This window comes from Miniopterus natalensis, chromosome 4 (genome assembly GCF_054644295.1).
Source record: "Miniopterus natalensis isolate mMinNat1 chromosome 4, mMinNat1.hap1, whole genome shotgun sequence".
NCBI classification, from domain to species: domain Eukaryota; kingdom Metazoa; phylum Chordata; class Mammalia; order Chiroptera; family Miniopteridae; genus Miniopterus; species Miniopterus natalensis.
The window spans coordinates 39184023-39472380 of record NC_142084.1 but is presented as its reverse complement, the minus strand read 5'-3'; the positions used below and the strand labels follow the sequence as shown (position 1 = coordinate 39472380).

The following is a 288358-nucleotide window of genomic DNA, read 5'->3' as shown; positions in this document are numbered from 1 at the left end:
ACCTCAGCTTTTAAATATAAAGCTGTCCTTTTTGGTCATAGTTCATGGCTAGTTATAGCAAGGTTCTCTTGATACTCAGCCAGGCTTTGATGATTTTTTTAAAGGTACCAGTTAAGAATACCGTAAGTTAAGAATAAATTTCTCCACAAGTTTAGAGAAAAATTCTCTTGCTCCCTTTCCCATAAGTACTAAAATAAAGTTAAGAATCCCTTTATTTCCCATTCCCACAAAATTATATTTTGCTTCAAATAGCTCTTCTTCCTAAAGTTTGAAATCAGTAGCCAATATTTACTTGTCGTGCATTTTTCTGAACGCATGTTCTATGGTGGCTATCACACAGCATGAATTTTAAAAAAGATTGAGACATATATGTATATACCTTCAAGGAGCTGAGGAGACTAGTAGAGGAGGAAGAATACCACCCAATGACACATGTGATGAGCGATTATGGGTAATACAATGAAGCTTCTCCAACCGTGGGACACGTAGGTTGCTCCCTAGAATGAAGCATAGCATGATCATTAAGGTCACTTGCTTCGGAAACAAACTATTTGTCTTCCAATCTACCCCCATCACTTATTAACTGTGTAGTATTAGGCAAGTTACATATAATCTCTCTGAACCTCTGTCTCCACATCTGTAAAATGGAGCTAATGTTTGTTCCTCTTTCAGAGTGACTATAAAGCACTTAGCACAGTGTCTGGCACATAGTAAGCTCTTAACAAATGTCCACTATTGTTCATTGCTCATTTCTCAAGGCTCAAATCAAATGTGAAGACTTTTATATTCCATCCAAATTCTACTCTCCAATTTTAATTTTTGTACATTTAAAAAAATTAAATTAAAATTTTTAATTTAAATTAGAATTAATATGCCTATAGAACACATACAACAGAATTATATCAATTCTTAATTTAAAAAATTATTTTTTAATTACAAATACCTCAGCCTTCTAAGTGGTATGGATTCCAAGAACAATCCAGTAGAATAATGAGAATATGAATTTAAATTGGTGAAGCTGAGAAAGAGGTTAACTGTTCTACACAAAAAAAGACTGGATGCTTAGTTATAGTAGATTGAGAGTTTATTTTCTCTCCCAAGATTCTGCTAAAACGATAATAAGTGGATTTTAAAGTTACAGAACAAACATAAATAAAACAGATCACAAGGGGCCATACTGCTGATGAGAGAATTAAACACATTTTTGGAAGACATAAATCAAAGAGCGGTTACTGCTCAATCACCAGTGTGGTTCAGCAGTTGAGCATTGGCCTATGATCCAGGAGATCGAGGTTCGATTCCTGGTCAGGGCACATGCCTGGGTTACGGGCTCTATCCTCAGTGGGGGGCCTGCAGGAGGCAACAAATCAATGACTCTCTCATTATTGATGTTTCTATTTCTTTCTCTCCCTCTCCCTTCCTCTCTCTGAAATCAATAAAATATTTAAAAAAAAAAAAAAAAGAGTAGTTACTGACTCAGCTGCAGTCTAAAGTGCCTACAAAAGGGGCACCTGATTAAAAACAAGCCAAAGCTCTGAGAGGCTCTAAAGGACTTGGAGGCACCTAGTACCACAGAGGGTAAAAAGAATAGTGAAAACTAGGGGTATGGGCCCAATGTGTGAGAGTGGAATTACTATGTAGATAGACCACTAGCTCTTGGCACTCTCACCTGCTCAGAGGAGAACAAGGCCAAGGACCCAATGTGGATGTCACTCCAACTGCCAAGTATATCAATCCTAATTATGTACTTGGAGACCAGAGAAACGACCTCCTGATGGTTCCATGGACCCTCACTGTAAGCCAGACTTTGGCCAGAGCTTCATTTATTATCTCCTCTCATGTGTCCTCTCAAGGAGGCCATAATGATGCTTTGTGTCTCTGGATATCAATGTCAACTTGGACCCTAGGTCCAATAAGACCTCACAATATCTGGCTATTACTTTCCCCCAATATACTCGAGTGAATGGTGGTAGATCTCTGGGGAAAGACTAGGGTAAGCATTACAGAGTATACTTGCCATAATGGGGAGTGTGTGTGTGTGTGTGTGTGTGTGTGTATGTGTGTAAAGAGCTAGGTTGTAACTCTAGAAAAAAAAAGATGATGAAAGAAAATACTACATTACTTGACTCTAAAAAACAATATTGACAGTTATAACATGTAAAACAAAAAGTTATCATTTCAGCCAAAAGAAAGTGATTTAAGTATAATAATAGAGCGAAGGAGTGGATGTAGGGCCAGACTATATTGCCTACGAGCTGCCACTTCAGTTGTCCCTTCAGCAGGCCATCCCAATACCCAGTCAACACTCTTGTGAGCTGGCCGGTCATGAGGAGGGCAAGCCACTTCTGCACATTCACAAGGTTCAGAACAGCCTGGAGAGTGAAAATCTATAGGAGCATCCCCCAGATGTCCTCATCTCATGTGTCAGGGGCTCAGATTTGCCCAACCAGAGTCACGACTACCTTGGTTGTGATTCCAACCATCTTTGAAATTTAGCCAGTTGGAACTTCAAATTCCAAACTTGATCTTCAGCTTTTTCTGTGAGCCTACCGCATGAGAGCTTCTTTGAAAGCTACCAAAAAGATGCTCTGGTTTTCACACTTACTTTTCAATTTGTTGATTGCCCTTAGCTTTTCATTATCAATCTGTTGTTTCACTGCAATTTAGGAAAAAACCACACCCAATTCCACTATTATTGTATTTCTCATCCTCCCCACCCTGCCACACACACACATTTCAAGTGCCTGAATCGTCTTATTGACCATTGCATTTTCCTCTATTGATACATCCTGGCTCACTACCCACGAACATTTTATCAATCAGCCTGCCACCTTGTTCCAGAGCTGTCTGTATGCTAACTGCCACCAGGAATTGTTTCCTCATTACCAGTCAGGGAGTGAATGAGTGACCCAGCTCCTACACCCACCTTACCATCTGCTTTCTTGGGCCACTTTTGACACTAATGGTTACAGATTGAATTCCCTAGAAAATAGGTATGAGCTTGACTGAGGAATGAAAAGTTTATGGGAAAGAACACTTGTAAAAGAAAGGGGATGGACACAAGATTAGGCAGGATAAGCGTCAGACCACAATGTAGAAAAACCCTGGCAATCCAAAGGGAGCCCTGGAGTGGAGCTGTGAGAGGAGTCCTGCAGATGGCCAGGTCCTTTTACCACCTCTTTATGTGGTCATAAGCTAGGGTTGCCAGAGGAGAGTATGAGCTCAGCCATCCTGCTTTGCTCCGTCATTCACTGTCAGCTTCCCCAAGAAAAGCCTAACCTTGACTTGAATGCTGATCTAGACCCTGAAGGAGTTAATTGCAGTGAGTCTTTTCTTAAAAGATCTGAGCCATGCTTTGTATCTGCCACTATCTGGTTCTTATCTTGAGCTTATATTCTGGTGAGGGAAATACATGTAAGTATATGATTACAATTCAGTATGGTATGCAAAGTGTACAGGGTGAACACATACGAGCTAAGTGGAGGAGTGAATGGGCGGGACAGAGTGGGAATGAAGACTCACCCTAGGGTCTCGATCATTTTCTTGTCCCCCTAACTTAGCACGTCAACTTGAAAGATTAATATAAGGCTCCTCTCCTCTGCCACTGTGGTGTGTGTGGTTGACATGTCTTCTCACAAGACTTTCAGGATCAAGAGATTCCTGGCAACAAAACAGAAGCAGAATCAGCCCATTCCCCAATGGATTCAGATGAAAGCTGGTAACACAGTGAGGTACAACTCCAAGAGGACACAGTAGAGAAGAACGAAGCTGGGTCTATAAAAAACTGCCCATGAGATGGCTCACATATTTATGCCTGTACCTTACCATATCACCTTACCATATCACTACCAGCTGGACAGCCGGGTGAGTCTTATTGGGAAATCACTGGAAGAGTGATTTTTCTCTGTTAATGTTTTTCTGCTCTAGTGTGTTGGCTCAGTAATAAATATGTGAGATCTTTTTTAAAAAAGAATAACTGAAATAAAACCATACTGTGTTTAATATGTGTATTCACAGAGGGTCAATTTATCTTTTAATCCCTAAATGAAAATAACTAAAGCAATGCTTGGCATCCTCCAACCACAAATGGTGAAGTATTTAGCCAAAGTGGAAACTAATTTGATTTTTCATGGAGTTATAACAGAAAGCCAAGAAAATGTCTTAGTGCAGAATGCTTTATGCTTATTTTTAAGAATTTAATAAATTTTCTAACATCATCAAAAAAGTTTTTATCAAGAGACTGTGCTTAGCATGGCCTTTGTAGCTGAAAGAAACTTTACTGTGGAATGTATTTGAAATTTGGATAGTCAATAAATCACTCTAGATTTACCATCATCTAGAAAAATTCAATCTATTCCTTCAGAATGCAACTGCTAGAGTCATTATAAACTTACTTGATCTTTTTTCCTTCACTGGAATTTTTAAATTACAGGAGAACATATTTCTTTTTTGAAGAAAAAGAAATGGTAACATATCATCTCTTCTTTAGAGGAAGAATATCAGTTTTGTGATTTCCCAGATGCTTTAATGGATATCTCCATTTCAATCTGGGCAACTTGCTTCTAACTTATATGTGTAGAATCATTAGAGTAAGCATTCAAATATATTTACTGCATAGACCACAATTCTCTACAATAATTTGTTTTATCATTGAATAATTACAATATAGCACACCAAGAAGGAGATAAGTGAACCCCACTGTTTGCCCTGTGTTACTTAGCTGCTACAGAGATCCCTTTGAATTGAATGATTAAAGGACCTGGGAGGATTTCCCCTAGAGTTTTTACAAAGAACTCATTCTCCTTTTGGTTCTCCAGCTTTGTTTTCCCTCCTTATTTATTGAACAGAATATACACATATATTCTATAAAAAATCATCTTTGGCTATAAATGTATATTCCTTAAAGATTATAAACAAATCTATCAAGTAGTAATGGGTGGATAATGGATTTCAGGATCTAAAAAGTATTTGATACTCACATGAGTTCACTAAGAAAAACTACTCACAAATGAACAATTCAGGCCTTCCTACAATAACAATATTCTAAGTCAACCAGAAGCCAGGATACTATGGCTAGTTTCCTCTGAGGAACCTGTAAATCATGATATTCAAAAGAACTGCCTCTACAAGTACTTATCCAATGCAATGGTAACCATCTATTATTTTCTTAATCATATATTCAATTATAGGATTCCTTGACCTTGAAGATTCTACTTGACTTTAATAGTGTAGCCTTTTCAAAATGATGTGGAAGAAAACTACGGAGATTCTACAGATTCACATGTCCATCTGGGTTTGATTTAGTTAATCTATCAAGTTCTTGTGTGCAATTTTCAGACACATGGTTTTGCTTCCCTTCTTTTCAAGTAAGTTCTGTTTACTTAGGCAGATGTTGCAAATTAGCTCTTAAAATATTGCAAATGAAGTAAAGAAATCCTTTATAGCAGATCTGAGTCTAATGTGAATTTCATTACTGATTCATACGACAGACCAGTCCCAGAATTCTATGCACTTTTCCCCTCCACTTTCTTGTTCCTTGGCATGTGGTGTATGCCACTGAACCTTTTGGGCATCCCAGATATCTGGAAAATGTTGACCTCAGATACATTCTTGGCCACAGAAAATGTGGGTACCCTTCACCTTTTCCCAGTTTCTTCAGTTGCTCCATAAACCAAAACCCTACTGTGAAAGAAGTACTATTAAAGCTTCCACTTAAACTTTGAGTTGTAAGAATTCTATTAATTAAGCTCATGGGTCAGTTCATAGGCTTCAACATGAGGCAACATTAGTTTGTAGCACTTTATCCAGTTAACACATCTTAAAATGCTGCTTTGAGAATACACGTTATAAATAAAAAATATTTGTAATCATTATGCAGAGAATACTGAGGATTTTCCTTTTAATCAGTCCCATCAAAAAAGAATGAACTATAAACACTGTTTAAATAGGATAAATGGTCTCTCAGTAAGCTCATCTGTTTTCCACCATCTACACTTTGCTGATGACTTTTAAATCTATGCCTCCAACATACATTTCTCCAAAGTAGTCCAGCCTCTTATTTTCAACTATCTGCATTGTGACTTCACCTGGATATGACTAGAACTCATAATAATCACTCCAAAAGGAATCACACTATCAATTATAATATGTCAACAAAGGCGGGAAGCTTACACTTGATACTCAAAATGGGGCTGAGCATCAACAGTGTTGGTGTTATCATGGAGCTTCTTAGAAATGCAGAATCTCAGGCCCTATACCGGACATACTGAATCATGATCTACATTCTAACATGATCCTTAGGTTATTTTTCAACATCTTACAATTTGAGAAGTCTAGAATTACACTGTATGGATTTTAGGGTCTGACAATTTTCAGTTTGTTTTCTAGCTCTATGATGTATTGACTAGGAGACGATGAGCGAATGAGTTAGCCTCTCTGACTCTCAACTTCCTCATCTGCAAAATAATGAGACTTATTTGAAAAGTTTGTTACAAACATATCCCTCAAAAAGTGTTTTTGTGTGTAAGAGAGAGGGAGAAAAATAAGTTAGTTCTATAGACTATTAGGTTGAATAGTCAAATATTGACAATTTCATACAATTCAACCTGCGAAGTAAGCTCTTAGTAAACTACAGGTAATTATCTGTATTAGTATCCTACAGCTGCTGTAACAAACTACTGCAAGCCTAGTGGCTTAAAACAATAGTAATTTATCTCTCACAGTTTTGGAGGCCAAAAGTCTGAACACAAAGTTTTGTTAGGGTTGGTTCCTTCTGGAAGTTCTGAGGGAGAACACGTTCCATCCCTCTGTCTGTATTCTGATGATTGCCCACAGTCCTTGCCTTTTTTTTTTTTTTTTTTGGCTTGTAGATGAATCACTCCAACCTCTCTATCATCACATAGCCTTTGCCTCACTCTGTCTGTGTGTGTCTTCCCCTCTTCTTATAAGGATATCTATCACTGGATTTAGGGCCCACCCTAAATCCAGTATAACCTTGTCTCAAGATTCTATTTTCAAATGAGATTCTGAGATTCTGGGTGAACATAAATTTTGGGAGGGGGCACTATTCAACCCTGCTACAGGACCCTTCCTCCCTCCCTTTCAGTGACACTGATGACACCAATCTCAAAAACTTGGAGCTATTTTTGACTCCTCACTCTCTCATATTTCTTATATTTGGTTGTGCCCAGGCCTAGTGATTTCCCTCTTCAAAATGTTCCTCAGCTTTTAGTAATATGAGGGCAAGGCTTGTGTTTTAAAGTTAAGCAAAAATAAAGCAGGCCATAACAGAGCCAAGGCTGAAAAGGCTCCACCTTTAGGTGATAATGACTCCAACAGCACAGGGTTTGGTAGGTTTACAACATCTTGTTACCAAAAGGCACCCTGCCCGCCCAGCATGGCTCAGTGATTGAGCACTGACCTCTGACTCAGGAGATGATGGTTTATTCCTGGTCAGGGCACATGCCCAGGCTCGATCCCCAGCAGGGGGCATGCAGGGGGCAGCCGATCGATGACTCTCTCTCCTCCTTCTCCCTCTTTCTCTCTCTGAAATCAATAAAAACATATTTTTTTTAAAAAGTACCCTTTCTCTGGGCCAATGCATCCCTGCTTTCGATACCCATCTACTTCCTATAAAGGGAATTGCTGTATCTAATACTTCCTACGAAGAAGAAGGAAGCATAACACTATCTAGGCTTGTTTGGATTCCAGGGCACCGTATGCCACACTGCTTTGTTCTATTAACAAAGTGACTCTGAATGCTGCCACATTTGAGGAAGAGCAAGAGCAAGACAGGGCTCTGCAGCAGGTCTAGAGTGCAGCACTCTACTGCTTGGACCATGTGATTGGCAAATATTACGATGATGGAGATATCAGTGACGAAAAAGAGATGCAGGGTAGAGTTTACGACAAGCCTAGGTGGGAGACTGTCAGTGCGGACTCCAGGGTTCTGAAGCAATACCATTCTATCTGCAACAGAATTTCATACACATCTTTTGAAAAATGCTCTTAAGAGTGCTACTGAGCGACAGTAGAGAGCAGGAATGGTCATGCATGAAACATCAAAGTGATTATGAATCTCAACTGTACAACATGAGCTGGAGTCTACTGAACCTGCCAAACTGCAAAGTCCTGAGGGCTCAACAGCAAGCCATCATAAAATGGAAATATACATCTAAGCTTGAGCATCTGCAGGGCCAGACCCCCATGTCAGCCACACAGTTTCACCAGCATCTAACCCCCAGGTCATATCTCTGGTTGTATCAGGGAAGAGAGAGGGAGTCCTGTACAACCAAGTGAAAGAGGAAAAAAATGCCCAAGCTTAGTTTACAGATGAATTGGTTCAGCAAGGGCAAGGCAAAAGTTGTATGGCAGCTGTGTTGATTCCCACTCAAGAGTCACCTTGAAAGCCCAACTGGTGTGGCTCAGTGGTTGAGCGTTGACCCATGAACCTAGAGATCATGGTTCAATTCCTGGTCAGGGTACATGCCTGGGTTGCAGACTCAGTCCTAGTAGGGGGCGTGCAGGAGGCAGCCGATCAATGGAGTTTCTCTCATTATTGATGTTTCTGTCTCTCTCTCCCTCTCCCTTCCTCTGAGTGACCTTGAGAGACAACTGCAAAGGAAAAATCTTCTCAGTGGGTACAGCATTACCAGAGTGGTGCACTTGGTCATATTCACTTTGTGTGAAAGAAGTAGTCTGAGATGGAATATATATGGACTCTGGGAGTAGAAAGTGGCTTGTCTGGCTAGCTGGAGACCTAGAAGGAGAAAGGATTGAAAGCTTGGAATTTAATCTTCAAAGCAAGAAATTCTAGGGTAGAGGAATGGGATAAGTATATGGAATTGCATGTGAAGTATGTAGATAACCAAGCAGACAAAAGAAGTTGGCCAGTTTATGTTAGCTAGCCTTTATCAGTGTCTACTGCGGTGCTGGCAAAATGCATACACAAAGTGGTCAGAGCAGCTGAAACAGGGATTATGCATGGGCCCAAGAGCACTGACTCCCTCTAACCAAGGCCAATCTAGCTAATAATGCCCAATTGTGTACAATGTCCACTGTCCACCATGCCAACACCAGAGACCAATGCTAAGTAAGCCCCTGATATGGCAGTGTTTCCCAAGGATACCAACTAGCCACTTGATAGCAAGCTGACTTATTGGGAATCTCCCGCCTTGGAAATTCCAGCAGTTTCTTCTCTCTTCTCACAGGAGAAGATACTTACTCTTGTGTGGGTTTGTCTTTCATGCACACAGGGAAGCACCACTATCTGGGAATTTATGGAATGCCTGATCTACAGATATGGAATACCACATAACATAACATCCTACCAGGAAACCCACCTCACAACGGAGGAGCAAAAAAGTGGGCCCATGACTCACCCCAGTAGTCATATCATCTACTACTTCACCCATATCACCCAGAGGCTGCCGGCCTGTTAGGGTAATGAGCAGCCTGCTGAAGGTACAGCTGAAACCCCAGCTCAGAAGCAATGTTTTTTGACATTATAGCACTATCCTCTAGGGCACATTACACTTATTGAACCAAAGAGCTCTCTATGGCACTGTGTTCCCATTAGGTAGAACACATGGGTCTTAAACCGAGAGAGAGTAGAACTGGCCCCATTTTCTATCACTCCCAGTGATTTACTGGGGTATTCTGTAGATTCCTGTCTCCACAACTCTGGACTCTGCAGGATGAGAAGCCCTTGCTCCCAAAAGGGGCATGCACTCACCAGGGGACACAGCAAGAATCTCATTGGAGTACAGGTCAAAGCTGCCCCCTGAGTACTCTGGGATCTTTGGTTTCAGAAACAAGCAAGAAAAAATTACATCTTGTCAGAAGTAATTGACCCTGAACAGCATGACAAAACAGCTTCCTGGTACACAATAAAGACGAAGAATGTGGGTGGCACTTAACCAACCCATGAGAACTTCTTGGTACTCTTTGCCCACATGAATGGGTACAGGCAACAAGCCTGGACAGAGAAGCTTATGTTTAATAGGCAATCTGATTCTCCACAGAAACTGCCAAGACTAACATAGACGGTAGCTGAGGGCAAAGGAGATTCAGAATGGAGAATGGAGGAGGGAGATGATGAGCACCAGTTGTGGCCTTGGACCAACTGCAGAGATGGGGGCTCTACTTTGTCACACTAACCTTCATCTATCCAAGTTTCCCCTCAGGAAGTGAGGTCCACCAGAGCCTGTGAGGAGCTGTTCCCAAATATCATGGAGAAGTAGATGTGTGTGGCACAAGTGGCAGACTGTGGCAGACATGGAGTTGTGCTGCTCAGCTCCACCTTGCTGACCAGGGGGAGGAAGGTGGTTTACCTGACAGAGTCCAGCTGTTAGCCTACTCAGGATTCGCCTCAGCATTCAAGTGGCTGTCAGGCTCTCCTCAGAGAAGACACCAGTTAGTAACTGGGCTAGGCAACAGTAAAAGAGGCCAGACTCTTGGGGTGGCCCCAGCCAATAACTCAGATATAAGGGCCTGGCCCTTTGCACACAATGTGGGCCTCCTCCAATGGGCAATCTGCTCTGGGACATCCTGCTGGGCTGGCTGAGACACTGTCAGGTCTTTATCAGGTTCTCATGATCATCTCTGCTCAGTCCTGTCCCTTCCATTTCTCTGTCACAGGGGTTACTATCCAGCAAAAAATGTTTGCATTCTGAATTCCATCTCAGTTTCTGCTCTCCAGAGAACCAAACCTGTAACACACGTTTTAGTCATTTTTGTAAACATATTGCCTAGCACAGAGCCTGGAACATAGTAGGTGCTCAAGAAATATTTGGCATACGGGGTAAAATATGAGCTGCATTCTATGATAAACTATGTGCTTAGTCATGGTCAAGTAATATGACAGATGAAAATACATTTTTTGTTTTCTTTTTTCCTTTTATTTTCTAATTCATAGAACTTTTAGGGACTTGAATGCAGGAAGGATGATGATGTTTCTGTTGGTTTCTTAGTCATTAAAAGGAGACACAATCGAAGTCTTCCAAGTCTTTTGCAGTTTTCTGAGGCAGAAAATTTTCCATGCTAGGAAAAGAAGACAAATTTGTATTTATATCACAAGGAATGTTCACTAAATATTTCTCTCGGATGACTAAAGATGTGTTCATCGGAGCCAGTCAAATTTGAGATGCTACCCGTAAGGACAAGGCAGCTGAAACAGCCCATCAGCCCAAAAACCACATAAAAGCCCTCAGTGCAACTCTGAAGCCACCCACATAGCCACTGTCAAGCAATCAGTCAAGGCACAGAGGTAGGAACTAACTCATGTGGTGGCTAAAAGACTATTTGAAGAGGTTGGCAAAAGCTTGTTGATTTTATGAGAGGGAATTTAGGATGAGGGGGAAAAAGTGATTTATATCAGCTGCCTTCACAGTGAATCAAATTTCCTATGTCACTTTGTAGATGGCTCTAGAGCTATATATATAATGCTGTGCTTCAGAGAACTAATAAAAATAGCACCATCCAAATGCACGCCATAGAATGAGAGCAATTCCAACAGCGCCTCTAGATAAATGAGAATGGTCTCTCTCCAGGTCAAAGAGGTATTTAAAAGGAAAGAACTCAAGCCAATTGTATTAGCTCAGAAATGGGAAGAAATACCTCCATACACTTTCTTTGAGCACATCGGTGATGAAGTGAGTGAAAAGCTGGCCTCGGTACCAAAAGCCCAACACAACACATTCTCCACAACAATCTCACCCTGGGGTCTCAACGTAGTTTACCTTGTAAAGCAGAATCAAAATTCCAGGAAGCTTCAAGAGCTACTGCACATTCCCACTAAACCCTTTATATTTCTACTAAAAGTCTCACAATTGTTTTTGAGAGTGAATTTTGGAGTGACTTATAGCATCATTTTTTTGTTTTGTTTTGCTTTGTTTTTAATTTATCTGTATTGTTGAAAGTATTCACCAGATGTCCCTCTTCCCCCCCATCCCATTCACCCTTAATCCGCCCCATCCCCAGGCCTTCCCCACACTATTGTCTGTGTCCACAGGTTATGCATTTATGCTTATAGGTTCTTTGATTTCTCTCTCCCCACCCACTGCCCCACCCCCACCTTCCCTCTGAGCTCCCTCAGTCTGTGCCATGCTTCTATGTCTCTGGATCTATTTTCATCAGTTTATTTTGTTCATTATATTCCACATATGAGTGAGATCATGTGATACTTGTCTTTCTCTGACTTGTAGCATCGTTTGAGTCACACACTAGGCAAAGCCCCAGGGATGCTGCCAAGACTTATACCTGCCTCTTAGCTTAGCCAATATGCCAATCTTCAACTTCTTCTTGGGCGTGCACTGTTATGAGTTGTCCTAAGCCTCTACTGGTTTTGTGATAGAAAATAAACGCAGTTGGCCTGGCAGAGCATGGCTCAGCAGTCGAGCATCTACCTAGGATCCAGGAGATGGCGGTTCGATTCCCGGTCAGGGCACATGCCCCAGTTGCGGGCTTACAGCCGATCAATGATGACTCTCTCATCATTGATGTTTCAACTCTCTCTCTCCCTTTCCCTTCCTCCCTCTGAAATCAATAAAGATATATTTTTTTAAAAAAAAAGAAAAAAAGAAAGAAAATAAATGCAGTTGAAGATCAGGGCTACAAATTTCACTTGAGACATGAAGTATGTGTACAAGTAAGCTATTCATTATACCATTTTAAGAGACATGGAATAATTGGGTATTCTTCTACCACTCCATTTATATTCAAGTTAAAATACAGCAATTTTCCTTGTGCAGAATTTCCTCACCCCTCTGTTTCATCAAGCGTAAGAGACTCTCTTAACAGAAGGGACCTTTAAGCATACAAAGCACAATTGACTTCATCTAAAGAGAATGCTTTTTTCACATGTTCCTTTGGATGTTTGTAATTTGTTTAAACTCAATGCAAACAAACACCCAGTTTGTTGGCAAATTAAACAACTGTTACCATATGTCTGACATAATTCCGGGGGTAGAGACTGAATTTTTACAGTAAATTTGATTTCACGTGCTAGATACATCTCTTTTAAAGGAAAATGGAAAATGAATTGTCTTCCATGGAAACTTCTAATATAAGCCCTTTTAATGCAAATGGCCAGAGGAACCTTCAAATCCCTTACCAATAATATACTGTAATTCTAATTTCTCTTATTGACAGCAATAAAAACAGTTGCTTTTTCAATAGTTAAAATATAGGTGTGTAGCAAACTGTGGTCTGACACTGTCATTGGGTTTCCAAAAGTAGAAATATTACATAGCAGGAAAAAAAAAGGAGGAGTGGTAATAAATAGTATGTATTGAAAATTTAAAGGTGCCAAGCAATTGCGAGGCACATTATATAGTTCCTGGTATGTGCACAAAGGAGGGTAGCAAGTCCAGTTACTAATGGTAGTTATCAAAACACATATTATATTGTATTTCTTGGACGCCAATAGCAATGTTTTTAACATTCTGCTGGTGCTAACAAGAAGTCTACTTTTCCCAAATATCAATTAAAGAAAATCTCCATGAGCAGAGACACAAATATTTAAAAAATAATTTAGTGAGCTTAATTATGCGTGCCATTCCAAGAAAAAGAAGTGCACAAAATAGGGCTTTGGCACCTGTTGCTTCAAGTAGATGGGAGAATAGTTTGAATGGTTGATTAATGAGTAACAAGAAATTAATCAGCATATGCTAGGCATATAGATAAAGAAGAAATTCTAATGTTTGAAGATGAGGTATTACTGGATGCCATAGAGAACACCTAGGAAGTCATAAGACATAACCTGAAACTATCAATACCTGAAAGATAATGTTCCAGTTACCTACCAATACATAACAAACTACGCCAAACATCAGTGGCCTAAAACAACAATTAAGATTGTCTTACTCTTCTGTGGGTCAGAAATTTGGACAGAAAACAGTGGGACAGCTTGCCTCTGCTCTGCATTGTTTGGGGCGTCAGGTAGGAGGACTCAAAAGGCTGGGAGCTGGAAGAGATAGAAAAAGGGGCCCGACCATCTCCATCTCTCTCTCCCTTTCTCTCTTTCTCTCTCTCTCTTTCCCCCTCTTTTTCTCTTTCTCCCTCCCTCCCTCTCCTCTTCATATGGCTACTTTGGGTATCCTCATAGTATGGTAGCCTCAGGGCTATCAAACTTCTTTGGTGATAACTCAGGGGAACAGACCAAAGCTTCCAGCCTCCTGGTAGAGCAACTCTGGCCAGCCAGGATCAAGAGGAGAACCAGATCTCACTTCTCAAAGGGTAGCACAGCAGGGAATATATGGCCTTTCTAGTCAACCACAGGTAGATAATCGAGATATCTCAAAATTTCAGGCGTTTAAAAAAAAAATCATGATTAAAAAAAAAAAAAATATTTCAGGTGGGGGGGAAAATTTGCCTGAGTTGTCCAGACCATTACACTCATTCTGAACTCACATGAACAGGCGCATTTCAAAAATATCATATTGGATCCCATTACTTTTATCCTATATCTTTGCCACTACTATTTTGGTTTTCTATGTCCTTGATATTTAATAGCAATGATATTTAAAATGTTATTTTAATCCACAACAACAGCATTATTTTCTCCTCTGATGTAAAATAACCAACCGAGAAAGGCAATCTATTAGGAATACCTACCGTGGCTTCAAACAATCCTTGGAAAGAAAGAATGGTTTTGTATTCATATCAGTCTTCAAGTGGGTTTTTTAGAAATGCAACATAGTAATTTAGCAACAGAATAACAAATCTGAGTTTGAAGGAATGTTGAACCCCCCCCCCCCCGATTAAAGATAAAATAAATTTTTACCTGCTAATAGTCCTAGACATGTATCTTAAAGATCACATACTATACACCTAAATAAAGTGAATTCAAGTAACAGTGCAGAGCCTTGGTGATCTTTTGGCACTGAGACTCCTGACAGTGTGAAATCAGGACAGTTGGCTGAGTTTATGAATGTATCAGGAAGCACCAGGCCACCCAAGCTCTCCCACCTAACATTACCTGCTTGACATAAAGCTACCTGCTCTCCCTGATACTCAGTTTGTTTCAACAAATGTGTATTGAGAAGTAGGCTCTGTACTAGGAACTGAATATTAAAGGACATGGTTGTTGCCCTGGTGGGAATTAAAGCTAGTAATGATTTTATTTCCCATCTTCCTTGACCTCCTTGAAGCAGACTCAGGACACCATTTTCCCATTGCACATTCAACATATGTTTGTTGAGAGCAAATCTACACCAACTGTGTGAACCACATGTAAACAAAAACAAAGATGCCATGGTTCCACGGGTCCTGTATTAGTTCCCAAGGGCTGCCATAACAATGTACCATAAACTGTGTGGCTTAAACAACAGAAATGTATCATCTCACAGCTATAAAGGCTGAAAGTTGGAGGTCAAAGTATCAGCAGTTTTGGTTCCTTCAGAGCAAGACTCTGTTGCATGCATTCCTTGGCTTGTAGGCCTCTGCCTTCACCTTGACATGACATTCTCCTTGCATGTGTGTCTGTGTCCAAAGTTTCTTTTTTTTATAAGGACACTAGTCAAATAGGATTAGGCACTGCCCCCACCACCACCACCCTAGTATGACATTGTCTTAACTAATTACTTCTGTAACAACCTTATTTCCATATAAGGTCACATTCTGAGGTTAGGACTTCAACATATGAACTTTGGGGGATACAATATACCCTATAACAGGTCCTTAGTGGTCCTATTTCAAGAGCAACTATCCACTTTGCACAATAAATAAAGCAACTGTACTTCAACATAAGGAATACATATGAACAGCATGATTACAAGGGTTAGCCAGCTCTCAAGTACTAGAAGCTTTGTTTTGTACATGTTCTAGACAGGCATGATTTGGAAAAAATGTTTTATGCAAAGGAAAGTAGGAAGATTTCATTGAGGGTCTGAAATTTATTCATTTAACAAATGTTTCTTGGGCATTGTTCTGGGCACTGAGGATAAAGCAGTGAACAAAATGGACAAAAATCTCTGTACTCCTGGAGATTACATTCTAGTGGAGGGAGACAAAACAACAACAACAAATAAGTCACACAGTACTTTAGTAGGTGTCAAGTGCTACGGAGAAAAACAAGACAGGACAAGGATGGGGAATGCTGGATTGGGGGTAGGGGTTAAAACTTTAAACAGGGTGGTCAGTGAGGCCTCACCTAAAAGGCAACAATTAAGGAGCTGAAGACCACAAGGGAGCAAGCCACATGTGGACAGCTGGTGAGGGGGTGTTGCAGACAAAGGACACAGCTAGTGGCATGGGAGTATGGCTGATGTGTTTAAAGAAACAAAGGGACCAGTGTGGCTAGAGAATGAAAGGATGAGAGTGGTTGGTGGATAAAGTCAAAGAGAAGTAGGGAGCAGATCATAAAGGAATTTTCAGGCCATTGTGGGGGTTCTGAACAGGGGAGTGATGTGATCTGATCTGGGTTTTATTAGGATCACTCTGGAAATAAAGATAAAAGGGGCAAAGAGAAAAGCAGGGAGAAGCACTAGGAAGCTGTTATAGTAGTCCAGGTGAGAAATATCGGTAGCTGGGGCCAGTGTGATAGAGGTGGCGGTGGTGAGAAGTATTTGGATCCTGGACGTATCTTGAAAAGAAGGCCAATGGGATTTGGGATGAATTTGTGTAGGGTGTAAAAGGAGGGAAGGAAAGAAGAGATGATAAACTCCAAAATTTTGGCTTGTGTCAAATGGTAGGTTCTTTCCACTTTTTATTGTCACCAATTAATTTTTTTTTTCAAGGCAAGATGAAAAGTATTGAACAGTTAAATCTAGAATTGAAAAAAAAAAAACATAGGTAATTCATTGCTTTATATTTGAAATTTTAAAAATTCCCTAGAAAAAGGTAATCAGCTAAATCCAGAATGTGAGAAATTCCACAGAAAGAAAAATCCAAGTTCTTCAATAAATAAATTGCAGGGCAAAAAAATAGAGAGAGAGAGAGGGAGAGGTAAAGTGAACCTGTAGATTATAAGACACTTAAGAGATATATCAATCAAATCCAATGGATAAACCCTGTCTGGATCCAACTGTGAAGAAGAAAAAATTAGACAATCGGAGAAATGTAAACACTGATTGATTTGTTTGGTGACTGGTCATTTTATAATATTAAGGGATTATTGTTAAGCTCGTGGCATATGATATTAGTATTATAGTTAGCTTTTAAAAAATGAGTTAAATGTTTTTGATAGATACATAATAAAATATTACAACTTCTGTATCTTTTGAATATCAAACCTTTGAAATGTATTGTCTATTAATAAATACAATAAAAAATTTTAAACTGCCCAGGCAGATGCGTGGAAGGAGCATCTTGGACAGAAGTGATGTCCCAGGACAAACTGCTAATTATTTTCTCCTTGAGTCTCCCTGTTCTAATCTCCTGCTGGCCTCAGGTTGTCTCATGACTCCTCATTCTGAGGCAATGCTTAATTCAGCAGAATATAAGCCAAAATGAGAATGACTCAGAGAATAGTACCCCTGAGCATTAGAGCACATATCATTCTGAAGCAAATTTTTCCATGCAAGTTTCACTGGATCCGTTTAAAAACAGTGCTTACATTGCAAGGAACTGTAAACTACTCTTAACATCTGATTCAGGATGGTGACCTATTTTCCTAACCTAACTGATGATAGCTTTATATCCTGGTACTCTTGGTGAGCAGGTTAGATTTCATTATATGACCACTGTGTATATTGGGAGTAACATTTATTAATGCAATGCACCCATCATGTCTTATCTGCGTGATAAGTATGTTATACTTTATATAAAACTCATGCCAATCAGATTGCTCCATTAACTTTGCTGTGCACTTTTTATACATTAATCACAAAGTCCTCTGAACTTCTAACACTCAAAAGACCAATTTCAAGGGCATACATTAATCCAAAAGATCTTCCGTGACGCTCTCCAAACTTCAGCACTTTAACAAATAGCTGTTTTGGAAAGGTGTGAGTAAATTACTTTCCTCACTCTTTTGGGGGGGCGGGGGTCTAAATTCAGTTGAACTTTCACATTTTTAATTTCTTTGTCTAAGAATCTAATCATGGAATAAACGAAGTTGAATAGACTGATTTCACATGAAAACTATTGGGATTTTTTGGTTTTTTCACCCAAATATTGGTCATCATCTAAGTTGCTGCCCCTATTGTTTTAGGGCTGAAACTTCCCTTTTCTGCTTCAAGCTTGGAAATAAAACAAAAAGCAAAGTGAATAGATACCACACTTAGCTATTTGGGTCAGTGTTTTTCATGCATCTAAAGGAGTATCAGCATTAAGCTTGGTAAAAAAATTATTAGGTCCTCAACCTTCTAAAGATGAGCTGCATAGCTGTGTTAGTTATTGAAGTAAGTACAATGGCAAGAGCTCCTATGACAGAGCCAAGGGTGCTGCTACTAACTCCCTTTATAAGCTCTGGCCATGCTGCTCACACGTCTCTGGTACTTACTGTTCATGGATAAAATGACAGGGTTTGATTGGACAGCCTTACGTGTACTTTTAGCTTTCTATAATTCTATAACTTTTAATTTTTTAGAGAGAAGCATATGAAATAGTATTAATTTAGAATCTCTTATTTTTACTCTAACCTACAATTATTTATGAGCCTCTAAGTTAGTAAAGGGATTGCTGTTTTAAACACTACTTGTGTCCATTCAATGTCCAATTTCCCTTCTTCTTTATGTAGAGAACGCTGATTTAATGTACGCCAACCCTGCGTTCAGCTAGAATACTGCATTTTTAGAAGCCCTTGCCGATGGGGTGATGATAAGAGGGTAGCAGAAGTTGCTGAGTGAGGCTTCCAGTAAAGCTCTTTCAGAGCTGGTAGCCTCCCTGGCAGGTATCTTTTATTCCTTCGCCTTTCTCTTCTATCTGCCTGGAACTTGAACACAATACTAGAGGTGGAGCAGCCACCATGGGAAAACAAGGCATAGAGCACAGCTGAGCAGAAAAGTGGGTGAGTTTCCTGGGGCTGCCCTAACACAGAACCACAAACTGAATGGCTTAAAACTGAAACTTACTCTCTCCCTGTTCTGGAGGCGAGAAGTCTGAGGTCAAGGTGTCCACAGGGCCATCCTCCTTCGAAGCCTCTCGGGAAGTATCCTTCCTTGCCTCCTCTAGCTTCTGGTAGCCCCAGGTGTTCCTTAGCTTGTGGCCATATAACTCTAATCTCTGCTGTCTTCCCACGTGTCTCCATCTAAATTTCCCTCTTCTTATTAGGACACCATTCATATTGGATTAGGGCCCATCCTAATGACCTCATCCTAAATTGACTACATTTGTGAAGATCCTATATCCAAATAAGGCCACATTCTGAGGTACTGGGGTTAGCACTTCAACATCTTTCTCGGGGAGGGGGCGGGAGGGGGGAGAGATACAATTCAGCCCACATAGTCCCGACAGCATTCTGGAGCTGTTCTACCAGCTCTGAATTTTACCTCTGAACTTAGTACATGAGAAAAATAAAGCCCCTGTTTTGTTTAAGCCTCTATTTATTCAGGGTTTTTTGTAGGGGTTTATTGTATTCACAGCAGAGCTCAATTCCTAACCGACAGAGTCACTTTGAAGTGAAGGTTCTGGCAATTAAAAAATGATTTGTCATCTGGAGCCTATCTATTCAGAAGGCATTTTGTAATTTTTTAAAGGCAGAGATCATTGTTGTCTTATTTGGGAGTGAAACAATGGGTGGGAAGCTGTACTCCACTACAATTTTTCTAGTCATAATTTAAAGATCAAACCTGTTGTCAAAATAGAGTTTGCCAGATACTGAAAAGGTCAATGGACATGTATTCAGAAGTCAAATTTAGGCCCTAACTGTGCCCTGGACTCACACCCATCTCAGATATGTCTTCATTAGTCACCACTGCAGAACTCAATGAATGGAAATATAAATGCAGCTTTTGTGCTGAAGTTACCAGAAGCATAGCTTACTTGTCCAACACAATCAAGTTCAATTTTATGATACTATCTTTCTGCCAGGTATGGAGCTCAGAAATATATGTGCCAGAAAGCACTTCAAGCAGCCAACACTGAAATCTGTCTTAATTTTGAGAGAGTTGCCAGGAGCCCTGAGACCATTTTCGTGGCATCTATACCAGGAACATAACCATGATTCATTCATCTTATTTATGGGCTCCTGCAGTGGGGACAAGCAATTACTCCCATCATCCCTGTTAGTCAGAGGGCCCTGAATTGTCCACTTTACTGCTCAGTGGGCTCAGCAGAGGCTGACATCAGAGTAAATAAATATCCCTATCACTTCTTCTTCAGAAAGATGAGGGCAAAGCTGAGGACTTTGCATCCTGCCATCCTTTCTCCAAGAAATATTTATTGAGTGCCTATCTTGTGCCAGACTAATTCCAGGCACTGAAGATTAAACAAATAAGACACTCCTTATTTTCAAGAAGCCTACGATATAGTGACAGAGAGAGGCAGATCAACTGTTAATTGCAAGACACTGAAATAAAGGCTGAGATGGGTTTAAGAACAGACTGCTAGGAAAGCACACAGGCCAGGCCATTAACTCCTTTTCTGGGCAGTCAGGATGAAGTTTCCAATTAAGCTGGTGTCAGAAGTTAGACGTGAGGGTACCCTAGGAGTTAGCCAGGTGAGAGGGGACAGCATATGCAAAGGCCCAGAAGTAAGCAAGCACATGACATTTGGAGATCTCCACAGAGTTTGATATGATGGGAGATGAGGTGGGAAATGTCAATAAAAATAAATGAAAGGTGGTCCACATCCTGAAGCCATTGGGGAGCCACTAGGATAGTTGTGAGTCAGACAGTTACATGATCAGGTTTGTGTTTCAGAAATACCTTTCCGGCAACAGTATACAGAATGGATTAGAACAGAGCAGGAGCAGACAGAGAGGAAGCAGTAGGAGTGTGCTGTGCTACTCTAAGAGAGGAAGGAGTCCAGAGAAAGGAACTGAGAGACACAGCGAGGAGTAAAATTGAGAGCACTTGATGAGTTACCAGAGCACCCAAGCATGGCACTACAACTTATGGCTTAGTTAACCAACATGTGTGGATTTCAGGAGGTATTCTTACGTTTAAAATGAGGAAACATAATGAAGTTAATTCTCTAATATTGATGGTAAAGACCCATAATCAAATTTCATACTCATAATTGATAAAGTAACTGAATGCTGATCCTAATCAAATTTATAATATAATAATTTATTGAATTTTTTAAAATATGAAAAGCAAGTCCAATTTAGAAAACAAATACTGATGGGGATGAATGATAAAAATATGTAGAGTTAAAAGTCATACTGCATGAGTCAGTAGTTGTCGATTATTTTCATCTCACAGTTTTCTTGAGAGTCCCACCCTCTCCCACAGCTCAACTTCAGTGAATAGACCATATAACCCTTACCACTAATACACGGTATGGCAATATTTCTTATTTATAGGAAATAAAAGGGTGACATTTTGGAGTCAAAAGGAGCTTCAGAGATAATGAAATATGGATTTTTTTAGGTTGGCACTATTGTATAACATTAAAATATTTTAAGATAATAAAATCTTAGAATACCATTATGCTGAAATACAGGAAGCGCAATGCAAGAGATATATGTTTGATAACTACTACATGTGAGGGAGACTCAGACATGGAGTTGTGTGGATTAAATGAGGCAGTATTTAAAAATATTTGAAACTTGACCCCTATCTTACATCACTCACAAAATGGATTAAAGGCTGAAATGTAAGATTGGAAACCGCAAAACTCCTAGAAGAAAACATAAGAAAAAGCTCCTTGACATTGTTTTTGGCAATGATTTTTTAGATATGACACCAAAAGTACAAGCAACAGAAGCAAAAACAAAAATACACACAAAAAACATGGGACTATATTTGCATATCTGATACAGGGTTAATATCTAAAATATATAAGACATTCATACAACCCAATAGCAAAAAATCCCAAATAATTCAATTAAAAATGGGCAAAGGGCCCGGCCAGCGGGGCTCAGCTGTTGAGCATTGACCTATGATCCAGGAGATCGAGGTTTAATTCCCGGTTAGGGTACATGCCTGGGTTTCAGGCTGGATCCCCAGTAGGGGGCATGCAGGAGGCAGCCCATCAATGACTCATCATTGATGTTTCTATGTCTCTCCCTCTCTCTCCCTCTCTCTCTGATCAATAAAAAAATATACATATTTTTAAAATGGGTAGCCCTAGCGGGTTTGGCTCAGTGGTTAGAGCACTGGCCCACAGACTAAAGGGTCCCAGATTTGATTCCTGTCAAGGGCACGTACCTTGGTTGCAGGCTTGATCCCAGCCCTAGTCAGGGCTCATGCAGGAGGCAACCTATCGATGAGTCTCCCTCACATAGATGTTTCTATCTCTCCCTTCCACTCTGTTTGAAAAACACTGGGAAAAAAAACCCTTGGGTGAGGATTAAAAAAAAAAAAAAAATGGGCAAAGGACCTTAATAGACATTTTTTCAAAGTAGATATTCAAATGGCCAACATGTGCATGAAAAGGTGCTCAACATCACTAGTAATTAGGAAAATGCAAATTAAAACCACAATGAGAAATCACATCTGTTCAAATTCTATTATCAAAAAGACAAAAGATAACAAGGGCTGGTAAAGATGTAGTGAAAAAATCCTTGTACATTGTTGGTGGAAATGTAAATTGGTGCAACCACTATGGAAACAATATGGTGGTTCCTCAAAAAATTAAAAATACAACTAATGTGATTCAGCAATTCTGCTTCTGAGTATATGTCTGAAAGAAATGCAATCACTCTATTGAAGAGTATCTGCACTCCCATGTTTATAGTAGCAGCATTTACAACGGCCAATGCATGGAAACAACCCAAGTGTCCATCAGGGGTGAATGAATAAAGGAAATGTGGTACCCATGCACAATGAAATATTACTCAGCCATAAAGAATGAAATCTTGTCATTGTGATATGAATGAACCTTGAAGGTATTTTGCTATGTAAAATAAGTCAGACAGGGAAAGACTAATACTATATGAGATCCCACTTTTAAGTGGAATCTAAAAAACCAAACGCAAAAATCTAGTCACTACTAGACTGGGGTAGGGGTAAGGGAATGAAGGTGGTCGAAGGGTACAAACTTCCAGTTATAAGATGAATAAGTTCTGGGGATATAAATGTACAGCATGGTTACTATTATTAATAATATTATTTTGTATATTTATAAGTTGTCAACACATAGATTACAACTATGTGCAATGATGGATGTGTTAACTAAGCTTAACATGGCAAACATTTCATAGTATGAGGGTGTCCCAAAAAATGTATACACGCTTTAAGAGCTGATAGCTCAATTTTGAAAATGAAATATATTTTAATAAACACTGCCTTTATAATTATTCAAAGTGTGTGCATACATTTTTGGGGTGCCCTATATACATATATCAAATCACATTATACCTTAAACTTACACAATGTTATATGTCAGTTATATCTCTACAAAGCTGGGAAAAAATAAAATAAACATAAAGAAAATGTTGAAGTTGCAGATTGTTAGTCAAGCAGAAAATTTTTAAACTATCAATTTCTCAGTAGCTGACCCTTCTGGTTGGAACACTAGAAAACCTGACTCCCCTTCATCCAACAATGACTGTCTTCCTAAAACAGCCTAACTTCCTAACTGGAAGTTGAAATCATCCTAAAAGCATCAGGAATTTTCCTAAGGAGCAAATGTTCCATTGTGATGTTTCCCTTTACAGAAGAACAATATGTACCTTTGATTTTATGACACCTGAAAGATTTGTGATTTTGCTTCCTTGAGAAGTTTAGCAAGAAACTAATTTCATTTAGTATTATTGCAAAATGATAAACGTTATTAAAATATTCTAGATAATATGGCAATTTAAGGGTGCAGACAGGATTAGATGGGAACTTAGATGTTAAGGAAAAGGAAATCAACTAAGTAACCATTTTCAAATCAATTTAAAAGCATTTATTAAGCACTTACAGTATGAAAAGCACTATCCCAGGTATTCTGCTTCTCCCATGAGCAGGTCATAGCCACTGTCTTTGCAGTCTAGTGGGGCTAATAATCATATAACTAATAAAAATACATGATAGAGTAAAATGAACACTATAATACTTATATAAGCAAAGTACCATTTGGGCCATCTTAGAAGGAGAAGTTAATAAATGTTGAGGAAGAGAGGGGAGAAAAAGAGAGAAGAGTCTAACAGCACAGAATAAAATTAGTGTTTACCTCCCCTGCCCCTCCCCCCCCCACCATTCCCATTTCTCAGTGCCCGAGGATCACCTTCCTCTAGGATGTTTCAGAAAAAGGATGTTTGCCTCACATTTGGTCCTGAGTCACCCTCTTTGCAGCTGCTTCTGTGAGTCACTCACTCCTCTCCATCGCCCTCAGCTCTGCTCTGATCCTCCATCCTGCTCCCCACCTGGATGGCCTGGGATTCCTTTTCTCGTGATGTGATAATGGTCTTCATGGAAGGGTATGAGACCATACTTCCTTTTGGTGCTCTTCTCTTTACTTTCCCACCACGCCAATACAGAGCTTGTGCATATCTAATAGACTTAATTAAAGGGTTGGTAAAAACTAGGGAAATTTATAATGTAGAAAAACAAAAATTAAATGACAAATATGACAGTTCTCACAGCCCTGGGGGTAAAATTATAAGTCCTTTACAGGTGTCCTCTTATGAAAACAGCCTAATTTCTAACTTTGCTCCCTTGCTTGAAGTCTAGCTTCTCTTGTCCCTTCTAAAAGGGCCTAGTTCTTCAGTCCTCCAAATGCAAACCCTTACTACTACTGTATGAGCCCCACTCTTGCCCCTGGGCCTCCACCTGTATAACTCAAGGCACAGTAGCCATAGCAAAGTGCCATTTTATCAGGGAGACACAGAAGACAGCAAAGGTGAGCTTTACACTGCAAGTCCAACCTCTTGAAGTTTCCATGCTGATCCAATGGGAATCTATGTACCCTCATCAATCTTGTTTTCCTGGTGGATAGCTACTGGAATAAACACACCCCAAATATCTTTTCTAGTAGAGTCAATACTTTTCAAAGATAATACTCTCTAAATCTATATTAAAGAAGATAAACTTTCTAAATGTGAAGTTATCTGCCTATATTCTACAGCCCCCACACACAGAAAGAGCATTTTATAAGATTATGCCAAGTTTTGTGGGTTTTCCTACTTTCAGGCAATTCCCAGAGGCCTACCTCTGCTTCTGAAATAAAGCCTTCCTGGCCAAGCAACAGAGCCACCTACCCTGATGGCCAACATTAGTTACATAAAATGCAGAAGGAACTTTCAAAGCTCTTTCTTTGGGCCCAGTTGAATTCATGGGCAGGCCTTTTCCTCTTAATGATCTTTTAGGGTTAGGGAGATAGTGGAAGGATGGCAATGACAAAAACTGACATGGCTGCCTGGTACACAATGACCTCATACTCTTCCTTAGGGTACAGAATCTTAATCTCAGGAATGGACTTGTGACCAGCCTGAGCCAATCACTGTTCTTTCTATGCTCAGCCATAGGAATTCATTCAAGGCTTGCACACATGGTTCAAGTCTGGCCAATCAGAATCCTGCTCCAGAATTTTATAACCTAACATTGGATGAGAGAAGCCCCTTTTCCTCTATATATAATGAAAGCCCAGGAGTGAGTAAAACCCTATTTTCCACCATAAAGAAAGAGCCTCTCCTCCGCAGTAAAATAGAATCAAACCAATAAGCACTGGAAAGCAAAAATGAGATTCAGACGAGTGTGCTCTTTAGTGTTCAAGTGCTGGATTCCTGTCATTGAGGTCTTCAAAACTGCTATAGTTCCTAAGAACCACCCTCAATTCTCTGAGTTATTCCAGCATTTTTTCAACTGAGCTCAAATTTTACTTAAACTGAATTTAATTGAGTTGCTCTTCTTGCAAGCAAAATGTTCCTGAGATTATACCCTGTCCAGACCAAATCACCTTCCCTGAAGGTGGGAATGAAGATAGGAAAAGTGACCTTCCAGCAAACATAAGCAAATCCTATGTATCCAATCAGAAAGTCCTTTTCTGGCTCAGGGTATTATTCCACATACAGCCAAATGTGACCCTTCAGAAAAGGATTTTCTAACATGCTAGTATGGTATCAAAGATCCTATATATCTAATCAACCAGTTGTTAAATAGAGCTATGTGGATGGCCCTGGCCAGTCCTGCTGGGCCCAGACCCTCCTAATTGAACCAACTGCATATGCCACAGGCTTGCCTTAAGAACATAACTACAATACATCTATGCATGTGATATTCAGTAATTATTGGGTAACCTATGGTCAATGAAGCAAAATGGTAATGTGGCATACCAAGAATTGTACTTGGAATCAGTTTTATCCAGGTGATAAAGCTTGCTAAAGGCTTTGTCTCTTCTTCCAACTTTATAAAAAAGTTTTAGAGATGCATGATTGATGAAAAGTTTTGTGAGCCTCTAGCTAGGGCTTTCCTTGATATAAGAGAACTAACCATGGTCATGCAAAACGCCACTGCCACTAACCCAGGCCTATCTCCTGCGAAGAGCTGGGTAGATTCAAGAAACCACATTCAAAAATATCCCCCACATTGATATTTCCTGATGCTTTGCTGCAAGTGATTTGAACATATCACAATAGCATACAACTTTTATAAGATTTGTGTGTCAATACACAAAGCCTCTGATTTAGTCTTATGAAGAACTACTTCAGGGCCATAGAAATCAAGAAATACTGGGAAATGCAGACTGCAGTGAAGTCTTTACCAATACCTAGCCCAGAGAAAGCTGGGTAACTTCTAGACAATCAGCCCAAGGCCCTAGTTGTTACAAAGGACTGAGCAACTTCATTGTCTACATTTTATACCTTAACTACAAGTATATGCTTCAAAAGAAATATGAGTTATTAACAAGTAACCCAGATGTCAGATGAGTCCCTTTGCCTTTCAAGATGGTTCAAGCTCCCTTTCCATACTTCTCCAGTAAGTGTCCAGTGTTCATCCCCCATTTCTGGGAATTCCCAGAGGACTCTCGTTCTCATTGGTATTTCTGGCTCTGAAGGCTGCTTCCGTTGATTAGTTTAATTGACAGATTATCTTGCCATGTGGCACACACTGTCCCTATTCCGCACCACACTCACCCAAACATGGAACTCAGCCCCTTGATTCCCACAGGACATATGCTCACACATGCTCTGTATTCATGCAAGACATTTACGTATATTGTAAAATTTACTAAAGGTTTGGGACAGTAAAAGTGGGGTTTACATCACAGAGACAAGAAGTTCGCAATACTGAACACTGCATATTCAACATCTTCAAAGATTTTAAGATATATCACTGTATTGCTCCACTAGTTGCTCTCAGTACATTCCCAGCCTGCTCAGTTTTCCCTACCTCCAGGCATTTACTGTAGACCAATTTAGCTATGCCTGTTCTTTCTTTGTCTCCAGCTACCCATGCCCTCAGGATACACCTTCCAGCCAAGTAGTCTATGGCGTATTTCCATAAAACACTGTGGTTCCAGCAGTCCAGATCTCTCCCTCCTTCCCCAGTACACACAGAATACATTAAACCCTGAAACTGGGAGAGATTCTAAAGCATTCTAGCTTTCTCTTCCACTAAATTTTGTAGGCTCTTAAGCGGAACAATAAAAATCTCTCAACTTGCTTCACATCTCTGAAGTCTGAAGAACACTGTTCATGAACCCAGTTCATTTGCTGCAGGTAAGCCCCCCCAGGCAATGATATTGTTACTAGACCCTTGGAAACTCGTCTGTTAGGACATCTAGGTTTTAAATAATGTATAATTAATTTAACCCCAAATTAAATTTTAAAAGACACATTCACCAGAATTGGAAAGGAAGTTAGATTCCTTCCGTAGCAGAAACATGCGGGGATGAAGAATTTAAATGACAGCAGGAAACAGCTGGTCTCCGGATAGACGTGTTTGTCCTCTAACGTGATTAATAACCACGTCGTTTTGAACTTTAAAACGGCCGTTTTCCCAGTTCCACAAGGTCCGGCCAAGCCAAAGCCACGGTTTTGTCTTCTATTTCGATTCGAGCCGTGGACAGGGCGCGGGCCTAGCGCTGCCTCTGGCGAGGCCGGGTAATGACACGCACGGCGGAGGGCGCGGGGCTCTCAGGCTTCCCGCGGCCTCCAGGGACAGCGGGCGCGGGCTCTTCCTCCGCACCCCAGGGCCGGGGTTTGAAGGCTGCGGCCTAGGCGCCCAGCTCCCTAAAGCCAGCTGGAGAACAGGAGAAGCAGGGCTGTCTTTAGCCCTCTTTCCGGCCCAGAACTGCGGCAGCCGTGTCCATTCCGGCAGCCCTGCGCCTATTGCGGCCTCGCCTCCTCCCACCCCCAGACCGGGCTCGGGCGTCTCCTGGATTCAGGATGACCCGTCTCTCCCACATCTCACCGAGCTCGAACCCCAGCCACCTCCGCGGAGCTCTCCAAACACAGGAGCCGCGTGCTGGCCCTAGAGCCCGAAGGCGCTGCGGCTGTAACTGGGGGTGGCCCCCGGCCATGCCCGGCGCTTCCCTCGCGTCCCCCGCTCAGACGAGCCTCCTCCCGCCGCCTCACCCCGCAGGGCCAGGGCCTCCTTACCCCTCTTCCCGGCGTCAGCCTGCCGCAGGGACCTTGCTGCGGGACGTGACAGTCATGCGCTGTGCGAGGACATCTCCGTCACGGGCAGACGTCATACACGTACAACCGTGGTTCCTGCCGCCTAGTGACGTTGGAGCGTGGCCGAGTCATGACGTCATGGCGCAGCGAGTTACGCATTGTGGTGTAAACAAACCTACTGCTAGGCCAATCTGTGTAAGTGCAGGACGTATAATCATATAAAATCGTAGATAGTCCTGATACTTGATGATAATAGTAAATGACTATGTTACTGGTTAATGCGTTTACGCTACTACACTTTTTATTATTGTTTTAGAGCGTGCTCTTTCTCCTTCCAAAAAGAGGTTGCTGTAAAACGGTGTGCTGCCTTATGCGGCAGCAGCTTGTGTTTCTTGTGTCTTGATTGCATAATTTTCTTGTTCTTGGTTTTATCTTGTGTTGTTTTGTACAGTTACAGGCGGTGCATGGAGGCTTTCAACTGGTGTGCCATGAGAATTTTTTAAATATGCAATACCTGACTATTTAGTCAAGGGCACTTACCTCTTTTCCCTTAGATTGTCAAATTTAAAAACTGACAACAGCCAACATACAACAATAGCTCTCTGGTGTGAATGAATCAAAATTATACCTATTTTTCTGTCAGCCCTCTGGTGTGAATGAATCAAAATTATACCTATTTTTTTTTTGTCAGATTGGCAAAAAACCATATTTTTTGTTGTGCTGAAGACTTTTTAGTAATTAGTTTATGTGTGCCATGTGATGAAAAGGTAGAAAATCGCTGGACTAGACCATATAGCCTAACAACGCATTTCTCAGAATGTATCCCTGTCCTTAAGCAGCACAAGACTATAATTGTAACTGTCTGTCACCCCACTAGAAAGTCCCTGAGGTCAAGGAGTTTATTCAGTTCACCACTGTATCTTCTGTGCATAGTGACCCTCACACAATATATCGAATTAATAAATGAATGAATGAGTGATAACCCAAGAAGAAACTGGGTAGCTTAGTGGTTTAGGGCATGAACTTTTGAGATAGCAAATCTGATTCGAGTTCTGGCACCTCTATTTATAAGCTGTCCAAACCTCACCAAGTCTCTTATCCTATTTCACAGGATTATTGTACAGACTAAAGGAGGTAACATATGAAAGTCATTTAGCAGAATAAGCATCATTGTTATCCCAATGTTCCAGCCCTCTTATTTTAAACATGAGGAACCAGAAGTAGATTGAAGCAGAGGGACTGGGGCAGCATCTCTAATCTCAGGGATATCTTGTGCAGAGAAGGAAACAAATCTCCCATTCCCTCATAAAGGCATCTTCAACCAATGTCAAGACCCTTAAAAACATATTCATTTTGACTGAATTTTATTTCTACAAATATATTCCAGGGAAAGAATCACCTGTGTGGGCAGAAGTGTAGTTATACAGATCTTTACCATACTTTTGTTTATAATAGCAAGAAATTAGTAGTACACTAAGTGTCCAATAGGAAACTGATCTGATAAATTACAATATAGCTATATGATGCAATATGACATGGCCATTTAGAATGAAATTGTATTAGAATAGTTAATAAGATGAGAAAATGCTTACATGCACTTAAATTGTAAAAGACTAACATACACAAAAAGGCCTCAGTGGTTGGAATCAGAATGAATTATGTTTTCTTTGTGCTTCTCTGAATTTCCCATATTTTCTTCAGAAAATAGGCATTATTTCCATAGTAGTCTTTTAAATAAAAAAAATAATAGCTGGTTAGTCTCTTCACAATAAAGTGTTACTAAATTTTACCAGAAGAACAATGAAAGCCGCCTAAATTTGAGGAAATTTCCTGAATCGTGATGGACGAAATTCTTTTCCAAATGTCATAACTGCCCAGCCAGGCGTGGCTCAGCGATTGAGCGTTGACCTAGGATCCAGGCTATCGGGGTTCAATTCCCGGTCAGGGCACATGCCCGGGTTGCGGGCTCGATCAATGACTCTCTCATCATTGATGTTTCTATCTCTCTCTCTCCCTCTCCTGTCCTCTCTCTGAAATCAATAAAGATATATTCAAATGTCATAATTGTAAGTGAGCAATCCCCCTAAAGGCTTTGGCACAGGGCAGATTCCAGAGTATTCCAGCTTTGTGACTGTTAGGACTGACTGCCGTGTGTTCTGAACACTGACATCTCTCTGTATTAGCACATTTAACTGATGACCTTAGCTATGCTGCATTTTTAAAAACAAAATTGACTTACAGCATTACTCATTAGATTGAAATACTAGGGTGATTCATCATTTACAGTAAATCTATTAGATAGATTACACTGCAAAATTCACCATTGTCGGTGTGGCAGGCCTGCCTGGAAATTAAGAATGGGAAAGGAAATTAAAGGAGAGAGATTCCTGTCCGTGATTTGAAACTTAAACTTAGACAGCTATGGCAAGTATCCGAGCCTCAGCCAAAGAGGACAAGGCATCTGTCACATGTGTAAGATATTCCACTCTAATAATAGCCTAGGATCTTTTTTGGAACAGGTTAATGCCTTGCTTCATAAGGAAAAACCTTGTATGTTAAAATACTTTCAGGAGTATTTCCTTACCCCTTAAATTTTTTTTCACAATGTAACTGGACTGCATATGTGATACATGCAACAATGATTGGGTTTCTGCTGGTTAAATATAGTCCCAAACCAACAGCATGTTCAGCTGGGGGCCCTCACTCACCAGATGTTCTTCCATTAATAGTGAGTGAGCTCATCCTTGGTGTGGAAGGTTATTCATTTGGGAGAGAATAATGAAAGTGAGACAATCATTACGTCACCTCTTCCTGTACATTATTCTAACCCCGCAGCTAAGCAGGCAGACAAGCCGCCCTGTTCGCTGTAAGCTAACTCATGTTCCTGCTTTCTTAGATCGGCACCAAGTGAATCATGGGGCTAATTCTATTCCAAATTAATTTTTACTTTATTATCTGATCATTTCTATTTGGAGGGTTAGACTTTGGGATGTTCTTTGTTATAGACTCAAGCATCCTGACTTTCCGAGGTGTGATTATCAGCACTTGGCTCCCGGAGGCACTCTCTCTCTGCGCCTTGGCTGGGTTGTCTCGTTTTCCTCAGCTGGCCATGTGGGAGGCAGAGGCTGCTGTTTCTGGAAACAAAGACTTCTGAATAATGGAGTAAACTTTTGAAATAATGCTCATGAGATCATGTCTTTTTTTTTTGTTTGAAGGACTCATTTGGTGCTATCATCAAACCACAAGTTCAAGTTCAGAGTAAAATCTTTTAGATAATATAGCAAAAAGAGGCAATATGAGTATATACACACATATACATATTAACACAGGTGTATATATATTTTATTTTAAAAATACAATCTTTATGTGAGATATTCCTTTTTTTTAAGAAATTATACATTTATACTCATTACTGAATTTTATTGCAGCCTTACTTTACATACAGTAACAACTCAGCAGCAAGCAATTTTACTAAATTTCTTTAAAAGGCTTTAACTTTCTGCCAATGGCCTAAACTGACCTTGTTTTTTCTAGTGTTTTATTTGTCATTGTAGAACATGATTATAAGGAAAAGTCACACATCTAATAATAACCCACTTGATGAAGCTGTCTTTTTTGTTGTTGTTTTCCTAAAGTTTCTTATTTATTCATTTATTTTACTGATGTATAACTGACCTACAACATTATATTAGTTTCAGGTGTACAATATAATGACTCAATATTTATATATATGGCATACTGATCACCACAATAAGTCTAGTTAACACCTGTCACCACACGTAGTTACAGAATTTTTTTTCTTGTGATGAGAACTTTTAAGATCTTGAAACCACGTTTTGGGTTCAAGGCACATCTTCCAGAAGAATTTCATGTTTCTCTTACTCAACAGATCACCAAAAGAGAGCGAGAAGTTGCTTGCATTTTTCTTTAACACATTTTTTATTTGTTATCACCTGAAAGTGAAAACAGAACTTCTTCAAGTGCCTCAGTAATTAAAAGGGAGTTGTTAATATGCTGAGACACAATAAGTTGAATTTTTTTCTCAGTGGGTGGCCTTGCAAGCACACACACACACACACAGAGTGGCTCTGATGTAGCCAACCATATGGTCCTCATTTTCTGTATCTATTTCTATCTGTTAACTCAAGAATTCTGCCACTGTAAGACGGCTGACTAACCTTTTGCCCCTTGTTTCCCTCTGGTATTAAACAGATGGCTTAGCTTGAAACATTTCTTGGGTGCTGTTTTCTTCAGTTTTCCTCACATGGGAAAAAGAGTTCAAGGCTAAATTGCTTAGTAAAAAATTACATTTGCATTATTATTTTCTTTTAAGGTGCTCCCCATCTCTGTGTCGTCCAGATCCTTTTATTTTTTTATTTCATCTATTTAAGGCCATAGTCTTACTGTCTCCTCTCCACCAAGAAAGAAAAAAAGGATCCTGAATGATTTTAGGACATGAAAAATCAGAATCAATAAACGATCAAGCAATCACTGAGAGCCCACCATGGGCCTTACATCCCACTTAGACATTACAGGAAGTTGTAAGTGGTTCCTGGCAAAACTGAGAAGTCTGCTGCCTGGGTGTCCATGAGCTCTCCAGTCTCCGGGTGGGTGGGACCGTGGAGAGCTGGAGAACACAAGCTCAGGCTGAAAGGGCAGCTGCTCCTCAGCTCCGGCCAACTGTTGCCATGTGGGAATGTAGGCCCAGTCTTGCCAGGTCAGCTAGTTTTCCCCCAAAATTTAGAAATCAAGGTTTTTGCATGAAATTTCTCCATTTAAAAAGTTGTCAACTAATTCAAATTTTTAAAACACACGACATGGGCCAACAAATGTGCAGGCCAAATCAAATAAGTCTGCAGGCCTGGGGCCTGCCAGTTTGTACCTTCTGCTTTACAGTTTAAACTCCCTCAGAGTTTTAAAATGCTTACCTATCAAAATGACTTGGTCACAATTATAATGATCTATGTACATTTTATGGGGGAAAAAACCTTAAATAAGGTCGCTTGTCTACAAATTCTAAACAATAAAACCTGCCACTCCAGTCACTTAGCACTACAAGGCAAAGAAATTCTTGACAGAATATTTTCCTTCTAAATAACTGTTTTGATACCATGTAGATTCATTCTAGATTATGGATGTATCAAGTCTTAACATATTTTCTAGGATCAAGTCTATATCAGCATTCCCTTCACACATACCTGTATAAAATACTATCTCATAACAAAAGTGACTGTTACAGAAGGTGATTTTGGGTTCCTACAAGATTATTATTGCTAGAAATAACAAGCAATTGGCAAGAATGTGGAGAAATTAGAACCCTGTACACTGATGGTGGAAATGTAAAATGGTGCAGGCACTATGGAAAACAGTATGATGGCTCCTCAAAAATTAAAAATAGAATTATCATATGATCCAGCAATTCTACTTCTGAATAATATATAGGGTGTCCCCCCAAAATAAATACACACTAACAAAATTTTTCATTTCTGTAGATTCTTCTAAAATGAACTGTATATTAATAAACATTGACTTTATAATCATTCAAAATGTGCCTACATTTTGTGGGCACACCCTGTATATATCTAAAAGAATTGAAAGCAGAGCCTTGCAGACATATTAGTACACCCATGTTCATGCAGCATTTTTCATAATAGCCAAAAGGTGGAAGCAAACAAAGCGTCCACTGACAGATGAATGGATATGCACACAATGAAATATTACTCAGCCTTACAAAGGAAGAAAATTCTCACACATGCTATATCACTGAATCTTGAGCACATTATGCTAAATGAAGTAAGCCAGTCACAAACAAATACTGCCCAGCCCGGCGTGGCTCAGTGGTTGAGCCTCAACTTAGGACCCAGGAGATCGGGGTTCGATTCTCGGTCAGGGCACATGCCTGAGTTTCGCAGGCTAGACCGCCGATCAATGACTCTCTCATCATTGATATTTCTCTCTCTCTCTCCTTCTCCTTTCCTCTCTCTGAAATCAATAAAGATATATTTAAAACAACAAAAACAAAAACTAATACTGTATGTAAGGCACCTAGAGTGGAAACAAAAAGTAGAATGCTGGTTGCCAGGGGCTGGAGGAGGGGAAAAGGGAGAGTTGTTTAATGGGTGCACTAATCAGGGTTCTCCAGAGAAATAGAACCAATATGTATGCAGGTACCTAAAGAGAAATTTATTTGAAGGAATTGGCTCATGCAGGTACAGAGGCTGGCAAGTCCAAACTCTGCAAGGGTGGGCCATCTACTGGAGCCCCCGTAAGAGCCGATGCTACCACGTAAGTCTGAAGGGTGTCTGCTGACATCAGTCCCTCTTACTTGGGACAGATCAGCCTTTTATTCTATTCAGGCCGTCAACTGATTGGGTGAGGCCCAGCCACACGGTGGAGGCCAATCCGCTTTACTCAAAATCTACCAATTTACAATGTAAATCTCATCCAAAAACCACCCTCCCAGAAACATCCAGAATAATGTTTGACCAAGTATCTTGGCACTGTGGCCTGGCCAGCTGGACATATAAAATTAACCATCCCAATGGGTACAGGGTTCGTTTTAGAAGATGAAAGATTCTGAAGACTGGTTGTGAATCGATGCAAATCTACTCAGCACGACTGAACTTGACACTGAAAAATGGGCAAGGCGGTGATATGTGTCTTTTACCACAATTTTTAAAGAGAGTACATCAGCCCCTTCTCCCTGGAGGTTAGCGCTGAGAGTGCGGAGAGTGTGCTTGAAGCTCACAACACAAATGTATTACTTAAAAAAAAAAAAAAATCGTTTAAACCCGGTCCCACCCCCACCCCCCCCCAAAAAAAAAAATTACAGAAAAATCCTCCTCTTCCCAGCCGGGGACTTTTTTTCCTTCCTTTTTTATAAAATAGCCCGGTGAAGTGACCTCCCACGACCCGGCAGCAGCTCCAAGGAGGAACCGAGAGACTGAGGCCTCCCGGCCGCGGGACCGACACCCAGACCGACGGCCTCGCTCCGCCGCGGGCGACTGCGCCCCGCGCTCGGCGACTGTTGAGCCGGTTTCGATTCCAGCGGATTTTGTCCCTCGGCGCTGGCCGTCGCCCCCCCCCCCACCCCCCAGCTCCGCCCACCGGCCCCAGCGCTCGCCCTTCTCCCCTGAGAGGTCAGGACGTCGCGGCCTGTGGCCCGGCGGGCGGCCCTCCGGCGATGACCCCCAGCGCCCCCAGCAACCCTATGGCCTCGCTCTACGTGGGGGACCTGCACCCCGACGTGACGGAGGCGATGCTCTACGAGAAGTTCAGCCCGGCCGGGCCCATCCTCTCCATCCGGGTCTGCAGGGACGTGGTCACCCGCCGCTCCCTGGGCTACGCGTACGTGAACTTCCAGCAGCCGGCGGACGCCGAGCGGGCCTTGGACGCCATGAACTTCGACGTTATAAAGGGCAAGCCGATGCGCCTCGTGTGGTCCCAGCGCGACCCCTCGCTGCGCAGAAGTGGCGTGGGCAACATATTCATTAAAAATCTGGACAGATCCATCGACCATAAGGCGCTGTTTGATACATTTTCCGCTTTGGGGAACGTCCTCTCGTGTAAGGTGGCGTGCGATGAAAATGGCTCCAAGGGCTATGGCTACGTACATTTTGAGACCCAGGAAGCTGCGGAAGGAGCCATTGAAAAAATGAACGGGATGCTGCTCCACGACCGCAAAGTCTTCGTTGGGCGATTTAAGTCTCGTAAAGAACGAGCAGCAGAACTGGGAGCTCGGGCCAAAGAGTTCAACGTTTACATCAAGAATTTTGGCGAAGACATGGATGACGAGCGCCTGAAGGATCTCTTTGGCAAGTTTGGACCCGCCTTAAGTGTGAAAGTAATGACCGATGAAAGTGGAAAATCCAAAGGTTTTGGATTTGTAAGCTTCGAAAAGCATGAGGATGCACAGAAAGCGGTGGATGAGCTGAACGGAAAGGAGCTCGGCGGAAAACGAATTTACGTGGGCCGGGCTCAGAAGAAAGTGGAACGGCAGACAGAACTTAAGCGCAAATTTGAACAGATGAAGCGAGATAGGATCACCAGATACCAGGATGTTAACCTCTATGTGAAAAATCTTGACGATGTCATTGATGATGAGCGTCTCCGGAAGGAGTTTTCTCCGGTTGGTACAATCACGAGTGCAAAGGTTATGATGGAAGGTGGTCGGAGCAAAGGGTTTGGTTTTGTGTGTTTCTCCTCTCCAGAAGAAGCCACGAAAGCAGTTACAGAAATGAATGGTAGAATTGTGGCTACCAAGCCGCTGTATGTAGCTTTAGCTCAGCGCAAAGAAGATCGCCAGGCTTTCCTCACTAACCAGTATATGCAGAGAATGGCAAGGGCGAGAGCTGTGCCCAACCCCATAACCAGCCCCTACAAGCCAGCACCTCCTTCAGGTTACTTCATGGCAGCTATCTCACAGACTCAGAACCGTGCTGCATACTGTCCTCCTAGCCAAATTGCTCAACTAAGACCAAGACCTCGCTGGACTGCTCAGGGTGCCACGCCTCATCCATACCAAAATATGCCTGGTGCTATCTGCCCAGCCGCTCCTATACCACCATTGAGTGCTATGAGGCCAGCTTCTTCACAGGTTCCGCGAGTCACGTCCACACAGTGTGTTGCTAACACATCAACACAGGCAGTGGGTCCACGCCCTGCAGTGACTGCTGCTGCAGCTACTGTTGCTGCCCTCACTGTTCCACAGTATAAGTATGCTGCGGGGGTGTGCAATCCTCAACAACATCTTAATGCACAGCTACAAGTTACCATGCCGCAGCCTGCTGTTCATGTACAAGGTCAGGAGCCTTTGACTGTTCCCATGTTGGCATCTGCCCCTCCTCAAGAGCAAAAGCAAATGTTGGGCGAACGGCTGTTTCCTCTAATTCAAGCCATGCACCCTACTGTTGCTGGTAAGATTACTGGCATGTTGTTGGAGATGGATAATTCAGAACTTCTTCATATGCTGGAGTCTCCAGAGTCTCTCTGTTCTAAAGTTGATGAAGCTATAGCTGTAATACAAGCCCACCAAGCTAAAGAGGCTTTCCAGAAAGCAGTTAACAGTGCCACTGGTGTTCCAACTATTTAAAATTGATCAGGGACCACGGAAAGAAACTCATGCTTCACTGAAGAAAAGTATCTATACATTGAAAAACTTAAATATTAAGGGGAAAAGCCATTGGAAAATATAAAATAAATTCAAAAAGGAGGAAACTTTGGACCTTACGTACTGAGCAAATGCCAGGTCTAGCAAACATAATGCTAGTCCTAGATTACTTATTGATTTAAAAACAAAAACAAACAAAACACACACACAAAATAGTAAAATATAAAAACAAATTAATGTTTTATAGGCCCTGGGAAAAAGAATTTTCAGCAAAGTACAAAATTTTAAAGCATTCCTTTGTTTAATGTTGTAATCTTTACTGTGGAATAGATCAGAATGTCACTTCTGTTTTAAATAACAGAATTGATAACTGAGCAAGGAAACATAATCTGGATTATAAAATCCTTGCTCTAATAAAAATTTCTTAAACAGTGCAAAAAAAAAAAAAAAAGGTACATTATCTCTTTCTCTTGGGCCTACAGCACCAGCAGGATGGGCAAGTGTCAAGGTCTTTGTACTGTCAGGAAGTTCTGCAGCCACCAAGACAAAACATGGCATGATAACTATACAAAAAAGTCCATTTGGGCATAGCCCTGAAGGCTAACCCCTTTGAAAGTACATCACATGGAAATGAAATTTTGCTAGAAAAAGCTAGGGTGGAAGCCAAATTCTGCCATCAGGAAGTGTGTCAGGGTCCAGCTGATCAAAATCACCAAGAAACACAGCTTTCTTACCCAATAAAGGTTGCTTGAACTCTATTGTAAACATTGAAGTTCTGGTGGCTAGATTTAGTTGCAAAGGTCATCTAATCGGTACATTCCTGGAGTCCAGTTTAAGATTGTCAGAGTAACCAATGTCTCTCTCTTGGCCTTATGTAATAGCAAGAAGAAAAGACCAAGATCATAAGTTTTAATGATGCAAACATGGTAATAATAATCTTTCATGTGCTCCCTCCCCCTCCAAAGTATCTTAGAGAAATTTCCTTTCACTAAATACAAAAAGAAATCTCTCCTAAGGGACATTAGGATATAAACTGGATTAGATCTTAATTTTAAAGTTTTGTAAATGGCCTAAAAAATGTTCTTCATATAGCAAGCTTCTATAAAAGTTGAGAGAGTAATTATTATATCTCTAAAAGCTATTTCCTTGTTTAATTTTATTTCTCAATTACAGTTTACATTCAATATTATTTTGTATTAGTTTCAAGTGTATAACATAGTGGTTAGACTCAAAAAAGCTATTTCTCTAGGGAGTTAAGATGACATAATCTAGGCATATTGTTTCCTGGAAATATAATTTTCCTCAGAGAGCATAGAGAGTTAGAAAAATAGGAGCTAATATGTTCCTTTGATTGTTTCTCTCAAATAACAAACTTTTCCACTAAAGTGTTGGTAATAGCTAAATAGCAGTTAATTCACAATCATAACCAATGACTATAATTTTAGTATTTTGGTGAACATTGCTATGTACACAGGAGGTAGAATTTGATCCATAACCAAATCCGTGCTTCCAATGCATTTCAAATAGATTTTCTGAAATTTTACATTCCCACTTGAGGACTCTTCACAAAGTAAGTGAGGTATTAAATGACTATTGTGTTGATCTTAACTTGAGACTCAGACCATTCATTCAAGTTTCTGTATGCTAGAGAATGTCTTCTAAGTACAAGTCCTAAAGCTCAGATTTAACAGATGCAATAAGAGGCATCCCTTCTTTGGCCCCACTATAATTCATCCCTTAGTTTATCCTACTAACAAGATTATCTGAGTAATAACAGTTCTCATCCTAATGTTAAGGATCAAGGTATGATCGTGGTAGTAAAATAATTACCAATTATAATTTAAAAGCAACATAAATTCATGTTGCTCTAAATTCCATAGGAAAGATCACTTTAGTGTTTTGTATTTTATTAACAGTTTCTGTAATGACTTTTTTCCCTATGAAATTAGTTAAATAAAGATTAATTATTGCTGAGGCAAGGAGTGAGCATTCCTACTGGTATGGTCACTATGAAAAACAATATGGAGGCTCCTCAAAAATTTAGAATTACCATATGCTCCAGCAACCCATCTTCTGGGTATCTACCTGAAAAAAATTGAAAATATTTATTTGCAAAGATATATGCACTCCTGTATTCATTGCAGCATTATTCACAGTGGCCAAGACAAGGAAACAACTGACTGTCCTTCGATAGATGATTGGATAAAGATATGGTGCATATATACCAGCAATTTTCAACTTTTTTCATCTCATAGCACACATAAACTAATTAGTAAAATTCTGTGGTACACCAAAAAATATATTTTTTGCCAATCTGACCAAAAAAAGGTATATAGTTTTATTTGACAATTTGAAAGAAAAGAGTTCAGTGCCCCTGACTAAATAGGTATTGCATGTGTTAGAAATTCTCGCAGCACACTGGTTGAAAATCGCTGATGTATACAGTGGTGCATGCCCTAGCTGGTTTGGCTCAGTGGTTAGAGCATCAGCCCATAGACTGAAGGGTCCTGGGTTTGATTCTGGCCAAGGGCATGTACTTTGGTTGAAGGCTCGATCCCCAGCCCTGGTCAGGGCGCATGCAGGAGGCAACCAATTAATGTGTCTCTCTCACATCGATGTTTCTTTCTCTCTCTCCCACTGTCTCTAAAAAGCAATAGAAAAAAATATCCTCAGATGAGGATTAAAAAAAGAAAGAAAAGAAATATACAGCGGTACACTACTCAGCCTTGAGAAAAGATGAAATTCTACCACTGTGACATGGATGATCTTGAGCATATCATGCTAAGTGAAATAAGTCAGACAGAAAAAGTTAAGAACCGTATTACTTCACTCATTTGTGGGATATAAAACTGAAAGCAACAAATGAACAAAGAAAAACTCATAGACCAGAGGGAATGGGGGCTAAGGGGGTAGTAAAGGGTAAAGAGGGTCAAATATACGGTAACAGAAGATTTGACTTTGCATGGTAGGCACACGATGCAATTAATATACAGATGATGTGTCATAGAATTGTACACTTAAAGCCTATATAATCTTATTAACCAATGTCACTCCAATAAATTTAATTTTTAAAAAATGTTCTAAGAAAAAAGAAGTGAGCATGCCTTCTCCACAAGAAAGTAACCCCTCGACAAGCTGAAGTCTCCAAGAAAAGCTCTAACTCTTTGAGAAGCTCATCTAGGCCTAAGTAATGCAAGTCCGATGAGATGATGACAGAGGTGCTGGCTGAAATGCTGCGCCGTTGCATTTCAGGCCATTGCAAGTTCAGATTTTTAAGTCTCCCTATTTTGAAAAGGAATTTATTTTCTTTACTTTTTTTTTTTTTTAGAAGGAAAGTCAGGATTTTTAAAAATATGTTTTTACTGATTGTTTAGAGAGAGAGGAAGGGAGAGGGAGAAAGAGATAGAAACATCCATTGGCTGCCTCCTGCACTCCCCCCTACTGGGGGTGCAACCCAGGCATGTGCCCTGACTGGGAATCAAACCAGCAACCTCTTGGTGCATGGGATGACACACAGCCAACTGAGCCACAGGGTCCAGGCTTTTTAAAAAATCCTCAACTATGAACATAAACTTTGCAAACCAGTGAATTATAAACACGAAGAAAATCCTAAAGGTCATCTAGCCTATTTCTCTACTTCTCAGTAAAACCAAACTTGAAACTTGGGTCTATCTTTTAAAATATACCTCAATGAAAGGCTTTTCCTTACCTCCCCCCTCCAAACATCCCCTAGACTAGGTTAAGTTTCTCTAGTGTACACTTTCACATCATATGCTATTTCTCCCTCAAAGCACTTACGACAGATGGACCCAAATCATTATCACAGGTCCTTGAATAATATCGTTTTATTCAACGCCATTATGTTACAATGTTGAGAAGAAAACAAATTTGATTTCTGGTGGGGCCACAGTCAGTGTGGAGTGTGTACCTTCTCCCCATGTCTCTGTATGTTTTCTCTGGGGACTCCAGTTTCCTCCCACATCCCAGAGATGTGCATGTGAGACGAATAGGCTGTTTCATGTCCCAAGCTGAGTGGGTGTGGGTGTGGGTGTGGCTGTGAGTGGCCTTTCAGTGGAAGGGTGTCCTGTCCAGGTTGAGGTTGGCCTTGTACCCTGAGCTGCCAGGAGAGACTACAGCCACCATGACCCTGATGTGGAATAAGCAGGTTGGAAAATCATGATCTTGCTTTCTTTTATTCATCTTTTTAAAATGCATGTATAGCTCACAGTTATTTCAGTGTTTGATATTAGAATTGTTTTGAGTCTGTATTTAGAAGTTTAGGGATGTTTTTGTGACCAGAAATATTCTGTAGGAATTTAACTTTCCTGTATCAATCAGCCTGTGGTAAAATTGGTTTCATTATACATCATTTCAATTAAAGTCTTCGTTTCCAAGAACCTATCAACAACGTGAGAACTTACTGTACTTGGGCTTTCAGTTTAAGATCCCTGACTGATCTCACACATTTACCTCTCTTCCCCCAAAGTCCTACTGAGATAATGAAAGAAATATAGCAATACAAGTAAACCTGTAACAGGAAGGATGCCAATAGACCAGAAGAATATGAACTTCTAAAAGATTTAATCTGGGTAAGAGAAAACTAATGGAGGCAAGGAACCAGAAACCTATGTGTGTGAAAGAGACTCCTAAACAAATTTCCCCACCAGAGAATAGGAATTAGCCCTGATAGAAGGAGCTGGGACCAGTAGAAAACAGTTGGAGAGGCAGCTGGCATGTAATTAAGGGTCTAGGGAATGAATACCTGTGTCAGCTTGCAACTCTCGGAACCACTCACTGAGCCTCTGCCCTGGGGTAAAGCTGTGAATACATTTTTATTTATTTACTTTTTAAATTTATCATTATTGTCAAAAATATTACAGATGTCCCTTTTCCCCCCCATTGACCCCTTCCAACCCACCCCCCTTACCCTACCCCCGCCGGGCCTTCCCTGTGTCCACGGGTTATTAATGCATTTTTAAATAACCAAATAAAATGAGAGTTCTGATGAATAAGGCTCCCTGTGAGCACTGGGACTAGGGAAGATAGGAGAAGCCCCTATAACTCACAACCACCTTGAAGGACACAGAGCCCCCCCCCACAGAAGACAGGGTACCCAGCCACACTGAAAATAAAGAGCCTATCTGGCCATACTAAGTTCCCCTGACCTGGCCCTGTATTCACCGCCAGGAGATGAAACATCGTCAAATACATGTCTGCCAATCTAGATCTTTTCTACAAATATAAACGGACAATTGAAAACTGCCGAACATTGGAATAAAACCAAATTGTTTCATTTTGTTATATTTTTTTATTTTATTAGATTAACCTCTGACAAAATAGTTAATACAGGAAATGGAGACAGTTTTAAAAGCATATGATTATTATCATAAGTGAAATTAAGATAATATTGCACCCATTAAAACAGAATAGGCTACTGTGAAAAAGCATCGATTACAGTTCTTGGAAATTAAAAATGTGATTGTCTAAATCTAAAACATTTCAAATTTTTTAACATTAAAAATAAGATTTTTCCATGACTACTAAAGATGTTGAGCATCTTTTCATGGTTTTTCAACCATTTATAGCTCCATTTCTGTGAATTGCCTGTATATATATTGTGTGTGCATGTGTGTATATGTGTGTGTGTGTGTGTGTGTGTGTGTGTGTATTTTTTAAATGTTTTCATTGATTTTAGAGGGAGGGAGGGAGAGAGCAATAAAAACATCGATGAGCAAGAAACACCATTGGCTGCCTCCTGCATGCCCCCTACTGGAGATTGAGCCCACAACCCAGGCATGTGCCCTGACCTGGAATAGAACAAGCAACCTCTTGGTGCATAGGATACTCAATCCACTGAGCTACACTGGCCGGGCCTGTTTATATTTTGTTGCCCATTTTTTCCTCTTAGGCCATGTGCAATGTTTCTTATTGATTTGTGAGTGCTGCTTGTATATTCTGTATATTGATATGTTGCTAGAGATATATGGGCAGATATTTTCTCTCAGCCAGTCACTTACTTTTTAACTGTCTTTAAGCATCTTTCAAAATTCAGAATTTAAAAATTTTATAGTCATCTGTAATTATTTTTCTAAACCAACCTTAACATAATAATTGAACTTCTTTTGGTATCACTGTAAATATTAAAACCATCTAATCTCTCTAAGCATTTTACAATTTCCTAACTTGAAAAATGGAAATAATATCTTCCTCATAGGGCAGTTGTGAGAATGAATGAGAAAATGCATGTAAAAATATCTGGCGCACAGAGGGAATCAACAGTCTTAGCTGTGTTATCCTTATTGTGGAGAGCAATGAAGTTACAGGCACTGGCCAAGATCAAATACACACAATAATATAACCTCCCAAGTCATTGATTCAGAGCAGCCAGACTAAATAGCTTCTCTCAGCCTCCGTTATGGACTGGAGAGTAGGCTTTCCTTTTCCATGGCTTCGTGTTAAACAAGTACCCGGACACCTTGAAAACAGCTTATCCATCAACCCGTTCAGCGAGGAAGATTGTTCATGTGTTTGGGATTTGACTTCGGCATTCCCTTCTTTCCCATCTCCTGCTTGACCTGTCATAGGGTATCTATAGCTCTGTCTTTCCCTCTCCTCACCTTGTCATTTTCACTCCTGCCCTTGCTTTAAATCTGTCAGTCCACATGCCATGTCCCTAAAGCAAGGGACACTGATGGACGTGTCACCAGTGAAGGATCCAGGATTGCCAGACTCCACGAGAAGAAGAAACATTTTTGACTCATCCCTGTCCCCTAATTCCTAAGTGTCTCATCCCATTTTCTTTCACATAAGTTGCTTCAACAGCCTCCTTGCATCTCAGCCTTCCTATCTGCCTCTGCTTCCCTCCCACACACATATGCTCCCTTCTGTTGCTTTAAGGATATTTCTAAAGCAAAATCTGATCATGTCACATTTTACTTAAAACCCTTCAGTGCTCTGCCACTCAACAGCTGTGTGGCACTAGGAAAATATTTACCTTCATTGGGTCACTTTCTCCATTTGAAGAATAGGAATCATAATGGTGAGCCATTGCTTTTAATATAAAATGTAAATGCCTTAGCCCAAGCTATAAAAATCCCTGTATGACCTTCAGCTTCATCCCTGGCCATTCTGTGTCTTGCAATTTTTGGTCCAGTCATCCCAGTTTCCTTTCCATTCCTAGAACACAACACACTCACTCATACCCTACAATTTTTCACCTCTGTTCTTTCTGTTTGAAGAATACTCCTCTCCCTGCTCCCACGCCCTTCTAGCCCCTGTCATTGATGAACCCACTTTATACTCAAGGTTCAGCTTCCTCCTGAACTAAATTTCTGACACATATGTTCTGAATAAATATGTGTTGAATGAGTGATTATCAAATATTGAGTGCACATTTGCTCATTTAATGCTCACAAAATTCCTGTGAGGTCGATATCGTTACTCCCATCATTGTGGATGTTAAAAGCAAGGTTCAGAAAGGTTGAGCAGCATCCCCAAGTTTATACAGTTATAAGTGCAGAACCGGTATTCAAATCCAGGCTGTGTGACTCTAAAGACAACTTTGGAGTGCAATAAAGGCTTGGGCAGACATGAAGAAGGAAGTAATAATAAAATCAAGTCTTGCCTGGCCTGATTTGGCTCAGCAGTTGAGCTTCGACCTAGGATCTAGGCCATCAGGGTTTGATTCCTGGTCAGGGCACATGCCCGGGTTGCGGGCTCGATCCCCAGTAGGGGGCGTGCAGGAGGCAGCCGATCAATGACTCTCATCATTGATGTTTCTATCTCTCTCTCTCTCCCTCTCTCTGAAATCAATAAAGATATATTTTTTTTTAAAAAAATCAAGTCTTAAATGCAGAGGTCTCAAGAATAAGGCCTTTGCAGCACAGTCTGCACAGGTTTTCAGAAGCAGCACAAAATCCTTAAAGCTTTTTCACCAATTCCGAGAGAGATGCTGAGATCCCACACAGCAGAGGGTTCTTTTGTTCAACAAAGAGATGGGGTGACATTCAAGACAACCCTCCTCCAAGGATCACTCTTGTCCCACAGCATCTCTAGTGTGAGAAATTAGGAATTAGAAGGTCCTTTTCAGACTATTAGATCTCCTTCTTCCTATGCCATAAAGTGCAGCCCCAAGATACTTTTTAAAAAGAAATGCCTCTTCTGGCCCACGTGCCTCAGTGGTTGAGCACCAACCTATGAACAAGAAGATCAGGGTTCGGTTCCCAGTCAGGGTATATGCCTGGGTTTCAAACTCGATCCCTAGTAAGGGGCGTGCAGGAGGCAGCAGATCAATGACTCTCATTGATGTTTCTCTCTCTCTCCCTCTCCCTTCCTCTCTCTGAAATCAATAAAAACATATTAAAAAAAAAACAACCTTTAAAAAATAAAAATAAATGACTCTTCTTTTAAAAAGAAAAGAAAAGCACTTCCATCCTGATATATATAAGTTCACCAAAAAAATCACACTATTAGAGTAGAAACAATTTAAATATAAAGGACATGCTGCTTATGCGTCATCCATTTCTAGAACTTAGGCCAGCCTAATTTGTAGTCATAGCACACTAAAATACATTATTTTGGTGTGCTATGCATCATAGATTACAGGTGCAGAAGTAAAATCATGCAATAAACATAGCACCTTATCTTTTCAAAAGATTTTAGTGCCTTATTGTCTGCTCGTCATAAGGAAATACTTCACAAGGAGTCACAAGCTTGTGGTACTGTTAAGTTTGCTGGTGGCTTTTTCAAGTGGTTTATTAATGGTATATATCTAATAGTGCTATTAACGGTTGGTCCTTAGACAGTGCTGACTTCAAATAGGGAAGAGGGTAACTTCCTCTGAAGATGCATGTAATGATGGATGGGGGGCTGAAGAGAAGGTTAGGAGCAATAATTAGATGCGTAGCAGTGATGGAGTGGTTTGATCGTAAGGACTGGGAGTGAGGCACTCAAAACATAATGGAGAGATATATTGTAAAGTGAAAACAGCAGGTGGAGGGCAATGGACAAAATATATTACAATTTATGGTGTGTGTGTGTGAGAGAGTGTGATATAAATGTCTCTAAAAAAGACTCTCAAGAAACTGTAAGAATGGTTGCCTCTGAGAAAATGGATTGGAAGTACTGACTTGAAGGGGAAAGTCAAGGGTGAAGAGTAGACTGTTTTGCTAAATAAGTTTAGGCACGTGTTTTAACCATGTACATCTATTTTTATTTCGAAACAAACCAGGAATGCATGAGATTGCCCAGCAGTGCATGGCTCAGGTGTCTGGGTCACACTCCAGCTCAGCCAAGCTATTGGGTATAGTCTCTCAGAAGCAAGATGGAATAGATACACAACTTTTCAAAAACTAAGACTTAAACAGCTCCACTGTGCCCTACCTGGAGAGAGCCTGCTGGCCAATGTAAGAACCAAGGACAGAATGACATGGGAAAAACAAAAGAGAGATGGGCATAATGGAGTCAAGGAAAGTGAGAGTTGTAGTTCAAAATTTATTCTCAGTCACAGGCCAGCTACCAAGGTCAGGGTAAGTTTTGGACTCTAGTCTTTCCTGAGGAGTGCTAGAAGGCAGTTCAGACCATCATAGTGAGGCAACATCCTTCACTTCTCTCTACTAGCTCTGATAGCAAGTTTCTAATGATCATTTGGTTCCCCATGTCTCCTTCCACAGAGAAAATATGGCCCAATCAGCAGAAGAAGGCAGAGTGAGGGGTGACTACAGTCCACCTTGCAGTTATATTTTTTTTACTATGTTTAAACAAATAAAAAATAAAGTCATTTGTATATAGACAAGACCATAGTTCTGAAAAAGTTATTTGTTTCCTAACATTTCCTTCTCTCTGTTAAGGTAGCTAAACCATTAGGATTCATTGACTCAGGAAGACATGAGATAGCAGAAAACAGGGAAAAAATTGAAACTTTTAGCTTTGTGTTTCAAAAGCTAGCTCTTTAGAATTTTTTTTTAAAGAATCATGGCAGCCCGGCTGGCATGGCTCAGTAGTTCAGTGGTATGAACCAAGAGATCCTGTTTGATTCCCGGTCAGGGCACATGCCTGGGGTTGTGAGCTCAGTCCCCAGTAGGGAGCGTACAGGAGGCAGCCAGTCAGTGACTCTCATCACTGATGTTTCCATCTCTCTCTCCCTCTCCCTTCCTCTCTCTGAAATCAATAAGACATATTTAAAAAAAAAAAGAATCATGGCAATGTTTGAGAGCAGTAAGAGCAGGCCTTCCCCATCCACCTTCCCTGTCAACTAGAAAATGATTCTCTACACCTGGTAAAAGAAAAGAATGAGTGATAAGAATATGATACCGATGCGACCCTGGAAAAGGGAGTCTGTGCCCTGCTCTCCAGGCTGAGCGCTGGGATGTGAGCCAAGGCCAAAACCCCCGGAGAGGACTGTGGAATCTGATAGCAAAGGAGACCTACCGAGCCACTGGGGTGAATCGAGCACTCCCAGAAGAGAAATACTTCTGTGATCTGTGTAGGTAGGCCAATATCGAACCTTGAAGCAATTTTGGTGGGGCAACAACTAAATGAGGGAGGCAAAGAAATGGTTGAGAAGGGCTGGCTAGGTTTGAAGGGTTGCACAGATGGCAATGAAAGATGTCTCTAGGACAACTTGCATGGACCAGTTCTGGAAAAATAAGTTTACCCCTGAACATCCCTCCCCACCGTGAAGTCCAGATTTCCTCCTATCCTGCACTACTACCACCAATGCTTTGGAATCATATAATCCATATAACCATATAAACCTTATAAAGTCAAAACTCGGATATAACCACGTGTAAGAAAAAGCCAGAGCCCAGCCGGGTGGCTCAGCGATTGAGCATCAACCTATGTCCCTGGAGATGGTGGTTTGATTCCCGGTCAGGGCACAGGCCCGGGTTGCAGCTCGATCCCCCACAGGGGGTGTGCAGGAGGCAGCCGATCAATGACTCTCTCATCATTGACGTTTCTGTCTCTCTCTCCCTCTCCCCTCCTCTCTCTGAAATCAATAAAAAGATTTTTTTAAGAAAAAAGAAAGAAAAAGGCAGGAATTCAAGCTGGCAGAGATTAAGTTTCTGTCATCTTAATGGAATAGAGGGTTAGAATACATATTTAGCTGAGTTACATAAGAGCAAAAGTTGACATATTTCTTGTGCACCTAAATTTATGGCCTTAGATTCATACACACAATACATATTATATACTTTAGCTTCCTGTGAGTTTGAAAAGTTAATCCAGAGCGAGTTACATGCTGTGTGCCTTTGGAATGTTAATTTCCCCATCTGTTGAATAAGAACTTTAATATCCATTGTACAAGGTTAATATGAGGCTCCGACGTGATAATGTATGTAAGCTGCCAGGTCCAATGTAGATGACCCATAAATACTATTTTTCTCATGCCAACATCATCACTTCAGTCGACATTCATCAAATATTACAATTTCCAAGTGTATAGCTGGTTAGACATTAATTACACTTTAGGTTGGCTGCTTCATGATGGCATCCTAGCATCTTAATCGCATCAGTAAAATGTCCTCACATCACACGGATAACTTCTGGGAAGGGTTTCTGTGGCCGGTTAGTCCCACCCACAGTTCTGTAGTTTCCAGTAAGCTTCAATCAAAGAGAGTGTCCCCTCCCTGACCTGAGCATGCTGTCATTTCCCAGCCCTTTTGCCACAGTCCTCTTGGAGGCATCTTTTGGCATTCTGACTTTCCATCGCTTATACATAAGGTAAGCCATGGCATGCTCGTTCCAGGTCTGGGAAGCACGTGCTGCAACACTGGAGGATCTTTTCCTCTAGCCATGTAAGGAAAAAGAGGGGCATCCATGCAGGTCCTTCAGGTATAGTATTTCACTCCATCTTTATAAATACCACCATTTCATTGACAAAAGCTAAGGCTCAGAGAGGCTAACTGATTCCCCTGGTACCCAAGAACTAGTAAGTGACAGAGCAAAACTTGGTTAAGCTAAATCTGGAGGGCTCCAAAACTCATGCTCTCTCTGCCACATAACCACCCGTGGAGGAAAGGATATGCAGGGCAAGTATGAATTGTACCAAAATGATAGTTGATTGAATATATGGCCAGCAGGTAGAGGTATTTGCAGTTGTCACCAAAATACTACATGTGTTTAGATGGTAGCATGTAAACTTGGGGGGGGGGGAGAGAGAAAGAGAGGGATACAGACAGAGAGAGAACATTTAAACATCCTTCACTGGGCTACAGTCATAACCTGGGTTGACTCTAGTTCTATACTAGTAACAATAATGATAACAGTGCTTTGTGTGCATCTAGTACTGAGCTTTCCTAAGTACTTTCACATCCATTATATGATTTGTCTTACAGCATTCCTGGCAAGATATGCAGGAAAAGCATCATTCTTCCCATTCTTATGAAAAGGAAAAGAGGTGCAGACTTGTGCCACATCCCCCAGCAATCTCGGAAACACAGAGCTGCAGTCTCGAATGATGTGTGCAGTCTGTTTGGGCACTCTGAGTGGTGGCTGGAGATATGTGGAGGTGTGACAACTTTTCCATGGTGAAGTAGGGAATGAGGTGTCCCAGGTAGGGCCTCAGCAGGAAACAGATGACATGGTCAAAGTGGACACTTTGAGAAGATTTTAACAAAAGGACTATTTGCAAAAGGATGCTCAGGGTGTAGGGAAACCAGAAGACATAGTGCAGTTCTCTGGTTTGCATCAGTAAGGACTGAAGGGCGAGAGGAGGGTGTGGTTATTAGAACCGGGAGAGAGAGTCTGTACAAAGAGATCACCTCACAGGAGCTCTGGACTTTGGCCAAGGGACACAGCCAGCCTGCAGTGACTGCCACAAGGAGGGGTTCAGGGATATCAATACCTTGATTTTACTCCAGTCCTTCCTTCCCTCTGATCACCTGCTGGTGCTTCCTGTTGGCCAAATTCATCCGTAAGTCAGAGGCAAAGAAACCTATTATTGTGGTCAAAGCAGCTCAGCCTCATAAGGCACAGAAAAGGGAACAAAGGGGTAGAGCAGATCTGGAGGAGCAAGCAGAACATATCCTGCACGTGAGAGTTTCTGCTGAGAGGCCACACTAGAACAGTGTATCAGTAAGACTTCAGCTCACTTGAAACGATTAAACAATAAAAAGGAGTTACTGAACAGGCTTCAGGGGCAGCCAAATCCTGGGGCTGGCTCTCTCTGTGAGGGTGTGAGATCTGTCCTCCTCGGTGTGCCAACTCTACCACATGGCAGCAAAGTGGCTGAAGCAATTCCTGGTGTTGCATCTGCACACCACATTGACTGGAGAAAGAGAAAGACCATGTTGCAGAATTCCCGGTTAAAGCCCTGAGACTCACTCGGACTGGATTATCTTGGGTTAGATGCTCAACTGTAAACCAAACTTTATGGCTAGAATGTGGAATGTACCGACTGGCCTAGCTGAGATCAAGTGCTTCACCCTTAGATAAAGAAATAGAACGGCTTTCCATAAATCACATAGATTCTGGAACAGAAATTGGAGCTTTGTGGGATGGTTGAAGAGACCATTGAGAAGTGCTCACTCAAGTAGAATTGCAGACCTGCCACCATTATGAAAGGGAGGAGACATATGGGACTGAAGAGTGTTTCAGTCCAAAGTGTAATCAAACAACAGAAGCCCAACGTGGATTAAATGAGCAGGGGTTTATTTATGTCACTCGATGAAGCAACAATAGGTAGGCTATCAAAGGCTGGTAGAGCAGTTTAATGATGCCTTTTGAAACTCAGATTCTCATAATTATTACCTCATGGTCAAATGATGTCTGGTGCACTTCCAGGCTTCCAGCCAAATTCTAGGCAGGAAGAAGGAAAGGGGCAAATGACCGTCTAAAGAGAAAAGTGTTCGCCTCGAAAGCTATTGCTTTTCTATTTGCAAAGGGAAACCCTTTACTTCATTAACCAGAACTATGCTATGTGGCCACCTCTTAGTCACAAAGGAGGCTGGAAGTAGGGAATTTTCTTCCCTAGCTCAAGTTGTAGATGAACATAAGGGAGAGGGGGATTGGGAATTGTTTTGGAGAGCTCATCCATGGTCTCTGCCACAGGAATGATTGCCTAACAGCACTGAAGACCCAGCAGAGGCTGGAAATCATAAATCTGTGGTGGAGCCAATCAGCGGAGAATCACCCACTTGACAATAATACTGGTTAACTGGAAAAAATGACAGCTTTATACTAAATTTCACTGATTTTGCTAACTCAGGAGAACTATGGGCCAAATTTTCCTAGCAAAGAGGGCAGTGAAGCCAACCACATAGACAGTTCAGGAAAACTGCTGAAACAATGAGCTATCTCATTTCCAGAAAAATTAAGAGTCTTCCTGAATAAATTTATAAACTAAAGCCCAGAGTCTGTAACATATACTAACACTAATACTGGTCATTTTTCCAGAGAAGTTTATTCATCTAAGAAGGACTTTTCCATCTAGTTTTTATTATTATTATTATTATTATTATTATTATTATTTTAATGCATTTGCAAGATTTTTGTTTGTTTGCCTAATTTTTTTTCAATTACAGTTTATTTTGTTATTTTTCTCATGAGTCAAGCTTACTCGGTTTATTTATTTATTTATTGATTGATTGATTGATTGATTGATTGATTTGCCTCGAAGTTTTTCCATTGATTTTAGATAGAGTGGAAGGGGAGGGGGGAGAAAGAGAGTGAATGAGAGAGAGAAAGAGAGAGAGAGAGAGACATCTATGTGAGAGAGACATATCGATTGGTTGCACACACCCATGCTCCAACCACTGAGCCAAACGGGCTAGGGCAACAAATCTTTTTTCTTATATAAGCATCTATAACAGGACCATACACAAATGTGTATTTAATTAAATGTAACTTAATTAAATAAGTTTTGTGTATAGTTGTATAATCCAAATATAGCATTGCTCTGATCTTAGGACCCACAGTGACACGTCAGAAAATTTTACAAATTCAATTCCAAGGGCCTTGAAGAGAAATGTAGATCTTTGTAGGTGTTCTCAGGAGCAGCTAAAAGAGTTTACCCCCACACAACACACCACAATCACATGGCAGCTGCTGTCCCCACAATCTTCTTCCTGTCTCTCCTGCCTATTCCAGAAGAGACACCCTATGTCTTTTCTTATTTATGCAGAACCATTCACCCCTTTTTCTAATCTCCCATAGGTCCAAGCTTGGCACATTTTCCCACCAGTACATCAAAGGCCTTGTCCATCTTCCCATGCAGGAAAGGACCTTCCTTCTGAAACAAAAGAGTAGAAGGAAAGACTGACAAAGGTCACATTATAGCAATGCCAAACTCTAGGCAAGTGCTTAATATAGCTTAATAGAAAATGCCAGCAACTCACCGCCTTTAATAAGTAGTAAAAGTACTGAAGTAAAGACATATTAATAATTTTCTTTCACATGGCACCATATGGCAAGAATAACAAACATCACAGACTTCACAGATTTGCAACGTAAAACAGCAGAGGGAAAGAGAAAGGAAGATGGTGACTGAAAAGATATGAAGCAAGAGCAACAGTTACATTTTCGTTAGCAGACCATGTGTAACTGGACCTAGGAATTTAAACTCTTGAATAAAAAACTATGTGTTCTATTTAAAAATGAAATGGCTCCCACTGTAAATGGATATGAAAAATGATGCTTCATAGAGCATATGAATTAATGAAATTACTTTGTGGTTTGTGGCTATCCTTAGATATATTAATCACAGACAAATAAAATAAAATAATTTCTATATAAAAACAAAGAAACAATTAGCACAATTATTAAGCCAACCAACAATTCCATTAATGACTGCTTTCTAACTCTATAATGCTTATTAACAGCCATGAGTAACAAATACCTGTATTCTAGTCCTGGTTCTTCAGTTTATAAGCCATGTGATTTTGGTCAAGTTATTTCGCTTTTCTCCACTTCTTCATCTATTAAACTGAGAGGATAGCCTTTGTCCTATATCCATCTCTCCAAGAGCATCAATGTAGGTAATGCTTATGCCAGTATTTTGAGAATCGTGAAGTACTATTAAACCCAAAGTACTATCATTATTAACAATAGTAGCAGATATTACTTACTGACTGTCCACAAAGCATCGAGCAAGAGGATGGTAGGTGCATGGCATGCTTAATGAAATGTCCGATGCTCACTTTCAAATATTTAGCTTTAGTATCCCTGTCTAGAACAGTATAATCTGCTCCTTGGAATTTTAATTAGTAGATAATAATAACAGCTACCATTTCCTGAGCATTTACGAGGCACTAGTCTAAACACTTGAAACACTTTATATCATTTAATGCTCACAAGAACCTGATGAGGGAGGGTAGTGTTATCATCACCTTTATTTTACAGAAGAGGAAACTGAAACTCAAGAGTTCAAGTAACTCACTCAATCTCAGTTCAGTGGTATCGAGTAGTTGAACATGGAATGGACTCCAGGTGATAGAATTGACATGCTAGGACATTTCCTTGCAGTTAGATTAGTGATGTACATATGTACCTAGGCAGCAAATACGTGTTAGCTCACTGAATGAACATATATAGAGCCCTATGTTTCATGTAGTTAGAACATTACCAGATTCCTACAGCATATATTATTTTCTAAATGAAGAAAAGGAAAAGAAACTTTCTCATACTTCTAATAACTGTCATTATCAAGAAATGAGCTTTTAATGTGCACCTGAAATCTGTATAATTTTGTTAACCAGTGTCACCCCAATAAATTCAATAACAAGGGGGAAAAAAGCTTTCAGGAACAGACTTTTTCCAGATAGACACTTCTCTTAAAAGACAAAAATCACAAACTTTTTAAATTAATTTTGATGAAAATTTCTAAAATATGCCAAAAAACAACAACAAAACTTTTGAGGGTGAGTGGACTGGAGGTGGCTATTTGACCTCTTGCGCCCAAGAACTAAGTTGTCTGCTTCTGAATTCTCCCTTCTACTGTCTAAGTACTCGCTTCTCACTGTACCTGCAACTATCTCTCTACTGCTTTCTTTTTCTCTTTCTCTTTGCTCTCCTTTCCTCAGAAGTTATCCATTTCCTCTTTTCTCTTTACTTTCATTTGAAAATCTGGCTTTATATAGACAGATTCCACCTTTTTATTCAACTATCAAAGCAAAAATCACAATGAATCGAGCATGTGCCTGTCCTGCTACTTGTCTTTCCACCCAACTACTTTGTAGCCCCTTGCCTAGGATTTGCCCCATTGGCAGCAAAGGCTCTTTTGCAGGGTTTAAATCCTAGTTAGGTTAAAGTGACCACCGGCACTTCCTGGCAATCCTTCCGTATTTTATTCATTTACTTCCCCACTCTCTAAAAGGACTGTCACACTTTACCCTTTACCCTCTAACATTCAACAATTCAACACCTCCTCCTCCATCTCAGCTGATGGTCTCACTTCTAATTTCACTGAGAGCGTAGAAGCGATACAAAGAGAACTGCCTGGTCTCCCACCACCAAATAAACTACACACACACACACACACACACACACACACACACACACACACACACACACACACTGTGTCCACACCCACATGTCCTCTCTCTTTGCTCTCTATGCTGTGTTCTGGGCTATTCTTTTCTTAGGATCTTGCAAATCACGAACTCTCCCTTCAACAATATTAAAATTAAAATCTAATATGGTTGTGGACCAACAGTATTTTTCATTTACTAATTTTGGATCACCTCCCTTGTGTTTCATTTTTGCTTATTTTTATTCCATAATTTCTTGTTCTTTTTAGTAGGAGTTCTGCCTTTATCTCTTTGGTCATCTCCATCATAGTTATATTAAAATCTTGCCAAACTTGCCAGAGATAAAACTGATTTCATCTATATTCAATTTACATTCCCATTGTTGATTCTGCTGGCTTTCTTTCTAAGCATTAAACTCATATCTCGTGTTTTGGAATTTGGGTTTGCAGGCTCAAATTGAAGCATTTGGAAGCTTTTAACATTTTTCTTTCTATCTCTCCCCATGCCTTCAACCATGAGCTCACCCCGTTCTGTCAGCAGACCCTCCATCAAAAGCCAAGTTTTGTAATAGCAGCTTGGAACTCCTGCCCTAAGGTGATATTTTGGATTTTGCAGATACAGTCACAGAGCAATTAGACAGCTAGGCTCAATTTTTTATTGTAAGACTGTATCTAGATACCCCCATCTCCCTAGATCCATAGCTTTTTAAAAGCTATGTCTCCAAGTAAAAGTAATCTGGAGTTTTAATATCTCTTCAGCCTCACTCCTGAGAAGGGAGGCGTTTTCAAACTGTAGGGTTTGATGCAATGTCTTATGGAACAATTTTAGTGTCCTCTCCCTTTCCAGAGCTGAAATCCTGGCCAGCACTCTATGCTTTCTGAATTTTCCATAAACTTTGTGGCTTCAGCCTACACACTTTGACATTTTTTGTTCTATTTCCATCTAAAAGATGTTTGTCTCGCTTTTGGACCTGAATTTATCTTCATTGTTTCCCCCTTTCAGATCTGATCTATTATTGCCCTGTGTTTGGAGCAGTGTGGGTTATTAAAGCTTGAAATCAGTGCGCCGTCTTGTCTAAAGGTTGTGCCTATGTGCTCTGTCTTCTGTTGTGTCTATCGAAAGCCAGGCTTCTCATTTGTGCTCTGCATTTCGCCCACCCTTATCTCCTTGAGCACTTGGCTTCTGCAGTTCCCCCTCTTTCCAGACTCATTGGTTTCTCTTTTTTTTTAAATATATTTTTATTGATTTCAGAGAGAGGAAGGGAGAGGGAGAGAGAGAGAGAAACATCAATGATGGGAGTCATTGATCGGCTGCCTCCTGCATACCCCCTGCTGGGGATCAAGCCCGCAACCCGGGCCTGTGCCCCAACCGGGAATCGAACCCTGATCGCCTGGATCCTAGGTCGATGCTCAACCGCTGAGCCACGCCCGGCCAGGCTGGACTCGTTGGTTTCTTCCTCTCCCCTGGACCATTCCCGCCATCAGGCAAGTAGGCTGGAGCAGCACTCATTTTATTTTTTAAAAGCTCCAAAACTCTTCTCAGACTTTACATTCTCCTCCAGCTACTTTCCGTTTTCTTTGCTCCTCTGCTCCCCTTTCTTCCAAAGCTCCTTGAAAGAGCTCTTTCTACTCAGGCCCTCCCTTTCTCACTCCTGCCCCCCCCTGCTCCCAGCAGGCAGCTGCCCGAGGCTGCGCTCGGAAGGCGGGGCACCCAAACCCAGGCCCTGAGTAAACAGGCCTGAGGCTGGGGGAAGGCTGCGGGACTGGAGATATTAACATGGACCCTTCCATACATTGATGTTGTGCCAGAGATTACTGGGTGCTTGTCCCTTTTTCTTTCTCCTCTGGCTCCTTAGTACAGAGCTTCAGTCTCAGCTGAACATACTGCTGCCTGAAATAAAAGCCCCGACTACTAGCCTCCATCTCATCGAGATGGAAACACATGAGCTAAGGAGAGAAGCGTGCAAATGTACGTGGGGTGGGGTGGAGCAGGGGTGGGGGGGTGTGGGGGGGTGCTTCCAAAAAGTCTCCTTTAAAAAGGCCGATCTTCTGGGAGGGGCCCCTTTCTCCTTTCCTTCCCCCTGGAATGCGTAGGTGATGCCCAGAGCGAAACCAGCCGTTTCAGACTGGGGGTGAGCCTCAGAGTGTAAGCCATCCTCTAGAGGGACACAACAGAAAATCAGAAGTAGCGCCCGGCCTGGCGTGGCTCAGTGGTTGAGCATCAACCTAGGATCCAGGAGATCGGGGTTCAATTCCCGGTCAGGGCACATGCCCGGGTTGCGGGCTAGGCAGCCCAATGACTCTCTCATCATTGATGTTTCTGTCTCTCTCTCCCCCTCCTTTCCTCTCTCTGAAATCAATAAAGATATGTTAAAAAGAAAAAAGATAACTTTAAAAAAAAAAAAAGAAAAGAAAATCAGAAGTAGCCCAAGTCTCTGTGACTTTGTGGATCTGCCGTATCAGCTGTGAACTGACTCCTTCTGACTCCTTATATGTGAGAGAAAGAACTCTAATGGTTTGGAACGTGATTCATTAGGGAACAGGTGGTATTAAGAGCCGTGGGGCTGGAAGAGATCATCTGGGAAATGAGTGGAGACAGAGAACCAGGCCAGAGCCTGTGGAACTCGAGCAGCCACAGGAGGAGGGAGAGAGAGATCCCCGGTGAGGGGTCAACAAGGTAACAGGCCAGCGCCCTGGCCGAGCAGCAAGCGAAGAACTGTTTAAAGTAAGAAGCGGCTCAGATGCTGCTCATAGGTCCAACTGAGAGTTGGCCGCTGGCTTTAGCAACATGGAGGCCACTGGGGACCTGGACAAACGGGAATCCAGAGGGGTGCTGGGGGGAAAGCCTGAATGGGCATAAGGAAGAATGAGAGGAGAGGAAGACAGAAAGTCCGGGCAACTTTTTAAAGTAGTTGTGTTTCAGAGAAGAGCAAAGGGTTAGGGCAATATCTAAAGAAGTAGACTCGAAAGGTTTTGTTTGTTTGTTTGAAGATAAGAAAAATAATAGCATGTTGGACAGTGTGGGAATGATCTAATTTAATGATGCAGGAATGAGGAGGTAGAATTGTTGGTGTGATATCTGTGTTTAAATCAAGCTGCTCCCTGAGATTAACTCTAATAATCACTTAAACTAACACTTTATGTTTTCATAGCCAAGTATCATGTAGCTAATTTTCTTGGTTCTTTTTTATTTAGTATGATTTTAAAAATAATAAACTCGATGCTTTAAAAAATAGCATAAGAATTTTAAAGGGAATGCTTTATTCACAAACATTAATATATACCCTAATTTAAATTTATGTAGATTATGTCATTTAGATTCTAAGTGCTTCAAATACATGTACATGTAAATCTCCAGTGTTTTGGCGCAAGTATGAGCTGAAGACAAAAGAAAAAGAAAAAAGTGCAATAATTTTCCTTTATGGGATGCTATAGTTTGGTATGGTATAGTTTGCTCTGCAATGTATAAGGCATGGTTCTGAGTTTGTCTTTCCTGTGGGCATTATAGGATGGATAAATAAACGAATACAATTTTAAAATTGCCTTTAAAAAGTGCTTACAGTGCTACCCAGTATTAGGTAAGGATGGAGATGACTTCAATATGAATGTTGAGCCTTCAGTATTTATGTTTCAGGGAAACTGGAACTATATCAAGAATAGAAGATGGATTCTTTAACTTGATAGTGGGTATTTGCATTATAAGCCTCTCTGAGAAGGAGCTAGGGTGACCCCTGCTGGGGGGATGAAGTGAAGGGCTTTCCATTCAGGGCCAGGCTAAAGATAAACAGTAAGCTGCAATTCAAAAACTCAGAGGATTTAGAATAAGGAAAGAAAGAGCATACAAGAGAAAGTGATCACAAATGACAGGCTGAAGTAATAAGCCTTCTAGAAAAATAAGAGCAAAGACAAGGGGGAAAAGGTCATTAGCAAGAAAAGAATTATCGTACATAAAACTCCAAATGGGTTAATTAATGTGGAGGTTTTGGTTCCAGACCCCCTTCAAGAACATTTGTGAATCCCCTAAGAGTTCACATACCCTACATAGGTCAAGAAACCTTACTAGGAGAGACAGTATTCTCTGAAATGTGCGGATAGTCTATTTGATACACAAAAACTCTTGAGAAACTTCATAATTTCAGAGAAACATTGGGGTTAAAAAGAAGTCTGAGGAGAGGAAATGGCAAGAGGGCTGATAACTCAGAGCCGGGAAGGCTGGGAAAAGTGATGAGGTCTTATCAGCAGGCCATCGGTGATCCCTTGCACCATAGTTTATAAATCTCTATGTCAAGTTATTTTAATTAGTTTCTGTCTCACTTCAGACAGTTATACTTAATAGATAAAGTAAAGGTGAAATTGAAATTGGAGAAAGAGCGAGAAAGATTAGTACTGTAAATTAAAGACTTGATAGGTAGGATTGTTAGCCTGAAATTTATGACCCAGAGCATCCCTGGATGGCCTTCACAGGATCCACAATCCTGGGGGAAATTTTTTTTTCTTCTTTGTCTTCCCAAATATTTAAAATTAAAGTTAGGGGAGAAAAAATTTTTATATAGCTTATATTTTTATTAAAGCATTGTTTTATACAAAACAAGTAAAAGTCAACATGCAGAGCAATGTACAGTTTTGTAATTTATAATTGTCATCATTGGTCAGTTATAATACCCACCAGGCCTTTTTATCATATGAATTGAAAATGTGGTATGTCATTATAATTATGATCATTTCTCTATACCTTGATACTCCAGGAAATATCACAAAGGAAAAAAAGGTACCTTGTGTGACAAGATTCTTACCTATGGCAATGGAAGTCGGCAATTTCAGAACTGGTCCCTTACATCCTGAAAATATATTGCATGGTCTGCTTCTTTTGCCTAAGTAAAAGACTCAATTAGGAAACAGTAAAACTTTACCAAAATTGGATTTGCCTCAACACAAATAGTGTCTGGAGAATTGCTTGCTGCATTACCAAAAACCTTAGTGAAGCCATATGTCTCGGTAATGGGTAAGTTGCTCTGTGCCTTGGAGGAAAAACTTAAAAACTAAAACAATGCCTCTGTCAAATGTTCTCATCCATTCCAGAATCACTAAAATCTATTCCAGTATTTTGAAGCAGATCATAGAGGAATTGCCATTTCTCTTCAAAATTAAAGTATTGCCTTTTCGTGGAGCCAAGCCCTAGTTATGTTATTTGCACCAGGACAGCACCAAATGAGGATTCCTATTTTGGGAGTCCTTTCGGAAAGTTCAAAGGCATGATGTGGTTTTGAAATTGTAAAAACTTTATTTGCCAAACAAAACTTCAACTCAAACGTTGGTACTGGGCATGATTGGAGAACCAGCAATGCTTGGCAGCACCTCTGGGTGGTGAAGAAACTCTGCATGTTACTCAAAGTCATTTCATTCCAGACTGGTGAGCTTTAGTGTCAAAGTCAAATCCTGAATAAATTACCACCACAAAAGTCATCAACCTATTCAGTGTCAGAGTCTTGAATTTCTGTCTTTTCAAGTGTTGTTAGGAAAGCAGAATGAAGCTCTCCTCTGCTATGCAGAAATCCCCTGGTTGTCTGAAAGGTAAGTCTGGTAGCACTCAGTGGAATTCGAGGTAGATAACTCTTACTTGGTTTTAAGATCTCACACTAGCCCTAGCCGGTTTGGCTCAGTGGTTAGAGCATCGGCCCACAGACTGAAAGGTCCCAGGTTCAATTCTGGCACATGGGCATGTACCTCAGTTGCAGGCTCCATCCCCTGCCCCATGTCGGGTGTGTATGGCAGGCAACCAAGCCTTGTGTCTCTCTCACATCAGTGTTTTTCTCTCTCTCTCTCTCTCTTCCCCTTCCACTCTCTCTAAAAAAAGCAATGGGAAAAAATTAAAAAGTAAAAATAAAAAAGATCTCACATTAAAAAACACTTCTTTGGGGTCGTATCCCTCCATTATTGCCTCTCACATACACCTTTCCTCCATAGTAATTTTGTATTTGTGATTGTGATTATTTGATCAATGTCTGTTTTCCCCAGTAGACAGGCTAGGGGCTCAGTGAGGTCAGAGACTAGCTCAATTTATTGGATCATTTTATCTCTAGCACATAGCACAGTGCAGGGCATATAGTGGTCCCAATAAATATTTAGAAATACATGAATAAATGAACAAAAAAATAAATGGCAGGAAACAGTTTTTCCACAGCCCCCTACATATGTGTCCATTTGAATAATAAAAAAATGTGACTGCCCTTATTATAAGGCTTTATCTGAAGTAAGCTAATTCTCACAACAATCTTACCAAATAGGTACTGTTATTATCCACTGATGAGGAAATCCTGGCATCGAGAAGCAAGGCACTTGCTTAAGTTCCCATGGTTAGTAGGGGTGGAGCCAGCCTTCAGGTAGTCTAAATTTGGAGCGCACTCTCCTAACTCAAAGTCCCCTATGTTCTCACTATTAGGGGAGTTACTGGGGAACTACGTAACTCTTTGGACGAAGCTACCTCTCTGGAGTGAAGGGTGGAGGTAGATAGCTATGGAAACTTTACAGATCTGGGGGAAGTTTTCCTGCCAGCTAGATTCCAGAAAAGCGATTCCTCTGCAAGAAGAAACCTCTAGAACTGGGAAACACTGCCGAGCTCTGCATGTTACTTCATTCAAAATACCATATAAACAGTATCCATGGACCAAGTCTTGACCAAGATGACCTCAACGACCAGAGAACAAAGAAATGGTACAAATGGAATCCACCTTGCAACATGTTTGAGAATTCTAACATTCTGATTCAAGCCAACCCTCACCTGGAAAAGCAAGCAATGGGACTTTTGATTTCATCTGAAATATCTACTCTTGTAATCAGGGATTTCATAACATACTGCCATCAGAGTTAGAGCTGATATTCACAGAATGTCAAATATGACAAGTGTCACCATGCCAGTGACCGTTCCAAAAGTTAAAGTTCTTATTGAAGTTCAAAAAAAAATTGAAAAGCTGTGCTATATATAAGTATAGGTGATAAAGTAGAAATTAGGTAGATATGAGCGGAGTAGAAATGATAAGCCAGGTACAGACGGTCACCCAGGGTGGAAAGCCCTGGGTGCCTAGCATTTGGTAGGATTTCTCCCCTAGCATATCTAGTCATGAGGTTTAGACCCCCTGACCTTTTGTTATAGTATAGTAAAAGCTAGGAAAATTCCAGGACAAGCAAAATAGGGAAACTGAGACATAGTTAAACAGCAGTTTGCAGCCACCTAGTAAATGCTGACTTCCTTAAATCAAGGGCACTTAAGAGTAAATGATTTGCACTTCTCCTCCCCAACCAGACGGTAAATAGCTTAAATCACCCTACTTAGGGAGACAGATAACAGAAGTCCAATTTGTGCCATTTGCCAACCACACCCAAGGACAGATAGACTAAGAGAATCTCATTTTGGTACATCAGTATAAAGCTGATGAATATTCTATTGACCTTCCCTGAACGTCCAGACTTTAAAACCCCTGAAAATGAAGCTCCCAATGTGCTTTCTCTCCAGGGAGCATGACAGTGCCATTCCCTCCCCCCCTCTCCTTCCCTCACAAGCACCTGTCCCTTAACCTCTAAGTGACCCCATGAGTCTTGCAACCAGGGAGCAATGAGCAGCAGCAGCTTGTCCAGGCTAACACCCTGAACCTGTCTCTGACTTCCCAGTGAGCCAAAGCAGCCCAGCCTAGGCCCTCCTGTTGCTTTTATGCCCTTCCTTGTTCCAATTGCCCTAAGTCTATTTTTACTGCAGTCAATAAATTCTTACTTTCTTTTCTACACTTTGTCTCTTGATTGAAATCTTTCCCTCAAGAAGACAAGAACCAAGGTCTCCTCGTCTCACCAGTTACACTTTCACATCCTTAGTCCTGAAGTTTAGACCCCCTTAGAGGAGAAACAAAGGGGCAGGAGAATAGCCTCATTTGACTCCCATACAAGCCCTTGCACAACCACTCTCTTTAGCATTAAGCCCTCAGAACACTGAGGTTCTGGCCTGCATGGAGGAATCTTGGAAACAATGCCTTGGGTCTGTTGACCTCAAAGACAGAGTTTTGGTCAAACTAGATATAACATCTAAGGCCTCAGTTGTGTTTCAGCTCCAGGGCCAGAAAAGCAGCAAAAACCAGCCTACCTGGTAGAGACCTGGACCCTAAAAGGGACTAACCTGGAAGGCTGATGAATATTCTATTGCGATCCACCCCTGAGACCTCCCTTAAAATCCTCCCTTTAGAGAACAGATAAAAACCTCTTAAGACAAAGGACCCAGCTCACACTCTTGCTCACTCACACACACACACACACACACACACACACACACCCCTGTGTGCCCCCGCTCCTTCTCCCAGGCACATTCTCTTTCCCTTTCTCCTCTGTCACTTGTTTCCTGAGTCCATGCAGCTCAGCTGGCTCCCTCTACAGCGCACTTCTTCTACCTCTGTGACTTTCTAAAATAAACTCTCCCTTGTATTTGAGTTTTGGCTCTGAATTCTTTCTTAGCCAGAACTCGAGGGTTGAGGTCTAACATCTGGTGCCACTCACCTTTAACATTGGTAAATAAAACCATAGAGAGTAATACTGAACTCATAAACTATTAGTTTGGTTGAATCAGATACTTTTATAATCAAAAGAAGCTATTCTCTGTGCCCAGAACAGTTAAGTGCTTCTGGTGCCTTGAGCTAGACTGTTATATAAATGAGTCAGCCCTTGCGGGGTAGCTCAGTTGGTTAGAGCATTGTTCTGTTACGTCAAGATTGCAGGTTTTATCCCCGGTCAGGGTGCATACAAGAATCAACCAATGAATGCATAAATGGGTGGCACAGCAAATTGATGCTTCTCTCTCCCCCTTTCTCTCTCTCTAGAATCAATAAATAAAATTTAAAAATAAACAAGTGAATCAAAGATGACCTCTGTGTATTGGCCCCTAGATTGTTTATTTTTTCACTGCACGCTGAGAACCACTACCACAAAAGCCCCTTGGTGCCAAACCCGAATTTTCATACATCCAATTATTTTTAAAATAGCCTGAAAAATAAAAATGTTAACCACTTGCATCTGCCTGCTTTGTATACCTCAAAAACCTCATCTGACAGCTTTACCTATTGATAAGACAGGGCCTTGCAGAGATATGCCCCCAAGCCAATGCTTCCAGGGGAGCTCCCAAAACCCAGAGACTCCATCTAAGTCCCTTCTCTCATTCTGCTCTCCCCTGGGAGTTCCGTAGCCTTCCTCTCCCTCTGGACCATGGCCCTGTGCAGTAGGCCTCTGGACGGTCTCATGCTGTGAGGGACTTCCCCTTTCTTGCAACCTTGCTCAAATACCATCCAATAAAGCTTCGGTGTTACTGGTTTTCTAGGTCACCTTTTTCCTCGATCAGCTCCACATTTCTCAAAGCCCTGCACAGACTAATTATAAATTCAGTGGAAAAACTGCAAAATGCTGCCAATTATGATTAAGATATAACATAGGAAAGAAACATTGTGAAATGCATCTGTTATACAAAATTCAATTGAATAAATTTAAAGATCTAACTGGGTTTATTAAGGGATTCATGAATCAGGCAGCTGGAAGGGAGCTTTGAGGGGTTGTACAAAATGGAAGTTTTTCATAGGAAGAAGGGTGGGCAAGGGAGCTACTGACAAAAGAAAAGAAAGGTTTACTTTTAGACAAGGACATCTTTTGAGGGGAAGGGAATTGCAAGGGTTTTTATCATGCAGATTGTCTTTTCTTTCTTTGGGGGAAAGTTGTGGAGAGGACCCATGTGACAGATTAATTTACTGGTGCTTGACAAGAAAATTCCAAAGAAACTGGTTAGGATTGCATTTCTGGGAGAAGTTGAAACTGCAGTTAGATCAGGTATTAAATCTAGGTGTGGTATCGTGGGCTTTTAACACAAGTGATGCCATTTTGGGCCTGTGATTTCTCTTTAACACATCTAAAGTTCAGTGATTGTAATCTGAGACTATTAAGGGAGAGAAAAGGCCTAGGAATTTTACAAAGATTCAAAAGATGATAATTCGTGCTAAGTAACCAAGTATGTTTCGAACAAATAAATTGTTTCTATTTCCACCATATATTCAATGAGAATGGACTCTGATCTTCGTTCTGTTATTTACTAATTGTGCACACTTGAGCAAGTTTTTCTTTTAAATCTCTTTGAACTTCCAGTTCTGTACCAGTAAAATGGAGATAATCGTATTTATTGTGAAGCTATTGTGAGTTATCGTGAATATTAGCACTGGGTACCTAACAGTTTTCCAAATTTGTTAGCTTTCCACCCTAGATATGATGAAAACACATTTTTTCTTTACAAAGGTACTATTGCATATGATGATATATGTCACTGATCTTTACAAACAGGGAGAGTGTTTTCAGCAATAATTTACTAAAGAAAATGCTAATGGTTCAAAAGGTAGAGATGTTCCAAGTCACTTGCTTAGGAAAAAGGCTATTCTTATAGCCCCCTACCTCACCCCCTTGCCTTAAAAGAAGTCTTTTCCCAATCAAGTGAGTTGAAGGGTTTCCTTCTGGCTTTCAGGAGTACTTTCATTTCATTTGGAAGACAATGCGGCCTAGCGGCTAGACAGAACAAAGATATTGGAGCCAGCTGATTCCAGCACTGTGTAGGGGAGGTTAGCCACAAAATCACCCAGCTGAGACTCCTCACAAATCCTTTGACCTCCCCAGCCCCTGGTCAAACTCTTGACAACAAAGTAAAATGTGCTAGAGGCAAGTTACCTCTTCCTGAGAGTAAAGTATCTTTAAGGGGGCCAAAGCAGCGTGAGAACTTACAAAAAAACAACCACCACAAACTATCAGCAAAATGAACTCTGAATGCAGTAGCAAAAAATGAGAATAAAAATATCATTGCTTCACATCAAAATCCAAATATCTGAATCATGGAAATGCCAATTCCCCATGTCCTTCACTGCTAGATATTTTAGCATCCATGATGCCAAGCATAACTGTAAATTCTGATGTCTGAAGTATTGGTTCAGAAAAATGAATGGCAGGGATTCCTTACATACATAAAAGAACCCAATCCAAACTTCTACCATGTGTGAGAGAGATGACAGTCTATTTTGCTTAGGACCTCACACTGAACTTCAAATCATTGTAAAGATTTTTTTTCTAACGATATCTACCTAAGGCAAAGGCCTGGAAAATATTTGCTACAGAAAAAAAGCAAGAGGGAAGAACAGTCAGACTAGAGCCTAAATACTGAAAGAGGCCTTAAGGTGTCTAGCTTCTATATTGCTTCACCCTGCATTCTAGATCTCAAATAACATTTGGATTAGATTTGAAATCCATCCAGCTGTCAAAACATACACGTAAACATGCAATATCCAAAAATCTCTGCAACATATGCCCAAGGATCTAATGCCATCTAAAGGAAGCTGTGGCAAATTGCAAAATAAATACATGACTTAAAACTTCTCACTCTTGGTACAAACATAAATGAGATATCCCTAGCTTAATAATATCATTAAGCTAATAATTACTATTAGCTTAATGATATTATTATTAGCTTAATGATATTATTAAGATAAGAACAACAAATTTTGTATTGATCCTGATGGGGAGGAAAAATAATTTTCCTTCTACCCTCTTAAATTCTTCTGGCCGGTCTAATAATATTCCAATGACATATAGCAGAGTATAGGGAGAAAATTGCACAGGGGTTTCACATAGACATAAAAATTCCAAAAACAGTAAAGCAAATGAGGCATACTTGTCATTCTGGACTAAGGAGAGGGAAGTAGGGGGTCTGAGACTTCAAAGGGAAGGAAGGCAATTCACAGGGAGATGAAAGTTAATGTTTAGTAAACAGACGTTTGTTGAGCCATCCTGAAACAATGAGATACAGAGAGGACGTTGATAAAATGGGCTTGCTAAGTTCCCCCCTATCATACCTAGTTCATATTAAACTCCAGTCATCTATGATGATATCTCCCTTCCTGGAGCAAGTTCTCTATCTTAAAGTTTTTTAGGCAGCTAGGGGGAAGGTCAAAGGTTTTTCCTAAATCTTTCTGTTCTTGAAAATAGCCAGCTTAAAATAATCAATATCCCAAAAGGTGTACTTATAGGTGGCAAACTCTGCTCACCCTCAGTTCCATAAAATACCTATTAAAGTCAATAAAGCTTTTGTCCAAAAATGGCACACACAGAAAATGAAAATACAGATAACTAGTCAAGAGGGGGGAAATGTGAGTGTACATGTTTATGTATGTTTGTCTGTGTGTGTTCAGCATTGCAATAAATAAAATAAATATAATTAAAACTACAGGGGGGAAAGTTTTTAAAATTTAATGTTGGCTAGACAAAAGGCAAAAGCAACACAGGTGCTCATTAACAGATGAATGGATAAACAAAATGTGGTGTATACCTGCAATGGAATGTTATTTAGCTTTTAAAAGGAAGGAAATTCTGACCCATGCTACAACATGGAGAGAGGGAGTTAGTGTTTAATGGGTAAAGAGTTTCAGTTTGGAAAGATAAAAAAGTTTTGGAAATGGATAGTGGTGATGGTTGCTCAACCATGTGCATATGTTTAATGCCACAGGACAATACACTTAAAAAAATGGTGAGCCCGGCCAGGCGTGGCTCAGAGGTTGAGTGTAGACCTAGGATCCAGGCGATCGGGGTTCGATTCCCAGTCAGGGCACATGCCAGGGTTGTGGGCTCGATCAATGACTCTCTCATCATTGATGTTTCTGTCTCTCTCTCTCCCTCTCCTTTCCTCTCTCTGAAATCAATAAAGATATATATATTTTAAAAATGGTGAAAATGGTAACTTTTTTTTAAACCACTTAACTTTTTTTCAAAAAAAATATCTTTATTGATTTCAGAGAGAAGAAGGAAGAGGGAGAGAGAGATAGAAACATCAATGATGAGAGTCATTGATTGGCTGCCTCCTGCACGCCCCCGACTGGGGATCGAACCCGCAACTCGGCATATGCCCTGACCAGGAATCGAACAGTGATCTCCTGGATCCTAGGCCGATGCTCAACCACTGAGCCATGCCCGGCCAGGAGAAAACTGTAACTTTTATGTTATGTATATTTTACCATAATAAAAAAAATTCATTGCTTGTGTGTGAGGGATGAGATGCATTAATACACTGCTAATGGAAGGAAAAGGTGATGTCATATTGCTGGAAAATAATGTGACAATATGTAGCAAAAAATTCTTACATGTTTATATCTTTTGATTCATTAATTCTATATCCAGGACTCCATCCTAAATATATATAACAGATACATTCAAAGAATTGTGTACAAGGGTGATCATCAAAGCCTTATTTATAATAGAGAAAAATAGAAAACAGATTAGATTATAGGTCCTATAACAAGGAAATAGATAAATTGTAGAGAACCCATATAGATTAGTGTGTTGCAATTATAACTATGTTTATGAAAAATACCTAATGACATGCAGAATTAAGTGGGACAAAAGTATTCTTATATGATATATTTTTATTTATGTATTTTACAAACATTCTAAGAATTTCTTGCTACTAATTGAAAAAATGTATATATAGACACATATATATACATATATGCATATATACATACAATATGTGGCTTGACAAAATAATTAAACTAATTCTCTATTTGAAATGCATTATAAAATTATTTTTACTTAAGCAAAGCCTCAGAATAACTCATGTCACATTATGTTAATGGCAAAAACTATAGTACACTGTTTTAACTTAATGAGAAAACCATTAAGAATGTTTAAGGCTTTTGTTAAGATACAGCTAGTCCTTTATTTCACAGAAAAAAAGTTATTTATACATTCAAATTTTTTAAAAATTCACATCATATCTACCACTATGAGAATCCACTAAGATTGAAATTGTAACTGGCCCCTAATAGATTAGTAAATTGTATCTAAAACCACCATCTCTCTTCAGCCACCATTAGACTTTGCTTGAACTTAAATGGCTTGTTTTGTTACAATAAAAATAGAATTTGGCTCTGTGTTAAAGATAATGTTTTAAAATAGATTGCTTTATTCAATTTAATAAACTAAGTACTGTCTAAGTGTAGGAGATACAGCAGTGAACAAAACAAAAATCCCTGCCCACATAGAATTTACAATTTAGTGAAAAAGAGACAAAACAAGCAAAGTAAATAAGTAAAATGTAGACTATGTTACATTATGACAAGTGCTGTGGGGAAAAATAAAATGAAAAAAGAGAATAGAGTTTTAGAGGGGATGAGCAGAGTGATAAGGGAAGGTGACCTTTGAAGGGATATGAAGGAATTGAGGGAGTAAGCCACGTGTTTGGATATCTGGGTAAAAGGTGAAGGGCATTCCAGGCGTGTGCAAAGGTCCTGAGGTAGGAGAGTGCCTGTGCTGGAGGAAAAACAGCACGGAGGCCAGTGTGCCTGGAGAAGAATGAGCAAGAATGATCTCAGAGATTTTCAGAGATCAGAGATCAGAGATGGAGAGAGAAGGAGCATATATAAAACTTCCTTGTGTTACCTGCAAGACGAGGAGGAGACCTCCGTTCTTGTCTTCTTGAGGGAAAGATTTCAATCAAGAGACAAAGTGTAGAAAAGAAAGCAAGAATTTATTGACCGCAGCAAAAATATACTTAAGACAGTGAAACAAGGGCATAGAAACAACAGAAGAGCCTAGTCTGGGCTGCTTTGGCTTACTGAGAAATCAGAGAGAGAGAAGGGGGCCTTGGAGACAGGTTCAGGGAGTTAACCCAGGACAAGCTGCTGCTGCCCAATGCTCCCCTGGTTGCAAGTCTCATGGGGTCCCTTGAGGTTAGGGGACACATGCCTGTGGGGGAAGAAGAAGAGGAAGGAAATGGCACTGGTATGCTCTCTGAAGAAAAGAACACATTGGGACCCTTATGTTTAGAGGTTTTAAAGGCTGGGCATTTAGGGGAGGTCTTAGGGGCAGATCAATAGAATATTTATCAGCTTTATGCTGATGTACAAAATGTGACTCTCTTTTTTTTAAATCCTCACTCGAGGATATTTTTTTCCATTGCTTTTCAGAGAGGGTGGAAGTGAGAGTATGAAACTGAGAAACAAACATCGATGTAAGAGAGACATCAATTGGTTGCCTCCTGCACTTGCCCCAACCAGGGATTGAGCATGCAACCTAGGTATGTGCCCTTGGCTGGAATCAAACCCAGGAACCTTCAGTCTGTGGGCCAGCATTCTAACCACTGAGCCAAACTGGCTAGGACCAAAATAAGATTCTCTTATTTGCCTGTCCTTGGTTATGGTTGGCAAATGGCACAAATTGGATTTCTGTTATCTGTCTCCCTGAGTAGGATGATTTAAGCTATTTACCCTCTGGTTGGGGAGAAGTGCAAACCATTTACTCTTATGTGTCCTTCATTTAGGGAAGATAGGATTTACTAGGTGGCTGCAAACTGCTATTTAATTATCTGTCTCAGCTTCCCTATTCCTCTTGTCCTGGAATTTTCCTAGCTTTTACTATAACACTTGTAGCTTATAAAGACTTTGGCTTTTGTTCCACAAAAATGCCTGTGAAGGCTGGAAACATAAATATCTATTCATGCTATTTTATTTTTTATAGATTGAAGATGTCCTTGATAGCATATTAGCCTATGTTTTCAGACTCCATGAACAACCTGAAATATGATAGAAAGTCATGTGGAGGGTCAACTGGATGACTATCTCTGCTCCCTAAGTCTCACCCATCCACAGGTTATCCTAGAGATGTTCCCATGGTGAAGGCAAAGAAATCAGACAGCAAAGGGAAATGGCCAGGCACTTTGTCAAGCCTCTGCTTGAAACATCCTATTGGTCAATTCACGTCACATGGCTGAGCCCAGTCTAAAGTCCTGAGGCAGAAAGTCCCACCGGGAATGGGGAGCTACTGCAGTTACAAGGGCATTGACCTAGGAAGGGGTGAAGAAGTGGGGCCAATAAGGAAAACAGCACCTGGTTGGGAAGGAGTGGCTGCAGGTTCCTCTTCTTTCTGAGCCAGAGGAGAGCCTAAGGACCTGCGTTGCAGAGTGCCCTTGCTAGCATCTAAAATCCGTAGCTTCCACGGAAAGTATGGTTCTCAAAAATAGGTAGACCCCTGGGAGGAAGGTGAATATGTCTAGGTCCACAGCCAGCGAGACAGTGAACACACAGAACCCTCAGAATCATACCTTATTAAAAGAGAGCTGCTAGAAGAGAATGAAAAGTATAATGAGAACTCTGAAGGACCTTCATGAACAGTGCAAATGGGCTAGGAATTCAGCATAGTAATACAAAGGGAAGATGTTTAAAGCTAAAATTCAATGTACGGGCATGAAGATCAAGAGAAAGAGATCTCCAAGCACAAGAATACAAAGAGATGGAAATCATTAGGGAAAGGAGGAGAGATTTGAAAGATAGGTCCAGAAGACCTGACATATGAATAATAAGCATTCCACAGGGGAATAAAAAGAAATAATAGAAAAAAGTCAATAATTAAACATAGCAGAAGAAAATTTCCTTGAGCTGAAGAAAGACATGCAGATTGAAAGGGCTCACTGAATTCCAGATGGTTTTAATAAGAAAAGATACATTCCTGGTCATATTCTGGTAAACTTGAAACTCCAAGGATTTTGGATAAATAAAAGCTTCCAGTCAGAAAAGAATTTCTACTTACAAAGGAAGAAAGACAAACTGCCTCTGACTTCAATCTGTAATATCAGAAGCTAGAAATTAGTAGAATAATATCTATACATTATTAGAAAAAGAACTGAAACTCTAGGATATTTTACATAGATTAAAAAAATAATTGGCCTACTGGGGAATAAAATCATAAGCAGAGATTCAGAGAATATACGACCCCTGTACTTAATCTGAAAAAATACTTGATAGTGCCCTCGGAGGTTCCTGGGATCTTCAACAGTGTTTGGATGGAACAGACCCAGGGACGCCCCTTCTTCTAGTCTCCGACCACCCTCTAAACTCTTTTCCAGTCATCACCTTCAGAACCATCTCAGCCATCCTCAGCCTAGAGACCAGGCAACACTGTTTTTCGACCTTAACTCCTTATTTCCAACAGCCACGAGCTCCCAAATTCGTCAGAATTATTCCACTAAGGTGGAGGCTGTGGTCAACGTCCTGACCAACCAGGCTCTGTGGGCCTCCTACACCTACCTCTTTCGGAGCTTCTATTTCAACCTCCACGATGTGGCACTGGAGGGTGTGGGCCACTTCTTCTGTGAGTTGGTGGAGAGATCCAAAAGCAGGGGTGGCGCTGTTCTCTTCCAGGACATGCTGAAGCCTTCCCAAGATGAGAGGGGCAAAACTCAGGATGCCATGGAAGCCGCCATGGCCTTGGAGAGGAACCTGAACCAGGCCCTTTGGGATCTGCATGCCCTGAGCTCTGCCCCCAGACCCATCTCTGTGGCTTCCTGGAGAACCACTCCCTGGATGAAGAAGTGAAACTCATCAAGAAGATGAGTGACCACCTGACTGGCCTCCTCAGACTGGCCAGCCCCCAGGTTGTACTGGGCCAGTAGCTCTTTGAAAGGCTCACCCTCAAGCATGACTAGGAGCCTTTGGAGTCCAAAGCCTTGGAGGGGCTCCTGCATTCCCCTGGTGTCTGGCTTTTGCCTAAGCTTCTCTCTCCTTGAAACCACTAACCATTCTTTTAATCACCCTGGAGTCCTCTCTGATGCATTGGACCAAATCAAAACAATAAAGCTTTTTGCAACAAAAGAAGAAAAAAGAAAAATACTTGAGAGATAACTCTAAGCAAACAATATGTAAATTAGAATAGAAGCCTTAAGTATTTAGCAAACAAGGTAAATGACCATGTAGCCTACATATATTGTTGCATTCGTAAGGGACATCCCATGGAAACAGAAGTCTCAGGAGCACAGATCCTCTTACTGCCCACACACTGTGGGGCGGTGCAGAGGCTTCCACCTGAATCAGCCAGTGGGCGAGGGACCCCAACCTCTGGGCTATGAGGCTTTATAGTTGCATTAATAGGAAGGTTTCAGCCCCTCCATCCCCACTACAGGGCATGATCAGAGGCTGGAACACAATAGCAATATGACAGGTCAGAAACTTGGTTCTAGCTCCATTCTACCAGTTCAGCAATGTCCCTGTATTTCCGGACATGAGATGGGGCATGGAGTCCAATCCTTGAAGCTATATAATGTGAGCTGGTTGTATGACGCAGCACCTTAACCTTCACAGTTGGGGGAGCACCAGCCCATACTCGGGTGTGATCAAGATAGAAAAGCCTGGTCTAACACTTGTCATTGGCCAGTGGCTTTATGCACTGAGCTGTATTCTGTTTCCACTGGAACTTTGCAGAAGGCCTACTCTTTTTCTGGAAGACCATCCTGCAAACGGATCTGTTTTATGCAAGTTAACCCTCACCTGTTAGTGCCACCCCCCAACAATTCTGATTCCCAAGTTTGGCCTCTATACTTCATATTTCACTCTGTCAGCACGCTGTAGCAACCACTGGGGCAGTGAGACCAGACACTATAGGTGACGCTAGAGGTGATTAGGAATAATCTAGTGTGAGCCCCAGAGTACAGATAATGTGGACTCAAAGCAGACAGAGGAGGCCATTTGTGAGGACAGCCTGAGGGGCTCACATTAGCCAACCTGAAATGTAAAACAAGGCCAGCATCTGGGGTGGTGGTAATGTCCTATGTTGCTAATCTCTGGGTTGCTTCAATGTCCTATGCTTGGCTTCCTAGTTCTTCTATCACTGGTTTGTGGGCATTTAATTCTCTGAATTAATATCCCCTTTTGTAAAAGACCTTGAGTGGTTTCTGTTTTCCTGACTGGACTCAGACGGAAACATATGTGTATTTCATTATAAACAACTGCAAACTCTTTTGGAAGTAGATAGGAGATTTTAAAAATAAAAGATATTAAAATCATCTAAATACTTGAAATTTTATCACAATCATCTCTTTTAAAAGTCAGTTATTGATTTTATAAAATATTAAAAAAACTTTGTCCTTTTGTAAATAATAAAGCCCTTTAATGTAAGATGGTGTTATTATTTACATGAGTACTGTTGAGTATTTTTTTTTGTAATGTGGAAAAGAAATGACCTTTTAACTTTTAGTCTCTTGATTTACACAATGGATGGAGATAATCTTTTGATGAATGGAATTTCACAAACCTACCTAAAGAAGTCTATTTCCCAAATTTTATATTTGACTAAGCCCTAAGTATATTCTTCCAGGCATTTTTTTTCTCCTTAAAATTGCATGTGAGGTTGCAAATGATCCAGATGTTACTGATTTGTTTATAGTTAAGTAATCAGCATTGTTTGTTAAAAAACATTTGAAGGCCTATGATGCTTTTCAAATATCTTTATCCTTTGAAGAGCAAGGTTGAGTACTGCCAAGGCTAAGTGAAACTTGAACTACACAAGACTCAAGTGCAGTGAACCAAAGAAATTTTAAATTTGCACAAGACCCAATGCTAACTAATGTTTTCACATCTGGCTCTTGATACCAAGCCATGAAGGAAGAGTGGGTTATTTATTTTGGTGTGGGGGTGGGGGGCGGTGATGGTTAATTCTGCTCTTGTTTAAGGTTCCTCTTCAATCACAAATTATTTTTAATGATTTATGATTTTGACCAGATGGCTTTAAGATTACACTGCATTGGCATGCAAGAATGCAGCCAATGTATTTGGCTTCTATTCTGAAACAATGTGTGTGGGGTTTTTGTTGTGTTTTTTTACTGATCAAATGAGATAACCAGTTGCCAAATAATGCCTAAACATTGTTTTCCACTTATTCAATTTTAGTAAGCTGATGTACAGCCAAAGGTCCTTGAAGAATGTAAGTATATTGAAAAAAGAAAAGCCCAACAATATGGCAGAGTGATTGAGTCAGTAAGACTGGCTGTATTAGTTACTGGGTGTGGATCCTGGCTGGATTAGTTACATGAATGTCCTTCTCTGTAAGTGAAGATAAGAATAGTAGCTGTCCCATGGAACTGTGATAATTAAAAGGGACAACATATGTGAAGAGCTGAGTATATTGCCTGGCACATAGCATATGTTCAACTAGCCATTACTATTTTAATACATTTTTGAGAGCAAACTTTTTCCATGTTAGAAAATGTTTTTATACAAGATGAAAGATAGAGATGATAAGACTGAGTGATAAGACATCCCCAAATGTGGACAGAACCAGTGAAACTTTTGCAAGTTAGTGAACAGTTTGCTTACCTGTATACATTTTAATTTTTTTTTTACTTTTATTTATTTTTTCAAATAGTACATTTATATGGCTCAAAATTCAAAAGCTACTAAAAAATATGCAACCAAAGAGCTCCCTTTCATCCCTGTACCCCAGTTACCCAGCTCTACTCCTTATGAGGCAGCCAAGGTCAGTGCTTTCTGGTGAATCCATACAAGATATGTTATGCACTTAAAAACAAATATGATCCCTTCCTTTTACATAAATAGTAGCATGCTATACAATTTGCTTGCTATTTTTGCTTTAAGTATATCTTGTCTATCATTCCATATCAATATGGCTGCCTAGTATTCCATACTTTATTTTAACCAGTGCCTTATTAATAGAAATTTAGGTTGTTCCCAGGTTTTTGTTATTACAAATAATGTTCCAACAAATAACCTCATCTATATATATATATATATATATATATATATATATATATATACACACACACACACACATACATGCTATTCATATCAGTAGAATAAATTCTGTAAATCTGTAGGATAAATTCCCAAAAGGCCTGCTGGATCAAAGAGTGTGTGTAATTGTAATTTTGATGATTATTTGCAAATTGTTCCTCATAAAGATCATACCATTTTATACACCAACCAACAATGTATCTGGACATTTACAAATCCATTTGCAGGGCTAGTAACAGATCAAAGGTTCAGGTAACGCAACAGTGCATGAGTTGATCATATACTTTCAGCCCCATGTTCTTTTTTTATTGTTAACCTCCAGGCAGAAACATATCTCACAGAGGTTTCTTTTTGTCTCCATGGTGACACCTATTTAGAAACCTCAAATTATTGTTCCTAGGTTACAACAGTAAAAACTCTGGATTAAAATGTTCTGCTCACTCCATGTTTTAAATAGGAAAGAGATAAGAAAAATCCTCATAGGCAAACAGTGGTACATATACTGTTTCCTGTGCCTGGGGATTGTTCGATTTAGGCATTTTCTTAGTGTGTATTTAGGGGTATATGCTTCTGCTCTCTGAGGTTCTCTTAAATTTTTCCCTCTGGCTTTTGAGAAAGAAATTCTAATTTTTCTTTACTGGAAGAACATGGAAAGAGGGCAGGGTGGGAGCGGGGCAATTATGGGCTTGCACTTAATTTTCAGCCCTTCTAAGTAGAGAATTTTGCAATTTTCTGTTGTGACTTTGATGACTTAAATGCATTTGAATTTCTTTTTTTGCTATTAGGAATTAAAATGGTAATAAACAGTGTTATCCAAGGACAAAAATGCATCTACTTGTCTGATTTTCTTTTTCATTTCAGTAATAACCAGAAAAAAAGAATTCCACTGATATACCAGAAAATCTCACAGAAGTAAACACATATACAATCCTTAGTGTTGTTAGTAACAGAAAAAAAGTTCCCTCTAAGATATCCTTTAAAAATATCAGAGAGGTAAGTATGTGTGTGTTCTTGTTACTTGGGGTCCATATGTGAAAATCTGCCCATTTGAAGAAAGGATTCGCTTGGCTGTGAATGTATTTATTTGCAACACTGAATAGTTAATGTGTATGTGCCCATCTGCAGATTAACTATCTTTTACATGTGGGCTAAAACTATAGGAAGGTATTTAAAACAAAAGGTTTCTGAGGGCTTAAGCTTTCACTAGCATCTCCTTTCCCAGTGCTGATTTTAAATTCAAATTCAACATTAACTGAAGCCTGATTTAATTGGTCCAGCTTTCTGATGCTTTTCAGAGTGAAGACTTTTATCCTTGCTGTTTCTTTATTGGTACAAAATTAGTCTTTGAATTCTGGATGACTTGTAATTTCAGTTAAAAGAGAAAGAAAAATAAAAGCAAGTTTGTCTATTGTGTAATAATAAATCAGTCATTTGCCATACTTGAGATAAAAAACTTGACTGATATAACAAGTATTTTGCTTTTTCTCTGTTTTGACATCATAAATACAGCTACTGGAACGTCTTCTGATGGCAAGTAGTCAATACAGCCCCATCAATCTTTTCAAGCTTTTCTCCAGGAACAGATGTAGAGTTGAAATGTGAACTACAGCAAATGAATCTTGAGTAGACTCAATCTTTCCATATCTTTATAAAGGGAGAGGTTGATGTTCCTGTGTGCTATAGCCAGCAGAGCGAAGTATTGCATTAGTCAGAGTCCAGCCAATGGAAAAAAAGAAAGAAAAGGGGGAGGAGGCACTAGGTATTTTAACAGATTTTTATGTAGAGAATTGGTTACTCAAGAGTTGTAGGACTGAGAAAACGAAAAGTGGAGCACTGGGATTCCCTAGAGCCAACAGCAGAAGCAACAGCTACATCTAGGTCTGGAGAAGCAAAAGGGAAAATAATGGGACTGCTATTCACCTTTTTGGAATAAGGTCCCCTTCAGAGCTGGGGATCAGCTGCCTTTGAGGGGGAGGTGAAGCTGGGGGTGCTGAAAGCTGGGCCAGGCAGCAAAACTCAGGAAAGATGTCTCTTCTCTCTTCCTCCCAGCTTCTAAGCTCACTCTAGTGCTTCCTAATGGCAGAATTCAACAGCCAGATGGCAAGGGAGTCTGGGAAAAGTAATTCGCAAAGTTCCAGTCCCAGGATCAATAGTGAAGCTATATTATGGCCCATTTGGTGTTGTAGGATTCAATTACTTGAATTTTTATAGAAAGCAAACCAAAATACTATGTGGCAATAAAGTTCAGACATTCTTAGGTTATTCTATTCTTGTAAAGCATTTTATATTAAAAAAAAAAAAAATTCCACTTACTGGTTAGTTTACTAGAGAACTAATAAAACCACTAAAGATATTAAGTTAGTGATTATTTTGATGAATTATTGAAATGTATTCTATGTCTACCTAGTAAAGAGAAAATGTAGTAGTATATCTGAATTACTTATTGATTGCTGTGTAACAAATTATTCCAAAACTTAGGTGCTTAATACGACAAACATTCTCTCACACAGTTCATGAGGTCAAGAATCTCAGAATCTCAGAATCAAGAATCTAAACTTAGCTGGATGGTTCTGGCTCCAGGTTTCTCATGAGGCTGCAGTCAAGATTTTAGCCAGGGCTGCAGTCATCTGAAAACTTGTCTGAGTTGGAGGATTCATTTCAAAGCTCTCACATGGCTGTTGGCAGGATGTTGTAGTTCTCTACCGAGAGAACCACTCGGCAATTCTGCTTAGGAACTATAGCAGCCAACTTCCACCATAGCCACCTACCCACAAGAGAGGGAGAGTAAGAGAGCATCCAAAATGCCAAAGGTATATTCTATAACCTAATCTCAGAAGTGACATACAAAAAAAAAGTGACATACCATCACTTTTGCTCTACTGTGTTCTATTGGTCACACAGATCAACCTCAGTACAAGGTGGGGGCAATTATACAAAAGTGTGAATACTATGAGGCAGGGATCATTGGTGCCATCTTAGAGGCTGGCTACCACAATATCTAAACTTTCATTGGAAAAAAAAACACCTCCAGAAAACCTATCATTAAAAAAAAATTCTATCCAGTACAATTATTAGCTCTAAAGTTTGTCAGAGCCAACAAACTTGAGGTATTGATTGTGTACAAGGAAAAAAGTTAGTTGACTCATTTGCATAAGATGAATTTAATTAATTTCATTGGGTTCTCAGGAGTATTGAATTCTTTGGGTTTTATTTGATTAATATGTCTCTTTTTAAAGAGTTCTTTACTTTTGCTGGTCAAAGTGAACATTTTTATTTCATCCAAGTACTAACCAGACCCAACCCTGCTTAGCTTCTCAGATCAGACAAGATCAGGCTCGTCCAGGGTGGTATGGCTGTAGACGTGAACATTTTCATTTCAGATGTGGTTTCTCAAGACGTTTCAGAAGTTAATGCTAGCAAGTAAAGATCCTTTGAAAGTAAGTTAGTTTCTATAAGTTTTGGCCCAGTTTAAAGGCATAGGATCCTTTAAGGTTGTCTGAACAGCAAGCTATATTTGGGGATTTGGCATACAGAGGGGCTGTCTTGGATTAGGTCTCAAAATACCTAAAGGATTTCCTTAAACAGGCCCAGGGTCACATACAACAGGTGTTATATTTCTAATTTTGGAAACAGAAGCAGCCAGTTTAGAGAGAGGCTGTTCTGCACTCATTCAGCAGGAGTGAGCAAAGTAATTTTGCCAAGACATCAAGTGTAGAAAAAATGGAAATGTGTTATTCTTCTCATACTTCTGATAACAAGCTACATTTTTACAAGATAACTGAATTTCAATGAATTCTGATAAAGGCCTCAGTTTTCTTAGTATTTGAAAATTCATTTAAAAAATATTGAAAGTGGACTCTAGTATCAGGTTCTATACTAGAATACTTATTGAAATAATTATGTCCATTCTTATTTTGATTGTACTATTGTCATTAATTAAATATTTGCAATGGGAAATAAAGACACTGCAGAATTAAGGATATATTTGGTTTTCTTTTCTTGTCAAAATATTTTAAATGAATTTGGGGGCTTTAGAAGATGGTGATATTACTTTATTAAAAATATGGAAGCATATTTAAATAAGATTAAAATATAGATAAGCCTTAAAATACAAAATATACTTGAAACATTATTTGCCACCCACAATGAAGTTATTGTGCATATGAAAGTAAGCGACCTTTTATTTGAATGATTTCAAAAAATTAAAGCAATGTTATCATGAACTTTTCAATTACAAGACATGGGTTCATAAACTTTCAAATGTGAAGCCCCTGGAAAAGTTTCTAATACACCCTCAAGATATTAAGCAATGCAATCTTAGCATGATATAATACAGTATATTTCCCATAAATACACACTGAATGGGATTAGCTTCAGAAATTCTTATTGAATATTAAAATAAATGTTAGGCAAGGCATGGTTTTCTTGGCATATCAGAAAGTCTGTTGCTTGTAAAATGAACACTATAGGATATACTCATTTGAGGAATTCAATATTTAAGCTCCATGGTTCAGATGTTACTTTGCTTCGAATTCTGTGGGTTTAAAGGGCAAGCCATGTTATTATAGGTAGTGGCAAATCCCAGTAATTCTTTTGGAGTGGAATGAGAAGTATATGCAATGTAAATATTTTTGAAGAAAAGCAACAGGTTTGACTTGACACTAGATTTTTCTAAGAGATTCCATAATGTTTATTTCTCTGTAACACGTACAAAATTTAATATTGGGACAAGAAAATTTATTTAGGTCACAATAACTTTTGTATTCTCTAAAAACAGCACAATTGGAAGTAGAATATTTAAACGTTAAGAAATCAAATTGAGCCCAGCCAGGTGTGGCTCAGCGGTTGAGCACTGACCTAGGATACAGGAGATTGGGGTTCGATTCCCAGTCAGGGCACATGCCCGGGTTGCGGGTTCGATCCCCAGTCCCGGGGCGTGCAGGAGGCAGCCGATCAATGATGATTCATCATCGATGTTTCTCTCTCTCTCTCTCCTTTCCTCTCTTAAATCAATAAAGATATATTTAAACCCCCCCCAAAAAAAGAAATCAAATTGAGAAGCTCCAAGGTGAATGAATACATAAGTCACTCACTAATTGCCTGTTCTGAAAGTACCGAAAACTAATTTCTAGAGTTTTCAATAATCTGCGTTGGACTCTCACCCTCTGGCCTGTCTTATCCCCATTCCAGAGCTTCTTTGACCACACGTCTAATCCTACACTAACACCTCACTTTTTCCCTCCCCCCCAACTCCACCTTGGCCTCAGACTGGAGTAAATTTTATGATTAGCCACGTATTTAAAGAATTAGGACATCAGCTGCTGTTGAATTTTAGCAGAATAAAATTCTGGAGTCACAAAAACAGGCTGGGTTCTCAACATAACTCGTCCTTCACCTTCACAGGGTGGGAAGTTGAGCTGGAAGCCTCAAGCTCTGCTGGAAGTCATGGCAAGACCAGCATGTCATCAAGTAATTACATGACGAAATTTTTAAGAAGAAAAAAAAAAATTCTAACATTTTCTGACCCGTGACATCTCTGGGCTGGGGTGCGCAGCTACAGTGGCAGGGTGGACAAAAATGTCGGTGGCAAAGGCATCACCTTCCCACAGCGCTTGGGCTGTACTTCGAATGTCTAATAGGAATCGGGAGCACACGACTGATTTATGGACAGTCCGTGTCGTCCAGCACCGCGCCAGTTCCAGCAGCCTTCGCCCATCAGCTCTGTTTTCTCCTTAAGCCGTTAAAGCCACTTCCATGGAAACGCCAGGAGGAGAGGCCGGGGGGAGGGGTGCAGACAGGTGCGCCCTCTGTTTGGGACTGCACAAAGGGCCGGCCCGGCCGCCGCCGTGTCCCTGGCAACTCCACGCACGCAGGGCGCGCGCACTTCCCGCGGGCCCGCGGCGGAGTGGGCGGCCCAGCTCGTGGCGCGGCGCGCGCAAGTCGCCGCGCGTCGGCTCGCGGATACCCTAGGCCTGCTCTCAGACGCCGGGCCCGGGAAGCGCGAAGCCGGCTCCGGCGGCGCCAGTGCTGTAGGGATTTGTAGTCCGCTTGCCTCCAGGACGCGCGTCTCCGCCAGTCGCCAGCCGACTTCCTGCCGCTGCCAAAACTACACCTCCCGGCATCCTCTCCGCTGTCGGGCCGAAAGCGAAAACAAATTCTGGGCTGCGAGGGAGCTGCCCTCTGCCCGGCTCCCCGCTTCCCCGCCCCTCAGGCGCCCTCCTGCGTGGTGCGGAGACGAAAGGCCGGGTCTTTCTCTTTAGGCTTTTTAGGCTGCGGGTGTGGGGAGCGCGGGGCACGCAGGCCTCTCTTCACCTGAGACGGCCTCCCGCGCGCGCGGGGGCGGGGTTTCCTCGCTTCACCACAGTCGGGACGAGGAAACTTGTGGGGAAAGCGACCCCGGCCCGGTTCCTGGGCACTGCAGTGAGGCCGCCGGGAAGTGACTTCTCACTCTTGGGCTTTCTTTAAATTGCCCCCCGTTCTCCTGGGCGCGGCGGTCCCTCGGAAGGCGGCCGCGTGCGCGCAGCCATGCACTAGGCAGGGCTCCCTTATGCGCGCGGAGAGCGCGGACCGCTGCCTCGGGCCGCTGTCGCCGCCTGCCGCCCGCGGAGCCCGAGTCAGAGCCGCCGCCCGTCCGACGCCGGTGCGCAAAGGAGCCGGCGACGCTGCCATGTGGGGCTAACCCGCGCCACGCCTGGCCTGCAGCGGGACCGGCAACATGGAGGCGGCCGTCGGCGCCCCCGACGGCGGGGACCAGGGCGGCGCGGGGCCCCGCGAGGACGCGACGCCCATGGACGCTTATCTGCGGAAACTGGGCTTGTATCGGAAATTGGTCGCCAAGGACGGGTCCTGCCTGTTCCGGGCGGTGGCGGAGCAGGTAATGGGGCGGGGGGCGGGGGCAGTGGGGCCGGATGGGAAAGCGGCGGCCGGCAGCTGTCCGGGCGGCCCGGGTCCGGGGCTGCGCGTGGCCCCGCCGTCGTCACAGCCGCCCATTGTAACGCCGGAGTGGGACGCTGTCCTGGGTCTGGAAGCTGTAAATCGAAACTTAAAACCCCGTAAATTAACTGGGTGTTGTCCCTCCTGGTGAAGAGGTAATGAGTTGAAGGCAACCTGTGAGGCCTGCAGAGAGCATGCACAGTTGATCGATTGCTGGGGACTTGGCGAAATAATATTTTTCCGTTCTGTTCCGCATGCACCTTCTCTTCGTTTTATAAGCAGAGCATTCACACCAGTAAACCAAATGTTTACTAGAGGAGGTGGTGCACCAGACTTTATTCGTAGAACATTTTTTCTACTACCGGACTTTGGAATGTGGGGTAGTGAAGCCCGCCGTTGTCCACTTGAATCAAGAGGGGGGAAAAATGTGCAGTTAGGGAAAGCCAGCCTTTTAAAAATACAGACTGTTTTAAAAGACTTGTCTTAGAGTAGGTTCCACACTTTATTTTGCTTTGCAAGACAGTGTAGGTATACTAAAGATACTTTTTAAAGAAGTCTCTTTGGTGTTGGTAGTAGGAAGGATATAACTGGGGGTGGTTTAGGCCCTTCTTGACCGAATTTTCCCGATAATGGGGTCAAAATCACGTTCTAACACAGTTGCTTAGGAAGTCGTTTCTGATTTTTTGGGGGGTAAGAGAGCTTATTCCGTGTTATATAACACTGTGTGGCTGGTAGGTATGCAGTTACCAAAATCCATCCTATATTGAAAATAGCTGCTAAAATAGTTGGATAAAAGTTTTACGTTACTGCCCTGGTGTGTATTTCATACCTATCACAGTTTGCTTTCCTTTCCGCTTAAGATTCACTCCTCCCCTCTGTGGAGTTTTTTATGTTTCTGTTTTTCTCACCTGCCTTGAGTGCTAAATACTAAATAGCTTTCAAAATTTTTGTTTGTGAGTAAATGTTTTACTTAACAGCTGTAGACTGTTCTATTGTCATTTTTTTCAGCGTCAAAAGGCCATCCATTTATTTTCCAAAGGTCCTCTCCACATCAGTAGCATGAAGTCTTTTTTTAAAACAAGAAATTGATTTAACTGGTACACACCTTTGCATTAGGTTGCAGGCATTGTCATTCAAACATTCTTAAAGCTTCCCAAATCAAGCTCTGCCTTTTTCAGTTCATTAGATTTCTCTCATTTTTAGAAATTTAGGATGTTCTAATGTTGCTGTGGGATATGTTTACACACCCTCACCCCAGTCTCTTTACTATTAGTAGTAAGTAAACAGTCTGTCCCATTTTTGAATTTTACAAATCTCCATCTGTCCTGCTTCCTCTGCCTCAGCCTCCCTAAACTCCTCAGCACCTCCAGAAGCAGAGAGAAGAGGTGGAAGTATATTACATATACTGTTAGCTCTAGTGAGAATTTGGTAAGGATGGAGGTAGAAACCAATAGAAATAAGGGAAGTATGGCTCTTATTTGGAGTTGAATTATCCAGATCTTGGTTTATATTGAAGCAGAAAGGTGTGTCTCATTTCAGTATTCCATGCCATAGATAATTGGTGAACTTGATTATACAGAAACCTCTTATCTATTTTGTAGTGGGATCTACTTTTTTAAGTAGAAAGGGGCATCAGCTAGTTGTACTAAGAGCTAATTTCTAACAGATAAATCCCATTACAACAAGATACAATGAAATGTTAAGTTAGGCATAAGGGAATATCCCCTCCATTTATGTGAGTCTGATTTTTAGTATACTGAGTTTAGGAAGCTTAACACCATGAATTTTCGGGAAAGGTCGGTTCTTAGCAGACATGGGCTAAGTGGGGACCCTTCATGGCCAAAGGCAAAATATGAGTGCGGGGATGGGGGCAAGGGAAGTAGCACCAACCTCAGTCTTCCTTTTAAAAATATGTACAAAGGATTTAATTTTTTGCCAGCATTTTCTCCAATATAAAAATAATTTATCATTTCTAAGGAGTCAGTAAGTAATCTAAATGGCAGTCTTTGGGTGGGGGTGGACTTGAATTAGGAGTAGTAGTCTTTCCCTCCAAATTACCTGATTTAGATAGGCCCTTCATTTTTTACACTTCTGGACGTGGGCCTGCAGGAGGCCTGACCTGAATCAGCTTTGTGGCTATGGAGCTAAAAATAGGGCGCTCTTAGAGGACTTGCTAAAGCAGTATATCTCAGTCTTTCCCAGTGTTTATCACTATCTTGTCCCAAGTAAAAATGGAAAGGCCTCCTATTTCTAGCTTATTTTCATGTATGTAATAATTTGCAAAGATATTTGTCATTTCAAATCTTCCTGAGTGGACTTTAACTTGCACTATATTACACTTTTTAAATAGTTGTCATGTAATCTTGCTTCTCTTACCGTGCTTGGCTTTGTAAAGCACCAGCACCCAACACATTATGGAGGTTGGCTTACAGTTTTGCTTCTAGGTAACAGGTTCAGATTTCATGTGCTAATAAAATCTTTGTTAAAAGGAGAAAAAACAGTATGCCTACCATTGTTTTTTATGGAAAATAGGCTTTATTCACTTATGTCTGCCACCTGTTGCTAGGTAAATTGCATTAAGACTAGCTTCACTTTGCTAACTGCAGGAAGCCCTATCAAATAACACTACAGTTTACTCAAATTAATAATACCTTGATTCAGAATGGTGTCTGCTCTAGCTTCTGTGAAGTGTTGTTAACTGTCATTTGTTAACATTGGCAAAAAAACTGTGTGGTGGTTATTTTTATATATGGACAGTTGTTCTAGTGTGGGATGCTTGCAGTATATAAGGATGCTTTTTTCCCTCTTAAAAATATATTTTTATTGATTTTAGAGAGAGGAAGGGAGAGGGAGAGAGAGATAAGAGACGACCATTGATCTGCTGCCTCCTGCAAGCCCACTACTGGGGATCTAGCCCAAAGCCTGGGAATGTGCCCTGACCAGAATCAAACTGTTCATAGGTCAACGCTCAACCACTGAGACATGCCAGCCGTGCAATAAGGATGCTTTTTAATAGTTCCAGGACAGCAACGCAGGTATACTCTGTTAAGCTGAAAATTAGCTGCTATACTAAAAACAAACTCATTGCTAACCTCAGATAATGCATCTTTAGTATATCTCAATGTAAAGGGACATACTAGCTGTCCAGACCATTATGCCTCTGGTTCTGTGGATATAAATGAGTCTTGGCTGTTATCCTAAGATACCTGTAAAATGTGCAGCTGGAGCCTCCCTTTTCCTGCTCACTGTGAACATAAGGGAGAATCACTTGATTGGAGCTGTAACTTTTTAAAATATAGTTGGCATACAATATTATGTGAGCTATATTAGTTACAATGTAGTAATTCTACATTTTTAAACCTTACAGTGTGATTGCCCCACTAATTCTAATATCTGTCACCATGTAAACTCACCACAATATTACTATATTCCCCTTCATCTTTTTACCCAATCCCCCATCTCCTTCCCCTCTGGCAACCATCCCTTTGGTCTCTGTTTCTATGGTCTGTTTTGTTGACTTTGTTTTTTTATATTCCACATATTTTATATTTCGTATAAGTGAAACTACTCTACAGTATTTGTCTTTTTTTGGTCTGACTTATTTTACTTAGCATAAGTACTCTATAGACCCATCCATGTAATTGATAAGGCAAGATTTTATTCTTTTTTATTGCTGCATAATATTCCATTGTGTGTGTATGTATATGCCCACCACATCATCTTTATCCATTCTTCTATGTATGGACACTTGGGCTGCTTCCATATCTTGGCTATTGTAAATAATGCTGCCGTGAACATGGGGGGTGCATATATCTTTTTGAATTAGTGTTTTTGTTTTCTATGGATAAATACCCAGAAGTGTAATTTCTGGGTTGTATGGTAGTTCTATTTTTAGTGTTTTGAGGAGTTTCCTTACTGTTTTCCATAGTGGCTGCACCAGTTTGCAGTCCCACCAACAATGCACCATGGTTCCCTTTTCTCCACATCCTCACCAACACATGTTATTTGTTGACTTTTTGATAATAGCCATTCTGACTGGTGTAAGGTAGTATGTCATTGTGGTTTTGATTTGCATTTCCATGATGATTAGTGATGTTGAGCATTGTTTGGCGTCTATTGGCCATTTGTATGTCTTGCTTCGAAAAATGTTTTTCATGTCCTGTGCCCATTTTTTGATTGATTGTTTTTTTTTGTTAATGAGTTTTATGAGTTTTCCTATAGGATACCAGGAATACCTTCATTTGTGACACCTAGTAATAGAAAATAAGTTAAAGTACTGGAGGCTAGCCAAAGGGTTCCTAAGCATTTGATGATAGTTTATTTGAAACCAAAGCTTTGGAATTTTAGTAAGAGACAAAAGGCCAATAAATTATCCTTTTGTTAATTAGTTTTTAATTAAAGAACACAGAGGCTACAAAGTAAAAGGATTTGCTTCATCTTTATAGTGTGGCTTATTTCAGGCTGTGCTTTAAGATTTTGGGCATAGCCTGGCCAGCATGGCTCAGTGGTTAAGCACTGACCTCTGATCCAGGAGATCCTGGTTGGGTTCCCCAGTCAGGGCACCAGCCCCAGGTTGTGGGCTCGATCCCTGGTAGGGGGCGTGCAGGAGGCAGCCAGTAAATCACTCTCTCATCATTGGTGTTTCTCTCTCCTTTTCTCTCTCTTGAGTTAATAAAGACATTAAAAAAAAGATTTGGGGCATAAGAGCAAGTATCAAGGCTGTTGGGATCACAACACAGCAGCATGTTTGCATCGTGTGTGTTCTTTCAAGAGTCCTGTAAGGATTTAAGAATGAGTTCCTTAATTTTTTTGAAACCACAGTAGGCTTAAATTTCTACATAAGGAAGTAATTTAAAATGCATAGGGTGAAACTAAGCACTGTGTAGCAGGGATTGTGTTAAGTCCTGTTTTGTGAAAAGCAAAGCTATAGTAGAGGGCTGGCCGAGAGAAGAAAGTGTCTTAGGTTTACAAAGATTTTTCTCAAAGGAGTGATTTCAGTGACCTAAAGGACGAATGGTAATAAGCTCTTTATAGAATGGCATCTGGCTTAGGAAGTACTACTGTTTGTATTTGTCATGTCATCTTTGTGATTAGAGGAAGAAGTGGAAATGAATAAAGATCTAGAAATTATAGAAAGACAAATGATGTGTTTATTGGTTGTGAGGTTATTTTGGGTGTGAAAGAAGGCACTAGTTAAAATCTTATTTTAACAAAATGCTTAATAGTGTGTTCCTTTCTCTTTTTAGGTATTGCACTCTCAGTCTCGCCATGTTGAAGTCAGAATGGCCTGTATTCACTATCTTCGAGAGAACAGAGAGAAATTTGAAGAGGTAATTTGTAATTTTAAACATGTAATAACGTCTCGACTTGGATTTATAGTTCACCCTTTAGAAGTGGTCCAGTGGGAATTTCTCAGGATGGATCTTAATGTGGGCTCTGAAAATCCCCTGTATAAAAAAGGATTGCTTTAGTGAATTTAAATCCACTTACATTCATTTGTGATAGTTTTTATAACATTTCGTGGTATTCATTTATTCAGACATTTGGAAAGCTTCTATGACAGATAAGACACTGAGCTGTGGAGTATAGAGGGTGTCTTGGGCAGGATCCTTGCATATTAAGAATGAGTTTTGTTCAGTTGGTGTTGCTCAGTGGTTGAGCATTGACCCATGCACCAAAAGGTCACTGATTTGATTCCTGGTCAGTGCACATGCCGGAGTTTTGGGCACAATCCCCACTAGGGGGCGTGCAGGAGGCAAGCTCATGTTTCTATCTCCCTTCTCCCTCTCCCTTCCTCTCTAAAAATCAATAAAAATATTACAAAAAAAAGAGAGTTTTGTCTGGCATGGTCAAGGAATTAGGTGTTCTGGTTAATAGAGTTTTTTGTGATTTGTAATCCCCCATGAATTAAAAAAATTCATACCGAGTGTTTTATCAAAAGGCATTTATAGATTTTTAATTATCAGGGTTCGTCATTGTTAATTATATAATACAACACTGTAATTATGTAAATAATGATTAATAGTTAATAGAATGTTATAGAACACCTTACTGGAATTTTCTCAAGTAGTATGTAGTAGGCTGTGAAATATGACAGTGACCCAGTCTCATTTTTTTAAATATGTTTTTATTGATTTTAGAGAGAGGAAGGGAGAGAGAGAGAGAAACATTGATGAGAGAGAATCATCGATAGGCTGCCTCCTGCACACCCCCTACGGGAGATCTAGCCTGCAACCCTGGCATGTGACCTGACTGGGAATTGAACTGTGACCGCTTGGTTCATGGATTGACACTCAACCACTGAGCAACGCTTGCCAAACAACCTATTTTTATTTTACATTGAAAGCCTTATAAGATTTACCTAGAATTAAGTCATCTGAAAATTTTCAATGGTATTTTCCTGTTGACTGCCAAAAAAATTGGCATTTTGCAATTAACTCCATTCTGAGACTTAATAGATAAATGATTCTTAGTTTGGATGTGCTCTTGGGTTGGTGTTCCTATATTCAAACAAAATATTATTACTGATGACATTTTTCTGGGTGCCATGTTATAAGATGGACAGTAATACATTAATACATTTCAGGAAGGTTAGTTACCTACTTGATCCGGAGATCTGAAGACAACAAAAAGAAAACTGGTAATGAGGAGGCTAGATAGAGTATTAGGGGGTGGTGGAGAAGAGGTGAGCAGATGGAGTGGTCTTTAAGTATTTGAAGAAATTACAGATGAGTTAGTCATTATTATTGGCCCTAAAGGGTAAAACTCTGTTGACAATAATGGAAATTGCTAACACTGGTTGAGTACTTACTATGTGCCAGGCATTATTTTAAATGCTTTGCATATATTTATTTAGCCCTTGTAGTCATATGAGGTATGATTAGAGGTTGAAAGTTACAAAGGGGTACGTTTCACTTTCTTTATAGTAAGTACCTTAATTTCTTTTGGTCAGATGGGAAAAATCTCTTATGGGAAGAGGGGATGGGATGTTTCTTGTGACTGAGAGTGTTCAGTCATAGCCTAGGTGGATGCTTTCTCATTAGAAAGGAGAGTCTTATATTGGATGCAGGCTTGCAGAATACCACTTGGGTCTCTTCCAACTTTAAATGGTTCTGTGGGGTTTTTAAGTCTATAAATAATCACATAATACAGCACAGTTGCCTCTGGTGGGATATTTAAAATATATAGCTATTTATTATAAGTATGGGTTGAAACTTAAGATACTTTTTGGAAATTTGACAGTATCTAATCTATAAAAGAATCTCAATCTTAAAAAAAAATTTCATGGCCATTTAAAAGATTTTTATAGACTGGGGAGTATACTTTAATGTTTTTAAACATATTGCTTTGCTAAAGTGACTGGTACTGTAATTTAAATAAAATTGAATTTGGTGTTTCAGATGGTGTTTTAGAACTCTGTCAATTAAATCAGTGTAATCACTATTAGAAAAACAAAAAATGTTATCACATAGCTTTTTTTTTTTTTTTTAAGATTTTTTTTTATTGATTTTTAGAGAGGAAGGGAGAGGGAGCGACAGAGAGATAAACATCAGTTGGCTGTCTGCTGCATGTCCCCTACTGGGGATCGAGCCCACAGTCCAGGCATGTGCCCTGACTGGGAATCAAACCAGCAACCTTTTGGTGCATGGGATGGTGCCCAAACAACTGAGCCACACCGGCCAGGGCTCACATAGCTTGAACAAACTCTTATGTTAAGGTGACAGTGAAGCAAGTTGTACTAGAAAAATCTTGTTGATTCATCAAAATATCTTTAGCATTGTTAACTCTCATCTGTATTTTTAGTATAACCTAAGGAACAATGACTATTCACACCTGTATTAGTAAACTAATATGTCTTAGCTAATGTATCTGTCTACATTTTCCTCTACACATTAGCCATTACCAAGTTAACCTTAAAGTGCTGCTTTTAACTTGTCATTTCTCTGATCATAATGTCACTTGCAGTGACCTTGAATTGCCTTCTCTTCCTCTTCTGAAAGTCCTTCCTGGGCTCAAGGCTCTCTATAAACAGATGTCCAGTCTGAGTTCCCTCTCACTCTGCTCTCCCCATGAAGTTGTCCTGTTCCTGCTGACCGGGTCACTCCTGTCTGCCCAGCACAGTGTTCTCACTATTTCCACATGCTATATTGTCCTTGTGCCCATCCACATCCTGTCTAGGAAACCTTTCCTGAAGTGTTCCCTTCTTTAAATTCTGTTGTGTGTTTATGATCTTTACTTAATGATTTGTATGTATTTTCATAATTAGAGTATATATGTATATATTTTTCACTATTACTGATGTATCCAAGGTTTGTGTAAGAACTCGGTAATTCACAGTGGACAGGTTCACTGTTGTTTTGATGTATTCCTAATACACTTTTTTCTTTTTCTTTTTCAGTTTATAGAAGGGCCATTTGAAGAGTATTTAAAACGTTTGGAAAACCCACAGGTATGTAGTAATCTTTTAATGTATCTATTTTTTATATATAAGATTAATAGTATAGTGTATGGAAGGGTTACAGTGAGTTACCCTGTTTCTTTATAAACATTTCTTAGTTGCACATTTTGTGCAGCATTTACTTGGAAGACAGTTGGAGCTTTGTGCTATGTACTGTGCACTGGGTGTTTCCTAAGGACAGGGTTGTGGTATCTTTATCTTTGTTATAATGGCATGTGAATGTAGTATAAAAGCTAAAGTAATACTGGTGATGAATTTCAGGATGCTGTATTGGTAGGTGTATGGGGCTTGATGGACAGGGCAAGATTTGATTGCTTCCTCAGGTAACTGAGAAGATAGGTTCTCTTATGGAAGTTCCTTTTCTCATGATCAGCTTGAGAAGGAAACGACTGTAGAGTAAAAGGAGAGCACTTCCCCACCAGGTCCCACTGCTACACTTGAAGTTAAAACAATTTTTTTTCCTGCTTACAAAACTGAATGCCACGTAGAATGCCATGTAGAATGTTCCATCGTTTCTAGAGGTAATTACTGTTAAGTTTCACGTTCGCAAAGGAAGAAGCTAAGAATAGGAGTCAGGTAGGGAGGGAAGGGAATAGTAGTAACACAAGATCGGAGTGTTTGATCAATGACTGGTATCTCAGTTTGCTTCCCTAACATTAATTTGAGTGCTTGCTGCAGGCCAAGAGAATTGCCTGGGGATGCAGAGGTAACTGGGATTTAGATGCTGTTTCCAGGAGTTTCCTTGTGGCGGGGAAGACTAATACAAGTGAGAAAGTACATGTGCCATAAGAAGGACAGGTATGATGATATAGGCATTCAGAGTTTTATTTCCAGCTGGGGAGGCAGAGCAAGAGTTGGAGAGTGCTGGCATTTGAAGTCTGAATAGATTCTGAATAAGATGCCAGGGGTGAAGGAGATTTCCAGGTAGTGAAAATTCTGAGCAAGGCAGATTCAGAGAGCAGTTCAGTTTTATGGAGCATGGAACATCTGAAAGTAGGAAGTAGTGAGAAGTAAGTCAGAGGACAGGCTGTGGACTAGATCATGGGAGAGCCTTCAGTGATAGGCTCACCAGTTTGGAGCTTACGCTTTAGACCAGCATATCTCAGTGTGAGCTACACAGAATCACCTGAGGTAGTTGTACAGATGTACATTCCCTGCCCTTCATTCCTGATCTGAATCAAAGTCTGTCTGGGGCCTGGGAATCTGGCATTGGGAAGCCTTTCAAGTTTTATGAGGCAGGAAGTGAGTATGTTTTGTTCACTGCAGTGAACCAGAGAACAGTGCCTGGCATTTCTGTTGACTGGGTGGATGAAATAATTTTGTGTTAAGGTGGTTTGGAGGGAGATGGGATGAGAGGCAAAACGATCAATTGCAGTGTTTTTAAGATATTTTTATTTTTTTTTAAATTTTTTTTTAGAGAGAGAAAGGGAGAGGGAGGAGGGGAGAGAGAGAAACATCCATATCAGAGTGGATATCCATTGGCTGCCTTCTGCATGCCCCTTACTGGAGATTGAGCCCACAACCCTGCATGTGCCCTGACTGGGAATCGAACCGGCAACCTTTCGAGCATGGCACCCAACCAACTGAGCCACACCGGCCAGGGCCAATTGCAATGGCTTTAATAAAATTGTTGAATATGTGGAAAAATATGCACGTTATATTAAGTATAAAATAAAAAGGAATAAGTATAGTATTACTCCAGTTTGGGAGACAAATACCCTTTGAAGAACTTTTCTCTGAGTACACGCCTGACCACATTTTATTTTAATTTTTTAAAAAATATATTTTATTGATTTCAGAGAGAGGAAGGGAGAGGGGGAGAGATACATCAATGATGAGAGAGAGTCACTGATCAGGCGCCTCCCGCATGCCCCCTTCTAGGGATGGAGCACACAACCCAGGCATGTGCCCTGACTAGAATTGAACCTCGATCTCCTAGATCATAGGTCGATACTCAACCTCTGAGCCACATTAGCCAGGCTCCTGACCACATTTTAATTTTAGTGATTTCAGCACTGAGTTTTGCCTATATACCATGGTCACAAATTCATTATCCTGAAGTTTATATTTTTTTCTCTTAGTTTATAAGCCTCTTTGAAAGCAAGGATTGTATATTTTATTGCTTTTAGAATTCCCATTGTTATTACCTTTCAATTTGGGATGCCTATTTGATGATCAGTTTATGTATGCTGATTAAATGTTAAATCCATATTGTATTATATGTAATAGAGAGGAAAGATAAACAATAGAATGTTCAAAATTTTAATCTGTAGGTAGTAATATTACTGGTGAATTTTTTTTTTTTCATTTGATACATGCTTGTAGATATTATTGGAGTCAGACTTGTAGAAATACAAGTCACACAGTTAACACATTTTAGTGTCTGTCATGTCCTTGGACGCTAGAAACCATGGAGAAAGGACATGTGAACAGACATCAAGATTCTTTCACTTGAGCCCAGCCGGTCTGGCTCAGTGATTGAGTGTCAACCTATAAACCAGGAGGAGGTGAGGGTTCGATTCCCAGTCAGGGCACATGTCCAGGTTGTGGGCTTGTTCCCCAGTAGGGGGTGTGCAGGAAGCAGCCGATCAATGACTCTCTCTCATCATTAATTTTTCTATCTCTCCCTCTCCTTTTCTGCCTCTGAAATCAATAAAAAAATACTAAAAAAAATTCTTTCACTTGATCTAAGGAAACTGTAACCTAAATAAGAATTTGTAAGTAAATCATGTATGTGCTACTGGTGATTTTTATTCCCTTTATGGAAAATAAAGGAAATTACAAAAGCCATATATTTTTTAATCAGAAAAACTCCACCATGTTATTTTACAGTAATCTTTGTGCGGCAGTTTAGGCACTTGGCGGTCTGAGAAAGTATAGACATAATGGGAATGGAGAGAAGGGAATAGAGAGGAGGTGAGGTAGCGTTAATTGAACTGAGACTGATTTGGGAATCTGGGAGAGGAAGGGCAGAAGGAGGCACTTGCCCTCTGCTGTGTTTTGAGCAGAGGACAAGTGCCTCCTTTCTAGGGTTCTGGATGTCCAGGTCTTTTAATTCTTATGACTGCTCCCTCCATCTGATCAAACTTCTCCAAATGTTTTAGGTTCCTTCTGAATAGCTATTTATTTTTTGTTATTAGCAACAAATACTTATATCTTCATTTCCTTTCTTTCTCAATATATGGGATGTATAAAATGAAAAATATATATAGTTGATGGATAAACTCCATTGCTTCATCCAATTCTTATCCTTTTACTTAAAAAACCAGTGGAGCATTTTGAACATTTCTCAAGCTTTTTGCAAGAATATATTTTAGTCAGCTTTAATGAGGTAAAATTGACATACAATACAATTTACCAGTTTTAAGTGTATAATTTGATGAGATTTGACAGATGTATACATTGTGTAACCACCAGCACAAACATTTCTGTCACTCCAAAAAGTTCTTTCTGCTCTTCTGCACTTAATTTTCGTCTCCTACCCCCTCAGCAACCACTGATCTGATTTCAAGTTTTGTTTTTACTAGACTCTTAGAAATGGAATGGTACAGTTTGTAGTTTAATATGTCTGGCCTCTTATACCTAACATAATGGAAACACTGAGATTCATCCATGTTGTGTGTATTAGTAGTAGTTTCTTTTTATTGCTGAGATTGCATTACATGGATGTACAATTTGGTTATACATTTTCCAGTTGATGTTTTTTTGGGTTCTCTTCAGTTTTGGGTTGTTACTATTAAAGCTGTTAAGAACATTTGCTTATAAGTCTTTATGTGGACATATGGTTTTTTCCCCTCTGGGATTAATACCTAGGTGTGGAATTGGTGGGCCATATGGTAAATGTATGTTTAACTTAATGAGAAACTGCCAAACTATTTTCCAAAGTGGCTGTGCCATTTTTTTTAAATTTTTTTTCGGCTGTGCCATTTTTGTTTTTCATTAGCAATATATGGGAATTCCAATTGCTCTACATCTTCATCAACACTCGGTATTGAGCTACAATTTAAAATCGTAGCTTAAGTTTTAGTGGTTGTACAAGGCTATCTCCTTGAGATTTTAATGCATTTCTCTGATAATGTCGAGCTTCTTTTTATGTGCTTATTTGCCATCCACATATCTTCATTGGTAAAGTGTCTGTTCATAAATTTAGCTCATTATTTATTATGTTTTATTGAGTTATAAGAGTTCTTTATACTAACTATAAGTTCTGTATTGGATATATATTTTGTAAATATTTTCTTCCAATTTGTATCTTGTCTTTTCATTTTCTTAATAGTGTCTTTTAAGGGACAGAAATTTGCTTTTGACTAAGAACATTTAAATATGTGTTTTTGATATAGTATATCTCATTAAACATTTTCCATAATGCTTTCCTCTTACCAACAGTAAGGAAGTATATCAAACATCATAAAAAGTGCTTAAATAAAATTATAGCCTTAATGTGGAAGACAATGAAATGGTAGAACATAAATTTGTTTTTATAATTTAAAATTGACCCTGGTTATGGGAGACAAAAAGATACTGTGATAGCCATTGTTTGCTTAACCAGACTACGGTAGAATTTATTCTGAAGATTAAATACTTATAAAATGGTACATTATTTGAGAGGTATTTTGTTGATACTAGTAGAATAATCTTCCACTTTTAAAAATGATGTGACACATTTTGCATTAAATTAACTTGTGTTTGTGATCTAAGCAGACAGGTTTCAGTGAGGGATTTTGTTTATATCAGCAGGCTGTCGCTTGTAGCAGTTGATGAGAAGCCATGATTGTTAGGTAGAGGCCTATTTTAAGAAATCTATTTTAATATATGGTACCCATTTCATTTTGAATACCAGAGCCAATTTTTAAGAACTATTAAAATGAAAAGTCTCAGGGGGAAAGATTATCCTTGTCTGAGATCATTGTTTAAAATCTTTATCTCAAATTTCTTTTCTTTCAGGGGAAAAGTGGCAGCATTCATTCACAATAACTCATTATTTTTAGTGACTGTTGGTATTAAGTCTTTACTAATGTCACTAGTATAGAATACATTCTTATGGTAAAAGATTTAATATAAAATGAGTGAAAAATCCTTCATTTTCCCTTATCTTGAATTCTGTGTCTCCACTGTCAGTTTAAGATGTATCCTTCCAGTCTTCTTTCTAGGAATTCATGCATAGGTATTACACATACCTTTTTGTTTCTTTTATACAACAGGATTCTTCTACTATGACTTACTTTTTATACTAGTCTGTGGCACACCAAAAAATATGTTTTTTGCTGATCTGGCAAAAAAAATACAGGTATAATTTTGATTCATTCATTTGTGTTGGCTGTTGTCATTTTTTTATTTGACATTCTGAGGTAAAAGAGGTCAGTGCCCCTGACTAAATAGTCAGGTATTGCTTGTTTTAAAAATTCTTGCTGCACGCTGGTTGAAAATCGCTGGTTTAGAGGTATATTGTAAAAAGTATGACACTTATGTGCCATTTTTTTTTCTTTAATACAGGAATGGGTTGGACAGGTGGAAATAAGTGCCCTTTCTCTTATGTACAGGTAAACACTGTAATAACATAATTAAAGTTAGTGGAAAATTAGTGTATTATACTAAACTTGTGAAAATAGCAATTTTATGCCTTGATTGTGAAGCATCTTTTCTAAGTTTTTTGTTGTTGTATGAATTAGATTTTGACATTTAGATATGTCAATGTTTAGAAATTTCAATTCTTAAAGTATTTTTGGAAAGGAGTACAGAAAATTTTCCAGGCCTGTAAACAGTATCATTTATCAACAGTATAGCGAGATGATTTCCTACTTTCTGAAGGCTGGTAGTATTGAATCGTCACTAGAACAGAGGCAAAACACCATATTATCAATTTTACTACTATCACCTAGGTAGAGGAGCAGGTAAATGCTTTCTATTTATTTATTTTATTTATTTTAATCCTCACACAAGGATATTTTTTCCATTGCTTTTCAGAGAGAGTGGAAGGGGGAGAGAGAGAAACGTCGATATGAGAGAGACACATCAATTGCTTGCCTCCCCTACAAGCCCCAAGTGGGGCAAGGGATCGAGCCTGCAACCGACATATGTGCCCTTGGCCGGAATAGAACCCAGGACACTTCAGTCCCTGGGCCGATGCTCTAACTACAGAACCAGACCAGCTAGGGCTCAATATGTCTTTATACATTTCCTCTTTACATTTTCTATGGTTTTGAGGTCTCCTTATATCTGAAGTCACACATATAAGTTATATTTGAAATTTTATTTATTTGGAAAGGTGGTTTTGTAAAGGTATTCTACAACTTAGTTATCCCATTACTGTCTTATGTTTACTGCTATATCTTCAGTGCCTAGACGATTGCTTGGCCATATATTATTAGGCTATGAATGAATGAATGAATGATAGATAAATCTCAATTCATGAAATATATTCCATCAGAAGTAATTTCTAAATGTTATTTTCAGGAAAGATTTTGTAATTTATCGTGAACCAAATGTTTCTCCTTCACAAGTAACTGAAAATAATTTTCCTGAAAAGGTAAGAATTTTTTTCACTGTTTTTAAAAGATTTAAGTAAAATAACTACTCAGTTCCCACCTTGACCTCCTAAGCTATAATTTTAAAGGGATTTTTGGAAATATTTGTGCATGAAGGTTATACATGAGTTGATACAGTGTAGTTCTTGTTAATCATCAAGTCATATTATTTTGTATTTGTTTTCCCCCACAAATCACTGTGTTGAACCCTGTTACAACATTTCACTAAAGGGGAAAAAAAAAAAATGAGATGCTAGTGTATGTAATTAACTAATCTATTACTGTTTTGTGTCAATGTAAACATTAAATAGTAAAATAACTTGTGAAAATAGATTCTGCCATTGCATACAGACATACTTTGGTAATCGTGATATAGTTCCCATTATAAAGATACTTTGCTGGCTAAGTTGTTGTTACCTGTTCAAAGCAGAAACAACTGGAAATTTATGTAAAGTCCAGAAAGAAAAAAACTCAGCTGATTCATTATAAGAAAACTTTGTTTTAATTAGTTGTTTTGGAGTCACCTAGGCCAAGTTGAAGTGTCTTGTTACTATGCTGGTGGTGGTAAGGACGGGGGAAATTGAGTGAAATACTACCTTTATAAGGACTTATGGGTTTCCAAGGTGCTTTGCTCTGGATCTGGCCTTTTTCAGTACATTTATTGGAATATGACATAATCTAAATAAAATCAGCGTGCTTCTCTTTGCATAAGTAATTGACTACTTAGGAAGTACAGTTGACTCTTGAACAACATGAGTTTGAACTGCCTGGGTCCACTTATATGTTGATTTTTTTTCAATAAATATACAATCTGTCTTCCATGTCCCAGGGTGTCACATTTGTGGATTCAATCAACCGCAGACTGAAAACAGTATTTTTGATTTGAGGTTGGAGGTTGGAATCTGCCGATGCAGAGGTCCGATTGTATGCATTTTTCTATACCATTTTATATAAGGGACTTGACCATTCGTGGATTTTGGTATGGGGTGTGTGTTTCCTGGAACCAGTCCCCTGAAGATACTTAGGACTGTAGTTAAGTTTTGGGAGATTCAAAAGTAATACTTGGATTTTTGACTGTGCAGGGGTTGGCACCCCTAACCCCCACATTGTTTAAGGGTTAACTGTACTTGAACTGTAAAGAAGCAGAAAAATTTTACTTTTGATTCTTCCTCTTACAGGTAAGCATTAGTAAAATTTTGGAATATTTTCTATGGTCTCTTAACTCTTGTTCTTTAAGTAGCTGAAATCGTATTGTTTTCATATAACACGCTTGTTTTTTGTTATCCCATAAGCATTCCCCAAGTCATTAAGAACTTTTTGATTTAGTGGCTGTGTAACATTTCAGCATATGGATATGCCATAATTGACTACATTGGAGCTTTAGATTGCTTCTAAAATACTCACTTTCTGTTTGGAAATTATTTACTAGTAATTGAGAGAGAGATAGTCAGTTGCTATGTAAATGTCATGTATGAAGGGCTGAAAGGTGTCTTTTGTTTTTTTCTTTTAGGTATTACTGTGTTTTTCAAATGGAAATCATTATGATATTGTCTATCCCATAAAATATAAGGAGAGCTCTGCTATGTGTCAGTGTAAGTTTCACCCTTGTGTTTATGCAGGAAATTATATTCCCAAGATATCCAGGCTTATTGCACATAAGTCAGGGCACTTTATACTCTGTTCTGTTGTATTAAAAGATATTTCTAGCCCGGCTGGTGTGGCTCAGTGGTTGAGCATCGACCCATGATCCAGGAGATCGAGGTTTGATTCCCAGTCAGGGCACATGCCTGAGTTGTAGGCTTGATCCGCAGCACTGGGACGTGCAGGAGGCAGCTGATCAATGACTCTCTCTCACCATTGATGTTTCTCTCTCTCCCTCTCCCTTCCTCTCTCTGAAATCAATAAAGACATATTAAAAAAAAAAAAAAAAAAGATATTTCTAGCCCTGGCCAGTTTGTTTCATTGATTAGAGTGTTGGCCCATGGACTGAAGGGTCCCAGGTTTGATTCCAGCCAAGGGTACATACCTCGGTTGCAGGCTCGATCTCAAGCCCCAGTCGAGGCATGTGCATGAGGCAGCTAGTCAATACGTCTCTCACATTGATGTTTTTCTGTCTGTCTGCCCCCTCCAGTCCCCCCCCCCCCGAAAAGCAATGGAAAAAATTCCTCCGGTGAGAATTAAAAAAAAGATATTTCTAAAAACCTTAGCTAACCAAAAATATTAATGCCTTCATCTGTTCTAAGTGCACATCACTCATACAAAGCAGTAGTGCTGGGCATGTAACAACTTTTTCCTATTCTTAAGCTAGTGGTGATAAGTAAAGATAATATGTAACGCAAATTTTAAAAATTGATCTGTTTTGAGGTATGAAAGTCTAGCTGTCTGTATCCTGGGTTGTGTCCTTTTCCCTCAGCTAGTCAAAATCTGGACATGTTAGCTTTGGGAAGGATAGTTTATGGAGCCTCCTTTCTTGTACTTCTCAGTGCCTGAAGGTTGGATGATGTCAAGAGTAGAGGAAAGATGGTTGGTCAGAATGGGAATCTCTTAGGAAACTCATTTTTTTTTTTTTTTTTTTAACATATCTTTATTGATTTCAGAGAGAGGAAAGGAGGGGGAGAGAGAGGGGTAGAAACATCAATGATGAGAGAGTCATTGATCAAGCCCGCAACACAGGCATGTGCCCCGACAGGAAATCGAACCCTGATCTCCTGGATCCCAGGTCGATGCTCAACCGCTGAGCCATGCCCGGCCGGGCAGGAAACTCATTGTTGATGAATTCTTAGTGCACTTGTTTTCATAAGGATCACTGAAGTAAAACCAAATGAGAGTCCTAACCTCCATGTGTTGGTAGTTTTGAATATTTGGTAATATATTTCCATGTTTTCTGTTTTTTTGTTTTTTGTTAATTCTTATTCGAGGATATTTTTTCCTAGAGCGAGTGGAAGGGAGAGAGGGAGGGAAACATTGATGTGAGAGAGAGACATCAATAGGTTGCCTCCTACACAGGATTGAACCTGCAACTGAGGTACATGCCCTTGACCAAGAATCGAACCTGAGACCCTTCAATGCTTGGGAGCCACACTGGCCGGGGCCTTTTTTTTTTAAAGCAAAAAAGTGGTCTAAATATGCTGCTTCATTGGTTGCTAAGAATACATTTTATAACTGTTTCTTTTTAGTCCCTTATGAAAAGTTACCCTCTTTCTAGCAATCTTAATGTTTCTTAATGTTTTCCATCCAAGTCTCTTAAGGTTGGGTACATCGTATGGCATCTATAATTCTCAGTTTCCTCATCTGTACAATTAGAATAATTATACCACTGTGTTGGGATTAAATATGAAGATAATGTAAAGGCTTAACACAATGCACGGAGTGTAGTAATTGCTCAGTATGCATGTTTTGCTTTTATTGTCATCATACTTATTACACAGTTGTGATACCTTTTTTGTGTTGTTAGTTTTAAAAATGGCAGTTGTGTAATGATTTTAAATTAATTACATACACAGTAATTCTGGTTGCTCTGTCTCGGTAACTTTCTGATTAAATTGTATTATTGACCATAGATGTTGCAGGTGTCTAGTTAGGATTTTAGAAGCCTGGGCAATAGACACTCAGTTTTATGTTAGAACATAAAATTAGTTAATGTTCATAACATCTCTCTTGTTAATTGCAGCTCTCCTTTATGAATTGCTGTATGAGAAGGTATTTAAAACTGATGTTAGTAAACTCTTGATGGGACTCGACACCACTGAAGTGGCAGGTGAAAGCAACAGTGAAATATCAGATTCAGAGGATGACAGTTGCAAGTAAGAATGAATTCAAATTCTAAAATATCTTTATAGTGCCATACAAAGAAACAATTCAGTAAATCTTTCTGCATGGAGTTACCTGACATTGAAGTATGGTATTCCTAAAATACAGCAATCTGCAGTAGAAGGTTCTTTTTCTCTGCCACTAATTTTACCTAATTTCTGTTAGGGAACTGTTTCTTTCGAAAGTCGATGTTTTGGTTGGTAAGCATCTATTTCTGTGTAATCTGGACGTATATATGTGGAATAGATTTGGTCTACCTTTATGTGTGGTATTGTAAAATTTTAAGGTTAACCTGTCAATTGTTTATATATCCAGTGCTGAAAACTGGCCATTTTGATTTCCTTGACTTTCTTTTATTGTTTTCTTTCTTAAAGAATGCCACTTCTTTTTCTTTTTAGATAATAAAAATCCCAAGTTGGTGTATAGTGTGGGAACAGCTCTGGATAATGCTTCTGTTTAGGTTGTGAATAAGCACCTTTTAATTTGGGGTCTCTGAGGCTTTTTTTTCTTTTCCACACAGGATATGTGAGGTAGTGGTGAAGAGCTTGGGCTGTAGACATCCAAACCTGGTTTCAATCCTGGCTTCCTGCCCACTACTTAAATTCACTAAGATGCCTCAATTCTGAATCTGTAAAATGAGGAAATACTAGTATTTCCTCACAGGCAGAATTTATAAGAATTAAATGAGATAACATATAAAGTGCATAGCCTAGTTCCTAGATATATTGTCCAACATACATTATAATATTTTATAAACAATAATTAAGTTTATATTTTATAATAACCAATCCTGTTTCATTCCCAATAAAGCTAAAACTATATTATTGCTGTTGTATCTCAAATAGGAAAGTATTATACTTTGTGTTACATACAGTGAAACTAGAGAAAGAAATGGAATTAAGCCTTATGAGATCTAATTCTTTATTAAATATTTAAATATATCTGTCTTTATCTGTAATTCCAGGCATTTTTTGAATTAAAATTTTCTGATCCTGATTGAAAATTTTATTAACTACCTACCGTTTCTTTGTAAAAAAGAAAGAAATCAGGTTAGAATCTGGGTCTGCCACTATAAGTTTAATGTTAGAATAGACTAACTTGGCACAGATAGAAATTCTGCTCCATGGTTTTCTCCAGCACTGGTCTGATTAAGACATGTCATTGAGCATAGGAGAAAATTAACCAGGGAAAGTGTGCTCATTGTAATGCTGTTTTCCTTTTTATACTGTACTCTTGTAACCTTTGGAACATGGGAGCCTTTCTGGTTAACTTTTTGCATTATTATAGATTTCTTTTCTTGTGTCATATCTGGTTGAGGGAAGACAAGGCTTCAGTTAGGGAAGAATGCTATATAATCGTGGCACACTAGATAGGCATAGTGTGGTAATAAGGAGGAAAGACTAAGGGTGATGTTATACTTCTGTGCCTGGATTCTTTTTGTATTCACATTGGTCAGTGCTGAAGTACTGGAAATTATGGGTGCTTTTTGTAGTCTAGACACTAGGTACTTGGGGTCTCGTAAAAGAGGTTGCTGCATTTAAGAGTATAGACTTGGAGATTGTCCTAAAGACTAGAGATTGATTTATTAAGGAGTGTAGGACAAAAGAGTACAGGTGGCCTCTCACCTTAACTCCCACTCAACTTGCCATCGCTCTGTGTCAGCCTTGCCAGCCTCTTGGCTTCTCCAGGGTCTTTGCACTTACTGTCTGTATCCTCTTCCTGGAATACTAAATAACTGTATGTTTTGCTGTGTCATCACTTTTAATTCTTTATTCAAAAAAACGTAACAAGTTCTTTCCTCATCCCACTTTTTGTTATTTGAGCCTGCAACTCACACTCATGTTTTCCTCACCTCCCACCCCATTACCACTTAACAGCATTAGCATACTGATTAATTTTAGTTTGTATTTACTACTTACTAGATTGTACATCTTATTGTAGTGGAATATTTTGTTTAATGGATCCTCCTCTATGTACCGAAAAATATATTTTTACATTGAATGTTTTATAAACTCATTCTGTCCACCCAAATTTCAGTTTATTTCTTATTCCGTTTTCTTGATGATTGAACCAGTAAGAATTAATGATAAAAGTCTTTGACTTATATTTTGTAAGTCACACACACACTCCTCCTATACTTGCACACTTTACTAAAACTTGTATGGGTTCATAGGAATATAGCTGTGACTTTTTGGAATATAAATCTGACTTCTGACATTTTTATGTGAGGTTAGAATAAATTAATTGCATGTAAGCACATTTTGTATTCCTAATTATGGTTTTTTCTTTTTTTTCTTTGTAGGAGTAAAACTACCACTGCTAAGGATATGAATGGATTTAAAGCTTTGCCAAGTGATCAGGTATTTTTTTTTTCCTAATGGTTTTAACTTGTTCTTCAATATAAGAGCTTATAAAATTATAGTCTTAATTTTTTCCCTCTTTTCTGGTACATTTTCAGTAGTCAGGAGCATCTACTAGTAAGAAAATTTTCAGCACCTTACTAATTTTTGAAGTTTTCTTCTTTTGTTTTTATTCTTATACACATCTCAAAAATGTTTTATAAGCATGTTTGTGTTGATTGGACTTCCTGACTTTGTTTGTGTAGCACCTGAAAAACAGTGGGAACTCCCCAAGCCTTTCTTTGTCTAGAAAGGTTCTTAAGTCACTCAATCCAGCGGTTTATAGAAATGTTGAATATGAAATGTGGCTCAAGTCTAAACAAGGTGAGTTTAAAAATCTTTATTTTCCATAAATTTGCTTTATGGCACTTAAAATAATTAAATCAACTTGATATTATACTGGTATTGTTTACAGCTCAACAGAAACGTGATTATTCCATTGCTGCTGGCTTACAGTATGAAGTTGGAGATAAATGCCAAGTAAGTGGTTATATAGAAGAAAAGATCTTACCTGAAATCTTACTTATTACAATAGGAACCCTGAAAACAGATCAAGTTTGAATGTGTTGTTAGTTTGCGATTTTGGAATATATTTTTTCATGGATACATTTTAATTTTAAATATTTAGCCTTCTTAAAAAAATAAGTCATTATTGATTTCAGAGAGAGGAAGGGAGAAGGGGAGAGAGAGATAGAAACATCAATAATGAGAGAGGGTGGTCATTGATTGACTGCCTCTTTCACGCCCCCGACTGGGGATCAGGCCCACAACCGGGGCACATGCCCTGACCCGTAATCGAACTGCAATCTCCTGCATCCTAGGTTAATGCTTAACTGCCATGCCCGGCCAGCAAATATTTAGCCTTTTGACCCATTTGAATACATTACTAAAATGGTACGTATCTAAAACCATGGCATCCCATCACATGATCTTTAAAAATAATTTAATCTTTGGTATTAACCTGCTTCAAAGAAGTAACAGTACCATTTTAGATTTTCAATATTTTCATTACAGTTGGCAAATCATTTATAATTGGTTCAAGCTTGACATAGGTCAATTTGTTTTGTTTATAAAAGTCATCCTGGAAGATTGAGAGGTACATAATGTTTTTCTGTTGGCTTAAGAAAGGAAAATGGACAATAAGAGAAGTTTTTTCAATTACTTTGAATAAGCTACTGCTCTGGTTTTAAGTAGCTGATTATTAAAGGGCGAAGTTGGATTAGGTCAGTGTTTCTTAACTTGGAGTGATTTTGCATCCCCTCACTCCCTGCAGACATTTTCTTAAAAAATATGTTTTTATTGATTTTTTCTTTTTATTAGAGAGAGAGAGAGAGACATCAATGTGAGAGAAACATCAAACAGGCCTCTTGCATGGCCCCTACTAGGGATCGCGCCCACAACTCAGGCATGTGTCCTGACTGGGAATTGAACCAGCTGACCATTTGGTGCATGGGACAATGGTTAACCAACTGAACCACACAGGCCAGGGCTCTGCAGACATTTTTTTGTTTCACAACTAAGAAGGTGCTACTCACATCTAGTGGAAAGAAGCCAGGGGTGCTGCCAAACATTTTGCAGTGTACAGGATACTCTCCCCCACCCCTATGTCAAAGAATTATCTGGTCCAAAGTGTCAAAAATGCCAAGGCCTGAGAAACTCTGGATAAGATAATTTCCAAAGTCCCTTTTCTGTTCTTTATGATATAAATGCTATTTCCAAAATAAAAATCCACATACACAAAAATTAGTTGGAAGATAATTTTCATCAAAATGTTTTCCATCAAAAAGTGTTGCCTTTTGCCCTGGCCAGGTGGTTCAGTCAGTTGGAGTGCTGTCCTGTACACCAAAAGCTTTTGTGTTTGATTCCTGGTCAGGGCACATACCTAGGTTGCAGGTCCAGTCCCTGGTTGGGGTGTGTACAGGAGGCAGTCAATTGATGTTTCTCTCATATCAGTGTTTCTCTCCATCTCTCTCTAAAACCAATAAAAATATATCCCTGGGTGAGGATTTAAAAAAAAGTGTTACCTTTTTAAAACTATCTTAAAATAGTCTTTGGCAAACATTTTTCTTGACTTGTGAGGGAAACACTCACTTCCTCTGTGATAAAGTGGTTTGTGAAAAGTATCTGATCAGGATTATATTTCTGCACTTTTCATAGTGTCTGGTTCTGGGGTATTTGTAAGGAGAGGAAGAAGAGGATGTGATTCATTTAGGTTCTTCCTTAAGGGCTTGTTAGAAACGTGCTCTAATTATAGAACAGAATTGTGAAATCTTTGGACATCTTGGAAGGGGGAAAGAGAGAAGAATAAAACCAGGGCTTAGGGTTTCTCTCCTTTTCCACCTCCTCAACAGAGAAGAGAAGATTGCTTATCTTATGCTTTACCACTAAAGTGTTACTCATTATTTCAGATCAAGCACATCTTTGAGGTTGCAGCTGCTCTTGGTAAATTAGATACTGTTGATAAAGTAGATGGTAAAGCATGTACTTGTTTTAATTTTTTCCTTTTTAGAGTATTTTGTTTCTAATTCTACTTCTTGACTCTTTCACTTGGATAAAATTTAATTGAAATTTGTGGAAACTGCTAGGAGTCAAAGATGACTTGTTTACTCAAGTAAGCATGTAAGATATAATTTAAACTTGATAAAAATCAACTTCAGAAAAATTCTCCTCGTTAAACTCTAGAAGAGAGGAAAGTGTCCTGTCACAATTGATGAAGAATGAGGACTTTTGTCTACTAGTAAAAGTAGGAGGGTACTCAAAGTCATGCTGCATTAATGGGCTCTTAGTGCTCCTGCTGCTGCCAGTGTTCCCTGTGCAGTCATGACTGCCAGATGCCCTGTTCAGTGTGTATTGTTTGATTATAGAAAAATCTCAGGGCTTACTTTCGTGTCACAATTTGCTCTTGGAAAATACCAGTTGTAAGAGAACAGATAATGGGTCTATTTTTAGGTCACAGTTACACATTTTGCGTATCAGAAAAGTGAGAAGATAAGAGTAATTATAATAATAGTTATTCTTGTGTCCTTCGTGCATATGATACATACCTCTTTCCATCTTCATGAGTCCTATGACTGGTACTATATTATTAGCCTTATTTTGCATATGAAGACACTGAAGTATGAAAACCCAAGGTCATACTGCTGATAAGTAGAAATGCCAGGCCTGGAATCCTGGTATGTGTTGTGCTACAGCCCTGGCTTCAGGACCAGGACAAGATGCCTCTCTTGTTAGGAGCCTTAATAGATTGTGCTTCTTCTTGAACAATAATTTAGAACAATTTTGGAAGGGTAAACAAACGTCTTTATTTTAGGTAGAAGTAAATTAGTCTGGGAGGTTAGAGAGACATATTGTACACCATTTTGAAATTAGTTTTGTGTTTAACAATATACACTTCATTTTCTCTTTAATTGAAAACAAAATATTTATTTATTTATTTATTAATATAGCTTTTTTGATTTCAGAGAGAGGAAGGGAGAGGGAGAAAGAGATAGAAACATCAATGATGAGTCATTGATCGGCTGCCTCCTGCATTCCCCCAACTGAGGATTGAGCCCACAATCCTGGCATGTGCCCTGACCAGGAATTGAACCGCAATCTCCTGGATCCTAGGGCGATGCTCAACCGCTGAGCCATGCCCGGCCGGGCAAAAACAATAAAATTTAAAAACTAATCATTAATGCAAGGAAGCAGGTGACTAATCTTTCTGGAATTGTTCAACAGGTTAGGTTGGATCACAATGGAAAATTTTCTAATGCAGACCTTCAAGGAGTTCACTCTGAGAACGGACCAGTTTTGGTTGAAGAAGTTGGAAAGAAGTATGTACTGCTCTTCTAAGACATTAACTGTCTTTTTCCACTTACCCTAATGTAATCTTGAGCATTTCTAAATGGCTTGTGTGTTTTCAAATTTAATTAGAGGTGTTGCCTATGTGTAGAAACTATATTTGTTTAGAGCTTTTGAAAAATAGTTTGAGTTCAAATTCAGTGTTTTGCATGACAGCATATTTTAAGTTAAAAAACACCCTCATTTTGTTGGTTACTGTTTAAAATGTGACATTCTTCACAAAGGCCGTTTGGGAAATCGACTATATTATAACTATAAAGTGGGAGCTTTAGAGGACAGGGACCATATTCATTTCTAATATCATGCAATACTGCATTGCATGTGGTTAATTTTAAGTAAATGTCATATGGAGTAAAATTTTATGGTTGACTTAAAGTGTTACTTTAGAGCACCTTTTATTTCAGTTGCTGCTGCCCTTATTTAGAGATAAAGGTAGTAAGTCACACCTAAACTTGACTGGAAAATTTCCATCATACACAAATGATAGGCCCATAGTACAGTGAACCCCAGTATACTATCCTGGTTCAGCAGTTAACAGCATTTGGTAATCTCTTCTAATCTGTTCTCCCTAACCCTTTTTAAAAATGGAAAGGGAATTGGAATATTTCATAAACTCCAGGCGTCACCCCATTTCTCATAGACATGTAGATGCTTTTATGTGTGTCTTAAAACAATAAGGATTCCTGCCTTCCCCCACCTGAACGACAGTACCATCATCACATCTAATGAAGAGCAATTTATTCCTTGAATCTCTTTCTTTGATTGTGATTAAGGCCTTTTAGTCTACTGGTTTTTTAGGTTAGAAAATATGCTTTTGACTTATGTTACCTTGTTTGATTAGAATTGTGTCTGGTTGCTGAATGGCTTTGTTTGTACTTTATTTTTAATATAAGAACTAAAACTGGAAATTCTTATATAAGTTGCAAATAAAATTGTTATGCCAGATACCTAAGTAGATATTGTTACTATGAACACTAAGTTACTACAAGTCTCTTCTTTTCTTTTGAAGACACTCACCGAAGACCCTTAAGCCACCTCCCTCAGAAAGCTGGAACACAGTGTCAGGGAAGAAGATGAAAAAACCTTCCTCTTCTGGACAAAATTTCCATTCTGGTAGGATAATGAACATCAAGTTATTTAGGGGGGGGGAAGAGGTGATGATACATTGAGTTGTTCATCATAGGGGAATTGTGAGGTATTTTTGGCTTCTTGTCACAGATACGGATTACAGAGGGCCAAAGAATTCAAGCAAGCCAGTAAAAGCTCCATCAGCACTACCTCCTCGACTCCAGCACCCTTCAGGAGTAAGACAGCATGCATTATATAGTCATTCTGCAGGGTCATCGTCTCAGAAACCCTCTGGTGAGCACAAGAATCTTAGCAGGACACCCTCACAGACCATAAGGTAACCTTCTGAATGCAAGAGAGGTAGAAATTAAGGGAGGGGCATTTATTTGCCACATTATGGTTTTAGTTACAGAATAGTAAAGTATTGTTGATAAATACTATGTGAGGATTTCAATTCTTTATAGTTCTCTTTAAACAAATCAAAGTAACTTTGTAGGGTAAGTCATCTTATTTTTGGATAATTTTTTTTCCAGTGATTTGGGAGATCTTATTCCAGCCAGATCTTATTCTGGCACTTAATAGTTTTCTGATAGCTTGTAATATGTTAAATACTGAGCTCCAAATTGAATTTCTAATTCCTTGGAGGGTAAGGATGTTTTCCTTTATATAGGAACTTAGTCAAAATGGTTGGTTTACTTTGTTCTGATAAGTTTGAGTTGTTTGTGTTAATGTGTCAAACACCTACTGGGGCTACAAGTTTTAGGTTCACATAATCATGATTATCAGCATTCTGACTGAATATCCAGGCACAGATGAACTTCAGGGTCATAATTTCCTGTGCTATGGATTTTATTTTTTCCCTAATCTGCCCTTCCATGGACCTTGGAGGAACTTTATTTGAGAGGATGTGTTTTTAAGTGGAGGCTGTCCTTATACACATGTGGCCATGTCTCTGGGTGCTGGAGACCTAGGTTACTGTGACCAGTGTCTCTCTCTCCCCAATTGTCTGAACAGCTGTAGCATCAACTTACGTGCTTGCCAAGCTCTGGTCTTTAGTTCCTTTATTTCTGGCATTTCCCTTTCTTGGGATGTAGTTATCATTTTGCCATTAAAGATTATTTATGTAACATAACATCTTCAAGACAGTTGTAGGTTCTTAGGCTAACATGTTACCAATGCTGTGTTAGTTTCCTGGGGCTGTTGTAGCAAGGTGCCATAAATGGTGGCCTAAAACAACAAATTTATTGAAGTTTCGTAGGCTAGAAGTGTGCAGTCACGTTGTCAGTAGGGCCATGCTGTCTCTTGAAGGCTCCAGGGGAGAATCATGTCCATGCCTGTCTCCTGCTTCTGCTGTTGCCCACAGTCCTCAGTGTGCAGGGACATTCCTGGCCCATGGTGGGGCACCTCTCCCAACAGACAGAATTTGTGCTATTAATCAACTAGTTACAGCTGAAGTCTGTTGTTTGGATATTGACCAGACTCCACTAAGCATCTGGTGGCATCTTACTCAATGCAAGCAGAGTACCTAAGAGGTCTGACTTATTTTGAATATCGACTTTGGAAACCTAAAAATGTGAAGTAAATGTAGGAAGGTCAGAGGCAGAAACGAATTTTGTTTTTTTAATAGACTGGAAAAGAAGCATTTTTTCCACTCCAACACAAAGATGCTTTCAGTGTCTTAAAGATTAAAAAAGAAAATACACATAGGCTGCTAATGACTAATTTAAATATACTTTTGTTTACCACAAACTGAATTTATATCCTGTGTGTTTTTGCTATTGAATCCAATCTCCGGCATTAATAGAATGATCAGACAGATGTGAAATGTCTCTGTCGCCTTAGGATTAGTTTCTGTTTTATGTGTTAGCTATACATATGAAACACTGGATGGCAGGAGGCAGTGAGTAATACATAGACAGGAAGCTTTAGAGAATTTTTGGCATTGTGACTGATTACACACAAACCTAGTTGTATTTGCATTTAGTGTGCCTTCTCCACTGTATGTATGAGAGTGGATTTTACTAGTATATTAGAACAAATTTAGAGACTGCTGATGATCCAATATTTAAGGTAAGATTTTTTAATCCACCCCTGAGGATTTTTTTTCCCCATTACTTTTTCAGAGAGAGAGGAAGGGAGAAAAATAGAGAAACATCGATGTGAGAGAGACATCGATTGGTTGCCTCCCACACGCACCCCTACCAGGGCCAGGGATCGAGCCTGCAACCAAGATGCATGCTCTTGGCCATAATTGAACCCGTGACCCTTCAGTCTGCGGGCTCACACTCTAACCACTGAGCCAAACCAGTCAGGGCTAAGGAAAGATTTGAAAAAAATTAAATCAGAGTTTAGAATTTTATAGTTAACAGTCCACTTGATTTAAGCCCATTAGAGTTTATCTTTCTAATATTTAACACATTAGTTTTGAATTCTTCTAGTTATAGAGTGAAAGAACAGTAATGTTGGGCACGAGGCCTCATGCCCTCTCACTTTTCATTTCTTCCTCGTTTGTCTCTTCCTTTGGGAAAAAATGACAACAATGGCATAAAAACCAAGCATGATTGCTGTGTGTGAGTGCTGAAAATGATAGTAATATAGTTGCTGATTATTTCTCCTCCAAGCTAGGTGCAAATAGGAAGGATTTGGTTTTCTTTGTGGTAGGTGAGAATAAGATGGACGTTTTTGGGTGATAGGGCAGACACGGTCTAAGGTTGTGTTAACTTTCTAGACTCCTCGTATTTGCTGAGTCTTCTTTGGAGTCTTCCACCACTGGGGTTTGAGAAGGACTGGTCTAAGATTAGGAGGGCCCACTTTGCTCGAGTGCTTTTTCCTCCCAGTACCATTGGGGTTGACACTCGCCCTGTTGGAATTAGGGTGTGATTTTAAGTGGCACTATCTGAGGACATAAAGTGGCTATTTGTTATTTCAGATGTAAAAAAAATAACATGGTATCATTTTGTCCTTCCCACTTTTGTCCAGGAAGATTATATGTTCATATTATGACAACATATTTTTCCTTTAGGTTTTGACTTTTCATTTCCCACTATTGTGAAACTGCTAGACATGGTAGAAATAGTATTCATGTTGCCTGTAATAGTTACAAGTCATATAGAAACATTAGGATTCTGTTATAGGCTACCAAATTCTATTCATGAATTTTTTTGTCATTCTTTGACCAAAATTAAATTGAGATAACAAGTCTTATCTGTGCAGTTAGTGTCTAGCCTGGCATATTTTAATATTTTTTCTTTTTAGCTTTACACCTCCCTTGGTGGTGTCATCAAAAAAGCAGGAGAGAATGGTCCTGGTGTCTCCTTTGAATGTTGCCCTTTACTTAAAACAGAAAATTAGAATGTTCTGAGACCTAAACTAATAACTTTCCTTCTTTTGAAAGTGAATTCTTATGAAAGTATGAGAATGTGGAGTAAAGACATACATGCAGTACTTACATTTCTGCTTTGATGAAAAGGGGAAAAAAACCCACCCTCAATTATTTCTGTATCACTTTCTTTTTCCCCCCTTTTTCTCCCCCTCCCTATTGTAAGTTTGTCATTTTGACTCTGTAATGTAGCGTGCATGATGTTACAGGAGATTCTATTTGCTAAACATTCATTAATCAAATTGCCAAAAGTTCTAGTCACTGTGTAGCTTAATTAGTAAAATATTTGTATTGGCAAAACAGGTTATTTTATTTTATATTAGGTATTCAATACATTTGTCTTCTTTTTTGTGACAGTGTTTTATTTGACAGGAAACCTGATCGTGAGAGAGCTGAGGATTTTGATCATGCGAGTCGAGAACCTAACTATTTTGGCCTCTCCCCAGAAGAGCGCAGAGAGAAGCAAGCTATAGAAGAATCTCGATTACTTTATGAGATTCAAAACCGAGATGAACACGCTTTCCCAGCACTTTCTGTATGTATAAAAATAGATTTTAAAAGCTATTGGTTAGAAATGTCTCCTTAATAGACAGTTGACCCTTAACAACACATGCTTGAACTGTGTGGTTCCACTTACATGCAGATTTTTTTCAATAAATACAGTTGCCCCTCTGAATTCCCCAGGTTTCACATCTGCAGATTAAACCAACCACAGAATCTGTGGATGTAGAGGGCTGACTGTATACATTCTTTTTTTTTTTTAATATCTTTATTGATTTCAGAGAGAGGACAAGAGGGGAGAGACAGAGATAGAAACATTAATGATGAGAGAGTCATTGATCGAGCCCGCAACCTGGGCATGTGCCCTGACTGGGAATCAAACCCCGATCGCCTGGATCCTAGGTCGATGCTCAACCGCTGAGCCATGCCCGGCCGGGCTGTATACATTCTTTTATGTCATTTTATATAAGGGACTTGAGCATCCATGGATTTTGGTATCTGTTTGGGTTCCCGGAACAAATCCCCTGTGGATAACGAGGGACGCCTATACCTGTTTTTGGGAAGCTAAGAAGTTATATGCAGATTTTCAGTTTTCTTGAGAGGTGTTGGCACCCCAGCCCTCATGTTGTTCAAGAGTCAACTATAGTTTTTATATTAAACCATAGTTTCTAATGGTAGACTAGTAGTTTTTTGTTTTTTTAAAATATATCTTTATTGATTTCAGAGAGAGGAAGGGAGATGGGGAGAGAGAGAGAAACATCAATGATTAGTCAGTTGTCATTGATCAGCTGCCTCCTGCACGCATCCGGCTGGGGATCGAGCCCACAACCTGGGCATGTGCCCTGCCTGGGAGTCGAACTGTGATCAGGATCCTGGATCCTAGATTGATGCTCATCCGCTGAACTAGGCCTGGCTGGGCAATGGTAGACTAATAGTTTTTTTTTGTTGTTGTTAACCCTCACCTGAGGATATTTTTTTCTGTTGCTTTTCAGAGAGAATGGGAGGCAAGGAGGGGGAGAGGGAGAAGCATCCTTGTGAGAGACACACAGACTGGTTGCCTCCTGCACTCGCCCCAACTAGGGGTGGGAATTGAACCCTTTACCTTTTGGTGTGTGGGCTGGCACTCTAACCAGAGCTGGCCAGAGCAGTAGACTAATAATTTTTTTTTCTACTTTAATGATTTATTAAATGTTAAAATTCTGTACATTAGCCATTTATTCTTAGATACTGTAAGAAGTCATTATTCATTGATAGGTATTTATATATATAAAAATTAAGCGTAGATATACCCATTATATAACATCAAGGCAGAGACTGCAACACATTGCAGAGTAGGTTTTCATGAAAAGATTTTTTTCTCTTTTTTTTGATTTTACTGATTCAATCTTTTTATTTTTAATTTATCTTTATTGTTGAAAGTAGTAAGTATTATAGATGTCCTCATTTTTTTCCCCATTGACTGTCTTCCTCGCACCCCCCACCCAAGGCCTAGACTAATAATTTTTAAACTGAAGAGCACCTTGCCCTGGCTGGTGTGGCTCAGTTGGTAGGAATATCATCCTTTACACTGAAAGGTCCCAGTTAGGGCACGTTGCCCATGTTGCTGGTTTGATTCCCAGTCCCTGTTGGGGCGAGTGTGGGAGGCAACTGATTGATGTTTCTCTGTCTCTACCTCTCCTCCTTCCCCTCTAAAAATCAATGAAAATGTCCTCGGATGAGGATTTTAAAATAAAATAAAATTGAAGGGTACCTTAATGAGGAATGTGAAGTTTAAAGATATTAGCTGGTGTCAGAGCTGAGGCAAGTAAATTGGTTAGCTCACTTCTATGTTAGTAGTTTGAATTACAACATGTTGCTAGCCAAAGTAACAAGATACATCTATGTTCAGTTAACAAGATACATCTATAAAATGGGGAAAGTTTTTCCAGTGACCTTATCAAACACACCAGCACCTGATATATACAGTAAGAGCTGTTGTTCAGTGTTTGCTGTTGGAGATGGCAGTACATGTAATCTGGTGCCTTTGCAGTTGCTCTGTGTCAGATGCTGCGCTGTCAATGGATGCTTCTCTTAATGGATGTTTCTTAATTCTTTTGGTGGAGTTACAGGGGAAAACAGTTTCTCATGTAGTGTGAAGTATGTGTTCTGTGAAGAGGGTTCGTTGGCAGGATAGGGGAAAGTGATTCAGTTTGAGGCACTGGGAACCCTGCAACTATGGTCTTTTTTTTTTTTTTTTTAAATATGTCTTTATTGATTTCAGAGAGAGGAAAGGAGAGGGAGAGAGAGAGAGAGAGAGAAACATCTATGATGAGAGAGTCATTGATCGGCTGCCTCCTGCATACCCCCTCCTGGGGATTGAGCCCACAGCCCGGGCATGTGCCCTGACCGGGAATCGAACCCTGATCGCCTGGATGCTCAACTGCTGAGCCACGCTCGGCTGGGCAACTATGGTCTTTTAAGTAGTGGTAAGTGGAACCAAATGACCTGTGATCCAGAATGGTGGTTGGACACTTTTTCTCAACAGTTGATTAAACAAAATGAGATGTTGTAGGGAGGCTTCCTAGTATACCAGTGCAAAACATTACCTAATGCCCCTCACACTCAATTCTCTGTCCACTGGCCCCTGTTTGGAATCTTTCAGAAGTGTGAGATGCTCAGTTGAAAACAGGTCCTCTGGAATAGTAGTTCAGTCTTTCACAGGGGCTGGAGCTTAGGAATTTTGGAAGAAATGCCCAAATCCATGTGAATTAGGCATGGTCTGTATGTTAAGTATATTTATCTTTATGTAACATGTTTTTCCCCATAACATCTAGAAAATAAAAAAGCACGAATCACTGAAGCTCGTACTCATGGCTTTTTGTCCTTTTTCAGTCGGTGAATGGTGAGAATACAGCTATTGTAGTGTGGGGATAGACTGAAATTTTTTGATTGTTAAAATGGAGTCATACTCATCATTTTTAAATTTGGCAGTTTGAATCCTGTCTTGTTTTCGAGAAAATGTCTGCCGCAGAGGGCCAAGATCCTCTTCTCAGCTCCGTGCAGTATTTACTCAGAGAGTGCCAGACAGAGGAGTGGGACCTAAGTGATAAATTAGCTTAAAAACCTGACTTATTCCAGCTCCTTTGTTACACCATTTAGAAGGTTAGATTTCAGGCAGAGCTTATGTGATTTGCTGAGGGTCAGTAGCATTTCAGTGATAATAGTCCTAGTGCATGGTATCTGCTGATTTGCACTTGGGTGTTTTTCCCCACAAAGGACTGTAGTTCTCCCATGGCTGTTTTTGAAGGTTGTAAAGGGTGCTATTCTTTGTGCAAAGAATGTAAGTGTAAGTTGCAAGGTGAAAGTTTGGTCAGAGCAGCTTCCTGAAATCAGGTTATGAAGAAGTGTTACTAATAATTTAGGCCAAAGGTGTGATTGCCTAATACTTTGACTTATTAATAAGCCTATACCTGAAGAGTATGTAATTAAATATGAACCTTGGTCCTATTTTGGAAGTTTTGGAAGTATAAAGACACAGGGCTGTGAATTTTGAGACTTTTAGTCAGATGTATGAAGAGTATATTTATAGGTAAACCTTTAACACAAAGTGTTGGGTTTTGTTCATTTGAAGAGCTCATCAGTCAGTCAGTCATCTTCTCCGAGTAGCAACCCATGCGTCCAGAGAAAATTATCACATGGGAGTGATAGAAAAGGAAGCAGGCGGAGAATGGATACTGAAGAACGAAAAGATAAAGGTATGTTGTTTCATCATTTGAAAGCAGATGCTAGAGATCTCTGTCTGGTTTAAAGTCATCCATTGGGAAAAGAATCCTTTTAAAATCATTAAGCAATTTAATGTCATATGTCACTGTTGCAAAGAAACTGACTCAGGCTAAAGCTCATGTTAAATGTCATTCTGAAAACTTTTCACTGACTAATCATAATCACTAAGCACTAAAATAGTACTTTTGGCTTTATCTTTATGTTTGGTTTTTCTGTCTTCAAACCTAGTGGCTGATGCTGTCTTTTTTTTTATCTTGATCTGTTACAGACTCTAGCCATGGACATACTCACCTGGATAAAAAACCTGGGCCAAGCACACCAGAGGTAAATGTGATAAATACTAATTGCATATTTTCTTTTTCCTTAACATTGTGATAATATAGCAGGAAGAAGTAGGAGAAGATTACTTCACTTTATTTTATCTTAAAAATATATCTTTATTGATTTCAGAGAGAGGAAGGGAGAAGGAGAGAGAGAGATAGAAACATCAGTGATGAGAGAGTCATCATTGATCTGGCTGCCTCCTGCACACCCCTGACTGGGCATGGAGCCCACAACCCGGGCATGTGTCCTGACTGGTAATCGACCCGGGATTTCTTGGATCCTAGTTCGATGCTCAATTGCTGAGCCACGCCTGGCCGGGCAAGATGACTTCATTTTATAACTGTTAGGAAAGTAGAAAAGTAGAGAAAAAATAGGGTACATTATGATGATAGGTACCCCTATCTGAATTGGTGGAAAGTAGCTTGTACTTTCCAATACTCTAGTATATTGAGATTTTTTTTTTTAATTCCCCACCTGAGGATATGTTAATGGATTTTAGAGAGAGGAAAAGAGAGAGAGAGAGAAACACCAACATTGATGTGTGTGAGAGGGAAACATCAGTTGGCTGCCTCCTGTACGTGCCCGACCGGGGATCGTGCCTAGGTATGTTCCCTGACGGAATCAAACCCACAACCTTTTTGGTGCATGGGACGATGCTCCAACCAACTGAACCTTTGGCCGGGGCAGTAGATTGAGATTTTTAAAGGAAGTGTGTGCTCTTTGAAACCGTGTCCCCAATAAAAATGTCCCAGTAGTTTGATATAAAGATGTGCAGGCAAAGTTACCTATCTGTTGAAGACCAGATGTAATTGAAAACCCCCCCAAAAAAACAATTGCGGGTTCAGTCAGGTGCAGGTAGGGTGAACTATAAAAGCAACCACCACCATCATCCTAGAATGTGGGTCTTTGAAATATAAAATCACTTTTTTTGTTGTTGTTGCTTCCAAAGAGTATTAGCGATGATAAATGTGCAAGAATTTCATCACCATCAAAGTCAAAGAAATTAGAGTGCTCACCTCCTACAGAACAAGTAAGTACATCATTGTTGCATCTGACATGGAAGGCTGCCTTCTCTGGGTTTCTTAGTTACGTATGTGATCATTTAAAGACAGAAGACATCTGTATAAGAAATGGGGGGATATATTTTAGCATCATAATTTGGGTACAGTTATGATTTTTTATAATTCTGTTTAGGATATTCTCAGTTTTTATGGGGTGTTATTTTTATATTCACTATTTTTTGGGACATAGAAGTCATTTTTCTGAATTGATTTTGAGTAAGTTTATATTTGGTGGGTTGGCTTGAAAATTTGATTTTTGAAGAGAAATTTCTACTTTATTTAAAAACTTTTTAGTTGTCTGCATTCTTATAGAAGGTAGGGCACGTAATTAGACTGTAATAAAGAGATTAGAAAAAATATACATTTAAAGAGAAATACCAACTTTTGAATTTAATGATGAAGAAACCTGAGTTCCAGCAGGCATTTTGATTCTTGATCTAATAATACAGGGGTAGAGAAAGGTCTTAGTCCTTGCTGTCAGTTAACATCCTTATGTCAGTTAGAAAGCATATAGTTTTGTGGCATTTCTTTGTGTGAGGAACTATTCTAAGTAATCATGAATTTCAAGGTGATTTCAATGATTTTGCTTTCTTGCCGTAAAGCTATTGTGTTCAGCACTTTAGAGTTTGTTTCTGACTCTGCCAATGACTTCTTTGACTCTTTGCAGGTAATCCCTGGTCAGGATGAAATTGATTTGTGTGGAATTTTTAGCTACTGTGCTTTTTTCTTTCATTTCTAAGACCAGAAAGACCATTTATATAGAAACTGCAATTATATAAAAGAAAGGCAACTTGGCAATTTGGTGGTTAAAATGAACTTTTATCTTTTTCCACCCCCTCTTGAAGAAGCCAGCGGACCATGTGTCTTTGTCAAATCCAGCTCCCCTTCTGGTTTCTCCAGAGGTACATCTAACTCCTGCGGTGCCTTCTTTACCAGCCACTGTGCCAGCCTGGCCAAGTGAACCTCCATCTTTTGGACCAACAGGTTAGATAAGAATTTAAAAAATCCAGTGAACCATCTAACACAAGCCTTCTAAGTCAGACACTTCACATGCTTGATTGAGAGCTTGACCTCAGACTAGGGTTAGATGTGTGGAGCTTTGCAGAGCTTTTTGTGATCCACTGCTTTGCTCTGCTTCCAATGTGGGAGGGCCCCATCCGTTTGGTATTCATTTGAGATATATGCCCTCAACTTCCTAGGAGGAAGACGTTTGAGCTGGTTATCTCCACTGGTTGCTTTGGTTGCTCTGGTTGCTCAGCACTGACACCACAGTTTTCATTCCCCATAGACCAGCTCTGTTACCCCCATTAAATCCTTTGCCAGGCTCTGTGTACATGTTTGTAAGAGATTACTATCAGATGACATTGATGCGTAGCTTGTTACCTGGGCGCATTTTCTCTTGTGTGTCCAAGTGGTCCTTGGTTAATATAAAGAGTTTCCTTATATTGCTTAAGTACACCTCTTTTTAAGAGCTATATCATTTGTACAGCAACCTTTAATTTTTAGCTTAATGTAAACTTATGTTTGTAGAAAATTATTTTTACCTTTTTATAATTTTTGATTTCTTTTCCTTCCTTTTGTAGGTGTCCCTGCTCAAATCCCTGTTTTATCAGTGACACAGACTCTGACCACTGGACCTGATTCTGCTGTGTCCCAAGCTCATTTAACACCCTCTCCAGTTCCTGTGTCAATACAGGCAGTTAACCAGCCCTTGATGCCTTTGCCTCAGACACTGAGCCTTTACCAAGACCCACTCTACCCTGGGTTTCCTTATAATGAAAAGGGAGATCGAGCCATTGCCCCACCTTATTCACTGTGTCACACCGGGGAGGACCTACCTAAAGGTGAGATTCTTCTCCCAGTTCAGACTGATTTTATTTATCAAGTACTGATACAGGTTCAATGAAAGATGTAAGTGGAGGTCAGTGGTCATGTGGACAAGTTAGCCAAAGAACGAACTTGGGAAGGACAGCAGAAGTTTGGCTCTTAGTTACTCACTTTCTGTTTCAGCTTGTGTTTGATTGGATTTTGGTTTTTGTATGTTTAGTAGCTGCACCCTGACCCTCCCCACGCCCCGTCCTTTTTTAAAAAACCACCTACAAACATTTTGAATGAAATCTTAATAATGTTAACCAGATAACTAAACATTTACTGACTTTTTTCATCACTACTCATTACTTCATGAAAAAATTGCAGGGAATAATATATAATAGCTGTCTTTATAGTATTACATGCAACAATATATATTTTTTTATTAAAAAGAATTTTTAAAATTTGCCTGTCCTCTTTCTTTAAAGGAATTTTAGTTGCAAGATTTCCTAACTGTAGAAAAAGTAATGCAGTGACTGTATGCTCTTTACCTGGGTTTTTGTGGATAATTTTATTTAGTGTCTTGATGTTTGAGTCTATGGGTAACTGGCTAATGTCAAGTGAATACCTTAGCTGATATTCTATTAATCTTATATTAATAATGAGTTAGGTTTATGTTGATTTTACCCTTAACCCCCAACATTTTTATTTCATAATATTTAAAATCCCGTAGAGAAGTTGAAAAAGAAATACAGTGAACACCCGAGTTTCCTTCACACAGATTTAATTTAAATCAGAGAAAAATCTTAATTTAAGGTATTTTGGGACTTAGATGTTACATATATAAAGTATATTGAACCTGGAATTACCCTATAGAAACGGAGCCTGGTGTTGGTTATATTACAGTTTTTACCTATGTTTTACATACATTACAGGCTAGAGAAAACAATTCCAGTAGACAAAATTGTCTTTAGAACTATACATTGTTTAAGAATAATGGAAAAAAGCTTTTAAATGTATAATTATAGTTATTACGTTATTTACTTTCAGATAAGAACATTCTTCGATTCTTCTTTAATCTTGGTGTAAAGGTATTTACGTTTTATCATTTTAAAGTTATTTTTAAGTTAACAGTTTTAAATTCTTACTGTTTATCTTATCAGCAAATAACCTAAGGTTTATTAATCTCATTTTTTAAGAACTAGCATTTTCAGTACTGTGTAGTATGTTTCTTTTTGGTAGTGGTTGAGGCTCCAGTTTTTGCTTGCTTTTCTTTTTAATGGGCAGTGATTTAACCCTTTGGGTATATTCAGGAGATGGCCCTGTTCTTGGGTGGCCTAGTGGAAATGCCCTCACTGAAGGATTAATTGGGTTTGAAGTCCTGCTCCATCACTTTTTAGCTGGATAGCCCTGGACAAGTAATTTAATGTATCTGAGCCTAGCCTTTTCCATTTATAAAGTGGGAATAGCATTCTTCTACCTGCCTCAGCTGTTGAAAGGATCAAAGGAAATACCATGTGAAAGTACTCCTATGGAGGGTAGGGTGTTCACTAGCAGAGCAGAGGTATCCTTTGGGAAATGGTCAAAGAATAGCTTGTCTGAGAAAGAGAGGCTGGAGAACTCTATGTCCATGTCAATGCTATGTTGTCTCCAGTTTTGGATTGGTTTCTGTGGGTCCTAGACTGTTAAAATATGAAATGAAGTGCCCTACTATAGCCTATTGACTAGTTCATGAAAGGAGACTTGGTTAATTTCACCATCTACTACATTTCTTTGCCTAATTTTATTTAGTTAATGTTTGTTTTAGCTAAATTAGCCATTTATCTGGTAAATTTTGTGTGTGTTTTGGTCTTTTGCTGATCCTTTGTAGGGAAAGGATTTGATGTTATTCATTTTCAGTATTACCCTTCTCTGATTAGGAGACTAACTTTTATTTTTCTGGAGTGCTCTAGGGTCTCCTAGAAATGTGGAGCCCTAACTTCAAGGGTCATCTACTCCTGTACCAGCATTTTTCTGGTAGAACAGGTCCAGACCAGTTACCTAGTTGCATGGGGTCACTCAATGAGCTAGTGATAGAGCCCAAACACAAATGCAGGTTGAGCTAAACAGCTGGTGATTGAGATACTCGAAGCTAGAGGCTCAAGTGCTTACTGGTGGTTGTTTTTGAGATCTGTATCACCCATAATTATTTATGTGCAGTTATATCCAACGGATGGAATTAATAGTCACGATAGTCTGTGGGTAGGTTCATTATATTGTTGTCTGTCAACATCGATACAGGACTTTGAGTTGGTTTCAGGATAGGACAAGGAATGGAGTTTTAGAGCAGTGACTTGATTTTGTAATTCCTTTCCATGTTGAGTCTCACAGTGATGTAGTACTTGGACTACAGATTATTTGGTCTTTGTAGGCATAAGAAACTTGAGTCCACTCTAAATTTCTTTTTTTTAACCCCCCTTTTGTTTATCTTTTTAACTTTTTTTTTTTTTTTTGGTCTCTTTTAGGCATATAGTTGTCCTATGTGGGCCCCACATTCTTACCTGTATCCTCTGCACCAGGCCTACCTAGCAGCCTGCAGGATGTACCCAAAGGTCCCTGTCCCTGTGTATCCTCAAAATCCTTGGTTCCAAGAAGCTCCTCCTGCTCAGAATGAAAGTGATTGTACCTGTGCTGATGCACACTTTTCTATGCAGACTGAGCCCAGTGTTAATGGTCAAATGTCACAGGGAGAGATTGGACCACCACCATTTTCTTCACCTCTGGTTATCCCTGCATCTCAGGTGTCTGAAAATCATGGACAGTTGTCTTACCAGGCTGATCTTGAATCTGAAACCTCTGGGCATCTTCTTCATGCTGAATATGAAGAGTCACTAAGTGGCAAGAATATATTCCCACAACCATCCTTTGGCCCTAATCCATTCTTAGGCCCAGTTCCCATTGCACCTCCTTTCTTTCCTCATGTTTGGTATGGGTACCCTTTTCAGGGATTCATAGAAAGTCCAGTAATGAGGCAGAATATTGTTCTGCCTTCTGATGAGAAAGAATTGGATCTACCCCTGGAAAATCTGGATCTGTCTAAACAAAGTGGTTCAGCTTCAGCAGATGAGTTTCAGGAGGCCAGATGTGAAGACACACAACATTCTCTCCCTGAAGCAGATGTGAGTGAGTGTGAAGGCCAGGCAGAGCAGTCGTCCCAGACACCTAAGGCAGATCTGGCTTTGGCTTCCATCCCTCCAGTAGCAGAGGGAAAGGCTCATCTTCCCACTCAGAATCTAAACAGAGAGAGAGAAACTGTGCCTGTTGAACCTGAACCTAAAAGGACCATTCCAAGTCTGAAAGAAAAACCAGAAAAAGTGAAAGAGCCTAAGACTGCTGCTGATGTGGTCAGTGGGGCCAACTCTGTGGATAGCAGACTGCAGAGACCAAAAGAAGAGAGTTCAGAAGATGAGAACGAAGTATCTAGTATTCTGAGAAGTGGTAGACCTAAGCAGTTCTATAATCAGACATATGGAGGCAGGAAGTACAAAAGCGATTGGGGCTATTCTGGTAGGGGAGGATATCAACACGCAAGAGGTGAGGAGTCCTGGAAAGGGCAGCCAAGCAGAAGCCGGGATGAAGGTTATCAGTACCATCGGAATGGCAGAGGACGGCCCTATAGGGGGGATAGGAGGAGGTCAGGGATGGGAGATGGCCATCGGGGACAACACACTTGATGGCTGTCGCTGCAGTATGTTAGAGCAGAAACCTTTTCTTAGGTGGAATGTTTCTAAAGGCTTTAAAAATACATTAAAATAAAAACCCAAATTGGAACTATCTTCTCCCCACCCCTTTTACCCTCACTTCTATCCTGGACAAGAAATTTTGGACATGTGTTCAGGGGGGCTGGTGAATTCCTGGCATTGCCATTTTTCTTTGTTCAAAATCTGTTTATTTATCAGGTGACTGCCCCCATAAAAAGTAGAAAATAAGTTTGTTAAAGTATTTTTTATAAACAGCTTAATATAAAACATAGATTTAGTGTTTGTTTTTTTTCTTATATAAGTTTAATTTCAAATGTTGGAAATGTGTGCTTTATAGTGTTTACTGAAGTGACAAGAAAATATACCATTTGACATGATAGATTCCAAAACATAACATTGCACCAAATAGAAATGTATATTTTATTATGCAATGCCTTAGTCATAAACTGGGCTCAAACAGTTCTTAGGCTAAACACTGTTGTCTTTTGAAACGCTTCCAACCCAAAGGCCTTTCATCTCAGTATCTGTCAAACTTGAATAATAACTTCTTTTTAATATTACACTTAAGGCAGCCTATTAACCTGTGTCTTAGAAATGTTGTATATAGTTCTTTTAATAATAGGATATATTTTTGAATTTTGGTGAGTATTTGCTGAACTTGTGATCGCATACAAGAACATATGTTTAAGAAATAATAAGAAATCTAATGAAATGGCTGTTTCCACCAAGAATTCTTAGCACTGGTGTAAATATGGTGCCTACTCGAAAGAAATGTAGATGCTATGCATTTTGAAAATAATCTGCATCTGTTAAAACTGCAGAAGTTTTTTAATGCCACTTTAACACTAATGCACTGACAGATTTAAATATTTTAAGAGACAAAATGTTAAATTTTTTTAGCTTGACAGGTTTCTATAGAGTTCCTGTGTTTTGTTTTTCTCTTTGCACCATTGGCTGTGTGCATCACTTTACATTTGCATGTTTGATTTTTCACAGCTGGAACTAGTGTACAGAAAAGGATGATTGTGACTTCTAGTTCTTTTCTTGAGGATGCTGCTAGAAAGTGATTTTGCTTTGCATTTTATAGCTTGTTACCCTTGGGTAACATGCGTCTGATCCTGTTTCCTTCCCGTCTTCGCAGTATTTCACTAGACGTTCCCTTTGCATGTTGCACTCTGTCCTCATTTGGAGATTCGACTCTGAATTAACACAGTATTCATTTATCTGTGTTACACTGTATAATAACTGTAGTATTTTTCATTTGTACATACTAATGTGAAAATCTACCCTTTTTTATGTTCTCTATCAGGAAGTTTGAGTGCTATGCAAATAAAGTAGGAATTTCTCTTTGCATGTCATGTATAATATACTTAGCCAAAAATGGGTTTTTAAAAAAAGCAAATACAGTTCACTTGAATTTGACAAACTGAAACATGAGTTTTCTGGGTTCTCTGATAACTTACAGGAATGTTTGGGTTGCCAGCTAGGCTCTGAATCTCCACTGTACTGTAATAATGGTTATTTTACCTCTGTGTTTTAATTACCTAATGTCTGTGTAACTGCTGATTTGAATAGTGATTAGCATTTAAATGTTTTGTAACATAGGATTTTAGAGAGCACTTTGAAAGATATTATTTTATGATGGTGCTAAGTAAAAACTTTAAAGACTGAGATGGTTGTGTGGAAAAAATATCTTGAGAGAACCTGTTGAATTTCTGTTGTCAACCTTCTAAGCTCTAACAACTGGGTGAGATAACTGCCTAAGCCATTTTCTTCTTAGTTAACATCAGTAGTTGTTATGGAATGAGATTAGTGGGTCCTTCACTCTCAGCTCATACTTTTTTATGTAAGATTAGCTTACTTGATAATTTTTTATGAAAATCACCGTTAGATATTATGACCAGATTTAAAAGTTAAATGTAAATTTAAACTCAGGAGTCCAAATGAAATAGCTCTTTCCAGTGTCTTTCATTTTATTGACTGGGATTTGATCTTTTCAGTTTCTTCTGGAAATGTTGAAAAATTGGATAGGAAAGAATACTGTTCATTTCTTCACTGTCACTCTGTCTTACCTCAGTTGAGTAACAGAATACTCTATAGTTCCTGAAGAAAATACTGATTTGCTTACTGTTTCCCATATTTACCTCCAGGACATGATGGAAACAGTGCTGAAAGTGAACTTTACAGATGGTACTTTATTCAGTGACCTCTGGAATAGAAGAACTCTGATTTTTGATAATTAGTTTTAAAATTATGAGTCTTTGCATGAAGGTCAGTTTTGCTTTTTTCTTTAGGTTTATACTAACTGTATTAGTTCAGGGGATTTTGCCTTATGCTGAGGTCAAACTAGGGCCAAGCAAGCTTTTGTCCTTCATTTTAACTGAGTCATATGGTATGTTGACATGAGATATAATGTTTCTATATAAGAAAAAAAAATGCTTAGAAGTGAGAATCATTTGTATTTTGAGTTGGAAATGATTGAACTTTACTGTATTAGGATCATAAGCATTTTAAAGAACAAATGTTTATAATGACCAAAGCCCACTTCTTTTGGCTTTTGCTAAACTTTATTTTTGTCCCTTTTAGTGTTGTGTATATTTCTCTTCAAGTTCATTTCCCCCAGATAAATCTTCAAGTCTTGCTCCATGGCTGCAGGATGCTAGTATCTGTGTAGTTCTCATCCTGTTTCCTGGTAACCCGTATGTTTGTTTTCATGCTGACCTGAGCTCAGACCCTGCCTTTATCTGGCCAGGAGTAGGTTTTCCCAAACCACAATGCACACATAGCTTAGCTGATGCAAACTCTATATATTCTTGCATTATGTTTCCTTTGTGACTCAAGGTTGAATTAAAATGCCTGTGAACTGCAAACTTGCTTATGATCGACTTGGTGCAATAAAAGTTCCTTTCTAACCATTTCTGGTTTAGAAAACATTCAGCCATTCTAGAAACTAGCAATATTTATTTATGTCTTTTATTTTACCTTCAGTTTTAGATGAGGGAACTGTAGTCTTTCACTTGTGGGTACTAAGCAAAGTCCATATTAGTGTAGCTGAAGAGAATGCATATTTGGCTACACTATTTCTGTTTACTATATTTTGCTTCTTATTTAATGTCTAAATGCTATTGTTCTTGTTTAAAACCTTAATAATGGTTTTAGTACTAGTGGCTCAGTTCCAGCATGTCAGTTTCAAAGAACTAAGGTTTTACTACTAGTGTCAGCCATTTACTCTCCCACTAATTGAGATTTTTTTCCCCCCTGAAATAAGTTTCAGAAAATCCTAGAAAAGGGGTGGGTGCATGTCTTAATGCTGGGAAACAGCAAGTTTGGGGTTGAATTTACTTGAATGGATTAAAATTGTATTGTTAAAGAGCTAGAAAAAATTTAAGTATGAAAAATGATAATAGCCTTACACTGAGTACAAATAATACTTTAAAAGCATGTGAAGATGTGATCATTTGTGATGTTACTTGTAAAAAATATATATAAATATCTTTTGAAGTGTTGAAAGGAAAATAGTACTTTATATTCTTTATCATATCACTTTTTGTAAGTGTTGAATATATTCCTGTTTATTTTTCTATGTTCTGTTTTGTAGCCTTAAGTGTTTCAAACATATCTGAATGTATCAGAGTAAATGCCCTACATGGTGTGATGCTGCATTATATGAAACTGTGTGCATATATTAAATTTTGTCTGTTGATTCTGCTTGTGATTCTTTGGTTCCAGGGTTAATAATAGCATATAAAGTTTAAGAGGAATTTAGTAAAATTCCAAAGATATAAGATATGGTTTCCTTGGTTTTTATCCAGTCAGAAGATAATTTATAAACTACGGGTAGGTACTGTTCTTTTCCCTACTTTATAACTAAATTGAGACAGGATAATTAAATTTGATTAAGATAATGCAACTAATAAGTGATAGAATTTGTATTTGAACCTAGCAGAGAGGTTTTAAAGCTAGTGCTCTCCCATTTTTTCAGCAATCATGAAATGGGAATAAAGTATCTAAGAGTAATTTATAGATTAAATGGCCCTTTTATTTTTTAAAGTTATTCAGTATTTCTGTTCTGAAGAAAGATCAAATAATTTGAAAGTTGTTTTCTTTTTTTAAATAAATGTAAACCCACTTCTTAAGGGTGTATTTTTTTCATGAAATCAAATCAACTAAGAGTATGGGTAGTCAGTACTTGATTAATCTCCTTACTAATATGTACTGTGTCTTAGAATGGCTTCCTCAGAAGGCAGAGACTGAAGGTTTCATTCAAGTACAAGTTTGTTTTTTTAAATATATCTTTATTGATTTCAGAGAGAGGAAAGGAGAGGGAGAGAGAGAGAGAGAAACATCTATGATGAGAGAGTCATTGATCGAGCCCACAACCTGGGCATGTGCCCTGACTGGGAATTGAACCCGGATCGCCTGGATCCTAGGTCGATGCTCAACCGCTGAGCCACGGCTGGCCAGGCCAAGTACAAGTTTTTGATAGAAAGGTGATCTAGGAACGGGCAGCATCCCGGAAAGGATTAAAGTTAGTCAGAGAGGCCAGTTTTTATGGATTGCTTGTGGTGGCGAGTAGAGTATCACAGAACCTTGTAGGATCAGGAGGAGAAAGGAAGAAAAGAGGAAGGAAGCATTTACTTGTTAGCTATGTGAGTGCCAGGGTCTGTGGCCAGTAAGTCAACAAGATAAGACCAAGTGACCAGTGATCCTCAAGAAGTGTGCCTCAGCCAGGGTTTCCATAGGTTTTCTATAATTAGAAGGGGCTGCTTTTCACTTGGAATATTTTATATTTTCACTTAACTTTGACTTTTAGGTCCATGTCTAGGGAATAGTATGAGAATATATAAACTACAAAAGTAAGTAAATACAACTTCTCTTCAGAGACACTATAAGAAACTCTTCCAAAAGTGAATCTTCCACTCAGAATAGTGAAGCTGCAGCCATTGGTAAGAATGTCCTATTAGGTTTTTTAAAATCTAGGAATTCATTAGAGCTTCAAAATCAACCATTTTAAAATACATACCAGTCTTGTGATTACGTTTTCTCACATTTACAAAAGTCTTATAAAGATTAAATATATAAATACAAAAAATGAACAGTGGGTTCATAAGGCCTCCTATGCCTTTCAATAGTCTAATGAAACTGAACTGATGTTAATTCCCATAAAAAATTGTGTAGTGAGCTAATTTTTTGACTAATTGCCTTCAGATGGAGTAGAAAACAAAAGTAATGCTATATACCTACTCAGGGAATATACCTGTTAGTGTGTAACTTGTTGCATGCTTTTTTTGTAAGTTACTTTCTAAATCAGGAGTTAGTAAAAACACACAAGCCCTCTAATTTTATAAGGTATGTTCACAAATTGGGCCAAAAATGGAGACTAGAGGCACAGGCAGGAAGCCACACTAAGGCTGTGCTCTAGGAGAAGGGATTATTGGATGACTGGTAGCCTCATGAGCTGAGAACTGTGCATACAGGGGAGACAGAGTTGGGCACAGGCAAGGTTGGGAGCTGGAACAAATTTACATTCAAGCCAGGAGCACCCCAGTAAAAAGAGCAATAATGGTTAATAGAATTTCCTATAAGACAAGCCTCTCCTGGCCTGGCTTAAAACATAATGCTCTACCACATCTGTTTAGGCTTGAGGTCCAGGAATCTGCAAACTAAGATGAAAAGTGGTTCCAAGCTGGAAGTACACTTGGGTCACCTAGAAGAAGCAAACTGAAAACTTTTGGATAGACCTCAGTCAAGGAAGCCAAGGTTATTTTAATTAACGTAAAACCAGTTTGACTTATAGTAGCTTAAACAAATAGGCATTTATTTCCCTTTTGTAAGATACCTGGAGGGAAGTGGCTATTGATTACATGTCAGGACTAGCATCCTTGTGGCATTCTTGGTGTTTGTGTCACTTTATGGGCATAACACATCCACAAGAATAAGTACTAGACACTTAAAAAAAGCCAAAAATGTTTTTATTGGTTTCAGAGAAAGAGGGAAAGGGAGAGACAGAAACATCGATGAGAGAGTCATTGACCTGCTGACTCCTGCATGCCCCCCACTGGGGGCCAAGCCTGCAACCCGGGCATGTGCCCTGATAAAATTGAACTATGACCTGGTTAATAGGTCTACGCTCAACCACTGAGCCACGCCCGCTGGGCTACCAGATATCTTTTTGTTAGGAAAGCAAGAGGGCTTCCAGAAACAGGCCCCTCACCCCCCCCAAGAGACTGCTACTTTCAATTCTGTGGCTAGGACTGGGTGAACATGGCCATGTCTAGCTGTGAGAGAGACTAGGAGTCTACGGAAGAGAACTGTCATAACTGTCTTCGCCCAATTATGAACTACTGTGTGAGACTGCACAGTGCCTACCCTATCAAGTTGGTAAGGAAGGAGGTGCTGGAAGTATGAGGTTGGGAGGGAAAGCCTCACTGAACATGAGCTCACAAACCAAAATTATACAAGGAAACAACCCAAGAGCAAGACATAGCAGACAAAATACACAGCGACGCAAGTGTTAAGTGGGCAGGCTCTAAAATGTTTCAAAAGATTAAGACAGTGGAATAAAACCCTGCCGGGAGTGGCCCTAGGTTGGGCATGACCTAGGATCCAGGAGATCGCAGTTCGATTCCAGGTCAGGGCACATGCCTGGGTTGTGGGCTCGATCCCCAACTGGGGGTGTGCAGGAGGCAGCTGATCAATGACTCATCACTGATGTTTCTCCCACTCCCTTTCTCTCTCTGAAATCAATAAAGATATATTAAAAAAACCCACGACAATGGAATAAAAATTAAATTCCCAAAATACTATCTTGATCATTCTAGCTGCTTTTCTAGCTGGTTTTGCTTTCTTTTCAATCCCTACTCTGAGCATGTAAAAACCTCTTAACTTGAATCTTGAAGGCATGGAAAGTCCACTACAATCTGCCTGTAGCATCCTTTCACTAACCTCAGTGCCTAAGCCGATTTCTGTCTATGATTTGACATGTGTTCTGCTTTACATGGATTATTTTATCATTTTTCATTATAGGTGGTATTTTTCCTGGGAGCTACCTCCTTCAAGGAGCCCTTTCTGACTCTCCAACACAGCTATTTCTCATCTGAACCAATGAGTTCTCATGATACACCAGGCACTGGGTTAAATCTGACATACATGTATCTAAATGTTAACCAAGTAGTTATCCTGTCTCCTACTTTCTGTAAGTAGATTCAATCCTTCAATACAGTAGGCAAACTACATGCTAGACACCAAGCTATACATTGAATTCTAAGCAAGAGAGATACAGGATTGGACTTCAAGGTGCTAAAAACAAGTATTTCTAAACAGTTGATATGTACAAAATTCAAAAGATAATGGGTATATGTGTTTATATGTCACCTTTTCTGTTCTTTAATCAAGTTACTCTTCCCCAAAGCATCAGCTCCTTGAGTATCCTTTTATCCTTTAATATTTTGTGTATTTCCACATGAATGGTATATTCTACAAAACATTGCACCATGCTTTTTTAATTAGAGATTTCTTCCAATCAGGACATATTAAACAGTCTCATGCTTTTTAATAGCTAACATCTGCACTGCTGGTTTATCTGAGTCAGTAATACTGACTTTATAGAAAATCTTTTTTGTTAGCAACTGTAAGACCTTTTCTACTGCTATGTAAAATTTTAAGTAACATCTAAATCCATATTTTAAAAATTTCATCTACATAAAAAATATTACTATATATTCTGTCATAAGCAATAAATAGAACTGTGCTCTTAATATATATTTTCTTTAGACAGAATACAGAATCAGTAAATAAAAATAGCTTTTGGGCTTATTTTATTCAATATATTTGAAATAATCATTCACAAATTTAACCTATCCTTAAAAATAGGTACTACTGCATATTTTAGTATAATCCCATTTATATACAATACAAACCCTTTACATATTCACACTTAGGTAGGTGCACAGAAAGTGTGAAAGAATATACATTAAATGCAAACACTGGTAACCTTTGGGAAGGTAATGTGAAGGGAGATCATAACTTTATTCCATAGATTTCTGTATTTTTGAAATTTTCACAACAAACACATATTTATAGGTTACATTAATTTTTAAAAGGTCTAATGGGGCCCAGTTATATTTTCTGTCCAATTTGCGTATCAATCAAAGCAGCTCTAAAAGTCTGTTCAATAATTTCTAATTTCCCCTCTATTTTGCTTGCCCCATTAATTTATTTAGTAAACTCTTTGTAGCATGTTCCAGTTCACTGCATTATAAGTATAACTGAAAGTGGTTTCACACTGCAGGATCCCAGTGCTCGAACTGAAGAACTTGGACTTGGATTTAGAACTCTTGCTTTACACTATCCAAAACTTAAAAAAAAAAAGTGAAGATTTAATGTTCTCTGTGTCCAAACTTAGAAATGAGTGTATCTGGTACCAAGGGATACTTTGTATTGCTATCTGGGGACTTGTTTGCATTAATGTTGCCTTTAGGTAAAACAGTCCTTGGCTGCCCATCAGAAATCTGGAAATTTGAAAATACATAAATGCTTAGGCTCCAACTCTAAAGATTTTGAGCCTATACTTTCAAGGGAAGCAAGTATTCTTTACAATACTTTTTCCTAAATCATGATCAGTGATTATATAAACGTATGTTTAAAGAAACCATTGCCTTGAGAGTAATTATAGAATATAGAATCTTATGGAATGCTAAAACAGAGTACATCAAAGTAAAGTTAGGGTGTTTCCTTGGTGGGGATTGGGAGTATTGAAATGACTTTTTATAAAAATATTCAAAACCACCAAAAATTATAAACAATGGTTGTTAGTAACAGCCATTTTCTGACAGTGGTGTTTTGTAGATATCTTCCTTTGAAAGTCTAAACACACTGATAATATAGTGCAAAGACTGAAAACAAATAACAAATATAATCCTAATGTTTATTTACCAAAATTCATCAGTGGAGTCTTCAGCTGGCTTTTAAAATGAGGGCAGTTCATTATATTGGTATACTTGGCAAACCATGTAAGTACAGAAACCTTTTTCAAGACTTTTAAAAGGGGGCAAAACTGGTCAGCATTTGGTATATGAATATAATACATGTATTGAAAATCTTCCCACACATCATGAAAATTTGGAGGTAATTAGTATAGCTTGAGATGTGATCATTTTAGAATGTTACGCACAAAAAGGACCTCAACAAGAACAGAAAAGTGGCATTTTTTTGTGTTCAGACTACAATTTACAACACAACTGGCTTATGTTACATTAAGTAAATTATACTTCAGGCTCTAGAGTATGTGGGGCATGACAAAAATCCCAGTAAATGTGTTTCTTTTAATAAATGGCTTATCAATATTTTCAGATTCAGTCTAATCATCCAAGAAAAAGTAGTTTCCACTCTTCTTTTGTTCTACATCCTAAAAAATAAAATAGAGAAGCAACAAAAATCAACACTTTTCCTACATGTAGTGTAGACTTTCACTCAGTGTTAGTGGTGTTTACAACTGTGTACAACCCCCTCTGCACTCACATCTGCTTCTGGATATTCCTGGGTCCACTACTTAAAGGCAAGATTACTACCTCTGCTCCCCAGCTCTACTACAGAAAATGTCCCTTGGTTCACTTCAAGCAAAGCCCCTTTACATAAAATGCCTTACTTACACTCATAAAATGTTGCTATATAAAATATTGTTTCCAGGAAAAGCATTAAATTCCATTTTCATCATGTTAACTTTAAGCTCCTGGTACAATAGGTCCATATTGTCAGATTGAGAACTACCTGTTACACAAAACATACAAAAAATTTCCCCAGTATGTTTACTGACTGTCCAGTAATGATCCATCTACCTATCTGCCTAACTGCTCCGTTAATAGGGTTAAGGTATGCCTGAGATGAGGGGGCAGAAAGAACTGAACCATAAGGTTCTGCAAAAAGAAACAAAAACCCCCCTACAATACAAAGTGTTCATTCAATAAAAAAGAAAAAACCCCAAACAAAACAAATTAAAAAAATATATAAAAGAACAAAAAAGTTAATACATAAGTTCATAATACAGAAGAAATTCTTAGGACAATTAAGCTTTGTATAATAAGTGTTCTAGAATTTAGACCCTCTTTTCTCCTTAATGTTTTCCCAAACTGAAAAAACTCTTCATTTTTAAGTTAGTATTTGTCATTTCATTCTCCTGGCCACTGAGTAACAAGTCATTATAAACAAAATACACTGAAGGCTAAAGGCTACATGACCTGACCTATATGATGACCTCTTCTCTGCCTTCCAAGAACTCATGGTTTAGTTGCAAAACCAGCATAGTACAAAACAAAATGGAGTGAGGGAGTGAATGCTACAGGTATGGTATATATAACATACTTCTAAACGTTCTAAAGTATTAAGTGTCATGGCCAGAGGACCATGAAATGTAAGCAGCACTGCAGGGGATATAAAAACAAATGGTGTTTTAGAGTTCATTCACTTTTTTTTGAGAGACCAAGACACTATTGCCTTCTAAAAACAAACAATATTTCACAGACTACATCAAGTGCAGGGCGCACAATTATTTTAGGTATCACAAAGAAAGAACAACTGCCAATTAAACTGTCAAAATATTTTCCCACTGTTTAGAATTTTATACTCATTGGAGCTTGTTTAGATGCTTAAATTATACATTTTAATTATGTTGCTCTTGTGCATGCACAAAAAGAAAAATACATAAACTGATTAAGGTATTCTTAGAAACCTGTTTCAATGGCGAATTAGTGTAATCTTTCTGAAGGCATTTTAAATGACAACACAGGTGGTATGACAGGGCACAACTCAGAGACGACACGACAGCTCTGTCAGAGTTCAGGCAGCAGCGGCAGTGACATCACAACTGCTGCCTGTAAGACGTAAGCATGCCATCAGGTGTTAACTGTGCGCCTAATACAGACTTTAATGAAGCAGTCTCCCAACTGAAACACGCCTGTCAGTGATTTACACGGAAGTTATCCGTGATTTAAGACAGCCCTTCTACATACCTTAATGGAATTGAGTTTGTTTATTCGTGGCCTGTAGTTGTTTGGGTCTCTTCTGAATGTAATTTCAAGCTGAGATAAAAACTTGTTCATGCCAGCCAAAAGGGTTTGAGGGCTAGAAAAAAATAAGATCAACTGTGATTAAATTTTACTCCCTAAATTTAACTACTTTTTGGGATAAAGAGAATAAAGAATCACTGTTCTTTCTAATTCCCCAATCTTAAGTCACCTGGATAGAAGTATAACCATAGCATATTAAAAACTATGTTCAGAAATATCTTTGTTTGGCTATAATATTTTTGTGGAAAACAAACACAGTTTAACGTGTGTGTGATCTGTAAAAAGAAACATTTAAGTACTGCTTTAGAAAAACAAAAGATCATTAATTAGAATTAGGAAATTACAGAATTTAAAATATGACACTTTTAGGTGAGAAGAGTATTTCACAAAAAAGGTAATATTTATATTAGAAATTAGGCAATGGAGGGAATATGTACAACATAATGGTTTTTAGTGAGAAGAACTTTAAACTTCTATGCTTTTTCATTTCTATCACATTAAATCACATCATACATGCGGAACATTTTAAAGCATTTCATAAATACAAAGAGAGGATCATTATTTGAGTAAATAAGCTTTATGTGGCCTAAGAAATTTCCCTAACTCTCAAATATGTGATTTTTAGTAACTGATGTACAAATTTACAATGAAAATAAAGAAATTCTGGGAAGTTCAGTAAAGTACTTGTATTTCTTGGATAAATTATTAAAATAGCAACTCCATTCCTTTCTAACACCAGAAAGCATTATGTTGGAATCACATGAAATTAATGTTTTTATAGGTAAAAAAAAATTAAAAAATGGCTGAATATAGTAATTTCATATGGTTCAACCTAACACAAGGTTTTAGCACTGAAAGGATAAGAAATCTCTCTCAAACTGATTTGAATGTTAGGCTTCTCTACATTACAAATTCAATCAAACCAGTAAGCAAAAAATGATAGGAAAAAAGGGACAACGGTATAAATCATTACATTTGGTGTTTACTGTCAGTTGGGCAATCATGTAACCTATGTGGATCTTATTTTATCTGTCATATATGACACGGTTTCCAAGGTTACTACAAACCCCAAATCCCACGGTATTTTGGAAATCCAAATAATACAGATAAAAGTTAACATAAATGAAAAGGTGAGGGGCCCAGAATTCTATATACTTATCCCTCTGGGCCAGCTGTTCTGTACTAATAGCCTGAAAACTACTATTCTACTGGGTTCCATTCAGTATTCCATGTGAATAATCTTGGAGGTCATAGAATAATTTCTAGAATTTCTGGCTCTTTCTTTCTCTAAAAAAAAATAGTATGAGTCCCTGGCTGGGTGGCTCAGTTGGTTGGAGCATCATCCCGTACACCAAAAAGGTTGCGGGTTTGATTCCCAGTTGGTGTGAGCATGGGAGGCAACCAATTGATGTTTCTTTCTCTCTCCTTTGCCCTCTTTCTAAAAATCAGTAAAAATATATTCTCTGGTGAGGATTAAAAAAAAAATTTAAATGGTATGAGTAATGTTTATAAACTTACTGGAAAAATTTAAATAACGAGTTTCTGATTGTTAGAAGTTATAATAAGGTTGAATCTTTTAGAAAGTAGTTTTACCTGTTTGCAACTGTGTTCTTAGATGGAACACCATCAAAAACGATGACCCGATCTGCTAGATAGGTGGCCATGATGAAGTCATGTTCCACAACAAAGGCTGTCTTCTTAGCATGGAGTATGAAACTAAAACACACGATTTCAAAATCTTTACAGGTTTATATCTTCAAATATTCAAATGCTATATTAAGCACAGTTGTATGCTAGTACACATAACCAAAAGTAATACTCTTATAAGCAGGTCATTACCGTTTGACAACTCGAGCTGCCATCAATCTTTGCTCAGAATCCAAATATGCAGATGGTTCATCAATTAAATAGACATCAGCAGGTTTGCCCAAACAAAGAGCTAAAGCTACTCGCTGCAGTTCACCACCAGATAATGTCTGCACCTATTTGGAGAAATTCAGCAAAACATTTAGAGACATCCAGTTTAAAATAATAAAATAACAAAAAAATTAGAGTACCTCTTGATCAATGATGTTTTCAATCTGCAGAGGCTTCATTACATCAGTCACAAATTGTGGATGAGTGTAAGCATCTCGTATCTTTTCATGTAGTAGCTGTCGAACACTTCCCTGTTGTTAATGGAAAAATACTGAAAAGTTTATTTCAGTACAGTACTGTAATTATGAACTGTAACAAAGTTAGGTTCCAGAGCCAAAGTATATCAATTTGCCACCAACAGATATCAATATTGTTTATATGCTTATCTGTCATCTACGGCACATTTTTAAATTTTTAAATTAAAAACCCATCATGCCAAAAAAGTAAAACAAACAATCATGAAATTTGAAAGTAGTAAATCATGAGTATTTCAGGGGAGAAGTCATTTGAGAATAGGAATAATTCTCAAGATCGACATGGGTATCAAGTAACCTTACTTAATCAATAAGATAACAAAAACTGATAGGGATTGGTCATACAATGCCCACTTCTTGATATTTCAGGAGAGGTCTGAGTTTGAGAACTTAAAAGGTAAGCTTATAGAAATTATCAATGATAAAATTTTTATTGTAAGCTAAGCCATCTCAAATAGACTTATGTAAGTGTTGAGGTACTGAGTATGGATACTATAGTCAAGAAGTTCATTACAACACCTGCAGAAACTAGAGATTAATTTCATGTTTTTAAGGTTCATCCATATTGTAACATGTATTATTATTTCTTTTTATGACCAAATTTTATGGATATACATGTTTATCCATTCATCAGTTGACAGACATGAGCTGATTTCCACATTTTGGCTATTATGAATAATGCATCTGTGTGCAAATTTTTGTGTTGAGATAGTCTTCCTTTCTCTAGGAGTGGAAATGCTGGTTCACATGTAACTATATTTAATTGTCTGAGGAACTGCCAGGTTGTTTTTCAAAGTGGCTGCACATTTTACATTCCTACAGGCAATGTATGAGGTTCCGTATCTCCACATCTCACCAATACTTATTATTCTTTTTGATTTAAGTCATCCCAGTGAGTGTGAAATGGTTATTACAGTGTGGTTTAGATTTGCATTTCCCTAATGACTAACGATGCTGAGCATCTTTTAATGTGCTTACCGAACATTTGTGTATCTTCTTTGGAAAAATGTCTATTCAAATCTGTTGCCCATTTTTAAACTGAGTTGTAAGAGTTCTTTATATATTCTAAACATGAGTACCTTATTAGATACATGATTTGCAAGTAGTTTATCCCATGGGTGGCCTTTTCACTTTCTTGATGGTGTTATTTGCAGCATAAAACACTTTAGGTTTTTAAAGGTTCATTTTGGGAAAAGATGCCTATCAGGTTTTAAAAGCATTTTCTTAGTAGTGGAAATAAATCAAGGACTATAGTTTTAATACCTTCTTTAGACACTTCTGATAATTTTGATATAGTAAAAGATTAAAGTTATAGGTATATGTATAAACTTTAATAACCAAATAACAGAACAACTCACAGTGGATTTGGGACTGATTTTCTGTGGCTTATAACTGACATTTAGAACTGGTACTTCTCCTGCAAAATAATGCAAATAAATAAGACACTGAAAACTGCCCAAACCTTTAAAGTTTACTAAGCGGAACAGAGTAGAAGGAATCAAGATTACAACAGTACCTCCTTCATCAGGTTTCAGTCTTCCAGCAAGCATTCTGATAAATGTCGTTTTACCAGTACCTGGCAACACAACATACAACAAATTGACCTGAAAGGTGCTTCACATTTAGAGTAAACTACCATGTACTACTGGGTTTTAATGGAGAAATTAGTTTTTAAGATACACATAGACACTACTGAATTCTGAAGATTATGCAGACAAATCCTTAAACTTTCATGATTCACCTCTCAAGTATCATTCAACTGATTAGGAATATAAATTAGCTAAAGCTTATAATGATCATTTAAATAAGTGACAGGCCTATAAAGTATAAGACTTTGGCTACTTTTTAAAAGATTTTAGCTAAAATGTCACTGCACACAATTTATTAAGATAGTATTGTTATGATTGATACACCATCACTGTAAAGTCCATTTACATGAAATATTTGAGTTAATTGCAACCCAGTTCAAAATTCTTCCATTAACTAAAGGCTGATACATTGCAACAATCCTCATAAAAAGTTTTCTTCTACCGTTTTGTAAGCTGTAAGTATACAAATTTTTTTGTTTTTTTTTAAATCATGAAAAATCTGGTATCATGAAAGCAATACCAGATATTTGGTACTTAGATTCATCTCATAATTATATTTATGATGGCAACCTAATATTTAAAAATGCTGGTAATATATCTATTTACAAAGGTAGACTAGTTTGAATTTGAAATAATTTTCAAAAGAAAGAGTGCAAGGAAATTTAAAACTTGATTGCTTCTGAATTACCAATATTCCTTCATTCCTAGTCAGTATCCTGTGCCCATCAATTTATACATAGAAAAACCAGATTTTAAAAAACCCTTATTTTTACTAGTTATGAAACAAAATAAGAAATATGAACTTAACTAAATGACAGATTAAATCATACAATGTCACAAAATGTGAACTACACTGAGAAATGTATGGCTTCAATCCAACTCCCAGACCTATAAGTGAGTCCAAGTTTTTCATGGAGTAGTTAAAACTAAGTTACTAGGTAAACAAAGCAGATGTTCTAATATCACAAAATTAGAAAAACTTACCATTTTCCCCCAACATCACCATGATTTCGGAATCTGTAAACTCTCCAGCTACAATGGCCAGTTCAAACTCGCCCATCTTTTTCCTCATTCCGGGATATTTATACATACACATTTTTTTAACTTCTTCTTCATTAGCTGTCTCAGCTACTTTAAAAACAAGTGACGCATCTCTGAATCTCAAATTTTCTGTTGGAACGTAGCCATCCAAAAAAATGTTTATGCCTGTTGAGAAGTCATTATTAATAGATTAGTAAAGATCAATTAAAGACTAAACTTTTTCTATAGCAAGAAATTATTATTATGTAATAGCTTTCCAACTCCAGGCACTCTTGGGAGCATTGCAAGCATAGACTTTAAATTTCTGTAGGTTTGATGATAACATGCAGTGACAACATGTTGTTTTATGTATCTAATGAAAGTTTAAATAATTCATGCATATATATGTGCCTATGTATACACAAACATACAAAGCACATCCTTTAATTACGATGTGATTTTTAAGATTTTTTTCCTCATCAGGCTTAATGCAAAAGCATATGAAGCCATTTCTACTAGTTTTTATGTCAAAAATTGCAATTTTTCTCTAAAAATGACTAGTAAAAATGGGATATTTTCATAAGTTGACATAAAATGATATAAAATTATTTGGGAAATAAATTTTTTAAATAATTTAAATTACAAGTACTCATTTTCACATGAGCTATAATAATACATTCAAGTTACTATTTACTGCATTTTTTTCCCTACCTATTTTTGCAGGTTTGTAAGAAATTTATAATGAATTTCATTTGACATTTTTGGCTTCATTATACAAAGTTAAACACCATTATCTAAAAGGTTTTAAAAACTGAAAATAAACTAACATACTAAAGGAAAGCAGAAAGATTAAGTGGTTTGTTATTTGAATTGTTTTAACAGATAAGGCGCATTAAAAGCCTTACCAGGAATTATTTCTTCAATGGCATTTATAACTAGAATTATGAAGAGTGATTGCCAGGCATCCACATCATTATCAACAGGACTCTAGAACTGTAACTACTATATGCCATAGAGTAGGTACTCAATAAATACTGGCTAATTGAAACAAATAAGACATAAATGTTTCTGATATCATCTCTTTAAGACTACTAGCTGAGCAATCTCACACATTTTCCCTTAAATTATGCATCTATTTTCTTCAAAGAAGAAGAAGTGATAACAAATCCTTCCCCACATCTTAAACTAAAATATTTATGTACTTTTTATAAATTAAAAAGCTACTGCTGCCTTTTTATGCAAAATGTATAATCCAACACATTTCTTTTTCCAAAAGTGTCTTAAGTACCTCAAAAACTATCACTTATAGATTATGGTATTTTTTCAAGATATGGACTAAGTAGTCCTTTTAGGTGTTCTAAATTCTCAGCTTAAGGCATAAGCCAAAGAGAAGAAATATAAAGTAAAATAAAAGGAAGCAGTGGAAGGAAATGGGAAAAAAATTAAAAGGAAAAGGCATACCAGGTGGAGAGTGCACTGATATTGTTTCAGGAGCCACTTAGTGGTAGGCTAGTTTTTACTTTTGTCTAACTTGCTTAGGTAGGGAAGAGCATGGAAAAGAGAGGCCAGAGAGTCCCTCTTTCCTGAAAGTAGAAGGAATACATAAAAAATATACTTACTAAGCTATTTTACTAGACTTCTTCTAGTCACTTGCTAATCTGTAATATATACTTACTAAACTACCTTATGCTGAACTTTTAGGCAGCCCTAGCTCTACAAACTTAGAATAGATAACATACATTTAAAACAAGATAAGCACTAAATGAATTTTAGGAGTTTCACTATTGGTATTGGCCTGTCATAGATGAAGTTGAAGGTGGTAAATAATACAATGATTCTACAGAAGCTAAAATATAAAAGAAACTTAATATAGCAAATAAATAGTAAAACTGATAGAGCATTTCTACCCACTCCAACAGGAAATTCTCCAAAAAGAAAGGTTTTGTATCACAACTAATGAATATAACCATATATATAATACATATTCTCTTGAGTGATTAAATTCCATGAGACCAGTTTTAGATAAATAATATTAGACTGACATATGTAACTACTTAGTATTGACAATGATACATTTTCTAAGCAGTAGAGCAAAAGGAATAGAGCACTGTGAAAACAGTTTTGCAAGTTACCTTCTCTTACACTAAAAGGCATAGTGACAACACCGTAAGCACTTGGTACGCCATATAAACAGCAGATGAAGTCTGAGAGATAATCTAATACACTTAGATCATGCTCCACCACAATGATATATCTGAAAATTAATACAGATTTAAAATGTAACAGAATATACATGATAAAATTAAAATTATATTTTATTATAATTGCCACATAACATTTTTTTTAACCAGTGTAAATTTCAGGAAAAGAGATATTTTTCAAAAATCAAGTGTAAAGACCATATTAAACAAAAGCCATAAAATATTTCTTTAGGACTCTACCAATGTTCATATTTCAAACTGGTACCCTAAACTAAAAGAAAGAGTTAACATGAAATTGTTTATGGATATAAGAAATGTGTTTTACTAATAAATATATTTTTAAATACACTTTACAAAGCACAAACAATTAATAGATTTAAATCAGATGTAACCTAAACTGTTTGATTATTAGGCTATTCACCTGGCTAGCTGTGGTCAGGGATGCAGAGAGGAGGATGTGACAGAAGCCTTAACCTGATCATTTTCATTGTAGCTGGGAAAGACAAATCTCATTTTCTTCAGGTCGCCTGACAAGTAACATCCTTAGACTTTCTTTTAAGACCTTCTAAAACTTAAGCTACTGTTTTTATTTCATTTATATATAGGGCACACTGAAAAATGGATCTTTATTTCCTGAACAATCCACTTTTCCATTTGTGTGTGTCTCAGGGGTACTCTATCTCCTGAAAGATCTCCTGCCTAAATCCTCACCTGTTGAAGTCCCCCCAATACCATCTCAAATCCTAACTTCTGTAGGGACACCTTTCCTAACAGGCAAATGAATTTTCTTTCCCTCATTCTTGAACCTTCATCACTGATCTAATACTTGGACTTTCTGAGTACCCCTACAACTTGCCCCAAACACCTTAAAGAGAGACTGCAGTCTGCATCTCGATGATCTTTACTCTTGTACTATGTACAAAGTCTTGTAATATGTACCAAACATATTTAATAAAGTTGCTGAATGACAAGATGAGGAATTTGGACTTATGCTAATTGGCAATGGGGAAAATGATAGGTTCTTAAGCAGTATTGTCCAGTAGAACTTTCCCTAATTATGGAAATGTTATCTCTCTATGTTGTCCCATATGGTAGCAAGTAAGTACACGGAATGTGCAACACTTAAAATGTAAATAGTTTGATTAAAGAAATGAATTTTTAACTTCTATTAAAATAAAAATAGCAAAATATGGCTAGAGGCTACAGTATAGTTTTAGAATAAAAGTGACATAAAAAAATATCGTTTCAGGAAGATTAATCTGGCAAGAATAACCACAGACCTTTTAAAAGGAAGCTATCATAGTAATCCGGGTGTCAGGTAGTAAAAGTAGGAATGAAAAAAAAAACATGGGGCAAGTTTAATATAAAGAGGAAATAGTGAGCCAGTATTCATCCTGCCTTGTGTCTCTGTTGGCAATGTTCCATTATCTGGAATAATTCTCTACTTTTTACCAAAAAATCTTCAAGGCCCATATACTGCAGCATAGTATTATCTAGTGGCTTTTAATTTACTTTAAAAAGAAACAACAACAGAACAGATCAAACCTCCTGCTTTCCCTACTTACGGAGCTTATGCAAAAGTTCAAAATGTAAAAAAATTTAGGAGGACCACTCTATTTTCTGAGGGTTTGGGAAGAAACAGAAATCTGTAGCATAATGAGAAATCTATGCTGTGAAAATTTATACCCTAAAATTAATTTTGGTTTACCTGTTGGTTTTTAATCTTACTGAAGGTGTTCTAAGATGACCTCTTAGAGGTCGAATGCTAGAGAAAGAATCTCTTGCATTATTTTTCCTTTCTCTAGTCCATCTTCTTTCTTGTTGTTTATCTAAGGATATGATCTCTCAAATCTTTGCAAAGCACTTAAAGATCAAATGTCTTGACATGTTTTAGAATTTCAGGATGCAGATGTATTTCTTATAACTTTTTATCAATTTATCACTGCAGAGAGATTATTTTATCCCTATACCAAAGAACTTGAACATTTGTGCAATTGTCTAACTCAACCATTTTCTTCACTTTGTTAATATAATTTTTTACATGTTATCCTATTACAAGTAAGGTTACTGTCCTCTGATAATATAGGACTGCAGTGATTTGTCTCAGTATTTACAAACTGAGATACATGTCATCTGATTATAAATCACTATCCTCTTCATTCACCTTTTTATTATGGTTAGGCTATTACTTGATATTTTTAAAAAAAATTATGTGTGAAGGTAAGTTATCTATGACTTACATTTCAGTATAAAAAAGGTGTATAAAAATATTTTATAAAAAGGAGCTAGGGTTTAGAACTATTGATTTGACTATTTGTGCATTTTCTTTACCAGACTCTGAAATCCTTGACCACTGGGACTACATCTTATATTCTTGCATTCCCCAAAGAGCCTATCATAATGTCCAGGCCAATGTACAAGGTAAAAATTACAGCTACTATTGGCCCAACTAAGATTGTTTTTTTATCCCTAATATTCTAAAGAGTCTACCTTGAAGATTACTATGAGGCTCAAACGAGATAATGGATTTAAAAACTCTGCAAACTGCAAAAGCACCCCATAACTACAAGGTGCTGTGATTACTTAACAGAGGTTGAGAGTTCTCTTAGGTTTGGTAAAACATCGAACAACTGGAATTATTCTGATTCTTATGTTCTAAATTTTGTGTGTGTCTGAGTGACATATCCATTTGAGGATCTGGTAAGAACTAAGGTTCTGCTTCCCAGAAACCCATTCATATGTACCAGAATTTGCAGGCATTTCAGAGTATTTGTAGTTCTCTGGAAACAGGCATAGTAGTAAATGAATCTTGCGTTAAGAACCTATGTTCTAAATAGAGGAAGGTAAATTCAAGTGGTAGCTCCAAATAACCAAGACAGAAAACATACACACGTATATGATATTGATGGCCCTAGTGTTTAATCTTTAGAAATCTGTAAAACTCCCCAAACGAAATAACATAGGCATATGGCAAGTCTGTACCTACCTATCTGGATTTATGAGAGATCGGATGGTAATCGCGGCCTTTAAACGCTGCTTGACATCTAGGTAACTAGAAGGTTCATCAAACATGAAACTATGAAAAAAAAAAAAGCAAACATAATTTGAAAGACAAGCATGACATAATTCTATCTTACATGTTATTTTAAAGCACTGTAATAGAGTTTATATTTGAACAACAAAAATCCCCTTTTCCTAAAGAGGAGTCTACCCTGTAATGGTAAAAACTCCTGTATCTTGTTCAGAAGTAGAAATGAAATTACGAAAAGCTGGACTGCATATTGAATATGGGGAGACAATCCCAGATTAGGCTACCTTACAAATTGTTACCTGCTTATGAAAGACATTCTGATATAGTCCAAAGTAATCCAGAGAGCTTTTCTCTTAAATAGCTAGTTAGCTGAATTAAAGCAAACAGTTTCTGGAATGGAGGGCAATGCATGGACTTACTTTGTGGAGAAGAGCTAGCCTACTTTAGATGCCAGAGCAGAAACATGGAAGAAGATGGGAGCAATAATTATCTGGGAGAAAAGGGGCCCTGGAAGGCAGGAAGCTTTTGCCCTTTTCACTCTCACATGGCATGCCATCCTGATTCAGAGCAACCTGAAAGACCTCACGTTCTACTTGAGGTATTTAAAAAACTTGCTGGCTTTGTTGGGGAGCTTAAGCCTTAAAAAACCTTAAACTTTCTTATGCACAAAGAGAGTTTAAATAATAAACAACCTACTTCACATTAAAAAGATGTGGACCCCATCAGTTGTAAAGTACTTATCTAAATAAATGCTTCTCCCCCTGCAGGAAGAATGGGGAGAAGGGGCAGGGGATGCGCAACTGCTTCAACTTCTTAACTCAAAATGAGAATCTTAGATACTACTTGTATTAATTTCTCTCAAAACCACAACTTCATTAGCAGTGTAACAAATAAAGCTCTAAAGTAAGGATTGAGATCTATAAAAGGTGTAAGGTAACCTACATATCAGCTTTCTGTATGCAAACGACAGCACAAGCAAATCTCTGCAACTCTCCTCCTGAAAGATCTTCCACATTTCGTTCTTTTAGATGGGTTAGATCTACAAAGAACATAGATGCACTGTGTTTAATGTTATAAGTTTATTTCACCTCTGCTAAGCAAAATAAATATTGTAGGTCATTCTGGGTTTGAATATTTCAGTTGAAAATTGTGCAACATAAAAAGATGACAACTACCAGAGATTTTCCCATATATTTCAGTAATGCATATAAAGACTTATATTTTATGATTTAAGTTTAGGGCCTATTAAAATACTTACCAAGCTGCTGACATACAATTGCTTGTGTCTTTGTTTCATCCTTTCGGTCCAAAATAGACCCCACTGTCCCCTGTCATAATGTAACAAAAATAGTTATTACTGTTTTCCTCCAATATTAAAATTAAATTCAATATTAAAATTCCTTTAATGTTTCCTTTAATTTGATATACTTTTTATACCTCCGTTGATATCTGTAAAACATAAATTCAACTGACCTTTGCAGCCTTGGGAATCTGGTCTACATATTGAGGTTTGATAATAGCTTTTAGGTCATCTTCTAGAATCTTGGTAAAGTAATTTTGCAATTCAGATCCACGGAAGTAAGTCAAAATTTCTTGCCAATCAGGTGGATCCTAGAAATATACATATAATGACCTGATTTTAATAATACAATTGCAAAGAGGATGACTGTTATATAAAATACAACATGTGGCCAAATGGAATACTTTTGGCTTCTAACTTAATTTTAAGATTGAGGATTTAATTTCATATCAAGGCATACCAACTCATAACAGTTTAACGAAGCTCAGAATAATCACTTAAGTAGCATCAACAGATTTTAATTAAAAATGAAGGCGCTTCACCTATATATAGTTTCTCAGCATTAATTCCACAAATAATAATGAAAATAACTTTTAAAAAAGTCACACATACACTCTCCTTCAAAGTCTCACAAAACTGACCCCAAGATATTCATGTTTATAAGGTGGTAATACATACATCATACTTTCCAAGGTTTGGTTTTTGCTTTCCTGCTAAAATTTTTAAAGCAGTTGACTTTCCAATACCATTAGTTCCAACTAATCCCAAAACTTCACCTGGACGAGGGATAGGCAACCTGTCAAAAGTATACAATAATAATAAAATTTAGACTTAGGTAGAAAAAGCTACATAATATCAGAATGACATACTTTAATACACTTGCACTCCAAACACACCCATTAAGCTAAAAGATATATGCCAGATATTATTGGCTATTAGAAAAAAAACCCAGCCAAGATTAACTTAAACTGTTAATTGTTAGAAATGCATCTATGACAATATTACTCCAAGTTTTATTTATTCAACTTTTATTCAAAGTCCATTCTAAAGTAATAATTCTTTGCATATAAGGCTCAGTTTTAATGTATAATAAAAATGCTTTGGTAAAAAATATAATAGCAGGTGCAACCTCACACTGTTGAGTTTTTTTGCCTGCCATTTACTTACAAGGAGAGAAGTGCCACATGAACCAGAAATATTCCACTTCATTCTCCCTGCTGCAGGAGGCCCTTTAAAGCTGGCAGGTTGAGAAATACCTTTTTATTAGTTAAACCTAGACTTCCAGATTCAAATATTAGTGTTCAGCAGATTAAAAACCTCAAAGGACTCTGGTAATTTAACAATGTATGTACAAGTTCAGAGTAATATTCTCTGTAGATCATGAGATTAATAGATAAATAAAATCAAGGACAAGTTTCCTTAAAAGTCATTTTGGGAACTTAGGTATTATTAACAATAGTGATTCTCAAGCCCAGTTATATATTAGAATCATCTGGGAGCTTTTACAACTTACTGAGGTCCAGACTTTTCATCCTGAGATAGGATGTAATTCAACTGGGCTGACACCTGGGCATTAGTAGTTTTAAAAAAGATCGCCAGGTAATTATAATGTTAGCCAGAATAAAAGGCTGAAATGTACAATATGATTCTGCATGTGTTACAATACTGTACTTCTCTTTAGTGCATGGATAATACAATTTCCCCCCAGTTTTGCATTTCTCTGAAAATTCCAAATGTATTTTACTTTTGACTGAAGTAAAGAGGAATGTTGACTTGAAAATATACCTGTGAAGTTTGAAGGCATTGGCACAATATCGATGTGTTGTTTCTTTTTCCAAGTTGCTTGGTAAATTGACAATTGATAAGGCGCCAAAGGGGCATTTCTGTTATTTAAAGTAAAGAATTAATTTTTTGTTAATTTTTAAATGTATACACATGACTAAAATGGAGAGATTAATTTTTTATAAGCAATATTCTGAATGTGGAATTGTATAAAGATGTAAAATATTTTTTATTTCCTTTTCTTATTTACTTAAAAATTAAGTTTCTCAAAGGCAAGAATTGTACCAACTAATTTTGCATTACCCTTTAGTCACTGCCATAATCTTAGACATTTAATACTTATTGAAAAACTTTATAGAACTTGGAGGTTCTGTATTTTTTTACATTATTAGATAAGAGAAGGCTAAGAGGCAAGATAAAACATGGTTACTGACTACTATCCAACTGCATATTCGGCCTATGACAGATTCCTTCCCTCTACTTCCTTTTTCCTGTCTTTGTATGCATCCGTCTCTACCTTGTAAAGTCCTTTAAGGTCGTGGATTGTACCTTATTTGGTCTATTTATGTCCCAACAACAGCTAGCATAACATTTGAACAGGGCATGGATTAATGACTTTTTGCTGTAATTTTTAACCATCCCATATGAAAAAGATGCTTCATATTCCAACTGAGTAAATTCACATTAAAAAAAGGTTTATACATAGAAAAACGTATTTAAACAACAAATGAGTATCAATCAGGTAACTATCTATGGAACAAGAATGGCAAGAACTGGAGGGTCATTTCAGAATGGGAATGTGGCTACAAAAATTTATCAGAAGTATAGATAGCTTAAAAAAGGTACATCCCAAGGAGTATAACCTCACATTTGAGATCTGTTTACCAGAACTGTTCAGTGAGCTCACAGACTAATTCAAAAGTCTCTGTATATAAAGATTTCAGTGAATTCCTATTTTATGTTACAAGAACATAGATAGTTAAAAAATAACATTTTTTTTTCTAACAAAGTAATTACTACCCTCTAAGCAAAACTATTAGTTCTTTACATGATATTTTTCTGCCAATCAGGTTAACTCATTTATAGAATGCTTTTTATTACATCAATGTACATAAAATGCTTATAGGCTGCAAGTAATTTATACTTCTCTAAATCTACAAGGAGAAAGATAGCCACACTGTTCATATATGAGGTGCATTAGAAGTGCCTTAGTTTTCAGGGGGTATATACTAACCCCACCTCCAAAGAGACTCATTACATTAGTATCTTTTCAACCACTGAAGTGCGTACCCCAAATTTTGGAACCTCATGTTTCTACAGCAGTGAAAATAAAAAATAAAGGTCTTTCTTCATAGAATTAAAAATATATTGTTCAAAATCAGATTTCCAGCACCCAGAACATTGGTATGTAAGAGACTTGCAAATATCTGCTGGAAGAAATGTTTCCTGCATATATTTTCCAAATAAGGGAAAATGCTTTCAGGTACAAAAATCTTTCCTGATACTTAACTAAGGATTCAGAAACCAATGCAAAGTACGCATAAGCCTTATTGGAATGAGTAACAGGGTGGTATCCATACTCTAGTAAAAGTCCTTTCTAAAATATACTATTTATGAATAAAAATACCTAAATTAAGAACTTCATGAACTGGCTCCTCATGAAATATCTTTCATGAATTTAAGTTGGAAATTCATCATTCTAAGTCAAAAGCCCTAATCAAACTATTCAATGCAACAAAAACTAATTGGGGTATTTTGAAAAATTACACTATTGAAATAAATTCAACAATAGAAAAATGTACAATACAGCAGAAAAACCACTTAAAGATTAGGTTAAATTGAATAATTTTGGCTATGTGCACTTCTATTTAAAAGGTGTAAATTTAAAATTAAATACAGACTTGAAAAAAAAGTAATATAACTCATATTTTTTGTATTCATATTTATAAAAAGTTCTGATGAAAACACTGCTGGAGAATGTTATAAAATGGTGAAAAAACATTAATTTTGGTTGGAAATGGCTTTATAAAATTGAGTATGGTGAGGATAACTTTTAAATAAAAATCTGGCTTAGTTAAAAAGCAGCAATATTAGGTTATTGATATAAGTACTAAATTTATATACTTCACTCATTGTTTTATATTTTGCCTCTTTAAAAACAATTATAATGTATTCAGAATGTTCAGATTTCATTTTCAGGTTACAAACTTGATCTGGTAAATAAAAATACCACTTACCTTAATACAAATCCCACAACCAATACAAAGAGTTTCAGAAATCCATGCTATTTTGCTCTGGGGTGTAACCTCAATGCATAATTTTCCTGGCAAAAGAAAAGATACTCTTAGGAGGCAAGAGGATGATGACTCTAAAATGTTTGTTTTGTTTAATTTACTACTGGGGAAGAAAATATGCTAGTAAAATTGTGGCTAATCCTAAAAGTTTTATTTTTAGGCTGACTGACCTAAATATTTAATTCACAAAATATGCTTTGGAAATGGTAATGCATACCAGAGAAAAGAATGGAATATGTTAGTTAGATCAGTGAAGTTCTAAACAGGTAAGTAGTCACCTAATATACAGACAAAATTAAACTTAGCATACAAACAGGGATATTAACAATGGAATTTTTGAACAGTGTGGTAGACTATAATAGATGACATCTAAAGTCTCTTTTAAGATTCAAAAAGCTTAGTACATTTAATGTTACAATTACTTTAATATAGTTCTAAAGAGTACCAACAATTCATCAATTCTGAATTACTATAAATTTACTTAGTCTTGAAAATACAGCAAAACCTCATGAACAGTCATTCTTATTAAGCTCTTTAAAGTGAGATTATCAAATATAAACATAATGGCAGTCCTTTCTCTATTATAATTAAGGATTTTGTAGAACAGTAAGAATCTCAGTCACTTGAACTCTTGATTTTATATTCAATAAACTTTAAAAAATATTAATATTAATACATTATCTTATAATTAGAACTATGAAGCCAATTTAATCCTTTTAAAATCTCTTATCCTCAAGTGATCCACACTGAAGAGCTTACCCATTCGAACCACAGGGCAACTCTTTTTACACTCTTGTCGACACTTCTTAGGTTTACATTTGTCGTGGTTGACAATAGAAATTCTTGTTAATTTATCTGCCATAATTCTAGGAAGGAATATCCAGCTCTTCTGTTAAAGAAAAATTAACAAAATTAGGGCATAATCAATGCAATTAATTGAGAAATAAGTCAGGCATAAAAGTTAGATAGATGGACATAAATTATCACTATATTCAGATATGATTATTTGGAACTAGTAAAAAAACTAGTAAAAGTAATACAATAATTTAGTAAGGTTGAGAAAACAAAAAATTTACATATGAACCATTAATCAAAAAATTTATATAAAGAAAAAAGCACCATCTTCAATAGTCACAAAAAAAGAAATGACCTAGTAATCAACAAGACATACAAATGTGAAGCAACTTTTAAAATACGACTGAAAAACATTAAAAGACCCAACAAACAGCATGACATGGTGTCTCAGTTTTTACAACAGAAAATAGTTAACACTAGAGATTTAAGCCTTCTCCTTTACATTTAATCCAATCTCAAGGGGAGGAAAATTTAACCAAACTAATTTAGAGCTCTTATGCAAAAAGAAAAGTAGTAACAGCTTGGAAAACTGAAAAAGAGCACGGGGATGGGGAGACGTATATTTGGCAGATGGGAAAACATGACTCAGTAATTAACACTGATACCAGTGAATAAATACAGGCCAATGCATGAATACAGAATAGAAAGAACTGACATGACAACTAATACATATGATAAAGACGTTACTCCCTCCCTCAAACTAACCATTACTTCATGTCTTATCCATCTGGCTATAATGACACTACCAATGAAAATGGCAATTACTAAGGTTCTGACCATCAAGTTGATAAAGCAGAAAAAGTAAAAACTGCATTTCTCTGGGAATTTGCAATATAGACAAGATAAATTTTACGGTAACGCACTGAAAAGGAAACCAAGTAAAACTAAGTATATATAGACTGTGCTCACTTTTAAAGCTGTTATTAAGTCTTAATATTTAACAGTGCCACCAATTATGTAGCTCAGGTCAAAGTGAACTTAAAATCTCTTACAACACTGGACTTAGTGATAGACTTAAATTGAACTTAATTTTCTTAGAATGGTTATTACAATAAACAAGTCCAAAAAAATGCCTTAATACTCAAGTTTTTCCTAGTATCTAATGAAAGAACCTGAAGCCAAAAGCCTATTTACTGACAGACATTCTGTTGGGTTTTTCTACCATGACTGTGATCCTCATTCCTCTTTTTTTTGTTTAACAGACTGTTTCCCCCTGTAGACCTCTCAAGCGTTTCTCACATACCTCATTATCATTAGGCTTGGAGAGGGATAAAAGATTTTGCTCCTCAGAGCTATTCCCTATTATTATCTCCCCCTTCTCACTAAGAGTCAGCTTTTGCCTCTCAGATCATCCAACTTCTTATGTCATTTACTGACCATCAGATCACTCACTCCCACTCTGAGGATTTCAGACCTTGGCTAACTTTCACCCCCTTTTACAACTCCTGTCACAATTCTTGGTTCAATATGTTCATAGGATCTTCTATACATAGCCTGTCCTCTCAGTTTATTAACCCCTCTCCTCCAATGTTCTTGTCTTTCATCCTACCTCAGCCACTCATTCCATTTCAAATCCTTGACCTTGTCATTACCAATTAACTGCAAACCTTCTATAGCCTCCATTACAAATAACTTGTTCACCAACCACCACTCTTATCTTTTCAGTACACCCCTCTCATACACAATCCACTCCTTTGAATTCCCTCATTTCTCAGACCTCCTATCACTATCTCTTGGCTTGACCACATTTCCACTTTTCCTCAACCCTTTGTAGCTTCATTTCCCTCCATACCCAGCTAAAATTCCATTGTTGATCATTTATACCCTTAAGCACAATCCTGGTTCAATGCAACTCTTCACCTGCACACTAACAGCTGAAAATGGGTGAGAAAAAACAAAGCCATGCTGCCCAGTGTCACCTCAAGTGAACCCTTGTGCCAACCAGCAATCACATTATAACGGTTTCCAGAACTAAGTCCATCTGCACACCAAAAGACACCCACATTTGACCCAACAGTTCTTCTCCTATCTTTCACATCACGTATTCTTCCCACTGGCTTATTCCATCAGCATTCAAACACTATTATCTGACCTCACTTCCTTCACTGGTTTACATCTTCTTTCTTTTATAACAAGACTACTTGAAAGAGTTGTCTAGTCAGTTGTATCAAATTTCTATTTTCTCTGGAATCCATTCCAAGTTCTAATGAATATCATTCCATCAAAACAGCTTGTCACACCGTTACTCTAACAGCTTCCCAACGGATCTCTTTGCTTCTTTTACCTCCTTCTGTTCCAATCCTTGACAGTTCATTCTCAGTACAGGAGCCAGAATGACCCTCTTAATGTACCAATTCATGTCACTCCTCTAACTTGAAATCCTGTAATGGATTCCCTACTCACTGAATAAAAGTCAAAGTCCTTAAAATAACCAACGAGGCACTGATCAGCCTCTGTTAATATTCTGAGCTCATCTTCAACCACTCTAGCTGCTCATTTTGCCCGTCACGTTGGTTCCTTGCTGTTCTTAGAACATGCCAGACATCTTCTTGCTTCATGCTCTTGGCATTTTCTCTTCCCTGTACCTGTAATGCTATTCCCCCTAGTGAGTTACATGGCTCACTCCTTAAAGTCTTTAATCTTTATTTCTCAGTGAGCCTTCCTTCTCTAGCTATACTACCCAAAAGTATACCCAACTGCCTTTCTGTCCCTTATCCCTGTTTTTTCTTAGCTCTTTCTATTATATGACAAGTTTATATGTATTTCACATATATGTATATATGGTATATGTACACATTTATCGTGTGTATGTGTATATATATGTATTTATATATTCTCTCTATATATACACACAGATAATATTTTTCCCTTCCCAAGTAGAATGTACTCCATCATGAAGGGTAGGAATTTTTGTCCAGTTGTTCATCTCAGTGGCTAGACCAGTGTCTAGCACTGAAACTGAAGCATATGAATGAAGAAATAAATTTAAATATAGTAAACAATTTTCCAACAGGTTATAACAACTTCAGAAATCTTTCAAGTTACCAATATTTCACAGTGATGGTTATCCACTAAAGTATATACTGAAAAAAAAGGAGACTATATATTATGTAATACACAAAGTTATATTAATAGGTTCACTTTAACCCTTTAAAAACTGGTTCAGTTTTCATAGAGATTAGAAAAGGAAGAAATTAAATGACTTTTAAATTGCTCCAAAAAACTATCATCCTGGAAATGACGGCTCCCTAAAAACTGAAGGTTCTTTAGTTAGCTATTAAAATAAAACTGGACACCATACAAATTATCCAGTGGATAAGTGCAATGAATTCTCTAGGGGATGAATCTTTTACCATGAAATTGCTTAAATTATATCTGCTAAACTACTAAAATGTTTTTCACACCATTTAAAAAACCGAGTGACTAACGATTTTTATAGAAAAAGAAAACATTCCAGAGATAGTTAAGCTGATTTACTTTTTTTTTTTTTTAATATATCCTTATTGATTTCAGAGAGAGGAAAGGAAAGGAAAAGAGATAGAAACATCAATGATGAGAGAGTCATTGATGGAGCCCACAACTCGGGCATGTGCCCTGACCGGGAATCGAACCCTGATCACCTGGATCCTAGGTCAACGCTCAACTGCTGAGCCACGCCCGGCCGGGCTGATATACATTTTAAAAAAAAGTGATAAATTACTTCTGGGAACAAACAATGACCATCACTGTCATTCTTCCAAGCTGGGAGGAACAAGGGAAGTGCGGCATATATGAAAAGCATTTGTAGTCTAAGACCAAAATTACTATAATACCATGTGAAAGCATTTAAAGATCAGTGTTAACAAATGACGCTTAAATATCACACGAAATACTCTAACCTATGATTATTGTAGATTATTAGTCTTGTAAAACGCACACGTTAGGAATGGTACACAACTGATTTCAGAATCTTAAACTGAAGACATTTAGAAGGGACACTAAATTAATATCGCTTTCTCCCACTCCCCCAGCAATGAAATGTTCTTCCTAAAAAAAATTTTTCATAGGGGAAAACAATGTCTTGAACGAAAATAAAAGAAATCCTTTTGGTTCGAATACAGGTGAAGAGCCCTTGGTTAACACTGACAGGTACCTGGTTATAGAATGACTATTCCCAGTGCAGTACATGGGAAAAATGTGCTGAGGACTGAAACACAAATGCCACTGTCATTAATGCCTAGTTAGCAGCCCTGTGGAAGATAAAAGGAAAATAAAACATTGTTTTGACAGTTCTCACTTTTATTGATTTAACCACACACACACAAAAAAACAGGCTTATGCAGTTTGTGGGATGTGGAAGGGCTTTGACCGTAGTGACTACAATGCACGAACCAATAAAGGGAAAATAAAGGCATTTTGAGTCAAGACACCGCCCCTGATCTCAAGGAGTGTAAGACATAATCAAGGGGAAGAGGTAATAGCCACCCCGAAGGGAAAAGTGCCGAATGCTATCAGAGCGCACCAAAAAAGCTCAAAGTGTTCAACTGGGATACTAGCTGCGATCACCCCAGTTACAGCCGGGTACACGTTGTTCTATGAGAAAAGCAGAGCGACGCCTGGCCACCGTTTCTGTCAAGGCTGGGGGAGTGGACGAGGAATATTCAACTTCATGGCGGCAAGATGCCGCGACTCATTACATAGTCACCAAACGGTGGAAGAAAAAGTCACGACTCCCCATAATCAAATACGCACATGTGGAAATACATACATTTGACTGTGCCAGGGGAAGAGTGGGGCAACGGGGGTGCTACAAATTCTGAGGGCGCCTTCTCTAGAAGGTTCAGCTCTAGGGTAGGAGAGGTGGTAAAGGGGGCCTGGAAGCGGCGGAGGTTGGATCATTGAGATGGCATCTAGGTCCCTCCTCGTAGCCTCTGGCGGGGGTGGTGGGCAACAGCGGCCGAGAACCAGATCAGCTGGAGCGGAAGCGCGACGCGCCATGCCCGCGCCGGCTGCCACGCGCCGGGGCTGTCCCCATCGCCGTCACCTGAGGCCTAATCAAAGGTTCTCGGAGAACGTCCCTACAATCTTTAAATCGTGGCAGATCGCAGCTAACGGCCAAACCCCTCCGAACTATGTACGTACCTGGAGAGAACGATCCCTGGCCGAGGGGAGCGCAGAGGCCAAGTCAGCTTCGGCTGTCACTTCTCAGCTAAACAACGTGTTCCTACGGCCTCCGGCCAAAATGGCGGTACCCAGCCGCCGCCTAGCGCATGCCTCAGGGACGTAGTGCGCGCACGCGACTGAGAGCGCCGGGCCAGACGGCGAGAAGTGACGTCATTGTAATGCGACTCCGATTCTACGTGGGGAAGCTGGGTGATCCAGAGAAGCGAAGTGGGAGTGGCGCGGCGCTACCGCAGGGAATTCAAACACCGTGAGCTCCGGCACCCCGGGTCTGCGAGCTGTAAGTGCGTAAGCTTTTCCCGACGTGGAGAATGGTTCTACCGTAAGCACATGCGTTCTTTTCCCCGACCTCAACCTTTTTTTTTTTTCCCGCGCTCAATCTTCGCAGGGCCGGTGGGTCAGGAATGGAGCGTTAGGCATTTGCCCGTTTTAGCCCGTCTAGCACAGGTGTCAAGCAGGACCCGCAGAGACTGGTCCAGACACTGCTTGCGGTGGCTTTTCCTCTTTGGACTCCGTTCCTTCTGGACTGTGTGGCCAGGAACTCAGTCTTATCCGAGCTCCGTGTTTTATCCACTTGGTGGCGTCCATTACCAGATCCAGCAGCTGAATTCTGCTCTAGTAGAGAGATGGGCCTTTTTTTTTTTTGACAATTTGACATTTTTGGACACAGGACGTTCAGCTTGTAATCACGATGGTCAGGGATTTAATTGTCTCATCTTAGACCTTACTTAACTTGCAGGTGGCAAGTACTTTAGTGTATGATCAAACCTATTTATTCATCCATTTATTCATTCAGTAAAATTGCTAATTGAGCATTTAAGTTTTAGGCCTGGACGAATTTTACAGTCCAGTGGCTGCACTGCTATTTAGTGAGTATCTAAGCGCTGGTGTGGGGATTAGGGAACAACTGAGATCTAGTAGGTGTCAAGGAGATGGTTTAGGGAACTATTGGTCCAGGTTTATCATAGCATGTATAACGATGTTCAGTAGCTGTAACTTCGCATTTCCGAGGCAGTTTTTACATACTGTTCATTATCCAAAAAGTATTTTTTTCGCGTTTGCATAGATTTAACAAGATTAACAAAATATGTGAAAGATGAAGTAAACTCTTGGGTTAGAATAGGCCAGTTACTCAGACTTCGAAGCCATTTTTCTGACATTTATATTCTATGGCAAGAGCACATATAAATGGAGCTTTTGAGAACTAGTAGGGAGATGTGATTTTTCTCTGCGTCACTGAATGGGTTATTTAAAATGGAGACCAATGTTCACATATTTCTGGAATAAGAAATGTTTCAATCTAAGTTTTCTAGAGAAAACATGTCATTTGAATTAAGAATTTTTACTCAGACATATAGAACTTTATAGCATTATAGCATTATAGGTCAAGTCAGCCTCCTTGACAGGGAAGGAAATAAAGCCCAGACCTGCCCAATGTCTACGGGTTGTTAAAGGAGGGACTGAGGCTAAAACCCTGATCCTGTGGCCTTTTGCTTGCTGTACTCTCTACTGCTTTGCACATAATATACTTTAGAAACAAAAACTGAATTCCTGAAATTTTAGAAATTACAGTGGTTGAGTTATATGAATTGCATTTGAGCATTAGATGATTAATATCAAGGGTATATTAGTGATTCATTTTGCTATTAAATTTTTATGTATACCTTTTGGAATAAGATGCTCAGGTTCTGGTATAACGTGGATATATTTTTTTTCTACATAGAATATTTTTAAAATGACCACACCAAACAAGACACCTCCTGGTGCTGACCCTAAGCAGCTGGAAAGGACTGGAACGGTACGGGAAATTGGCTCACAAGCTGTTTGGTCACTCTCATCTTGCAAACCAGGTAAAACAACACAAGAAAAGCTGTTTGTAATAACTGTATATTGTTTCCTTGTGTTCTGGACTGTTTAATATTCTTTTTGTTTATATACTTTATTTTAATTCTAAAGTAAATTTGAGTTTTTGTCTGTTATGTGTCTCTTCCCAGTTGCTTTACTAGCATACACTTGAATGTAACTGCATAGGCCATGAAGGCTCTTCTTTGTTCTCACCTGTCTCTGCTATGATTTAGTTCTTGGTTAGCATTCTTTTTGTTGGCTACTTCTCTATTTGGGATAAGTGGCTGATACATTTTTTGAGTGATTACATATCCCAAAATAACTTTATTTTACCCTTGGTTGGGATAGAAATCTTGAGTGTCGTCAGTCCTTTACTCTCAAAAATTTGTGGATGCTATTCTACCATTTATTTACTTATTTATTTATTTATTTTTTGGTTATGATGCAAATAAGAAGGCGTTTGCCTGTCTGTCTCTTTTTTTTTTATGTAACTTGTTTACTAGAAGCATTTAAACCATCCTCTTTATCAACCTTTCTGGACAAATACATATGGTACTTTTATATTTTAAATATAGCTCTTTCTTTAGCATAAGAATTTGTCACTTGTGGTGTTTTTAGGATTTGGAGTGGATCAATTACGAGATGACAATCTAGAAACTTATTGGCAATCGGATGGCTCCCAGCCTCATTTAGTGAACATTCAATTCAGGTAATACATTAAAAAAATTTTTTTACTGAATATATTGGGGTGACGGTTAATAAAATTATATAGGTTTTAAGTGTACAATTCTATAAAACATCATCTGTATGTGTACAATTCTATAAAACATCATCTGTATGTTGTATTGTGTGTTCGCCAGCCAAAGTCAAGTCTCCTTCTGTCACCATTTATGCCCTCTTTATCCTCTTCTACCTCCCTCCAGCCCCCCTTTCCCTCTGGTAATCAACAAACTGTTGTCTGTGTCTGTGAGTTGTATTTTGTTTGTTGTTTTTTTTGCTTAATCTTTTCACCCAGCCCCCCAACCCCCTCCCCTCTGACAGGTGTCAATCTATTCTCTGTATCTGTGAGTCCTTCTATTTAGTTTATTAGTGTATTTTGTTCATTAGATTCCACATATAAGTGAAATCATATGGTATTTGCCTTTCTCTGACTGGGTTATTTCACTTAACATAATACTCTCCAGGTCCATCCATGCTGTTGCAAAAAGTATGATTTCCTTCTTTTTTTTTTTTTTTATAACCGAGTAGTATTCCACTGTGTAAATGTACCATAGCTTTTTATCCACTCATCTACTGATGGGCACTTGGGCTGCTTCCAAATCTTGGCTATTGTAAATAATGCTGCAATGAGCATAAGGGGTGCATATATTTTTTTCAAATTAGTGTTCCAGTTTCTTCAGATATATTCCCAGAAGTGGAATCGCTGGGTCATAAGGCAGTTCCATTTTTATACTTTTGAGATAATTCCATACTGCTTTCCACAGTGGCTGCACCAATCTGCATTCCCACCAACAGGTGCACAAGGGTTCCCTTTTCTCTACATCCTCAAAAACACTTGTTGTTTGTTGATTTATTGACAATAGCCATTCTGACGGGTGTGAGGTTATATCTCATGGTTTTAATTTGCATTTCTCTGATGATTAGTGTCCTTGAGCATCTTTTCATATGTCTATTGGCCGTCCCATTTGTTTATTTATTTTTTTATTTCCTTTGCCCAGGGAGATATATCAGAAAAAATATTGCTAAGAGAAATGTTCAAGATTTTACTGCCTATCTTTTCTTCTAGGATTTTTATGGTTTCAAGTCTTACATTTAAGTCTTTAATCCAGTTTGAGTTTATTTTTGTATATGGTGTAAGAAGATGGTCGAGTTTCATTTTTTTTGCACATATCTGTTCAATTTTCTCAGCACCATTTATTGAATAGTAGACTGTCTTTACCTCATTGTATGCTCTTGCCGCTTTTGTCAAATATGAATTGATCATAAAGGCATGAGTTTATTTCTGAACTCTCTATTCTGTTCCTTTGCTCGATATGTCTCTTTTTATGCCAGTACCATGCTGTTTTGATTACTATGGCCTTGTAGTATAGTTTGATATGAGGTAGTGTGATTCCTCCAACTTTGTTCTTCTTTCTCAAGATCACTGTTGCTATTTGGGGTCTTTTGTGGTTCCGTATAAATTTTTGGAATATTTGTTCGAGTTCTGTGAAATACGCCATTGGTATCTTGGTAGGAATTGCACTGAAGCTATAGGTTGCTGTGGGTAATATGGATATTTTAATGATGTTAATTGTGTCCATTAACACGGTATGTTCGTCCACTTATTTGTATCTTCAATTTCTTTTTTCAGTGTCTTATAATTTTCTGAGTACAGATCTTTTACATCCTTGGTTAAATTTATCTCTAGGTGGTTTTTAAAAATGCAGTTGTAAATGGGACTATTTTCTTAGTTTTCCTTTCTGATGGTTTATTTTTTTGTGTATAAAAATGCAACTGATTTCTGAGTATTTATTTTGTATCCTGCTACTTTACTGAACTTATTTCTCAATTCTAGTAGTTTTTTGGTGGAGTCTTTAGGGTTCTCCAAGTAATACATTTTTGAATTTTTCAATTTGTGTAGGTTATAAGTGGGCAAAGAAATCTATTTTACTTACATAAAGTTTAAAACATATAGAAATTATAAAGAAATGCACTCAACTCTGCTTTTGAAAAGTCTTAGACATTATTTTTCTGCTAACTAGAAGGTGTTTAAAGTTTACTCTGTCCTATCCTTTATGAATTCTTCATGGTGCCTTACACAGTTTCTTTTACATAGATATCTTTCAGATATACTTTTCAATATGATTTATTTCAGAAAACTATACTTTGCTTATGACCCAATACAATGACTAAATGGATTGCATTAAGTACACCTGGAGTGCCTTCCATTTGGAAAAAAATTTTTAACTTAGAAGCACTAAGGACATTTTTAGTTTTGTTAATTGCTTTTAAAAAATTAAAAAATATATCTTTATTGATTTCAAAGAGAGGGAGGGGGAGGGAGAGGGAGAGAGAGATAGAAACATCAATGATAAGAGTGAGTCATTGATTCTCTACCTCCTGCGCGCCCCTGGGCATGTGCCCTGCCTGGGAATCGAACATTGATCTCCTGGATCATAGGTTGATGCTCAACTGCTGAGCCACACTGGCTGGGCACTTTTCTAGTTTCGAAATGCTTGCTTTTTTGTGGAAAAGGAGAACAGCCATATGTTTGCTAATTGCTTTGAATTTATTGACTTAGATAGAAATCAGTTAACTTGGTTATCTTGCTCCATTTATACCATCTATATTATCATTCCGTAGCATTATATTTTTAGTTTGTTTTTATCTTCCTACATTACAGATCAGCAAATTTCTTATGAAAAAGCCAGATAGTAAATATTTTAGGCCTTGTGGGCTATCTGGTCTCTGTTACAACTCAGTTATTCCATTATAGCATGCAAGCAGCTGTAGGCAATGCATAAGGACTGAATTTAGCTGTTCTAATTAAACTTGACCTTACAAGAGTAAGTGGTGGGCAGGGTTCAGCCAGTGGGCTATGCCAACTCCTGTCTTAGAGTATTAAATATGTATACACCAGAAATTAAAACAGCAGCTAAAATATTTTTTAAATGACTTAAAATACCATATACTTTGCTAAATGTCTTACCCACTCATTTTATTTTACCTTTACAGCTATTTTTAATCCTTATTTTGTAGTTTCAGAAGCAGAGGCTTGGATAAATTAAGTAACTTGCTAAGGTCACAGCGAATGAGTGGAAGAATTGTAATTTGAATAGAAGTACTTTGACATGAGAGCCTGAGCTTTTAACTATCATATTGTGTAGCCTAGGGTAAATTGCTTCTCTGTAACAAGGAAAGCTATTGCTTAAAAGTTGTATGAGTGTCCTAATGTAATTGTATTATATTAGAATAGCAGGGTTTTTCTAGCAAATACAGTTTTATACAGAAGACCAGTGTATTGAACAAATAATAATAAAAACAATTTATTGAAATAATGAAGAACAGAAGAATGTAAAGAAAAATATTGAAAAGTTCTCCTGGTTTGCTTTGTTTTAAAGAGAATGGTTGATTGTTTAACAATGGAGGTAAATAATAAAAAAAAAAGAGCATCTACTTGAATGAGAACATTGATAGACATAAATACGTATCGTAGTTATTTAAAACACTTTGAACAAAAAGTACTTTATAAATTTATTAGGATCATAGAATCATATATATACATATGTATGGGTATAAATTGCTTAAACCAAATCACACAAATTAATTTTCCCTCCTCCCCAAGTTGCAGACTGTCCATAACTTTTATATTTCATAATTTTGTAAAGTTGTAAGTTTTTAAAAAATATTAGTTAACAGGTGAATACTAGGACCCATTGCATCATGGCACTGCAGTTTTAGCACTTAGACATCTTTGTACAAAAATTTTGTTTAATTATTGAATAGTTTATGGCATTTTCCCTTTATTTTTAAAAAATAGAGCAAGTGGAAAAAAATCGAAGTGCTGATGCCATTTATTTTTAATTTTATTTTAAATATATTTTTATTTACTTCAGAGAGAGGGAGAGAGAGAGAGAGATGGAAACATCAATGATGAGAGAGTCATTGATCGGCTGGCTGCCTCCTGCACACCCCCGACTGGGGATTGAGCCTGCAACCCCGGCATGTGCCCTGACTGGGAATCAAACTTCGATCTCCTGGATCCTAGGTCGATGCTCACCCTCTGAGCTCCGTTGTCCGGGCTGCTGATGCCATTTAAAAATTAATAGTTACTAATCTTAATAACTTAAGACAATTATGATTATGTTAGAAAATATTAACCTCAACCAGATATTATTGGACTTTACTAGTCAACTACACATTGAATATGAATAGAAAAAAACAAAAAGGAAATATTAGAAATTTATTGTCAGAGATTATGACTAAAAATAAGACATGTGACATAATTTAGGGTTGGGTAAATGTTTTACCTCTTAGGGAGCCAACTTTCATGCCTCCATTATGTAAGCCCAGTGTTCAAGTTTCTTCCATTTGATTTTCTATGTGTTTTCATTAATGCATTATGTACTAAAGAAATGATTTTCTGTATTGAAAAAAATGTTACAAGTAAACTTGAAAGAATTTCAGTGTGAACTTTATAAAATATTTAACTCCTTAGATGTTCTCCCATTCACAACTCTTATTTCTTGTATCAATTTGTCAGCTAGTTAAGCATGTAGATTTTAGAAATAATTAGTGTGTAGTAATGATGTGTCAAGGTGAAGGAGTAGTGCACAAAGTAGCATTTACTCTTAGACCTCATTGCTGCTTAAATCAGAGGCAAGGTCTTTACTTGGCCTGGATGAGAACTCGGTAAGGAGCAGGTATGATATTTGGGGTAACATATACAGTTTTCTGTTCATTTCAAATAGCAAAAGATAGATTAAAAATGAAAACATTCAGTCCTAGCTAATAGTGAAAGCCTCAGACTTGCTTTAGTTTCTTGTAAGGCTTTTAGTCCCTGCGGTTGAGTCTGTTGCAAATGGGAGAGGAAAGGTGTGGTTTGCTTCTGTTTCCCTTCCTTGCTTTTATTTGTCCTCTCCCGTATTATTAACTAATTTCTGAACTACTCAGGCCTGCTAGTCTGGAAGTGGAGAAGGAATATTCATAATTGCCAATTCTATCCTGGTGATCTAGCACTGGTGCTCTCTGTATGTGGCTATATGTTTAAAGCTAACTGTATCTTATGGATGCTTTTGTGGCTGAGAGAATCTGCTCCACAGTCACTTAATGCTGCTGTGGTGATTCACCTGCAGCCTCCTGATGAGGATGCGTTCATCGTTTATTCCTTCCTCACGCCCAGGCCTTTGGCCATAGTTCCAGCCTCCTGCTGAGGATTGTTTATCCTTACTAGCCAGAAACTAATATAGCCCGGCCCATTAGGTTAGCAGGTTGATGAAGTTCCCTTCTATTTCTAGTGTGCTTACACTTTTTAAAAAATATATAGTTATAATCCTCATCCGTGGATGTTTTAAAATTAGTTTTAGAGAGAGAAAGAATGGGAGAGAGAAAGAGAGAGAGAGAAACATGGATGTGAGAGAAACATTGACCAGCGGCCTCCTGCATCCACCCGAACCCATAACCTGGGTATGTGCCCTGACTGGGAATCGAGCCCTCGACCTTTCAGTGTACAAGAAGATGCTCCAGCCAACTGTACCACACCAGCCAGGGTGTGTTCTTACATTTTTTAAAAATGAATACTGTTGGATTTTCTCAAATGCCATTTCAGCATCTACTTATATAATTATATGGTTTTTTTCTTTTTGGTCTGTTGAGATGGTGAATTTCAGTGATTTTTTTAATTGTAAAATACACGTACCATTTACCACTTTTAAGTGTATAGTTCAGTAGCATTTAGTACACTCACATTGTTGTACAGCTGTGACCACCATCCATGTCTGGAACTGTTCATCATCCCAACTGAAACTTTGTCCTCACTAAGCTGTAACTTCCTATATTCTTCTTTCCCCAGCCTCTGGTCACCACTGTTCTACTTTTTGCCTGTTTACTTTTTAATCTATCAATCTTAACAATTGGCATCTTCTTTGGAGAAATGGCTATTCAAGTTCTTTGCCTAGTTTTTAATGGCGTTTTTTGTTTTCTTGTTGAGATTTAGGAGTTGTTTATGTATCCTGGATATTAATTCCTTATCAAGTAGGATTTGCAAATGTTTTCTACCATCTGTGGGTTTCCTTTTTACAAAAGTTTTAAATTTTGATGAACTTCAGTTATTTATGTTGCTTGTGGCTTTAGTGTCATATATCATTGATTGGTTATAATTGTTCTATGTTATTATTAATTGTTGTTAATCAGATTTATTTTTCATGTCCAGAAATTCCATTTGGTTTTTTAAATATCTCTCATCTCCTCTAATTTTCATGTTTTCTTTTAATTCTTTGAAGAGATTTATGGCAGACTATATTTTCCATTGTGCTCACAATATTATTTCCTTTTGCACATGCTCTTCTACAACTTTGCAACTACCCAATCAAGAGATGGCATCTGTGTCCTCCATCCCCCCTTGAAACTGGCCAGGCCTTTGTGGATTTCTTGCCTGATAGAGTATGAATGTTATGACGCTGTTATTTCTGTGGCTGGGTCATAAAAAGCAATACAAATTCTTCCTTGTTCCCTCCCTTTTATGTTATTCTCTCCCCTGGTATCCATCTCCCATGCTGTGAGAAAACCCACATCAAATGGAGAAGCTCATAAAAAATGAGCCACAGCCCAGGCCTCAGCTGAGCTCCCAGCTGACAACCAGCACCAACTTGCCAGCCGCATTCATCAGCCACCTTGGAAGCACACTCTCCAGATCTCAAGTGAAGCTGCCACCCCGATGCTCTGGAGCTTCCTCTCTGAGCCCTGCCCAGATTCACATTCCTAAAGAAGCTAATGACTGTTTTTTAAAAGCCATTAAGTTTGAGGTGGTTTGTTATACACCTATAGGTAAATTATAGGTAGATACTTATATTTTCTTTCTTTAAGCCCTTGCCTTTTGGTTCCATCACCTCTGATTTTTCTTTATTATGGGTCACCTTTTCTGGTTCTCGTAGTAATTTTTTTAGTTCTTGTTCCAGGATATGTTTTTATTGATTGTTAGAGACTGGAAGGGGGAGAGAGAGACAGAGACACAAACATCAGTGTGAGAGAGAAACATCAATCGGTTGCTTCCCTTACACGCCCTGACTGGGAATCGAATCTGCAGCCTTTTGGTGTACAGGATGACCCTCCAGCCAGCAGGGCCACCCATCCAGGGCCTTTGTAGTAACTTTTGTTTCTCTTTCCTTTTTATCTTTATTGTTGAAAGTATTACAAATGCCCTCCCATTTTCCCTCCCATTGATTCCCTCCACCCTGTATCTGCCCCACCCCAGGCCTTCCCCTTACCAATGTCTGTGTCCATGGGTTATGCCTATAAGCATATAAGTTCTTTGATTAATCTCTCCCCACCCGTGCCCCCACACCTGCCTTCCCTCTGAGATCCCTCAGTCTGTGCCATGCTTCTGTGTCTCTGGATCTGTTTTGTTCATCAGTTTATATTGTTCATTAGATTCCACATTTGAGTGAGATCATGTGGTACTTGTCTTTCTCTGACTGGCTTATTTTCCTTAGCATAATATTCTCCAGTTCCCTCCATGCTGTCCCAAAGGGTAAGAGATCCTTCTTTTTTACAGCTGCATAGTATTTCATGGTATAAATATACCACAGACTTTTTTATCCACTCATCTGCTGATGAGCACTTGGGCTGTTTCCAGATCTTAGCTATTATAAATTGTACTGCTGTGAACATAAGAGCACATACGTTCTTTCTGATTAGTGAGTAATTTTTGATTGGCTGTTGGATATAGTATATTTTACCTTGTTAGTACTGGATTTAAAAAAAAAAATTTTTTTTTATGAGGATTGGACTTTGTTCTGGCAGGCAGTTAAGTTAGTTAAAAATCAATTTGATCTTTTTGAAGTTTGATTTTTAAGCCTCTTTACAGTGAATCTAGAGTACCCTTTACTCTAGGGTGAGGGTAGCAAACTTTTTGTAATAGGATAGATAGTAAATGTTTTAGGCTTTGCAAACGTTTAGGCTTTAGGTTTTAGGGTGTTCTAACCACTCAACTTTGCCATTGTAGTGCAAAAACAGCCATAGACAGTATGTAAGTGAGTGGGTGTTGCTTTGTTTCAATAAAATTTTATTTATAAAAACAAGTGGCAGGCCACATTTGGCTTATAAGCTGTGGTTTGCTGATGATCCCTGCTCTAGGGCACCAGTTCTCCAACTTTTTGGTTTTAGTACTACTCTAAACTTTTGTTGAGGTCTCCAAAGATCTTTTGTTTATTTTTTATGTAAATATTTACCAAATTATTTAATTAATTTATTTAATTATTTTATTTAATTATGAACTAAAAATTATAGCTGAGGAATTTTAAGGTATTCATTTATTCATCTAAAATTAAATAATAACCTATTATGTTAACAGAAGTAACATTTTTAAATGAAAAATTACTGTCTCTTCCCAAACAAGGGAAAATAGTGAGAAGAATGTTATTGTTTTACTTTTTTTATGGATCTCTTTAGTGTTTCACTTAAGAGAAGACAGTTGGAGTCTCATATATGTTTCTTCATTAAACCTTTTACAACATCCCATGTCAGACAGCATCTGGAAAACTCTACTGTATACTCATAAGAGAATGATCCTGAAAAAGGCAAATAACATCTTAGTATTATTAGGAAAATAGTTGTGACTTTGTTGATTCCCTGAAAGGGCCTTGAGGTCCCCCCAGGTTGTCACTCTTTAAGATCACACTCCTCTAGGGCAAGATTAGCCTTGTGGTTTACAAATCTTGATCCTTCTGGGATCTCAGATGAGAGTCCTAGTTATTTGAAGAGGTATTTGGACTCTCCACTTTGGCTGTTAAAACTCTAATGATTCCCTACCCTGTGTCACCTCTGTTTTGCTTATTGCTTCCCAGTAATTGTTCTTTCCCCAGCAGTTGCTGTTCTTTGCATGTCCTTGTGCAGTGTCACACTATCCATGTGCAGATTGGTATTCATTCAAAGACTCAAGGGAACTCCATGTGGATTTCTGGAGTTTGCCCTCAGTATAGCTCCTTCCTCAACTCTGAGAGACTACCAGATTGGTTTTTCACAGGGCTCACCTCATTCGTTTCCTTTCTCTCAGGACTCATGGTCCTACCCTACCTGTTGTTTAGTGTCTGCAGACAGTTTTCCATGTATGTTGTCTGTTTACTCTAGTTGTTTGTGGTAGAAGAGCAAGCCCTGTAACAGTTATTTCTTCATAGGGAAGCATTCCTGACTTGTTGTTTGTTATGTTTTTGTTTTTAACCGTATCTGCTGAAAAATTTGCATTAAGGTCTTGTATATTCTGTTAAAACATGGTCTTTGTTGAATTAGTCTTCAGAAAAAACTTTCACTTTGACATCCTGATAGCATTGATTAGAAACAAACTTTCACACAGAGAGGGAGTTGTCTACTTATACCAGGAACAAAGAAGAGTGTGCTCATTTTATGTATATAAATTAGTTAGCTTTTTGTTTTAGGAAAGTATGCAGATTTTCTGTTTCTTTTATGTCTCAGTCTCTTGGTAATAATATATCTAGCATGTTAACAGGAAATTATAAACAATTTTATAACTATTTTGTTTTTTAGTTGTAAGTCTTGGACCTCAAGAGTTTAGAGTTACTCTTAATATCCTATAGTCATACAGACTACAAAACCTGGCTCTGCTCCTGGCTGGTGTGCCTCAGTGGTTGAGTGTCAAGCTATGAACTAGGAGATCATGGTTCGATTCCCGGTCAGGTCACATCCCCGGGTTGCTGGCTGGATCCCCAGTAGGGGATGTACAGGAGGCAGCCAATCAATGACTCTTATTATTGATGCTTCTATTTCTCTCTCCCTTTCCTTTCCTCTCTCTGAAATCAATAAAAATATTTAAAACAAAATCTGGCTCTGTGCTTTACTAGATGTGTAAATGAGGACTAGTTGCTTAACTTGATCTGAGCTTCAGTTTCCTTATCTGTAATGTGGGCATAATATGCTATATTAAATAGGAATGAGAACTTCTAGTAACAGAGGTTTTAATAACAGTGTTTTAAACAAGGTGGAAACTTATTTCTTGTGCCTCTTCATATAAGAGGAGCCTGGAGCCTGGCAGTTCCAGAGTGTATGGCGGCCGCACAGTGTCTTGTGGAACCAGGCTCCTTCCCTCTTCGTTCCACCGTTCTTGGCTCACGGGTTCTGTCCTCCAGGCAGCAGGAAGGAGTAGGTGGGAAAGGTAAGGGGTGTGCCTTCCTCTTAAAGAAACTTTCTTTATGTCACTCAATCATTTGGTGTACATCTTACTAGTTATAACTTAGTCTCATGGTCATACCTATCCTTAAGGGAAGCCGTAGAATTAATCTTTTAGCGAGATGTTATAAAGATAAAAGGGAAAGGGGGCTGTTAGGAGTATCTGTCACTAGTGTCTTCTGTTGAAATTTCATGGGTTCCAAATCAGTTGAGAAATTATTCAAGAATCAGCAGGTGGAGACCAAAATATCATTCTTATAAAACTGACAAAGCTGATGTTTGAGGAAGGGGCTTATATCTGCAGTCAAGTGTTTTTTCCTAATATTGAACCTTAGAATTACACAGACTTACCCATCCAGTTATGAAAGTGCTAGACTGAGTAGGGCCTGCCCTTATATTTGTGGCAGGAAGGAACAAAGCAAATGTTTGCTTCCTGCCTGCAGCTCTTTCTCAGCAGAGAGGGAGTTGGGTGAGACAATAGAGAGAGGCTGGGAGTGTTACTTATGTCATCAGAAATGGGAAAGGGTTACTGTCCTCCTTCTCCCTTCCTCCAGTGCCTTTTCCTAGGAGTTCAGCAGGGTGTCTGGCATATAGAAAGCATTCAGTTTATGGTGATTATTATTATAATGGTGATTTGAGCAATTTGAGTGGCTGATAGTATTTCTCATAATCTGTGCACTAATCTTCCCACATGCACTGCTATTTTAAATTCACCATGAGATAAATTTATAAATAATTTTAAAAGGCTTTATGGGTACCTTTTAGAGTAATAGTTTTAAACTTTTGGTGATGTCAGTTTCCTTTGCACATTTAATGAATCAATGTATATAGCATAAATTATACATATGATTTCTGGGGATACATGGACCTTAGGATAACATCCTATGTTGTAGATAAAAGTTAAAGAAGTATAAATACTTAACATATATTAGTGTAGACTGGTGTCAGTGACTGTTTAATAACTACAATTAATAGGAAGGTGATAGTTTAAGATTGTGTGAGGCAGACAGACACATGTTTGAACTCTTACAATGCTCACCTACTAGCTTTTTGACCTTAACCAATTATTAACCTGAGTATTATTGTTTGTTTTTTTAATCAGTGAAATGAAAGTGATAATACAGGTAGCTCCTATGTCACAAGGTTGAGGAGTAAATAAGATAATACATGTAAACTATTACTTCTGGGCCAGGCACAGAGTATTCACTTGCTGTTTGCTGCTGTTGCTGTTGTTTTTTACACTGATTAGTATTGTTATTCTTTGCCTTTCTAACCTCACCCTGATTATCTTGTAGGTCCCAGTGCTTAAGTTATTCTGAATTTAACTTGGAGATAAAATTATTCTGAGCAAAAAGCTTGGTCCTTTAAATCTGCTTTCATTAAAAAAAAGAAGTCCTTATGAGTAATAGTCATGATCTTTGATCTTTCTGTAATAAGAGAGACCTTTCACTGCCTGCTTATGGCTCATCAGGGAAAAGATCTTTTGTGTGCCCTTCAGAATTTCCCCTTCTTCCTTCGCTTCCTCTCATATTCCTTCCTGGCCCTGCAGAAATAGAAAGATGTCAGTTTGATACCTCTGGCCTCTTTTGAAAACCTGGTAATGGTATTTATCCTGTCAGCAGTTCTTGGGTATTTAGCATTTTACATCTTCACCTGTCTTTTTTATTTGAGGGAAAGTCCTTAACTTTCCCCATTTCTTTCTGATGAATAGCTTGGTCTACAGAAGTTTGGTCCCCTCACTAAGAGCTGAAGATCCCCTGCTGTTTTTATAGGTTGACTTTTGACACAGACTACTTCTGTTCAAGGAGCTCATTGTTGTTAAGTTAGTGCCAGTTTATACCAGAACTTAACTTTTAAAGCATGTTTAAATGGACTTCTTAGTGGTTTTTTTTGGGGGGGGGTTGATGTTTAAAATTGTCTATTTTTTTTTCTAATGACCAAAATAACATGCTTATTGTAAAGAATTTGAAAAAAACAACATATAGAAGAAAATAAATATCTCCCATAGTTGCACCCCACCAAAATAGCCACTCTTTCCATTTTTGTATGATTTTATGTAATTATTTTTCTGTACATATATATATATGTTTATATGCCTTCAAAATATTTTGCTTTCCCCAGAATTCAGTCTTTTTGTATATACTGTTTTGTAATCCATTTTTTTTCTATCTAACTCTGTGTGATTATTTTAAATAGTCGTATAGTGTATCATTGAATAGATATAATTAATACCCTATTAAGATGGATATTTGCATCTTAGCTGTATTGTTTTTTAGTGCATTCGTAGAAGTTGAATTTGTGGGTCAAAGGCTGTGTACATACTGACTGGCTATGCAAGTACCTTTTTCTAATCAAATTTGGGTTTTATCAATCATTTTACTATTTTGCAATATAATAACAAAACTGATGTCTATGTGTGCTTTAAATTCTATTTCTTTGGTTATTAGAATTTCAATGTATTTTTATGTTTTTTAGTCACTTGCATTTTTCTGAGATTTTCTGTTATATAGTCAGTCTTTGCTTACCTTTTTAAATATGTATACTTTTAAAATAGAATTTTATTTTTTGCATTAAGGAATAAATTATACTTTTTATTTTTTTAAAAAAATGTTTTCTTTTTGCTAGACTTATTTTGTCACTTAGCTATTTTCAAGTATTAACATAGGAAATTAAGTAATTAACTACTGAAGAAAGCTATGCTTGTTAGAGTAACCTTTTTGTCTGAAATACGAAGGAGAACTAAAGTCCTCTGCGCTTGCTTATGCTCTAAGGTGCCTATTTTGGTTTAACTGTTCCTTTGCTCACATCTTGTTCGTGACCTTGTTCTAAATAAGCGATGTCTATATAAGTAAAATGTGTATCTATGTTTTTTACATATTCTTAAATCATTGTTAAAAGTAAAGAACACTGGAATTGTTGATTTAAATACTCATTTTAGCAAACAATGATTTTTAAAATCAGAAGATAAGATGTTTTGGATAAAATCTTTCCATATGATAAAGGTCATGTTTTTATTTTACTGTTTTTAGGAGAAAAACAACGGTGAAGACATTATGTATTTATGCGGACTACAAATCTGATGAAAGTTATACTCCAAGCAAAATCTCAGTCAGAGTAGGAAATAATTTCCACAACCTTCAAGAAATTCGGGTATGTTTTCAAATTTTAAAATATATATGTTATCCTATAAGTCATGCTCTTTAGAAGATGGTCATACTTGACACTCAGAGAGATTAAAATGTTAATACAGAGGTGGGTAAAAGTAGAAAAACAGTCATTTGTATGGAAAATAATACAATAATAAATAGATAATAATATAAGAATAAACTCTGTTTCATTTACTCATAATTGTAAACTTATTTTTGCCCACCCCTGTATATAAAGTAAAATTGTTGCTATTTAAGAAAACATTTTTAATTTATTATAATATTTTAAATTTTCTTTTGAATTCTGTCACTTTTATTCCCAATATTTCATTATGGAAATTTTCAGACATACAGAAAAGAGGAAGAATTTTATAGTGAATTCTAATATGTTTACCTCTTAGATTCTATAATTGCTAATGTTTTGTTATATTTGCTTTATTATAATCTATTAATCCATCTAATTTTTATATGTATATCAAAATATCAGAGTAAGTTGAAGGTATCTGTACATATCACCACAAATACTTCAGCATGATGCATGATACCTGGAGTTATTAATATTTGCTTAGGTTCATTTTTTAAGGTAAAATTTATATAAATTTTGCTCATATCTTAAGTATATTATTTGGTAAGTTTTAACAAATGCATACATCTGTGTAACAACAACTCCTATTAAGATATAAAACAATTCCATTACCCCAGAAAATTCCCTCATGTCCTTTCCCAATCTCCATCTCCATTTTGCCCTCAGAGGTAACTGTTGTTCTGATTTTGTGTGTGTGTGTGTGTGTATGTATGTATGTATTCATTCCATAGATCATTTTGCTTATTCTAGATAGAATGTCATATAAGTGGAATCAAACAGGGTGTAACTTTTATGTAAGGCTTCTTTTACTCAGCCAAATTTTTTTGGATTCATCCACGTTGTTGCATGTATCATTACTTCATTCTGTTTTATTCCTGAGTTGTAGTTCATTGTTTGGATATACCATAGCTTATTTTTCCTCTGTATATCTTTTTGAAGCTATTAGAACAGTGGTTTTATGACCTGAATTTTTTTAGTTTTAAAATATTTACATTTGAGAGATATTTTCAATGATTTTGAATTGTATACTTGTGAAGTTCTGGACCTTAGCATTGTTTCTTGTCAGAACAATCATTGAGCTCAAATAATCATTAAAAGTTTTTAAATTCATTGGTTCTGAGAGATCTGGGAAGCACCTATGATTTTGAAAGACTTTCAGTTAATTTGTGGCCTGGACTCTTATTTGACTTAATGTTTATATTAAAACCCTGTCTCTACATTTTGTATTTATCACATGAATGGGTCAGCGTCTTGAGAAACTGTTTGGGAGCAGAGTCACCTTGTTTTGGTTTAAAACTAAAGATTTGCGCTATAATTCCTTAGGCAGGTTGGAGTATGTGGAGCACTGGAAATGAAGTTTTGGTTGAAGACGTGCATGGTATATGTTTGAAATGGTCGCTAGGTGTCACTGTTGTCCTTTAATTATAAGTCTCGCTTCTTAGTAAGCTCGAGAACTGAAGTCGTCTTATAAGGTTGTACTAGTTTTTCTTAGAGAATATATATAAAAAATTCTTTGATACATTTTTGGAAATGTACATCTTATACATGATTTCTGGATTTATTTGTTAAATATATGTTTTGTATTCTGTTGTAAATTGGAGAAACTTTATGTGACATTTGGATCATTGTGGAATACTTTTAATCTAGTCTTTGCTTCTATGATATTTTTTAAGTGCTAAAACATTAGCCATATAGAATAAGGGCTCTTTTAGGTAGTGTCTTAATTTTATTCTAAGTGTGTTTATATTTCTGTGTAGTGACCACATAGCCTCATGAGACCAGTAATACTAAATATTACCAGGTGATAATGTAAGTTGTTTTCCTGAAAAACTTAATGAACATAGTGCTTTTCTGCCACAGTTCTCACTAAGGAACCATAATTCTTATATTTTGCTTTAAAATATTAGTGCTGCCTTTGCAGTTCATGATATAAAGGATACTTCATCTTTTAATTATACATCTTTATATGTGATTTATTTTCCTTACCTTTTTCCCTTATAAGTTAAAGAAATAAGAATCTCATAACACTTTGTTTTTTAAGGAAATATAAGCAGATCATGATTTTATTTCTTACATTACTCCTCTGTAAGATCTCAATTGTTATTTTTAAAAAATATTTACTTCTTCTAACTCAGATAGTAAGTGATTAAAATAATATGAACTTTGAGGTTTTAGAGCCATCATCTCATTAGTTATAGGACTGATTTAACTGAGTGGAAAATCCAACTAAATCTTTTTATATTTTTCCATGGATGCTTGCCCACTCGAGGGTGTAGTGTGTATTGGCGTGTTTTAATAGGTTTTCCTTTTTACTAGAAATTATGGATTTGTTTACTTGAAACTCTAAAAACCTATTTTCTGTAATTTTATTGATTTGAGTAGTAACTAAAAAATTTTTAGTTCAGGGTGAGAAAAGCTAATGGCTACCCTATTTATCCAAAAATTACTCATTTTCTGTCATATGCTTTCCTTCATTTCAGTTCTGAAGCCTGACTTTATATCTAGATCTTTGTTACTGTTGTTGAAAAAACTCTCTGAAGAGATCAGTCCCTTCCTTTACTATTCTAGAATGCATATGTCAACCTCTTTACTCTCCTCCCCCCAGCCCCTGCCCCACCCCAGGCCTTCGCCACATTGTTGTCTGTGTCCATTGGTTATGCATATAATCTTCCTGTATACTTTAAATCATCTCTAAAATACATATAATACTTAATACAGTGTAAATGCTGTGTAAATAGCTGTTACTGTGTTGCTTAGGGAATAATGACAAGGCAGAAATGCTGTACATGTTAGGTATAGAAGCAACCATCGGAGGCCTAACTACATGGTACATATTAGCAACAACATAACATTTTTCCCCCCAAGTATTTATTTTTTGATTTTTTTATTTCAATCCTGGTTGGTTGAATCTGCAAATGTGGAACTCCTGGATACAGAGAGCTGACCATATTTTTCTTTTTAAAAACTATTGTAGAAGTATTTGTACTTAAATATAAAACTAAAGTGGTTTATTAGACATACAGTCACAGCTCTCAAAATTATTTTCATACAGTTCTATGAAAAACAACTTGTTAAGTAAGGTTAAGCAGATATTTTCAGCATATATGAAAGGTGTCCTTTGGTTCATTGTTAGCATTTTGCTTCTAAAATTTGTCATCAAATTTTGTGGCAAAAGGATAAAATATTGATGGATCACAAGACTGAACACAACTGAATTTTAAGACTTGTTTTTATCTTCAGATAATAAAGCTGTTATCAAGTGTTTTTTTTTTAAAGAAGTAGCTTGAACAAGTCTTCAATATTAAGAGAGCTGTAACTATATTTTCCTTTCTTCCACGTAAACCAGCCTTTTGCCTCTCTACCTTGTATATTAAATCAGTGGCCTGGCTATGGGAGTCCATATATGGTACTTTGACAGGAGTGGTTAATAAGTCAGCTCTTCTATTAAAATAACATTTATTATTATAATTTGAGCTCCATTAATGTGTGTGGTAGAATAAGAAGATGCAAAGGCTCTGACTCTGTCAATTGATCTTAACATTTACTTTCTTATATAGGGCCTGTTTTAAACAACTTGATATAAAGTGGAATGATTTAGGCAGCATCTACAAACATAAATTGATTTGAGCGTTTAATTTATTGACTTTTTGGAAAAAATGGTTTTTATTGAATTGAGCTAAAAGAAAGTATTTTTTAACATTGGTTTTTATAGCCCGGCTCGTGTGTCTAAGTGGTTGAACAACGATCCATGAACTAAGAGGTCACCGGTTGGATTACCAGTCAGGGCTCATGCCTGGGTTTCAAGCTCTGTCCCCAGTAGGGGGCATGCAGGAGGCAGCTGATTGATGTTTCTCACATTGATGTTTCCGTCTCTCTATCCCTCTCCTTTCCTTTCTCTCTAAAAATCAATGAAAACATATTTTTTAAAAATTAGTTTTTATAGCTCTGGCCTGGTGGCTCAGTTGGTTGAGCATTGTCCTGTACATCAAAAAAAATGTTGTGGGTTCAGTTTCTGGTCAGGGCACAAACCTAGGTTGCGGATTTGATCCCTCGTCAGGGCATGTAAGGGAGACAACTGATTGATGTTTCTCTCTCACATAGATGTTTCTCTCTCTCTCCCTCCTCCTTCCCCTCTCTCTCAAAGTCAATAAAAAAAAAAAATATCCTTGGGTGAGGATTTAAAAAAAAAATTAGTTTTTATAACTAACGAGAACATTTTTGGAATGAGTAGAGAATGTTTTGGTGTGATACACATAATTTTTAGGCCACAAATGTTATTCTCTCTTATCCTTCTCTTAAAAGTAACATATGCAATTAAAAAGTTATTCATAATTATATACATTATTTCTAAAATGGAGTTGAGATAACTATGCATTTGGGCTATATTTCCTTTTAAAACTACATTATTTTGTATAATAGAATATCATATATATTTTTAAGAGAGAAATATTCTTGTATCTCTTGTGGTTTTTTTAGACCATAAACTTAGACTGTAGGTTTTTAAAGAACTGTAGTTTGGCATTCCCATACAAGAGAGATTGGTGCTTTATTTGGTAAATATTTATTTGGGGCCTGCTAGGTGCCTGGTACTATGTTAGGTACCGGGAATACAGCAAATACAGTCCTCGTTTCTGCTCTTAAGATAGGCAAGTAAATATCAACAATTACAGAGGTAAATACAGGGGCTATGGCAAGATATGGAATATTAGAGCAATGATTTAAAAAGTTTTTCTAAAAGAGGTGATGGTTCAACTGAGTCTTAAAGATAAATATAAAGCATGCTGGTGAAGAATGAAGTGGAGGCATTCTAAAAGGGGACACAGTGCACATAAAGGTGTGGAAGCCTGAGAGTGTGGCATGATGACAGAACTGCAGGTAATTCAGCATGCCCCAAATGAAAGAACAAAATAATTCTCCAGAGGAAGAGCTAAATAAAATGGAGATAAGCAATCTATCAGATACAGAGGTCAGAATACTGACAATAAGGATGCTCAACAGCATGAGAAAAGGAGTGGAAACTATAAAGGAAATGATGATGTAGAAAGTAAACAAGGGTTAAAGAACCTATTTGAAGAAATAATGGCAGAAAACTTCCCCAACCGGGTCAAGGAAAAAGTCACACAAGTTCAGGAGGCACAGAGAGTCCCAAGCAAAAAAAAATCCAAAGAGGCCCACGCCCAGACACATAATTAAAATGCCAAGAATTCAAAACAGAGAATCTTAAAGGCAGCAAGGAGAAGCAATCTGTTACCTACAAAGGAGCTACCATAAGACTGTCAGCTGATTTCTCATCAGAAACTCTACAGGCCAGAAGGGAGTCGCATGGAGTATTCAAGGTAATGCAAAACAAGGATCTGAAACCAAGACTACTCTCTCCAGTTCTCACTTAAAATAGATGGTGAAATAAAAAGCTTTCCAGACAAAAAAAGGCTAAAGGAGTTTATCACCACCAAACCAGCATTGCAAGAAATGTTAAAGGGACTACTGTAATAAGAAGTTGAATTAGAGAAAATGAGAAACATAGGCATAAAGAAATAAAATGGCAATAGATAAGTATCTATCAATAATAACTTTAAATATGAATGGATTAAATGTTCCAATCAAAAGACATAGGGTAGCTGATTGGTAAGAAAACATGACCCAAATATATGCTGTCTACAAGAGACCCACCTCAGAACAAAAGACTCACATAGGCTGGAAAAAGAAAACACTTCTGGAGGACTTGAAGGGAGAGACCAACAGTAATACAGTCATAGTCGGGGTGTTTTAACACCCCACTGACTTTACTGGATAGATCTTCCAGACAAATAATCAGCAAGGAAATAGTGACTCTAAATGACACACTAGATTAGATAGATTTAATTGACATTTATAGAACATTTCACCCCATAGCTGCAGAATATGCACTCCTCTCAAGCACACATGGGACATTCTCAGTGATAGACCACATGTTAGGACACAAAACAAGTCCTACAAGTTTGAGAAGACTGAAATCATATCAAGCATGTTCTTGCATATTTACACCATGGAATACTATGCAGCTGTAAAAATGAAGGATCCCTTAGCCTTTGAGACAGCCTGGTGGAACCTGGAGAGTATTATGTTATGCGAAATAAACCAATTAGAGAAAAACAAGTACCACATGATCTTACTCATAAGTGGAATCTAATGAACAAAATAAACTGATGAACAAAATAGATCCAGAGCCATAGAAGCGTGGAACAGATTGACGAATCTCAGAGGGAAGGCAGGGGTGAGTGGGTGGGTGGGGATAAATTAACATTAGAATTTATATGCATATATGCATAACCCATGGACACAAATAATAGTGTGGTGAAGGCCTCTGGGGAGGGGTGTAAGAGGGAGGGGATCAATAGGGGATAAAAGGGAACATTTGTGATACTTTCAACAATAAAGATAAATTTAAAAAAAGAGAATATGATGTCACAGAAGCTGAGGATGGTCAGGAATATAGAGTTAGGGACTAAAACATTTTCTTTATAAGCTTCAGTTAAGTGTGTTTTAATAAGCAATTTATTTAATGTAATTCTGAACTAAGGTAGTTCTTGAAAGTAGTTTAATCCCTCTTTGGTGTAATAGTTTCTAAATTTGTAGATTTGAGACTAATGAAATTGTTTTAATAGCAGGAATTTCAACTTTTCCTACCAGAGTATTTGTGCCAAGTAAGAAGATTCTGAAGGGGATTCTTGTTTCATAATGCTTCTCATTGGAAGGTTTTGTACTACTGATGCACATTTAAGTAAAATTTGAAGTTGGTGAGATTTCTTTCAAGAGCATTGTGCTGCAAGGTCACTTTTCCAAGTGCTCTTTAGCAGCCGTTCTGGAAGAACTGCACTGTTCCTTGTAGACAGTGTGAGAGTAGTAACAGCCAAAGGCAAATAAAATAAAAACAAAATGAAAAAACTTGTTATTTAACCTTATGGCAGGATATAATGCAATAGAAATATGTACTTACAAAAGGGGAAGCAGACATGGTTTTAGAGATACAGATTATTAGCCTCTTTATATAAGGAAGGTCTACTGAGTGAGTATGACCAGTTGAGCAGGGCAGGGCTGGGCACTTGACTGAGAACCTAGCACAGTGCTGGAAACAGTAGGCACTTGAAGATATACCAGCAGTCAGTCCTTAGGCTTGCCACTGATCCATGCTTGTTTAGTTTCCTTCAAAAAGATTATCTGTGCAAATTCAATTCCTTCTCAGAAGAATAAAAAATTTTTAAAATTGTGATACAATAACATTTACCATCTCAACATTTGTAAGTTCAGTAGTATTAAGGACATTCACATTGTTGTGTAACAGATCTCCAGAACTTTTCTTTCATCTTGCAAAACTAAAAATCTGTATCCATTAAACAGCTCTTCATTTTCCCCTCCTGTCTGTCCCTGGCAACCATTATTCTACTCTGTTTCTATGAATGTGATTACTTTAGATACCTCATATAAGTGCACTCATACCACCGTATTTATCATTTTGTAACTGGTTCATTTCACTTGGCACGATTTCCTCAAGAAGGTTCATTTAGCATGTGACAGAATTTGTTTCCTTTTTAAGGCTAAATAATATTCCATTTTGTGTATAATATGCCACATCGTGTTTACCCGTTCATATGTTGATGGGCACTTGGGTTGCTTCCATCTCTTCACTACTGTGAATAATGCTGCCATGAACACAGGTGTGCAGAATCTCTTAGAAACCCTGTTTCAGTTCTTTTGGGTGTACACCCAGGAGTGGGATTGTGGGATCATACAGTAGTTCTATTTTTAATATTTTGCCTTTCTCAGAAATATGACTCACAAGAAGTAGGCAAGTTAGCAGCAAGACTTGATGCAGATAGATAGTGACGTGAAGAGGGTGGGTAAAGTGAAGGGCCATGGACAAACCCAAGTTTTAAAGTTAGAAGGGTAGAAGTATAAGGTACGGGACGAGGTAGGATGTGTGGGATGAATAGAGGGATGGAGGGACAGAGGCATAAACAGGAGGGGAAATGGAGTTGGACAAGTGGCCTGTGCCCCCATATTCTTCATTTACTGACCTCTCTCATACCCAGTTTTCTTTATCCAAGGTTTCCTTGGGTATATGACCTTTTCAGTAAGCCCTCTATTCCTGTAGAAACTGTTGAGTGAATCTTTATTCTTGGCAGCTAAAATGGCCCTGATTAGAATGGTAACAGCAGCAGAAAGAGCTGCTTGCTGAAAACCACCTGCTGAAAACCTGTATCATGATGATTTTAAAGTATATCTTATTAGAAGCAAGCCCACCGAGGACCTTCATTTTTTTTCTCAGCCTCTTATTTTATATGTGGTAAGTGAAGAATTAATCTTCAAAGATTAGAGGCAAATAGTTGATTTAGTTGATTTTCTTTTTTGATGGGACCAGTGCTGCATTCAGAAGAGAAGAATCAGCATGTCAGTTTTGATTTAGATTCAGTGGACCATCATAGAATTGTATTTTAGTTATTGTGTTCACCATTACTTGTATTCATTGTTACCTCTACTATTTATTAAGCACTTTCTGCATGCATGTCACTGTGCTAAGCAAGCATTACTCACTATTTCATTTTGCCTCTCCAAAGCGCAAGTGGTGGTCAGATGTAATTACTATCCCTATATTCAAATAAAGCTGATAATTAGGTTAAATGAGCCTTTTGCTATATGGCTAACTCAAATGTAAGAAAGTTAGAGGTGAAAGAAACTAGAATTAATGTAACACCACAAGTTCGTACTTTCTCCAAGGAGACAACTACTATTCATTTTGAGCCTTTTTTGCACATGGGAATGTAGGTCCATTGTTGCCAATTATACTTTTTAAAGGGAAATCAGAAATCTAGATTTCAGTGTTAAATTTCCCAATTTTAAAAACATGCTGGGCAATTATGGTATGTCCACAGGCTAAATGTGGCCAAGGGCCACCAGTTAACAACTTCTAATCAAGTATAAGTCGATTATTATACAAATGAGAGAGAGGCTAAGTGTGTCCGTTGTCCAACGGGAAATGAGTGGTATAGCTGGGAATCAACATGCAGTTCATATTCCTTCATTTTTTCCCCTTAAAGTCACATTAAATTACAAGTTACCAAAACATTTCTTTCCATTAATAAGGAAAATTGAAGTGTGTAGCTGAGGAAATGAGCTGGTGAACGATGGGATAAAGTAACTATAGATTTTTGAAATGTATTTTAAAAGTGTTTACTATTTAAATGTATTCTATTGAAAATTGATTGATACTTGTAATGCTAATGCTTTTGGCGTAAACATTTGGTAGATCCAGACAGTGGGTGTTACTCACTGCTAAAAAGATGAGCGGTCAATCTATGAAAAGACACAAAAGAACCTTAAGTGAATATTACTAAGTGAAAGAAACCAATCTGAAAAGGCTACGTACTGTGTAATTCCAACTATGTGACATTCTGGAAATGGTCAAAGTATGAAGACAGTTTAGATCAGGGGTTGCCAGCAGTTGGAGGTGATTGGGAGGGATGAATAGGCAGAGCACAGAGGATTTTTAGGCTATTGAAAATACTCTATGATACTGGTGTGGTACACACATGCCGTTATATATTTGTCCAAACCCATTAAATGTACACTACCAAGAGTGAACCTTAATGTAAATCCCGGGCTTTGGGTGATGATGATGTGTCATGTAGGTTCAACAGTTGTAACAAATGTATCACTCTGGTGGGGGATGTTGATAGTGGGGGAGGCTCTGCTTGTGGGGGCAGGAGGTATATGGGAAGTCTCTGTACCTTCTCAATATTGCTGGGAATCTAAAACTGTGCTAAAATGTAAAGTCTTTTTTGAATAAAAGGACAATATAGGCATTCCTCACTTTTTGAAAGTATGTGTTACTTCACTTTACTTTCATGAAAGACCTTTGTCAGTACCTGTTTTCACTAACCAAAAGAAATCCAAACAGAATTTTTACTTTCAGGAAAAAAGACGAAAAACAAAAGTGGGGTTCAGGGTTTGTTTTGCAGAGAACATTTTAAAGAGGTAGCACATATCCTGGGCAGCAAATGTGGTCCCACCAAGCTCCTTCCCGGGAAACTCTATTCAGCATCTCTCCATCAAGCCCCATAGTGTGAACTGTGTCTGTGAGAATCTGCGCTGTATCCCGATTTATTTTGTGCATCTGTTAGCAAGATGTGTCCTCAGGTATCAGAAAAGTCGGAAGAGAGCTCATAGGGTGTTGTGCTTAGAGAAGATAATGATTAAAGAGATTGTAGTTTACCTTGGGAGAATCTAGGAGACTCATAACTTGCCTCTTGTCGTGGACCAAAGGTGATGAGCTCAGGTTAACTTAGCGAATAAGAGCAAACAGGAATGAAGGGAAACCTCTGCTTGCCTTCACTCTCCTACTTCAGTGTTTAAGGCAGTTGGTTCACACTGAAGGTGATAAAAGGATACAAAGTCAGTTATTCTCAGCTAGTTTGTAACATCTCTAGTTGTTAAACGTTAGCTTTATCCATTTAAAAATTTTATCATTTCTCAGAAAATTAGTGTAAGGCATCGAGAGGTGTTTCTGGCTTTAAAAAACGTATTTTGTATGAAGAGTTGCTTTGTGTTGAGAGGATTATCTAAGGCAGATATGGAATTCAAATTTGAAAAGATTCTGTTGACTAAGATCAGGATGATCGGTGGCATGGAATTATCATGACTCATTGAACTCCATTTAACCTGAAGTTGTAGTCATTTGAAACTTGCTGCGGTTCCCCTAGAGTCATATTGTACTAACATTGTACGCGGAGTTCTGTTAACCTTGGCTTATGGGGCAGAAACCCTGTCTGTTTCACAATCTGCAGTCTGAGTTTTGAATAGTGTATTCAAAATGGGACAGAAGGATGCGACCTAAGCCAGAAGAGGGAACATGTTTCTAGATTGTCTTTACCACATGCTGCTTTAATTGTGGGTTTTGGAGTCTGTCAGATCAGAGTTGGAATTTTGTTACTATCAATTCTTTATTTTGTTATACAGGGCAAATTTTTCTGTTCTTTCTGAGCCTCTGTTTATGTACTTAAAAACCAAGAACCACAATACTTATCTTGTTTGGGTGGTTGCGAAAACTAAATGAGGTAAGGTGTGTAAAAACATCTGTAACATACCAAGTGCACAGTAGGTTTTTCAGTCAGTGTAAGTTTGTGTACTTCTGTACTTTTTTTTCTCCTTTTGTTTTTGGCTGCTTGCTTTGTCCTTACTCATTCATGACTGCACAAGGTCAGACCATGCTAGATAAATGTGTCTTATCTTTATTAGGCATGTTCTAGTAACAGATAGTAAATAGTTGTCTTGGATTCAGTTCCATACTGCTGGATCTAAGCATGAAGTGGTTTTTTGTTTTTGTTTTTTAAATTGATGTCGATACTTGGCATTTCAGTATCAATTGTGCAAAGTTGGACAGAGCATACAGCCTAGGTGGATTTTCTAGTTATTTGTTTTTTATTTTAATGACATTTCCATTGGCATTGGATAAAATATATGGATTTAATCCTTTGAAACTACAGTATCAGTGGCATCATTATTGTGTGACTTTTGGAAGTGCAATTTTAATTTTCCTGATATGACTCCATTAATAGCATAAAATCTGTTTGATCATGTTAGCCCACTGTATCAAAATATTAGGTCCCTCATTAACTAAGGTAATAGTTTACTAACTTGGATACTTCCTTTGATTTTGGACTCTGTTCTTGAAATTTTTTTGTGCTTATGGTATTTATTTTGATTTGATTTATATAAAATACAAGCAAAGCCCAGTTGGGCGTGGCTCAGCAGTTGAGCATTGACCAAGGATCCAGGAGATCACTGTTCGATTCTGTCAGGGCGCATGCCCAGTTTGCTGGCTCAATCCCCAGTCGGGGGCATGCAGGAGGCAGCCCATCAATGACTCTTTCATCATTGATGTTTCTGTTGCTCCCTCCCTCTCCCTTCCTTTCTAAAATCAATAAAGATATATTTTTAAAAATAAAATAAAATACAAGCAAAACTGACCTAAGATTGATGACTCTAAATTCTACTTCTTAGCCCTAATACTTGTTCTTTTAAACTAATACAATAGTAATGATAACAACTGTGTAGAGTAGGGGGTATAAGTGGGCTTTAAAAAAAAGAAGTTATTTATGTACATCTTAACTGCCAAGCCAATATTTTCAGTAAAAGCTCTATCTTAATTGCACAAGTATTTTTATGAACATTTCCACTAATCAGTGAGTGAATGAAGCCCTGAGAGTCACCCTAGCCAATCTGAAGGCTCTCATAGCAGCGAATTTGAGAGTAGTAATTGAGTTTTGGAAATGCTCCTGTTAATAGGCATTTGCTTTTAGGGCACTTTAACCTACCAATTGAACAAATTGCTTCTGTTTGAAATTTATAAAGCAAAAACAGAGGTAATCGCAATACAATTTTTGCTGGGATACATGTTGTTGGTTCACTAGATCAAATTGTTTTGAAAATATTACTATATTAATTTATTCAACTTGTTTTTAAAATTCTTCTTTGCAAAAAATTTATATATCTTGATACTTGTAGTACTGATAACTTTTCACTTCTTTGTGGCCTAGCATAATAGACAATACTTTTAGCTTAGAACCTGGGAGTATTGTGTATCACAGTTCGGATGAGTTTGTGTATGGAGGGAGGTAGTTAATATATGGGTACACGCCTGTGTGTGGAAGATCATATATGTGAGGGTGAATTTCAGTTGGAATTGATAAGAAAAAACTAGAGTATTGTCTTACTGTTAATAAAACTTTAGTGTTGATACAATTGTATGGCTATCAAAACACCCTTATTCATTCATTCATCCCCTCCTAGTTGTTTCTCAGTCAATAATTGAGTATTATTCTTTTATAGAATGGTTTTGAAGCTTGGCAGAACTCTATGGTCCAGTTATTATAAGATGATCCTGGGAGATAATTGAGGATTATCTCATGTTTTTCAGGCCAGATGATGTTGAAAGACCACAATTTAGCAAACTAGACAGATCCGGTTTCAAAACTCAGTTTTGCCCCTTGTTAGCTATGTGAAACTTAGGGACACATGTAGCCCCCTTGAAACCTCAAGTTCCTTATATATAGAATAGGAATAGGAGTACCCAATGCTCGTTTCATTGGATTCCTGACACAAGTAAGATAAAAGTTTGCAAAGTACTTATTCATATTGCCTGCCACATAGTAAACACTCAGTTAATGCAAATCCCCTTTTGTGTTTTTTAAAAATAAGTAATATTTGACAATATAAAGATACTTTGAATATTTGAGGTAAAATATAAATTTATTTCCACATTAATTTTTAGGAGAGTCATAGTGCTTTCTGTACCTCCAGAGAAACATTGATAAGAGCACTAGATATTGTATACTACAGGATTCTCGTATTCCCCCCCAACTAAAAAATTATTTTAAAATTTTCAAAAAATTATTTCAGTTACAGTTTACATTCAGTATTATTTTAATTAGTTTTAGGTGTTCAGCATATTGGTTAGACAATAATATAATTTGCAAAGTGTTCCCCCTGTTATTTCCAGTACCCAACTGGTACCATACATAGTTATTACATCTCATATTCTTTATTTAGTTGTAAAAACCATATAGGCAAATATAAGCATAATAGCGAATTCTTGTTTTTAAAACTTCAACATTTTTATGGTAAACTTCCATAAAATAGAAATTATGTAAGTTATGTATCATTACTTACAAATTAATTCAATTTGAGAAAAATACAAAGTTTCTATCAAATAATACATCACCAATTTGGGGAAAATGACATTACTTTGGTCTCTTAAGATAAATCCCATTAGATACCAGCATTGTCATGTTTCCAAGGTTAATTGGCTGCATGCAGTTATAGGTTATGAAGGGTCCCACTTGAATAATTCACCAAGCCATCAAGCAGAAAGACCAATAGTTCACAGGACTAATTGACCTTGTCAGTATAATAGAAACACTTACAAATAAAATTCTCTTTGCCAACAACATTGCAAATGAAAACCCCAGAAGAAACTGTTATGTCCTGTAACTGTCCTGGAATGCTATGATTCAGTTACAGGCTATGAGTGGAGGTGGGTCCTGGTGGGCAGAAGTTGTGGGGAGGGAAATGTAAAAGATAGGGGAAAATTTTGGAGGGAAATTAATTAGGCGAAATGTTAGAGAGAAACACAGAGCTTTAGAAATGATTTTAAACATCTTCAATCTCCAAAGAGTAGTGTCTTTGAATTTCTGTAAAAGTAGTGTCTTTAAGTTCATTATATTTTCACCCTTCTTGTTCTGTATCTAAGCCCTTTTGTATAGATTCCGTAGTCATTATTGCAGTGAGCTGTTTTCTGAAAGGTAAGAACACAACTTTGACAAAGCACAGTGCTGTAATGAGGATGCAGCATGTTTGTTGCCCTGCAGTCTTGCTTCATTTACCAATATATGACAGATACTGTCTAAAGCATCATTTTGTCCTTGAATGTAAAATGCCTATTTGATTGTTTATTGGTTGATTGGTTGGTTGGTTGAAGTTTGGTTTGTGCCAGAGTCAGGGAAGGGAGAAATGTTGGAAGAGACACAGAGAGAGAACAGTCACTCTCTAGCAGATTTTGACGATTGCTTTCTCTCTCTCTCTCTCTCTCTCTCTCTCTCTCTCTCTCTCTCTGTGTCTCTCTCTCTCTCTTTCTCTGTCTCTCTGTAATGATACAAACCATGTATTTTATTAAAGAACCCTCAGAGCAATAGATCAGTCTTTCTTAAAGAAAGCAAGTGTTTTCAAATGCTTTTAAGAAATTTAGTGAACCACTATCAGGGCTTGGTCTTTAAAGGGGGGGGTGGAAGAACTTTAGCTTAAAACTCATTTGGGGATAGGAGTACCCAAAAGTAAGCTAGAGAAATTGTGTAGCAGATATCGGCCTTCATTGTAATACAGTAGAAGGGTGATCACATTCCTGTTGCATTTTCTTTTTTTAAGAAAAGCATCTTTTACATTGTAAGAAAGAGACAATCAAATTGCTAAGTGGGCTTCAAAAATAGTAATAAAAAAAGATTTATAATGGAAAGAATTGATGGTATATTTCACCTAGAGTAAGAAAGACAATGTGTAATAAGGGATTTTGTGGTTTTACAGCTCAGTGCATGTGTTTGAAAGCTGTTCTCTCAGCAACGTGGGTGGCAGGTTATGCTACCATATAATGTATTGTAGTTGGCTCTCCACACTTGTCAGGGTTAGTGTTCAACCATTCGGAAAATTTTCCCATTGTTCTATCATGTGAACCAAGACTAGTGTTGAATTCCCAATAACTTACAAAAAAAAAAAAAGTTTAATTAGAAAGTTTGAAATTTAATTACATCTTATTGTTTCAATACAGTGCTACATATATTAGGATTTTATCTATTTTTGCAATTATTTTTCAGTCAAAAAGATATCAAAATCAAGACTTCATTCTTTTTAAAGTAGTTTTCACAGAAATCTGTACACTGAATCTTGCCCTTTTTTCTGTATTAACACTCTGTTTCCATCTTAAGCATTTTGCTTTAGATGGACCATGGCTCTTGGCAGCTAGTGCATTTTTAGCAAATAATACTGTTTCTAGTAAGGGTTGCAGAGAAAAAAAAACTTAGTGTGAGGTCCTTGTAAACTGAACCTTTGGAACATTACTTTATTTCTTTTTTCCCCCCTTTTGTGCCTCTTCTCTATTTGTGTAATGGTTATAAATTACATCCTTTGAAAAGAAGAATTAAAAACATTTTGTTTTGTTATTTTTGTAGTTGATTTTTTTTTCTTTACCTGTTATTTTAAAGATACACAGAGAAATAAGCAATTATGGTATTGAAATTCCATTGTGCCAGCACCTCCAGAGCATAATCCAAAAAAAACAGAAAATCGCCTGCTGGGTTGTCTGCAGTATGCTTGTGTGAACATCAGTGTCTGCTGTTCACACATCATTTTTTTACTGAAAGTTCCTTTTGGAATAAAGACTCTGTGTTTTCTGAGTGTAGTGAAACATTTGTTGGTCCTTATATTTTAAATTTGTGAGGATTTCTGTTTATAGGCTTAGTTGTGATAGATGTATATTGCATGATTGTCACTGGCACATCAAGAAGTAGAGAAAAGGCTTATATCTTTATGTACTATGAAACAATGAAAAACTTTAAATGAAATTATAAAGTATTAAAGGTAAGAAATAATGAACTTTTTTGGATATATATGTGTGTGTGTGTATGTGTGTGTGTGTATGTGTGAGAGAGAAGAAGGATTAATTTAAATTTTGACTTTTACCCTTTAAAATCTATTTTTTTATAAAGTGAAGTGAATCTAGGTGAATATAAAAATATAAAATTGTCCTGTATTCCACTTGAAATTCAGATACTTAAATATGGTGGCTTCTTGACAATATTGAGTTAGTAAATTTTTTCAGTTGACCTATATAGTTAATCGAGGAATGTATTAGAAAGTATATTATGGATCCTTAGATAATTTTATTATTTTTAATGTTATTTACGTCATTCATTTTTATTCTTATTATGCTGCTGGATATCATAATAGACACAGACAGCAAACCTGCAAAATGTAGTCCAGTGTGTTGGCAGTCTGAACCTTTCAGTCAGACTCATGAAACATCAAGAAGAGAAAGCACTTACCAGATAGTAGGGCACTTCAGGTGTAGATTTGGTGAAGTGGAAGTTGATGCCCAGTCTCCTTTAAGGCTTCTTTGAATCATTTGACATCATTTGTTTTTTCCTTAGAAACTTTCCACAAAGAAGTTACACTCGTCTTTGCAGAAACTAGGTTTTTACATTTGAACTATGAATTTTACTCTGAGCTTCTTAATTAAAAGCACTTTTACATTTCATAATAATTTTATCAGTCTTTTATTTACTGTTTCTTCTGATTATTAGAATGAGGTTACTGTTTATGTGGGACCAGTTACTACTACATTTAGTCAATAGGTCCAGTAGGCAATGATGCTTGCTAATCTCTCACATGGTCTCCTCAACTTGCTTTTCATTAGTCGTTTTAACCCTTCTTTCAGTCATAGAGATGGAAAAGATTGTCATCTAAATAAGATATATCTCACATGTGCCTCCAGGAAAGGGAAGTAAAGGCATGAGTTCCTTAACGTGCTAGTTTTATAAGGGCCTAAGGCGCCCGAGTCTCCTGATTGCCAGGAAGCCTAATTGCTCACAGGGCAACTTGGCACACTGCCATTTCCCTACTGGGCTGTCTGCTGGTGCTTGTGAATAGAACAAGAATGTCTTTGCTTTTCTGCTCAGTCGTCACTGATTGCAGTTTGAGGAAACAGGTTAACATTTTTCTCAAAATGATAGTAATTCACATCAAGATGAAGTCAAACTCCATAATGTCTAAGTAATAAGTAGTGGAGTTAATTTAGTGCTTTTAAAAATTCATGTTAAATAAAATTCATTACTTCTTACTCCAAAATATTCATTTTGTATAATTCTCCCTTAACTATTCTAGACAGATGTTTTAGATTTGGATAAATGCTTAAAAGTAAGTTATGAGGTGGTTTTTTTGTACTTTTATAAACAAAATTCGTTATATATATGAGTTATGGGACCAATGGAAATCACAGATCTTGCAAGCAAAATGTATGTGTATTGGTGGGGAGGTTAGTTCAGCTGTTTTGAAAACCTGTTACTGAGAACACTAGAGATGTTTGCATTTAATTTTTAATATAACTGGAGGTGTGTATTGGGTTTTCAACTCTGCCTAGACCTGTAACGAGCACTTTGTGTGTTCTCATTGTCATGCTTTACTTCTAGGTCCCTTAATTAATAGGAAACAATGAGTATCTTGACACTTTCACCTCTGTTCTTCCTGGTCCCCTTCAGAGTTCCACATCTCTTTAAAGCATATATAGGATTATAGCTTTTTGAATTGCTGGTATTTATTCACTTGTACTAATATCAGAATATATTCTTGTCTTATTTTTATTTCAGGCAGACGTACTTGAAGACTACTTTATTACTTTGAAGTTCAGAGTTTTGGCAGGGAAATTATTTTCAAATCCTGGCTTCATGCTGCACTGGCTAGGTAACCCTCAGCAGACTATATAACCTCTCAGAACTTCAGGTCCCTTAGCTATGAATTAGGGATGTGGTGTTGGGATGGTTAAAACAAATTTATGTTGCCCTGGACAGTGTGGCTCAGTTGGTTAAGCATTGTCCCATGCACCTAGAAACTTCCGGTTCTATTCCCGGTAAAGTTCAATTCCCCATAAGGGCACATGCCCAGTTTGCTGGCTTGATTCCCAGTAGGGGGCATGCAGGAGGCAGCCAATCGACGTTTCCCTCTTTCTCCTTCTCCCTTCCTCTCTCTCTAAAATCAATAAAAAACATATTTAAAAAAACAAAAACAAAAAAACCCAAATGTATAAGTGCCTGGCATATGGTAGCAGCTCAGTAAATGGTAGCTGAAAGGAACAAGACCTTGAAAACTGGTAATTTTTTTTTTTTAAATTTACTTTATTGTTATAAATATTACAGATATTCCCCCCTTTTTTCCCCATTGAGCCCCACAACCCCACATCCAATGCCCCACCAGGCCTTCACCACACTATTATCTATGTCCATGAGTCATGCATAAATGCATATAAGTTCTTTGATTAATCTCTCCCCACCCACTCCCCCACCCCCACCTTCCCACTGAGATTCATGTCTCTGGATCTGTTTTGTTCCTCAGTCTATTTTGTTTATTAGATTCCACATGTGAGTGAGATCATGTAAAATTGAATCAGGAAGAATAAAAAACCTGAATAAGCTAATAACAACTGATGAAATCGAATCAGTAACAAAAAAACTCCCAGCAAACAAAAGCCCTGGTCCGGACAGCTTCACAGGGGAGCTTTCTAATTCTTTAAGTTGTAGGGTAAGATAGTTTACCAAAAATTTTTCTTGCTTTTTGAGGTAGGCCTGTAGTGCTATGATCTTCCCTCTTAGGACTGCTTTCACTGTACTCCATAGATTTTGGGTTGTTATGTGTTCATTTTCATTTGTTTCCAGGAAGTTTTTGGTTTCTTTCTTGATCTTATTGGTATACCATTCATTGTTTAATAACGTGCTATTTAGCCTCCATATGTTTGAATGTTTTTGAGTGTTTTTACTGTAGTTGATTTCTAATTTCATGCCATTGTGATCTGAAATGCTTGATATGATTTCAATCTTGAACTTGTAGAGACTTGTTTTACATTTAAGGTTATTATTGACAGATACTTATCTATTGCCATTTTAATTCTTTATGCCTATGTTTCTCTTTTTATTTCTGCTTCTAATTACAGCAGTCCTTTAACATTTCCTGCAATTCTGGTTTGGTGGTGATAAACTCCTTTAGCCTTTTTTTTGTGTGGGAAGCTCATTTATTTCACCATCTATCTTGAATAATAGTCCTGCTGGATAGAGTAGTCTTGGTTTCAGGTCCTTGTTTTGCATTACCTTGAATACTTCATGCCATTCCCTTCTGACCTATAGAGTTTCTGATGAGAAGTCAGCTGACAGCCTTATGGGAGCTCCTTTGTAAGTAACAGATTGCTTTTCTCTAGCTGCCTTTAATATTCTCTCTTTGTCTTGAATTCTTGGCATTTTAATTACGATGTGTCTGGGCGTGGGCCTCTTTGGATTCTTGTTTGGGATTCTCTGTGCCTCCTGAACTTGTGTGACTTTTTCCTTGACCAGGTTAGGGAAGTTTTCTGCCATTATTTCTTCAAACAAATTATCTCTTGCTTTTTCTCTTCTCCTTCTGGCATTCCTATAATGCAAATATTATTACATTTCATGTTGACCCACAGCTCCCTTAAACTGTCCTTGTTTTTTAATTGTTTTTTTCTTTATGGATCTCTGATTGAGTGGTTTTTTCTACCCTGTCTTCTAATTCGCTGATCTGATCCTCAGCTTTGTCTAATCTGCTGTTTATTCCTTTCAATGTACTCTTTATTTCTGCTATCTCATTCCTAATTTCCTTCATAGTTTCCATATCTTTCTTTATGTTGTTGAGCATCCTTACAATCAGTATTCTGAACTGTATATCTGATAGATTGCTTATCTCCATTTCATTTAGCTTTTTTTCTAGATACTTCTCTTGTTCTTTCATTTGGGGCTGGTTTTTTTTTGTCTCCCCATTTTGGCTGCCTGTTTGGGTTTGTTTCTATGTATTAGGTAGATCTTCTAGGACTCTCAGTCTTTTTGGAAGGCCTCTGGTGCAGGCTGATGTCAGGTGCAGTTTGTGACTGCCCTGAGTACTCTGTTTGGAGCTATCAACAACCATAGGCTTGAGATCTGCTCTGCTGGGGCTGGGTGTGGTTGGACAGGACCAAAACGCACACCAAAGTCTGCTTTTCCAAGGCTCAGGTCCAGAAGCAGATCAAGCAAAGACTTAAAGCACTCTGAGGTCTGCCTCTGGCTGCAGGCTGACTAATCTGATTCTTTTAATAAGCCTCAGGCTATAGAAACTCCACAGGGTGGGGTGGCTGATTGTTATCAGTCTCTTAACCAGCCTTAGGCTTTAGAAACTCCTTAGGGTAGGGCAGGAGGTTTTCCAGCAGGGTGGGGCATTTGCTTCCCTCCCAGGCAAAAGCAGCAAAATGTCTGCCTAAGAAAGATTTCCTGTGCAGTATGGGGGAATGACTCAGCACAGGAATCCAAAGGGGTATCCTCTGAGTTCTATCTCTGGAGCCCACAACCCTAGATTCACCTCACACAGCTCCAGTTCACTCTTCCCTCCCTCTGCTGGAGCCCAAGGTGAGTGGCTGCACAGAAAACTTTGTGTGTTGACTCTTTAAGAGGGTGGCTGCATTTCCAGCAGTCTCTCCCTGGCCAACAGAAACCCAGCTGCTTTTCACAGCTAGATGTTATGTGGGCACCTTTCTCAATCCTGGTGCTCTTGGCCTGGAGTTTAGGCCCCAGAGCCCTCAGTGGGAACCCCCCACAGCTGAGATAGCCCTCCAGAACTTCAGCTGCTGCCTGTGGGAGCCCAGCCAGCCCTCTTGCGCCTCTGCACTTTCTACCAGTCTCTATGTGGTCTCTACTTTTCCTCCTTGGTTATGTGGGTGCTCTCCAGCTCGTCTTTAGTTGCAGTTGATCATTCAGGTTGGTTTTTTTATATTTTAGTTGTAATTCCAGTTTGGTCCTGGGAGAATGTCAGTGTAGCTTCCTCTCAGTCTGCCGCCATCTTTAATCTCCCTTGGTAATGTTTTTATAGGCTATAAAAGCACCCACTAGTATGCTTTTCTATGTAATCTCATGAAATTGGAGAGTTTTAGCTACACATAACTATTGGATATACATTTATATTTTTTGAGTTGATAAAGATCCAAGAGCATGGGCTTTGGAGTCATCTTACTGGGGTTTGAGTTTCTTCTTTGCATTCTAACTGTGAACCTTGGAAAGTTGGCTTCTCTGTTGGCCTCACATTTCTTGTGTATAAAATGAAGGTGAAAATACGTACTTCATTTTACTTCAGCCCTGCAACAGCAAAATCAGTACGTGTAAAACCCTTAATGCCTGGCAAAGAGTGAGTGTTCCAAACATGTTAGCTATTGTTAACTATGATTATTTCATAGAAAAGGAAAAAATCATAAAGCCAGACACTTGAATGGAGTTAGCCTTAATTAATGGATGTCTCCTTCATCCACTCCTAAATAATTCCCATTACCTTTCTTTCCAGTCCCCATCAGAGCTCCACATCTCCTTAAAATGTATTTAGGTTTATATTGCAGTTAGAACCCTGCTTTTTATTCATTATCTCCATGGAATTGTGATATCCTTGCAGTAGAAATTTTTAGATACCTCTTAATCAAAAGTATCTGTTGATTTTGTCACTTGTTCCTCATAAGTCTTGCCTTAGTTTTTTAAGAGTTCTTTTGAAGGCAGTTTGATTGTGAAAAGATTTTTTAAAAAGCTTTATTGCTATGCTGAACATTTTTTAAAAAAGGTAATTGGGTTTACATGTTTCCTTCTGCTTCTACTGGACTTTTTAAATAAGCAATTATTTACTTAGTGGTCAAATGATTTATATAAAAAGCATTTTATAATAATTTTCTGGGATCTTAAATTCCTCATTCCCCCATCTATTTTTCAGTGGTTTATAATCTAGTGGTAGGCCATCAAACAGCCTGTTTCCTTAGATATATTACTGACATGTGTATCTGTAACCTCTCCTTGTTTTGAGAATTTATTTACTATTAAGATTTATGGTGATAGAATGACAGTGTACTTTTACTCATGCGTATGAAAAGTCTAAATTTGTATATATTTGCATAAAATTTTCTCATAGCTACTCTACATACAAATTCTGTTTCATTTTGTTCTAGGATAAAACAAATTAATGTCAAATGTAAAGGAAATATACATTTATTTATTTTAGAGTTCATTTAGTAGCAATCATAATTTACCTGGAATATCAAGTACTTGGGAAAAGCTAAACCTCATTTTTAGCATGAGAAGTTCTGCAAGTGTGTGCTGGAGTTTCTGCAATTGTTTCTTTTGTGTACTTTGCGCTCCCTCCTCCTCAAAGTCCATAAAACACACATATACAGTTTATATGTGTATATAACTTTTTAATGTAAGAAATAGAACTTTATGAGCAGCCAAGAAGCTGGGAGTATATATCCTCTTCCCTTCTCTGTCACAGTCCTTTCGCTACCCTTTAGAGGTAACCACTGCCCTAATTTTTTGTGATAATTTCCTTGGTTTTTTAAAAATAGTTTTATCACCTTTTTAAGTTTAATTTTTAAAGTGTAAGTGTATTTTTACTATAGTAAAACATGTACATAGGTTAACAGTCTGAAAGGACTGCAATAGTATTTATAACAATAGCACTTCTCTCCCTATTCAATATCCCCATCCTGCTTCTTGGGACCAATCCTCTTAGTTATTTTAGCCTTATGTCCTTTCATATTTCTCAATAACATATGTAAACAGATATCTGTAATAGATGCCTACAATTCTAAATAAAGTGTGTGTACATATCTATATTTAAAGACATGATCTAATGATATCTTACTGTGAAACATCAAGACTTAGCTCTATAATCTCAGTTTTCCCCAATATACTTTCCTTCTCTTCATCTTCCTAGTATAGTTTTTGGTGGTATTTGCTGAAATCATTATGCATTTTTTTCATTATTATAACCACATAAATATTATTTATACCTGATTTATGTCTATGCTTAAATTTCCTTTTTAGACCTAATTTTATTTTTCTGGAATTAATAGTTGCCTTATTTTTTCCTTAATTTAAAAAATGTTATTAGTTATCAATATATCCCTAAATTCTCTGACAGATCTATAAAATACCTCTTGAAACAGTCACATATACTCTTAGCTTCACAATTTTTTTTCTTTTTTAAAATATGTTTCTATTGATAGTTTAGAGAGAGAGGAAGGAAGAGAGGTAGAGAGAAACATTGATCAGTTGCCTCCAATACACACCCTGACTGGGGACTGAACCCACAACCTGGGCATATGCCCTGACCGGGAATTGAACTGGTGACGTTTTGGTGCACCGGAAAACACTCAACCAACTGAGCCACACTGGCCAGGGTTTGGCTCCACATTTTTTTCTTGGAAACATCCTTTCTCAACCTCCTGCTCAGCTACTGTGTCAGTGGAAGTTCAATCAGAGAAGCAGAGAACTAGGGGGTGGGGGGTGGGGGGTGGGGTGTGTGTGTGTGTGTGTGTGTGTGTGTGTGTGTGTGTGTGTGTGTACACACAACATATATGTGTGTAGGGGATGGGTGGGAGTATGTAATAAGGGATTTGTTACAGGGATTTTACCTTGCACAAGTAGGAGTTGCTCAAATAAATCTGTAAAGATGTTTTCATGTCTGATGCCGGAGCTTGAAGTCCACAGGCCTGGCTGCTGCCCCACGACAGCGAGGTGAGCCAGAATAGAATGACAACGTGTATGATCGACAAGGGTTCCTACATTAGCTTGAGTGTGCAAAACAAAATGGCTGCTACTTCACCTCTGCCCTTCAAATCTTGCATGAAAATATTTCATGTCCCATTTCACTAGAAACATGCGAGGAAGGGAATCCTGGGAAATGTAGTTTAGGCTAGGCCAAGGTGACACATTACAAAGCTACCATAGATGGCCATGAGAAGGTTCCTCTCAAAACTGACCCATAGGAGTAACTGACCCCAGCTGCTCTCTGAAATCCATCACCACAGTTAGTGCCAAGACCATGCCTTCCACAGCCTTCCTCCAGCCAGTGAGTGAGCATAGCAGCGGTACCAAACCAAAGCTCATTCCTGGGGACTCTAGAGGCTTCTGACAGGCAGCCTGGGCTCCAGGAGTTCCTGAGAGCCTTGCTGAACTTCCTGTAGAACTGCATTGCGTTCTAACATCATCCACCCAACCTTCCTTCCTTTCCTGGCTTCTTTGTCTGGGCTCAGACCTGCATCACTGTCTGAGAACTCTTCCAGCTTTCCCTGGCTCCCTCCCCCTTTTCTCTCAAAGACATTTCCCCTAGTACATATCTGGTGCACCTATTCATGTCTTGGTTTCTGTTTCTCAGAGGACCTGGACTAAAGCTGTCTTCTTAAGATATCCCTTCAACATTATTCTGGGAATTTACTTTACCTTTTCTTCAGTGGATCCCTTGTTTTCTGGATCCCAGGTCTTCATCTTTTTTAATTTACTCCATTTTTTGTTGGAATGCATACTCCACATGGGAGGTAAAATTGTTGAAGCCTTGCATGACTGAAAACTTCATTTTAATCTTACCCTCGAGGGATGATTTGGCTGGGTATGGAATTCTAGCTTGGAAGTAATTTTTCATCATTTTTAAGCACATTCTCCATTGCCTCATAGTTTTCAGTGTAAATGTTGAGGAATACTTGATTTTTGATGCTTTGCATGTGACCTATTTTTCTCTGTAGAAGCTTTTATAATCTCTTTATCCTTGATGTTTAGAAAGTTCATGATGCTATGCCATGCTTGTGTGTGTGTGTGTGTGTTTGTGTGTGTGTGTGTGTGTGTGTGTGTGTGTGTGTGTGTGCTGGGTGCTCAGTGAATCTCATCAGTGAGGAGATACCTGACTTTCAGTTCTAGGAAGTGTTCTTATATTCTTTCATATTTTTCTTCTCTGTTCTCTCTTCCTGACTTAACATTTGTTAGCTGTGATACCTTCTTCATTGAGCCACTGGATTTCTTATTTTCTATCTCTTGTTTTCTTATTTTTCCAAGGAATTCATTCAATTTTAGTTAATTAAAAATTTTTTTTGCATATACATACACGACAGGTGACCCATTTCAAATGAAATACAGTTGATATCTCTTTACCATCTCTTGATCTTTGGAATATTTTCAGAATTAGTTTCCTTCATAGTATAAATTTGTTTTTGCATTATTTCAGATAATTAGGTGAAAGACCATTCAAGATAAGGCTGGAAAGGCAAGCAGGGATGAATGAGCATTAGCGCTACAGCTATGCTGTTCTGTTGCTGGTTCCTTCAGAGGTTGCCTCTTTAAAAGGAAATATAAAAATTTAAATCACCAGCATATATCCACTTGAGGTACCTGAAGTCATGGATCTGGATACAGTTATATAGTACAATTTCAAGTATCCTATTGCCTTAGCATTAATAAGTCTTAACTTCATTAATCTGTAAATTCATCTGTCTTTACTGAATTACCAGTTATTTTTCTGTCATTGACAACATTCTCTTACTATCTTTAGTAAACCATGTCATATATTTTTGTATACAAAACTATGTTTAAACTACAATATTATATAAAGCTTTAAAAGCATTAACATTTAAAATACAAATAGATCTTGGTCAGGCACATTATTAGATGAAGGAAATCCAGAATACAGTAATAAGCTGTATTAAAGAACTGTTCTTAGAGGGAATTGATTTGGCAAAAGGGGGCGGGGCATGGAGATCACAGGTGACTTTGACAAAATGGTTTCAGTGGTGGGGACAAAATTCAGATTGGAATGGGATAGAGATAACTAGCAGGTGAAAAATTTAAAAAAAAGAACAAAAAACTTTTCAAGTGAGTGAATATATGGAGAAAGGAGCCAAAAAGGGGAGATGACAGAAAGAGCAAAAAGGAATACAGAAAAAAATTCTATCTTAGTGGTGATGGAATTTTCACTTATTGAGGTTCAAACCAGAAATGGGAAGAAAAAAGAATTGTTTTGGCAAAATTTTGCCTTTCATTAATTTTCTGTTTAAAAATAAAAAAATATTTTTTTGCTTAAAATATATTAATCTTTGAAACATTTACAAAAATTAAATTTATATATACTATATGTACTTGAGTTTTTAAAAATCTATGAAATAAATTTAAATATGGCGGTATCAGAATAATAACTTTTCAGAAATGATTCTGAGAATGTAAAACGGTACAATAGACGTGAAGTAGACACATGAGTTTGGTGTTTATGACTTCCAGGCAGTATAGTTGATGGTGAAACCATTTGAGAGATGTTAACAGTTATATATACTTTGTAATGTACTTTTAGTGACTGAAATCAATAAACTTTATGATATGTTATGAATAAATAGTTTATTAATTGTATTTATTGAATAATTTACTACATTTATAATTCTGTATATATCATGCCAAGAGTTATATATGCTATAAAATCTTAATACAGCTTTTTGCACACTGAAGCATTTAAAATATAAGTACTCTAAAAATAACATTGTATATGTCAAATAATGGTTAAATTTGTCAAAAACATTATGTTAGTAAGGAGCTGAATTTAGAATCTTGGTTTCACTTCTTGTTCATCATTGAGATTTATTATTGTTCATTTACTTGGAGAATAGATTATTTCAACCAGAAGGGATTTCTCCCTCCCCTAAACTCCCATGAATATCTATTACAGTAGTTTCCTATTTCTGCTGTAACCAATTACTGCACACTCAGTCACTTAAAACAACATAAATTTATTATCTTACAGTTTGGAAGTGAGAAGTCTAAAATGGGCCTAATGGATTAAATTCAAGGTGTCAGCAAGGTACATTCTTTTCAGGAGATTCTTGGGGAGAACTGTTTCTTGCCTTTTACAGCTTGTAGAGGCTACCCACATTCCGTGGATTGTGGTTGCATCACCTCCAGCATTTACTTCTGTCATCACATTTGCTCTTTCTCTCCTGCCTGCTTCTTATAAGGACCCGTCCTCTTACAAGGACATTGGGCCCACCCAGGTAATCCAGGATAATCTTTCCAACCCAAGATCTTTACCTTAATAACATCTGCAGAGTCCCTTTTGCCATGTAAGTTAACATATTCACAGGTTTAGGGGAATGTTGTGGACATGTGGACATCTGCCTACTACATCTTTTTTCTTTCATTTAGACTCATTGTCAGAGCTGGAAGGGACATTGGGTGATAACTTGTCCAGTCCCTTTTCTTTATACATGATGAGACTGAATGAAGCCAGAGAGGATGTTTGTCGGCCTCTAAGCTTTTTTTTTTTTTTTTTTTTAGGGTTTGGAACAGGCTTTAGATTCATGCTTTGTATTGCTTAACTATACTTAGAATACTACCTTGATCATTTTAAGTGCTCAGTAACTATTTGTGGGTTTCTATTAGTGATAGAAACCAAGTGTGTCTGGTTTCTGATGCACTCATTTTGAGTTAGTGTTAATGGAAGTTTATAAAATGTCACTGACCAAAATACCATGGGGTAGAGATTCAATTCTTCTTTCCTTTTTTTTTTTTTTGAGATTCAATTTTTCTTATATTTTATAGTTAAAAGGAAGAAATCATTTAGTCTTAATCACCAACTACCATTTTGAAGATTACAGTTCTCTTACCCCATCTCTACCTACTCTCTTTCTTTAAAAGCAAAGATAGGAAGAGAAAGTATGAAAAAGAAAGAAAGGAAAAGAAGAAAGAAAAACATAAAGAAAAAAGAAGGAAAGTTAGGGAGGAAAGCAAAATTAGATATAGTGGCATTTATTTAACTGTTTGTCTAGAGGAACTCGTGGAGCCCTGGTTTACAGTCTTTGACACTCATTGCCGTTTGACTGTGTTGATAAGATAAACCTATATTTTTTGTGATGCATGTAGTTTATTTGTGTCCCATAATTAAGATAATTTAAAAATCAGTATTTGTATTTTAAATACTACTTTATAACCATAAGAAAACTTTTAGAGACTTTGGTTTACTTTTTGACTTATGATTTTCCTTTCTTTGTAAAGTAAGGACAGTTTGGACTCTTATTTAAAATAAAATTAAAAATTTTTTAAATTATCTGACATTTCATATTGAAAAACATTGAAAAATCTAGATTTTAGGTTTAGATCATCATGTAGACTAGATTAAATCACTTACTATTCCCAAGAAAGAAAGCTTTGTTTGATGCTTATTTAATGACTGATTTTGTTTTGTTAATATTCTTCTAATTTATATAGAATCTGATTGCTGTATGAGTTTGGGTGTATTAGGCATATTTCTTGAAATAAAATGTATCAAAAGCATGTTAGTTTCTTTTCCTGCTTGTATCAGCATGGTCTTCCATTGGATGTATACATTTATACATGTTTAATTCTAACGATAAGACTGCCTGCTAAGACGGTACATGTAATGCGCTTAGCAACTGTAGAAATAGACCATGGTAAAAGTGTCTTTTAACTGGTAATGGTTATTATCATGCTGTCATTCTCTTAGTGAGCAAGAGGTTAATTTTAAGTCAACTTTATTTTTTCATTCTATTTTTAAAAGATTTGTAATTTTTCAGTTACAGTTGACATACAATATTATATTAGTTTTAGGTGTACAACATAGTGGTTAGACATTTGTATAACTTACAGTGTGATCACCCTGATAAGTCTAGTACCCATCTGACACCATTCACAGATAAGTCAACTTTAGAATATATTCATTATAATAAATTATATTTATTGGGTGAAAACCTAATCTGACTTTTCTTTTCCTGGCAGCAACTTGAATTGGTGGAACCAAGTGGCTGGATTCACGTTCCCTTAACTGATAATCATAAGAAGCCAACTCGCACATTCATGATACAGATTGCTGTTCTAGCCAATCACCAAAATGGAAGAGACACCCACATGAGACAAATTAAAATATATACACCAGTGGAAGAGAGCTCCATTGGTAAATTTCCTAGATGTACAACTATTGATTTTATGATGTATCGTTCAATAAGGTGACCTGCAAACAGAACAGAAGTCATTAAACATATCTTTGTTTTCCCTGGTCAGTAAATATTATATCTGGTATCTTTATTGAAAAATCCTCAGTTATTTTACAGTTTTTGTATGCATTGAAAAGTATTTTATTGTAGCTTTAAAAAATAAGTTTTGGGTCATACTACCTTTATTTTTTTTAACATATAATAATACTCACATATTTTATATTATTAAAAATGAATTTGATCCTTGTCAAGGGCATGTACCTGGGTTGCAGGTTCGATCCCTGGCCCCGTTTGGGGCATGTGTGGGAGGCAACCAGTCGTGTTTCTCTTACATCGATATTTCTCTTTCTCTCTCCTCCCCTTCACTCTCTCTAAAAAAAAAAGGAAAAAAAATATCTTTGGGGTAGGATTAACAACAACAACAAAAAAATGAATTTGAGCCCTGGCCGGGTGCCTCAGTTGATTGGAGCATCAGCCCCTTCACCAAAAGGTGTCGAGTTCAATTTCCGGTCTGGGCTCAGGCGGGAGGCAGCCTATCAGTGTTTCTCATATCGATGTTTCTCTCTCTCCCTCTCCTTCCCTCCCTCTCTCTCTCTCCCCCTCCCCTCTTCCTCTCTCTAAAGTTAACTTAAAAAACTCTTTTTTTTAATGAATTTGAAGCCAATCATTACATTTTTCCTTATACCAAACAAAAACCGGTTGAACTGAAAATTTTAGGATATACATAATTTTTTACTAACCAGGTGATTATTTCATATAATGATCATGCATTAGAGTAAAGATTTACTTCATGTTTGAGAACAAACCCATGCTTTATCAATAGACATTTAATAAGCCAAAATTATTCCTTTTATTTTTTTTAATACAGAGGAAGCTTATTCTTTTCATACTGGGCCTTTTTAAAAACAGTGTCAAAATAAGCTTAACATTAGGTGTCTGATGAGAACCATTCTAATTTGGGAATATAGTTAATTGTGTCATAATTACTTTCATGAAGTACTTGTAACCTTAGAGTTTTCTATATCCTGATACTATGTCAGAGACTGCCAGCATAATCTGCTGTTTATCCTAATACTAGTGCTGCTATAGAAGAGTTAGTTTCAAATTTGTGTCTCGACACTGAAGCATTTCTGAGAGATAAAAAATTTTTTTAAATGTATGAAAGTATTCTTTATATATAAAAAGATATTAGAGTAGCTTAAATGTGTGTTCTTCCCATGGTTTAAAATGAGTAAATATGATTCTGCATTCTTTTTTTCCCTATATGTATTACTTTTGGGGAAGGTGTTTATTTAGCCACAGAACTTCCCTAGATTGGTCCTTGTTTGGGAAAAATTCTTTGGTAGTTCTTGCATTCCTGAAGAGATTGAAGTCTTAAATAGTAAAGTTTAAAAAATAATTGTGTGTTTGCCTTATCCTGGTAGAGAGTACTAATTTACATGGATATTGTAAATGTTTTACTTTTTCACTCCGCGGAATATCTGCTGTTCTTTCTATGAGTTTTACAGAGTTTTTGTCATGTACATTTTGTTGTCTTTGAAGAAATGTGGTAGGTGATCTATAGTCACCAAATAGTCCATAACCAAAACTCATTTGGAATCAGCAAATTAATTCCAGTTTAGATGTGGGATGCTGGAAAGGGCAGAAGAGGGAATTAAAGGAAAATGCATGGATAGAAATTAAAAGCAAAGGAGAGAATCAAGGAAATTAGAATAGCAGTATACACTAGGTACTGTACTAGATGTTTTGCATTATTTAGTCTGATAAGGAAAGCATTCATGTAAACAATAGGGGCTTAGTCTAACAGACAGAGAAATCTAATAAAATATACAGAAGGATTTATTAGTAATAATGTTACTACTTGCTAACTGCTTTTTAAAAATCTGCTTAAAAGAAAAAAGCAGGGGAATCAAAAGGGAGGAAGACCAATTATCATTTACATGATCCACTCTGTTATCTCCTACTACTAATAGTTGGCTAAGAATCTCCTAGCAGGGATTAAGAATCCTCCTAGGAGGGATTAAGAAGACTGTTGAGAAAATCAGTATATTTTCTACTTCTACTTCCTTTCTCTATTTTTTACTTGCCAGCTGGCTGACCACCTTATTAGGCATGGGAAAACTTGGTACCTGAGATAATTATGAGGATTACTGAAAGTACAGATAGACTATGTATTATAATAACAAAGCATAATTATCTAAAGCAGTTGCATTTCTCTTAAAAGTACAGATTATATATGTGACAAAGGATTTGTATCTAGAATAAAGAACTCTTACAACTCAACAGTAAGAAAACAATCCAAAGTAACCAAAAGGTTTAAACAGTTACTTCACCAATGAAGACTTGTGACTTGTAAATGAGCATATGAAAAGATGCTGAACTTCGTTGGACATTAGTGAAATGCAGATTAAAACCATAATGAGATACCATTTCACAGTCACTAAAATGGCTGCAATTAAAAAGATCGCAAGAAGTTAGCAAAGGTATGGAGGAACTGGGCCTCACACTGCTCGTGAGGCTGTAATTAATGCATAACCACTTTGGAAAAGTTTGGTAATTTCTTTTAAAAAGTTAAACATGCACCTAATTTTGTGACCTGGCCATTCCACTCCTAGGTATTTACCCAAGAGAAAAGAAAGCATATGTTTATACAAAGATTTGCACATGAATGTTCATAGTAGCTTTAGTTGTAATATCTCAAAACTGTAAACAACACAAATATTGATTAACAGTATAATATAAACATTGTGGTATATCCATACAGTGGGATACTACTGAGCAATAAAAATGAACAAACAATACATGCAACAGCATGGATAAATTTCTTACTGTACAGGATTTGAGAATCAAAAACAAAGATTAAAAAGCCATTTTAACAGTCAATAAAACAACAACAAATTCACTGATTCAATTTAATGAGTATACATTTTTGAGTATTAAACTCTGCAGTTATAAGGTTTAAATGATTAAATTTTACATGTAATCTAAGTATAAAACACTTTTAAAATCAGTTTATTAGCTTAGGAAGTATTGTCACAAGAAACTGCATAAAACTGGAATTTTAAAACACAGCAGTCCATTGAACTCTAATAAATAGGCAGCTCTTAAACTAATAGATACTGGGCGTTGAATTAAATCTAATAAGGAAACCAAGGTAAATCTGATGTGGATCTTGCTTTCCAGTTGCTTACAACCTACTAGGGGAAATAATAGTCCTGTAAACAACCAAATCAGAAATTAGAGTGATAATATCTCGAATTGATGAATTCGGGAGTGTAGAGGAGAAGAGAGAATTGACTTCCTGTCCAGGAAATTAGAGGTGAAGCTAAATAAGACATTGTGGAGGAGGTGGAATTTTGGAAAGAACAACTGTAGTAATATCAGCTAGTTATTCACTTTCCAAGCCTATTCTTGAATCCAGACTCTCATTGTTTATATTTAAGTTAATTTGTAACAGATGATTTGTGTGTTCAGAATCAAGTGACATTTTACTCTTATTTGAAAGATTCCAATGATTAAAACATGGACAAATCTTGAAAAATAATTTTAGACACAATGCCTTCTGGTCTTTTAGCCATTATGACTACTAGTTTAGTACAGATTAATACACAACAGTATAAACTTAATGAGTCTAAAATTTTGTGAGTTGCCCTGGCTGGGTGGCTCAGTTGGTTGGAGCATTTTCCCATACACCAAAAGGTTGCGGGTTTGATCCCGGTCAGAGCAAGTAAGAGGTAACCAGTCGATGTTTCTCACATTGGGGGTTCATATTCTCTCTTGTTCTCTCCCTCTCTTCCTCTCTGTCTTCCCCTCTCCTTTCCCCTCCCTCTCTCTCTAAAATAAAGAAAATCATATCCTCGGGTGATGATTAAAAAATAAATAAATAGTCCGGCCGGTGTGCCTCAGTGATCGACCCGTGAACCAGGAGGCCACGGTTCGATTACCACTGGGCCACAGGGCATATGCCTGGCTAGGGGCTCCATCCCTAGTAGGGAGCATGCAGGAGATGCGACCGTAGATTCTCTTTCATCATTAATGTTTTTATCTCTCTCTCCCTCTCCCATCCTCTCTCTGAAATCAATTAAAAATAAAATGTGATTCAAATACAAATATTTGATGTGTTTCTAGTGTTTTAGAAAATTGTTACTCCTCTAAACTTCTTAAAATGTTGGTTTAGTGTATTATTTTTTATTGAATTCTTGGTTATTATTTCATCATTTACCTTTCTAAAATGATAAAGTTTGCAAAATATGCCCTGGCCGGTGTGATTCAGTTGGTCGAGCATCGTCCCATGCACCATAAGATCTCCTGTTTGATTCCCAGTCAGGGTACTTACCCAGGTTTTGGATTCTGTCACTGGTCAAGGTGCATACAGGAGGCAACCAATTGATGTTTCTCACATCAATGTCTCTCTCTCTCTCCCTGCCCCTTTCTCTCTCTCGAAAGTCAATAAAAACATTTAAATTAAAATAAAATAAATTAAATTTGCAAAATATGTTACATTAAAGCATTAGGGAAAATAATACTTTATAGTTGTGATTATATGTGAACACATTTGCTTTGTGCATCTTGTAATCCAAGCTTATCTTCTTTTGCCTACATTGTTCTGTTAGTCCCCACTTCTGTGGCTTTCTAGAGCAGTGATTTTCAACCAGTGTGCCACGTCAGACACAATGGCATGCCGCAAGATTTTTAAAACATGCAAACCTGCACTGATCTCTTTTCCCTTAGATTGTCAAATTAAAAAGAATGACAACAGCCAACACAACAATAGCCATCTGGTATGAATGAATCTAAATTATGCCTATTTTTGCCCGGCCAGGCATGGTTCAGCGATTGAGCATCAATCTATGATCCAGGAAATCGCAGTTCGATTCCCAGTCAGGGCACATGCCTAGGATGGGGGCTTGACCCCCAGTTGGGGGCGTGCAGGAGGCAGCTGATCAATGACTCTCTCATCATTGGTGTTTCTATCTCTCCCTCTTCCTTCCTCTATGAAATCAATAAAGGTATATTTTAAAAAAAATTATGCCTATTTTTTTTGTCAGATTGGCATGCCACTGATTTTAGTAATTAGTTTACATGTGCCGTGAGATGAAGAAGGTTGAAAATGACTGTTCTAGAGTGTGGTGTTTGGAAATGTTTGCTGGGAAAGCTGTGTACCAGCCTTCTGATGGTCTGCCATTTAATTTCGTCTGTTTCTGTGCAGTGGTGTCCAGAAATCCTTAGAGGAAGATGAAGAAATCCTCAGGGATTAGTTTATTAATTATCCATGATAATGATTTATTATATTAACAGGACAAATCTGAAGGCTAATTAATTAGACTTCCCCAACTATAAATCTAAGAAAATGTCTATAATCAGTGGCAATTTTATATGAAAAGTTAAAATTATTTTTTAGTACTATTAACTAATCTATTTTTCAATTTTATCTGAAAGTACCTTTCCTTTCCTTTTTTTTTTTTTTTTACAGCTAATCCCACCACCTTTGTCTTCTCTTGTCCTTCCTGGTAATAGAAGCAACTTGTTATTTTGCGAACATAAGCAAAATTACAAGTGGACCGATTTTATGAAACCTTTTTCTAAGTGAATTTTTGTTTCAGAAAATGGTATTCCACATCATTTATAATGGAAACTCTAGCATTTACCATGGCAGCCCTTTTAATTACTGCCTTTGTGGCCATCAGCTTTCCATTGATGCAGTTCGATGATCACCATAAGATGTTCTACTAGGCATTTGCTTTTCCGATGCTGAGAGAAAATTACAATTCTCCCCCTGTGGTCCTGGAAATAACTCCCCAAGCTGTTTTTATAGACTTTATTCTGAGACTAGCTCTCCTCTTTACCCTGGCATTCATCTGTAGCTGGCCATCCAGATTTTAACAGATCATTTCCTGTTATTACTACAGCAGTATCAAAATACTGATCACTCACCAAGAAGCAAAGTATCCAAAAGACTGGAGCAGAGAGTTCAGCCAGCTGTTTGTTTTCAACTGTTAAAATTTATAAGAATCACATGTTAGGTGGATATGAAGACAAATGGAATCGAGGGTAGCCTCAGTAAAAGAATGAGGATGATCCTTCCAACTATGTTGTACTCAGGTGTCTACCAGAAACAAAGCAAAGGAGTTTTACTATTTATTTTTAAATAGTGCTTATTTTTAAGGTAGTGTTCAGTGATTAATAGGATATTTAAGGAACCTACTCTTCAGAAGTTGTTTCTGTTTTTTTGTCTGAGCTGTTTAGAAAAAAATCTTTTCTTGAAATTGTCAGTTGTTTAACTGATTTAATTTGGTGAAATTTTGACTCATCTTTGTATACTCAGGAGCCCCAAGTCCTGCAGATTCCACATTAATTAGCACTTTTAGTTTCACCGGATTCACATCATTCTAGGCCAATGGCAAGAAGCTCCCAGATGGACCATTGGTCGTTAGTTTATGCTAAAATAAAAATATCCAAACTGTTTCATTATATAACTTTCAGGAAATGTATATACGAATTCCACATTACCTATATAAATTTACCAAATATGTGAACCCAGAGTGCTTTGGCATCTCTTCAAAGCTATACCTCTTCCCTGCCTCTTTTATCACCTTTTTAAAAATTATTATTCTCAGACTTTTTGCTCTAGCCAAGCAAATATGCTTGTCTGTTTTATGCACACTCCACTCTCATTCTTATTTTTACTCTTTTATATGTAACATCTAATGGCCTTTAACCTTGTCACTATATTCTACTAATTGATACCACTTTCCTGAGCAGAAACTAGCTCAAAAGTCACTCCCCTGAATGCCTATACTTAGCTGATTTTAATCCTGTATATTTTTGTTCCTTCTTTTATTCTAAATCCCCTCAGCATTTATGTAATCTGCCAGTACTATATTAACATATGAATGTTATTCTGTGCCTAGTGCAAACTCTTGAAGACAAGGAATTAGTCTTATTTATCTTCTGTATTTGCATTATCACAATTCCCAACATAATAGGCATGAGTAAATATGCATTGTTTCTATAAGCTCTTGCACTGACATACTTTCACATCTTGTATCTCATTTTCAGAACATCACTGTGTCGGTCACATTTAGCTATGAATGACAGAAACCCCTACCACAATGACAAATAAGTTTTTATTAAAAGGTTTGGAGATCCATGGTTGCTTCATTTCCCCAGCAGCTTAATAACAGGCTTTCTGAGAAATTTTAGGTCATTCTCTCATGGTCAAAAGATAGTTGCTGCCCTAGCCAGTTTGGCTCAATGGTTAGAGTGTCAGCCCTCCGATTGCAGGGTCCCGGGTTTGATTCCGGCCAAGGGCATGTACCTCGGTTGCAGGCTCGATCCCCAGCCTCCACTGGGGCAAGTGCGGAAGGCAGCCCATCGATGTGTCTCTCTCACATCGATGTCTCTCTCTCTCTCCTCCCCCCACTCTCTGAAAAGCAATGGAAAAAATATCCTCGGGTAGGATTAAACAAAGGTAGTTGCTGTAGTTCCCGCTATGCCGTTGGCGCTGGAGGGAGAAGGGGGATGCCTAGCACATCCTCCTGCAGCAGAAAGGGGAGATTTTCCCAGAATTCCTCAGCGTACGTACCTCATTGGTCAGAACCGGTCACGTGGACGTCTCGACCTGAAAGGGAGGTAAGTTTGTCTGGAAAAGCAGGGAGTAGATTGTTGACTTAGGCAAATACTGTTTTAAAAAAATTTTTTTTAATTGATTTAGAGAGATCAATTTGCTGTTCCACTTCCTGATGCACTCATTGGTTGATTCTTGTATGTGCCCTGACTGGAGATTGAACCCTCAATCTTGGTGTATGGGGACGAAGCTCTAACCATCTGAGCTACCGGCCAGGGCGCAAATACTGTTTTCTAGGGCTAAACACATGGTCCTTCTGCAAACATGCAAAAAATTTTAAGAACCCACTCTTTTCTATGCACGGAAGAAGGAAGAATAGGTATTAGGTAGACAGTAGACAATCGCTGCCACACACAGCCTTTCTAAGCCTCAGCACCCTCATCTGGAAACCAGAAGTACTAACACTGTAGCAGCACACCTCAGAGGGAACAGGAGGTAATGAACTAAGCACTAGCCCAGTGCCTGGCCAAGAGCAAGTATCCAATATAGAGTAACTGGTATTCTACTTATGATTTTGTCTTCAGTTCGTGCAGTTTGATCCGAGAAATCCTTGGGGGAGAAATGGCTGTTGTGCCTTCTTCTGTCAAGAATCTGGAACACTAATGCATGCATGGCAACCCTGGGAGCCCTTTCCAGCATGTGTATTCTATCATCTACACTAACACCTCACTGTAATAGCGATCACGTGGGATCTTACCACACAAAACAGAAGCAATTTCTAAATTCTGAAAATTCTGTTGCAAGGAATGGGAGCCAGATTAACTACATTGTTTTCCCTTTCGAGCCCATGCAAAATATCAAAACTCCATTTCTTGCATTTTTCAATATTACCAAAAAAAAGAAGAGAGATACCTGATAAAACTTTGTAATGCTGCAAGCTGGCCTGGATGCTGAGCACCCCTTTAAGTTCTCGAAGACACACCGTGATTCCCCGGAGCAGGAAGCAAGCATCATACCCTTCTTACCATATCTAACTAGTTCCCAGCCATTCTGTTAGACCCGCTCTCACTCCGGGTTCTAGTGCCGAGTCCCTTAGCTGCTGGTAGCTACTTCTTGTTTCTGCCCTCTCTTAGTACTTTGAGGTTTCATGATAAGCACTGCTTTTCTAGCTGCAAACCTGTCTCTCAATGTTGTTCTCTCAGGCCACTTTGGATACGTTTTCTCTATTTTGATCAACTGAGTTGAAGTCCCTATTCTAGATTATCTCTAGTAACATAAGATAACGTAACCAATCATGTTGGTAACACTGTGCCAATAAAGAAAGGTAAATACAGTTGGGCACATGATGTTCGCTAAGGCTGGAAAGCATGCGATGCCTTTGATAAAGATTTACTTAGGGAATAATCCACAATGTCATTTTTTAATTGTTAAGGATACTTAATTGCTCATCCCCATCAAATAAAAAAGATGTTTACAATGCTGTGATTAATTGTATTATATAGAGTTCCCAGGAGAAAAATACTACCTCTTTTCTAAACAATCAACATGTACTATGAGATGCCTTAAATCCTGTGTGGGATGCAAATAAGTAGAAATCATGTTTCCTGTTCAGAAAGAATTTACAGTCTAGCTGATGATGCCTAGGGACACACAGACACACTCACACATTTTCCATGTAAGACAGTACTGAGCCAAATGTGATAGGTGGCATTTTAGTAAAGGCAGAGGTCACCAATGCCCAGGGTAGTCAGTAAGGTTCTTATGGGAGAGAGAGAAATTTCAGGTAAGTAGGGTATCTGAAGAGGCCTTCCTAGGCTCATGTTGAGGAAGAGTGAAGATGAAAGCCAAAATATCACCTCCTTTCTTGATAAAAACATAGGTTGACAGATGCGTTTTTAAGTCCTAGCTAATTTGGGCTTCTAACAGCAAATCCCTAAGATTCATGTCATAGCTGGTCCCACTAAATGGGGCAGGAAGCTTCCCAGGAAAGGAGGATGGAACTGAGCCATATAGTCTCACTTATTCGTCTTATGTTCTCCAGTGAGATGTTCATCTCATTAGGGATGGAGCACAGGGGAGGGGAGAGGCTCCGGGGAAAGGAATTGAGCTTCCTTCTGGCTGGGAATCCTCAGGGGTGGGGAAGAAGTTTTCCTATGTTTACACTCTGCTTCCAGAACAAAGAGCAGGTTTAAATAGAGAGAGGTGAGATGGGAGGGCATTGCAGGCATGGAAAAGTGTACAGATTTGTGGAGGAGTGAGAAGGCTATATTCACACTGCAGTACAGCAGGGTGTTAAACACGAGTAACATGTAACATTCTTAAGTTACAGGATGGACAAAAGGTAGGTTAGGGTTGGGTGGGTTGGAAGTTAATTAATATTTCCCTGTTATGTGTAGGGTAACTGTAGTCTTATGCCCATGCCCTTATATAATTCTTCTATTTAAGGCTGTATTAAAACTTTGGAGGATTTAAGAGGCAATATGAGTAGCCTAACACCCACCATTATAAATTTTAAAGGAGACTATGGGATAAAAGCAATACTTTTTGAAACAATAATTTTATATAAGTCAAAATATTTAGTGAATATTTGTAATATATAAGTATCTAAGATTAGACCATGTAGAAGGCTATCAGAAGGTTGCCTGGGATAAAAAAGTTGGGTGGAAATCTCTGTTTTTCCAAAAGGGCATTCCTTAGAGTATGATGCTGGTGGGATCATAGAAATATCCACCCAATTTGGTTCCATTGTTCCAGGTTTCCTCCTTCCATTCCAGAGATTTAGATAATAAATGGAATTCTTAGAAAAATCCACTTGTAAGCAAGACTATCAGAAATCATATACAGTTCCAAATAAGGCTCTCAAGTGGCCATTACAAAAATATTTGAGTTCTTGGAATATGGCATGCTGTGTTTTTAAACAAAATCATCATTAGTAGGAACACAGCTTGATTCCTTTGGGTCCAGTCTGGGCCTGTCTTACATCTAGTTACTTTTGGATTCAAAATAAGAAAGTTTTTTTTTTTTTTTAAACTGAAGAAGTCTTTGAAACAGTATTATTCATACTATAATCCCTTTTAAAGATAATGTCAACCGAAGCATGAAATATCCTAGTGATACGAAGAAATAGTGTAGGGTAAGCACAGTTTCTTGTTCTAATAAACACCATTTTGCAAATACTCTTTGTGTAGCTAGTGAATGTGATAAGAGGAAATATTATTTTAATGGAAAGTTCTGAATGTGAAAATTGTTCTCTATTATTTGCCAGCTAAGAAGAAGTAACTCAGTAGCATAGAAATTACAGGAGCACCCGAGTCCTATCTACTGTAATCTTTGGCCAATTTTGTCAGCCTTTTTCCTTCTTAAGTGTGTGTATGTCCATGTGAAGCATAATGTATATACAGTAAATTACACCAAGCACCGTCTCAATGAATTACGTCAGAGTGGACATCCGTGTACATGCCAAAGACTAGAACACCTCAGTACCCTAGAAGCCTTTTTCATCTCCCATCTAAACCAGTATTCCCCTCCTCCTCTGCAGCAGTAGCTTCCACTCAGAGTTAAATGGTGTGACTAAGTTTCACCCATGTTTAATGCATACATTATGTACATATGTGCATACAAATGTATAATGTATTTTCCTTTGTATCTGTTTTACTCAGCATGATTTTTGTAATATGTATCCATGTTACTGCATGTAGCTATAGTTTGTTCATTTTTACTATTGTATACATAGTATTCCATTGTAGGAACATACCATCATTTTTTCGTCCTACTGTTGTTGGTTATTGGAATTTCAGTTTGAGGATATTACAAAGAATGCTGTTATGAAATTCTAGTACCAATCTTTTGACTCATATTACATGTGCATTTCTGTTAGAGATGTACATAGAAGCCAAACACCTCGCTCAAGGGATATATGTGTGCTCCTTTTTGTAGATAATGCCAGATCACTCTCCAAAGTGGATGTACCCATTCATGCTTCAACTGCAGGATTTAAGAGTGGCTGCTGCTCCAAATACTCACCAGTCTTTAGTATTGCTGCTCTTTTAAATTTCATCCATTTTGATGAGTATAGTGTTATCTTATTGTAGCTTAAATTTTCCTGTTCTTAGTAACTAATGAGTTCAAGCCACTTTTCATATTTTATTGGCAATTTGGATATCCATGAAGTATTGTCTATAGCCTTTTGGTCATTTGAAGAATTTGTCTTTATTTTTCATACTGATTTGTAAAAGTGCTTCATATATTATGGCTATAAACCTTTTGACAGTGATACGTATTATAACCCACTGTATGGCTTGCCTTTTCATTCTCTTAAAGATGGGAATTTTTTTTAATAAACAGAAATTCTTATTTTTTAATATAAACCAATTTATTAATCTTTTACATGATCTTTAGTGTTTCTTGTCTGCTGAAATCTTTTTCATCCTGAACATTATGAAAATATTCTCTTATAAAAGTTTTATTTGCTTTGTGGTACAAATTGTAGATCTGCAATCCACCTGAGATGATAGGAACTACATTTCATTTTTTTCCTTCCCTGTCTGGATATTCAATTTACCCATTTGTTGAAGACCGTCTTTGCTCAGTGCTCTGCAATGCCCCTTTGTTTCACATCAAGCACCCCTGTGTGTGTGGTATGTTTCTGAGCTCCCTGCCCTATTTGGTTTGTCTGTTCTTGCATCAGGACCACACTGTCTTTATTTGTAATATGTTTTGACATCAGGTAGATCAAGTTCTCCCAGCTTGTTCTCTTCAAAGAGTATCTCAACTGCTTTTAGCCTTTTTTATTACTATATACGTTTTAAATTCAGCTGATCAGGTTATACACACACATACACAGCAAATAGAATTTTTATTGGGGTTGCTTTGAATCTATAGATCGAGATGAGAACTGACTCTTTTGCAGTATGGAGTCTCCTGATTTGCAGAAGACTCCATGTAGTTGAGTCTTTAATGTCTTTCAATAATGTTTTGTAGTTTTCTAGGGAGACATCCTGTACATCTTTTGTAGATTTATTCCTAAGAATATGAGATCTTTGATGCTATTATAAATGATACATTTTAAAAAGTTTGTTTTGTTAGTTGAAATAAAATAGATTTTTGTATCTTTATTTTATATCCAGAAACTTTCTAACTTTCCTCTTAATTAGAATAATTTTTTTTGTAGATTCTTTTGGATTTCTTACATCTCTAAATGGGTGACTATTTTATGTCTTTTCTTTTCCTTTTACCTTTTGTTTGCTTTCTTTCCGCATTGAATTAGCTACACCCTACAGGAATGTATTATATAGATATCTGAGATGTTAAATAGAACATCGAGAGCAGTCATTCTTATCTTGTGTCTGATCCCAATTTCACTATTTTGTATGATATTAACTGACATCATACAGAGGGCAAACCCTTAACAGAACTAATGCTAGTCCCTTCTATTTCTAGTTTACCGAAATTCTTTGTTTTTAAATCATGAGTGAATAGTGAGTATATAAAATGTTTTTCTTGCATCTATTGAAATAACCATATGATTTTCTTCTTCATTTGTTTATTTTGGTTAATTTTTGAATGTTAAATCAACCATCATTCCTGGGACAAATCTAATTTGGTTATAGGCATTATCTTTTTTTTTTTTTTTAATGAATTATTGAGTTTGGTTTGCTAAAAGTTAGTTGAGGAATTTTTCATCTGTGTGCACCGTATGGTTTTTGCATCATGAGTGAGGCTGGCCTGTGACATTCCCTTGCTGTACTGTCCTTGCCATGTTTTGGCAGTGGGATTACTTTGGATTCATAAAGTGAATGGGAAAGTGTTTTGTTTTTTGTTTTTTCGTGTTTTCTGGAAGAATTTGTGTGAGATTAAAATAATTCCTTATTTGTGAGATTTACTGTGAAGACATAATTATAGGTTTGATCTCTTAATTCTAAGCAGATGGAAAGCTATTCAGATTTTTGTACTTCCTCTTGCAAGTTTTGGCAATTTGCATTTTTCTGGGGGTTTATCCATTTCATCTACATTTTCAATTTTTTTTTTTTTGGTATAAAATTATTCATATTATCATTTTACAATGTCTGTAGAATCTATAGTGTTAGATCTCTCACCATTCCTGATATTGGTTATTTGTGGTAGCTCTTTTTTCCTCTGTATTAGTCTCAGCAGAAACTTACCAATTCTAGGAGTCTTTTCTAAGAACCAACTTTTGGCTTCATTTATCTTCTCTGTTGCATATATTTGTGTGTTTTTATTTTATTAATTTTGGCTCTTTACTATTTTCTTTGGGCTTAATTTACCTAATTTTTCTAAGTTTTTGAGATGACCACTCCGATTAATGATTTTCAGCATTCTTTTTCTCTAAAATAGGCACTTACAGCTGTAAATTTCCTTCTGAACACAGCTCTAGTCGATCTTACATGATTTGAGACATAATCGCCCATTATCGTTCAGTTAGAATATTTTCTACATTCTGTTAGAATGTTCCTCTTTGACCCATGGGCATTAGAAGGACATTTCTTAATTTTTTTTAGATATATATGTGGATTTTCAAAGTCTCCTTTTATTATTGATTTCTAGCATAATTACTCTGTGGTCAGATAACATTTAAAAATATATATATATCTTTATTGATTTCAGAGAGAGGAAGGGAGAGGGAGAGAAATAGAAACATCAATGATGAGAGTCATTGATCGGCTGCCTCCTGCACGCCCCCTACTGGGGATCAAGCCCCCACCTCGGGCGTGTGCCCTGACCAGGAATCGAACCCCAATCTCCTGGATCCCAGGTTGATGCTCAACCGCTGAGCCTCAGATAACATTTTTTTGAAATTTGTTGAAACTTGCTAACATAGCCCAGCATATGCTAAATTTTATTCATGTCTCATCAGTCATATTAACTGTGTAGTGTTTGGGAGCAGAGCGCCATGGATGTTAAGCAGTTCAGCTTTGTTGATGGGGCCGTTCAATATTTTATACCCAACTGGCATTTTCTGTCCCCTTCCCCTGTTGCACGAAAACCCTATGCAGGACCGATGGTTTTTCTGCTCTTCCTTGTAATTCTGCCAAGTTTCCGTTTATGCCCACTCGGCGGCTGTGTGATGACCCGCGTAGTACACCTTGGGAGCTGTTGCACCATCTTTCCGAAGAATCGGATCCTTCACTGTGAACAGCACTTCTTTGTCTTCAGTCATGTTTTCTGCCGTAAAATCTACTTTTTCTGACTTAATAAAGCCACGCTAGTTTTCATTCAATTAGTGTCTAAACGTTGTGTCTTCCTCTGTCCTTTCACTTTCTACCATCTCAGGTCCTTATATTCCTTCTGTGTTTTCTGTAATAGCGTATAATTGGGTTTTGTCTTTTCACTCGGTTTGACCCTCTGGGAGGAGGAACTCTCTGTGGCTTGTCTGGGAGATACCGGCTCCCAAACCAACGCAAAGAAACATGTAGGAGAGAGGGGAGAGAAATTTTGCAAAGCTCGTTTCAGGGCAGATATTGGAGGGCTTTTTAATACCAAGGTAAAATGTTTGGCCTGTATCTTTTAAGGAAACATTGAAGGTCTCTGTACAGGTAGGTGACGGGTTGTGCTTTAGGAAGGAGGCCCCGGAGGCCATGAGGAAAGGGCCTGGAGTCCTCTCCGTGCTGTGGCCTCTGGAACAACAGCACCTGCTACAAGGTAAGCACCAGCGAAACATTTGAGAACTCCATGAAAAAGCCAGGAACAGATAGGAACGCGGCAGTGGAAAAGCCAAGAAATGACTGGACATACAAAACAGATAGAATTCATTTTCTGCGTACATGCGGCTGAGCAGAAAGTTTAAGTTCAGGTTCAAGATAACCAACAAATAGGTATGGAAAGCAAGCTGCCTATTCCATGCGGCCTCAGAAGAATAAATTAGGTAAAGAGACAGTGGTGAATATATTGATCAGTAATTTATAAAGGGTTACAAATAGTTAACTATAGGAAATATTTGAAGGTGTGGATAACATTTTTCTTCACTGTCTCGTCTCCCACATTCAAACTCCCCTGCTAGCGTTGACCTACAGACCAACATCCTGCAGATCTCATACAGGTGGTTGCTTGCTCTACGTCGATGTTTTTTTGCAGGTACTTTTGAGGAAAGAGCCTCCATTTACACATTTCCAGGAGGAGGCCGTGTTTCCCTAGAGCAGCGGACTGTTAAGTGCATTCACAACTTTATATTATTACATGGTGCCAAAGTAATTCAGCGGCAAGTAATTCAATGTTTCCTATTTCTGGCTTCACCCTCATCTTCCTTCCAAATGCACTTATTAATCTTTCCCTTAACAGCTGCTTGCTCAGTTTTCATTTTTATGTATGTTATGGAGCGTAGAATTTGGAGCAATCGGAATTTTAGACTGACAAGTTAAAATATGTGATCATTCTTTTAGTCATAATTTTTTAGTAGTTCCTATCGGACGTTTCTATTGTGTTGATTTCTTGGGTGTTTCCATCTGCTGTTTTTGGCTGCCGCATCCACCTAGCATAGATTGTTTTCTGTTCTGTTTTAAATCTTGGATTGCGAGCTTATCTTCAGTAGGGCTTTATCTATAAAATTCCTGTGCAGCCTGGGTTAAGAATGTTCTTCCAAGATAGTTTTGGGTTTACTTCTGTGTACACTCAATGGGTATCCCTGGCTTAATTCTTTTGTAATTTCTTGACTGTGGCTCTCCTAGACCACATGTGACATAAATTCTGTGTCGAGCATGTCATATTGGGAATTCTCGAGGGATTTATTTTCCGCAGCTCAGAGCCAAGAGCAAGCAAACAGGTTTCCCTGTTGTCTATTGTCGTCTTCTGCTGGCAGGCAGATTCCTCCCACCCCCAAACTGAGAGTTTCGTCCTCCCGGTTTCCTGCTGGGATCTTAGTTGCAGTTCTTCACCTGCAAGAACCAAGTTCTCCTCTTATCCTTTGCCTTCCTTTAAAACCAAACCCTGTAGCTCGCAGGCACGGCTCGCCACCTGCCGCGGAGGAAGCGCAGGGCGGCCTGCTCATCTGCCAGTTCCGTTTCCAGCTGCTTCGTTATTCCTGGCGCCCGGATATTTTTCTCTGATCTGCACTTAGCTATGCATTTTTTAAAAGTTTGTGTCACTTTCCCCTGCACTTCCAGCTGATCTAGCAGGAGGGTTTTTATGTATAGCCTGCCATATTGTTGAAGCTCGTATCTTGAATGCTTTCTACATCTATACAGTTTTTTTCTCCCCATGTTTCTAAATATCCTTGGCTTTATTATTATTTTTTAAAGGATGTTACATTTCACAGTTGGAGTGGCCTTAAAATGGCATATTTTCCCTCTTGATTTAACAGAAGAACCAGTACCTAATTCTGAGATCATTAGAACTTGCCACTGCATAAATTCTACTCAGAAGCACAAAGGGAGTAATTAGCTCTAAAGATTCATAGAAGACTAGCCTTTTTATCTTGGCCTGAGAAAGTAAACTTGATAAATGCATCCCACGTGAGTAAATAACCTCGACTTTAGTATGGCGGCTACCTCGGGGTTCAGGGGAAAGAAGAATTGAGAAATAAGGTCATGGGGGGATTCAATTACATTTGTAATGTTTTATTTCTTAAGCCAAGGATAATATACCCAGAGGTTTATTATATTCTCTACATTTCAAGAAAGTATCTGAAATAATTCACAGTAAGAGTGATTGCAAAAAGAATTATCGCCATAATGAAATTGTATCATATTTTATTTTTTATTGATTTTAGAGAAAGAGGAAGGAAGTGCGAGCGACACACACACGCACACACATCAATGTGAGAGATACACCAGTCAGTTGCCTCCCATACACGCCCTGACCAGGGATCGAACCCGAGACCTTCCGGTGCACCAGGTGATGCTCCAACCCACTGAGCCACCTGGCCAGGGCTGTACCCTATTTTTAATTTCATATAACGGAAGATACACAGGGCATTTGTCATTGTCATGTGCATTGGCCAAGTGAAAAGATAACTTTCCATCCTAAAGTGGTAAAGGAGCTTAGTTGTTATTTCAGCTACTAAGATTTAGTCATTTACATATTAGACTCTGTTTCTTCAAGCTTCTTAAAAATCTCATATGCCTGACCACAAACTCCAACCAATCCAGTGATCATGCTGTTTCCAACTTGGGGAGTAATTCTAGCATTATCAGAATAGCAGCAGGTGAAGCTGGAATCATCTTTTGTGCCAAAGAGGCCCTTTTAAGTGTTTTTGCAATTAAATTCTCAGCATTGCCATCTAGTGATCTTGTTTACTCACATCTCTTAACACTGAAATATGAAAAAGGAAAGAAGGGTTGGCATGTAGAGGGACTGAGGTTCTTCCAAGTATTTTCTTAGTCCTGCTGCTGTACGTGATTCCTTGCAAAGACGGCCTCTTGTCCTCATAAAGCATTAACAGTAGTTAATGTCCGCTGAGTGCCTTCTCTGTGTCAGTCATGGTAACAAAGCATCCTTTACATATTGTCCTATTTAAGTCCTATAGTATTCCTGCAATTATCATTATCCCCCCTTTTAGAAGGAAACAGTGTGATTAATTTGACTAAATTGCACAGGCACAAATGACTATGTTGAATATTTATTTCTAAGTAACTCTCAAGTAACTTTGTCTGTCTGTCTTTGATCTATCACATCGCCGGGTACTGGAGACCACATAGAAATAATTTAATGTTACTTTAGCATCAGAAAGATTCATGCAGATGTTATGAAATGTTGGATTTAGCCGATTGCTAGTCACAAACAGTAGACAAGGGGAAAATACAAGGAATGGACGGGCAGTGAAAGCAAGCCGGGTCTCAGGATGCGGGAGCGGTCGGCGGGCTGAGTGCTTGTCAGCGCGGACTGCCCAAGGCGGTGGTGGAATACCTACCCATGCTGATGGTATGTCTGGATAAGATAGGTATGCGGCCTCGGGCTTTATGTTTTCTGTCATACCAAAGACTATTAAAAGGACAATATTGTCCGGGGATTCTCACCTTTGACCCAATCAAACAAAACCTTCCCTCCCCACATCATTACTGTTAGGAGAGTGGTGGTGGGGGGGGGGGGTGCAGGGTACAGACACAAAGATAAAGAAATATGAAAAGTTGACCAGCTATATTGTTTCCTATTTCTTTATAAATCAAGCCTGTTGCTTTTTAGAAAAAGAGAAAGAAAGAAGGAAGAATGGTGGGAGGGGTGGAAGGACAGAGGTGGAGTGGAGGAGAGATTGATTCAAGGCCAAGGAAAGTGCTTACTTACATTCCTCTCTGTGACTTAGAGAAGATGCTTGCATGACTACTTTGTGACTTTACAACGCTGTTTGAAAAGAGATTGATGTGATTTAATTTAAACGGAGCCTTGTAAAGAGCAAGGATCTCTTTCCCCCAGTCTTTCTGGTATACAGTTCTATCCTGCATCCTATAACACGTCATCTGAACATTGGACTGTGTGTTCACCACCCCAACCCCCAGTCTTTCTTAGAGAAACTCATGTTATCTCCAAACTGCTTCTGGAACTATTGTTTCTACTTCATACTGAGGCTTGTGTTTAATGATTTTGGCCTTTTTAAGTAACTCTGGGCCTGGGGCACTTAGACATTTAGGGGCCCTTCTTTGGGTTAGCAATAAATCATAAATGAATTGGTATAATCTCATGAAAATTAAAATGACACTTCATCTATCCAACTTACCATTGCCATCTATATGTGGTCTAATCTAAATCCTACTAAGATAATGTAATTATTATTAATAAATTAATAATAACATTGGCTCATAGGACCCAGGGGCGTATAAGTAGGGGTGTGAGCAGATGTTTTCTTTTGCCTTTGGAATTTTACAGGTGTCCAAAGACATTGTAAAGTGCAAGAAGGGGCCAATCTAAGGACAAGTGCCCTGGGGTGGCCAATAAATAGCTCTGCTTGTGCGAATATTTTGCTGCTTTGTAGTTAAAAAAAATCAGTAATTAAATTGAAATTAGGTCTTGTGGAAAATTGTGGATCTCTTTTACCCAAACTTTCTCAGAAAGATTCAGATATTTTCGGTGCCCCCCCTGACGCCGGATGTCGAGCTCTCTGCTGTCCGATTCCTTGGGCCCCTGCTACCACACTGACCCCTGTCCTCCTGTTTCCGGGAAGAGCAGTAGCACATTTTCTTAGGGATCTTTTGCAGACATTTTGAAACAATTTAGTAAAAATCCTTTTTGAAAATGTATTCCATTTTCTGAACACGTAACAGGAAAGGGAATTATTCAAACATTTTGTGAAGTCCTTTATTGTTTACAAACAGCATAAATGCCCATTGCCCCGCTTAGATGCTTAAAGCAACCCGGTCAGGTAAATAAGGCTGGTGGCAGCCCCGTAAGACGGGCGAAGCTGAAACCACAGGTAGGAAGTGACGCAGATCTTCTTACTCCTAATGTAGTGCTCTTTCCTTTTTTTTTTTTTTTTTTAAATTTCTAGAGAAGCGGGGAGAGGGGGAGAGAGAGGGAGAGAGAGGAGATTGATGTGTGAGAGAAACGTTGGTTGGTTGCCTCCCGCACACGCCCTGACTGGAGATCAAACCTGCAGCCTAGGTAAGTGCCCCGGTCAGCGCTCCAACCAACTGAACCACACCAGGCAGGGCTCCACTAGTTTCTTGACCAAATGCCAACGAAAGGGCTTTATTTTAATACGGACTCTTGGGTTTTCGTATCTAATATTAACTTTTGAAACTTACGGAAGCATTAGAACTCTGTTAATCTGGGGTAGGGCGCAGGTAATAGTTGGGACAGCCTCAGGCTACCCCTGTTAACAGCCTTTGCTCTCTCCTCCTGTGTGCGCTCTGGGTCTTGGAAGTTCAGGATCAAGTGTGAATGGAGCAGGTGGAGCCCTCATACTAAACAAACACTTAACGTATTGCTGCTGGATGGTAAATATGTAGTAAGTGCGCACTTCAACATGTTTCAGAAGGAGATTCTTAATTCAGGGTTATATGATTTAAACACCTTCATTAGTGGGAACGCTGTGGGCTGCACACCCTCAAATCACTTCTTTTTGGAACTCCGGTTGCCTATATATCCCTGTGTCATCTCACACGAGCAACTGGGGTGCCCAAAGGTTGTGAACTCTAACACCATTGTGTTTGTTTTTATGAGAGTCAGGTCAAGATCAGCCCAAGCAAAGGCACCAAATAACCCGGGAACACAAGCAAAACGGGAAATAAAATATATTTTATACCAAATCTTTACAGATGGATTTTGCAGAGAGCGGTAGTTAACCATGGGCCCAACTGGGGATGCATTTTTAATGATTTGCAGGTATTCTAGAGAAAAACTAAATTAAAAAAAAAAGCCAGCCCCAACTGCTCTTCTAAAATGGGCTGAGAACTATAGCAGTGAATTAAAATAACCTGTGAATTTTTCTAACCAAAATAAAAATACCAGTTATGAAATATTTCTTTTACTCTTTGCCAATTCTTTAATAGTCCATTAGGTATTTCTAGGAGGTGGAGTAGTTGAAATGAAAATTTGAGCTCAGAAACCTGAAAGGCCAGAATCTTGAATAAACCGACTGAGGCGAGATAGAACTGGGTGTGAAAGGAGGCTTTTTCTGTGGTAGATTTGCCTTCAAACCGGGCATGTGTTTCATTTGGATACGTCTTTGAAAGTTCCAGGAATCACTGAAAAAAGAGACTTGAAGAAACTTAGAAATAACTGGCTTAACCCTGCAGCCCAAGAGTGGGCACTTCATGGAGAAGGTATTCCGTTGCTTCTACACAATTTGGCTAAACGATCCTGTCCTTTTCAGATGAAAAGTTGTCACTCAACTGAGTTAAAGAATCCGCTCTTTCAACCCACTCCTTGCCCCCATTGGAGCCTTGGTATAAAACCGGATTTCTTGTGGACTGCCTCTCTTTTGCCTGACCCAGAAATGATTGACTGAATGTGATATTCTTTGTGTCGTTTATAGAGAAAGCCGGAATGAATATCTGGCCTTGACACTTTATTTCATTTCAGCTTCACAGGCCAACGTTTAAGAACATTTTAATCTTTCTGTTGCTTGCACTGGAAGTGGTGGAAATAATAGCATGGCTCATAATGATATGATTAGTAATTATGTGTCCCACAGAGAAGCTTAGTATGGCTTTATTCTGATACAGTTGCCCCTAGGTAGTGCATGGGAGTGATTTTCAATTCCGGGTCCTTTTCAGAAGAACTAGACTTTTTTTTGTTTTTATTTTTTTAGCATCTTTTATGAAATCAAAGCAGCTCATTTATAGGGTCCCCTTCTTTGGTGAGGCCATTTATAACACAGGGATATGGGCGTGGTATTTATACCTACAGAGATAGATTAAAAGACGATGCCCTTATATGGTTCATTAAAAACAATTCTATTCTAAGTTACAGCTTTTATTCTCTTTTTAAATCACCGCTTCTTTAAATAGCAGCCATTCCTGGTTTCACTCTTTAAATACCACCCTAAAGGAGTAAAGTGAAAATAGGTACCTTCAGCTTTTTTGTACCATAGAGATTGTATTTTGGGGTAAAAAAGAAAAAAGAAATCAAATTTCCTTGAGGTAAAAATCGGAAATTAGTGTTCTTCATACTACTAATTACCCAAAGAATAAAATGAGATAGAATTATGGACTGTTGGCTCTAAAACCCATTTAGTTTCATCTCTATCTAACAGTCAAACACACCGGGGCCGTCTTGCCAGGCAGCTCTCTCGGGGCCGTCTTGCCAGGCAGCTCTCTCGCAGGTTGCACAGGTGGGCGGTGGGGAGGCCTGTGCGGATTTCTCTCGGCTCAGAGCGATTCTGCTGCACCCTGTGTATTTGGTTGGATTTGGCTCGGGAAGTGGTGAAAGAGGGAAGCTAAGAAAAAAACAACCCATGACAGCTTTATGGCCAGCTCATTAAATTAGATCCTGTGCTTGACACTGTACTGCTTTCTTTGCTGGGTGTGGATTGACAGGTATTGATGAAATGGCTCAGGTTCTAATTCGGAATGCCTGGTGACAAATTATAGGTTTGACAAGTTGAGGTTATCAGCAAGCCACAGGGCGAGTCTGTGGCCTGCAGCAGCCTTGCTACTGTCTCCAGCAAGACTCTGCTCCTTACCCAGGATGCACTTGACCTCTTCACCCCCCAGGAGGGGATTGAGGGCTGTAGCGAATATGCCGTTAAGATACTTCATTGCACGAGGTCACTCACGCACACCTCAGATACACCTCAGCCACCCGGGGAGCACACGCACAGCCCGGACGAGTGCCTACTGCTGCGTCTACTGTGATCTTTCATTGTTAAATGCAATTTAAAAATTCGGAAGTAAATTGTCTATTCGTTTGACTAAAATTAGACTGGAGAAAATAGCAAATTCCTTCCCAATCTCCTCTAAATGATTCTCTCTGCTGCCGTGTCTGCTTGGTCGTGGTTCTGACTGCATTAGTTCCTTGAACTGGGCCTGAGTCGCACCATAGTTTTCGGAGTCCTTTCCTCGGTTTTACTTTGTTTTTGAAGAAGCTAAATTGGAAGCATTTGAGGTATTTGCTCTTTATGTTTGTTGTCTGATATTTTATTTCTTACTTTTCTGGACATCGTTCTCATGATAATAGAATAACATGGAAATAGAATTTATTTTTTATTTTTTTGAAATACAATTTTAATACCATGTTGGACCCAAGAAATAATTTAACTCAACTCTTCATTTTATTTATTGATTGATTGATTTTTGTAGAGAGGAAGAGAGAGAGACATTGATGTGAGAGAGAAATATTGATCGGTTGCCTCCTGCACACGCCCTGACCAGGGATCAAACCCACAACCTGGGTATGTGCTCTGAACTGGAATCGAACCCACCACCCTTCGGTGCATGGGACAATGCTTCCACCAACTGAGCCACACTGGCCAGGGCTCAACTCTTGATTTTAGAGGTGAAGAAATTATTGGCCAAAGACATGAAGAGACAGTCATTCACGTTGTCTGCTTAAAGAGATTTGGTTTAAATTCTTTTCTTAAAAATATAAGCGTATTTTTCCTCTCTAATCCCTAGTCATGATTTGGTTTTCATCACCTTCTAGTGATTAATATGATGTTTTAGGTGAAAAAAACCCCTTAGGTACAAAGAGATGAGTTGGCCAAAGTCAGAGACTGAGGTCAGGTAGAGAAAAACCTGGTGTTGAATTATGGGGTGTTAGTCCTGGGGAGAAGCCCCTTTTAAAAAAAAAGTCAGAAATGGAAAACCTGCATTTTTTTGCATTGATCTTTAATAGTTTATCTTACTCACGAAAGACTTCTGAGAAGCCAAATGTATTCTGCACATTTTGAAAATCAGCCCTTCTAATGGCTCACCTGGAGCGACACCTGGCTCCCTAAGTTCCGATCATCTCATAACCCATTTGTCTACGGTGGGGAAAGGGGGTGGTTATGACTGATTTCAGTGAAGGCGTTAAGGTGGAAGTGGCAGAACTAATCGTGAGTGTGAACGTCGGAAAGTGGTGTCCGCGGAGGCCTCTCTGAAGGGAGCCGCAGTGGTCCTCACGTCCACCCGGGTGAGAAGTTGTCTACCCGGCTGGAGAATCCTGTGGTGATCTCTTTGTATCCTGTGGTCTCAAGCCACTTACTAAATTGGGATCCGTCAGCTCTTTTACTATCTCTAACAGCTTAAACAAGACAAAACTAAGGCCACTGGTCTTTGGCAAACCCTTCCCCCCCCAATGAGCTCTAATTAAATGAAGACTGAGCAGGGTTTAGGTGTAACCTACTACTGACCATTACTATTCTTTTTAATCAGGAACAAAGTGGTAAAAAATGGGGGGGCAGAGCCGAGAGGGTAGAGAGGCATTGTCAGCCCCAGTATAGACTAATGCATCAATGGAGTTTGTCCCTCCTCATAAATAGTCAACTATGCAAATTATTCCCTCCAAAAAAGGATGGGTTGTGGATAATTTTTTTTTTTTTTACAGTACGCATATGTTACTTTTATTATTTCAACTAAAAAATATGCCAGAAGTAAGAACAAAATAATATGATTTTATGGTGATTTCATTTTCTGATCAGATCACTGTTTAGTGCTCCCATAAGATCATGAGTCATGATACCACCACTGAATTTTATTTCTAATCAAGCTAGTACATTTTCAGGAAACCTAGACGCCAGGAATACGCAGAGCTGACGGCCACACGTCAGCCTTGTGGACAGGCTGCCATGTTCATCTGCACTGTCGTCTCCGCTGTGTGTTAAGTTCTTCCAGGACAGAGACCTGTCTACGCAGCTTGGTTATCTCCAGTTCACAGAACAATGATGCACTCAATGGACATCTTTTGAATGAATCTATGAATCAAGTTCTATAATTCTGAGTTTCTTGTGGGTAGGACAAATTCAAATTCTAAATGTGTAACACAGGGTTGCGTCCTAATTGGGCATCATAGCTCACTCATATAAAATAATACAGCCGTTAAATAACCGGGGGAGGCAGTGAAGGCACAGTAAACAGAGTGTGCGCCCTTCTCGAAGCTGATGGCACGGTTTTATTAACACAAACAAGGATTTTCCTTGAGAAGCTGCTGAACCTGCTGCCTACTTACTGTCAGAACAGTTTAACGTCAACGGAAACCATTGTATTTGACAGACATTCTGCAGTATTTAAATGAACAATACTAAATAACCCCATACAACAGGTCAACTCTTTCAGCTATTGGAATGTATATTCTGCAGCTATCTTAACCCGGGTGGGTCCATCGGGATACCATTCAGCTTTAAAAAAAAATGGAGACATTCACCAAAGGCCAGGCTGAACTGCTTTTACGGGCCAGGCAGCCAATTGGTAGTTTTCAGCCTGCCTGGCCCTCTAGAAACCACCCCTCCTGCTCGGTGAAGGGGATCCTAATCCCTTCTCACAGCAGGCTCACTCAAGATTACACGAGTTTTTAGGTTCTGAATAAAGCTGCCAGCTGCCTTGACAGGCGAGCAGATAAGAGAAACATTCCTGAGAAGAGCGACTGGCCTGGGGTGGGAGGGAGCGGGGTGGAGCTCCCCGAGCAGCACCACGGAACAAGTTAGATAAGTGAACAAAGGCTGCTCAGGCCAGGGTTGAGATGAGATAAGGAGGGGAGACCACCGGGGTGGTGCTGTGACGGGGATGGCCAGGGCACTGGCCCAGTGCCTCTTGAGAGTGTGGCTTCGAGAGACAGGCTCAGCTACCTAACCTGGCTCTGCCCTCCTCTCTAGGTCTCGATTTCAGGGATCCACTTGTGCTTCTAGCAGTTGGGCAATTGCAATAAAAGATCAGAGGCACCTCTGAGAGGAGTTCTAGAGCTGTGTGAGCCCTGGGGCACCCGTGGGAGATGCTGCTCTTGGAGGAATGACTTCAGGTGTGAAGCCTGGTAATAGGTAGTGCCAGCCTTCAAACGGCCTCAGGCCCAGATTATCTTCTGCATTTCATGGCACAGAAGCCCAGGCTCTCAACCAAACACTCGCCTGGGTATGTGAGCACAGTCAGTATTACTTTTGGAGGAAATAATTCAGCCTCGTTTATAAGGAAAAGTCCCATGTCCCGTTTCTGCACAGGGTAGAGAATGTCTGGGAGAGAATGTCAAGTTCTTAGGAATTTTAAAAACAGAAGGTCAGGCCTGTCACACATGGATCCCGGATATCAAAAAAGTGGCTCTTTTTTTAATGAGCACTTTGGAATATCGGCATCTCAGACACCAGTAGATATTTCAGTTATGAAATGACAGCAATTTGCCCATCAAAGCATGATGACATGTCTGTTAGGTTAGAGATCAGATAGGACTAAGGGTCAAGTACACTAGAAAAAAAATTTGCATTTCAGTGGAAAAACGATTCCTCCTGTACAGCAAACCTCTGCAGATGATCAGATTCTAGCCCAGCTCCTTGTCTTTGAGCTGTTGCAACTCTCTGTAAGTGGTAGGTAACTGATAGGCATGTACATCCTGTCTGATCTAGTAGTGATTTTAATTTACTTCTCCCATGTGGATAAACGAGTTTTGCCCCATGTGCAGTTCATCTCAAGGTTCCTTTACTCTTTATACGTTTGTGCTGATTTGACTTTTCCTTTGAACTGGTTATAACATCAGCCTGATTCCCTCATATATGATTTAAAAAAAAATTCTTTAACCCATGTTTATTTTTATAGCTGTATAAGAGCCATGATTTTACCTTTTTCTGAAAATTGTCTTTTAACAACTCTCTCTTCTGCTAGGCTCTCAAACCACTATTTCTTTACTGGGGGTTACAAGAGAAACTAATATTTACATACTTTACAAAATGTTCTGAAAGTGACCCAAGGAATCGCGGAAGGAAATCTGTCAGGAAGAGAACAGCTCCGGCCTAGCTCAAGATCCCCCACGAGCCTGGTGTTATTTATCTTGATGTTTTCTGGTGTTTCTCTGGTGCCTCGTCCCTAATCATCCAGATTCTCCTGAGCTGTTCTGTCTCTGGTGAGGTAGCTTCAGGGCTTCTGAGCATCAGTTAGGCGAAGCTCCCCAGTTCCTGCCTCTCCTGGCAGGCTGTGACCTGCCCTGGTTTCTTTTTGGAGAAGGTGGGCTATATTCATCCATAAAATAAATGTCCCCCACATTTTCTATTACCAAGTCACCAAAAAAAGCTCAAGGTTCTGCTGATGAATTTCAACAGGACTATTTTTTAAAAAAATTATCTTTATTGTTAAAAGTATTGCAGCTGTCCCCCCAATTTTTCCCATCACCCCCTTCCACCCTGTAACCCCCCAACATGACTATTTTTCTCTAAAAATGACTTTTTCAGGTTGTAAGGGATTGTTAGAAATATAAAGGAAACTGCAAATTTTGCTCAAGTGTGGAGTATTTGTGGTGTTGTGACTTAGTTATTAATGTCTGCAGTTCAGTTCAGGCTTGCTGAGGCCTACTGTGAGGTGATCATCACACACATACTCAGCTACAAGTAAAACAAAATCCTTGTCTTCAAGCACTTCACAGGGGAAAAGCTCATGTGCACAACTAACCACAAAATAGTGTGAGATCGTGGCTCTGCTTCGTAGTATAAACACAACAGGAGAAGCAAAACAGGTCCCAAAGTGAACCTAATTGCTTGTGAAAGAAATTTATCTAGAATTTTAATTGAACAGACTTGAGAGTTGTTCAGTCGCTTTACAGGTGAGGAAACCAAGTCCCAAAGATATTACATGGTCACAGTTCATCCATAATGTCAGCATAGATATATATTAAAGTGTGTGAACAAACCGTGATTCAATAGCAAATACATTTCACCTCTTAAGCTATAGCTGCTATTTTGTCAGTATAGGGGATTAACCTGCAAAATGCGTCGCTGTGTTTCTAGTCTACTTGCGAATGCAAAGAAGTCATTTGTAAAAGGCTTTTGGCAGGCTAATGTCTCAGGCCCGGGGGAGAATTTCTCAAGTTTTGCAGGGTCTCCCATTATCTGAGCTGTTATCTGAGCTGCAGTCCTGGGAGGTCTCTCTGAGCTAATGGGAGTGAGCTGGTAGCTGGGGATTGGGATGGTGGTGGTGGAAGCACCATAGCAGGGTCTGTCTCCTGAGCTGGCAAGAATTCCGTGGAGTGAGGGCTGCAGCTTTTCTGGCTGGGGTTCAGGGCTGGGTTCCTGTCCAACAGGAGCTAGGGTGAAAACCAGAAGCTGGGCAGGCGGCCAATCAGATCAAATGGCAGCTCGGTTCCCAGGGGTCTCAGTTCACCTCCAGGAACACTGGACAAACTACTTCCAGATTCTGCTCACTCATGAGAAGGAAGCTTCGAACGTATTGACGGACGGAGCCATCCCTAGCTCAAGGCTCAGGTGGGGATCAGTGGGGTGCGGTTGGGATAGTCAGAGATGAACAGGGACGGACACTATCTTTCTTAGATTTGGGGTTTCTTATGAAAGTATACCTGTTGATAGTAGAAAATACATAAAAGGATAAAGAGGAAAAGTTAGAATTAACCGTGACTTCAAAGGCTTCCAGAACCCCGCCCTCATGTAATGGACAGTTGTCGAAGTTGATGTTGCACCCATTTGTGTAACTAATTTAGGCAATAATAATGGATAGAATTTAATAGTTGAGAGGGATGAGATAGTCATCCTGTCACTCTCATTCTGCAGATGCAGAAACTGGCGTCCAATTTAATTCAGTGATGGGCAAGGTTAAACGCAGTAGTTTTAAACAGAGCCGAGGCTAGAGTCGCTCAGGATACTCTGCTGCACAGTGACACGCTGAATTATTTATGTCACGTGCACATGGCTGGTCTGCCCCGCCAGACTATGAGTTCCCTGAGGGCAGAGCGACGCCAGGCCTTTGCTGCTTCAGGTGTGACTCCAGACGGGCCGCGACGGCACCATTCGGGAGCTGGTTAGCCGTGGAGATTCCCAGGCTCCACCGCAGGCCCCACGATTCAGAATCTGCGTTTAACACGATGCCCGGCTGATTCAGATCCACGCTGAAGTTTGAGTAGTGCCAAGGGACTGGTCACCAAGTATTTATTTGTGGTTGTTGTGTTTACGTCCCCTCCCAAATTCACGTGTTGAAACCTTATCCCTGATGTGATGGCGTTTGGAGGAGAGTCTTTGGGGGGGTGGGTTGTGGTCACCAAGGCTGATCCCTCCATCTGTGAACCAGGAGGTGGGTCCGCGTTGGACAGCGAGTCTGCGGGCACCCAGGTCTTAGGCTTACCAGCCTCCAGGTCCATGGGAAATAGATTTCTGTTGTTTATGAAGCACCCAGTCTCTGGTATTTGTTAAGCAGCCGGAACGACTAAGACAGTGGTATTAATTGAGTCTTCTGTTCACAGCAATAGAAACTGACTCCTCCAAGTACCTTAAAGCAGGAATGGGAGGATAGCATTTGTTGGAAAAGAGATTGGTGTATTATGGACAATTAAAACCAGCCTTTAGTTATTAAGCCTCAGGGACCTTAGAAATAGGACTTATTTGACCTTTTCTATGGGGCTGTACCATAAATGTGGTGCCTAGTCACAATGTCTACCCATTCCAGGTTTTAAATGCTAGGGTTTGGGGGGCAGAGACTGAGAGAGAGAGAGACAGACAGAGACAGGGATAGACACACAGAGAAAGAGAGGATCATGCCTTGAAGGATCATATAGTAGCATGGCTACTGGACCTCACCCCTATAGCCATAGGCCCAGAAATGGAGGGTCATTGAGAGGCAGGTACCATTACAAGTTGTCTGCTATAATTTTCAAACTAAATTGGTTACAGTTTTTGCTAATAATCAGGCATAGAAGTATGAGAAGAGCCCATTTCTAGTCTTTCCCCCTCTACAGCCCCTGTTTCTCTGATTTTCTTTGTTGCAATTTCTCCGTCAAAGAGAACATACATTCTAATGATTTCAGCAATTAACATTTTGCTGGTGACACTAAAACATACTTCCAGCTTGAATCTCTTTTCTGGGTTCCACCCTCATCTCTCCAAATGTTCTGTCACTACTTAAAGTTCAACAGGCCCCAAACTGGGTTCATCATATGTCCCTCCCAAATTCTTTATTTCTGTCAAGATGCTACTGTTCTTCATGATAACTAGCATCTGTGGCTCCTTCCTTGTTTTTCAGATGCCAAATCCTGAACTTTAAAATGTGAATTTCTGTAGTTCTCCCTTTCCTCCCTCCTGCCAGCCAGAGTTCAAACCCTTACCCACTCTCTTTTAGATCAAGGCCTGTTCCCTTGCCACACCCCTCCTCCTGTCCAGTCTTTTTGTCTTACCATTGCCATGCAGATTTTCTTAGCCTCCACTTGTATGATCCCACTGCCCACCTCAGAAAATGTTTAATATTATTTCAGGATATTTTATACATAGGTCTGAGGTTGTAACCACAAGATACCATTGGTAACTCAGAGATCCCCATTGCTGGTGATCTACTTAAATATTATATGAAAAAAAATATTTTTCTGGAAATAGTCTATGAGACAGATGGCCAACTCTATTAGAAATAAATAGCATAGTGTTTACATAAAGAACTTTGTGTTTAGCATAACCATTAACCTATTAAAGGAAAATTGGTTTCCTCTACTCACACCAGCACTTCTGACGCCAAATCTGTGGGTTTTCCACACTGGGTGTCCTATAATTCAGTGATGACATTAAGTACCTGGAGTTAGTGCAGACCCCACAGGTTAAGGGCTCTGACCCACAAGACTCCCCCACCCCTTCCTTCAGATGCTAATTGCAAGTCCAGGTCTGTACCTGTGCTTCAGACTGAATGACTAAAAGTCAAGGATTCCCACGACCCCCTCCTCAGGTTTGATAATTTGCTGGAATGGCCCACAGAATTCAGGAAATTGCTTAACTTTCTAGACTACTGGTTTGTTATAAAAGGATACAACCCAGGAACAGCCAGATGGAAGAGGTGCATAGGGCAAGGTCTGAGGGGAGGGGTGTGGAGCTTCCATGCCCTCTCTGGACACCCCATCCTCTGGGCACTTTTATGCATTCAGCAACCTGGAAGCTCTCTGAACCTCTGTCTGTGGTTAGGGTTTTTAATGGAGGCTTTCTTATGTAGCATGATTGATTAAATTATTGGCCATTAGTGGTTAACTCAGCCTTCAGCCCTTCTCCCCTCCTCAGAGGTCTGGGGGCTGAGGCTGAATGTTCCAACCCTCTAACCACCTGGTTGGTTTCCCTGGCAACCAGCCCCAATCTTGAGGCTATTCAGGAGCCCCAAGCCACCAGTCATCTCACTAGCATTCAGAAAGACACTTCACTTCTGAAAATTCCAAGGGTTTTAGGGCTGTAAGCAAGGAAACAGGGACAAAGACCAAAATATATATTTATTTTTATATCACACCTGTTAATTTTAACTTTTTATTTTGAAATAATTTCAGTCTTTCAAAAAAGTTTCCCAAATCAGATAGTTTCCATATGTGCTTTACTCAGCTTCCCCAAATATTAACATGTTATAACAACAGCACAATAATCGAAACCAGGAAATTAACATTGAAACAATATTATTAACTAATTTACAAACTTCATTCTCATTTTGCCATTTGTCCCACTAAAGTCCTTCTTATGGTCCAGGATGTAACCCGAGATTCTGCTCTGCATTTAATTGGCATGCCACTCTAGTTTCCTCTCATCTGGGACCATTCTTTGGGTTTTCTTTTTCGCTCATGACTTTGATGCTTTTCAAGAGTTCTGGCCAGTTATGTTTGCAGAATGTCTTTTGATTTGGGTTTGTCTGCTGCTTCCTCATGTTGAAACATGCATGTTGAGTTATGCATTATTAGCAAGAATACCACCAAAGCGATGTCATATCCTTCTCAGTGCATCACATCAGGATGCTGATCTGTCTCATTACAGGTGATGTTAATTTTGATCGCTTGGTTAAGAAGGGTATCTCCAAGACTCCTGCCCTTAAAGTTACTATTTCCCCTTTGTGATTAATAAGTGTTTTATGGAAAGGTATGTTGAGATATGTAGGAGACTGAGAAGGGGCTCGAAGGCCATAGGACGGAAACCAGGGTGGTGATGGTGTGCCCAAGGAGGAGAGCGCGTCATGGAGGGAGAAGTGCTCTATTAGGTAGGAATTACAGAAAACTCAAATCCATCGAGGACTGAAAAGGGGCCAGCGTTTTGTCAATTAGGAGATTTAGGGGAGCTTAAATTAAAACTCCTTCAGAGTAATATTGCAGGGAGAGAGTTGTCAAAGTCTAAAAGTAATGGGTTATGGAATGGTCAGGTGAGGAAATAGAAGCTACAAATGTAGTAAGTGGGGGAATTATGCTAGAATATCTAGTCAGGCCGTGGTGGCGGTACAGAACACCAATCCTAAATTTTGGATGCTGCCCTCATCTAGGAATCATTGTCTGCAGAGTACTGAAGGAAAAAATTAAGAATCCATTTTCTAGGTCCTAGACAAATACAGAATGAAGGCGCTGAGTTTTTCTTTTCAAGATATTTCCTTTTGTTCTGCAGAGAAAGACCACTCGTTTTTGTATGGGAATTAACTTTGATGTGAGACGTCGCACTACACCTACACTCTAGACAAATACAAAACAAGGTATTTTTTCTCTTTTTCAAGGTTTGTTTGCTTTTCAGCCACAGTGCCTTTTATAATCTTTCTTTTTGAATATCGGGAGGTTGATTAGCTGGCCGTATCACTTTATAATATGCAGGGCGGGTGTGTGTGTGGATGAATGAGCTAGAGATAGAAGAGTGTGTCCAAATGCTAAGTCAGTTAACATTGATTTGGTTCATAGTGAAGCCTACCATGTTATAAGAAAAATAAATAGAACTTAAAGGCAAAGAAACACTAAACACCCAGGTAATTTATGGTGAAGCATACTTAGTTTATGATTTTGGTTAATACATACTTTAACTAGAACAGTGTTCTGCACTCATTTTTATTAAATACTGTAGGTGTTTGCTGGGGCATGAGGTAATAACCCAAATACAATTAAAATGACCATAAAATTAGGGTCTCCACATAGGCTCCCAAGGATGGGTCTGTTTGAGGCTTCTAGTCATCGGCATTGGGTGGTCTGCTATTGGTGCATGATACTTAAATAGAGCTTTTTCCCCTCAGGTCTGTAAGGTGTTAAGGTGTTTTTATAAAACCCCATAAACCCTCGTTAAACACTTTTTTTCATAAAGAAAACTTAAATCTTTATTTGACGTGTTTTCTGTGGCACTATTTTGGCATTTTTACAAGTCCTTTAAAGAATCACTCTAATAATTGCATACACCTTGAGGTGGGGTGAGGGGTATTTATTCAGGTCTTTGTACATCAAACTGCCTGATTCACTAAGCAACAAGCACAGAATTTTGGTACATTTTAATTTAATAAGGAAAAAAGATCAAAAGGATCTCCAGGTGGAGAAAGTTAGGCTAATTTGGGTATTGCATATTAACTGATTGAAAGGAGGGTTTGACTACTGACTGAATGAACTATGATTTAAACATATAAGATTATTTACTACAGTGAGGGCTTCCCTAAATACTAGAGAAGAAATAGCAGCACTTTTCCCCACCCTGAAACTCCTTATTTCCTCTCCCTGCTTTATATTTTCTCCATAGCACTTACCGCCTTTGAACATAGTGTATAATTTATTTGTTGTATCTACTACTTTTTGTCCAAATGTAAGCTCTACGAGAAAGGGACTTTTGTCTTTTTGCTTACTGTTGTATATTTAATATTTAGGATAGTGTTGGGATGTAATGGCACACAATAAATATTTGTTGAAGGAAGGAAGGAAGGGAGGGAGGGAAGGAGAAAGGGAAGAAGGGAAGGAGTGATTAAATTACATTTCATTTCTGTTCCAAGATACAGTATGAACTTTAGCTCTTTCAGAGTCCAGATTTCACGTGCACGCATGTTTCTCTTACTTAAAGATCTCATTTCTCTCCCTTTTCACTCCACATCTTGAATCACAAAATCTTGGCATCATTAGGAATAATATTTGTATGTTTTAGGAATGATGTGAGGTCAGACCATGGTTTCTTGATGATGTCATGAAGCAGTATTCCATATAAATGCATTTGTACTCTAGAATTTCTTCCAAGTAGAAACAGGTGGTTATGTTAACTTTTTTTTTTTTTTTACTTATAAGAAAGAAAACACCTCAGTTCACAGCAATGTTGATATCTGCAGACTCTCTTTCTTAAAAGTGTGTAACTGGGAGGAAGATTCTGGGAAAATGGTGAAAAAGAAATCACCAGATATTTGTCTTCTCAACTGGACAACAGTCACATTGGCAGAATCTGTCAGCTGTAACTACTTTGGAACTCTAGAGTTTATTGAAGTCTTGCAGCTTCCAGAGGAAGGGTTGATCACTAAATTACAGTTAATTTCAATAAATTTCAACTCTTAGCACAGTACAGTTCCCTCATCTCCTGTTCCCCAACACAAGGCAGGCAGCTGTGCATGTGATCCTGGAACAGCTCGCAGGATTCAGGTTGGGCATTAAGGACCCTGTCCTCCAAATATTGAAGATCTGTGTCTGGTTGCTGCTTCTGATCATGGAAATGCAGACTCAGAGGTGGCTGGCCATTGTTGCACCACCATCCTTCATTGATGCAAGCCTCTCTCACACTGCCTCAAGTGAATTTCAGGGGATTTGATGAGTTGGCACTCCCATTTTGTTATTCCCTCTCCCCTTTCATTTTCCTCTTTTGGGAGCCAGACAGTATAGACTAGGACATTCAAAAGCAGCTGCATCTCTGGGGGAAAATAGGAAGTCATTGCACATGCCCAGGGAAAGATTCAGGCTCAGGAAAGACTTGCAAAGACCTTAACTTTACACTTCAGGCTGATCTAAAGCAAGAAAAACAGCCTACAACAATTAAAATAAAACCAAAACCAAAACCAGTAAACCCTTGAGGAAGGAGAAGAATCTGATTTCAAGAGATACCACATTATTAGATTCAGATATTCATTTTTTCAACAAAGAAATCTCAAGACATGCAAAAAAACAGGGAATTACTGTGCATTCAAAGGAAAGAAACTAATGGAAACTATTTTTGAGGAAGACCAGAGGGCAGGTCTATTAGACAAAGACTTTAAAATAACTGTCATAAAGAATCTTAAAGAACTAAATGAAGATGTGGAGAAAGAAAACAATGTATGAAAAAATGGAAATATCAATTAAGACAGCCCCCAAATAAGCCAAAAAATAGTAGAGCTGAAAAGTACAATAACTAAAATGAAAAAATTTACTGGAGGGGTTCAAAGGTAGTTTTGAATAGGCAGAAAAGAGATTCAGCAAACTTCAAAATAGGGCAATTGAAATTAAGGAAGAAAAAAAAAGATGGGATAAAAATGAACAGAGCCTAAGGGACACTATCAAGTGGACCAACTTATACTTTGTGGGAGTCCAGAAGGAAAAGAGAGATAAAGGGAAGGAGAAATTACTTGAAGAAACAATGGCTGAAAACCTCCAAAATTTGATGAAAGACATGAAGATAAATATCCAAGAAATTCAATGAATTCTAAACAGGATGAATTCAAAGAGATCCACACCAAGACATATTATAACCAAACTCGTACAGTCAAAGACAAAGGGAGAATCTTGAAAGCAGGAAGAGGAAAGCAATTGGTCACATACACAGGATTCTCAATAAGGTAATCAGTAGATCAGTCATCAGAAGTGTTGGAGGCCCAACACAGTGGATAGATATATTTAAAGTGCCAAAACAAAGAATCTGTCAACCAAGAATCCATTATCCAGCAAAAAAATGGCCTTCAAAAATGGGGGAGAAATTAAGATATTCCCAGACAAACAGAATCTGAGGATGTCCATTACCACTAGATCTGCCCTGAAAGAAATCCTAAAGAAGTCCTACAGGTTGAAACAAAAGGACACAAAACAATAACTTGAATCCATATGAAGAAATAAAAATCTCAGTAAAGTTGTAAAAGTTAGTATTACTGTGACAACAGTCTATAACTTTACTTTTTGTTTTTCACATGACTTAAGAGACTAATATATTTTAAAATTTATTGGCCTAAAAGCTAGTATTCTTGTAACTTGTTTTTAACTCCACTTTTTTTGTACACAATTTCAAGAGACTAATGCATTTATATAACAATTATTAGTGTAAGTTTTTGGACACATAGTGTACAAAGATATAATTTTGTTACATCCATAAGTGAAAAATATAGGGATGGAGCTATAAATGGGTAGAGGTTTTGTATGCTTTTGGAGTTAAGCTGGTATAAATTCAGATTAGCATGTTATAACTTTAGGATGTAATCCCCATAGTAACCACAAAGAAAATAGCTATAGAATATATGTAAAAATAAATTAGAAGAAAATTAAAATGTTTCACTACAGAAAATCAACTAAATACAAAAGAGACCATAATGAAGGAAATAAGGACCAAGAAATCTATAAGGCTTATAGAAAGGCAAATAGAATAAGGCAAATAGCAAATGACAACTATCTTCTTATCAAGTACTTTAAGTTTAAATGGATTAAACTTTCCAATCAAAAGACAGAGATGATCAGGGCCACTGTCTCAGTTTCCAACAGGCCAGAGAACCTCTGCCCACCAGGGCTGTGGAACAACATCCCTGCCTGGCAGAGTTGCAAGGGCATGACCCCTGCCCAGCACAACTGTGATGATGCCATTACCCCAGGGGGTCTGGAAGATGGGACTGCCATCACAGTGGGTCCAGGAGGCAGAGCAGCGAACAAAATAGGATTATACTTGGAACTTCTGATCTAATGGAATTTGTTTTGCTAAATTTTGGATTTGCTTGGGGCCCATTAGCCCTTCCTTCCTTCTAATTTCTACCTTTTGGAATGAGAATGTCTATCCTATGCCTGTCCCATTATATTTTGGAAGCATATAACTTGTCTGGTTTCATAGGTTTACGGCTAGAGAAGAATTTTGCCTCATTATGAATTTTACCTTAGATGATATTTTAGATCAGAGTTAAGAGTTGGGAGTTGTTGAAATGGAATGAATGTATTTTTCACCTGAGAAGGACATGAATTTTGGGGGTCAGGGGCAAAATGTTATGGACTGAATGTTTGTGCCCCCCTCCAATTTATTTGTTACAGCCCTAATTCCTTAGTGCTGCTGTATTTGGAGATGGCATCTCTAAGGAAGGAATTAAAGTTAAATGAGGTAAAACTGATCCAATAGCATTAGTGTTCTTTATAAGAAGAAGCACCAGAGAGCTTTTGCACACTCTCTCTTTTTCTCTCCCCGCCCCCTCCTTGTGCACAAGAAGAGTTTATGTGACCACACAGTGAGAAGGTGGCAGTCTGTTACTGAAGGGGAGAGTTCTCATCAGACACTAGCTCTGTTCGCTTTGACTTCTAGTCTCCAAAATGGTGAGAGGCATGAAGAACCTATTTCATGCCTCTCACCTAGCTTCTAGTTGCTTTTCTGACAATCTTTGGTGTTCCTTGGTGTGTAGGAGCATCACACAAATCTCTGCCTTCATCTTCACATGGTGTCCTACTGCATGTGTGTGTCTGTGTCCAAACTTCCCCTTCTTATAAAGATAACAGCATATCGCCCGGCCGGGCGTGGCTCAGCGGTTGAGTGTCGACCTAGGATCCAGGTGATCAGGGTTCGATTCCTGGTCAGGGCACATGCCCAGGTTGTGGGCTTGATCCCCAGTTGGGGGCATGCAGGAGGCAGCCGATCAATGACACTCTTATCATTGATGTTTCTATCTCTCTCTCCCTCTCCTCTCTTCTCTCTGAAATCAATAAAGATATATTTAAAAAAAAAAAAAAAGATTATAGCATATTGGATTAGGGCCCACCTTACTCCTGTATGACCTTATCCTATCTTAACTTACCTGCAGTGAACTTTATTCCAAATCACATTCTGAGGTACTGGGGATTAAAACTTAAATGTATGAATTTTGAGGAGGACAAGGCTTACCCAAATTCTTTCTTCATTTCTAGCACCTGCGTATTTCTCTTATTTATTTATTTATTTATTTATTTATTTATTTATTTATTTATTTTTCACCCAAACATATTTTTTTTCATTGCTTTTCAGAGAGAGTGGAAGGCAGGGAGAGAGAGAGAGAGAGAAACATCCATGTGAGACACATACACTGGTTGCTTCCTACATGCACCCCAACCAGGGTCAGGGATGGAGCCTGCAACTCAGGTATGTGCCCTTGACTGGAATGGAACCCCAGACCCATCAGTCCTCAGGTCAACACTCTGTAACTACTTACCAAAACTGGCTAGGGCTGCATATGTCTCTTTTTAAATTTATAACTCATCCATTTAATTTTGCTTCATTGTACATACTGTTTTATTCATCATAGGTATGTATTTAAAAGGAAGGGGCAGTATCCCACATCGACACAATCCGCTCATTGGATAGAATTTTGTTCTTCCATGATTTAAATGATGAGAAAATTTTTAAAAAGAATCACTTCTTAATATTTTACAAGAAATTAAATATCCCAGCTGGTAGGCCTCAGTGGTTGAGCATCAACCTATGATCCAGGAGATTGTAGATTGTAGTTTGATTCCCAGTCAGGGCACATGTCTGGGTTGCGGGCTCGGTCCCCAGTAGGGGGTGTGCAGGAGGCAGCTGATCAATTATTCTCTCACCATTGGTGTTTCTCTGTCTCCCTTCCTCTCTCTGAAATCAATAAAGACATATTAAAAAAATAGAAAAGAAATTAAATAATGACATAAAAGAAGGAATAAAACATTTTAAAAAGATACTATGAATAAAGAAAAGGTAGATTTGAAAAATAACTGAAGGGAACCTCTAGAAATGAAAAATATAGTCATTGGAAATACAAATCACACTGGATAGGTTAAATTGTATGTTAGACACAACTGAAGAAAGAATTAGTGAATTGAAAGATAGATCTGAGGAGATAAGAATGCAGCATGGGGGGGATGAAAAAAGTAAGAAAAGAAAGAGGGGTTAAAAACACAAATTTTAATTAAAAATTAATTTAACTTTAATTTAAAAATTAAAATGAAGAGATCTAACATTTGCTTCATGAGGCATTCCAGAAGAGGGCTTGAGAGGGACAGAGAGTACTGGCAATTTCCGTGTATGAACAGATAATTTTTCTGAATTGAGAAAGGCATTGATTTTGAAAATGCTGACTGTGTTTAATTCCTAATTAATCAAGACTGGGCACAATTGGGTCTCACTTCTCCCCACTGCCTACGGAAGGAAACTCTAGGGAAGACCTTAATTTGGTATTAGTATTTCTGGGAAAAGATTTTGTTGGGGAAGAGGTTAACACTACTGGCTATGAGGTTAAAAGACTTGTCTGAAGACTTTTCACATTTTTCTCCATTTCCAAATCAAATCATATTATAATAATACAAGTTATACCCTTTTTAGTTATTGGGTGATATATCATCAAAGTAGAATTTATCTCAAATTGAGCAGGTTAATGAACAAAATAATATTATAAATTCAATTTTTTTGTCAAAGAACATTTAGAAAATATTTAGACTGAAGCTATGGCCATACATACTTAGGGTGTGTTTATAATGCTTAACTAGTGTGTGGTTCTTATTCTGAATGTAATACTTGTTTTGAAATTTAAATAATAAACAGTATTTTATACATATTTTTGCTTAAAGTCACATTTTGTCATATTTGGCTGCAAAACATATGGTGGAATCAGCATGGTGCCTATCCAATGGAAATATGAACAGGACCACACAAAACGATTCCACTGTGTCGTTTTGTTCAATGTGGCTTCAAGAAAATAAACTCTTCTCACCACAAAAACTTGCTTGTCATTTCCCACTATTTAAAATGATCACTTCTAACTTCATTTCCAGCACCTTATCCCTTTTCTAACCGTTGTCTACTCTAAAGTGACTTGAAGATTTGTTTATTTTGCTTTGGAATCCCTCATTCTTCATTTTTACCACATTTCTAACTATAAAATGCATATTATTAAAACATGTTGAGCCTTTGGGATGGTTTGATGTTGGTAATGTAAGATTTTTTGGCTCATTCATTTAGAGTTTTGTGGTATTTGTATTTTCAGTGTATTTGATATTTTTCTATGTGTTTTAACTTTTAAAGGTTTTCTTTTAGCACATAATTGAAGACTGACTTCTCAGTTCTCCAGAACATTCAACTTGAACTTAATTCAGCTTTCTTTTTTAGCCTTTTTATCAGATAGTGTATTTGTGAGCATTTTTAATCCAGGAATCTTAGCTTTTCTTTAGGGTAACCCAAGATGCAGAACTCAGCTTCAAAACAGGCATAAGTTATTTCCAGATCTTTTAAATAAGTGAGAGACAGAGTAAAAGCACAAAGTTCCTCAAAAAAGCAGAAGAGCAAGACATGGGTAATCGTTAGAGTCTATTTCCAATCCTCACAGCCTACACTTTCTAAAGGATAATACTCTAAACAGGACACAATATTCTGATAAAAATTTGGTACAGAATATTGTTGAGGGAAAACTTTAAATGTCTATTGTTGTTCATTTTAATGCAGTCCTATATCATTTAAGTTTTTTGTTTGTTTCTCAACTTCAGCACTATTGAAAATTTGGGCCAGATAATTCTTCATTGTGGGGAGTTTTGTTGTATGTAGGATGCATAGTACTATCCTTGGCTTCTATCCATTGGCTGCCAGTAGCACCCTCCCCAGTCATGATTGTCAAAAATACCTCCAGGCATTGCCAAATATTCCCTGCGCCTCAAAATCATCCCCAGTTGAGAATGACTGGTTTAGGGCGTTATGTTGCTAACTCATTCTGCTCAAGGTGAAATCTCCTCTTTCCCCTTCTCTCCCAGTTGTTTTCTTCTGTACTTAAGCTTTACCTGTCAATTGTACTTTATTCTGCATACAAATTATTTATTTTGGTTTTTAAATACAAACTTTTTTGTCTTCACATTTTTCATCTCATTTTACAGGAAGTTTACCCATTTCATCAAAGTCATTTGATGTTTGTTTTTTTTTAAAAAAAAAATACCTTTGTTCATTTCAGAGAGAGGAAGGGAGAGGGAGAGAGAGAGATAGAAACATCAATGATGAGAGAGTGGCAACCCAGGCATGTGCCCCGACCGGGAATCAAACTGCGATCTCCTGGATCCTAGGTGGATGCTAAACCACTGAACCACGCCCAGCTGGGCTGATATTCATTTTTAACAGAACACAAACAACTGTACATTTTCAACTCCTTTACTCTGGAATTAGTAAAGATAAGAAATGTAGTGTTTATCCCTATGCCACGCAGCTGGGAAGGTTTCTCCAAATTGATATTGTATCACTGATAAATGCCCTTTGGATCCATACTGTCATTCACTTCTTTAATATACACATGGCCCAAAACCTACTTTTCTAAATGCTTTTAATTTTGTTGTGTGAAACAATCAAAATGCCTTATCAGAATCAGGAGGAAACACATCTCTCCTTACTCCCTCTCTCCTTGGTAGAAGCAAATTAATTGTCTTTCAAAGTTTCTTCTTCACACAGCCACACTGGTTGCTTGCTAATGATTGAGTGGACTCATTCTTGGATTACACAGGAGAGCACTGTATAGTCTGTGCTATTTTGTGGAAATGGACTATGCTGAGAATGGCCAAGGTCTGTCAATAAATGCCTTTTTTTATAAATCATCAATGGTGAGAAGTAGCACTTCTCGTGTAGGCGCAGAAAACCTTTATGGTTGGGCACGGTTAAGTATTTTTCTCCCAGACTTCGTCCATCCCTCCCTACCGTTCTTCCTTCATTTACTTACTGTGCATTTACCTATTATTCAACTAACATTAGAGATCACTCACTATGTGTCCGACACTGAGAGTACATTGATGAAAACAACAGGGACCTGGCCTTCAAGCAGAAGGAAGACTGATTTGGGGAGTGGTGTGGAGGACAAGTGAGCAGATCTTTCTACTACAATGTGGCAAGTGCAGTGATAAAAGGGGGCACACCTTTATAGGAATACATAGGTGGGGTGCTGCCAGGGAGAGTTTCTCTGAAACAGTGATGTCCGAATTCAGGATTAAAGGTGGAGTTGGGATTATTATGAAGAAACACTGGGAAAGATATTCTGAGTGAAAGGAGTGGGATGGAAGAAGGCATGACTGGGGAAACTTTCAGTGTACACAGAAAGTTCTCCTCTTTGATCAGAGCTAACTTGAGGAGACACTGAACAAACTAGAAGACCACCCATGATTTATATAAATATAGGTACTGTCCACACTCATGACTGTTTGTGTTTTCCTCCCAAGTTTCTACTTGTAATGGGAATAGCTAAAAAATGCCACATCATTTTTGAGTGAACATTTCTTAATGGAGACATAGTTTTTCTAATGGAATATCAGCAAAAAACAAACAAACCCTCTGTTGCTTCACATAATGACCCTACTTTCAAGTTGGCTTAAATTTATTCTCATATTTCCTTAGGCTTTCAATACCACATTATGCTATTTTATACCAATATTTTAAACTAAGTCATACCTACTGAAAAAATAAGGCAGCCACTATATAACCACTGTTTAAATCCCAAGAAATTAATGTTCCCTCTCATTTATTTGCAATTGCTATGCTCTCCTTACTTCCTAGAGTTTTTTTATTTTCTCATTTCTTATTTTCTAATTCATTCTTCCTTTTTCTCTGGCCTTAGAACTCCTGCCTTTATCCTACCACATTTGTTATATATGGGACTAGATTCTGCTTGCTGTTCTCTAAGAGGATCAAGAATTAGATCACAGGGCATAAATAACCTTCCTGTCTGCTTGCAAGTGAGCAGAATCAGTTTTGTACCAGTTTATTGTAAGTTGAGAACTAAGACTAATCTTGCTGATTTTTATTTAGTAATTTGAAAAAATTAAACCAAGAATTTTGCTCACTACCTCAAATTAGGCAGCGATTACTGTCACATACTTTGAAGATAAAGAAAGGGGTAAAGCCCTAGCCAGTTTGGCTCAGTGGTTGGAGTGTCAGCCTGCAGACCGAAGAGCCCTGGGTTCGATTTCGCCCAAGGGCACATACCTTGGTTGCAGGCTTGATCCCTGGCCTTGAGCATGTGAGGGAGGCAACCAATCGATGTGTCTCTTTCACATCGATGTTTCTCTGTTTCTCTCTGAAAAGCAAAGGAAAAAATATCCTCTGGTGAGGACTAAAAAAAGGGGGTAAAAACAAGATGTTGACTTACAGAGGATTTGTAGTAAGTAAATCAAGGAACTTATCAATCAAGCATGATGCATTGAATTGACTCTAGGTATAGTTTATCAAGAATATATAAACTATTCCAATTAGTTGAAAAACCATTATATATATATATATATATATATATATATATATATATATATATATATATATATACATATAACATTTTAATGATGATATAGTTGATATTTCTAGAATCTGCATTGGGAAGATGCAATTTGCCATCATAAAGAAACTCTCCTTGATATCATAAGCATGTGCTGCAAAGCTTCTCTTGGGAAGAATCAGTTCACACTGCTGGGCATCAATATTTAATGTAGCCTGAGAAAAGGAGTGGGATGGGAGGCAGAATTTTTGGCTCCCCAGAGACATCCATGTCCTAATCTCTGGAACCTGTGAATATGTTATGATACATGGCAAAGAGAATTAAAGTGGAAGACAGTTATAAGGATTCTAATCAGCTCATCTTAAAATAGGGAGACTACTTGGGATTATCTGTATGGGTCCAATGATGTAAGCACAGGGGCTCTTAAATGTGAAAGTGGGAGGTAGAGGAAGAATCAGTGTCAGAGTGGTGTGATATGAGAAAGACTCAACCAGCCATTGCTGGCCTGAAGATGGAAGGAGGCCACAAGCCAAGGAATGCAGGCAGCCTGGAGAAAAAGGCAAAAAAATGAGTCCAGCTTAGAGCCTCCAGAAAGAAATGCAGCTTGTTAACATTTTGATTTTAACCCAGTGAGACCCATTTCAGACATCTGACCTCCAGAATTATAAGATAATAAATCTGTGTTGTTTTTAGCCACTAAATTTGTGGTAACTTGTTATAGCAGCAACATAAAACCAGTACAGAATTATAGAGAGGGAAATGAGATGAAATGGAGAATTCATCCAAGTGGATTCAGCCATTACACCAGTTCTCTTGTAATTTAGAAAAAAATGTAAGAAGAATTAGAGCACTGGAGTATCAAAGAAGATCTCTTCTAACTAGACATACATACTCTTCTAACTTGCTAACACTTTGGTAATGGCAAAGTGAGACTTGGTATAAACTAAATATACCCCAATAAAGGATTCACATTTTGCTAAATTCAGTTAACTATTTTCAGTAATTTACTAAATTTCCTATAGTCAATTATTTTTTTGCTCTTCTTTTTTGGGGAAGAAAACATGACCATACTCAGACCTTTTGACAGCTGATTTTTGATGATGGCATGACAATCACCAGTTCAATCATCACACACTCAAGGTACATTATGAGTTCAATATTTCCTATGTGGAATTTAAGTTGTCCTGAAGTTTTCCTATACTCTATGGAAATACTGACTTCTAGGATTCTGTTTTAGTGAGATATATTAGTGTTATTCACTGTAGGATCTCCAAAAAATGGCATACATGGAAAGACTTGGAGTCCCAACCACTTCAATACAGTTGGGCATAAAATCTGACACAGACATTTAGAGTATCCAGTGTTACTTTCCTCAGCTAGTCCATCAATATTGCTAACATTCACCCTACTAAATGTGTGTGTGATCCATGATGTCCTGTTTCAATAATAGCAAAGTGAAAACTTTCAGCTATGCGGAGCATATTTATTTTCTAACATATCTTTCAGGAAAAAAAAACAAAAACATTGAAAATTTCTTGCCTGCCACTACAAAAAGGTATTCTATTGGCTCTGGACTTGACACTAGGACACTTTCTGAAATGTCAGAGTTATTGATTTCTGTACTTGTATATCACAGTGAAAACAGCTCCTGCTTTTTCTTTTTTTCTTTTTAAAATATGTTTTTATTGATTTCAGAGAGAGGAAGGGAGAGGGAGAGAGGGAGAGAAATGCCAGTGATGAGAGAGTGATTAATTGGCTGCCTCCTGCATGCTCCCTACTGGGGATTGAGCCCCCAACCTGGGCATGTGACCTGATGGGGAACCAAACTGTGACCTCCTGGTCATGCAACCATTCAGCCACACTGGCGGGGCCTGCTTCTTCTTTTAACCCCTATTACTACATTTTAATTGCAGAAAATTGCTAAACTAGGTTCATGATAAATATGGTAACTTGATTGAAATATTGGTCTCAGTTCTTTATCCCTCCTTGTAATAATACCCTTTACAATATGTTTATAACATCTCACATCAAAAAAGTCTATTTCTCAGCCTCTTGAATCTGAGTGACCTCGTGAGCTGCTTTTGTCAAGAGAGCGAGGCTGTAGCACCAATAATGAGAATAGGCCTGAGGAGGTTTGACCATTTCAGCTTTCTTTTGGATACCTGTCCCCACCATGAGAATAAATCCGGGCAACTTGCTTGAGGATGCTGAACCACATGAAGACGAGCCAAGGTGTCCCAGCTTCCAGGAGCCAGCACCCAGAGGCATAAGCAACACAGGTAATTGACCTATGGCTCCTTCAAGAGGTAGGGGAGGGGAAATGGCTCAGCTGAGTCCAGGCTAAATTGTTGACCCAAAGAATTTTCAGGTAAGTAGTATTGATTTAGGCTCTTCCATTTCTTTTATGCACCCCATAATACCTGATGCAGTAGGTTTTATGGAGATCTGTGAACTCTGAAATTTTGTGTAAAATTTGGTGTGTATGTATGTTTTTCTGGGAACAACTTTTAGCATTTTGCTATTCTCAGACAACCGTGGCCCAGAAAACTTTTACAAATCATTGCCTTATTGGTGTAGTGATGGGCTTAATCACATGCCAGATGCCAGACCCATTCATCTCTTGAATAGAACTACTCAGATTCTGATGAAGATACTTTCTGTTAGAGTGAGAGTAAACACACACACACACACACAGATTTCATGTATGCGTGCATGCGTGCCCATGCACACTTTTGTTAATTGATCTGGACATCTTTGCATCTCTTTTCTAGGTCGTGTATGCTAGCATACCTTGATATCACCTGTTATGTAGTGCTTATCTTGTGCATTGCTCGTGATTAATTGCTAGAATATTAGATTAAAAGATCAATTTCAAATGCTAATACCCTAATTAGATTGCCATCCCGGATTACGTATATGTTCTTCTTTGAAGAATCTGCTGTTAAAGTACCTTCATAATCCATGGTTTAGGATAATCTCTTTCAACCCTTGTCACTTTCATCCGTGCTGTGAGCTGATAGTCTCCCCCCTCACTTCATAGAGAAAAGGTAAATTATCAGAGGGAAGTCTTCCCAACTCTTGCAGGACAGCAATTATGTGGACTATAGAAACCCTGTAATACACGACCTTATTGCTTAGCTAAAAAGCTAAGGGAAACGTCAGCGATTGTTTCATTGTTTTAGCATTGAAATTCACACACACACACACACACACACACACACACATTTTTAACTGGATTTCTGTCCTCCAGTTGTGGGGTATGTCATTTTCATCCAGTGTCTGTGGTGGTCTTTGGTGAGCTCAGGAGGCCAACACACAGGGCTGTGCTTGAATGCCTAGCGTTTGCTCTGCACTTATCTACCATGTGCCAAGGCTTGAGAGCTGTGCATTTTCCCCAAACTCAGATCTTCTGGCTCATTGTCAGTCAAGTCATGCCAGAGCTACTAGCCAACAAAAGCATATAGGGAAAATAAATTTGTCATAGGAAAAGTACAGAAAGGCGATCACTTTCGGGCAGGACTACAGTAAGAACACTGTTAGGCTGCATGTCACTAATGTTAAAAACAAAATGCCTTGCCAAATAGCTTTAAATGTGTGCGTGTGTGTCTGTGTGTGTGTCAATTAAAGCCCAAGTTTTTGGATTCTTCCACCATATAGTTAGACCCAAATTCAGTTATGCACAGAAAACCATAGACATTTGCAAGAGCTATTTACCCAGGAACCAAGATGGTTCTATTTTAACCCTTCCCCGCACCCCGCCCAGGCGTGTTTTTGCTAGCCAGCTCCCAGGTGTGAGAGATGGGGGCGGGGTGGTTTGAATTTCAGCAAAGCATAGCAGGTGTATGGTGGTCTCAGAGAAACACCTCCTTTCTTTGCACAGAATAACAGGTTATTTCACTGAGAAAAGAGCTGGGTTTTCTCCAGCACTTGCACCTTACAGCTTCAAATACACACCACATGGAGAGGATTTCCAGAAAACTACAGATTGGCCGCTATAAACACCTGGGGCCTGGGAATGGAGGTTTCTATCAGTTCTTTGTCTTTGCTCTAAGCTAAGGCACAACAGTGATAATATTCTTTCCTTTCTTTTGGGTTCTGAAATTACTTGGTAATGCATATAAAAATATAAAATAGAGGTAAGGCAATCTGCAAAAGACTGATGTTCTAAAAGATATTTTAATACTCTTTTTCAAAGACAACATAGTCTACTGTATATGCATCTGTCAGATTATAATAGACTTTGTCACCCAAAGATGTAGAATGAAATAGGAACAGAAATCTGAGGTGTTCTTCAGAGGCCATCCCGATGTTGCTATAGCGGGGATTTGACAATTTTGTGGGCTCTTACGCTGCCACTGTGAGAACCAGGCACATGAACTTCCTCAGTGAGGTCATGATCATGGGCAAAGAAGGTGGTGCCTAACACCCAGTAAAAAAGAAAATGAACCACACATAAAGTCTGTACAGTTTCCAAGCATTTCACGTTCCCTAAGTCACATGTTCTCTTGTTACATCTGCATCCTTTCTTTCCAGCAAGGTGGCCCTTGGTGTTCATTTTCACTGGGTATTATGTGTCGTAACACTCTGGATTTGCAGGATGGGAGATATGCGTTGTGTTTTGCCCGGCCCTGCATGTCTCCTTGGGGAAGGCTGGGTCTATTACATATCATCTTCAGAAGATTAGCATGATTTAAGGCTTGCTGTGTGCTTGTCTTGGGAGCTCCATGTTGGAAGGAAAAAATCCCACACAAAGAGATTAGGCACGAGTTGAGCTCTGAAGTTGCATGCTGTTTTCTTTGATTGTTTTTTTTTAAGGAAATGTTCTCAGATTTTCCTCTTGCATCTCCCCAAGATAGTCTTTTGAGCAACTTGTAATTTTTCAGGGGCCTCCACCCTGTGTTTTTGGATTGCTTTTGTTTTCTGACTCTTATATCCACTTAATTATTTACTCACTCGTGGTTCAGGAGGTGTCATAAAACAGTGAAGTTATTTGCTAGATATACATAACTGACACACACACTCACACGTAAATGGATCTCCAAGTGGATTCCAAGGTGGCAGGAAGAGAATCTACAGTTGGCCTCATGTTTTGACAGTTTCTTGCTTTAGCAAAAAGAACTTTCAAAAAGCTTCTGCAGTAGATGAATGTTGCAATTAAAAAAAAAAGTATTTTGTGCTGTACAAATAAGCTTCAACTATTGTTAAAATTTACCTAATCTCTGTTTCAACTCAGGATTTACAGAAACTTTAGGGCTCAATTTCTTTCCTAGCTTGTATGACTATCTCTATAGCTTACAAGGAAGTGTGCAAGTTCCCAGCACAAACTTAGGTCCCTGCATTGTCATCATGACTCTCAACTTGATCTGAATTTGAGGGATATAAAAATGTTCCCATTTGTGAAAAACTGGGGGATCTTATAATATGAGCTGTATTTTAAATGCCATAGAATTTGATATTTAAAATAATTCTATGGTGAATCTCTCTCTTTCTCTCTCTCTAAAGAATTATTACGGAATCTATTTTGGGTGTAGAGCCTGTTTTGTTAGCTTAGGTGATACACGCCTTTTATGCAGACTCCCTGCCTCCTAGCTAGTACTATCCATATCATTAGTTCCATTTTATTACCTACAATAAATACAGTGCTCTAGCATCACTTCTGAAACTTTTTCACTAAAGTACCTGCTCCCCCCCCCGCCCCCACTAGAGAACACAAACACTAAATCTGTTCAACTTGGGAAGTCTACACTTTAGCCCAAAGTGGTCCAAGTCATGTTCCAATTTTCTTTGAACACTTTACCTTCATTATTAGCACAATATTTATACCATGACTTATAATACTTGCTTATTTTAATTTAAATTGCTTCAAATTGCCATTATGTAAAATTGGTGCCACAAGAAGAGGTGCCATATTCATTCTGTTCCACTCCAGCACACCCAGCATGGCTCTAAGGCAGCAAACGGGATTCATGTTCTTCATGCAGTTGGTCATTAACACATTTAGCAAGTGTTTGCTTTTTTTGAGTGCTTAAATGTATTATACACACACACACACACACACACACACACACACACACGTGTAATGGCAGAAAGTTGCAAGGATGAATGGTGAAGGGAAAAGAGCCAGTAGAAGGATTAAAAATATAGGAGAAAGATCTTCCTCTGCTAAGGAAGGTATGTTGAATTCCTATGGTTGCCACAATACATTAGCAAACATTCTGTGGCTTAAAACACTAGAACTGTATTCTTTCACAGTCCTGGAAGCCAGAAGTCTGAAATTGAGGTGTTGGCAGGGCCGCCTCTCTCTGGAGCTTGGGGGTGCTGGGGAGAGCCCGACTTTGCCTCTCTCCTCTTCTGGTGGTTGCCGGCTTTTCTTGGCGTTCCCTGACATGTGGCCCCATCACTTCAGCCGTTGCCACCGTCTTCACTCTGCCTTGTCATCTATGTGTTTGTGATGCTCCTCTTCTGTCTGTTTCAAATCTTTCTCTGCCTTTCTCTTACAAGGACACTTGTTATTGAATTTAGGGCCCACCTGGATAATCCAGAATGATCTCAAGATCCTTAACTTAATCACATCTTTGAAGACCCTTTTTCTAAATAGGGTAACATCTGCAGTTACAGGGTTTAGGATATGGATGTATCTTTTTAGAGACCACCATTCAACCCACTACCCAAGGGATCAAGAGTCAAGGCAAAGGGGTGAGTCTGGGACTGGAAATGGGCTATGAAGGGAATGGAGAAAGGAAGTTAAGATAGGGGTGTATAGAAGCTGGAGTTGGTGGGTCAGAAGCCAAAAGGGTTCTCACCTGGAAGCCTCAAATTTCTCTCTGAAGCAGGAGGCAAGGTCGTCTGCTCAGAGGAAAAGCAGTAGACATAGAGCTGAGTGTAAGAGAAAAATGAAATACTATAAAAGCCATGGGTGTTGGAGGAGAATTTGACAAAGAACAGCTGAAGGGTAAGGTGCTGGGGACTATATATTTCTAGACTTTACATTTGTAGATTTGATCATATCTTTATATATCTAAGGTTGTATCTTTTTTTGTCAGTAGAATGCACTAAAACAAAACAACTACAACAACAAATAAAGCAAAGCAAAACGAATGTCCATGAAAATAAAGCACAGTCTGCTAGCTTCGTCTAGACTAGCCCAGCAAATTCGCTGCTTTCTCGCCGTGAAGCCAGGGAAACGCTGATGGTGGCTAACGCATGGCCAGAATTAATGTGGGAGAGGAGGGAATGAAAGCCTTCAGTCACTGCGAGCTCCATGGGGAGCAGGGCAAATTGAGCTGAATTTTCTTTGGCTTCTGATCTGAAGTTTCTCCAGAAAAGGCTTTTCGAGGAAATGAGAGAAATGCCAAGAAGGGGAGTGTGCTAAATGTGGGGTAGATAAGCCTGAACATACTGTGCTTGTCCAAGGGATCAAACCATAGGAACAAACTTCAGTCTGTAACTTTAGCCTTATTATCACTTACAAATTTTAACGTGGGGATGATTACTGGGCACCAGCCATGTCTCGGCTTCTATATTGTCCTGAATCCTTATTTGATGGAAATAGTGCCAGCATTTCTCTAAATGACTTCAAGCAAGTTCTGATTTTTCACCTTCCCACCGTGTACCATCAAGCCCATGCCCAAACGCCCAGACAGTTCAAACGTGATGAGAAGAGGGGATCAGACATTTTTGTGCCATCCTTCCTGTATAAGTCAATGAGTTTAAATAGAATCTTGATAACTGGGTTAATGGAACAGAGATAAGAGATGGGCAGGAATTTTGTTTTCTTGAGTCCACGGTTTTAATTTCTTGGTTCCTCACGTTATAGTATACTGTAGTTGCTAAATTTCATATTATGTATATGTATCCTGCAGGCACCGAGCCAAGGGCGTGACTAAACATGGCTTATAGTAGTGTTTCTCAGATGTTAGTGTGCACATGAGTCTCTTGGGAATCTTGTAAAAAAATGCAGGTTCTGTAGGTTTAGGTTGGGCCTGGGATTTTGCATTTCAAACAAGCTCCCAGATGACGCTGATGCAGCTGGTCCAAAGAATATATTTTGTTTAGCAAGATGTTAGACTATTTAAAAAACTGGTAGATTACTTACATGATCCAAAAATATGTGGATTGGTAGCTGTAACATCAGAAAAAAAATCATAGATGGCAGCAAGCTGGAAACATTTTCCTTATCTTCTGAGAAGATCCATGTTTATTTAGCCTCTCAGTAAGTCTTCATATTGACCTTCTATCCACATAGCTTTCTCTGTAGTGAGAGTCCAGCAATTAAAAGGAGCCAAATATCTACTCGAAAGATAGTGAGTGAGAAATTTCTTAGTTTTGAGCTTGGTGGGCCCAGTGAGCACATCCCTAAGATGTATAAGGTTTTTCTTTTCTTTTCTGTTTTCTTTTTCCTTCTTAATATTAAACATCGTGAAAAAACTGGACAGTCTCTTGAGAAGGAAGAGCTTTTTGTTTTTATGATCAGGAATTCAGTAGTAGTTTTAGAGATCCTTTTACTAAGTTTATTAAACCAATTATATATTTAGCTCTCAGAGAGGACCACATCAGTTCTTCATTTAAAATACATTTTCTTTTCCTTCTTTTCTATCAGAAACCCAATTTTGTGAAATTATTCCCTGCCCCACCCCCAACAGCATGAAGTCATGTGCCTGGGGATAAATGACACCTCTCCAAGCTCCAGCAGAGGGTCTGGTTTATTTAAGGTTAACCCCATTGCTTTTGCCAGAGGTAGTTTAGGAATGAGATGTAGAAGCCTCTCAGACAAATTTTCTTGTTTCAAAGAGATCCATAGAACAGAAAAATGTATCATTTGTATTTTATTAGGACATGAGCTCTGGAACTGCTGAAGTCACCTTGTAACCTGCCTAAGAATAAAGTCAACAACAGTTGATAGAACTGATAACATCATTAGCCACTGACTTCACCAATCCTATAGCCCTCCCTACTTCTGGACCTTTTATTATGTGAAATAACTTTTTTTTTTTTTTTTTTTTTTTTTTTAGTGTTCTGGCTAGTTTGATTTGGGATCTGTTACTTGTCACTGAAAACACCCTTCTTTTGCTCTTTATACCAAATAAAATTGAAAAAGACAAGACCTGGAGAGCACCCATTGGTGGATTAGTGGCCCTTAGAATCCTCAGGAGAATCACAGTGCAGTGAAAATTACAACCCTCTTATCAAAGCCATATAAACTCAACCTGGCTACATTGAAATAACTAACCACATCGATTTTCCTCTGCTAAGTGAAGAGATGAATTTTTAAAATTTTTAACAACTTCCCCCCCCCAAAAGTATTATTTAAAAAGTCAATTTTCAAATTACACTGATAAATCTTAGAACTGAGCAAGATTTTAACATGGATTTATTTATAAAGTTTAGTTTCCATTTTATGTACTTTGGGTGGCTTCTGATGAGTGGCCTTAGATTATTCATGACTGCTTCTACTGTGAGTCGGTATATTTTAAGAAAAACAAGTCACCAGCCACTCTTTCTGCACGTCGAACACACACATCGCCAGACTGGATACTGCACAAACGTGAAAAATTAGAACTCCCATTACAGCGAGGCTGCTGCAATGCTTTGACACTGGCTTCCCCCAAAAGTAAATAGTCTTGGTTTGTCGATCATTTTTTTTGTTAAAACTCCATTTGTGAGTGTTGTGAAACGTTAAATAACCTGTACATTTGCACTGCTGCGCGTGATGCTGTGTGAAGCAAAGGGGTTGAAGAATGACTTCTTTATAATAGCACATGGCAAACCTCCCTAATGAGAGGCCATTTACTGTAGGAGCTCGTGCATGTGGTGCTTGACAGCAGGTGTCTGGAGAAAATCCTGCAAACGTTTTCAGGTATACTGTTACTGGCAGTTGGCAAGAAAAGGTAAAGATCTGAACGTGGAGGACTGAACCAGGAAGAAGAATAAAATTTAGAACGATAATGAAAGAGAAAGAGAAGGGGGGAACCCCCTAAAAGCCCTGGCTCACCAGCTTGTTTCTGCATTAAGGACGTGAATAAATAACTCCATCAGAGGGCACTAAACATGACACATTACCTACACGGAAGAGAAAGGTCTTATTGTGCTCAGACCACTGGGTTACCTAAGGCTCCTTTCTCAATAGAGAATGGATACAAGTGACTGGCTCACGTCAGTGTGGAGTTTAATTAAACCACTCAACGCTGGTCTGCAGAAGCTGAGAATGAAATTTATTGGGGGAAAATATTCATTTGGACAAGTTTTACGTGAGATTTTTTTTGCATCCTATGCTTAATGTCAAGCGCAAGGCTGTCACTCATAATCGTGTTTTTGTGCACTGAACAAAGGCACGTGGTCCCAGAGGTGAGTGGGGCTGCAGGCAAAGGCGCAGTCGCTTGCCAGGCGATACTCTGCGCAGGGCTGCCTTTGCTGGGGAGGCTGGGGGTGGCGGTCCAGTTTTTTCATCTCACAAAGGTACTTTCTTTAGTTAAACCATGTACTCTCATCTTTTACTAACTCACCTAGTAAAAGGGAGAGGCACCTTTTTTTATTTTTTTAAAATGGTGATTTTTGTAATTTGTCCACCTAAAGAGAAGACCCCTTTTCCTCTTTGGCAGAAAGGCACGGATAAGCCAGCAGCTGCCCTGTTCAAGACGTAAAATTGAGCCCTGGTCGGTGTGGCCCAGGTGGCTGAGCGTTGTTCCACGCACCGAAAGGTTGCTGGTTCGATTCCCGGTCAGGGCAGATGCCTACGTTATGGGTTTGGTCCCCAGTCAGGGTGTGTGTGGGAGGCAACGGATCGATGATGTTTCTCTCTCTCTCAAACCAATAAAAATATATATATATATATATATTTTTAAAAAGACATAAGATTGAGTTTCTGCTCCCAACATTGGACCATGGGAAAAGATTATCATAGAGGCCAGTTGGGCATTTAGCTGCTGATTTGTAGGCAGATTACTCTTACACTTGGAGAACTTTTGTTATTGAAGGATAGATGTGGTCTCAGTATCTGCTTGGTATTCCAGGAATTGGCCTAGTCTGATGGTGAAAGTTAATAAACTGTAGAGGGAGAGCTATGTCCCTGAAAGGTGGGATCTATAATCCTACCCTTTCATTGCCTCCCATGGCCTTGGTCTCAGGAATGCGAGGTGAGCAGAGTTAATGGGGAGCACTTGTTTCTCTTACCCCTTATGACCTGTTACACTTTACGGATGACTGGGGGAGGAGTGAAAAAACAAAGCAATCGAGAACAAAGGGAAATCACAGAGTCTGTTTTTCCCCCTTTTTCTTCTTATCAAAGTTTTAGTGGGGATTTTAAATTCTTTTATGAATTCTCTTGCTTTGTTAATATCAAGAGAGAAAAACATATTCTTCAAATAATTCTGTTCTTTACCGATGTGGTCGATTTTATTATTTCTCCAATTATTTGCTTCCCTTTCCTTGTGAGAATGTTATACATTTTTGCCCTGCAGTTCCCACCCATCAAGGGATATTCTTCTTTGTCTCATTGGTATGGGGCTTGGCCACGTCCACGTGACTTCCTATGGCCAATCGTCTTTGAGCAGATGTGACACATGCCACTAAACGGTTGACTGTAATACTATCTTCTTTGTGCCATGAAGACAGCGTGTCCTAAATAGGGGCTGCTTCTACAGCCAGGGTCTGAGAATGAGAGGCCATGTGGAGGAGAATCAAACCTACCTGCAGCCTGCATGTAACATGAGTGCTAAATAAACCTTTATTTTATGAGCCACAGAGATTTGGGGGATTGTTTGTTATTACAGCAAAGTTGACTAGGTACCAGGAGTGAAATGCTGAGTAACAAAAATCCCAAAAGATGTGGCATTGGCTTCTGCCCAGTATGTAGCAAAGACACCTTAATTAAAGACAGGGGGGAAAAGGCAATCTGATATGGAGTGGTGAATATTTGGTGTAGCACTGCTCACAACAATTGAAGGCAGATAATACAGCTAATATATTGTGGCTATCAGTTAAGATGTGGTCATAGAATATCACTACTGTGCCATGGTTGTTACTAGGTGCATTTGACAAGTAACTATAAAGAAGAAATGAGCTCAGAAAAGAACTGGCCAAACAGGGATGAGAGGAAAAAGAGAATTTAGAAGTGTTGGAGCTGGAGGGTTGAAATATGTTATCGTTTCTGTTATCTACCTGTAGAAGATAAAATTTAGAACTTCGTTGAATAACAGAGGACAATTAAAACACAATCTTGGGTCGAAGGATAAATCAAGGGGTGTGGCTACCACACCCCTTGTTTAAACCTCTAAATGTAGTAGCGTATTACCTCCTCTCCCCAAATAAATCCTTTCAGCTAGACAGAATGGCTCAGAAAAAAGAGATAAGGGCACCTCTATCCAATAAAAACCCAAAAAGCTCAAATTGCTTGTCAGGAGACAGGGGGAGGGTCTTGGAAAAAAGTTGTAGCTGTGGCTGTTGGCACATGGATCTAACTGGAGCCAAACAGATATAAAGCCAACAGCACTTTCTGGTTTTTGTTTTTTTTGGGGTGGGTTGTGAGTGTATGTGTGTGTCTGTGTGTACACAAAGCTGGGGTGGTGGTGATGGTGGGTATTCTTACCAGTCTGAATTTAAAAAGACCATGACTGTTCAAGACTTAAAAGTAAAGCTTTGGGTCCCCATATGCCTACAGGAGGAAAGGGGACTGAGAAAGATGTTGACAAAAACTCTTAGGAGTCCTCTTTTTGGCTAGTTGCCCCCTCTCTGACCCCAACTCTAGCAAGAATTCCTTCCTCCCTTGATATCTGATCTCCCCCCCATATCTGATGGAATAATTCTTCGTCAGCCACCCCTGGTATCTGATCACCCTGGCTTGCCTTCAGCAAGAATTCTGTTATCCCTTGATGTCTTCCTCTTTGTAATTTTCCATCCACTGACCCCTTCGTTCAGCTCGCTGACTATAAATTCCCACTTGTCCTTGCTGCATTGGGAGTTGAGCCCAGTCTCTCTCCCCTACAGTCATGGCAGCTATTGCAAATAGTCCCGAATAAAGCCTTTCTTACCATTTTAACAAACGTCAGAATCATTTTTTCTCGGACGATGCTCAGCTACAAAGGAGGGCATGTTGCCCATGATCTCTTTCAGTGTAGCCCCAGAGGGTGATGAAAAAGGAAGCACTCCTGGGAGGGCAGAGCCAAGGATCCTGGAGGAAAATGGGCTGGAGCGTTACTCCCAGGACACAGAACCAGAGCCCAGTCTAAGAGCATCTCCCCCCACAGAGCAGGGGGCCTTTGCCACATTTGCCCAGGGGATTCTAGAATCGCTGTTGATGAGTGACGACCACATAGCAGTCACCTCCCGGCCTTCCTCTTTCTGGAGTGTTGGCTGCTCTTGCCTCCTTCCTGAGCTCCTACTGTGTCTTGCATACATACATACTTGTGTTTCCACCCAATCGTCGCCAGAGAAGTGGGCATGTCCAGGTGCGAAACAGACACTATCAAGTGCACATTCATAATTGAATGGAATTTTGCATGTGGGGTGGAAGAAAGCAGCTCTTCGTGATCCAGAGGGCGAATGTGGCAGACCGTGTCATTGTCCCCCTCTGATTACTCTCCCCTCCCTCAGAGAAGATTATTCATCCTCTCCCGTCACCGTGTGATTTGCAGGAACCCTCCCCTCCCCACCCGCCCTGCCACCCCGGGAGGGGTCTACATTGTGGAATAAGCGGACCACCCAAATGAGAACAAACAGAGGCTGTTTATTCAGGGTTTGCCGTAGAGCACGGCAGTGGGCCTCCATCACGCGCTCTTGGCCCAGAGTCAAAGGCAGCAGGGAGTGGGAGGGCCTCGGCGGGGAAGCGAGGAAGCTGCAGGTATGCTGCCTGGAGGCGGGCCACTGGGTGCGGGGAACGTGTGCGATTGGTTTGAGCATATTTAACTTTCTCTGGTTATCCTGAGCTTGAAGCAGGGCAAAAAAAAAAAAAAAAAATTCAAAAAAATCTGGCAGTCATTGACCAAGTCCTGACCATTCGGGGCCAATTGCTACAGAGGCTGTGGTTTGGCTTCCTGGGCTGTGTGCTGCCGAGGTTGAGGGTCAGAGTTTTATTGCATAGGCCTGGCCAGTATCCACTTGCACAGTCAGTCCGTCCACTTCTCTGTCTCATTGACACCGAGCTTGGCAGTGGGACTTCTCTGGCCAAGAGGATGTGAGTGGGCATGATCTATGTCCTGTCTGAGCAGAAGGCCTAAGAGCCATTGTGTGTTACCTCTGGCCTTCTTTTCCCTCTGCCATGAGAAAAGCGTGTCCCATGTAGGGGCTGCTTCTTTAGCCTGGGTCCCAGAACATGAAGACTTTGGAGCAGAGTCCCAGCCTACCCACTGCCAAAAACACAGCTGCAGTGGACCTGGGGTCCATGTGAAATGCCAGTGAAAAAAATAAACCTTCGTTTTATAAGCTATTATGATTTCAGGTTTATTGTCATCCTCTGGTTTGGATCAGAGAGACTGATAAAGGGATGGTTTCGCTTTAAAAAAACCTAAATAAAGGGTTAAAAGCATATTTTTCTATATACTAAGAAAGAGAATATCTGCACCAATGAATAATATTAATAATAGTAGCTACTATCTATACTCAGTGATTTCGAACTCTTCATGTAATGATACGAAGAAAATGTGATTCCCCAGAATTCCTCGTAAAAAGGAGAGCTGTCTCTGCTAGAAAGTCACTGTGATGTCTGACACTAAGCAGATGGGACAGCGAGAGGATGTGGGTGTGGGCAGAACTCTTACTAAACGGAGGGAGGTTTGTTGTTGGTGAGAAAAGGGGACTAGGGAAATAGGCAGACAGGCTAGAAGTAGAACCGTGAGGCGGCGGAGACCACAGTGCTCAACGTAGTTCTTCTTGTGAGCCCTTCCCTCCAAATCTCAAGTATATTTGTGAAATGTATGCAACCTCTGGGTCAGGAAACTTGGTGAGACTGCAAAGGCGCTGGGCTTCCCTCCAGATTGATATGCTGAGGGAGCCTGGTGGGTGCAGAAATCTAAAAGTAGGAAAAATTATGGCCACTAGCCACTGGAAGTTGAGGGAAGGCAGTTTATTGTCACAGGTTGGAGAGTTGCACCAAATTCAGTCAGATTTCTAAGTCTTAGAGGGCTCCTGCTGATGGATAAATTATATTCACAGAAGCCTACACATAAATATTATTCCCATTTCACCAACGAGGAAATTGAGACTTGGAGCAATGACATAACTTGCCTTGAGCAGCTGGGAGGAAAGTCTGATATAAGTTCTCCAAAGGTTATACTCTTGCTTCTCTGTTATTTTGGTTCCATGCTAAATTTAAGTTTTGATGATAAATTTGCAGCCTCTAAGAAAAATTTTAGTAAAGATAATTATCTGTGGAAATCTTTACTTAAATTTTTTTTAATTAATGAAATTCTAGCATTGCGCCTTCCTTAATGTAGTCAGAGCATCTTATTTTATTTTATTTTATTTTTTATTTATTTTATTTATTATTTTTTTAAATATACCTTTATTGATTTCAGAGAGAGGAAAGGAGAGGGAGAGAGAGAGAGAAACATCAATGATGAGAGTCACTGATCAGCTGCAGCCTGCAACCCGGGCATGTGCCCTGACCGGGAATCGAACCCCGATATCCTGGATCCTAGGTCGACGCTCAACTGCTGAGCCACATCCAGCCAGGCTTTTTTTATTTTTAATTTTTATTTTTGTTAATCCTTACCTGAGGATATTCTTTCCATTGATTTTTTTTAGAGAGTGGAAGGGAGGGGAGAGAGAGAGAGAAAGAAATGCTGATCTGGGAGAAACACATCAATCTGCACATGTCCCCACTAGGGCCAAGCCTGCAACCAAGGTACATGCCCTTGACCTGAATCGAACCTGGGACCCTTCAGCCTGAGAGCCGATGCTCTAACCAGTGAGCCAAACCTGCTAGGGCCAGTGCACCTTTTTTTATAAAATTGTAAATTGTTTATGTTGCTTCTGGCTTAAACCCCTGTGGAGGTGAAGGGTCAAGTCCAAATTCCTTGCCAGGGCACCCATGCCCAACCCTACCTGGACCACCCCCCACTCCCGCTCCTCCACGCCTCGCTCCAGCTTCAGCTCACACCGCACTCTGCCTGTCTGAATTCCCGCCGCACTGGCTTCCTCAGAGGCCCACTGTAGTCCTGCACTTACCCTTTCCCAAAAGGTTCTTGCACCTGTCCCTGCCCCCTTGTCAAGAAAGAAGAAAAAAAAACTTTCATGGAACAAAGCCCTACCCATCTTTCAGATTTCAGTTTAAATATTTCTCCTTCAAGGCAACCTTTCCTAACGAGCTTCCCCCTCCCTCCAGATTAAGTCATGTCCTCTTGTTTCATATCCTCATAGATCTTCGTCTTTCCGCTTCGCAAGTACTTGTCTTCGGCTGTAACTATAGATCTCTGTGACTATTAGCTTCATGAGCGACTGTAGAGTTGTAGTGGTTACAGTTGAGACATGAGGCCATCCCGCCTGGGTTCAAACCTCAGTCCTGCCATTTATTACAGGGAGGGCCTGGCCCCGTTCCTTAGGGTCCCTGTGTCTGAACAATGGCCGTGATATACCAGCGCCTACTTCTGGGGAGTCACTGTTTCTCTGCCCTCTCACCCAGAACACTTCTGATACCAGATGTGGGCCTTTTTGTTTCTGTTTGGTTTGTTTTTCCACAATAATGCAATTCAGTTCTCTGGAGAGGAGCATGTAGAATCCTGGAATAGGACAATTCTAAGTTGTCTTTTCAGGAATGACACTCCCCCACCCCCTGCCCCAGTCGCAGAACTGGGTCAGCAGAGGAACTGCTGCTCCTCTCCAGTCAGGAAGCTGTGGCCTCAGAACCATATGGCTGCTGCCAGGGTCAGTAAGCTGTCACAGCAGGTAACTGTCATATTCAGGAAACGGCCGTGATCAGAAAGCTGCTGCTATTGCTGCTGGATCCAGATCAATGCCATGTCTGCTACGGTCCAACTAAGCAGATACTTATGACACCTACAAAGCTCACAACTGGCCGCTGGGGCTCAGCCCACACACACTCCGTGACCATGCCTGCCAGCAGAGAGCACAGAAGCAGCAGAGATGCGGGCTCTGCCTCACTGCTACCTCCCAAATCTTGCTGAGCTCATTTAATTGGTAGAATCTAAATCGCTTCCAGAACCCAGCTGTAAAGAAGGGGAATGATTTTTAGCTTTCTAGCCTCTGTACACATGACTCTCAGTCAGCAATATACCACACTGCGCCCCTGTGGCTACTCAGCACACCAACGTGCCCTTCCTCCCCAACTTAGATTCCAAACAATCACAACAGCAGCAGGACAAAAGCTTAACTTATTTTCTCTATCACTCATCCAGATAACGTGCTCATCTCCACCCTAATGGAGGAAAACTAAAGTTCCATCAGTCTTGACATCTAATTCTTGGAGTTATCATTTCCATCTTTGTTTTAATTACAATTCTATCTTGATAGCCAATGAACTATGGACAAGAATGTCAGGCCCTTGAATTTTTATGAGGTCCAGGTTCCCTGCTGTATAGCTCAGTCCCAGGGGACACCCTTCACATAGAATACAGTGTGTGTTGCCCTCCAGGGGAGTCACTCTCAGTGCCTCTGCAACTGCTCAACATGGCATTCCCGAGTATGCTCAGAATGCTTAATGTTTTTAAAGATGGGTATACCAGTGTCCTTATAATACTCTCTACAAATTTGCATATATAAGAATGGTTTTATAATAACCTATTTTATAATTTATAATACAGATTTCTAATTTCAAACATGAAATTCTGTGTATCCTGATCTGGGAAACATCATCTTTCCAACTTATGAGTTTGATAGTCAAGCTCCGCTTTGAACAAGTTCTTGTTCTTAGGATTTCATCTGGAAGACTAGACTTTTTCAGTGATAGTTTTCATTTTAGCATTTCTTTGGCATTTATTGGCCAAAAGAAGCTAAGAGAGGTAACCATACGTGTGTGATAAATGATCCAACTTCTAATGAAAAATTTTAAGAACTGACACATTCACTAAGCACTTTGAGGCCATTGATTTTCCCCTGTTTGGACTCGGGATCCTGATAGTTGAACAATGATTTTTTTAATTGAAAAAGAATTTTTTTTTTACCCTGGTCTGAAGTACAACAATAATCATTACTACCATTTATTGAGTACTTACTACAAGGTAGGCACTGTTCTACGTGCTTTATTTACAACAATCCATTTAAACTTTCCAGCAATTTTAAGAGGTAGGAACAATTATTTATCTTCCTTTTACAGATGAGGAAATTGAGTCACATGACCAAAAAAGTGATAGGGCTGACTCCAGGTAGGTTGACCAAAAAGCTTGTGTAAGTGTCCCATCTCTGACACACTTCCCTAAGTTGTGCTTGATAGCTTTCCACTCAGCTGCTGTGTAATTCCCCTCTTCCCTCTAAATCCCACCTTCCAGACTTAAACGCTTTAAATGTTTAATACCGCAGATTTCTTCTATCCAGGGAAGAAAGTCATTCTCGAATATCAAGTTGAAGATTAGTCAGTAGGTGGAAAGAGGAAATTCTAATGCTACTCGGGAATTCAGTGAAATTTATACACATCGGCACCCACAACTATATTAAATTCTCCTTCAAATGGGGATTTCTGAGTATTAATGTCATATTATTCACATAGTCTGGTGAATATAGCCTTTTAAAAATTCCAAACCTATCTCTCATTCTGTTTTGTGGTTTGTAACACTGACTGATCACTTCTGAAATTACTCTCTGAAGCTACATTGAGGAGCCCACCTCAAACATTACCATCTAGTGCATTTGTCAGAGAGGAAAAACTTCTGGCAAGTAGCAAAGTGTATTCATGGAAATGTTATGTTTTCAAAAAACAAACAAATACAAGCTGTGAGACCTTGGGTCCTGGGTCAAAGATTTGGAGTATTTTGTGCATCGTTTTCATGGGTGTGGATCAAAGGCTGTCTATTTTAATAGTTCATTTTAGAGAGATTACAAATGATTTCTCTGAATGCTGACAGAGAAGGAAAACTCACAGAGGCCCTTTACACTCAGCCTTGGCCCAGCAGCAGTAGCCAGGGGGGTTAGAGGTTGCCGTAGCAATGGCCTGTATTTCATAATGCCTCCCATCTGTCCACAGATGTGTGAGTTTGTTCAGATGTTTTATTAGATTTTTATTACACTTCCATACAGCTTCAGCCCATCTGCATTTGCCAGCCTGGGTACAATTTCTAAAATACCAGATCCATTAGGCATTCAATACATGTAGATATATATTGGGATAGTTCTCTGACCAAGTGCCATTTGGGTGATACTAACACAAGTTTTATGGATATAATAAATAGGATTCACAGGGTAGGCACTCCAGGGCTCTTGATGATGATGATGATGATGATGATGACGGCGACAGTGATGTTTGTCTGGATCAAATCGCTGCCAAAGGTTCTAAATGAGAGCTTGTGTTTTGTGGTTGGTAATACTGATTCTACTCCAATCCGTTCATAACTTGATCTACAAGGAGAGAAGGCAGAAGGAAAACAACACAGCCGCAGCAACAAAAAACAAAACAAAATAAAAACAGTTCACACCAACTCTGTCTCAGTTCAGGCTACTATAACAAAAATATCACAGGCTAGGTAGCTTGTAAACAACAGATTTTTATTTCTCACAGTTCTGGAGGCTGAAGTCAAAGACCAAGGGGCCAGGAAGGACCAGTTCTGGCGAGAGCCCTCTTTGGGGTTGCAGATGGCGATTTCTCCTCGCGTCAGCACGTGGTGGAGAGCAGAGGGGCAGAGAAAGCTCTCTTGTGGGTCTTGTAAGGGCACTAATCCCATATGCGAGGTCTCCACCCTCATGACCTCATCCAGCCTAATAACCCCCAAAGGCCCCACCTCTTAATACCATTCCATTGGGAGACAGGGTTTCAACATATGAATTTGGGCAGACAGAAACATTCAGTCTATAGCAAACTCCAAGTACATTTCTTTAACTTAAAAAAGTGAGTTTAAGCATACTTTTTTCTTTGCCACCTCATTAATAGTCTGGCCATGAGAGAATCAGAACTAAGAGTTCTCTCATTCTCACACCAACGATTAACAGCACTTTCATCAATCTGGGATGTCACTGCTGCTTGGAGCTTGGCAGCCCACTCGAAGGGCACCGCCACGTCAGTCTTGCTCACACCCGGCACCCAGCGTGTGGTGAGCCTCCAATAAATACGGACAGAGCAGAGGAGGGACAGAGAGATTGGTGCTGGGTGTGTCTTTCCCAGCTGGCTCATTCTCACCGAATGCTTGCGGACTGAATAGATTTCTAGGCTACTGTCAGCTTTATATTTTGCGGTAGAATTTTAGTTAGTCATAACCACCATTTGTCACGAAAAAATGCAATCTTGGAACCCCTTTGAGATCCTGAGAAAACTTTCTACTGCATATTAGAGATTCCATGCTGGATAATAGTGGCTTTCTTAGGCTGAATTACTCACATGGTGAGTTGGAAAGGTCTGTATAGTAATGCTGGGTGATTTTCATCTTTTGATTTAGGGGTAGGATTTGTAGGAGACTAATTTTATTCCTTAACTTAAACGGAGAAAGCTTTGGGGTTTTTAAATATCCATTTCTGGCAGCCCTCTCTCAATGGATGGAGTTTCTCCTCTCTCACAGTTGCAGAAGCAACTGTTCCATTCAGATGCCATTTGTGAGTAGAATATATTTTCAGGTTGTTTGTTCCAGGTCAAAATGGGTTTCATATATACTGAAAAGTCAAGAAATAACGCCCTCTCTTTTATATTTTAGCATGTGCAAAATTCTTCATGGTGTTATCCTGTGATTTGTTATTTCATTTTTATTTAGAAGGAAAACAACAGCATTGAAGATATAAATAGCATTCATGTGGCAGATAGGCCCCTGGCTCTCTAGCTCTGGTTCCATGTTTCGATGTGCCAGGCCCACTCACAAGAGGAGAAATGGTCCGCAGGTTCCATGGAATTCCAGTGTTTCCCTCACATTGGGTCACCCTAGGAAGCAGAATTTCCGTACCTGAAGCCAATGTCTATTTGTCCAAAGAAAGCATCCTGGAGCCTCAGGCTGAAAATAAGGCGTTTGGTGGTATGAGAGGATGGGCCCAGCAGTCGGTAACCCAGCAGGAGACTCTCCCCTGAGAAACTGTGATTATTTTCACATGTAAGGAAAGAGACAAATGAATATCATTTTCAAACCTCTATCTGGCAAAACACACCCACCAGAAATGCACCTACCTACATCATTTTAAGACAAATCCAGTGGGGCTTGGACAGCGTGTGAGCTATTTCCATTGACCTTCTTTCACTAAATGTTTCTCACACTTATTTGCTCTCTATTTCCATGTTTATAAAATGTGTTCCCAAGCCCTTTAGGATAAAATCAACAATAGTGCCCAGGGCTCCAGCTAGAGATTCCCAGTGGGAGGGTCTGAGCCTTTTGTTCCGAAGGATCTAATAGAGTGCAAAGCTGACACAGAAATGGGAGGACCATTCAGCTAAAATTAAAGTCTTTGTCCCTTCATTAGTTGAACTTGAACTTCACATTTCTGGAGTTCTGCTAGGTTACTTGCTCTGAAATTCTTATTTAATCAAGGTAAACAGGGAAGCTCATTAAAATCTCTTTTTCTCTTCCTTTTAAAAAGAGATTGCAAAAAATCTCATTTGTTTGACGCAGCTAACATTCCTGATTCTTTTTTTTTTTTAAGTGAAATTTTTGAGAAATTGATTGAATCTCAAGTCTACATTATTCTTAATCATTAAGGGGGGTTCTTTAAAAAAGTCTGACAGATTTTATTTGATCAGTTTATTGACTTTCTCTGTCCCATTGGGAACGGTGAAGGGTAAACAGGCCAGTCTTTGTGTGATTAATGAGCTATTGTAATTAAATAAAATTAAAATTTTATTACCTTTGATTAGAGGGAACTGCTGCAAGTGAGAGGAAACTTTTGACTGTAAGTTTTATTATTGATCTCCTTTCATATCAGACTTGCTGTATCTTAGTCCTACTATGAACTCAAGTCTTGCTTAAAGTTAGCAGAAAGAAGGTGATGAAATTAAAATACAGTGATTGAGGGTGTACAGATAGGTGGGTGTGTAGTGGGTTTATGGGAGGGAGAGGTCAGATAGAAAGAAATACAGTATCTATTTATGGAATTGTTTACTTACTTAAGTGTATCCCATCACATCCTAAAACAGATTTGAGAAATCTAACTTATGAAAAGCAGAGTATGTGAAATAGTATAAAGGAAAACTTATATGTACAGTATTATTTCACTATCAAAGTGTTATTCCTGACTACAGATATATAATTCAAATTCTGTCATGGATAACATTTAGCAAAGAGAGCAAAAGAGCTACATACTATTCCTGTGAATAAATGCACTGATCTCTCTACTCTAAGGGAACACCATCCCTAAATAGTTCTGATGAATGAGAATTTAGCTCGTGTCTCCTTGTCTTCACTCTAAAGGAAAGCCTTTGTCATATCCAATCTTGGTCTTCCATATCTCAGGTTTAGACCATTTGCTTTTTAAACAAAGATGAATAGATTTCTTCCTAACTGGAGTTTCCAAGAATTTTTAGAAAAATATTACCAAAAAAATTTTATGTATGGACAAAATTAATTTATTCATGAGTTATGTACATATACTACTTACTGATGTATTATGCACTTAATGCAACATATGGAGAATAGAAATTAACATAGGCTTAAATAAGATGAGAAAAATATTTTAAAATATTTCAATTAATTGCATATATGCACAACCCAAGGACACGGACAATGATGGGAAGAGGGGACTGGGGAGGGGGATGGAACTGGGTGGAATGGGTCATTGGGGAGAAAAAGGGACACTTGTAATATTTTAAACAAAAGTAGAATTTAAAAATTAAAAATAATAAAAAATAAAAAATAAAAATGAAGTGCTAAAAAATATATATTTTAATTAACTTGTTTTATTTATGATGCCCAAACCTGTTTTGCTCTCATTAGTGAGACTTGTGTGATTTAATATACTTCATTATTTTTTTCTAAATCATGGTTTAAAACTCTGTAGTGTAGTGAATCCAAAATCTGGCTCATTTTTTGACTCTCTTATCTTAAAAAGCTGCTTCATAAATATCTGTAGATCCAAGTGAAAAGAACTCGCCATTGGCTAGGCTTACTAAATCATGACATTTATTTTCCTATCCTATTTTTTGTTGTTGTTGTTTTATGCATGTGTTTTTCTTTGTTGTAACCTATCTTATTTTTCAATTATGAAAAGGCTTTTATTGAACTCTAGGTAAAAAAATTTAATGTTCTCTCATTTCAACCAATCATTCTTGCAAACTAATTAGAAGTTACTGTATTGTTATTGTTCTACCAATTAGATTCTAAACCATTAAAACTCTGATAAATTATTAAATAGCTTAAATATTTGATTTTAAGTGTAATTGTTCAGTTATGAAAATTTACATAGGGCAACCTTTCTATACTTATCTGCAACAACACACAGTGATGGAAATACTTTTAAATATGTTTCAAAATGTTCTCATCATACATAACTTGTGTTTCTTTCAAAGAGCAGTTATTTTTCCGGTTGTTATAAAAATATCATTCCTACCTTTAAAGTAGATTGTGTGTGTCTCTCTCTCTTATTATCTTCTTTGTTCTTTAAAACAACAGCAAACTTTTGAGTGGTAGAAGATATTTTCATGGTTTCTCCATATCTTACTATAAAATATTGTAAAGAATCCTCTATATTAAAACAATTGAATTGTAGTAAAATACACATACACAGAATTTACCGTATTACCCATTTTTAAGTGTACAGTTTAGAAATGTTAAGTACATTCACATTCTTGTGCAACCAATCTACAGAGCTCTTTTCATCTTGCAAAACTGAAACTCTGTAACAATTAACAATTTCCCATTTCCCCTGCCCCCAGCCCTGGCAAGCCCATTCTACCTTCTGTCTCTCTAAATTTGACTATTCTAGGAACTTATATAAATGGGATATAAACGGGATCATACAGTATGAACACTCAGGTTGCTTCCACCTTTTTGCTTTTATGAACAATGCTGCTGTGAACATGGGTGTACACATAGCTCTTTAGGACACTACTTTCAATTATTTTGGCTACATATTCAAAGGTGGAATCTCTGGATCATATAATAATCCTATAATTTTTCGAGGAAGTACCATATCATCTCCCATAGTGACTGCATCATTTTATATTTCCACCAACAATTCACAAGGCTTCCAGTTTCTCCATATTCTCACCAACACTTGTTATTGTCTTCTTTTTGGTAGTAGCCATCCTAATGGTTGTGAGATGGCTGACTCTAAATTTTAAATTTCTCTTTTTTATAAAATAGCCACATCAATGACATTTTGTAGCATTTTGTTCCAGTAGTTTGCCTATGAATGGTGGAGCAAATACACTCACTTGTACAACTTTGACAAACTTATCCCAGAAAACTTTTAAAGCATTCCAGTCAGAGTAGCTGCTCCATCAGTGGATACACTTACACAAATTTCTCTTAAATATTGTTTTTGCTAAATTTACTATTGACACTCTAATAAAAACTCTATGAGGATAAGAGGAGGTACTCAATAAATATTGGTTGAATGACTGTTGAGAGTATACATTCTCTAATATGTATGTGTGTATATATACACACACACACACACACACACTTGTGCAGGCAATGTGTACAGGTGCAAACACACATACATTCAAATCATTGGATATGTAATTCTTGAACAAAGATCTAGCAAATACCATAAGCTGAAATATGTAGAAACACCTGTACTTTCATTCATCTATAAATCAAACCCCAACATGGCGTAACATAGTTGAATTCTCATTTCTTAAAACTTTAACAATTTTTCTGTGTTGACAAAGGGATAAACCTCTGTTTGTTGCCAGATTGTTTTTACATATATTGTTTTGCCATTTGAATATAGGGGAGATAAAAAATGAGGAGGACCGAGTGGTATATGGCTTGTGTGTTTCGTTATTTAAAAAGAAATCTCAAGGGAGACTTCTACACATCTATCAACAAAGTTAATAAAAATTTTCAAAATAATAGATCGTGTATAGCATGACGTTAAACTGCTCTTAAATTATAGAAGCTTCTCTCCAGTATATTTTACAGTTGAATATTTTGCTAAATATGTTAGGTACACATTCTTCTTCATATTTATATATGTCTTATCTCTCCCTCTCTCTCTCTACACATAGACATAGACATAGACATAGACATAGACATAGACATAGACATAGACATAGACATAGACATAGACATAGACATAGACATAGACATTTATATATAGAGAGAGAGGTTCATTATTATAAAAGTGGATATAAACATGCATTTTAAAATAAACTTAATTTTTTGGGACATTTTAAATTTGCTTCTTTCCAGAGAAAACACCTCACATTATGGTTGACAAGAAAAAATTTAAGAGACTTTAGCTCTCACCTCATTTTGTTACTGGCCTGTGCTTAGATTATTAGTATTGTCATCAATTTGTGACTTCTTGGTGGGAGTATTTTTAAGCTACTCCATTTTAAGAGATTAAATTTCATTAAAACAGTTAATTTATGTAAGAGGAACGCGTAGACTGCAACGTATTGCCAAGTACTGAAAGGCTGAGGGCACTTGAGGTGGAGATGGCTGGCCGTTCGCCACGATCCATTTTCCATAACAAGGCATTTCCTGGTGGTTGGATGTGGCTGTGAGACTAAGTTCTAGCCAATGGAAGGTGAGCTAAAATGATGCTTCTCCTAGGCGGGGCCCATAAAAAACCTCCTGGGACTGGTTCCCCATGTCCATCCTTCCTGGTCAAAGAGATATAGATAGACGGCCATGGTCTCCAGGAACAGAAGGTGGCCATGGTCATGAACACCAGCACCTGAATGACTTGAGCTGTGTTGCTGACCCGATCACCAAAACTGTTCCCTGAGCAAGAAATAAAGCTCTGCTGTGCTGAGCGAGTACACTTTGGCCAGGCAGCCCAGCCTCCCTGACCCGGTGCCGCACCTGTCACACCCTCAGGGTGGCTGAATTCTCAGCCCTCCTTCGGGAAGACTCACAGTCCCCAGGGGATGTGTGACTGTCCATATCTGTATCAGGGGACTGTGCCCAGTGTCATTTTTATTCTAACTATTAGTGAAGCTTACTTTCTTATCGTTTAGTCAATAGAAATAGAAGTTCTAGTATTTCTTTCTGCATCCTGGGATATGTAGCATTGCGCTTAGCGAACTGTTGCTCTAAGAAACTTGATGGTTTCACATCTCTTCACTGGGTTAACTTTGTGATTGCTATAAAATGGGAATGTAAGTAAGGGTTTGCCATTGTTCCGAATGCATTATCCCATAGAAGGCGAAGAGAGATCTGAGTCTCATTCTATGTCCTGGCAATAGAAATAAAAGTAGAATGAAATGTGGCTTTCATTTATTTCCCCCTGGTCCTGGGCCCTTATTTGGGATTCCCTGACCGACCCTCTTTATTTCATAGGGCCATCAGTTCATTTGACGTGTGGAATGAGTTTTGATGTTGCTACCATTTTATTTCTTTTCCCTTTTCATTCTTCCTTTTGTTTTTGGCAAGTGATGGGAAATAGAACTACACTTGAATTCCATTCCCATTTGGTGTTAGACTGGGCAGCCTGATCCAGCCCAGATCCGACTCTCTCACCCTGGGGTTGGTTTTTGCCTGTGAAAGAATGTTGCTGCAGCGAGGCCTATCCCCTCCCCTCCCACCCACGGAATAAATCACAAATGCAGAAGGGAACTCCAGTCCAGCTGATACCCTGCCACTAAATAGCTTCATTGGATTTTCCTGGCCCCTTCCCCACCTGCCCACCTTCCTCCTATATGAATTGATATTGAGCGAATCTATAACCACCCAAAGCAGACGGCACTTTTAAAACGAGTAGGGCAGGCTGGATCTCTCCACCCTGGTTGACAGAATTAAAACCGATGAGAAAGTAAAACATTACTTCAAATATTTGCTTAAGGACCAGGAAGTCGGGCCCAGCCCCTTTGTATTGCCAAATGTTTCATGGAGCATCGTAAAATCAAATTCTCACATCTTGTCGTCCTCCCATTAGATCACATTAAACTCTGGCAGCGAGGCCAGCCCGCCTTGGTGGTTTTCTGATTTGTGGTTTGCACTTGGCTCTCCTCACAGGCTTTAAAAATGATTTTATTTTGTGAACAGTCGGTGATAGTCAGACTCTAGAGTAAACTTGCCTGGGCCAACATTTGCAGTAATAACATTTCACATTATCAAGAGTTTCCTGAAGGACTGCAAAGAATGGAAACAAGGCCGAGCTTCTCTGGTAGTGCTTGTTTTCCTCCAGATGCTGGTAACCTCCCGCGTGGAGGGGCTGCGTCTGGGCTTTGAGGAGCTCCTCACAGGCATCCACAGTTCGCTGCCTTTAAGGTGAAACCAGAGAACTGGAACAGATTTGGGTTTTCTTGTGCTCTGGCTTGTTGAATTTGTAACTGATTCCCCCTTTTTCTTTTCTTGGGTGGTTTTTCTGATTATCTCGGTCCATCTTTTCCTGGCGTGGGAGGTGGCCGGGGTGGGCCGGGGATAGGTTGCCCTGGAGCAAGGGCTGTGGAGTTTAGGTAAGTCCATCTAAGTATTACAAATAAGGACCTTCTCAATGCTCTTTTTAGTGTTTTTTTACTAAAAATATATATGCTACTTGGATGATGAAATGGAAAAACGTCTTTAGAATGCAGTATACAACTGGTTTCCTACCTAGCCTGATGATGATATTCGTGATGAAAATGATGATTGTGATGATTGTGATTTGTTAATGAAACAACAAATAAAGGAGCTTATGAAATTAAACATGAATGTCAGATAGGTACACGTTACCTTGAAGTGTTTGGCGATCCAATTTTTATGTTCAGATTTTTTATTGTTTATTTTTAAATTGTAGTATAGTATACATAACATACAATTCGCCATTTTAGCCATTTTTAAGTGCACAGTTCAGTGGAATTCATTCATATGGTTGTGCAACCATCATCACTGTCCATTTCCAGAACTTTCCATCATCCCAAACGGAAACTCTGTCCCCATTAAACAATAACTCCTCATTCTCCCCTCCCCTCAGCCCTTGGCGACCACCATTCTGTTTTCTGTCCTTATGAATTTGACTACTCTAAGTACCTCACATGAGTATTTGTCCTTTTGTGACTCACTTATTTCATTTAGCATGAGGTCTTCAAGGCTCATTCATGTTGCAGCATGTGTCAGAATTCCCTTCCTTTTTAAAGGCTGAATAATATTCCCTTGTATATAAATACCATCTTTCCTTTCTCTATCCATTGATAGACACTTGGGTTTGCAAACTCAATTTTATCTGTGGGGTTTGAATGGCAAGGACTAATGTTTTGCAGAGAACGGAATTGTCATCCAAATTATCTCAGTTTGAAATTCTTATTAGCCAAGCCAGATGGATAATCTATATTGATCAGTTCACCAACATGTATATACTCCATGTCATAAGACCTCTTACTCTCTTTATAGCTATAGTCTTTTATTTTTACAAGATATATCATTTTAAAGATATTAGACAATACAGAAAAGTGAGCGTATATAAATGACCCTTGTACAATTATAGCCCTGTTAGCACTGTGAATATTTTGGGGGTATATTACATCAAAAATGATGTCACTCTATATATAAAAACTATAGATAAAAATATAGATAGTGATTTTTGTGTTTTTACAGAACTGGGAACATGGTCACATGCCTGCAAACTGCTTTTTAAAAAAATTAGCTATATACTGGGGACAAGAGTAAATATTGGTAGTTTTATTTTGGTAACTTTTAAATATTTTAAAGTAGTGGACTCTTCCTTTAGATGAACTCTCAGAATACTAATTTATTAACATAAGGAACATCTCTAATTCAAGTAGGCAAGAGAAATCTAGAACTTAGCTCAGGACCAAAGTTTCTCTGTAGTGGCTTCTGTGGCCCTCCTCAGAGTTTGTGGGTTGAACTGTATCCCCCAAAAGGTGTTGAAGTCTTAACCCTCAGTACCTGTGACTGTGACCTTATTTGGAAATAGACTTTGCAGATGATCACGTTAGGATGAGGTCATTCGGGTGGGCTCTGATACAATATGACTGGCATGTTTATGAAAAAGGAAAATTTGGACACACATACACATACACACAGAGGACACCATGTGAAGAGGAAGACAGAGATCAGGGTGATGCATCTATAAGCCAAAGACGCCAGCAAATGCAAGAAGCTGGGAGAGAGGCATGGAAAAGATTCGCCCTCACAACCCTCAGATGGAACTAACCCTGTGGAGCCCTGGCTTTAGGATCTCTAGCCTACGGAACGATCAATTTCTGTTGTTTTAAGCCACCCAGTTTTTGGTACTTTGCTGTGGCAGCCTTGGAAATCGAATACAGACTTCCAGAAGCATGATTTGAAAACTGCTACTTTATACTATTATTTTTAAAGCCTGCAAGGTTACTCTGTATGGAAGCGTATAGTCTACTCAATCGCTCCCCTATTAATAATGGACACAGATAGTGAGAGGGTCCCAGTGTTTTGAAGAATGATGCCATGAACATCCTTTTAGGTAAATCTTTGCACATCTCCCCTGTTGTTTTCCTTAATTTGCCAGAGGAGGAACCGTTGGGCTAAGTGATAGGAACATTTGAGTTTTGATACTGCCAACGTGCTCTCTAGAAAGCTCGTACTAATTTATTCTCTCACCCATAGTGTCAGAGCATATACATTTCTCCACATCCTTACTGGGTATTGTCATCCTTTCTTTTTTGAAATCTAAATTTAATTTTTATCAAAGTAATACAGGCAGGTATTTAAATAAGTGAGTGAGCTTAAGAAGACTTACAACAAAACCCATTGGTCCTGGCCACGTGCCTCTCCACCCGCCACTCCTCAGTGGCACCACTTTCAATTCTATGGCTGTTTCATCAGGTTTTTGAATTTATATCACGAAATAATGCACTTATGCTATTTAAAAAAAAAAAAAAGATATCCTTATTGATTTCAGAGAGAGGAAGGGAGAGGGAGAGAAAGAGATAGAAACATCAATGATGAGAGAGTCATTGATGGGCTGCCTCCTGCACCCCCTGACTTGGGATCGAGCCCGAAACCCAGGCCTGTGCCCTGACCGGGAATCGAACTGCGATTTCCTCGATCATAGGTCGATGCTCAGCCGCTAAACCACACTGGCCAAATGCTACTATTTTTTTTTTTTTTAATTTTAGATATTGTCTACTGACTTCCTATTATAGAAGACAAGGAATTAACTCTTTTATATGTACAACCCTCACCCCATTCTCCTAAATAGGTTATATCACAATTTTGGTTGAATCAATATTCAGAGCTTACATTTTACATTATTATGATTATATGTTATTTGCAACTGAGTTATATAGTGTACTATAATTCTATTATTTTTCTTAAATAACTCTCCCTCCCCAGAGTTAATACTTAACTCACTTTTTTTCTTTGCTTAATGTTCTAGGTACCTCTCACAAATTCCTATTAAAACTCTGCGTGAAGTCTACATCTCTTCTCAGCTCTATCAGTTCTCCCCCTCCTCCGCCTTCCCCCTTGGAATTATCCTTCCCACAGCCATTCATCCTCCTGCTCCTCACTCTCTAGACCTACTGCACATCTATCAGCCTGCATTTTCTTCTTTTTTTTAAAAAGCTTTTACTGATTTTCAGAGAGAGAGGAAGGGAGAGGGATAGAGTGATAGAAACATCAACGAAAGAAAAACATCATGGATCTGCTGCCTCCTGCACGCCCCCTATTGGGGATTGAGCCTGCAACCCGGGCCTGTGCCCTGACCAGGAATCAAACCGCGACCTCTCGATTCCTGGGTCGATGCTCAACCACTCAGCCACACCAGCCAGACCAGCCTGCGTTTTCTTTCACCATAATTCTGGGGTTTTCCCTTTGCCTCTTTCCTGGGTTGGATCACATGTTTCCTGGATCATACGTCTTTCTGTTTCCTAATTTGCTTCCTTGCTGGTGGAGTAGTTCCTACTGAAGAGTTAGAAGGGTGGAAGGGCCCTTTACTTGAATTTAATGGGAATGCTCTTTATGATTCATCGAAAGCTTCATGTAGGTTTCTGGCAGTGTCTTTTATCAAATTGCTTAAGAAAAAGTTTTCCTATCAGCAACCATTGCCAGTTTTAGCAAATGCTTTTTCATGTGTCCTGAGATAATGATATAATTTATTTTTTGTTATAAGCTAATTAGTCTAGTGAGTTTCATTAAAAGGCTCATGTTAAACTATCCTAGCATTTCTGTGAAAAGACTACTGGTTCTTGATGCAGTTCTCTTAATGCAGTACTGGGTTAGATTTTCTAATATTTTATTTGAGATTTTTGCCTCTATTAGTCTTTGGGTTCCTTGTTTTGTTTGTGTGTGGCTTTTCCCCCTCTATTTTTATCTGGTTATGATTCAGGGTTATGCTATACTTGTAGAATGAACTGAAAACTTTCCATCCTTTGCTATGTTCTTTAACAGGAATTATCTGTTCTTTGCAGGTTTAATACAGTGTGCGCAAAAGATTTTCTGGGCATTGTGCCCTTTTAGGGTTTTTATTTCCTCTTAAATTTATTTTATGGTTATTGGTCTTTGTAGGATTTCAGTTCCTTTTTGAGTCAATTTTGGTAACTCAGTTTTTCCTACAAAATAATCTATTTCAACTAATTTTTCAATTTGTTTGGTATAAATTTGTATTTGCTTTGCTTATAATTTTTTTTTACTTTTTTTTCTCAATCCTAATGTTGATAATTTGTCTTCTTTCTTTTATCATGATTACATTTGACAGTGTTTATTTAATTGCTCTTTTTAGAGAACTGCTATCAAAGAAGCAGCTTTTTCATTTTATTAATCAGCTTCTTATTTTTGTTTTCACATTTATTAATTTATTTTTTAGCTTATTTCATTATTCTGTTCCTCTCACTCCCCACCCCACTCAACTTCCTCTCTCTTTAGCTTCTTGAGTTGATACTTAGTTCACTTATTTTCAGGACACCTCCCTCCCCCAGAGGCAAGTTTCGCTTTGCATTTGCATCATTGGTAGATTGTCCAAGTGTATCAATGTAATTTATGTCAATATCAATATCAATATTCTTGTTAAGTCTATTTATATTTTTTGTTTTACTGATATTAACATTAACACTCCAGCATTGTTTTTCTAGTATATCTTTCTAGTTCTTTACAGTAAATCTTTCTGTGTCATTTTCTTTCATGAGTGTCTATTATAATCATCATATAGCTGGTACCTGCCTCCTGTCTCTGCACTCTGAGCTTTGCTACCTTTTAATATTATGATTAATTATATGTTTGGATTTATCATTCCATTATATTTACTATGCTTTTTGAAAAGTTTATTCCTGATTTCCTGTCATTGTCTTCCAGCATCCAGTGTTGGTGATGAGAAAGCAAATATCAATCTAATTCTTCTTTCTTTGTGAGCAGCTCCTTATTTTACTCTGGACATTTTTAGGGTTTGTTCTTTATGCTTGGAGTTCTGAGATTTCACCACTATGTGCTTAGGCATTTTTTCTTCATTAACTTTGAAAATTTTAAATCTATGGATTCATTACTTTGAGTAATTTTCTTTTATCTTTAAATAATTACTTTCATTTTCCATTTCTTCTGGAATTCCTATTAGACGTATATTAGAATTCCTACATCTGTCCTCCAGGTCTCCATTCTTCTACTCACATATCTTTGAGCGCTAGTACTGTGATTTAGGATAATCTTTCATCTCAATCTTCCTGCTAAAATATTTGATATTCATCTATGACCATTCTCCTATTCAGTCTGAATGTAAATCAATAGTTATATCTTCAAATTTAATTATTTCTAAAATAATTTTATATTATTCATACCATACCTGCTTTATTTTATGGATGCCATATTTTCAAGTCTGTCTGAGAGTTTCTTTTTCCTTAAGTTTTCTGATGTCGCCTGGAGGCCAGCAGTAGCATTTTCTGCACCTTCCCTAGTGAAAGTCCATGTTGCTGAGTCATGCATCACTTCCATCTCTGCTGTCAGGGCCAGCCTGGTTCTATGCCCATCTGGCAAGCCCTAGGGTATCCAGGGAAGGAGGCTGGCTGAAATTCACAGACAGGCTTTGTCCTTCTGACTAGGTGGGCTTCTCTTCAGTGAGTTCCTTTGGTGAGCATTCATCAGACAGCAAATATTTTCCCATTCTCTGCCATTCTGAGGAGTCCATCCACAAGCCTTTCTTTTCTTCAGACCTTCTCATAACCAATTCTCTAATCGTGTTCTACTTCCATCCATGACCATCTGGCCAAACCATAGCTGTTACCTGTGAACTGCTTTAGATCTGCACCTCTCTCTCAATCCCTCTCTCTCTCTCTCTCTCTCTCTCTCAATCTCTCTCTCTCTCTCTCAATCTCTCTCTCTCTCTCTCTCTCTCTCTCCTGTCGTGCAACATGGAGAACTAGATACACGTCTTGACGTTTTTCCCATTGTGTATTCCTCTTTCTGATCATCCTTCTACTGCGCTACTTCTAACTGGGGCTTTCATATACAGCAGTTCAACTTCGGCTGGTGCCGGCGTATCTTGCAAAACTGTCAACCAGTCTGACATTTTCTTTCCCTTCTGCAGTCGGTTGGTTACAGGAAACGCCTCAGAAGGCAGCGGGTATTAGTTTGGGGAGAGGCTGCAGTGTAGCAGGAGTGGATGCCACGGGCTTGTGTAATTTCGGGATCTGCTTCTTCTCAGTCTTGCATACAGCTTTTCTAGTTGTGCAACTTTATAGTTTTGATATCAGATAACACCATTTTTGATTGGCAGGTCAGGTCTCATGGTTACCATTCCATTAGCAGACTCTTGGTCACTACTAGGACCCAAGCCAGAAACTATTCCTTGAAATGCTTATTTACTAATTTACCGAAGAGGGTATAGCTTGATCCAAAAACTTGAAGATTTTCCTGTGAAGGCTTGTGGAGGACTCATAGTGTATCTGCATCTGCAGCAGACACTTTAAGCATCATTGGATATAAATGACAGAAAGCCAGAGCTGCTCCAGCTAGAGCCTGGACTAGCTACAGAACCTTCCCTTACTCTGGTCCCTTACTCAAAACTGGGAGCTTTCAAATGTACCCAGCTTGGTAGGAGATTGCATTTATGGCCCCGGTTAATGGACTACATGTGTCCATACCCTTTAACTTGTAACTTTGTGTGCTTTCCTATTCTAACTCTGGGCTTGGCCATGAGGCTTGCTTTGGTCAATGGGATAATACAGAACGTGATTGAAGAAGAGGCTGAAAAAGGTGCTGGTCTATTTCTGCTTCCTCTCCTGAATCCTGTGCTTGGCTGCTGGAGGATGAGAGACCATGTGGAAGAGAGCTGAGTTTTCCCAGCTGAGACTATCTTAGAACGACTAGTCCCCAGCTGACTCATAAAAAATAATAAATGACTTGTATTTTAAGCCACTAAATGTCGGGGTGGCTTGTTTGGCCACATTATTGTGGTCATGGGTTACTGATACTCTTGTAAGTGGATAAGAGCAGCCCACTCAAATGTGGCACCTTTACACATTGATTCCAGAATTGAAAGAGGCCACCAAACACTGCCTTTTCCATAGCAGTCATGGGTTCAAGAGACAGTGACTTATCTTTCACTTTTGGGGAAATATCCCTACATGATTTCAGAAAACTAGGCCTCTGAAAGCCTCCTTGAAATTTTCAGTCTTGTTAGCTGGCACTGCTGGGCAAAGCTGGCTCTGTCTCCTTTCTGCCTCCCGAATGCCCTGAGAGTACATCACATTGCTGGCATCAACATCATATATAAGTCCTTAGTGGCAAAGGAGTCTTGCAAATGCAATATTTAGCTTTCCAGAGTTTGACAGTGAGGGCAGAATATCGAATAGAAAAGGCTGTGAGTAGATACCAAGTACCAGTAGGAACTGTTTAATTCACTCATAGCCTGTATCTTAAGAAAATCCTGCTAGACTGAATTTACCTTTCCAGCCTTAGTGCCCAGTTTTCTTTTCACACATCCTTTCCCCCAGCCAAACAGGACAGCTGGCTGATCTGTGGCCGTTCCTTGACTATGATCATCACACTAAAACCGGTTCCTCTCTTCAGCCCTGCCCACTGAAACCCTGGGAGTCTGTCAGTGCCGTCTGAAACACCATTGCTCTAGTCAGGCTTTCTGCATACCTCAGAAAGAGGTGCTGCCTCCCTCCTTTAAAATTTTGCCATGTTTTGTAGTGCTCTCATGATGCTCTTATTTCACATAGCATTTTTTATAATAGTTGTAAATCTCTAATCACCTCCTTCCGCAGCACCAAGACCTTGGGAATGGGAATCACGTCTTGGTCACCATTATTGCCCATGTAATACCGATAAAGTATTCGGAAAATGTATATGCTCAGTAAATATTTGTTGATACCAATCGAACTATCCACAAACTGTCCACAAACACTCTTGTAGATACTGTGCTAAATACAGAGATAAATATGGACGAACCCTTCAAGAAGCTTATAGACTGCTCAGATTGAACACTATCCCAGCTCTATGCCTTCAAAGAAGACAAAGTTTATAGTATCTTAAGTGGGCCTACAATGACTGGGTTTAGTTCTCTCACCACCTACTGGAGGGGGGAAGATTCAACAGAAGCATAGGGAGAAATAATGGAACTTATTCCCTTAGAGCTCATTTTTAACACAGAAGGTTTTGCTGTAGGAGGTGTTTGAACCATAAGAAAGAGTTAATAACTATTCACAAATCTGCTTTACTTCCTCGCCAGTCCCAGCATAAGCACAGGGCAGAAGCAGCTTTGGCATCGTTGGTTATGACAGGCTGTGTTCTTCTTTGTTCCTGCAGCACATGCACATCCCCCGTGCATGTCATTCTCAAGCTCCATGACAAGTAACTGGTGACACCCCTTCCCAGCTCCCGTTCCTCCTTCTGATGCAAGAGAGTCCTGATTGATTTTGATTCCAGATGGGCCGTCATGAACTGAGTTAGCCGTTGACTTGCCGTTCCCGGGGTTTCCCCCCTGCCATGTTCTATTAATAGGGGGAGACGGGTGGAGAAGAACCCTCTGCCATATTCTCCTCGGCGGCTGCTGTGCTCTGGGAGCTGGAGGAAGCCAAGGAGGAAAGGGAGAGGTAGGGCCTGTGGTGACTGAATCCACCAGACTGCGGGCATATAAATCCCTGCTCCGTGCCTGAGTGAGACTGATGTTTTGCAGGCCCACAGAGGATGATCTCCTCTGTAGGAAAACATGGATGTTGACTGTTGTATTCAGACGTGAGCGATGACTGCCCTCTGTTGTTTCCGAATTAGGAAAATGGAGACTCGGAAAGCTGGGTGCCAGTGGAAAAATCAACAAATACAGCTGTCACTGAGGAAAGCAGTTCAGCGAGATTTTGTTTCACCCTTTGCCAAACTCAACTCACCAACGTGCAGGCTACATATGTTTAGAATTAGCAAGTAATGTTTTATCCCTCACTTCCCCATCTCCCATCCCCCACTCCTGACGCTGCTTGTCCGAAACGGAGCTCAGTGTGCAGTCTCCTTAGGTGGCTCGCCCCGCAGCACAGGTGCGCGGCGGGCCCTCCCGCCTTAGCTCCTCCACCTGCCCGCCGCTCCCGCTCTCGGCTCTCATTAGGCCCGCGGCCGTTTCGTTTTCATGGCTCTCCGGAGGGCTAATGAGCTTTTAAGAAACACCTGCAGCAACTCCAGATTGCACACAGCGACCTCAGTTTTCAGGGAATGTTTTCAAGAGGAACCTCGTTGGGGGGCAAATTCCTTGCCCAGATAAATGGAATCGCGGCTATGAGAGAACTTAATCCAACATCCACATCCATGTCTTCATTTTTTACTGATATGCCCAAGCCCTAATGCCTTCATTTCCCCTTCATTTACAGCAGCAAAGCCTCCCTGACCAGAAAAATAAATGTGCAGCTGGCAAGAGCTGAATAGAGGGCTGCTTAAATGATTTTTAATTTATGTTAAAATGCTAAGAGCAGTTTTCCAGGTCCCCGTGAATACCTCACAAAATGAAGTTTTTCAAAGCCTACCTTTAAAAAAGGAACGAAGAGATTTTAAAACGTTCCCCTTAATTTTCGCTGCCCCAACTGTATCCCTCATTCCTGCTCTGCTGGGCCCCGGCAGCCAGCGAGGAGGGTAGACTTAGCTGCTCCCAGAGCTCTAGTCCGAAGCCTCCAGAGCGAAAAGGGGTGTAAGTCTGAGCTTGTCATTTACGCTCCGCACCTCTGCTTCTCTGCTTATAAAGTGGGCAGTGACGAGGGGTAAAGTGTTTAAAGAATCATAATCGCATCTTTAGAAAATACTTTGCATTTCTTGGCGGGTTTGCATTGGCAACATGTAAATATAACTTTTTGATTGTTTTCTTGGAAAACACACACACAGTAACTGACCATCTGAACGGCGAATTCTTGGTACTCTTGATTGGCAATGGCCTAATTTTGAAGCCAGGTTGACTTTTGTCTGGCACTCAAGATGCATCTACATTAAAACTGTAACAATTATTTACTGAACGAAGGTGCAGGCATGGAGATATGCATCAGGAGATAAGTACTTAAAATATAAGAATTATCTTAAGTGTTGAAACTAGGTCAAAAAGTGCCATTTTAAAGAGAATGTATGGGATGCACTCACCAAAGAAATAGAAATAGTGTCTTTTTAAAATGATATCTTCATAGTGACACCACTCCATTACTTAGGATAATAGTCATTAATCAATGACTCTTTACTGAGACGGTTAACATCCAATGTATTTTCTAATTTTTAAATTTGGGTTTTTGCCTAGCACTGAGAATCAATTATTCTTTACTGAGATGGTTAACATCCAATGTATTTTCTAATTTTTAAATTTGGGGTTTTTGCCTAGCACTGGGCTAAGTGCCATAGGAGATTCTAAAGACACATAAGGTCTTGTCCTTATGGAATTTATAGTTTAGTTTAGAGTATAAGGCTAATGTGTGTGCATATATATATGTATATATACATATATATGAATACTGTTAATACTGTGTTAAATGAGACATGCTAATTCTAAATGCAAGCAACTCAGAGGAAAAAACCACCATGAAAATGTCAATGATCATGAAAATTGAAGACTTTGGCTAGAGGTAAGAGAGGAGAGAGAAGGCATTTTTGGATGTGAAACCAGCAAGAAAGACGAAAGGGAGAAGCTCTGTTCCCTGATATTCTCTTGAGTAGGTGTGTCCACCTCGATGGCTGAAATCTAAAAAGCAAACTGGAATGACCGTCTTCTCTCTGAAACGCTCCTTCTGTGTTCCAGAATTTAGCAGATGATACCAGTACGCGCCTCCACCCAGTTTCTTACCGGAAAACGGAATCATCCTAACTTTTCCTCTCTCCCTTTTCTCTTACATCGGTTCTATGATTCTCTGTCTGTTTTGGGGCTGCCTTTCGAGAGCTCCAGGATGCTCACGGCCAAGAACTCAGATAAGCTCAAGATAGGTACTGACCCTGTGCCTACCACTCATTTCGATTCTTCCCTCGCATTAGTTCCCTTTAAGAGGTTTGTCCTTGAATTTCTCATCTTGGCCTAGTGTTTTCAGATCAGTGAATTGATTTAGACGGACTACCCAACTCTAATCAGGCACTTCTCTGCATTAAAGCTTCTGGTTTAGTTTCCAAGCTTCCTCATATGGCAGCCCTTCTCTGCCCAGCCCCACTGGCTGGGACACAGACTCTGGCTACCGTCTCCATGCTCCTGACACCCTCTTGACCCTTCCTACTCTATCTGCCTTAGTTTACATGTTCATAATCTTTTGCCTGGTGTGGTAAATTGAGTTAATATGCTCAACAAATTTTTATTCTTCCCTTTCTCACCGTTTGGGTGAGAATGCTACTGTGTCCTGTTGACATGGAGCTTGGCCATGTGACTTTAGCAAGTGTAATGTAGCAGAAGGGATAGTGGGCTAGCTCTGAGCAGAGGCTTCAGGAGGCTTTGCATGCTTCCGCCCACCTCCCCAGCGCTCCTGCCACCCACCAATGGAAGAGCACAGCCCCGAGAGGCCACTGCTCCTTCATCCTGAGTCCTGAAATGAAAGACCGGAAAGTTTAGCGTTGCCACCTCTGGAACCCTTCCCTGCCGGGCTTCCTCACACCTTCAAAACAATTTGCATGTTTCCATGAGAGCCCACGTTGTTTTGAAATAGATTGTTTTTATATCTCTCTCTTAGCTAGATTGTGAACAATTTGCTGATAGGATGTTCTGTCTTTTCATCTTTTTACTCTCAGGACTGAGCATTGTTCCAGGCATACTTTAAGTATTCAAATGAAGTAGTGAATGTTTAGTTGATTTTGAAGTTGAGCCTGCTTAATGTGCCTCTCATCTGGCTGAATCATTTTCACTTAAAGTATACTATGAATTTGGATACCCCATCTTTCTCACCAAGATGCTACTTCTCCAGCTATACTTGAAACATTAAGTGACCACGCTCATGGAACCAATGCTCAGATTAAGAAACAAAGCATTCCCAGCATCCTGGTCACTACAACCTCTCCCCAGAGATATCCATTGTTCTGACTTTTATCTCTATAGATTTGCTTATACAGAAATGGAATCATAATGTATATCCATTTTTGTATCTGGCTTCTTTTGTTCAACATTATAATTTATAATATTCATTCAAATTATTGTGTACAGCAACAGTTCATTTTCACTGCTATATAGTACTCCCTGCTAGAAATATAACAATCTATTTATCCATTCCACTGTTAATAGATATTTAGGTTGTTTCCATTTTTTTACTCTTATGAATTAAGGTGCTGTGACATTTTTGTTTGTGCCTTTTGGTGTGCATATATGACTTTCTGTTGAGTATACATAAACACAGGAGTGTAATTTCTGGGCCACAGAGTATGTATATGTTCATTTTTGGTAGATACATCTAGTCTCCAAAATGACTATGCCAATTTATGTGCCCATCAATGGTGTGTGAGGGTTTCTCTTATTTTATATCCTCACCAACTCCTGATATTGCCAGTCTTTTTAATCTTGGTAATTCTGATGTACATGCTGTGGCTTTAATTTGCCTATCCCCGGTGACTAATGACATTGAACATTTTAAAAATAAGTTTCTTTACCACTTGGATATCTTTCGTGAAATCCCATTTTTCTATAAGATTGCCTTATATTTATTTATAAGAATTCTCTGAAATCAATTTGCCAATATTTTGTATACTGTGTTTTGCTTCTATCTTTCCAAGAGAGATTGGCCTGTAATTTTCCTTTTTTGTTATGTCCTTGTCAGGTTTTGAGTAAAGTTTATTCTGGTCTTATAAAATGGGTCGGAATGTGTTCTTTTTCTATTCTCTGGAAAAGTTTAATGTAAAGTGGTGTTATTTTTAATTTCTTCTTTAAGAGGCAGCATACATAGCACTTAAGCATATGGGCCCTGGAATCAGACTACGGAGACTGAATCTTGGCTTTGCCACTTTCTCATCATGTGGAGCTTGGGGAAGTTATATAACCTCTTTGGGCCTCAGCTTTCTCATTTATAAAATGGGAATAATAAAAGTACCTCCTTCTGCCTGCCTGGTGTGGCTCAGTTGGTTGAACATCGTCTGGTGCACCAAGGAGTCGCTGGTTCGATTCCTGGTCAGGGCACATGCCCAGGTTGTGAGCTCGATCCACAGTGGGGGGCATGCAGGAGGCAGCTGAGCAATGTTTCCATCTCTTTCTCCCTCTCCCTTTCTCTCTCTAAAAAATCAGTACATATTCTTTTAAAAAGTACCTCTTTCATAAAATCATTGTCAGGATCTTATACGTTTGCTTTGCATGTAAGATTCTGAGTATCATGCCTGACACATAGTAGGAGTTCAATAATTATTAGCCATTGTTGTTATTTATCCATCTGATCAATGCCCTTGCTTATGGTGCAGTCTTCTATAGAAGCCGAAGCTGGATTCTCTTACGGTGTTGGTTCAACAATTAGCCTTCCATGGCCTGAGGAAGTCAGTAAAACCCCCTAAAGGGGATGCCAAAATCAAATCCATCTTCACACATGGCCTTTTCTCAGGCACATTTTTTCTCTGCTTTTTCTCTGTTTTGTGAAATGTCAGAGAAGAGACCTTAGAAGCTTTCTGGGGAAATAGTACCCAGAGAAAGACACGGGTTTTAGTCATGGTGCTTTCTTGGGGTTTTGGCAATGTCCTACGTGGGTGTGGGTCCACCCTGCAAATCTTCAGTGGTTAGGAGGGGAGTCAGGACTTTTGATTTTCACTGCCTGGGTAACTGACCTCAGAGATCCTCCAGTTTTCTTTATAACAAAAGGAAGCCCAGCCTTCCCAGGGTGTGGTTTGAATTCCTGATTTGGTGGTTGTCAGGGGCTCTGAAAATACCGTGGTGCTTTAAAGCAATGATGGAGTCATTACTATGCAAATCTGCCCCCCACCCCCTTTTCAGCTTTTGTGTCACTAAAATACCACTTAAGTGGGATGTCTGTTTTCATCTGGCTTATATCTGAGATTTAAGACACATGGCTCTCTGATTAACTCTGAGACCATTAACACCACATCTTCATCAGAAACACCACAGAAATTAGGGTTAAACGGGGCCTCCTGTGATTTTCTCTAATCTTTTTCCAGCTTTACTGGTTTCCCTCTCCCCTTCCTCTGCGTTTCTTTCTGTCTGGTTTTTACTTGGGAATAAATTATCCACTCTAGGACTCCAGTTCGTAATCCCACCGCAGCTTACGCACGTTCCTCCTCTTGCACGGACCCCGACCTGTAGTTCTTCATGTAGGCGGTGCTCCTCTCGTCCTTCCTTCCGAGCAAAGAAAACAGAAAGATAACAGTAAAAACGGACTGTGCCACCAAACCCAGACCTAACTTAATTGCAGCTTCAGCTTTCCTGGAAATGGAATCATAAACCAGACAAAGAGAAAGCACCTAATTAGAGCTAGTTAGGTAACCTGCCTGATAGACCCCGCCATCCGCTGAAGCAGGGGTGGGGAACGTCTGGCCCCCGGACCCTATACGGCCCGCGAAAACATTTGGTCTGGCTCTGCCAAGGCAACTGCAGGTGGGACCCCAAATTTAATAAACCTTGGATCTTTTCTCATAGTTAATTTTTAAGTTGATAATTTTGTATGGCTCTCGAATGATGTTATAAATATCCAAATGGTCCTTAGCAGAAAAAAGTTTCCCCACCCCTGCACTAAAGGAAAGTGACCCTACAATAACCAGCCTGCATTTTGCCTTATCAATGTCTGATAATCTTATCATATAAATCATTTCTTGTTCTCTTTCTATCTGTGGATTTTTCTCTGGGTTTTATGTGACATTCTGTTTTTTAAAATTTATCTTTATTGTTGAAAGTATTATAGATGTTCCCCTTCCCTCCCCGCCATTGATTCTCTCCACCCTGCATCCACCCCACCCCCAGGCCTTCCCCATACCAATGTCTGTGTCCATGGGTTATGCATATATGCATATAAATTCTTTGATTAATCTCTCCCCACCCTCCCTGCCACCCCCACCTTCCCTCTAAGATCCCTCAGTCTGTTCCACGCTTCTATGTCTCTGGATCTGTTTTGTTCATCAGTTTATTTTGTTCATTAGATTCCACATATGAGTGAGATCATGTGTACTTGTCTTTCTCGGCCTGGCTTATTTCCCTTAGCATAATACTCTCCAGGTCCCTCCATGCTGTCCCAGAGGGTAAGAGATCTATGCTTCTTTGCATTCCTGATTACTTTCTTATTGGATTCCATGCACTGAACTGGACATTGCTGAGCTCCTAATTTTGTTGGATTCCTGTAAAGAGTGTTATATTTTGTTGTAGCAAGCAGTAAGTTACACAGGTCAGTTTGATCCTTTTGATTATTTTAAGCTTTGCTTGGGTGAGTTTAGGGCAGTCCTTTCCCTAGTGCCGGTTTATCCCCAGTATGAAGTCTGACCTTTCTGAGGTCTCTGCTGAATACTCTGTGCGTTACGAAGCCTCTCCACTCTGACTGCTGAACTACAGGTCTTCCTAGCCCCGTCTGGGAATGCTTCGGCCTATTGCTTGCATACGCCCAGACTCAAGGGGCCTTATTCCATAGAACTCCTTTGCAGATCTTTAGAGCTGTGTCTAGAATTTCCTCATCTCTGGCACCCTGCTCCATAAATTCTGCTCACCTTGCCCTCCCTGACCTCTAATCTCTGTCTTCTTAACTCTGTGAGGACACTGGGCCGTGTATAACCCTCTCCGTGAGCTGCCTAGAGACTGCCACCTGGCAGAAAGCCACGGATATCATGGGGCTTGGCTCGTCTCATTGGCGTCCCTCTTCTCAGGCATCACAGGTCAGTGCTGCCTGCTGTCCAGTGTCTGAAGAGAATTGTTTCATATATTTTGTCCAGTTTTCTAGTTATTTACAGTGGAAGGGTAATTCCCATAGCCTCATAGCCCTTCCATGGTATTTTTGTCTTCTACCAACCACATTGAAAAATTATTTTATTCTTTTCATATATTCATTGGCCATTTGTATATCTTCTTTTATAACACATCTGGTCATTTCTTTTGCTTAATTTTAAATTATTTTTTAAAAATATATTTTGTATATAAATCCTTTGTTGGATTTTGTATTGCAGATATCTTCTCCCACTGTCTGACTAGTCTTTTTACTCTCTTAATGGCATCTTTTGATGAATATAAATTAGTAAGATTAACTAAATCCAATTTAACTAATTTTTTCTTTTATGGTTAGTGCCTTTTGCATCTTGCTTAAGAAATCTTTGCCTGCTCCAATGTCATGAAGATATTCTTTTATATTTTCTTCAAAAGTTTTTTTATGCTTTTAACTTTTATATTTATGTCTATAACAAACTCAAATAGTTTTTTGCTTATGGGATGAAGTAGGCATAAAATTTCACATTTTTCCATATAGATACCTAATTGCTCCAGTATCCTTCACTAAAGTTATTATCTTTTCCTACAGAATTCCTGTGCCATTTTTTTTTTTTTGTAAATCATTTGATTGTATTTGGGTAGGTTTAAATATAATTCTTTTTTCTGTATCATTGGTGCAAAATCATACAATCTTAAATACTGTAGCCTTATTATAGGTCTTGCAATCTGATAGTATTATTCCTCCAAATTAGCTCTACTTCAAGATTGTTTTTCCAAGTCCTTTAAATTTCCATA

The 288358-nt window shown here is 38.6% G+C and overlaps 3 protein-coding genes and 4 pseudogenes across 6 annotated transcripts; 6 read left to right on the top strand and 1 right to left on the bottom strand.

Annotated features, from left to right (window-relative positions):
* The first annotated feature begins 3624 nt into the window (after positions 1-3624).
* LOC107532487 (large ribosomal subunit protein eL39-like) lies at positions 3625-3780 on the top strand (annotated as a pseudogene).
* A 31970-nt stretch (positions 3781-35750) lies between these two features.
* LOC107532488 (polyadenylate-binding protein 1 pseudogene) lies at positions 35751-37705 on the top strand (annotated as a pseudogene).
* Positions 37706-38192: 487 nt separating this feature from the next.
* Positions 38193-38606, top strand: LOC107532489 (small ribosomal subunit protein uS12 pseudogene; annotated as a pseudogene).
* A 31344-nt stretch (positions 38607-69950) lies between these two features.
* Positions 69951-72688, top strand: LOC107532477 (ferritin light chain pseudogene; annotated as a pseudogene).
* Positions 72689-82500: 9812 nt separating this feature from the next.
* Positions 82501-127099, top strand: OTUD4 (OTU deubiquitinase 4). Its single transcript, XM_087816500.1, has 21 exons — positions 82501-82659; positions 87965-88048; positions 91117-91167; positions 96670-96716; positions 97630-97702; positions 99211-99292; positions 101371-101503; positions 103813-103870; positions 104116-104233; positions 104325-104389; positions 107630-107724; positions 108762-108865; positions 108971-109157; positions 112572-112734; positions 116311-116434; positions 116731-116786; positions 117736-117816; positions 118693-118831; positions 119431-119691; positions 120707-120747; positions 122161-127099. Exons 1-21 carry the CDS (start codon positions 82501-82503, stop codon positions 123367-123369), a joined length of 3330 nt encoding a protein of 1109 aa, XP_087672626.1. The 3' UTR covers positions 123370-127099.
* A 4301-nt stretch (positions 127100-131400) lies between these two features.
* ABCE1 (ATP binding cassette subfamily E member 1) lies at positions 131401-155929 on the bottom strand. Of its 2 annotated transcripts, XM_016206917.2 has the most exons (18): positions 155824-155929; positions 150607-150736; positions 149791-149876; positions 147557-147654; positions 146450-146567; positions 145945-146082; positions 145730-145799; positions 145414-145510; positions 144427-144516; positions 141372-141493; positions 139204-139425; positions 138147-138206; positions 137989-138047; positions 136517-136627; positions 136299-136441; positions 136053-136175; positions 134403-134514; positions 131401-132802 (listed from the first exon to the last, which is right to left on the bottom strand). In XM_016206917.2, the coding sequence occupies exons 2-18, from the start codon at positions 150707-150709 to the stop codon at positions 132755-132757; spliced, it is 1800 nt and encodes a 599-aa protein (XP_016062403.1). In that variant the 5' UTR covers positions 150710-150736; positions 155824-155929; the 3' UTR covers positions 131401-132754. The 2 variants fall into 2 exon arrangements, with proteins under 2 accessions (XP_016062403.1, XP_016062402.1); XM_016206916.2 differs by having other exon boundaries at positions 137989-138206.
* Positions 155930-156076: 147 nt separating this feature from the next.
* Positions 156077-205781, top strand: ANAPC10 (anaphase promoting complex subunit 10). 3 transcript variants are annotated; one of them, XM_016206922.2, is made up of 5 exons: positions 156077-156146; positions 157586-157712; positions 158326-158416; positions 171615-171735; positions 200721-205781. In XM_016206922.2, exons 2-5 carry the CDS (start codon positions 157598-157600, stop codon positions 200949-200951), a joined length of 558 nt encoding a protein of 185 aa, XP_016062408.1. In that variant the 5' UTR covers positions 156077-156146; positions 157586-157597; the 3' UTR covers positions 200952-205781. The 3 variants fall into 3 exon arrangements, with proteins under 3 accessions (XP_016062408.1, XP_016062407.1, XP_016062406.1); XM_016206921.2 differs by having other exon boundaries at positions 156084-156142; XM_016206920.2 differs by having other exon boundaries at positions 156105-156184.
* The last annotated feature ends 82577 nt before the right edge of the window (positions 205782-288358 follow it).

Excerpts from the sequence above, each read along its gene's own strand:
- OTUD4 (XM_087816500.1), top strand. The coding sequence starts at position 82,501 with ATGGAGGCGGCCGTCGGCGCCCCCGACGGCGGGGACCAGGGCGGCGCG. Across the intron at positions 82,660-87,964 it reads TCCGGGCGGTGGCGGAGCAG|GTATTGCACTCTCAGTCTCG; the intron begins GTAATGGGGCGG and ends TTCTCTTTTTAG. Across the intron at positions 88,049-91,116 it reads ACAGAGAGAAATTTGAAGAG|TTTATAGAAGGGCCATTTGA; the intron begins GTAATTTGTAAT and ends TTTCTTTTTCAG.
- ABCE1 (XM_016206916.2), bottom strand. The coding sequence starts at position 150,709 with ATGGCAGATAAATTAACAAGAATTTCTATTGTCAACCACGACAAATGT. Across the intron at positions 139,426-141,371 it reads GCCTTTTAGTGTAAGAGAAG|GCATAAACATTTTTTTGGAT; the intron begins GTAACTTGCAAA and ends ACTTCTCAACAG. Across the intron at positions 138,207-139,203 it reads GGTGATGTTGGGGGAAAATG|GTACTGGTAAAACGACATTT; the intron begins GTAAGTTTTTCT and ends TTGTGTTGCCAG.
- ANAPC10 (XM_016206922.2), top strand. The coding sequence starts at position 157,598 with ATGACCACACCAAACAAGACACCTCCTGGTGCTGACCCTAAGCAGCTG. Across the intron at positions 157,713-158,325 it reads ACTCTCATCTTGCAAACCAG|GATTTGGAGTGGATCAATTA; the intron begins GTAAAACAACAC and ends TGGTGTTTTTAG. Across the intron at positions 171,736-200,720 it reads ACAACCTTCAAGAAATTCGG|CAACTTGAATTGGTGGAACC; the intron begins GTATGTTTTCAA and ends TTTTCCTGGCAG.